Raw genomic sequence first — 288,358 nt, forward strand, 5'->3', positions numbered from 1 at the left:
TGACGGCGCCGCTACCGCTCTCACCAAAAAAATGTACCACGAACCCAGTGGTGGCGGCAACATTAAATATCTGGGGACAATGGAGGCGACAGAGAGGTGTGCTGGGAGCCCTGGTGGGGTCCCCAATCAGGAACAACCATAGGTTTGCCCCAGGGAGGATGGATGGAGGATTCCAGAGCTGGCACCAGTTGGGAATTAGGAGGGTTGGAGATTTATTTATAGACGGGACGTTTGCGAGCTTGGGAGCGTTGGAGGAAAAGTATAAGCTGCCCCGGGGAAACTTTTTTAGGTATATACAGGTGAGGGCGTTCACAAGACAACAGGTGAGGGAATTTCCATTGCTCCCGACACAGGGGATTCAGGATAGAATGCTCTCGGGGGTGTGGGTCGGGGAGGGCAAGGTGTCAGAGATATACCGAGAGATGAGAGAAGAGGGGGAGGAGCTGGTGGGCGAACTAAAAGGAAAGTGGGAAGAAGAGCTCGGGGAGGAGATAGAGGAGGGTATGTGGGCTGATGCCCTAAGCAGGGTAAATTCCTCTTCCTCGTGCGCCAGGCTTAGCCTGATTCAATTTAAGGTGCTACATAGAGCACACATAACGGGAGAAAGGTTGAGCAGGTTCTTCGGAGTGGAGGACAAGTGTGGGAGGTGCGGCGGAAGCCCGGCAAACCACACACATATGTTTTGGTTGTGCCCGGCACTGGAGGGGTATTGGAGGGGAGTGACGGGAGTGATCTCGAAGGTGGTGAAGGTCCGGGTCAAACCAGGCTGGGGGTTAGCTTCATTTGGAGTTGCGGATGAGCCGGGAGTGCAGGAGGCGAAAGAGGCCGATGTCGTGGCCTTTGCGTCCCTAGTAGCCCGGCGTAGGATTTTACTCATGTGGAAGGAAGCGAAGCCCCCCGGACTGGAGGCCTGGATAAACGATATGGCGGGGTTCATAAAACTGGAGCAGATGAAGTTTGCGCTGAGAGGATCGGCTCAAGGGTTCACCAGGCGGTGGCAGCCATTCCTCGACTACCTAGGGGAACGCTGGAGGGAAGACAGATGACCAGCAGCAGCAACCCAGGGGGGAGGCGGCGGGGGGGGGGGGGGGGATTTATTTTATGTTAAATGATTAGTTTACCATGTTGGTTAGTTACTTGTTATTAGACTGTGGTTACTATGTTACATGTACTGTTAAATTTTCTTTTTCTTATGGGAAAAAAATTGTGATCGAAAAATTTTCAATAAAACATATTTTTTTTAAAAACCGTAAACAGTTGGTACAAATGGGTCTATTTCTGGTTGGCAGGGTGTGACAAATGGTGTGTCACAGGGATCAGTACTGGTGACTCAATTTTTTTTCATTTCTATAAACACCTTGGATGAAAGGACTGAAGATGTGGTTGCTAAATTTGCTGATGACACAAAGATAGGTAGGAAAGTAAATTGGGATGAGGACGTGAGGAAGCTACAAAGGTGCGTAGATAGGTTAAGTGAGAAGACGAAAACCTGGCAAATGGAGTATGATGTGCGCAAATTTGAAATTTTCCATTTTGGCAGGAAGAATAAAAAAGCTTATTATCTAAATGGTGAGAGATTGCAGAGCTCTGAGGTGCACAGGGATCTGGGTGTTCCAGTGCATTAAACACAAAAGGCTAGCGTAGAGGTAGCAAGTAATTAGAAAAGCTAATATAATGTTATCATTCATTGTGAGGAGAATTGATTACAAAAGTAGGGAGATTGTGCTTCATTTATACAGGGCATTGGTCAGACCACATTTGGAGATTTGTGTACAGTATAGGTCTCCTTAAATAAGGAAATATGCAAATACGTTTGATGCAGTTAGAATGATAGAATCACTACAATGCAAAAGGAGGCCATTAGGCCCATCGAATCTGCACCGACTCTCTGAAAACCTAACCTAAACCTTTGGACATTAAGGGGCAATTGATCATGGCCAATTCACTGAACCTTCACATCTTTGGACTGTGGGAGGAAACCGGAGCACCCGGAGGAAACCCACGCAGGAAAGTGCAAACTCCTCACAGTCACCCGAGGCCAGAATTGAACCTGGGTCCCTGGAGCCGTTAATCAGCAGTGCTAACCACTGTGCCACCGTGTGCCAGTTCAGAGAAGATTTACGAGACTAGTTCCAGGAATGGGCGGGTTGTTTCAGGAGGAAATGTTAGAGAGGTTTAAGCTGGGTTTGTCCCACTAGTATGTAGAAGAGTAAGGTGACTTGATCTGAAACCTTTAAGATGCTGAGGGGTCTTGACAGAGTGGATGCGGAGAGGATGTTTCCTCTTGTGGGAGAATCTAGAACGAGTGGTCACAGTTCAAAATTAAGGGGTCGCTCATTTGAGACAGAGATGAGGAGAATTTCTTCTCTCTCAGAGGGTCCTGAGTCGCTAGTGAAAGCAGCGTCTTTGAATTTTTTTAAGGCAGAGCTAGGTAGATTCTTGATTGACAAGGGGGTGAAAGGTTATCGTGAGTAGGGCAGGAATGTGGGGTTGAAGTTATTGAATGATCTTATTGAATGATGGAGCAAGGTCGATGGCCCGAGTGGCCTGCACCTGCTCTTAATTCATAGGTTTGTTATACAGCGTGGTGTAATTGGAGGACTGGACTTGTTGCTGTGGCTGAGCTGGAGCTTCAGAGGGCGGTGTAGCTGGAGGACCAGACTTGTTGCTGTGGCTGAGCTGGAGCTGCAGAGGGCGGTGTAGCTGGAGGACCAGACTTGTTGCTGTGGCTGAGCTGGAGCTGCAGAGGGCGGTGTATCCGGAGGACCGGACTTGTTGCTGTGGCTGAGCTGGAGCTGCAGAGGGCGGTGTAATTGGAGGACTGGACTTGTTGCTGTGGCTGAGCTGGAGCTGCAGAGGGCGGTGTAGCTGGAGGACCAGACTTGTTGCTGTGGCTGAGCTGGAGCTGCAGAGGGCGGTGTAACTGGAGGAACAGTTTGTTGCTGTGGCTGAGCTGGAGCTGCAGAGGGCGGTGTATGCGGAGGAACAGTTTGTTGCTGTGGCTGAGCTGGAGCTGCAGAGGGCGGTGTAACTGGAGAAACAGTTTGTTGCTGTGGCTGAGCTGGAGCTGCAGAGGGCGGTGTAGCTGGAGGACCAGACTTGTTGCTGTGGCTGAGCTGGAGCTGCAGAGGGCGGTGTAACTGGAGGAACAGTTTGTTGCTGTGGCTGAGCTGGAGCTGCAGAGGGCGGTGTATGCGGAGGAACAGTTTGTTGCTGTGGCTGAGCTGGAGCTGCAGAGGGCGGTGTAGCTGGAGGACCAGACTTGTTGCTGTGGCTGAGCTGGAGCTGCAGAGGGCGGTGTATCCGGAGGACTGGACTTGCTGCAGTGGCTGAGCTGGAGCTGCAGAGGGCGGTGTATCCGGAGGAGCGGACTTGTTTCTGTGGCTGAGCTGGAGCTGCAGAGGGCGGTGTAACTGGAGGAACAGTTTGTTGCTGTGGCTGAGCTGGAGCTGCAGAGGGCGGTGTAATTGGAGGACCAGACTTGTTGCTGTGGCTGAGCTGGAGCTGCAGAGGGCGGTGTATCCGGAGGACCGGACTTGTTGCTGTGGCTGAGCTGGAGCTGCAGAGGGCGGTGTACCCGGAGGACCGGACTTGCTGCAGTGGCTGAGCTGGAGCTGCAGAGGGCGGTGTAGCTGGAGGACCGGACTTGTTGCTGTGGCTGAGCTGGAGCTGCAGAGGGCGGTGTATCCGGAGGACCGGACTTGTTGCTGTGGCTGAGCTGGAGCTGCAGAGGGCGGTGTAGGTGGAGGACCGGACTTGTTGCTGTGGCTGAGCTGGAGCTGCAGAGGGCGGTGTATCCGGAGGACCGGACTTGTTGCTGTGGCTGAGCTGGAGCTGCAGAGGACGGTGTAGCCGGAGGACCGGACTTGTTGCTGTGGCTGAGCTGGAGCTGCAGAGGGCGGTGTATCCGGAGGACCGGACTTGTTGCTGTGGCTGAGCTGGAGCTGCAGAGGGCGGTGTATCCGGAGGACCGGACTTGTTGCTGTGGCTGAGCTGGAGCTGCAGAGGGCGGTGTAGCCGGAGGACCGGACTTGTTGCTGTGGCTGAGCTGGAGCTGCAGAGGGCGGTGTAGATGGAGGACGGAATTGTTGCTATGGCTGAGCTGGAGCTGCAGAGGGCGGTGTATCCGGAGGAGCGGACTTGTTGCTGTGGCTGAGCTGGAGCTGCAGAGGGCGGTGTATCCAGAGGACCGGACTTGTTGCTGTGGCTGAGCTGGAGCTGCAGAGGGCGGTGTATCCGGAGGACCGGACTTGTTGCTGTGGCTGAGCTGGAGCTGCAGAGGACGGTGTAGGTGGAGGACCGGACTTGTTGCTGTGGCTGAGCTGGAGCTGCAGAGGGCGGTGTAGCTGGAGGACCGGACTTGTTGCTGTGGCTGAGCTGGAGCTGCAGAGCACGGTGTATCCGGAGGACCGGACTTGTTGCTGTGGCTGAGCTGGAGCTGCAGAGGACGGTGTAGGTGGAGGACCGGACTTGTTGCTGTGGCTGAGCTGGAGCTGCAGAGGACGGTGTAACTGGAGGAACAGTTTGTTGCTGTGGCTGAGCTGGAGCTTCAGAGGGCGGTGTAGCTGGAGGACCAGACTTGTTGCTGTGGCTGAGCTGGAGCTGCAGAGGACGGTGTAGGTGGAGGACCGGACTTGTTGCTGTGGCTGAGCTGGAGCTGCAGAGGTCGGTGTAGCTGGAGGACCAGACTTGTTGCTGTGGCTGAGCTGGAGCTGCAGAGGGCGGTGTAACTGGAGGAACAGTTTGTTGCTGTGGCTGAGCTGGAGCTGCAGAGGGCGGTGTATGCGGAGGAACAGTTTGTTGCTGTGGCTGAGCTGGAGCTGCAGAGGGCGGTGTATGCGGAGGAACAGTTTGTTGCTGTGGCTGAGCTGGAGCTGCAGAGGGCGGTGTAGCTGGAGGACCAGACTTGTTGCTGTGGCTGAGCTGGAGCTGCAGAGGGCGGTGTACCCGGAGGACTGGACTTGCTGCAGTGGCTGAGCTGGAGGTGCAGAGGGCGGTGTATCCGGAGGAGCGGACTTGTTTCTGTGGCTGAGCTGGAGCTGCAGAGGGCGGTGTAACTGGAGGAACAGTTTGTTGCTGTGGCTGAGCTGGAGCTGCAGAGGGCGGTGTAATTGGAGGACCAGACTTGTTGCTGTGGCTGAGCTGGAGCTGCAGAGGGCGGTGTATCCAGAGGACCGGACTTGTTGCTGTGGCTGAGCTGGAGCTGCAGAGGGCGGTGTACCCGGAGGACCGGACTTGCTGCAGTGGCTGAGCTGGAGCTGCAGAGGGCGGTGTAGCTGGAGGACCGGACTTGTTGCTGTGGCTGAGCTGGAGCTGCAGAGGGCGGTGTACCCGGAGGACCGGACTTGTTGCTGTGGCTGAGCTGGAGCTGCAGAGGGCGGTGTAGCTGGAGGAGCGGACTTGTTGCTGTGGCTGAGCTGGAGCTGCAGAGGGCGGTGTATCCGGAGGAGCGGACTTGTTGCTGTGGCTGAGCTGGAGCTGCAGAGGGCGGTGTATCCGGAGGACCGGACTTGTTGCTGTGGCTGAGCTGGAGCTGCAGAGGGCGGTGTAACTGGAGGACCGGACTTGTTGCTGTGGCTGAGCTGGAGCTGCAGAGGGCGGTGTAACTGGAGGACCGGACTTGTTGCTGTGGCTGAGCTGGAGCGGGTTGCCTGTCAGTGTGAGGTTGAGGCCGCAGCCGGGTGTTTGGTGGCTGCTGTGGGAGAGCGGCTGATGCCGGAGCCCGATGGGCGGTGGATTAGTAGGGGTGCGGCAGCTGATGATGGTGTTGAGGAAACTGCTCAAGTGCTCGCAACGGGACTATGGCTTCTGCCTGGCCTCGGTGCTTTTGCTGAGTTTGGCTTCGCTCTGCTACCAACTGAACGGCGGCGCCCCGGCCCTGCTCCTGGAGATCCGCAAGTACCTGGGTAGGTACCGAGCCGGCGGATCGGCAGAGACCCGGCTGCACCTGGGTGGGGCCAGTTTATACATTGTAGGGAGGGACAAGGAGGGGGTGAGGGAGGGGCGGGGGGTGAGGGTCGAGCTGCGGGTGAGGGAGGGGTGGCGGGTGAGGGAGGGGCAGGTGGTGAGGGAGGGGCGGCGGGTGAGGGAGGGGCAGGTGGTGAGGGAGGGGCGGGGGGTGAGGGTCGAGCTGCGGGTGAGGGAGGGGTGGCGGGTGAGGGAGGGGCAGGTGGTGAGGGAGGGGCGGCGGGTGAGGGAGGGGCAGGTGGTGAGGGAGGGGCGGCGGGTGAGGGTCGAGCGGCGGGTGAGGGACGGGCAGGTGGTGAGGGAGGGGCGGGGGGTGAGGGACGGGCAGGGGGTGAGGGTCGGGCTGCGGGTGAGGGAGGGGTGGCGGGTGAGGGAGGGGCAGGTGGTGAGGGAGGGGCGGCGGGTGAGGGAGGGGCAGGTGGTGAGGGAGGGGCGGCGGGTGAGGGTCGAGCGGCGGGTGAGGGTCGAGCGGCGGGTGAGGGACGGGCAGGTGGTGAGGGAGGGGCGGGGGGTGAGGGACGGGCAGGGGGTGAGGGTCGGGCTGCGGGTGAGGGAGGGGCAGGGGGTGAGGGAGGGGTGGTGGGTGAGGGTCGAGCTGCGGGTGAGGGTCGAGCTGCGGGTGAGGGTCGAGCTGCGGGTGAGGGTCGAGCTGCGGGTGAGGGTCGAGCTGCGGGTGAGGGTCGGGCATGGGGTGAGGGTCGGGCATGGGGTGAGGGGGGTGGCGGGTGAGGGAGGGGCGGGGGGTGAGGGTGTGGCGGCGGGTGAGGGTCGAGCTGCGGGTGAGGGAGGGGCGGCGGGTGAGGGGGCGGCGGGTGAGGGGGGCGGCGGGTGAGGGTCGAGCTGCGGGTGAGGGACGGGCGGGGGGGTGAGGGAGGAGCGGCAGGTGACGGTCGAGCTGCGGGTGGGGGGGGGCGGGGGGTGAGGGAGGGGCGGGGGGTGAGGGAGGGGCGGGGGGTGAGGGACGGGCGGGAGTGAGGGCGGGGTGGCGGGTGAGGGCGGGGCGGCGGGTGAGGGCGGGGCGGCGGGTGAGGGTCGGCCGGCGGGTGAGGGTCGGCCGGCGGGTGAGGGACGGGCGGCGGGCGAGGGTGAAGGACGGGTGAGGGATGGGCAGCAGGTGAAGATGGGGGTCAGACAGTGGATAAAGGTGTGAGACAAGCAGTGGAGGAGGGTGAGGGATGGGCACTGGGGGGGATGGGCAGCAGGTGAGGGTGAGGGATGCGGTTGTAGGTGAAGGACGGGCAGCGGGTGAGGGACGGGCAGCGTGTGAGGGGTGGGCTGTAGGCGAGGAAGAGGAAGCGTGTGATGGGCGTGAAGCAGGCACATGGAGGCGGACGAGATGGGGAGGGCGAGAGACATGACAACAAGCGGAAGTGGGCGTGGTTGGATGGGCAGGGGCGTAAATGAGCAAGGGATGTCTACAAAATTATGAGAGACATCGACAAAGTGGATAGTCCGAGACTTTGTCTCAAGGTAGAGGGGTCAATTACTGGGGGGCATAGGTTTAAGGGGCGAGGGGCAAGGTTTAGAGGACATGTATGAAGCAAGTTTTTATACACAGAGGGTAGTGGGTGTCTGGAACTCGCTGCCGGAGGAGGTGGTGGAAGCAGGGACGATAGTGACGTTTTAAGGGGCATCTTGACAAATACATGAATAGGATGGTAATAGAGGGATACGGACCCAGGAAGTGGAGAAGATTTTAGTTTAGACGGGCAGCATGGTCGGTTCAGGCTTGGAGGGCCGAATGGCCTGTTCCTGTGCTGTACCTTTCTTTGTTCTTTGACAACCAAGGGAGTGAGCAAGTGGCTCCGCAGGTGTGGCGAGAGTTTAAACGAGAGACAGCTGGAGGGAGAGAGGGGTGGCGCAGGGAGTGGCAAGTGTGTGAATGAGGGGAAGCTGCGGAGACAGGCGAGAGTGTGAGCGAGGAGTAGCTGGAGGGAGGGAACGAGCAAGGGGCAATTGGGGGAATGAGTGTGAGAGCAAGGGCGGAGTAATTCACGAGCAAAGGGGGAAGCCAATGAGCGTGAAAGCTTTTGGTGCGGGAGTAGGCATGTGAGCATATGGCAGCCACTGAGTGCACATGGGACTGATTGCGGTTAGATGTATAGGGGTGTGTGTCAGGGGGTGGTATGTGCAAGACAGTGTGTTTTAAATACTTGAAGTACTTAGTGTGAAGTTCAGCATTTAGGAAATGTCATTGTAGTGTTGCAATCGTGCTTTTCAGCTGTTTGAATAACCAACTATACTTAACTAAAGTTGTGAAAGTGAAGTTTAAATAATTTTACACTGATATTCCTGCTTTGGATGTGACGTGGGGAGCCATCCGTCAGGAGTTGCAGAGCAAGCCAGAGTGAATGTGAAATGGTGGTAATGGAATTGATGAGTAATAGGAGGAGAAATGTCAAAAGTGAAGGTACAGATTAACAATGACTGCATTGGAATCCTTTAGAAACATGAGTGTGCACACATATTTAAGACTGGCAATTTTCACCCCAGGAGACTCCTCACTGATATTTTCCAGGACTGGCTGGATTCTGGTCATTCTCCAGATAATTGTCAAGAAGCAGATGGATGAATTGTCAACATTGATTGTGAGAAGATTGTTGGACATCGTGATAAGGGAATGTTTAAGAGATCTTGTTAAAGTACAAGATTTAATTAGAGACCAAAAAATCCTGGAAATATCCAACACTTCTTATAAAGAGAAAAGAAGAGGTTAATGTTTAGTATCATGAGTATTAAAAAGTATATTTTAAAGTATTTTTAAAAGATTAGAACTAAAATCAAGGGAGCCAAACAAACAAATAATCCAGTCATAACAAGCGAGTTAATGAATTGAATGACCTGCAAAACATTGGAAGAGCAAGGCTGAAATTAAGCCAGGACCAATGTAAAATGAAATGGAGTCAAGTGCTGGGAGAACATAAAATTACCAAAAAAAGGACTGGAAATTATGGTTGCTGAGAACATGCCATCACTGCCGATCATTCAGGCTATAGTGTCTGTGTTGGCTCTCTGAAAGTGGTACTTACTGCATTCTATTCTCTCCTACATTTTCCCCTTTTTATAAATGATTATTAATTCTCTTTACCCCTCTGTTTCTGGTAAAGTACTATGTACTAAAAAAAACCTCTGCAGTAACAAATCCCTTAGCCTCACCCTATGTTCTTTTGATTTTAAAAGAATGCCCACCATTTACAGTCTCATTAACCAGGGAGCTGAATTTGCTTAGTCAAACTTTCAGAACTTGAAATATGTCTGTAAATATCCCTTATCCTTTATTTTAGTGAAGGAAGATCCAAGTTATCCTCTAACACTTCTCATTCCTCCAATCAAAGTGAAAATTGTCTAGCCCCTCTCCATTGATCTGACATCTTTCCTGAAATAAGGTTGGAAATTTAGAGTATCCAATTATTTTTTTCCCAATTCTGGGGCAATTCACCTACCCTGCACATCTTTGGGTTGTGGAGTGAGACCCACGCAGACACGGGAAGAATGTGCAAACTCCGCACGGGCAGTGACCCAGAGCCGGGATCGAACCCAGGTCCTCGGTGCCGTGAGGCAGCAGTGCTAACCACTGCACCATCGTGCTGCCCCTAGACACAGCATTCTAACTGTGGTATAACTAATTATCTGTTTAGGTATAGCGTAACTTCTGCTTTGTACTCTGATTGCTGAAAGCTGAGAACCCATTTTGTTTTAGTTTTAAGTCCTCCAACTTTCAAAGTTTTAAATGCATGAAGTGCATAGTGATGAAGATTGTCAGAGAATACAACAGGATATAGATAGGCTGCAAAATTGGGTAGAGAAATGGCAGATGGAATTTAATCCGGACAAACGCGAGGTGATGCATTTTGGTAGATCCAATTCAGGTGGGAGCCATAAAATAAATGGCAGAACCATCAGGAGCATAAAGACACAAGAAAATCTGGGTGTGCAGGTCCACAGATCCTTAAAAGTGGCAGCAAGGTGGAAATGGTGGTAAAGAAAGCATATGGCATACTTGCCTTCATATGACGGGGTATCGAGTATAAAAGCTTGAAAATCATGTTTCAATTATATAGAACTTTGGTTAGGCCATATTTGGAATACTGTGTCAAATTCTGGTCACCCCCACTACCAGAAGGACGTGGAGGCTTTGGAGAGAGTACAGAAAAGGTTTAACAGAATGTTGCCTGGTATGGAGGGTATTAGCTATGAGGAGAGATTGAATAAACCGGGACTGCTCTCCCTAGAGAGACTGAGGCTGAGGGGCGACCTGATAGAAGTTTATAAAATTATTAGGTGTATAGATAGGGTGAACAGTTGGACGCCTTTTCCCAGGGTTTTACAATTACAATTACAAGAGGGCACAAGTTCAAGGTGAGGGGGGAAAGGTTCAGTGGAAATGTGCGAGGCAAGTTTTTTACACAGACGGTGGTGGTGGCCTGGAATTCACTGCCAAGTGAGGTGGTTGAGGCAGATACGTTAGCGACCTTTAAGACTTTTCTGAATAGGCACATGAACAGACTGGGTATAGAAGGATATAGGAGGGTTGGTCTAGATAGGACATGTGATCGGTGCAGGCTTGGAGGACCGTAGACCCTGTTCCCGTGCTGTATTCTTTGTTCTTTGAAGCCCTAAATTTCTCATCCTGTTTAAGGTTTTTCATTTGGTATAAATTTCCTCTTTATACTTTGCAGAATATATCCACGCACATTTCTCTGCTTACATTTCATCTGATATCTGCTCCATACACTACCCTATAAACCTTCTCCTTATTCGGTTAGTCATCTTCGTAGCTAAACCCTCTGCTCATTTTTGTTTTGTCTCTGACTACTTATGCTTCCTATAAATGTGTCCTACTCATTTGTTATATATTACTTATATATAAAAGTAGATAATATACAGTTTCTATCAATTGCAGTGGGCATATTGCGGCACAGTGGTTAGCACTGCTGCCTCACAGCGCCAGGGACCCGGGTTCGATTCCGGCTTTGGGTGAATCTGTGGAGTTTGCACCTTTTTCACGTGCCTGTGTGAGTTTCCTCCGGGTGCTCTGGTTTCCTCCCCCAGTCCAAAGATGTAAGGCCACATTTGGAGTACTGTGTACAGTTCTGGTCGCCTCATTTTAGGAAGGATGTGGAAGCTCTGGAAAAGGTGCAAAGAAGATTTACCAGGATGTTGCCTGGAATGGAGAGTAGGTCTTACGAGGAAAGGTTGAGGGTGCTAGGCCTTTTCTCATTAGAGCGGAGAAGGATGAGGGGCGACTTGATAGAGGTTTATAAGATGATCAGGGGAATAGATAGAGTAGACAGTCAGAGACTTTTTCCCCAGGTGGAACACACCATTACAAGGGGACATAAATTTAAGGTGAAAGGTGGAAGATATAGGAGGGATATCAGAGGTAGGTTCTTTACCCAGAGAGTAGTGGGGGCATGGAATGCACTGCCTGTGGAAGTAGTTGAGTCGGAAACATTAGGGACCTTCAAGCAGCTGTTGGATAGGTACATGGATTACGGGAAAATGATATAGTGTAGATTTATTTGTTCTTAAGGGCAGCACGGTAGCATTGTGGATAGCACAATTGCTTCACAGATCCATGGTCCCAGGTTCGATTCGAGCTTGGGTCATTGTCTGTGCGGAGTCTGCACGTCCTCCCCGTGTCTGCGTGGGTTTCCTCCGGGTGCTCCGGTTTCCTCCCACAGTCCAAAGATGTGCGGGTTAGGTGAATTGGCCAATGATAAATTGCCCTTAATGTCCAAATTGCCCTTGGTGTTGGGTGGAGGTGTTGAGTTTGGGTAGGGTGCTCTTTCCAAGAGCTGGTGCAGACTCAAAGGGCCGAATGGCCTCCTTCTGCACTGTAAATTCAATGATAATCTATGATTAATCTAGGACAAAGGTTCGGCACAACATCGTGGGCCGAAGGGCCTGTTCTGTGCTGTATTTTCTATGTTCTATGTTCTATGTTAGGTGGGGTTACATGGATGAGGAAGGTCAGTGCAGACTCGATTGGCTGAATGGCCTCCTGCACTGTATGAGTTTGATGGATTAGTGTGTGCATAGCCATCTGTATCTGCAGCTGCCTGAACCACGACCTGAAGTAACCTCCATCCCAACAGACCCTATACCTGACCATAGAGTCTCTTCTGTCCCTATCTTGTTGTTGCTTCACATGGGATACATAGCTCAATACTGAACAGCGACATTTCTGAATCTGAATCTCAACAAGTAAATCCTTCCCCAGGGCAGAGGAACTAAATTAACCCCATTGACAAAAATCAGATGTAGCTCAAGTGGATATTTTCCAGGATTCTTTGGACTAATTTGTTTTCTAATGTCCTGATTCTTTAAAAAAAAAATTTAGAATGCCCAATTATTTTTCTCCAATTAAGGGACAATTTAGCGTGGCCAATCCACCTAACCTGCACATTTTTGGGTTGTGGGGGTGAAACCCACGCAGTCATGGGGAGAATGTGCAAACTCCACACGGACAGTGACCCAGGGCCGGGATTCGAACCCGGGACCTCAGCGCCGCAGTCTCAGTGCTAACCACTGCATCACATGCTGCCCCCTAATGTCCTGTTTCATAGATTAATGCTTTTAAACATATAGAAACTTGACATTATTTTCATTTGTTATTCAATCCCTCAGTAAACAGCTGTTTCCACCTAAATACATGCAGCAATTAAGATACTCTAATCGGCAACTTTGAAATTGGCATTAATGTAATGAGCCAATGGTTAACACTCTTTGGCCATAATATGTGACTGTCTGCTTTAAATGTGGACTTTATAAGTGACGGGGACTTTAGCACAGAGAAGAGAAACAGCCATGCTCCAAACAGTGACATCATTGTTTACATTGTGCCATTCTCCAGTCATAATCACATCTCTGTTTCTGTTCTTCGCCTGGCTTCTAACCAATGCCACCAAATGTCCATTAATACTAACACAGCACAGCTTGTTATATATATAAACCTTTAACATGGGATAAAAAAGTCCCATGGTGCTTTCACAGGAGTGCTATCTCCCAAAATGTTCAAATGATCAAACTAAGCCACTTAACACAGCACCAGGTAGGTAAATATTAAGTTTTAAGGAGCGTCTTTAAGGAGTAGAGAGAATTGAGGAAGGTATTCTACAGCCTAGAACCTTGACAACTGAAGGTATGGCACCAATAGTGAGCAATTACAATTGGATATTAGCGGAACACAGATAAGTCAGGAGGGTTGTTGGGCCAGAGGTGATCGCAGAAATAAAGAAGGACAAGGTCAACTAGGGATTTGAAAACATTGAAATTGTAAGTTTTCTATGTGACATTGAATCAGACATGGTGTGAAAATTCAAATGCACTACATCCCTTGCATTTCCTTCTTATTTCACTGCCTTTTAAAAATAAATTCCAGGAATTTTATGAGACGCAACTTGACTTTGACAAATCAATGCTTACTGTTTTTAATCCTCATGTTTCCAAGGGATTAATTTATCCCAAATTGTGATCGAGAAACTTCCTAATTATCCCAATTGGACTGACTGGCAATTAGTTACTTGGATTATTCCCTTTTCTCCTTTGTTAAAGAAGGGTTTAAATTCTTCATTTTCAAGAACATTTCATAGGTTGCATTTAGAGTCTCTGATACTTTAGTCTGTTATGACATCAGGGCTCCATGCTTTTTGCACTTTCAAGTTCAGATTTTTTTCCCAGTGCTACTTCTTGACATACTCTTCCTTCGTGGGTGTGGGCATCACAGGTAAAGGCAGTATTTATTGCCCATCCCTAATTGTCCTTGCAAAGTGGGTGGTGAGCTTTCTTGAAGTGCTGCAGTCCATCTGGCATATGTATTCCCACAGTGCTGTTGAAGAGGGAGTTCCAGGATTTTGATCTAGTGATACTGAAGGAATTATGATATTGTTCCAAGTTAGGATGGTGTGTGACTTTGGTGCGAACTTGCAGCTAGTGCTGCCCTTGTTTTGCCAGATGGTAATGACTTTGGAAGGAGCATTAATGAGTTTCCATAATGCATCTTGTAGATGGTGCACACTGCTGTCACTGTACATCAGTGGTGGTAGAGGGAGTGAATGCGTAAGTTGGTGGATGGGGTGCTGACCAAGAGAACTCTTTTGTCCTAAATGGTGTTGAACGTCCTTGTTGAAGTTGCACTTATCCAGCCAATTGGAGAGTATTCCATGCTCTTGACTTGTGCCTCAAAGATGGTGGCTGAGATTTGGGGAGACTAGAGGTAAGTTCATTCAGATTTCCCAGCAGATGACCTATCTGACCAGTATTTGTATGGCTGGTCCAGTTCAATTTCTGGTCAATGGAAACCAGTAGGATGTTGATATTGGAGGATTCATTGTTGGTAGTGCCATTGAATATCAAGAGACGATGGTTAGATACTTTCTTGTTAGAGATGATCATTGACTGGCACTTGCGTCTTGCAAAAGTGGCTTGCCACTTATCAGTCCAAGCCCAAAGATTGTCCACCTCATACTACACTCAGACACAGACTGGTTCTGTACCTGAGGAGTTGCGAATTTTAATAAACATTGTGCAGTCATCCACGATTCCCACTATTGATCTTGCAATGGGAAGGCCATTGTGTTGAAACAGCTGATGATGGTTGGTCCTCGGACACGATGCTGAGTATCAGTAGCAGGACAGGTTGAGAAAGCCGTTAACGAAGAATATGGTATCTTGGGCTTTATTAATAGGAACATAAAGTACCAAAGAAAGGAAGTTATGGCGAGCTTATTAAACACAGTTCAACCTCATCTGGAGTATTGTGTCCAGTTTAGGAATGAAGTGAAGGCATTAGCGAGACTGCAGAAAAGATTCATGAGCATGGTTTCAGGGATTAAGAACTTCAGTTACATGGAAAGGTTAGAGGTGCTGGGGTTGTTCACCTTGGAGAAGAGAAGGTTGGGAGGATATTTGATAGAGGTATTCAGAATCATGAGGGGTAGGGCGGTATGGTGGGGCAATGGTTAGCACTGCACCCTCATGGTGCCGAGGACCTGGGTTCGACCCCGGCCCCGGGTCACTGTCTGTGTGGAGTTTGCACATTCTCCCCTTGTCTGCGTGGATCTCACCAGGGTAGGTGGATTGGCCACGCTAAATTGCCCCTTAATTGGAAAAAAAAGAATTGGGTACTCTAAATTTATTTTTGAAAAAGAATCATGAGGGGTCTGGACAGAGTACATGGAGAGAAACCGCTCCCGTTGGTGGAAGGATCAAGAACCAGTGAGCACGGGTTTAAGGTACTTGTCTGGAGAAACAACCGCAACATGAGGAAAGATGTTTGTACACAGCGAGTGGTTCGGATCTGGAATATACTACCTGTCAGTACGGTGGAGGCAGACTCAATTATGACAGTCAAAAGGGAATTGGGTAAGCAACTGAAAAGAAAGTTCACAGGGTCATGTGAAGGGCTTGGGAGTGGCACTATGTGAATTACTCTTGCAGAAAGTCAGCATGGACATGACTGGCAGCCTTCTGTACGATAATCACTCTATGATTCTATCTTCTTTGCGCTATTTACCCCCATCTGTTAGGCCATTCCAAACCAAATCCAGATAAGATAATCATTGAGTACCTGGCAATCTTTCATCAGACTCTTTTCACCACAGAAAAGAATTTGGCAAAGACGTTAATTAATTGTTGTGATTTAAAACATGTTGTATTCGGGGGTGGGGGAAGCTTTTTAAAAAAGGCAGTGAAATAATAGGTGGTTAACAAACTAATGAAAATTGTTTTTTCCAAAGACTGCTGTGAGTCTACAGCACAGAAACAGATCTAATGTTGGAGTTTATGCTCCACACAAGCCTTATCCCATCTTATTTCATCTAATCCTATCAATATACCTCTGTTCCTTTCTAGCTTAGATCCTTGAGCTCGCATTGATGTGGCTACTGCTCGAGGGGCTTGCGTCGATTTGACTAAGCAATCAGGTCAGTGTAGGAAATGCTGTAGGAATGTAGCTGTAGACATTTGGGTCAGTGTGAATTGGGCTTCTGGCTGTACAAATCTGCACTAGATATGAATGAAAAGAGCCCAAAGCCAAGCACATGTGATGCCCGCTACCATTCTTTTCAGGTTTTTGAGCAATTATCATGGGAAATCTCTTGTTACACCTCGCTGCCCTTCATTGCTTTCGAAAAAGGGCGTACCAAAAGTAAATATTTAACAGTCTATATTTATGTTCAACATATCTGATCCTTGCAAGGCAGTAATTTCTATTCCCAGCAGTAACACCAGTGATGTTCTGTGTAGGGCAAGAGGCCTCAAAAAACATGCACTCAACAAAGCAAAAAGCACAGCCATGAAAGTTTGGCAGTGTGTAACCCAGCAAGTTAAATTCAACTATTGAATATTTGACATGCCAGGCTTGTGGGGACTTTCCAAGTAAATATGTTTTTGAACTGGCTTTGAATGGTTGCCAACAGCAGCCGTGAAAACAAGCTTAGTTTCTCCAAGATCAATAAATTAGCTGTGCAGAGGCTGAAGGGCAATTTGCCACGGCATATTCCCTGCACTGTTGTAGTGTTCCTCACAGGGCAGGCTCATGGAGAAGGAGGTAACATATTGGCATGGATAGAGGATTGGCTAACGGAAGCAGAGAAAGAGAGAGAGTAGGGATAAATGGCATTGGGACTGTAATTGGAATGCTGCAAGGATTAGTGCTGGGGCCTCAGTGATTTACAGTCTATATTAATGATTTGAGAGTTTGTGATAATGCTAAACTGGGTGGCAATATGAGCTGTGAGGTGGACGCAAAGATGGACAGTTTAAGTGAGTGGACAACAAGGTGGTAGATAGAGGGAAGTGTGAGGTTATTCATTTAAGAGTAAGAGTATAAACAATATTTTTTTCAAAAGGCCAGAAACTTAACCACACCTGGAACACTGTACAGTTTTGGCCTCCATGTCCAAGGAAGCATATACTTGCATTGGAGGGATTACAAAAAAAGTTCATTAGCTTGGTTAGTGGGGTGAGAGAGTTGTCCTAGATTGAAAGGCTGAGTAAATTGCGCCTACACGCTCTGGAGTTTATAAGAATGAGAAGTGATCCCATTGAAGCATACAAGGTTCTGAAAGGGCTTCACCTTCTCTTGGCTGGGGAATCTAGAACACAGTATTAGGATTGTAAGTTGATATTTTTGGAATAGAAATAAGGAGTGATGCATTCACTCAAAGAGTTGTGAATCTTTGAACTTCTCTTCCTCAGAGGGTTGTGGATGTTGAATATCCATCGTTGAATATGTACAAGGTTGAGATTGATTTTTTATCTCACAGAGAATCAAGGGACATAGGAAGTGTGTGGGAAAGTAGGGTTAAGCAGGAGATCAGCCTTGATTATATTGAACGCCAGACCATGCTCAAGAAATGGCTCCTCATTTTTCTTATGTTATATCATTAAACCACCATTCCCTGCTCCAAAGTGATTCTCTGGACCAAGGTAGCTGCATTCAATTAGCAACTAGTCCACAGCAAGAATGTCTCGATAGAATGCTATTTTGTTTTTCAATTTAGAGTACCCAACTCCTTTTTTTTCAATTAAGGGGCAATTTTAGTGTGGCCAATCCATCCAGCCTGCACATCGTTGGGTTGTGGAGACGAAACCCACGCAAAGACGGGGAGAATGTGCAAACTCCATACGGACAGTGACCCAGAGCCAGGATCGAACCTGGGACCTCGGCGCCATGAGGCAGTAGTGCTTACCACTGCGTCACCGTGCTGCCCCTTATAGAATGCTATTTACGTTCACTCATTTGTTCTCCATGGTTTGGCAACTTCCAAAATCCATGCAATATAAGCTGTATCCCTTCTCTGCACTTCTGCGAAACTTTAAAGATTTGTTAAATAGAATCAAATCACAAACCTAGCCACAGCCATATGGTTCCAGGAACAGACAGGAAAGTCCCCTCAAGCCTGCTCCACCATTCAGTGAGATCATGGCTGATCTGATACCTCAATTCGACTTCCCTACCCCAAACCCATTATCATTCACTCCCTCAGTACCAAAACACCTGTTGAAAATGAAAAAATGAAAATGAAATGAAAATCGCTTATTGTCACGAGTAGGCTTCAATGAAGTTACTGTGAAAAGCCCCTAGTCGCCACATTCCGGCACCTGTTCGGGGAGGCTGGTACGGGAATTGAACCGTGCTGCTGGCCTGCCTTGGTCTGCTTTCAAAGCCAGCAATTTAGCCCAGTGAGCTAAACCAGCCCCTGATCTTGGACTTAAATACAGTCAACACCTGAGTGTCCACAGTAGAGAATGTCAGTGATTCTCAATCTGCAGAGGGAAGACATTTCTCCTGCACTCAGTCCTAAATGGCTGGCTCCTGCCCTGAGCCTAGGACCTTCAGCCAAGAGTAAGTCTCAGCATCTACCTCGTCAACCTTCAAGAGTTTTATATGTTTCAATGAAACTCCCCTCATTCTTTTAAATAGCTGAGAATCATGGCCCATTCTACTCAATCTCTACTTAGGACAACCCTCTCATTCCAGAAATCAGTCTGGTGAAACTTAGTTTCACCTTCTCTAAGGCAAATATAACAACAAATTGCATTCATATAGCATCTCTATCATTGTAAAATGCCCAAAGTGCTGCATAAGAATGTTATCGAACAAAATTCGACATTAATTTTGCCTTTTGAAAATCCAAATATACCACTTACAGAATCATAGAATTTACAGTGCAGAAGGAGGCCATTCGGCCCATCGAGCCTGCACTGGCCCTTAGAAAGAGCACCATGCCTCCACCCTATCCCTGTAACCCAGTAACTCCACCTAACTTTTTTTTGGACACTAAGGGGCAATTTAGCACGGCCAATCCACCTAACCTGCACATCTTTGGACGGTGGGAGAAAACTGGAGCACCTGGAGGTAACCCACACAGACACAGGGAGAATGTGCAAACTCCACCTAGTCACCCAAGGCCGGAATAGCTGAAACATCAACACGATGCTCCTGGTAGTTGATGGTATAATGGTTCAATAAATATAATCAGTGGATTCTACTGGTCTTTCTTATCTACCATGCTAGTTACACCCTCTTTAAAAGCTCTAATAGATTAAACACAATTTGCCTTTCATAAAACTGCTTTATTATGGCTGAATCATGTTATGATTTTCTTTTTTTTAAAAAATATATTTTTATTAAAGTTTTCAAACACAATTTTTTCCCTTACAAATCAAAAAAAAAGGTAACATGATAACTGCAATATAACATTGTTTAACTAACATGGTAAACTAACCAAATAACACAAAATCATACTCCCCCCCCTCTCCCCCTCCAAAAACCCAAACAATTTATCCCCCCTCCCCCTGGGTTGCTGCTGCTGGCCATCTATGTTCCCTCTAACGTTCCGCTAGGTAGTCGAGAAACGGTTGCCACCTTCTGGTGAACCCTTGAGCCGATCCTCTCAGCGCAAACTTCATCTGCTCTAGTTTTATGAACCCCACCATATCGTTTATCCAGGCCTCCAGTCCGGGGGGGTTTCGCTTCCTTCCACATGAGTAAAATCCTACGCCGGGCTACTAGGGACGCAAAGGCCACGACATCGGACTCTTTCGCCTCCTGCACTCCCGGCTCATCCGCTACTCCAAATATAGCTAACCCCCAGCCTGGCTTGACCTGGACCTTCACCACCTTCGAGATCACTCCCGTCACTCCCCTCCAATACCCCTCCAGTGCCGGACACAACCAAAACATATGTGTGTGGTTCGCCGGGCTTCCCCCGCACCTCCCACACTTGTCCTCCACTCCGAAGAACCTGCTCAACCTTGCTCCCGTTATGTGTGCTCTATGCAGCACCTTAAATTGGATCAGGCTAAGTCTGGCACACGAGGAAGAGGAATTTACCCTGCTGAGGGCATCAGCCCACAAACCCTCCTCAATCTCCTCCCCGAGCTCTTCTTCCCATTTTCCCTTCAGTTCGCCCACCAACTCCTCCCCCTCTTCTCTCATCTCCCGGTTTATCTCTGACACTTTGCCTTCCCCGACCCACACCCCCGAAAGCACCCTGTCCTGGATCCCTTGTGTCGGGAGCAGCGGAAATTCCCTCACCAGTTGTTTCGTGAACGCTCTCACCTGCATATATCTAAAGAAATTTCCCCGGGGCAGCTCATACTTTTCCTCAAGCGCTCCCAAGCTCGCAAACGTCCTGTCTATAAATAAATCTCCCACTCTCCTGATTCCTACCCGGTGCCAACTCTGGAATCCTCCGTCCAGCCTCCCTGGGGCAAACCTATGGTTGTTCCTGATCGGGGACCACACCGAGGCTCCCAGCACACCCCTCTGTCGCCTCCATTGCCCCCAGATACTTTTTTTTTTAATAAATATTTTATTGAAAATTTTTGGTCAACCAACACAGTACATTGTGCATCCTTTACACAACATTATAACAATACAGATAACAATGACCTATTTTATATATAAACAAAAAACCAGAAATAAATAAATATTAAATAACAAAAATGAAAACTAGCCCTAATTGGCAACTGCCTTGTCACAGGCTACACCCCCCCCCGCCCACTCCCCCCCATCCCTCCCCCCCCCCCCCCCCCCCCCCCCCAAAATCCTGGGCTGCTGCTGCTGCCTTTTTTCCCCCATCTATCTTTCCGCAAGATATTCGACGAACGGTTGCCACCGCCTGGTGAACCCTTGAGCCGACCCCCTTAGGACGAACTTAATCCGCTCTAGCTTTATGAACCCCGCCATGTCATTTATCCAGGTCTCCACCCCCGGGGGCTTGGCTTCTTTCCACATTAACAATATCCTGCGCCGGGCTACTAGGGACGCAAAGGCCAAAACATCGGCCTCTCTCGCCTCCTGCACTCCCGGCTCTTGTGCAACCCCAAATATAGCCAACCCCCAGCTTGGTTCGACCCGGACTCCTACTACTTTTGAAAGCGCCTTTGTCACCCCCACCCAAAATCCCTGTAGTACCGGGCATGACCAAAACATATGGGTATGATTCGCTGGGCTTCTCGAGCACCTCGCACACCTATCCTCCACCCCAAAAAATTTACTGAGCCGTGTTCCAGTCATATGTGCCCTGTGTAATACCTTAAACTGAATCAAGCTTAGCCTGGCACACGAGGACGACGAGTTTACCCTGCTGAGGGCATCTGCCCACAGCCCCTCCTCAATCTCCTCCCCTAGCTCTTCTTCCCATTTCCCTTTTAGTTCATCCACCATAGTCTCCCCTTCGTCCCTCATTTCCCTATATATATCCGACACCTTACCATCCCCCACCCATTTCTTTGAGATCACTCTGTCCTGCACCTCTTGTGTCGGGAGCTGCGGGAATTCCCTCACCTGTTGCCTCGCAAAAGCCCTCAATTGCATGTACCTGAATGCATTCCCTTGGGGCAACCCATATTTCTCGGTCAGCGCTCCCAGACTTGCGAACTTCCCATCCACAAATAGATCTTTCAGTTGCGTTATTCCTGCTCTTTGCCACATTCCATATCCCCCATCCATTCCCCCCGGGGGAAACCTATGGTTGTTTCTTATCGGGGACCCCCCCAATGCTCCGGTCTTTCCCCTATGTCGTCTCCACTGTCCCCAAATCTTCAGTGTAGCTACCACCACCGGGCTCGTGGTGTAGTTCCTCGGTGAGAACGGCAATGGGGCTGTCACCATAGCCTGCAGGCTAGTCCCCCTACAGGACGCCCTCTCTAATCTCTTCCACGCCGCTCCCTCCTCCTCTCCCATCCACTTACTCACCATTGAAATATTAGCGGCCCAATAGTACTCACTTAGGCTCGGTAGTGCCAGCCCCCCCCTATCCCTACTACGCTGTAAGAATCCCTTCCTCACTCTCGGAGTCTTCCCGGCCCAAACAAAACCCATGATGCTCTTTTCTATCCTTTTAAAAAAAGCCTTCGTGATCACCACCGGGAGGCACTGAAACACAAAGAGGAATCTCGGGAGGACCACCATCTTAACCGCCTGCACCCTCCCTGCCATTGACAGTGCTACCATATCCCATCTCTTGAAATCTTCCTCCATCTGTTCCACCAACCGCGTTAAATTTAGCCTGTGCAATGTGCCCCAATTCTTAGCTATCTGGATCCCCAGGTAACGAAAGTCTCTTGCTACCTTCCTCAACGGTAGGTCCTCTATTTCTCTACTCTGCTCCCCTGGATGCACCACAAACAGCTCACTCTTCCCCATGTTCAATTTATACCCTGAAAAATCCCCAAACTCCCCAAGTATCCGCATTATTTCTGGCATCCCCTCCGCCGGATCCGCCACATATAGTAGCAAATCATCCGCATACAAAGATACCCGGTGTTCTCCTCCCCTAAGTACTCCCCTCCATCTCTTGGAACCCCTCAGCGCTATCGCCAGGGGCTCAATCGCCAGTGCAAACAGTAATGGGGACAGAGGACATCCCTGCCTTGTCCCTCTATGGAGCCGAAAATATGCCGATCCCCGTCCATTCGTGACCACACTCGCCACTGGGGCCCTATACAATAGCTGCACCCATCTAACATACCCCTCTCCAAAACCAAATCTCCTCAACACCTCCCACAAATAATCCCATTCCACTCTATCAAATGCTTTCTCGGCATCCATCGCCACTACTATCTCCGTTTCACCCTCTGGTGGGGCCATCATCATTACCCCTAACAGCCTCCGTATATTCGTGTTCAGCTGTCTCCCCTTCACAAACCCAGTTTGGTCCTCGTGAACCACCCCCGGGACACATTCCTCTATTCTCATTGCCATTACCTTGGCCAGGACCTTGGCATCCACATTTAGGAGGGAAATTGGTCTGTAGGACCCGCATTGTAGCGGGTCCTTTTCCTTCTTTAAGAGAAGCGATATCGTTGCTTCAGACATAGTCGGGGGCAGTTGTCCCCTTTCCTTTGCCTCGTTAAAGGTCCTCGTCAGTACCGGGGTGAGCAAGTCCAAATATTTTCTGTAAAATTCAACTGGGAATCCGTCCGGTCCCGGGGCCTTTCCCGTCTGCATGTTCCTAATTCCTTTCACCACTTCTTCTACCTTGATCTGTGCTCCCAGTCCCACCCTTTCCTGCTCTTTCACCTTGGGAATTTCCAGCCGATCCAAAAAGTCCATCATTCTCTCCCTCCCATCCGGGGGTTGAGCTTCATATAATTTTTTATAAAATGTCTTGAACACTTCATTCACTCTCTCCGCTCCCCGCTCCATCTCTCCTTCCTTGTCCCTCACTCCCCCTATTTCCCTCGCTGCTCCCCTTTTCCTCAATTGGTGTGCCAGCAATCTGCTCGCCTTCTCCCCATATTCATACTGTACACCCTGCGCCTTCCTCCACTGTGCCTCTGCAGTGCCTGTAGTCAGCAAGTCAAATTCCACATGCAGCCTTTGCCTTTCCCTGTACAATCCCTCCTCCGGTGCTTCCGCATATTGTCTGTCCACCCTCAAAAGTTCTTGCAGCAACCGCTCCCGTTCCTTACTCTCCTGCTTCCCTTTATGTGCCCTTATTGATATCAGCTCCCCCCTAACCACCGCCTTCAACGCCTCCCAGACCACTCCCACCTGAACCTCCCCATTGTCATTGAGTTCCAAGTACTTTTCAATACATCCCCTCACCCTTAGGCACACCCCCTCATCCGCCATTAGTCCCATGTCCATTCTCCAGGGTGGGCGCCCTCCTGTTTCCTCCCCTATCTCCAAGTCCACCCAGTGTGGGGCATGATCCGAAATGGCTATAGCCGTATATTCCGTTCCCCTCACCTTCGGGATCAATGCCCTACCCAACACAAAAAAGTCTATGCGCGAATAGACTTTATGGACATAGGAGAAAAACGAGAACTCCTTACTCCTAGGTCTACTGAATCTCCACGGGTCCACACCTCCCATCTGCTCCATAAAATCTTTAAGCACCTTGGCTGCTGCCGGCCTCCTACCAGTCCTGGACTTCGACCTATCCAGCCCTGGTTCCAACACCGTGTTAAAGTCTCCCCCCATTATCAGCTTTCCCGTCTCCAGGTCCGGGATGCGTCCTAGCATTCGCCTCATAAAGTTGGCATCATCCCAGTTCGGGGCATACACGTTTACCAAAACCACCATCTCTCCCTGTAGTTTGCCACTCACCATCACGTATCTGCCCCCGTTATCCGCCACTATAGTCTTTGCCTCGAACATTACCCGCTTCCCCACTAATATAGCCACCCCCCTGTTTTTCGCATCCAGCCCCGAATGGAACACCTGCCCCACCCATCCTTTGCGCAGCCTAACCTGGTCTATCAGTTTCAGGTGCGTTTCCTGTAACATAACCACATCTGCTTTAAGTTTCTTAAGGTGTGCGAGTACTCGTGCCCTCTTTATCGGCCCGTTGAGCCCTCTCACGTTCCACGTGATCAGCCGAGTTGGGGGGCTTCCCACCCCCCCCCCTTGCCGGTTAGCCATCATCTTTTTCCAGCTTCTCACCCAGTTCCCACGCAGCTGTATCTCCCCCAGGCGGTGCCCCCCCGCCCATCCTCTCCCGTACCCACTCCCCCCTTTCCCCAGCAGCAGCAACCCAGTAATTCCCCCCTCCCACCCCCCCCCCCCCCGCTAGACCCCCCGCTAGCGTACTTACTCCCCCCATGTTGCTCCCAGAAGTCAGCAAACTCTGGCTGACCTCGGCTTCCCCCCGTGACCACGGCTCGCACCGTGCGACGCCCCCTCCTTCCTGCTTCTCTATTCCCGCCATAATTATCATAGCGCGGGAACCAAGCCCGCGCTTCTCCCTCGGCCCCGCCTCCCATGGCCAACGCCCCATCTCCTCTCCCTCCCCACCTCCCCCCATCACCACCTGTGGGAGAAAGAAAAGTTACCATACCGCAGGATTAGAACATAAAACCCCTCTTCGCCCCCCACATTCGCCCCACCACTTTGTCCAAACGTTCTTTTTAATAATCCACTCATTCCAGTTTTTCTTCTACAATAAAAGTCCACGCTTCGTCCGCCGTCTCAAAGTAGTGGTGCCTCCCTTGATATGTGACCCACAGTCTTGCCGGTTGCAGCATTCCAAATTTTATCTTCCTTTTATGAAGCACCGCCTTGGCCCGATTAAAGCTCGCCCTCCTTCTCGCCACCTCCGCACTCCAGTCTTGATAAACGCGGATCACCGCGTTCTCCCATTTACTGCACCGAGTTTTCTTCGCCCATCTAAGGACCATTTCTCTATCCTTAAAACGGAGGAATCTCACCACTATGGCTCTGGGAGTTTCTCCTGCTCTCGATCCTCGCACCATAACTCGGTACGCTCCCTCCACCTCCAACGGACCCGTCGGGGCCTCCGCTCCCATTAACGAGTGTAGCATCGTGCTCACGTATGCCCCGACGTCCGCCCCCTCCACACCTTCAGGAAGGCCAAGAATCCTCAGGTTGTTCCTCCTTGCGTTGTTTTCCAGTGCCTCCAACCTCTCCACACATCGTTTCTGATGTGCCTCCTGTATCTCCGTCTTCACCACCAGGCCCTGTATATCGTTCTCATTCTCGGCTGCTTTCGCCTTCACGACCCGAAGCTCCTGCTCCTGGGTCTTTTGTTCCTCCTTTAGCCCTTCGATCGCCTGTAGTATCGGGGCCAACAACTCTTTCTTCATTTCCTTTTTTATCTCCTCCACGCAGCATTTCAAGAACTCTTGTTGTTCAGGGCCCCATATGAAACTGCCACCTTCCGACGCCATCTTGGTTTTTGCTTGCCTTCCTTGCCACTGTTCCAAAGGATCCGCTGCAATCCGGCCACTTTCCTCTCCTTTTTCCATCCGTGTCCAGGGGGAATACCCTTCTGGTTTACCGCACGGTGTTTTTAGCCGTTAAAATTGCCGTTGGGGCTCCTATCAAGAGCCCAAAAGTCCGTTCCACCGGGAGCTGCCGAAACGTGCGACTTAGCTGGTCATCGCCGCACCCGGAAGTCCCCCATTGCCCCCAGATACTTAATGTTACCGCCACCACTGGGTTTGTGGTAAATTTTTTGGGGGAGAGCGGTAGTGGCGCCGTCACCAGCGCTTTTAAACTCGTCCCTTTGCATGACTTCATCTCCAACCTTTTCCACGCCGCTCCCTCTCCCTCTATCATCCATTTACGAATCATCGCCACGTTGGCGGCCCAGTAGTAGTCGCCCAAATTCGGCAACGCCAGTCCCCCTCTGTTTCAGCTACGCTGTAGGAACCCCCTCCTTACCCTCGGGGCCTTCCCTGCCCACACGAAGCTCGTGATGCTCCTATCTATTTTTTTAAAGAAGGCCTTAGTGATCAGTATAGGGAGACATTGGAACACAAATAGGAACCTCGGGAGGACCATCATCTTAATTGCCTGCACTCTGCCCGCCAGTGACAGCGGCTGCATGTCCCACCTTTTGAAATCCTCTTCCATTTGTTCCACCAGCCGTGTCAGATTGAGTCTGTGTAAGGTTCCCCAGCTCCTGGCTATCTGAATCCCTAGGTATCGGAAGTTTCTTTCCACTCTCCTTAGCGGTAGGCCATCTATCCCTCTACTCTGGTCCCCAGGGTGTATCACAAAAAGCTCACTCTTTCCCATGTTCAGCCTATATCCCGAGAAATCTCCAAACTCTCTCAATATCTGCATGACCTCTGTCACCCCCCCCCACTGGGTCCGTCACATACAGCAGTAGGTCATCCGCGTAGAGTGACACTCGGTGTTCCTCTCCCCCCCCTAATCACCCCTCTCCATTTTCTGGAGTCTCTCAGCGCTATGGCCAGTGGTTCAATTGCCAATGCGAACAGTAATGGGGACAACGGGCATCCCTGTCTTGTTCCCCTGTGTAGTCGAAAATACTTCGACCTTTGCCGACCTGTGACCACACTTGCCGTTGGGGCCCCATAGAGGAGTTTAACCCAGCTGACAAACCCGTCCCCGAACCCGAACCTCCTCAGCACCTCCCATAGATACTCCCACTCCACCCTATCAAATGCCTTCTCTGCATCCATTGCCGCCACTATCTCTGCCTCCCCCTCTGCTGGGGGCATCATTATCACCCCTAATAGCCGTCGCACGTTGACATTTAGTTGTCTCCCCTTTACGAACCCTGTCTGGTCTTCGTGCACCACCCCCGGGACACAATCCTCTATCCTCGTTGCCAGCACCTTTGCTAGCAACTTGGCGTCCACATTTAGCAGTGAGATAGGCCTATAGGACCCGCACTGCAGCGGATCCTTATTCCGCTTCAAGATTAGCGATATCGTCGCCTCCGACATTGTCGGGGGTAGGGTCCCCCCTTGTTATGATTTTCTAAGTGCCCTGTTACCACTTTCTTTATGATAGGTTCTATTGCCTCACGGCGCCGAGGTCCCAGGTTCGATCCTGGCTCTGGGTCATTGTCCGTGTGGAGTTTGCACATTCTCCCTGTGTTTGTGTGGGTTTTGCCGCCACAACCCAAAAGATATGCAGGCTAAGTGGATTGGCCACGCTAAATTGCCCCTTAATTGGAAAAAAAAATTTAATTGGGTATTCTCAATTTCTAAAAAAGAAAAAAAAAATGATAGGTTCTAGCATTTTCCCCATTACTGATGGCAAACCAACTCGACAATAATTCCCTGTTTACTTCTTTCTTGAATAGCAGGTTTATGTTTGCTACCTTCTGATCCACGGAACTGATCTGGAAAACAAATGTATGCATTGTCTCTGTAGCTGCCTCCTTTAAAACCCTTGGATGCAGACTATCAGCTCCAGAGGATTTGTCATTTTTTTAGCTCCATAAAACTTTCCGGATTCTTTCTTTACTGATATTAATTGCTTTCAGTTCTTTGCTGTCATTAGGTCCTTGATTTCTCCACTATTTCTGATATTTTTTTCCCACCATTTACTGTGAATATAGTGTCTGAGCATCAAATATGTTTGGTCCAGGAGTAGGTGCAAATCAGTCCAAAGGAGATATAGCGCTATGTAAGATTTTATGTATGAACTTTAATTTGTAGTACATTCTAGGTTCCTATCTTCCTCTTTCTGCCTGACTGATCAGTATGGTGCTACCACAAAATTCAGGCTGACGCGGAGTCAGAGAGGGTTCCCTTTTTTTGGATGAGTTTTGAAACGGAGATCCTGTCTTCTCCCTCGGGTTGTAAAGATCCCATGCCACTATTTTGACGAAGAGTAGAGAAATTCTCCCCTGTGTCTTGGCAATATTTATTCCTCGGTCAACACGCAAAACGAGATCTCATCAGTACTGCAAAGCATTTTGTTGGTCCTTGCTGTGCGAAACAGTGACCGGCACTTCAAAAAATAGTACAGACGTGGCATTAACATCCTTAGAGCTTCACGGGATTATGAAAGGTGCTATATCAATGCAAGTTTCTCTCCCAAAAATCTCTGTGGTTGGCGGGGGGGGGGGTGCTAATTCAAACAATTCATCATGTTGACCCGTGTATCTATTGATACAATTGGAATATTGTCATATAAAAGTCTCAGCCTGCTAATTCCTGTCAACGTGGTGTGGATAGTGCTTCAAAGCTTGGGGATTTTCTGATCCTGAATTATGATTATTGTGTATTTCCCCTCTGTTTCAGATGGAATGTTGTCAGCTCCATTATTGTATCTCTGTTTGTAAAGTGACAAAATGTGGGAGCATACAAGACTGAAATGTAAATTATTACTGCGGTTCAGCATTTGAAACCAAAATAATTAATTCTGGAGTGACTGATTCTCGAATGGTATATATTTACAATAAATTATTTTTCTTTTCAAATGCTGAATCATGTTACACTTCAAAATGCTCGAAGGCGGCGAAGAGAAGCATCAGTTTGAGGATTTGTAAAGTTCCAGAGGGTCTTCTTGAACAAAGTTAATTCCAAGTAAAGGGGGAACTTTACAAATCTTCCAGCTGACGTGATGTTGGGTATAACTCCTATTTAAGTAATGGCAAGTTCATGTCACATTTTATTCCCACTTGCTACTTTCAGCTGTCGTCGGTAAGATTATGAGGATCCAGTTTTCACCAAAAAGACAAAGAAATTTGATCCCCAAAAAACCTATAATAATCCTGAAATGCCATGTAATAGAAAGGAATTTCACATCCATTTGACTTGTATTAATGGTCTGAGGAGAAATCATACAGATTACAAAGGGAGGCTGAAAAAAAGTTATTTGAAATAGAGTTAGGTGTTAGATTGGAAATGTTACGGTACTGGTATTTCTTGGTTATCGGCAGAAACATAGGAACAGGCCATTCAGCTCCTCGAGGTTATTCCTAAGTTCTTATAATTGGTGCTTGATGCTACGGTCACTTTTATTTTACAACAAAATCTCTATTCAGGGTAGCACAGCGGTTAGCACTGATGCTTCACAGCGCCAGGGTCCCAGGTTCGATTCCCGGCTTGGGTCACTGTCTGTGTGGAGTCTGCATGTTCTCCCTGTGCCTGTGTGGGTTTCCTCCGGGTGCTCCGGTTTCCTCCCACTAGTCCTGAAAGACATGCTGTTAGGTAATTTGGACATTCTGAATTCTCCCTCAGTGTACCCCAACAGGTGCCCGAGTGTGGCGACGAGGGATTTTTCACAGTAACTTCATTGCAGCGTTAATGTAAACCTACTTGTGACAATTAAGATTATTATTGTTAGTAGTAGTAGTAAATGTTAACTTATTTTCATAATTCCCACAGCATTGTCACAGTTTTAGTATGTTCATGTTCCAGTCATCATATGAAATAGATTTATTATCATTTTGAATTTTTTTTTTCTCTTTCAGGTAATTCTTCTTTTCTGGATGGGTATCGACATGTACCCACTAAGGTAAATTTGGATTATTGGGAAGGAACATTCTGCTGCTACATATGGGGCAAACAGGAAATCTTCACCCTGAATATCCTATGTGTATTTAAATATGCTTGTCTATCTTGGTTTTTTTTTTATTTAAAAAAATATATATTTTATTGAATTTTTTTTTCCCTGAACAACATTTTTTCCCGCTTACAAAACAAACGAAACGATAACAATAACAAAACAGAAATGTTTAACTTTTTAACAATAATAATAATAATAATAATACACAAGTAACAAAACCTCATTCTCTATTGACCTATATTCAACTAAACCCCCCCCCCTGGGTTGCTGCACCCCTCTCTGTCGCCTCCACTGTCCCCATATATTCAGTGTTGCCGCCACCACCGGGTTCGTGGTGTACTTTTTAGGTGAGAGCGGTAGCGGTGCCGTCACCAGCGCCTCTAGACTCGTCCCTTTACAGGACCTTCTCTCCAGCCTTTTCCACGCCGCTCCCTCACCCTCCATCATCCATCTACGTATCATTGCCACATTGGCGGCTCAATAATAATCTCCCAAGTTTGGTAGTGCCAGTCCTCCTCTGTCCCTACTGCGCTGAAGGAACCCTCTCCTTACTCTCGGAACTTTCCCTGCCCACACAAAGCTCGTAATGCTCCTGTCTATTTTATTAAAAAAGGTCCTGGTGATTAAAATAGGGAGACATTGGAATACAAATAAGAACCTCAGGAGGACCATCATCTTAATTGCTTGCACCCTGCCGCCAGCGATAAAGACTGCATGTCCCACCTCTTAAAGTACCCCTCCATTTGCTCTACCAGCCGTGTCAGATTAAGTCTGTGCAAGGTTCCCCAGCTCCTAGTGATCTGAATCCCCAGGCATCGGAAGTTTCTTTCCACTTTCCTTAGAGGCAAGCCTTCTATCTCTCTACTCTGGTCCCCTGGATGTATCACAAATAATTCACTCTTCCCCATGTTTAACCTATACCCCGAAAATTCCCCGAACCTCCTCAGAATTCGCATAACCTCTATCATCCCCCCTGCTGGGTCCGACACGTATAACAATAGGTCATCCGCGTATAACGAAACTCGGTGTTCTTCTCCCCCTCTAGTCACCCCTCTCCATTTCCTGGAGTCTCTCAACGCCATGGCCAGAGGTTCAATCGCCAATGCAAACAACAATGGAGACAGCGGGCATCCGTCTTGTTCCCCTATATAATCGGAAATACTCCGATCTATGTCGACCTGTAACTACGCTTGCCCCATAAAGTAGCCTAGCCCAGCGAATAAACCCGTTCCCAAACCTCCTTAACACTTCCCATAAATACTCCCACTCCACCCTATCAAATGCCTTCTCTGCGTCCATTGCCGCCACTATCTCTGCCTCCCCCTCCACTGAGGGCATCATTATCACCCCTAATAGTCGTCGCACGTTAACATTCAGTTGTCTCCCTTTTACGAACCCAGTCTGGTCTTCGTGCACCACCCCCGGGACACAGTCCTCTATCCTCGATGCCAGCACCTATGCCAGCAATTTGGCGTCCACGTTCAATAGTGAAATAGGTCTATAGGACCCGCACTGCAACGGATCTTTGACCCTCTTCAAAATTAGCGATATCGTCGCCTCCGACATCGTCGGGGGTAAAGTGCCCCCTTCCCTGGCCTTATTGAACGTCCTCGCCAACAACGGGGCCAACAAGTCCACATATTTTCTGTAGTATTCCACCGGGAACCCGTCCGGCCCCGGGGCCTTCCCTGCTTGCATGCTTCCCAGTCCCTTAATAACCTCATCCACCTCAATTGGTGCCCCCAGGCCTTCCACCTCCTGCTCCTCCACTTTTGGGAACCTCAATTGGTCCAGGAACTGCCGCATCCCCTCCTCTCCCTCTGGGGGCTGAGACCTATACAGTTCCTCATAAAAGGTCTTAAACAGCTCGTTTATCTTTCCTGCCCTTCGCTCAGTGCCTCCCCTTTCATCCCTAATTCCTCCTATCTCCCTCGCTGCTGCCCTCTTTCGCAGTTGGTGCGCCAACAGGCGACTAGCCTTTTCCCCATATTCATACCTCCTCCCCTGTGCCTTCCTCCACAGTACCTCCTCCTTTCTGGTGGTCAGAAGGTCAAACTCGGTCTGGAGTCGTCTCCTCTCCCTGTACCGCTCCTCCTCCGGGGTCTCTGCAAATTCCCTGTCCACCCTTAAAATCTCCCCCAGTAGTCTATCCCTTTCCTTGGCCTCTGTTTTCCTTTTGTAGGCCCCAATAGAAATCAGCTCTCCTCTGACCACCGCTTTTAGTGCTTCCCAGACCACTCCCACAGGGACCTCGCCGTCGTCATTGACCTCCAGGTATCTCTCAATACACCCCCTCACTCTTGCACACACTCCCTCATCCGCCATCAGTCCCACATCTAATCGCCAGAGTGTTCTCTGCTCCCTGTCCTCTCCTACTTCCAGGTCCACCCAATGTGGGGCATGGTCCGAAACCGCTGAGTATTCAGCTTCTTCCACCCTAGAGATCAACGACCTTCCTAAAACAAAAAAATCTATCCGGGAGTACACTTTATGGACATGGGAGAAGAAGGAATACTCCCTAGCCCTGGGTCTAAGAAATCGCCATGGATCCACTCCCCCCATTTGGTCCATAAACCCCTTAAGTACCTTGGCCGCTGCCGGCCTTCTTCCGGTCCTTGAGCTGGATCTATCTAGCCCCGGGTCCAGCACCGTGTTGAAGTCCCCTCCTAAAATCAAATTTCCTGCCTCCAGGTCCGGAATACGCCCCAGCATCCGTCTCATGAACCCCACATCGTCCCAGTTTGGGGCATACACATTAACCAACACGACCTCCATTCCCTCCAGCCTACCACTCACCATTACATATCTACCTCCACTGTCTGCTACGATGTTCTTTGCTTCAAATGCTACCCGTTTCCCCACCAAAATGGCCACCCCTCTGTTCTTTGCGTCCAGTCCTGAGTGGAACACCTGTCCCACCCATCCGTTCCTTAGCCTAACTTGGTCCGCCACCTTTAGGTGCGTCTCTTGGAGCATAACCACGTCTGCCCTTAGTCCTTTCAAATGCGCGAGCGCTCGGGCCCTTTTTATCGGTCCATTCAGGCCTCTCACGTTCCACGTGATCAGCCTCACTGGGGGGCTACCTGCCTCCCTCCCGTGTCGACTAGCCATTACCTTCTCTAGGCCAGTCCCATATCGCGCCTCCGCGCTCCCGCTCGCTCCCCCAGCGTCGCACTTCGCCCCCGACCACCCACTCTTTAGCCATTTCCTTTTGGATTTCCGCAGCAGCAACCCAGTTGTCCCCCCCCCCCCCCCGCCCCGCGCTAGATCCCTATCTAGCTTGATTGCTCCCCCCATATCACTTCCGTAAGTCAGCTGACTTCAACTGACCCCGGCTACTCCTGCTCACTCCTCGGCCCCCCCGGTGTGAGGGAACTCCCATCCGCCTTGCGCCTGTTTTCCCGCCTTATTCTTTCTGGCTAAATTTGCAGATGATACAATGATAGGCAGGAAAGTATGTTGTGAAGAGGACGTGAGGTTGCTGACATATAGATGGATTAAATGAATGGGCAAAAACCTGGCATAGGAATATAATATGGGAAAATGTGAAGTTGTTCACTTTGGCAGGAAGAATAAAAAGCAGAGTATAACTTAAACAGAGAATGGTGCAGAATTCCGAGGTGCAGCGGGATCTAGGTGTTCCAGTGCATGAGTCACAAATGTTGGTATGCAGGTACAGCTCCTGACCTCAGTACAGCCTTGGTTCAAACATGGTCAAATGAGCTGAACTCAAGAGATGAGTTAAGAGTGACTGCCCTTGACATCAAAGCTGTATTTTTCAAGTGTGGCATCCAAAAGCCCTTGCAAAACTGGAGTAAGTGGGAATTAGGGGGAAAACGCTCTCTTTTTTTGGAGTCATAGCACAAAGGAAGATAGTTGTGATTGTTGGAGGTCAGACATCTCAGCTCCAGGACAGGAGTAACTCAGGGTAGTGTCCTAGGCTCAATAGGACCAACCATCTTTGCCTGCTTCAACAATGATCTTCCTTCCATCGTAAACTCAGAAGTAGGGATTTTCGCAGATGATTGTACAATGTTCAGCGCCATTTGTGACTACTGAAGCAATCCATGTCCAAATGCAGCAAGACCTGGACAATATCCAGGCTTGGACTGACAAGTAACGTTTGCAACACACAAGTGCTAGGCAATGACCATTTCCAACAAGAGAGAATCTAACTATCGCCCCATGGCATTATCATTGCTGAATCCCCACTATCAACATCCTGGGGGGCTACCATTGACCAGAAACTGAACTGAACTTGCCATACGAGTGCTGTGGCTACCAGGGCAGGTCAGAGGCTAGGAATCCTGCAGCGGGTAACTTAGTTCCTGACTCTCCAAAGCCTGTTTACAATCTACAAGGCACAAGTCAGGAATATGAGTAGTGTGACACAGTAGCACAGTGGTCAGCACTGCTGCATCACAGCACCAGGGGCCCAGGTTCGATTCCGACTTGGGTGACTGTGTGGAGTTTGCACTTTCTCCCTGTGTCTGTGTGGGTTTCCTCCGGGTGCTCTGGTTTCCTCCCACAGTCCAAAGATTTGCAGGTTAGGTGGATTGGCCATGTTAAGTTGCCCCTTAATGTCTAAATGTTGGTGGGGTTACGGGGATAGGGCAGGGGTGTGGGCCTATGTGGGGGGACTCTTTCGGAGGGTCGGTGCAGACCTGATCAGTCGAGTGGCCTCCTGCACTGTAAGGGTTCTATAATGATTCTGTTCCATGATGATGATGGAATACTCGCCACTTGTCTGGATGATTTAGCTCCAACAACACTGAAGAAGCTTGACACCATTCTGGACAAAGCAGCCCGCTTGATTGGCGCTCCTTCCATAAACATTCACTCCTACCATCAATGCACTGTAACAGCCTTGTGCACCATCTACAAGATGCACTGCAGGAATTCACCAAGGCTCCTTAGACAGCACCTTCAAAATCCATGACCACTGCCATCTAGAAGGGCTAGGGCAGCAGCTACCTGGGAACACCATCACCTGAATTTCCCCTCCAGCCACTCACACCCTGACGTGGAAATCTATCGCTGTTCCTTCTGGAACTCCCTTCCTAACAGCACTGGGGGTGTACCGACACCACATGGGCTGCAGTGGTTCAAGACTTTCCAAAATATCTATTTCCACATGAATATATGTAAATACATTCACTATGCGTTTCACCAACTTCTCAAGGGCAATTAGGAATGGGCAATAAATGCTGGCCTGGGCAATAAATGCTGGCCTGGGCAATAAATGCTGGCCTGGGCAATAAATGCTGGCCTGGGCAATAAATGCTGGCCTAGGCAACGACGCCCACATCCCTTGAATGAATTTAAAAAAGTAATTAAGAAGGCAAATGGAATGCTAGATTTTATTAAGGGAGGAATTACTCATAAAGGTAAGAATGTTATACTTCAGTTATACGGAGTATTGATGTGACCACTTCTCGAATATTGTGTGCAGTTTTGTCTCCTTTTTTAAGGAAGTGTGTTAGCGGCTTACTGGATGGATGCCTGGAATGAGCGGGATTTCTTATGAGGATAGGTTAGACAAACTGGGCTTGTTTCCACTGGAGTTTAGGAGAGTGAGGGTCATTAATACTTTTAAAGCGGGGAGAGATAGATTCCCTTACCTAACAAGAATCTAAGGTTATCGAGGGGGTAGATGGAAATATGGAATTTGAAACACAAAAGATCAGCATTATCTTATTGAATGGTGGAGCAGGCCTGAGGCCTCACTATAATTATTGGGTGATACCATCTGGTGGAGTACCTTGCTATTGACTGACACTGGCATATGCTTTCATTGGCGCTGCTGGTTTGAACTGGGCTATTTGCAAAGATGTCAGATCTATTATTCCCTCACCAACCTGTTGTAAACTACACAAGTGGCTCATTCAGTGGTTATATTTGAGGCTAATGTTTCAGGTCAACCACTTTAGTCAGACCTGTAATGTTTTACTTATCTTTCTCACTCCACAGATGCTACCTGACCTGATGAGTGTTTCCGGCATTTTCTGTATTGTTTTCAGATTTTCAGCATTTGCTGTATTTTGATTTTTATCATAATTGTCGTGTTAACCCTAATATCAGCCTTGTCTCAGTGGTATCTATTGAGTCAGATATCCCATTCCAGATATTTTAGCACATAATCCAGGTAGGTACTGAAGGAGGGCTGTATGACCGGAGGTGCCGTATTTCAGATTTAATTTTAAATCAAAGCCTTGTCTGCCACCTCAGGTGGATACAAAAGATTCCAAGGCACTATTTGAAGAAGCGCCCGGGGAGTTTTTCTGGTGTTATTTACCCCTCGAAGATCACTAGTACAAAAGCAAACACTAAAACAGACCTGGTCCTGCATCTCGTCGCTGTTTGTGATGCTTTGCTGTGTGAAAATTTGTTGATGTATTTCCCTACATTACAATCGTCATTTTACATCAAAAATACTTAATTGGCTGTAAAACACTTTGCAAGTCCTTGGGTTGTGAAAAGGGTGTAAATTCAACTTTTTTTTCTTTAGCTGGCAATGGCACAGTCCAGGATACAAATCGTGAATGTGCCTTCGCCAGCCAGCCAACCCACAAACATTTTTTTAATCTATCGCTCAATGCCTGCTCTGTCAGGCTCTACTTGCTCATCCAGCAGGCATCACAGCTCCAGGCTGTGGCAAAGATAGCAATTGCTAGTTGCGGAGCATCATCCAACTGCCAGGGCAGCAGTAGGCAATTATTCATGAAGGCCTCGCCTTCTCAACCTTGCTCCTCGCCTGAGGTGTGGTGATCCTCAGGTTAAATCACCACCGTTCAGCTCTCCCCCTCAAAGGGGAACACAGCTTATGGTCCTCTGGGACTCTGGTAACTTTACTTACTAGGCGCCAAATAAGTTGCAAATAACATTTCACACAAATAATTGCAAAATATCACTGAAAAATAGGAAATGTGGAACATGACTGTAATTGACTTAGAAAGGGGCACAGCTGGTGTCAATGATTTGTCACTTTTAATCTGTACAAGGTTCAATGAAACAGTTAGAGAAAGGAAGTGGTGAATAGACCGTATGAGAAAGTTAAGATGCAAGTCTGCAGAATTGTGATTGCTTTTACCATGGACAGAGAAGGAGCATGGATAGGAATGTTCTAGCTTAGAAAATACATGCTCTATTTGCCAACCTAAGTGTTGAGGAAACATTCCATGATACCTCTTGTATTCTTCCATCCCATTTTTTGCTAGATTTTTATCCATCTCTCTCTTTCTCTGTTGCTGATACAGTAAGCCACCCCCACCTATAACCATGGGAGTTTTCACTCCCAGCAGAGACAATGCACAGAGAAATCCATGGTCATAGATACATTGGCGACACTACAGGTAGAAAAGGCCATTACACTGGCAAATGGTCTCCGAAGCTTTATATAATATAGATCAACGTGAAAGCATGAGTGCTCTGATAATGGATTTATAGTTTATAAACTACTTCATTCATATTCCTTTTTCCAAAATGTACTCTTTTCACACATCTCAGTGTTCAATACCCTCCTATCTTACCACTCAACCAACTTGTCTGTTTCCTTTTGCATTCATCCTCCCACTTTGTCATGCCGTCTGACTTAGAATGATCAACAAAGGTTGGTCCTCGTATGTTATTAGAAATCACTTCCATTGGGCGGCACGGTGGCACAGTGTTTAGCACTGCTACCTACGGCACTGAGGACATGGATTCGAATTCCGGCCCTGCGTCACTGTCCATGTGGAGTTTACACATTCTTCCCATGTCTGCATGAGTTTCACCCCCACAACCCAAAGATGTATAGATTAGGTGGATTGGCTGCGCTAAATTGCCCCTTAATAGGAAAGAAAATAATTGAGTACTCTAAATTTATTTTTTAAAAAGGAGAAAAAAAAGAAATCACTTCCATAAATGAAAAGCAGACTTCCCAGCGCAGATCCCTGGGACATCAATCACTATCTCTTCCTGTAAATCTGAAACGCACCAATTTATCCCAACTCAGCGGTTTCTATCCATAGCAGTTCTTCAGGCAATGAAATCTGCTTATTGCCAGCCACCAGCCTCCCTTAGCTGATGAGTCAGTACCTCTCAAGTTGAACACCACTTGGAAGGAGCACTGATGGCAAGGACTCCGAATGTAATCTGGATTGGGGACTTCATTGTTCATCACCGGGGTGGTATGGTGGCACCACAATTAACCTAACCGGCTAAGTCCCGAAATACATAGCTGGCAGACTGGGCCTGCGCAGGTGGTAAGAGAATAAGGGAAAACCACATTTGACCTTATCCTTGTCAATCTACCTGTCACAAATGCACCTGCATTATTACCATGGACAGCTATCAAGTATTAAGAGGGACACTGTTGGTAAAGGTCTTTGTCAAGACAAAGTTATGTAACACTACCACTGTTCCAAACGGAATTGATTTAAAACACATCTTACAGCACAAAAATGAGCATCCATGAGATGCTGTGGGTCATCAGCAGTAGCAGAACTGTATTCACTATAAGTGAGAGTGACTGCCCTTGACATCAAAACAACATTTGACCGAGCAAAATTGAAGTCAGTATGGTTTAAGGGAATACGTTTCTCTGGCTGGAAGTCATACCTTGCACAATGGAAGACAGTTGTGATTGCTGGAGGTCAGTCATCTCAGCCTCATGACATTGTTTACATGGGTTCTTCATGACAGTGTCCTAGGCCCAACCATATTCAGCTGCTTCATCAATTACCTTCCCTACATCATAAAGTCAAGAGATTGTGACAGTTGTATGGTGTTCCGTTCCATTTAATTCCTGAGTTAATAAAGCAGACAGTGGCGTGTGCACAAAGCCTAAACAGCATCCAAACTTGAGCAGTTATGTGCCAATGGTGGCATTACAATTGTTGAATCTCCAACCCTCAGCATCCTGAAGATCACCAGTGACCAAAACGTAACAGGACAAGGCAGACAGATGTTATGGCTACAAGAGCAGTCAGGCTGTTTTTTCTGCAACAAGTGACTCTCCTGATTCAAAACCTTTGCAACTCTTACAAGGTATAGGCCAGGACTGTGATGGAATACTCCCCATTTACCTGAGTAGAGCCCCAACAATACTTGAAGCTCAACACCATTCAGGACAAAGCTGCCCACTTAAACATCATCACAGCCATCACCTTAAATATTCAGTCCTTCCACCAACAGCACAACATAAAAATGTAATCAATAGGAACAGTAGACCACAGGGCCCCTCAAGCTTGCTTTGCCATTCAATATGATCATGGTTAATCTTCTGCCCTCTTCCACTTTCCTGCCCGTTCCCTATATCACTTGAATCCCCCGAGACCAAAAACCTGTTTATCTCAATCTTAACTATACTCAACAAGTGAAGACACCTCTCCTCATCTCAGTCCTAAATGATCTCCCCATTATCGTGAAATTGTGCCCCATGTTCTAAATTCATCAGCCAGGGGAAATGGACTCCATGTTTAGCCTGTGATATCCCTTCAGAATCTCCTCTGTTTTAATGAGATTACCTCTTATTTTTCCAAACTCCAGAGAGTATAAACCCAATTTACTCAGCATCTCATCATACTTAAACCTTCTCTTTTTTTTTAATAAATATTTTATTGAAAATTTTTGGTCAACCAACACAGTACATTGTGCATCCCTTACACAATATTATAACAACACAAATAACAATGACCTATTTTATAAACAAAAAATGAATAAATAATTAGTAACAAAAATGAAAACTAACCCTAATTGGCAACTGCCTTATCACAAGTAACACTCTCCAAAAATATAATTTAACAGTCCAATATATAATTATCTGTCGCAACGACCTATACATATTATACAGTATATATTAACAACCCTAAGAGTCCTTCTGGTTCCTCCTTTCCCCCCCCCCCCCCCCCCCCCCCCCGATCCTGGGCTGCTGCTGCTGCCTTCTTTTTTCCATTCCATCTATCTTTCTGCGACGTATTCGACGAATGGTTGCCACCGCCTGGTGAACCCTTGAGCCGACCCCCTTAGAACGAACTTAATCCGCTCTAGCTTTATAAACCCTGCCATGTCATTTATCCAGGTCTCCACCCCCGGGGGCTTGGCTTCTTTCCACATTAACAATATCCTGCGCCGGGCTACTAGGGACGCAAAGGCCAAAACATCGGCCTCTCTCGCCTCCTGCACTCCCGGCTCTTGTGCAACCCCAAATATAGCCAACCCCCAGCTTGGTTCGACCCGGACCCCCACTACTTTTGAAAGCACCTTTGTCACCCCCATCCAAAACCCCTGTAGTGCCGGGCATGACCAAAACATATGGGTATGATTCGCTGGGCTTCTCGAGCACCTTGCACACCTATCCTCCACCCCAAAAAATGTTCTGAGCCGTGCTCCAGTCATATGCGCCCTGTGTAATACCTTAAACTGAATCAGGCTTAGCCTGGCACACGAGGACGACGAGTTTACCCTGCTTAGGGCATCTGCCCACAGCCCCTCCTCGATCTCCTCCCCCAGCTCTTCTTCCCATTTCCCTTTTAGTTCATCTACCATAGTCTCCCCTTCGTCCCTCATTTCCCTATATATATCTGACACCTTACCATCCCCCACCCATGTCTTTGAGATCACTCTGTCCTGCACCTCTTGTGTCGGGAGCTGCGGGAATTCCCTCACCTGTTGCCTCGCAAAAGCCCTCAGTTGCATATACCTGAATGCATTCCCTTGGGGCAACCCATATTTCTCGGTCAGCGCTCCCAGACTCGTGAACTTCCCATCCACAAACAGATCTTTCAGTTGCGTTATTCCTGCTCTTTGCCACATTCCATATCCCCCATCCATTCCCCCCGGGGCAAACCTATGGTTGTTTCTTATCGGGGACCCCCCCCAAGGCTCCAGTCTTTCCCCTATGCCGTCTCCACTGTCCCCAAATCTTCAGTGTAGCCACCACCACCGGGCTTGTGGTGTAGTTCCTCGGTGAGAACGGCAATGGGGCTGTCACCATAGCCTGTAGGCTAGTCCCCCTACAGGACGCCCTCTCTAATCTCTTCCACGCCGCTCCCTCCTCCTCTCCCATCCACTTACTCACCATTGAAATATTAGCGGCCCAATAATACTCACTTAGGCTTGGTAGTGCCAGCCCCCCCCTATCCCTGCTACGCTGTAAGAATCCCTTCCTCACTCTCGGGGTCTTCCCGGCCCACACAAAACCCATGATGCTCTTTTCAATCCTTTTTAAAAAAAGCCTTCGTGATCACCACCGGGAGGCACTGAAACACAAAGAGGAATCTCGGGAGGACCACCATCTTAACCGCCTGCACCCTCCCTGCCAGTGACAGGGATACCATATCCCATCTCTTGAAATCCTCCTCCATTTGTTCCACCAACCGCGTTAAATTTAACCTATGCAATGTGCCCCAATTCTTGGCTATCTGGATCCCCAGGTAACGAAAGTCCCTTGTTACCTTCCTCAACGGTAGGTCCTCTATTTCTCTACTCTGCTCCCCTGGATGCACCACAAACAACTCACTTTTCCCCATGTTCAATTTATACCCTGAAAAATCCCCAAACTCCCCAAGTATCCGCATTATTTCTGGCATCCCCTCCGCCGGGTCTGCCACGTATAGTAACAAATCGTCCACATACAAAGATACCCGGTGTTCTTCTCCTCCTCTAAGTACTCCCCTCCACTTCTAGGAACCCCCTCAACGCTATCGCCAGGGGCTTAATCGCCAGTGCAAACAATAATGGGGACAGAGGGCATCCCTGCCTTGTCCCTCTATGGAGCTGAAAATATGCAGATCCCCGTCCATTCGTGACCACGCTCGCCATCGGGGCCCTATACAACAGCTGCACCCATCTAACATACCCCTCTCCAAAACCAAATCTCCTCAACACCTCCCACAAATAATCCCACTCCACTCTATCAAATGCTTTCTCTGCATCCATCGCCACTACTATCTCCGTTTCCCCCTCTGGTGGGGGCATCATCATTACCCCTAACAGCCTCCGTATATTCGTGTTCAGCTGTCTCCCCTTCACAAACCCAGTTTGGTCCTCGTGGACCACCCCCGGTCACGTTCCTCTATTCTCATTGCCATTACCGTGGCCAGGATCTTGGCATCTACATTTAGGAGGGAAATAGGTCTATAGGACCCGCATTGTAGCGGGTCCTTTTCCTTCTTTAAGAGAAGCGATATCGTTGCTTCAGACATAGTCGGGGGCAGTTGTCCCCTTTCCTTTGCCTCATTAAAGGTCCTCGTCAGTACCGGGGCGAGCAAGTCCATATATTTTCTAAAGAATTCGACTGGGAATCCATCCGGTCCCGGGGCCTTTCCCGCCTGCATGCTCCTAATTCCTTTCACCACTTCTTCTACCTCGATCTGTGCTCCCAGTCCCACCCTTTCCTGCTCTTCCACCTTGGGAAATTCCAGCCGATCCAAGAAGCCCATCATTCTCTCCCTCCCATCCGGGGGTTGAGCTTCATATAATTTTTTATAAAATGTCTTGAACACTCCATTCACTCTCTCCGCTCCCCGCTCCATCTCTCCTTCCTCATCCCTCACTCCCCCTATTTCCCTCGCTGCTCCCCTTTTCCTCAATTGGTGTGCCAGCAACCTGCTCGCCTTCTCCCCATATTCGTACTGTACACCCTGTGCCTTCCTCCATTGTGCCTCTGCAGTGCCCGTAGTCAGCAAGTCAAATTCTACATGTAGCCTTTGCCTTTCCCTGTACAGTCCCTCCTCCGGTGCTTCCGCATATTGTCTGTCCACCCTCAAAAGTTCTTGCAGCAACCGCTCCCGTTCCTTACTCTCCTGCTTCCCTCAATGTGCCCTTATTGATATCAGCTCCCCTCTAACCACTGCCTTCAGCGCCTCCCAGACCACTCCCACCTGGACCTCCCCATTATCATTGAGTTCCAAGTACTTTTCAATGCACCCCCTCACCCTTAGACACACCCCCTCATCTGCCATTAGTCCCATGTCCATTCTCCAGGGTGGGCGCCCTCCTGTTTCCTCCCCTATCTCCAAGTCTACCCAGTGTGGAGCGTGATCCGAAATGGCTATAGCCGTATACTCCGTTCCCCTCACCTTCGGGATCAACGCCCTTCCCAGCACAAAAAAGTCTATTCGCGAGTACACTTTATGGACATAGGAGAAAAACGAGAACTCCTTACTCCTAGGTCTGCTAAATCTCCACGGGTCTACACCTCCCATCTGCTCCATAAAATCTTTAAGAACCTTGGCTGCTGCCGGCCTCCTTCCAGTCCTGGACTTCGACCTATCCAGCCCTGGTTCCAACACCGTATTAAAATCTCCCCCCATTATCAGCTTTCCCATCTCTAGGTCCGGAATGCGTCCTAGCATCCGCCTCATAAAATTGGCATCATCCCAGTTCGGGGCATATACGTTTACCAAAACCACCGTCTCCCCCTGTAGTTTGCCACTCACCATCACGTATCTGCCCCCATTATCCGCCACTATAGTCTTTGACTCGAACATTACCCGCTTCCCCACTAATATAGCCACCCCCCTGTTTTTCGCATCTAGCCCCGAATGGAACACCTGCCCCACCCATCCTTTGCGTAGCCTAACCTGGTCTATCAGTTTCAGGTGCGTTTCCTGTAACATAACCACATCTGCCTTAAGTTTCTTAAGGTGTGCGAGTACCCGTGCCCTCTTTACGGCTCCACGTGATCAGCCGGGTTGGGGGGCTTCCTACCCCCCCCCCCCTTGTCGATTAGCCACCCCCTTTTTCCAGCTCCTCACCCGGTTCCCACGCAGCTGTATCTCCCCCAGGCGGTGCCCCCCCGCCCATCCCCTCCCATATCAGCTCCCCCCTCTCCCCAGCAGCAGCAACCCAGTAATTCCCCCTTCCCACCCCCCCCGGTAGATCCCCCGCTAGCGTAATTACTCCCCCCATGTTGCTCCCAGAAGTCAGCAAACTCTGGCCGACCTCGGCTTCCCCCCGGGACCTCGGCTCGCACTGTGCGTCGCCCCCTCCTTCCTGCTTCTCTATTCCCGCCATGATTATCATAGCGCGGGAACCAAGCCTGCGCTTCTCCCTTGGCCCCGCCCCCAATGGCCAACGCCCCATCTCCTCCACCTCCCCTCCTCCCCCCATCACCACCTGTGGAAGAGAGAAAAGTTACCACATCGCAGGATTAGTACATAAAACACCTCTTTCCCCCCTTTTTAACCCCCCTCTTCGCCCCCCACATTCGCCCCACCACTTTGTTCAAACGTTCTTTTTAATAACCCGCTCATTCCAGTTTTTCTTCCACAATAAAAGTCCACGCTTCATCCGCCGTCTCAAAGTAGTGGTGCCTCCCTTGATATGTGACCCACAGTCTTGCCGGTTGCAGCATTCCAAATTTTATCTTCTTTTTATGAAGCACCGCCTTGGCCCGATTAAAGCTCGCCCTCCTTCTCGCCACCTCCGCACTCCAGTCTTGATAAACGCGGATCACCGCGTTCTCCCATTTACTGCTCCGAGTTTTCTTTGCCCATCTAAGGACCAGTTCTCTATCCTTAAAACGGAGGAATCTCACCACTATGGCTCTGGGAATTTCTCCTGCTCTCGGTCCTCGCGCCATCACTCGGTATGCTCCCTCCACCTCCAACGGACCCGCCGGGGCCTCCGCTCCCATTAACGAGTGCAGCATCGTGCTCACATATGCCCTGACATCCGCTCCCTCCGCACCTTCAGGAAGACCAAGAATCCTCAGGTTGTTCCTCCTTGCGTTGTCCTCCAGTACCTCCAACCTTTCCACACATTGTTTCTGATGTGCCTCATGAGTCTCCGTCTTCACCACCAGGCCCTGTATGTCGTCCTCATTCTCGGCTGCCTTTGCCTTCACGACCCGAAGCTCCCGCTCCTGGGTCTTTTGTTCCTCCTTTAGCCCTTCGATCGCCTGTAGTATCGGGGCCAACAGCTCTTTCTTCATTTCCTTTTTGAGCTCTTCCACACAGCATTTCAAGAACTCTTGTTGTTCAGGGCCGCATGTTAAACTGCCACCTTCCGACACCATCTTGGTTTTTGCTTGCCTTCCTTGCCGCTGTTCTAAAGGATCCACTGCAATCCGGCCACTTTCTCCTCCTTTTTTCATCCGTATCCAGGGGGGATTCCCTTCTGGTTTACCGCACAGTGTTTTTAGCCGTCAAAATTGCCGTTGGGGCTCCTATCAAGAGCCCAAAAGTCCGTTTCACCGGGAGCTGCCGAAACGTGCGACTCAGCTGGTCATCGCCGCACCCGGAAGTCCCCATAGTTAAACCTTCTCATCCCACAAACCAATCTAGTGAACCTTCGCCGTACCCCCAATGCAAGTACATTCTCCCTTAAATTTGGAGACCAAGACTGCACACAGTATCCCAGATGTGGTCTCACCACAGCCCCTTGCGGTTGGAGCAAGACTTCCTTATTCTTATATTCATATCCTCTTGTAGTAAAGACCACTTGTCTTCAAGTGAAGCCAAGCAGCCAGCAGAAGGCAGTAGAGCGGAGCTGCTGATGGGCTGTTGCGGGGAAAATTTGCATACGTCCGGTGCGGTCACTCTAACTTGAAGGTGGTTTGTGGAGGAGCTGTTGTCAAGTGACACTTAAACCCGAAACACTTCTTCAGTGTTTCCCTCCCTACCCCCTCCTCTAACCAAAAAAAAACAACCGCTGTAAAGATAAAGAGGAAGGCTCGAGGGCAGGTAGAAGTAGAAAGAAGTTGAGCCGTGATGTCACAGCCTGCAGGTAAGTGATTGGCTGGTGACTGGTAAGTAGTTTTTCTTTTCTTTTCCCTCAGGTGTTATCGTGCGGGGCGCAGAGGTTGCTGAGTGAGTTCTTGCTGAGAAGGGGAGTGAATAACAGGTACGCTCTTTCTTTCTTTTTCTTTTTTTATCTAGAGGGGATGGCAGGGAAGGTAGTGCAATGTTCCTCCTGCAGAATGTTTGAGGTGAGCGACTCCGTCAGTGTCCCTGCTGATTTCATCTGTGGGAAGTGCACCCATCTCCAGCTCCTCAGAAACCGCATTAGGGAACTGGAACTGGAGCTGGATGAACTTCGGATCATTCGGGAGGTAGAGGTGGTCATAGATAGAAGCTTCAGGGATGTAGTTACTCCGAAGAATAAAGATAGATGGGTGACGGTGAGAGGGGCTGGGAAGAAGCAGTCAGTACAGGGATCCCCTGTGGTCGTTCCCCTTAGTAACAAGTATACCGCTTTGGATACTGTTGGGGGGGGGGACATACCAGGGGTAAGCCATGGGATACAGGTCTCTGGCACAGAGTCTGTCCCTGTTGCTCAGAAGGGCAGGGGGGAGAGGAGCAGAGCATTAGTCATTGGAGACTCCATAGTTAGGGGGATAGATAGGAGATTCTGTGGGAACGAGATAGACTCGCGGTTGGTGTGTTACCTCCAGGTGCCAAGGTGCGTGATGTCTCGGATCGTGCTTTCGGGATGCTTAAGGGGGAGGGGGAGCAGCCCCAAGTCGTGGTCCACATAGGTACCAACGACATAGGTAGGAAAAGGGATAGGGATGTAAGGCAGGAATTCAGGGAGCTAGGGTGGAAACGTAGATCTAGGGCAAACAGAGTTATTATCTCTGGGTTGTTACCCGTGCTACGAGCTAGCGAGACAAGGAATATGGAGAGAGAGGAGTTGAACACGTGGCTACAGGGATGGTGCAGGAGGGAGGGCTTCCGATTTCTGGATAATTGGGGCTGATTCTGGGGTTGGTGGGACCTCTACAAACGGGATGGTCTACACCTGGACCAGAGGGGTACCAATATCCTGGGGGGGGAAATTTGCTAATGCTCTTCGGGAGGGTTTAAACTAGTTGAGCAGGGGCTTGGGAACCTGAATTGTAGCTCCAGTATACAGGAGGTTGAGAGTAGTCAGGTCATGAGTAAGGTTTCAAAGTTGCAGGAGTGTACCGGCAGGCAAGAAGGTGGTTTAAAGTGTGTCTTCTTCAATGCCAGGAGCATCCGGAATAAGGTGGGTGAACTTGCAGCATGGGTTGGTACATGGGACTTCGATGTTGTAGCCATTTTGAAGATATGGATAGAGCAGGGACAGGAATGGTTGTTGCAGGTACCGGGGTTTAGATATTTCAGTAAGCTCAGGGAAGGTGGTAAAAGAGGGGGAGGGGTGGCATTGTTAGCCAAGGACAGTATTACGGTGGCACAAAGGACGTTTGATGAGGACTCGTCTACTGAGGTAGTATGGGCTGAGGTTAAAAACAGGAAAGGAGAGATCACCCTGTTAGGGGTTTTCTATAGGCCTCCGAAAAGTTCCAGAGATGTAGAGGAAAGGATTGCAAAGATGCTTCTGGATAGGAGCGAAAGCAAGAGGGTAGTTGTTATGGGGAACTTTAAACTTTCCAAATATTGACTGGAAACGCTATAGTTCAAGTACTTTAGATGGGTCCGTTTTTGTCCAATGTGTGCAGGAGGGTTTCCTGACACAGTATGTAGATAGGCCAATGAGAGGCGAGGCCATTTTGGATTTGGTCCTGAGTAATGAACCAGGACAGGTGTTAGATTTGGAGGTAGGTGAGCACTTTGGTGATAGTGATCACAGTTCGATTACGTTTACTTTAGTGAGGGCAAGAGTTATATCTGGGGGAAAGGCAATTATGATGCGATGAGGCAAGACGTAGGATGCATCGGATGGAGAGGAAAACTGCAGGGGATGGGCACAATGGAAATGTGGAGCTTGTTCAAGGAACAGCTGCTGCATGTCCTTGATAAGTATGTACCTGTCAGGCAGAGAAGAAGTGGTCGAGCCAGAGAACTGTGTTTACGAAAGCAGTCGAAACACTTGTCAAGAGGAAGAAGGAGGCTTATGTAAAGATGAGACATGAAGGTTCAGTTTGGGTGCTCGAGAGTTACAAGTTAGCTGGGAAGGACCTAATGAGAGAGCTAAGAAGAGCCAGGAGGGGACATGATAAGTCTTTGGCAGGTAGGATCAAGGATAACCCTAAAGCTTTCTATAGATATGTCAGGGATAAAAGAATGACTAGGGTAAGAGTAGGGCCAGTCAAGGACAGTAGCGGGAAGTTGCGCGTGGAGTCCGAGGAGATAGGAGAGGTGCTAAATGAATATTTTTCATCAGTATTCACACAGGAAAAAGATAATATTGTCGAGGAGAATACTGAGATTCAGACTACTAGACTAGAAGGGCTTGAGATTCATAAGGAGGAGTTGTTAGCAATTCTGGAAAGTGTGAAAATAGATAAGTCCCCTGGGCCGGATTGGATTTATCCTAGGATTCTCTGGGAAGCTAGGGAGGAGATTGCTGAGCCTTTGGCTTTGATCTTTAAGTCATCTTTGTCTACAGGAATAGTGCCAGAAGACTGGAGGATAGCAAATGTTGTCCCCTTGTTCAAGAAGGGAACTAGAGACAACCCCGGTAACTATAGATCAGTGAGCCTTACTTCTGTTGTGGGCAAAATCTTGGAAAGGTTTATAAGAGATAGGATGTATAATCATCTGGAAAGGAATAATTTGATTAGAGATAGTCAACACGGTTTTGTGAAGGGTAGGTTGTGCCTCACAAACCTTATTGAGTTCTTTGAGAAGGTGACCAAACAGGTGGATGAGAATAAAGCAGTTGATGTGGTGTATATGGATTTCAGTAAAGCGTTTGATAAGGTTCCCCACGGTAGGCTACTGCAGAAAATACGGAGACATGGGATTCGGGGTGATTTAGCAGTTTGGATCAGAAATTGGCTAGCTGGAAGAAGAGAAAGGGTGGTGGTTCATGGGAAATGTTCAGACTGGAGTCCAGTTACTAGTGGTGTACCACAAGGATCTGTTTTGGGGCCACTGCTGTTTGTAATTTTTATAAATGACCTGGAGGAGGGCGTAGAAGGATGGGTGAGTAAATTTGCAGATGACACTAAAGTCAGTGGAGTTGTGGACAGTGCGGAAGGATGTTACAAGTTACAGAAGGACATAGATAAGCTGCAGCGCTGGGCTGAGAGGTGGCAAATGGAGTTTAATGCAGAAAAGTGTGAGGTGATTCATTTTGGAAGGAATAACAGGAAGGCAGAGTACTAGGCTAATGGTAAGATTCTTGGCAGTGTGGATGAGCAGAGAAATCTCGGTGTCCATGTACATAGATCCCTGAAAATTGCCACCCAGGTTGAGAGGGTTGTTAAGAAGGCGTATGGGGTGTTAGCTTTTATTGGCAAAGGGATTGAGTTTCGGAGCCATGAGGTCATGTTGCAGCTGTACAAAACTCTGGTGTGGCCGCATTTGGAGTATTGCGTGCAATTCTGGTCGCCGCATTATAGGAAGGATGTGGAAGCATTGGAAAGGGTGCAGAGGAGATTTACCAGAATGTTGCCTGGTATGGAGGGAAGATCTTATGAGGAAAGGCTGAGGGACTTGAGGCTGTTTTCGTTAGAGAGAAGAAGGTTAAGAGGTGACTTAATTGAGGCATACAAGATGATCAGAGGATTGGATAGGGTGGATAGTGGGAGCCTTTTTCCTCGGATGGTGATGTCTAGCACGAGGGGACATACCTTTAAATTTAGGGGAGATAGATATAAGACAGATGTCAGAGGTAGGTTCTTTACTCAGAGAGTAGTAAGGGTGTGGAATGCCCTGCCTGAAACAGTAGTGAACTCGCCAACACTAAGGACATTCAAATGGTCATTGGATAGACATATGGACAATAAGGGAATAGTGTAGATGGGCTTCAGAGCGGTTTCACAGGTCGGCGCAACATCGAGGGCCGAAGGGCCTGTACTGCGCTGTAATGTTCTATGCTGCCATTCATGGTTTTTAACTTTATCAAATGCCTTTTGAAAGTCTGTGTCACATCAGCCATATTACTCTCCTCAACCTTGTTACTTCAACAGAAAACCAACTTACTAAGCACAATTTTCCCGTAACAAGGCCCTGGTTTTCCTTAATGAATCTGTATTTGTTCAAATTAATGTTAATTTTGTCCTGAATTTAAAAGCTTTCCCACGACCAAGGTTAAACTGACTGACCTGTAGTTACTGGGTTTTCGTCTCACCCTTTTTGAATAAAGGAGTAACATTTGCAGTTTGCCAGACCTCTAGGAAACCCCTTTTATCTGAGGAGGATTGGAAGATTGTGGCAATTTCCATATTTCCTTCCCTCAGTCCCTGATAACTTATCAGTTTTAATTACATCCAGCCTGTCAGATGTCTCCTCTTCATCACTTATTTTTATCCCATGTCTCAACTACTTTCTCTTTCACAATGACTTTGGCAACAGCGTCTTTTTGGGTAAAAACGAGTACAAAGTACTTATTTATTACATTGTCCATGCCTTCTACCTTCATGTGTAAGTTCTCTTTTTAGTCTCTAATCGGTCCTATTCCTCCTTGTATGATTTATATGCCTATAGACGACTTTCGGATTCCTTTTAATGTTGACTTTAATTTCCTTCTCATGCATTCACTTTTCTTATTTCTTTTTACACTTCCTTCTGGAACCTCTAAATTCAGCCTGGATCTCACTTTGTGTTATGAATCTGACCGTTGTCTTATGCCTACTTTTTCTTTTTTTTTTTTAATTTAGAGTACCCAATTAATTTTTTCTCCAATTAAGGGCCAATTTAGCATGTTCAATCCACCTACCTTGCACATCTTTGGGTTGTGGGGGCGAAACTCACGCAAACATGGGGAGAATGTGCAAACTCTACACGGACACTATGCCTACTTTTTCGATTTTATCTCACCCTCTTTCTTTCATCCAGGGGCCCCCGCCCTCTGAATGTGCCTCGACTGCACCCAAATGATCGCTTATTGTTGAATTATAGATTTCCTGCCGTTCTTTGATTCCAATTTACCTGGACCAGATCTATTCTGATCAATGCTCCCTAAAGGTTTTCTAACTGACATGCGCGTGTCCTACCTCATTCCCCAGAACCAGATCCAATAATGTCTCCTTTCTGATTGTACTGGCAATATTGTGATGTTGAAAATTCTCCTGAACATGTTTTGAAAACTCTTTCCTCCTCTCTGTCCCAGACTGTATTAGGATAAGTAAAGACCCACATTATGGCTGAAATTTCATAGTCCCCCACCAGCGGCGGGTTTCCTGCAACGGAGACAGCTGGCTGCTAACAGGATCTTCCAGTCCCGCTGAAATCTATGGTGTTTTGCAAAGCTTTCCCATCCTGCTGTTGGGGAACCCACAGAGAGCCTGAAAAATCCCGCTGGTGGGACAGGCAAGAAAATTCTGTCCTGTGACTTAGTACTTTGTTTTAACACTCTGTAATTTCCTCCAAATGTGTTCCTCTGTTGCATTCCTGTTATCATAGAATAAAATTTACAGTGCAGAAGGAGGCCATTTGGTCCATCGAGTCTGCACCAGCCCTTGGAAAGAGCACCCTATCTATCCCACACCTCCATCCTATCCCCATAACCCCACCTACCCTTTTTTGGACACTTAAAAAAAATTTTTTTTAGAGTACCCGATTAATTTTTTCCAATTCAGGGGCAAGCGTGTTCAATCCACCTACCTTGCACATCTTTGGGTTGTGGGGGCGAAACCCACACAAACACAGGGAGAATGTGCAAACTCCACACGGACAGTGACTCAGAGCCGGGATCGAACCTGGGACCTCAGCGCCGCGAGACTGCAGTGCTACCACTGCGCCACCATGCTGCCTTCTTTTTTTGGACACTTGAGGGCAATTTAGCATAGCCAATCCACCTAACCTGCACATTTTTGGACTGTGGAAGGAAACCGGAGCACCCGGAGGAAACCCACGCAGACACTAGGAGAATGTGCAGACTCTGCACGGACAGTGACCCAAGCCGGGAGTTGAACCTGGGACCCTGGAGCTGTGAAGCAACTGTGTTAATCACTTCGTTACCGTGCTGCTCCGTGTTAGATGGAGGTCTATGGAATAAAGCTGGTATTGTAGGGAGCCTGTATTGTTTCTTCGTTCTAACCAAGTAGAATTTTCCCTTGACTCCTCGAGAAAATCCTCTCTCTCTCCTAGGCACTTTAACAATGTCCTTAATCAATACTGCCACCTCTCTTCCTTTCCTTCCTACACTGTCATTGCTAAACACTTTGTATCCAGAAATATTTAATACCCAGTCCTGCCCTTTTTTGAGCCAGTTCTCCTTTATCGCCATACATTCAAGCTCCCATATGGGTATTTGTGCCTGCAGCTCACCAACCTTTTTTACCACATTCACATTCATGCACTGAAAACTTACCTTCAAATTTATTGCATTTTATTACACAACCTCACTTTATCTATCTCTCCCAATTCTTTGTACATCTTGTTTTTCCATTTTAATGTTACCTCCTGGATCTCATTCCCTGCCAAGTTAGTATAAACTCTCTCCAATAGCACCAGCAAACCACCCCACAAGCACATTGCTGCAAGCTATGTCCAGGTGCAATCCCTCTGGCCTGTACAAGAACTCCCCAGGGTGTGTCCCAACATCCTAGGAGTCTAAAGCCCTCCCTTCAGGCCCATTATCCAACACCTATTTATCTGTCGTATCCCCCTATTTATGTGTAGTTACTAGCGGGTGCCACCAGAAGATCTAATTTTAATGACGTGTTGGCAAGGACACTGAGAAGGACTCCTCAGATCTTCTTTGAATAGTGCTATGAATCTTCCACGTCCACCGAAGGGAGTAGATGAGTGCCTTCATTTAAGTATTCAAATGAAAGGTGGCACTTCTGATAGTCCAGCATTACCTCAGTACTGCACTCATTTGGCCTCCCTATAGGCTATAGAAATTGGGAATATTTATCCTGTAAGAAAGATTCATGGGAGACTTTAGTGAAGTCTTCCAAGTTTTTAAAACAAATGTGTATGGAACAGACTGGCCATGGTTGCAAATTCAAGAAGGGGATGTGTAAATATTTGACAGAGAAAGAAAATGAGCTCAGAAGATAGAGCAGTGTGGAATGCTTTATACTTCTGGATCAGCCTGAGGGACTACAATGGTGTTTTCTCTACTGTACACTCTGGAATTCCTGAGGAAAATTTATGTAAAAAGATGAAAACACGACTGATTTAAGCTGAGGGGCAAAAGCTAAATGTGTCAAAGAGAAAGGCTAGAGGACAGCATCTCAAAATGAATAAAACAGCAAAGTTAGAAAAAAAGATCAATTAAATAGAGAAGGGCAAATGATTTATGTTAACTCCCTGTCGGCATTTTCTCCAGATGTAAATGGTTTACTTTTTCTGTAAAAGCATGTTTGCTGCTGCTTCCTTGTGCACTGTCAGAGGTTGATGAAAATTATGCCTTTATGACACACTCAGGATATTTTTTTATTACCGCAGTAAACAAGGAATTCAGTTTCAGGGCAAAAGCAGCAGTAAGTTCTTACAAGTGGCCAACAAGAAAAATCGCAGTCTTGTTCCTTTCAGCCTCAGGTGAGTTGGAGACTGCGATAAATGGCTGTGTCGATAAATTCTGCCTTGTGACCTCAGTAAATCTGTTGCCTTTTCAGCAGACACCGTGTTAGATTTTTTTTAAAATTAGCATAGTTGAAACTTTCTGTTTGTCTGCTGGTTCTCAACTCAAATAAAGACGTCCATTTAGCCCCTGCCATGAATGCAGCACAGTCGTTCTGGAAACAGCAGGTATGCAAACTCCAGCCATAGATCAGAACAGAGACGCAGTGTTTGGTAAGCAGACTGGTTTGACATACACATTAGTTAGTTATGGAACTGTGGCTCACTGTGTCTACATCAAATATTCAAGCCACAAAAGTGACACAGTAATCTTCTGTGGTATTAATAGTATTGGTTTTTAGGAATCAGCTCACTGTATGTTGCTTGTATAAGCTTCAAACATTTTGTCTGACTCCTGAAACACTCGTCAGCATATTGTGGGGAGGGGGGTTCTGGTGCTGTGGAAATTACATTTCTCAACCTAAGGGGGAAGAGAACTCTTGAGAAACAGTTTCTCCAGTGCATGTTTATTCCTCCTTTTCGGAATTGGATCCAACTGTGTTCATTGACCTGCAATGAATCCAAGCTGTGAAAGTACTGTGGGGAGAGGGCGTGTCTATGAGCGATTGGCAAAAGGCGAACACTACAAATACAATCTTGTACCTGATGTTCAGGAGGATCCACCTAATGGCGATCAGGAATGGTAATCTGACTAATTTTGTTTTCCCCTAGTTCAGAGGTATTAGTATCACTTGTATTCCACCTCTTTCCCTCCACCCCCGCCTTTAAAAAAAAAAAAATTATGCAACCTGTGCACCATCTTAAACTGTATCAGGCTCATCCTTGCACAAGAGGAGGCCCTATTTATCCTACGCAGTGCCTCACTCTATACTCCCCAATTGATCTTCCCTCCCAACTCCACTTCCCATTTCTCCTTGATCTTCACCACCCGCTCGCCTCCCTGCTCCCCCAGCCACGTGTATATATCCCAAATTCTTCCCTCCCTTCCACATCCGGAAGCAGCAGTCGCTCCAGCAAGGTGTATCTCCACCCCTCCTGCGGGAAACACATTATAGCTATGTTTACCAAGGCAGACTAACTCGGCGTAGACTGAAGATCTAATTTGTTACCTTCTGGTCATCAGGGATCTTATAAAAACTCTTTATTAATTGATGTCACGGTTTCTCGGGTCTAAACTCAGCAGTTTTGCTTTTTAACTCACCATAAACTAGTCCTCTATATTTCTCAACCTGCATCATGTTATTTTGATTCTCTCCTTTGATCCAGCTATAGTACTAAATTGAGGACCGCCTGACTAATTTAAAATAAAACTCTTGAGTCTAGTGCAAATTGCAAATGGTGGAAATTTGAAACTGTAACTAGCTCCCTTTCGTTCTGTTTGCAAACTAGAGTGAGCAGAGTGATGAGGAAAACATGGAAGATCAGAACAAAAATTGAACTCCTTTTGTGAGGGCCACGAAGAATCCAGCACGAGTTTCAAGGATACAAAGAAATAATGTTTATTTACAATAACATATTATATATATATATATATATATATATATATATACACACAACAGTAGCAACCTCGCTTGCTGCTTACTCCTTCCTGCTGGTTCCAAACTGGCCAGCTTTATTTATACAGGGAGTCTGCTAATGATTTCTCCGCCCCCCCCCTCATTGGGGAAGCTCATACTCCCACAGGATTGTGGGATTGTCATTAGTCCCCAGCCAATGGTAAGCAGGCAGGTTATAACATCCCTCCCCCCCCCCCCCCCCCCCAAAGTCCAAGGAATCTACCGAAGACCCTGGCGAAGGAGGGCGTCGGATTTGTTTTACCGCAGGCCGGACACCATTTGCACAAGGCGCTGTAATGAGACGGAGACCGGCGCTTCCGTGATGAACGGCGTAATGGTTGTACATCCACGGCCCGTGGGCCCGAGGATTCCCCTCTGATGCGTCCTGTGTCTCCATCTCGGAGTCAGAGTCTGCTGCCTCTGTCATCTCGGCGCCTCTATCTCCACACGGTTCTGTAACGACCTGCGCAGGCTTTGAGTGAGGCACCAGAGGAAGATTGTGAGGACTACTTTCCATTGTCTCTGGTCTCTGCGGCTGTAGAAATGAGCTCCGGGGGCGGGGAATTTTTGGAAGGGATAGTCCTCTGGACCGAACGTGGTCTACATGTTTGCGCTGGAGACGGCCCTGGGCTTGCACCTGGTAGGATATAGGGACCGTTTGGCGAAAGATTACGCCAGGGACTCACTGGGCACCACCATCAAAATTGCGAACGAACACTGGGTCACCGGGTGCAAACTGCCGAATCGGCCGATGGCGAGAAAATCCCTGTCCCTGCCGTTCTTGTGTGCGGCGTACTTTTGCGCCATTGTCCGGGGAAACCATACTAAGGCGGGTGCGAAGTCTCCGGCCCATTGGGAGTTCTGCGGGAGCTACCCCAGTCACCACATGGGGCTGGTCCTATACGAAAAAAAGTGAGCCAGTCTCGTGTCCATTGACCCGGAAGACTGCTTTGGGCCTCGTTTGAATGTCTGCACTGCGCGCTCCGCCAACCCATTTGAAGCCGGGTGGTAAGGGGCAGTGCGGATATGGCGTATGCCATTCATCTTCATGAACCTCGCAAACACCTCACTGGTGAATGGAGTGCCGTTATCCGTGACCAGCACCTCGGGGTGGCCATATGTACTAAAAGACAAACACATCTTCTCAATTGTTGCGCAAGAAGTTGTGCCTAGCATCTTATGCACCTCGATGACATTTAGACTGGGCGTCGATTAATAAAAGGAACATGGATCCTTGAAAAGGGCCGGCGAAATCCGCATGCAAGCGCGCCCTGGGCCGCCCTGGCCATTCTCAGTGATGTAGGGGCGCGGCCGGCGGAAGCTTCTGATGCTCCTGACAAATGGAGCAGTTTTGGGCCACCTTCTCAATGTCGGCGTCGAGGCCTGGCCACCAGACATAACTCCGGGCCAACATATTCATTTTGGTCACACCTGGATGCCCATTGTGCTTAGTATCAGCTCCTGTCCTTTTTCCGGGACATTCACACGCGTCCCCCACAAGAGGATGCCGTCTTCCACGCTGAATTCTGACAGCTTGGAGGAAAATGCCCGCAACTCACCTGGGAGTTGTCTATGCTGCCCACCATACAGGACTATGTGTCGAACCTTTGACAGGACTGGCTCCGTCTGGGTCCATTCACGGATCTGTGATGCCATGACAGGCAAGGTGTCCATAAAATTTAGGGTTGCAACCACCTCACCGGTCGTGGGGGTCGACATGGGGCCGGTCGATAAAGGCAATCGGCTCAGTGTGTTGCCATTCGCTATCTGGGTTCCTGGTTTGTGCTCCAGAGAATACTCGTACGCAGCGAGCAACAAAGCCCAGCGCTGGATCCGTGCGGAAGCAATGGGCGGTATTGGCTTATCCTCTCTGAAAAGTCCCAGCAGAGGCTTATGATGAGTCAAGATAGTGAAGTGGCGGCCATACACGTACTGGTGGAAACGTTTCACCGCAAAGACCACTGCCAGGCCCTCCTCGATCTGCGTGTACTTTTTTTCCGCTGCGGGAAGCGAAATGTGCGGGAGGCGAAAGCTATCGGACGCTCGGCCCCATTCTCCATCTTGTGGGACAGGACGACCCCAATACCATACGGGGATGCATCACATGTGACGAGCAAAGGCTTTCCAGGATCATAGTGGGTTAGTAACCCAGACGACGACAATTGTTGTTTTACCCAACGGAAAGCGGTTTCTTGCGGCTGACCCCAAACCCAGGTGTGATTTTTCTTTAGCAGAAGATGCCAGCGTAGTTGCCAGATTGGGGAGGAACTTCGTGTAATAGTTTACGAGGCCGAGAAAAGAACGAAGATGCGAAGTGTCAGTCGGGGCAGGGGCCTGTTGAATCGCGCGCACCTTCTCTGCGACGGGGTGCAAACCTTCTTGGTCCACCTGATAACCCAGGTAGACTACTTCTTTCGCCTGAAAGACGCACTTTGTGCGACGTAAACGGACTCCAGCCTCCGAAAAGCGTCTAAGGACAGCCTCCAGATTTTCCAAATGTTCCTGCTCCGATGTCCCTGTGATCAAAACGTCATCTAAGTAGACAGCAACACGCGGTAAACCTCTCAAAATGCCCTCCATAACGCGTTGAAAAATAGCGCAGGCAGAGGATACTCCAATGGGCAAACGTGTATATTCATACAAGTCCCGGTGTGTATTAATCGTTACATATGGTCGGGAGGCAGGGTCCAGCTCCAACTGTAGGTAGGCGTGACTCATATCTAATTTTGTGAATCAACCTGCAAGCTTTGCGGAGAGATCCTCTATGCGAGGCATTGGATATCGGTCGAGTCGGGAAGCCGTATTCACTGTAAGTTTATAGTCGCCGCACAAGCAAACTGTGGCATCTGGCTTCATTACAGGTACAATTGGTGCTGCCCAGTCAGCGAAACGGACGGGCCTGATAATACCCAAAGTTTCCAAACGAGTGAGCTCCCCTTCTAACTTCTCAAGCAAGGCGTAAGGCACTGGGCGCGCCCGGAAATAGCTCGGCGTGGCTCCTGGTTCAACTTGGATACGGGCGACGGACCCTTTTATTTTCCCCAAACCGGGCTGGAATACAACTGGGTATCGTCCTCGCACTCAGTCAACCCTCCAGAAACTGTTTGGAGGATGTGCTGCCACTGCAAGCGCAAATGGCGCAACCAGTCCCGACCCAACAGGCTGGACCCATGGCCGCGCACCACGATAAGTTGGCAACGCCCCTCTTGGCGTCCATGAACAACAGGGGTCATCGTAGTTCCTGCAATGTCCAATGGTTCCCCCGTATATGTGGCCAACCTGGCCTGTGTGTCGGTTAATGTAACGGTCTGTATACCCTGCTTGATGTGGTCGAATGTCCTCTGGGTGATCACGGAGACCGCTGCGCCAGTGTCCAACTCCATCTCAAGCGGGTAACCATTGACCCATACTGTCACCTTAATGGGGGCCACATGGGGAGCTGCCACACAATGCAGCTGCAGGCAGTCGTCCTCCGTCTCCACGTCCTCAGGAGTAGTCACCGCAGGTTCATCCATATGGAAGGTACGGCCCCTGGGCTGGTCCCAGTTTCGGTCGGAACGACGGCGCCTCTGGCGCCCCCAGGACCGGCATCCGCGACGGGGTCGGCACCTACAAGTCTGACACGGATATGGCTCCTCATCCATTGGTTCTGGAGAAGGCTCCCTTCGGGGTGGAATGTCCGACGGCCACTGGCGTCGATCCGGACGTCGCCTCGCCCAAGGTACCACAGGAGTGCGGGGGGACGTTTTTGGATGGAAGGGGTTGCGCCCCAAGGTATGCACTTCCATTCCCTGTAGCTCCTGCACTCCTCGTTCTGCGCTCTCGGGACAATACTATTTGAATGGCCTATTGAAAAGTCAATGTTGGCTCAGCTAACAACTTTCTCTGGGTGGCCGCATTGTTAATACCGCAAACCAAACGGTCGCGTAACCTTTCTGACAAGGTCTCACCATAGTCACAGTACTCCGCAATCCTGCGTAGCCTGGATAGAAAGTCGGCAAGGGATTCTCCTGGGGTCCTCTCAACGGTATTAAACCTGTAACGTTCGACTATTGTGGACGGGGTTGGGTTAAAATGCTGCCCCACCAAATTCACAAGATCATCAAACTTTTTGGTGTCTGTCGCAGCTGGGTACGTAAGGCTCCTAATCACCCCAAATGTATGTGGGCCGCAGGCGGTGAGCAATATGACCACCTGGCGCTCGTTTTCGGTGATATTGTTTGCCCGGAAATAGTAACGCATCCGTTGTTCATACTGGTTCCAGCTTTCCAGCACAGCATCAAATGTCCTTACAGAGGCATGGTGTAATAGAAAACAACTTCCAACCTGTATCCAACAAAAATCCAGTGAGGTGGCTTCAGCAGTGTAGACAGCAATTCACATTAACCCTCATCGCCAGTTTTGTGAGGGCCACGAAGAATCCAGCACGAGTTTCAAGGATACAAAGAAATAACATTTATTTACAATAACATATATATATACACACAACAGCAGCAACCTCGCTTGCTGCTTACTCCTTCCTGCTGGTTCCAAACTGGCCAGCTTTATTTATACAGGGAGTCTGCTAATGATTTCTCCGCCCCCCTCATTGGGGGAGCTCATGCTCCCACAGGAATGTGAGATTGTCATTAGTCCCCAGCCAATGGTAAGCAGGCAGGTTATAACAACTCCGGAATTTGGGAGTGCATGGTTTTGAAATTAAGTGTCAGATGTGAATTTAGTTCAAATAATATGAAGTAAATTGTACTCTGAAGTCAACAAAGAACAAAGAACAAAGAAATGTACAGCACAGGAACAGGCCCTTCGGCCCTCCAAGCCCGCGCCGACCATACTGCCCGACTAAACTACAATCTTCTACACTTCCTGGGTCCGTATCCTTCTATTCCCATCCTATTCATATATTTGTCAAGATGCCCCTTAAATGTCCCTATCGTCCCTGCTTCCACTACCTCCTCCGGTAGCGAGTTCCAGGCACCCACTACCCTCTGCGTAAAAAACTTGCCTCGTACATCTACTCTAAACCTTGCCCCTCTCACCTTAAACCTATGCCCCCTAGTAATTGACCCCTCTACCCTGGGGAAAAGCCTCTGACTATCCACTCTGTCTATGCCCCTCATAATTTTGTATACCTCTATCAGGTCGCCCCTCAACCTCCTTCGTTCCAGAGAGAACAAACCGAGTTTATTCAATCGCTCCTCATAGCTTATGCCCTCCATACAAGGCAACATTCTGGTAAATCTCTTCTGCACCCTCTCTAAAGCCTCCACATCCTTCTGGTAGTGTGGCGACCAGAATTGAACACTATACTCCAAGTGTGGCCTAACTAAGGTTCTATACAGCTGCAACATGACTTGCCAATTCTTATACTCAATGCCCCGGCCAATGAAGGCAAGCATGCCGTATGCCTTCTTGACTACCTTCTCCACCTGTGTTGCCCCTTTCAATGACCTGTGGACCTGTACTCCTAGATCTCTTTGACTTTCAATACTCTTGAGGGTTCTACCATTCACTGTATATTCCCTACCTGCATTAGCCCTTCCAAAATGCATTACCTCACATTTGTCCGGATTAAACTCCATCTGCCATCTCTCCGCCCAAGTCTCCAGACAATCTAAATCCTGCTGTATCCTCAGACAGTCCTCATCGCTATCCGCAATTCCACCAACCTTTGTGTCGTCTGCAAACTTACTACTCAGACCAGTTACATTTTCCTCCAAATCATTTATATATACTACAAAGAGCAAAGGTCCCAGCACTGATCCCTGTGGAACACCACTGGTCACAGCCCTCCAATTAGAAAAGCATCCCTCCATTGCTACCCTCTGCCTTCTATGGCCTAGCCAGTTCTGTATCCACCTTGCCAGTTCACCCCTGATCCCGTGTGACATCACCTTTTGTACTAGTCTACCATGAGGGACCTTGTCAAAGGCCTTACTGAAGTCCATATAGACAACATCTACTGCCCTACCTGCATCAATCATCTTAGTGACCTCCTCGAAAAACTCTTATCAAGTTAGTGAGACACGACCTCCCCTTCACAAAACCGTGCTGCCTCTCACTAATACGTCCATTTGCTTCCAAATGGGAGTAGATCCTGTCTCGAAGAATTCTCTCCAGTAATTTCCCTACCACTGAAGTAAGGCTCACCGGCCTGTAGTTCCCGGGATTATCCTTGCTACCCTTCTTAAACAGAGGAACAACATTGGCTATTCTCCAGTCCTCCGGGACATCCCCTGAAGACAGCGAGGATCCAAAGATGTCTGTCAAGTCTGTTTATTGTATCTAAAGTAATTCTCAAGGTGACTGGGATTTCAAATCAGCTCCGTCTGATTCTGGAGAACTATGTGCCTTCCATGCAAGAAGACACTACTAGAATGTTTTTAATTCGCTCATGGCATGTGGCAACCCAAAATGTATTGCCCATCCCTAATTGCCCTGAAAATGTGGCGATTAGCCCCCTTTCTGAACTGTCCTTGCTGTACGTAACCCCAAAATACTGTTGTATCTAGTGGTTTCATGCAGCTGAGTGACTTGCTAGGCCATTTCAGAGGACATTCAGTGATGTAGTTGACTCTTGACGTGCAGTGTATAATCTAGACTGGTAACGACTGGGCTAATTGAGTGATATGTTTGGTCAAGTAGCTGGCTGATAATAAATATGAAGACTGATCAAGAGATAAAAGAGTGCGGGCAGCACCGTGGCGCAGTGGTTAGCATTGCTGCCTCACAGCGCCGAGGTCCCAGGTTCGATCCCGGCTCTGGGACACTGGCCGTGTTGAGTTTGCACATTCTCCCCGTGTTTGCATGGGTTTCGCCCCCACAACCCAAAGATCTGCAGGATAGGTGGATTTTCCACGCTAAATTGCCTCTTAATTGGAAAAAAATAATTGAGTATTCTACATTTTATTTTAAAGAAAAAAAAGAGATAAGAGAGTGAACACAAAATTATTTCTCTCATATTGACATAACTGAGATGTCTCAACAGCAGCTGTTTAACATGCTGTGCTTTTCCATTCTGAACAGGTTCCACCGTTCCCCAGCCAGCTGGTTTACAACAGAGTCGGGAAATGTGGAAGCCGGACCGTGGTGCAGTTATTGAGAGTCTTAACGGAGAAAAACCATTTCAACCTCATAAATTCAGACATTCACAACAAAACCAGGCTAAATAGAATTGAACAGGTCAGCATCTCTTTTGAAATATACATTGCCAATAACGTAGAATCTTGATACCCAAAATCATTTCAGTACACAGCTCTGCAAGCTTATAGTGGCTGTGAGTGACAAGGTGACGAGAACTGCATATACTGCTCTAGTTCGATTCTGGCCAGCAACATTTCCATCCTTCTGTTGGCCTTTGCTTTTTTTCTCACTGCAGTTAATCATGGGGCTAATTTCATTATTTTATCCACTATAATTGCTCAATTTCTTATCTAATTGGCAAATGCATATGCAGTATATTGTTCTGTTTGAAAAATATACTCCCTCCTTGAACATAAAATCATATAGAAGCATTTCTACTGACCTGCATCAGTCATCAATTGCTCATGATGTTGGGTCTGCTATTTTTTTAGTTCGTTCACAGCTTTGCTGGCTAGGCCAGAATGTATTGCCCATCCCTAATTGCCCTTGAGAATGTGATGAGCACACTTCTTGAACCATTGCTGTCCCTGTGGTGTAGGTCCACCCACAGTGCTGTTAAGGAAGGGAATTCTGGGATTTTGACCCAGAGACCGAGACAGTGAAAAAACAGTGAGATATTTCCAAATCAGCATAGTGTGAGGCTTGCAGGTGGCGATGTTCCCATGCATCTGCTGCCCTTGTCCTTGTAGCTGATAAAGGTCGCAGGTTTGGAAGGTGCTGTCAAAGGAACCTTGGTGAGTTGCTGTAAAGCATCTGGTAGATGGTACACACTGCTGCAACTCTGTATTGGTAGAGGAGGGAATGAATGTTGAAGTTGGTGGATGGGGTGCCAATTGAACAGGTAGCTTGTCCAGAATGAACTTTACGAGTGTTATTGGAGCTGCACTCAGGCAAAAGGCAAGTATTCCATCATACCCCTGACTTGTGCCTTGTAGATGGTGGTGAGTTGGAGGTGAGTTGTTCTCTGCAGAATTCCTAGCATCTGCTTCTCCACCCACCCACTACCTTCCCTTTATCCTCACTGTCTACCTTCTGACTCTTTACCCTTTCTACCCCCACCCCCTTACAGGATCATGTGCCGTGACCCATGCATCCAGAGAGATTGGGTTACAAAATGGCAAGCATCTAGATTTTATGATTTGATGTGCAACAAGGGTTAAACCTGTTCTCATCTGTGATCTATTGACGGCAGCACGGTGGCGCAGTGGTCGCACTGCTGCCTATGGTGCTGAGGTCCCAGGTTCGATCCCGGCTCTGGGTCACTGTCTGTGTGGAGTTTGCACATTCTCCCCGTGTTTGCGTGGGTTTCGCCCCCACAACCTCGGGTTGGTGGATCGGCCAGACTAAATTGCCCCTTAATTGAAAAGTGAATTGGGTACTCTAAATTTCCTTAAAATAAATCTGAGATCTCTTGTCTAATAAACAACAAGTGACTATCCCTGAGGGAAGAGGGGTCCTTTTTGTGGTCATCCTGGCTTTGTAGTACCAACCCTCCATTGTCAGGTTAAATAAGCTGATCCCTGAGCTGGACAGGTCCACGATAGTCCTGGGCACTCACCCAAGCTTGGTCAGCCTGTCATCACCTAAACAGGAAGCTGCTATGGGATTTTTTATAGAATCCCTACAATGCAGAAGGAGGTCATTCAGCCCATCGAGTCTGCATCTCCTCTGAAAGAGCACCCTACCCAGGCCCACACCCTTGCCCTATCCCCATAACTCCACCTAACCTTTGTACACTAAGGGACAATTTAACATGGCCAATCTGTCTAACTTGCACATCTTTGGACTAAGGGAGGAACGGTTAACCGGAGCACCTGGAGGAAACCCTTGCAGACAAGGGGAGAAGGTGCAAACTTTGCACAGACAGTGAGCCAAGATGAGAATTGAACCCAGGTCCCTGGCACTGTGAGGCAGTGGTGCTAACCACAGTGCTGCTCACTTCTGATAGAAGCCATTGCCATCCTTGTGTAGAGCTGTGATTGCACAAACAGTGCGAAAATGCCAGGAGCTAAATAATGTCTGATTTCAAAACTCATGACTTTTCTGTCTTTCCCATTTTTACAGGTGGAATTAATGAACAATATCAGCCTTGGAGATCAACCTTACTTGTATACACGGCATGTCCATTTCCTCAATTTTACAAGGTAATAATTGCTGTTTATTTCTGTGTTTGCACAATTATGAAATGTGAAATCTTCTGTTAATGTGGTAATGATCTTTTGTGAAACAAATACCACAAGTGGTAACAGTTAATCTTCTGCACATTACCTTGACTCATCGGTAACTCTCTTCCCTCAGAAGCTCATGAGTTCAAGCCAATAATTGAGCACATCATATAGGGATGTTTGTAAATAATAATAATCTTTATTAGTGTCACAAATAGCTTACGTTAGCATTGAAATGAAGTTACTGTGAAAATACCCTAGCCGCCACACTATGGTGCCTGTATGGGTGCAATGAGGGAGAATTCAGAATGTCCAATTCACCTAACACGCACGTCTTTTGGAACTTGTGGGAGGAAACAAGAGCACCTGGAGGAAACCCACGCAGACACTGAGAGAATGTGCAGACTCAACATGACAGTGACCCAAGCCGGGAATTGAACCCTGGACCCTGGCGCTGTGAAACACTGTGCTACCGTGTTGGTAGCATAGATACATAGAATGCATCTATGCTATTCACCTCACACCACATCAAGTGGCCCAGACCTCTCATGATTTTGAATATCTCTGTCAAATCTCCTCTCAATCGTTCTTTTCCAAGTAGAACAATTCTAACTTATACTCTATTATGGCCCCTAGCTTAGCATTCCCCAAAATGTTGAAATATTTTTCCCATTTACCTTATCAAACCCTTCCTTAAATTTAAATACCAGTTTTAGGTCACTCTTTCAGACCTCAAAAGAGCCCCAACTTGTTCTACCTTTCCTGATGGGTATAACCTTTCTACTCTTGTGTTATTATCCTTTATAAGTCTTGACTCTATAACCTTTTTAGAATATGAAGACCAGAACTGTGCACAATATTAAATAGTGAATACGAATCAACCTCCCTTGGCATTGTACATGGGACATCAAGAACAAGTCTAGTGTTTAAGCAGGTTATAAAGCATTAGAAAAGCTGGACCTTAACTGGGCAAGCATGTTCAGGCTAGCAAGGAGGAGAAAGGAGAGAGGAGGGGAACGTTTCAGACTAGCCTAGGAATGGAGAGATTAATTTTAGAAAGCGAAAAAGAAGATAATAGGACAGGAGCAGAGGGAGCAACAGGAACCAATGAATGAGTATGTGATGGTAGATCAGAGCCCACTTCTTCACAGATGGCAGGGAAGGAAAGGGTAGATAGAGTCAGAAGGTAGATAGTGAGGGTAAAGGGAAATAGATCAGGCGGGGAGTGAGTAGAGGAGTAATGGTGAAGAATTAAATGTCAGCCAAAACTGATCCACATATAACTCTTATCTTCGGTGACAGCAAGCAGCAGAATTGTGCCATGGGTCCAATTCCATCTCTGTGATGGAAGAGGAAGAACAAATAACATTTGGCTTCTGCTGGGTCAGGATTGGGGCTGACATAAAGTAATTTTTCAGCCTTGCGGTTGGGGGAGGTGCTTTACCTTTGAATGAAAGGTTGGATGAGGTGTGAGTTGTTTCTCAGCATGTAGGGAGCGGGAATTTGGTTCTGATTGAATAGGATGAGTTATTGATCATTGTGGGCAGGAATTACACAAGATGTCCCAACACAGAAACTGCCATTCAATCCAAAAAGTCTATCATTGGTGTTGATGCTCCATATGCATCGTCTCCTACCTGGCTTCATCTCACCCTGTAAAGTTAACCTAATCGAAAAGATATAGGAGCAAAATTGGGCCATTCGGCCTATCGAGACTGCTCCGCCAGTCGATCATGGCTGATATGTTACTCATCTCCATTCTCCTGACTTCTCCCCATAACCACTGATATCCTTATTAATCAAGAACATCAGATTAGTGTTTAAGGTGCTGCTACCTACAGGCCAAGAGCTGGAAGGTGAAATTAGACAGAATAGTTATTTCTTAGAATATTAGTATTGGAGCAGAAGTAGGCAATTTAGCCGCTCGAGCCTGTTCAGTACGATTATGGCTGATATCATCATGGCCTCAACTCCAGCATACTGCCCGTTTTCCGTACCCTACAACCCATTACTAATTAACAATCTGCCGAAATGCTCATTAAATTTACTCACTGTCCCAACATCCACCGCACTCTAGGGTAGCGAATTTCACATTCACAACCCTTTGGGAGAAGTGGCTTTGCCTCATCTCTGTTTTAAATTTGCTACCCCTTATCCTGAGACGATGACCTCTTTTCCAGAATGTAAAGTGCAGGCCTGGCAGTGAAGGGCGGGAAAGCAGGGACTGGAAGGAGAGCAGCCGCCAGGCACGTGCACATTTGTTTGTGTATTTCATAGCATTTACAGTGCAGAAGGAGGCCATTTGGCCCATCGAGTCTGCACCAGCCCTTAGAAAGAGCACCCCACTCAAGAACACACCTCCTCCACCCCATCCCCTTAACCCAGTAACCCCAATTAATCTTTTTGGACAATAAGGGCAATTTAGCATAGCCAATCTACCTAACCTGCACATCTTTGGACTGTGGGAGGAAACCGGAGCTCCCGGAGGAAACCCCACACACTGTGGGGGGGGGGGGGGAGAGAGAGAGAATGTGCAGACTCCACACAGACAATGACCCAAGCCGGGAATCGAACCTGGGACCCTGGAGCTGTGAAGCAACTGTGCTAACCGCTATGCTACTGTGCTACCCATCAGGGATTCTTTTCCATGAGCAGCATTTATGTGGTCATGCATCAGTGGTAATCCTTTACTTTTGCAAACATCACTGAATCTGTAATATTAATGATGATACTGACTTCCGGTTGCGGCGACGACCAGCTAAGCTACACGTTTCGGCACCTCCCATTTCAACGGACTTTTGGGCTCTTATCGGGAGCCCCAACGGAATTTTTTTTGCGGCCAAACCCAGTGTGAGGTGACAAAGGAAGGAGTCCCCCCGGGTGTGGATGGAAAGGAGCGACAGTAGTGGCCAGATTGTGGAGGATCCTCTGGAGCAGCGGCAGAGAAGAGAAGGGAGAAGCAAGATGGCGGCCGAGGGAGCCCAGATGGTATGGGGCCCGGAACAGCAGGAGTTCCTCCGACGATGTGTGGAGGAGCTCAAGAAAGAGGTGCTGGCGCCGATGTTCCTGGCAATCGAGGGACTAAAGGAAACACAAAAGGTCCAGGCGATGGAGCTCTGTGGAGTGAAGGCAAAGGCAGCCGAGAACGAAGACGAGATACAGGGCCTGGTGGTAAAAACGGAGACGCACGAGGCACTACACAAGAGGTGCATAGAAAGGCTGGAAGCCCTGGAGAACAGCTCGAGGAGGAAGAACCTATGGATTTTAGGTCTCCCCGAAGGAATAGAGGGAGCTGATGCTGGGGCGTATGTGAGTACGATGCTCCATACTCTAATGGGAGCTGAGGCCCCAACGGGCCCCCTGGAAGTGGAGGGAGCGTACTGGGTCCCCGTGAGAAGACCAAAGGCAGGGGAAACACCAAGAGCAATAGTGGTGAAGTTCCATCGCTACAGGGACAGGGAGATGGTCCTGAGCTGGGCTAAGAAGACACGGAGTAGCAAGTGGGAGAAGGCGGTGATACGCGTGTATCAAGACTGGAGTGCGTAGGTGGCGAGAAGGAGGGCGAGTTTCAACTGGGCCAAGGCGGTGCTCCATAGGAAGAAAGTCAAATTTGGGATGCTGCAGCCGGCGAGATTGTGTGTCACACATCAGGGCAACCACCACTACTTCGAGACGGTGGAGGAGGCATGGACATTTATTCAGGAAGAGAAATTGGACTAGACTTGAGAAATTGCCCGGAGAGGGGTAGCGAAGCGAGGTGGTGGCACAGAAATGTAAAGTGGGGCGAGGGGAGGGCTAATGTATAATAATGTTGGACGGGGAATTTTTCTCCCCCCGATGTGGGGGACATGAAGAAATGTGGGCGCCGGTGGAAAAGGGGACAGGGAAGGGGAATGAGGGAACTGCGCCATTAGGGGCGGGGCCGAGAGGAAGGCGCGGGTATTTTCCCGCGCTATGGAAATTATGGCGGGAAAAAGGGCGCAGGAAGGAAGGGAGCCTCACGCAGGGAGGTCAAAGGATGAACGGGGGAAGCCGAGGTCAGCCAGAGTTAGCAATATGGGGGGAGTAATCAAGCTAGAGGGGGATCTGGGGGGTGGGAGGGAGGGGGGGGATTAACTGGGTTGCTGCTGCTGAGAGTAAGGGGGAGCTGATACAAGACGAGGTGGTTGGGACGGGAGGGCGCTGTCTGGGGGACAGGCGGGTGCGTGAGACCTGGGTGAGGGGATGGTTTAAAAAAGGGGATGGCTAGTCGACGAGGGTGGGGGGGTAAATGGCCCCCCAACCCGGCTGATCACGTGGAATGTGCGAGGTTTAAATGGGCCGATTAAGAGGGCAAGGGTGTTTGCGCACTTAAAGAGACTGAAGGCGGACGTAGTTATGCTCCAGGAGACGCACCTGAAGTTGGCGGATCAGGTTAGACTAAGGAAAGGATGGGTGGGACAGGTATTCCACTCCGGGTTCGACACGAAAAACAGAGGGGTGGCAATACTGGTGGGGAAACGTGTATCGTTCGAGACTAAGACCATAGTGGTGGATAGTGGGGGCAGGTATGTGATGGTGAGTGGCAGATTGCAGGGTGAGGCGGTTGTGCTGGTGAACGTATAGGCCCCGAACTGGGATGACGCGGGATTCATGAAGCAAATGCTGGGACGTATCCCGGACCTGGAGGTGGGAAACTTGTTAATGGGTGGGGACTTTAACACAGTGCTTGACCCAGGGTTGGACCGGTCCAGATCCAGGACCGGGAGAAGGCCGGCAGCAGCCAAGGTGCTTAGGGGGTTCATGGAGCAAATGGGGGGAGTAGATCCGTGGAGATTCGCCAGACCGATGGGTAAAGAGTTTTCCTTTTTCTCCCACGTCCACAAGGTATATTCCCGGATAGACTTTTTTGTTTTGGGAAAGGCACTGATCCCGAAAGTGGCAGGAACGGAGTACTCGGCCATAGCCGTTTCAGATCACGCCCCGCATTGGGTGGAGCTGGAACTAGGAGAGGAAAGGGACCAGCGCCCACTCTGTCGATTAGACATGGGACTACTGGCGGACGAGGGGGTATGCGGAAGGGTGAGGGGATGTATCGAAAGACACCTGGAGGTCAATGACGATGGGGAGGTCCAGGTGGGAGTAGTATGGGAAGCGCTGAAGGCGGTGGTTAAAGGAGAGCTGATTTCCATCAGAGCCCACAAGGGGAAACAAGAGGATAAAGAAAGAGAGAGATTAGTAGGGGAAATTTTGAGGGTGGATAGGAAGTATGCGGAGGCCCCGGACGAAGGGCTATACAGGGAAAGACGAAGATTACAGACGGAGTTTGACCTGCTGACCACGGGAAAGGCAGAGACACAGTGGAGGAATACAGGGAAAGACGAAGATTACAGACGGAGTTTGACCTGCTGACCACGGGAAAGGCAGAGACACAGTGGAGGAAGGCACAGGGGATACAATATGAATATGGGGAAAAGGCAAGCCGGCTGCTGGCCCAACAACTTCGGAAGAGGGGGGCGGCGAGAGAGATTGGAGAAGTTGGGGACGAAACGGGAAAGATGGAGCAGAGAGCAGGGAAAGTGAACGAGGTGTTCAAAACATTCTATGAGAGGCTGTACAAGTCCCAACCCCCGGAGGGGAAAGAGGGAATGAGACACTTTTTGGACCAGCTAGAGTTCCCGAGGGTGGAGGGGCAGGAGGTGGCAGGTCTGGGGGCGCAGATTGAGGTGGATGAGGTGATCAAAGGAATTGGGAGCATGCAAGCAGGGAAGGCCCCGGGACCAGATGGGTTCCCGGTGGAATTTTATAGGAAATATATGGACCTGTTGGCCCCGCTTTTGGCGAGAACCTTTAATGAGGCTAAGGAAAGGGGGACATTACCCCCGACAATGTCGGAGGCGACGATATCGCTAATCCTGAAACGAGACAAAGACCTACTGCAGTGCCGGTCATACAGGCCCATCTTCCTCCTAAACGTAGACGCCAAACTGCTGGCCAAAGTGATGGCGACAAGGATAGAGGATTGTGTCCCAGGGGTGGTACATGACGACCAGACAGGGTTTGTTAAGGGGAGACAACTGAATGCCAATGTACGAAGGTTGCTGGGGGGTGATGATGATGCCCCCACCGGAGGGGGAGGCAGAGATAGTGGTGGCGATAGATGCAGAGAAGGCATTCGATAGGGTGGAGTGGGACTATTTGTGGGAGGTGCTGAAGAGATTTGGGTTCGGGGAGGGGTTCATCAGATGGGTTAGACTCTTGTACGCGGCCCCGGTGGCAAGCGTCGTTACAAACAGGCAAAGATCGGGATACGTTCGATTACATAGGGGTACAAGACAAGGGTGCCCCCTGTCCCCGTTACTGTTCGCGTTGGCAATTGAACCATTGGCCATAGCGCTGAGGGACTCTAAGAAGTGGAGGGGGGTGCTTAGAGGGGGAGAGGAACATCGAGTGTCACTATATGCAGACGATTTGCTGCTATATGTGGTGGACCCGGTAGAGGGGATGCCAGAGGTAATGCAGGTACTCGGGAAGTTTGGAGAGTTCTCGGGATACAAATTAAACATGGGAAAGAGCGAACTTTTTGTGATGCACCCCGGGGAACAGGGCAGGGGGATAGATGCTCTGCCGCTGAGGAGAGTAGCAAGGAATTTTCGATACCTGGGGATTCAGGTGGCCAGGAACTGGGGAACCCTACATAAACTTAACCTGACGCGATTGGTAGAGCAGACGGTGGAGGATTTTAAGAGGTGGGATATGGTGCCCCTGTCATTGGCGGGCAGAGTACAGGCAGTTAAAATGGTGGTCCTCCCGAGGTTTCTTTTCGTGTTTCAGTGCCTCCCCATCCTGATTACAAAGGCCTTCTTCAAAAAAATAGACAGGAGCATTATGTGCTTTGTGTGGGCGGGAAAGACCCCGAGGGTAAAGAGGGGGTTCCTGCAGCGCAGTAGGGACAGAGGGGGATTGGCACTGCCGAGTCTGAGTGACTACTATTGGGCCGCCAATGTGTCGATGGTCTGTAAGTGGATGAGGGAAGAAGAAGGTGCGGCGTGGAAAAGGTTGGAGATGGCGTCCTGTAAGGGAACGAGCCTAAAAGCGCTGGCGACGGCACCACTACCGTTCTCCCCGAAAAGGTACACCACAAACCCAGTGGTGGTGGCGACCTTGAAGATCTGGGGGCAGTGGAGACGACATAGGGGAGTGACGAGTGCCTCGGTGTGGTCCCCGATAAGGAATAACCACAGGTTCGTCCCGGGGAGGATAGATGGGGGATTTCAATGTTGGCAGCGAGCAGGAATTAGGAAGCTGAAGGACCTGTTTGTGGACGGGACGTTTGCGAGTTTGGGAGCATTGGAAGAAAAATATAAGTTGCCACCAGGGAATGCTTTCCGGTACATGCAAGTGAGGGCATTTACGAGGCAACAGGTGAGGGAATTTCCGCGGCGCCCGACGCAAGGGGTCCAGGATAGAGTGATTTCGGGGGCATGGGTTGGAGAAGGTAAAGTGTCCGAAATATACAGGGAGATGAGAGACGAGGGGGAGGCGATGGTAGAGGAGCTGAAGGGAAAATGGGAAGAGGAGCTGGGGGAAGAGATTGAGGAGGGGCTGTGGGCAGATGCCCTAAGTAGGGTAAATTCCTCGTCCTCATGTGCCAGGCTTAGTCTGATTCAATTTAAGGTTCTACACAGAGCGCATATGACGGGAGCAGGACTGAGCAGGTTTTTTGGGGTGGAGGACAGGTGTGGGAGGTGCTCGGCGAACCACACTCGTATGTTCTGGTCGTGTCCGGCACTGCATGAGTTCTGGGAGGGTGTGGCAAGAGTGATCTCAAAGGTGGTGGGGGTCCGGGTCAAACCAAGCTGGGGGTTGGCTATATTTGGGGTTGCAGAAGAGCCGGGAGTGCAGGAGGCGAAAGAGGCCGACGTCTTGGCCTTTGCGTCCCTAGTAGCCCGGCGAAGGATTCTACTTATGTGGAAAGAAGCGAAGCCCCCGGGCGTGGAGGCCTGGATAAACAACATGGCAGGGTTCATAAGACTGGAACGAATAAAATATGCATTTCGAGGATCGGCTCAGGGGTTCACCAGGCGGTGGCAACCGTTCCTTGACTATCTCGCGGAACGATAATGGAAAAACAGGAAAGACAGCAGCAGCAACCCAGGGGGGAGAGGGGAGGGGGGGCGGGGGGAGGATTATTCCGTGTTCTTGCTTTTTCTTAGTTAGTTGTTGATATTTGCTTTTTGTTTATTTCTTTTTTCCATCTGTTGTTAGTTTAATATATTATTTAAATAACGTTTAATGTATATTCCTTTATTAAGTTGTAAAAACGGAAAATATTTGTTTGAAAAACTTCAATAAAATATATTTTTAAAAAAATTAATGATGATACTGAAGAAAATTTAAGTCCTGTCTTGGCGATGATAAGTCAATCCGGAAAACACATTTCAGAAACCTGGGTTTGCCTAATTTTAGAAGTTCACCTCCAGAGAGCCGAGAGACAATTTGAATGTGCCAGAGGTTCAGTGAGCTAAGCGGGACCAAGACTTTCTTCGACACAGATAAAATCTCTGCACTTTGTTCTTTCTAAAGCTTCTGGGGGAGTAAGTTTAAAAGTGAGAGGCACCTTCACCTCCTGCTGTCCGTGTTTCATAAAAACAATTTGTTTTCTCTGATTTTGGACACATCCTTACAGAAGTTGAAATCACTGCTTTATAATTCTCAGAGGTGAACATTGACTGTATTAACTCAAATGAGAAGCTTCCATTGTCTTGTGCTACCTTGGGGTGGGGAAATGGTGAATATGCGGCTGAACCCAGCTGCTGCTCCTCATTAGTTTCAGGTTAACCTGCTCTGTGCAATTCCAACATGTGCTTGCATTTCTGATTTGCATTTTGTTTTTCATCCTGAGAGTTTTGCAATGGGCTTTTTTTCCCAAAAAGGATCACAACAAAGAATGGAAATATTTATTTCTGGGAGTTTGGTTTGAAGTAGGAGAAAGGCTGGGAAGGGAGTGTAGATCCTCCTTGGAGATCCTGTTAAGCTGAGAAAACTCCAACTGGTAAATGACCAGGTCCCGTTTGCAAAAGGCCATCATGGGGCTGAGCAACGGTCATTAGACCAGCATACTTGGGAAGTGAGAATAACCGAGCCAGACTAAGACAAAGGTTGAAGTTTCTTTGACGGTGGAGAACCAGAATAGTTAGTTATTTTACATTTTTTCTTCAGCGTTACACGCAGATCTTTTGGCAGCACCAAGGCAAGTGATGTCAGTCAGCACAAGAAAACAAAATAGTTTTCTTTCCCTCCCTTGCCTGGGGCAAGAAAACTTTAGCGTTGCAAATACTGCCTTGCCTCAGGATAGACTCGGGAAGCAAACGTGGCATGGGTCCCGAAGGTCGGCCAATTGGCAAAAGTGGGTCCCGGGAAAAAAGTTTGAAAACACTGATCTAGAGAACCTCCTCTGAACTGCCTCTAATGCCACTACATCTTTCCTCAAATACGGGGACTAAACTCTGCACAATACTCCAGGTGTGGTCTCACCAAAGCCTTGTATTTTTGCAACAACACTTCCTTACCTTTATACTCTATTCCTTTAGCTATCAATGCCAACATTCCATTTGCTTTCTTTATTACCTGCTGTACATGTATGCTAGTTTTCTGTGACTGATGCACAAGGACACCCAGATCCTCCTTCACCGAAGCACCCTGAAGTCTCTCCACATTTAGATAATAAATTGCATTTCCATTTTCCTGACCAGAATGGATGACCTCCCACTTATCCAGTTAAACTCCATCTGCCACATTTTGGCCCACTCACCTAATCTATCTATATCCATTTGTACAGTTCTTATTTCCTCATTGCAATTTATTGCACCTATTTTAGTGTGATCTGCAAATCTGGCTATAGAACCTTCTATCCATATATCCAAGTCATTAATATAGATTGTAAATAGTTGGGGCCCAAGGACCGAACCCTGTGGCACCCCACTAGTTACATCTTGCCATCCAGAAAAATACCCATTTATCCTGACTCTCTGTCTTCTGTCCGTCAGCCAGTCTTTTATCCAAGCTAATAAATTACCCCTAACCCCTTGTGATCTAACCTTATGTATTAACCTTCTGTGCGGCACCTTATCAAATGCCTTCCGGCATTTCATTCTCCCCTTAAATCTGTGCTAGTCACCTTAACTACTTATATCAATGAATTTAACTTTCTCACTACTCTGACCCCATGATTAACTTCCATATTGTTCACCCTAATGGAGAGCATCCTCCTTCTCTTCAAATAGTGCCATGGGGTTTTTACATTTGCCTGAGAGGACAGATTTGGTTTTGACATCTCACTCCAAAGTCAGCACTTCTGAAAATGTGACATCCATCAGTACTGCACGAGCACAGTCGGCTTGGATTAAGCACTCAAACATCTGGGGTTGAGCTTGAATCCATCACTCTCTAATCTACCGAGCCAAAGAGAACATATTAAGAAGTCAACAAATCTTAGAAAACCTTATTTTTCAATATTGACACTTGCATTGAATTTGTCCAACATTCGATGGAGGTTAATTAAGACCGGTGCCAAACTATTGAAGGACTCTCAGTTTCAAAAATCTACATAATGTTTGAGCCCTGAATAAATCCCTCCTAAATAATTGTGACTTTCAAAAAACATAGCTTTGAATATTCAAAGAACAAAGAACAGGAGAGCACAGGATCAGGCCCTTTGACCCTCCACCTGCACCGATCATGAAGCCTGGCTAAACTAAAACTGCGCACTTCTGGGATGCGTATCCCTCCATTCCCACCCAATTCATATATTCGTCTAAGATGCCTCTTAAACATCGCTATTGTACCTGCTTCCACCACCTCCTCCGGCAGCGAGTTCCAGCCACTCACCACCCTGGTGTAAAAAAACTTGCATCGCACATCTCCTCTAAACTTTCTCCCTCGCACCTTAAACCTATGGCCCCTAATAACTGACTTTTCCACCCTGGGAAAAAACTTCTGGCTATCCACTCTGTCCATGCCACTCGCAATTTTGTAAACTTCTATCAGGTCTCACCTCGACCTCCGTCGTTCCAGTGAAAACAGTCCGGGTTTATCCAATCTCTCCTCATAGCTAAAAGCCTCCAGACCAGGCAACATCCTGGTAAACCTCTACTGTATCCTCTCAAAAGCCACCACATCCTTCTGATAGTGTGGTGACCAGAATTGTACACAGTATTCATTGTGGCTTCACTAAGGTTCTGTACAGCTGCAGCATGACTTGCCAATTTTTATATTCAATGCCCCGACCGATGAGGGCAAGCACGCCGTATGCCTTCTTGACTACCTTATCTACCTGCATTGCCACTTTCAGTGATTTGTGGACCTGTAAGCCCAGATCCCTGCCTTCCCACCTGTATTACACCTTCCAAAATGCATTACTTCACACTTGTCTGGATTAAACTTCATCTTCCATTTCTCTTCCCAAATCTCCAACCGATCCTGCTATATCCTCTGACAATCCTCATCACTATCCACAACTCCTTTGTGTCGTCCGCAAACTTACTAATCAGACCAATTACATTTTCCTCCAAATCATTTATATATACTACACAGCAACGGTCCGAGCGTAAATCCCTGCGGAACACCAATAGTCACAGACCTCCATTCAGTAAAGCACCCTTCCACTGCTAACCTCTGTCTTCTATGACCGAACTAGTTCTGTTCTATCTTGCCAGCTCACCTCTGATTCCGTGTGACTTCACCTTTTGTACCAGTCTGCTGTGAGAGACCTTGTCAAAGGGTTTACTGAAGTCCATGTCGACAACATCCACTGCCCTACCTTCATCAATTATCTTCGTCACTTCCTCAAAAAACTCAAATCAAATTAGTGAGACACGACCTCCCCTTCACACAACCATGCTGCTAATACGTTCATTTGTTTCCAAATGGGAGTAAATCCTATCCCAAAGAATCCTCTCCAATAATTTCCCTAGCACTGACATAAGGCTCCCCGGCCTATAATTTCTTGGATTATCCTGGCTATCCTTCATAAATAAAGGAACAACATTAGCTATTCTCCAATCCTCTGGGGCTCGACCTGTAACCAATGAAGATACAAAGATTCCTGTCAAGGCCCCAGCAATTTCCTTCCTTGCTTACCTCAGTATTCTGGGGTAGATCCCATCAGGCCCTTTGGACTTATCGCCCTTAATATTTTTCAAGATGCCCAACACTTCCTTTTTGATATTAATATGACCAGACTATCTTCACACCATTCCCTAGACTCTTTGGTGAATACTTATGGAAAGTATTCATTTAGTATATCACCTATTTCCTCTGACTCCACACATAGATTCCCTCCTCTGTCCTTGAGTGGGCCAATCCCTTCCCTGGCTGCCCTCTTGCTCTTTTTATACGTATAAAAAGCCTTCGGATTCTCTTTAATCCTGTTTGCCAGTGACGTTTCATGACCCCATTTAGTCCTTCTGACTACTTGCTTAAGTTCCTTCCTATCTTCTTTATGTTCCTCAAAGGCGTTGTTTGTTCCCAGTCTTCTAACAGTTCCGGATGCTTCCTTTTCCTTTTTGACTAGACTCACAATATCCCTCTTTATCCAAGGTTCCCAAAACGTGTCTTACTTATCCTTCATCCTCACAGGAACATGCCGGTCCTGAATTCCTATCAACTGACATTTGAAAGACTCCCACATGTCAGGTGTTGATTTACCCTCAAACATCCGCCCCCAATCTAGATTCTTCAGTTCCTGCCTAATATTGTTATAATTAGCCTTCTTCCAATTTAGCACCAACACCGGAGGACTACATTTATCCTTATCCACAAGTACCTTAAAACTTACTGAATTATGGTAACTGTTCCCAAAAAGCTCCCCTACTGAAACTTCAACGACCTGGCTGGGCTCATTCCCCAATACCAGGTTCAGTATGGCCCCTTCCCTAGTTGGACTACTTACATATTGTTTCAAGAAGCCCTCATGGATGCGCCTTACAAATTCTGCCCCATCCAAGACCCTAGTACTAAGTGAGTCCCATTCGACATAGGGGAAGTTGAAGTCGCCCACCACACCAACCCTGTTGCTTTTACTCCTTTCCAAAATCTGCCAACATATTTGTTCCTCTATCTCCCGCTGGCTGTTGGGAGGCCTGTAGTAAACCCCCAACATTGTGACTGCACCCTTCCTGTTCCTTTTTTTTTAAAAAGTGTTTTTTATTGAGTTATCAGTATACAAAACAAATATAAATATAAACAAACAGTAGGAGTTAAACAGGAAAATATATAAGTAAACCTAAAACTATTTATACCAAGATCTATTTTGTCCATTTACATAAATACATTGCAGTTTTCCCTTCCTTTTCTTTTATTCCTTCCTTGCAGTGTTTGGCGTGGTAATTGTGGTCCCCTGCGTTACGTTCCCCGTCGGTTTTCCCTTTGTTTTTCTTCCTTTTGGTTCAGGTTGTTTTTGCCCCTGCCCCCTCTCCTCCCTTGTGGCTCCTGGATTGGCTGAGTTCCTTATCACGTTCCCTCCCCCTTCCTTACTGTGTTGCGGCTACCCTTTCCTGATCTTTGGGTTCCTAGTTGTTGGTTACAAACAGGTCTTGGAACAACCCTGTGAATGGCTCCCACGTTTTGTGGAAGCCTTCTTTCAACCCTCGGATGGCGAATTAAATTTTCTCCATTTGGAGAAATTTCGAAATGTCGGACAGCCAGTCTACAGCTTTGGATGGTGTTGCTGACCGCCAGCTGAGCAGGATTCTCAGGTGGGTCATTAGGGAGGCAAGGGTGTCAGCCCTCCTCCCCATGACGAGATTTGGCTGTTGTGATACCCCAAAGACTGCCACTCTCGGGCATGGCTCCCCCCTCATCGCCACCACTTTGGACATTGCCTCAAAGAAGGCTGTCCAGCACCCAGCAAGTCTGGGGAAAGACCAGAACATGTGGGTGTGGCTGGCCAGACCTCCTTGACACTATTCACACCTGTCCTCCACCTCCGGGAAGAACCTGCTCATTTGGGTTCTGGTTAAGTGGGCTCTATGTACCACTTTTAGCTGCATTAGGTTAAGCCTTGCGTGGAGGTGGAGTTGACCCTGTGCAGTGCTTCGCTCCAGAGTCCCCTATTTCGAACCCCAAGTCTTCCTCCCACTTCTCCCTTGTCTTGTCCAGTTGGGTGTTGGCTCCCCTTAGCAGTCGTCCGTACATGTCGCCACAGTTCCCTTTTCCTAAGATGTCCGTGTCCAGCAGGTCCTCTAAAAGTGACTGTCATGATGGGTGCTCATGGAGGTACGTCCTTGTTTCTTTTTGCCGGACGTTTTTGAGTTGTAGGTACCCAAGTTCGTTGCCTCCCCCCCCCCCCCCCCCCCCGTCAGCTGGAATCTTTCTGTCAGCTCTTCGAGCGTTGTTAACCTGTTGTTGGTGTATAAGTCCCTAACTGTCAGCGCCCCCCCATCCTGTCTCCATCTTTTGAAGGAGGCGTCGGTGGTCACCGGCATGAACCTGTGGTTGTTGCAGATGGGGGCTTTATCGGACATCTCGGTTAGCCCGAAATGCTGCCGCAGTTGGTTCCACGACTGGAGTGTTGATACCACCTCTGGGCTTGTTGAATATTTATTAAGTGGGGATGGGAGTGCTACTGTGGCTAGGGCCCGGAGGGAGGTCCCTCTGCGGAAGCCCTCCTCCATGAACACCCACTCAGCTTCTGGCTCCTTTATCCACCCCTTTTCTCTCTCCATGGTCGCTGCCCAGTGGTAATATTGCAGGTTTGTGAGGGCTAGGTCACCCATGGATCTCGTTCTCTGCAGTAATCTTTTTGGAATCATAATCAGTTTATCCAGTGAGTTGAAAAAGGCCTTGGGGATATAATCGGGATGAATCTAAACAGGAAGAGGAACCTGGGCAGTACGTTCATTTTGATCATCTGCACCCTCCCCACCAGGGAGAGTGAGTGTGTTCCATCTCTGCAGGTCCTTTTTTACTTCCTCCGTCAAGCTGGTCAGCTTCCACTTGTGGGGCCCTGTCCAGTCATGAGTGATTTGGATCCCCAGATCGAATAATTTGTGCTGGGCCTGTTTAAACGGCAGCTCCTCCAACTCTTCCTCTCCCCCTTGTGGGTTCACCGGGAAGATCTCGTTTTTGCTCAAGTTAAGTTTGTAGCCCGAGGAGGCTCCAGACTCTTTCAGGAGCGCCATGATCCCTTCGCGGGTCTAAGATGTAGAGGAGCAGGTCATCTGCACAGAGCGGGACTCTGTGCTCTCTGCCTCTTCTCCTGATCCCTTTCCAATGCTTTGCCTCCCGGAGCGCGATCGCAAGTGGCTTGATCGCTAGGGCGAACAGTAGCGGGGATAACGGGCAGCCCTGCCTTGTGCCCCTATGCAACTGCAAGTACTTCGAGCTGGTGGTGTTTGTCCGTTTAGTAGCAAGATGGTCTGTGGGAACCGCATTCTGTTGGGTCTTTGTCATTTTTATGTATCAGCGAGATTGAGGCTTGTGCTAGCGTGGGCAGCAATGTTCCCCTCGCCAGCATGAACACCTGTGAACACCTCCCGGGAAACCGTCTGGTACGGGTGCCTTCCCTGCCTACATGGAGCTAATACTCTCCATGACCTCTCCCAGTTCTAGCAGTGCTTTCAGGCCCCGCTTCCTGTCTTCCTCCACAACTGGCATGTCCAGTCCATCAAGGAACTGCTTCATCCCCGAGTCCCTGCTGGGGGCTCTGGGGTCTGCAGCCCCTGAGAAGGTCTTGTTGACCTTGTCCGGTGCCTTTACTAATTTACCCCTGCTGTCCCTGATCTGTGCTATTTCCTTCTTGGCTGCCTTCTTCCTCAGCTGGTGAGCCAGCAGGTGGCTAGCCTTATCTCCATGTTCGTACAGGGTCCCCCGTGCCTGGCTGAGTTGCTGCACAGCTTTCCTTGTGCAGAGCAGATCAATGTCCATCTGTAGCTTTTTCCTCTCCGCCAGGAGCTCTACGGTCAGGGCCTCGGAGTATCGTCGGTCTACCTTCAGTATGGAGTCAACTAGCTGTTGCCGAGCCACCCTCGTTTCCCTGTCCCTTCGTGCTTTAAAAGCGATAATTTCTCCCCTCAAAACATTCTTCAGTCCCTCCCAGAACGTGGAGGATGAGACCTCCCCGTTTTGGTTGTTAGTAATATACTCGTTCTTGGCCTGTGATATTTTCTCGCAAAAAGCCTTGTCGGCCAGGATGGCCGTGTCCAACCTCCATGGGATGCATTGGGTACGGCCTGTCTCCAACCTCACATCCATATAATGTGGACTGTGGTCGGAGATTACAATCGCGGAGTATTCCGCCCTTACCAGCCCAGGAAGCACCGATTTTCTCACTACAAAGCAGTCGATCCTTGAATAGACGTTATGTATTTCGGAGAAGAAGGAGAACTCCTCCCCTGGGTGAGTGAACCGTCATGGGTCCACCGCCCCCATCTGCTCCAAAAATAGGCTGAGTTCTTTTGCCATGTTAGAGGTCTTTCCCATTTTGGGATACGACCTGTCAATTTGTGGGCCCTGTACACAGTTAAAGTCTCCCCCCATGATCAGTGGGTGCATATCTGTGTCAGGGATTTCCACCGTGGTCTTCTTTATAAACTCCGTGTCACCCAGCTGGGAGCGTACACGTTAACGAGGACTACCAATGCCCTGTCTAGGGCAATGCTGACCATGACGTACCATCCGCCTGAGCCGTAACCGTCTTTGTCGCCGTGAACCTCGTCCTCTTATTTAGCAAAATGGCTACCCTCCTGTAGCAGGAATGGTATGTCTGTCCCACCAGCCCTTCCTTACCCGCAGTCGGTACTGCTCTCTCAGGTATGCCTCTTGGAGGAAGACTATGTCAGCTCTCATGTTTCTTAGGTGGTTGTAGACTCTGGATCTTTTCACTGAGCCATTAAGTCCCGTAACATTCCAGATGACTGATGTGTTTTTTTTTGTCCCTCCGCTCCTGTGGGATCACCCATACTTACCTGGTGGACACATCCCTGCACTCCAGGGTTTCCCTTTGTTTGAAAGCATGGCCGCGGTCACTGATCTCCCCATGAGGTTGGGCCCCTGCGCTTCGGGGTTTCCCTTTGTCCAGGGGGCATCCAACATGGCCGCCAACTGTGCGTTCACCATGTGGATGAGCCCCTGCATTCCGGGGTTTCCCTTTGTCCAGTGGGTGCTTGCAGTGCCATTTTGTTCCGAGTCGCCACGTGTGGCCTGTTGTAGCCAGTCTAATGCCCTCCATCTTTCTCCACTTATCTTTCCCCCCCCCGTCTTTTCCCCACCCCATCTTTTCTTCCACCATCTTTTCTTCCCCCCATCTTTCCCCGTCTTTTCTTCCCCCTCGTCTTTCCCCCCTCGTCTTTTCCCCCCTCGTCTTTTCCCCCCTCGTCTCTTCCCCCCCTCGTCTTTTCCCCCCTCGTCTTTTCCCCCCCTCGTCTTTTCCCCCCCTCGTCTTTACCCCCCCTCGTCTTTACCCCCCTCGTCTTTACCCCCCTCGTCTTTACCCCCCTCGTCTTTACCCCCTCGTCTTTTCCCCCCCTCGTCTTTTCCCCCCCTCGTCTTTTCCCCCCCTCGTCTTTTCCCCCCCTCGTCTTTTCCCCCCCTCGTCTTTTCCCCCCCTCGTCTTTCCCCCCTCTTCTTTCCCCCTCGTCTTTCCCCCCCTCGTCTTTCCCCCCTCGTCTTTCCCCCCTCGTCTTTCCCCCTCGTCTTTCCCCCCTCGTCTTTCCCCCCTCTCCTTTTCCCCCTCTCCTTTTCCCCCTCGCCTTTTCCCTCCTCGCCTTTTCCCCCCTCGCCTTTTCCCCCCTCGCCTTTTCCCCCCTCGTCTTTCCCCCCTCGTCTTTCCCCCCTCGTCTTCCCCCCCTCGTCTTTCCCCCCTCGTCGTCTTTCCCCCCTCGTCGTCTTTCCCCCCTCGTCGTCTTTCCCCCCTCGTCGTCTTTCCCCCCCTCGTCGTCTTCTCCCCCCCGTCGTCTTCTCCCCCCCCCCCCCCGTCTTCACCCCCCCATCTTCTCCCCCCCCACCCGTCTTCTCCCACCCGCCTTCTCCCCCCCCCCGTCTTCTCTACCCCCGTCTTTTTCGCGCCCCCCCCCGTCTTCTTCGCTCCCCCTGTCTTCTTCGCTCCCCACGTCTTCTTCGCTCCCCTCCGTCTCCTTCGCTCCCCCCCTTCTTCTTCGCTCCCGTGTCTTCTTCGCTACCCCCGTCTTCTTCGCTCCCCCCCGTCGGCTTCGCTCGCCTTCTCGCCCCCCACGACTTCCCTCCCCGTCTTCCCTTCCCCTGTCTTATCTCTCCCCATCCCCCCATCTTCTCTCCCCCCCTTCTACCCCTCGTCTTCTTTGCCCCCGTCTTCTTCCCCCTCCCCGTCTTCTCTCCCCTGTCTTCTTCCCCCCTCCCCCGTCTTCTCTCCCCCCATCTTCTCTCCCCCCCCCCGTCTTCTCTCTCCCACCATTTTTTCTCCCCCTGCCTTCTCTCCCCCGTCTTCTCTCCCCCCATCTTCTCTCCCCCCGTCTTCTCTCCCCCTGTCTTCTCTCCCCCTGTCTTCTCTCCCCCTGTCTTCTCTCCCCCTGTCTTCTCTCCCCCTGTCTTCTCTCCCCCTGTCTTCTCTCCCCCCCCCCCGTCTTCTCTCCCCCCGTCTTCCCTCCCCTGTCTTCCCTCCCCCGCCTTCCCTCCCACCGTCTTCCCTCCCCCATCTTCCCTACCCATCTTCCCTCCCCCCCGTCTTTCCTCCCCCCGTCTTTCCTCCCCCCGTCTTTCCTCCCCCCGTCTTTCCTCCCCCCGTCTTTCCTCCCCCCCGTCTTTCCTCCCCCCGTCTTCCCTCCCCCCGTCTTCCCTCCCCGTCTTCCCTCCCCCGTCTTCCCTCCCCCGTCTTCCCTCCCCGTCTTCCCTCCCCCCGTCTTCCCTCCCCCCGTCTTCCCTCTCCCCGTCTTCCCTCCCCATCTTCTCTCCCCCCCTTCTACCCCTCGTCTTCTTTGCCCCCCGTCTTCTTCCCCCCTTCCCGTCTTCTCTCCCCTGTCTTCTTCCCCCCTCCCCCGTCTTCTCTCCCCCCCCGTCTTCTCTCCCCCCCCGTCTTCTCTCTCCCCCCGTCTTCTCTCTCCCACCATTTTCTCTCCCCCTGCCTTCTCTCCCCCGTCTTCTCTCCCCCCGTCTTCTCTCCCCCCGTCTTCTCTCCCCCCGTCTTCTCTCCCCCCGTCTTCTCTCCCCCCGTCTTCTCTCCCCCCGTCTTCTCTCCCCCCGTCTTCTCTCCCCGTCTTCTCTCCCCCGTCTTCTCTCCCCCGTCTTCTCTCCCCCGTCTTCTCTCCCCCGTCTTCTCTCCCCCGTCTTCTCTCCCCCCGTCTTCTCTCCCCCCGTCTTCTCTCCCCCCCGTCTTCTCTCCCCCCCGTCTTCCCTCCCCCGTCTTCCCTCCCCCCCCCCCCGTCCTCTCTTCCGCCGTCTTCTCTCCCCCCGTCTTCTCTCCCCCGTCTTCCCTCCCCGTCTTCTCTCTCCCTGCCATCTTCGCACCCCCGTCGTCTTTGCTCCCCCGTCGTCTTCGCTCCCCCGTCGTCTTCGCTCCCCCGTCGTCTTCGCTCCCCCGTCGTCTTCGCTCCCCCGTCGTCTTCGCTCCCCCGTCGTCTTCGCCCCGTCGTCGTCTTCGCTCCCCCGTCGTCTTCGCTCCCCCGTCGTCTTCGCTCCCCCCGTCGTCTTCGCTCCCCCGTCGTCTTCGCTCCCCCGTCGTCTTCGCTCCCCCGTCGTCTTCGCTCCCCCGTCGTCTTCGCTCCCCCGTCGTCTTCGCTCCCCCGTCTTCTTCGCTCCCCCCGTCTTCTTCGCTTCCCCCGTCTTCTTCGCTCCCCCCGTCTTCTTCGCTCCCCCGTATTCTTCGCTCCCCCCCGTATTCTTCGCTCCCCCCGTATTCTTCGCTCCCCCCGTCTTCTTCGCTCCCCCCGTCTTCTTCGCTCCCCCCGTCTTCTTCGCTCCCCCGTCTTCTTCGCTCCCCCGTCTTCTTCGCTCCCCCCGTATTCTTCGCTCCCCCATCTTCTTCCGCCCCCCCATCCCGTAGCTAAACACCCCAGCCTTCTTTACTCCCCCCCCCCCGTCTTCTTTGTTCCCCTCCACGCCCTCTTTGCTTCCCCCCCCCATCTTCTTCGCTCCCACCCGTCTTCTTTCCCCCCCCCCATCCCGTAGCTAAACACCCCCCACCACTTGCCCCTGTTTCTTCCCCCAATTACCCCCCCCCACCCCCACCCCTGCAGGCGCCTTCCACCTTGCTCGGGACGCACTGTGGCCTCTTTCTTCCTCATGAATCCCGCTGCTAGCTACCTCACTAGTATGGTCGTTCCCCTCCCGGGAGTTGTAGCACAACCTCCCGTTGCCCGATATCTGGGCTCCACCTTATCCTGTGCTTAACTGTACATAGATCATCCCTCCCTCTCTTCCTGTTCTCGTCTCCAAAACGAGGCAGTGTTCTCCCCCGTAAAGTGGTCTCTGTGGCAATGGCCTACTGTTGGCAGTACAGACTGTAAAAGGGAAAGACCTTTTTTTGTTAAAATGTTGCGTTATAAGAGTCTCATTCTGCAGGCTCTTCATCGCTGCACCTGCTGCCACTTCTCCAGGTCACTCTCGGCGACAAACGTGTCAGCGTCCGCAGGGACCATGAAAAAGCGCTCCCTTCCTTGATATGTGACCCAGAGCTTGGCTGGGTGCAGCATTCCGAATCTCACCCATGTCTGTACAGCGCGTCTTTCGCTTTGCTGAATTCGGCTTGCCGCTTGGCTTGGTCAGCCCCAATGTCCTGACAGATCCAGAACTTGTGACCTTCCCAGCTGCAGTTTTTGGACTGCGTGGCCCAGCGTAGGATTCTCTCCCGGTCCTGGTACCGGTGCATTTTACTGGCTGTTCCCCGGTTTTGGGCATTAGGGAGTACAGTAGAGGACTGAGCACACATACTTGCGGGGCCCCGGTGTTGAGGACTATTGTGGAAGAGGTGTTGTTTCCGGTTCTATAGTTTGCAGTCTGTTGGTGAGGAAGTCAAGGATCCAGCTGCACAGGGACGGGTCAAGTCCGAGGTTGCAGAGTTTGGTTATTAGTCTTGTTGGGATAATGGTATTGAAGGCGGAGGTGTAGTCTATGAACAGCAGTCTGACGTAGGTATCCTTGTTGTCGAGATGTTCAAGAGTTGATTGTAGGGCCAGAGAGATAGTATCTGCTGTGGATCGGTTGTCGCGGTAGACAAACTGCAATGGATAGGGATCATCTGGGAGGCTGGCGTTGATCCGTCTCCTGACTAGCCGCTCGAAGCATTTCATGATAACAGACGTCAGGGCCACCGGTCGGTAATTGTTGAGGCACGCTACCTTGTTCTTCTTTGATACTGGTATTATGGTGGTCTTCTTGAAGCAGGTAGGGACCTCGGAGCGGAGAAATGAGGTGTTGAAGATATCTGCGAATACACTCGCCAGCTGGTCAGCGCAGGCTCTGAGTGCTCGCCCAGGGACTCCGTCGGGGCCCGTCGCTTTCCGCGGGTTTACTTTCAAGAAGGCAGCTCTTACCTCCGAGGCTGCAATAGTGGGTAGGGATGTGTCTGAGGCTGTTGGGGCAGTTGGCACTGATGTATTGGCTGACTGTTCAAAGCGGGCATAGAACTTGTTTAGTTTATCGGGGAGGGATGCTCCAGCCCCAGAGATTCCGCCTGGCCCTGCTTTGTAGCCTGTGATCTCATGTAAGCCCTGCCATAGACGTCTTGGTTTGTGTCGTTGGCCTGGGACTCTAGTTTGATCCGGTATTGTCTTTTGCCGTCCCCGATAGCTTTCCGTACGTCGTACATGGATTCCTTATATAGGTCAGGGTCGTCAGAATTGGAAGCCTCCGTCCATGACTTTAGCAGGGAGTGGACCTTTTGGTTGAGCCAGTTGTTGTGCGATTTCTCAGCACATCCTCATCACTGGAACCCCATCCTATTCGTGAGCTCTACCCATATTGCCTCGCTCCATGAGCTCTCCGAGGTGTCCTCCCGCAGTCCAGTTGTGATATTCTTCTTAACCAGTAATGCAACTCCTCCGTCCCTTTTACATCCCCCTCTATCCCACCTGAAGCATCTGTATCCTGGTATGTTTAGCTGCCAATCCTGTCCTTCCCTCAACGAAGTCTCTGTAATAGCAAAAACATCATGGTTCCAAGTACTAATCCAAGTTCATCTGCCTCACCTGTTATACTTCTTGCATTGGAACAAATACACTTCAGACCTAGAGTCTTGGTGTTTCAGCAACATCTTCCTGCCTGCTCTTCCTCTCAGTCTTACTGGCCTTATTCACTAGTTCCTCCTTAGTTATTATTTCACCTACTGACCTACTTCTCGCACGCCCCCCCCTCCCAACACACACTAGTTTAAACCCTGTTTGAGTGACGCTAGCAAACCCTGCGGACAGAATATTTAGTGTAGAACAGATATTTATCATCACTTGGTGCTTAAGTAGTATCTTTTTGTGGTTTTAAATATGTGTCTCAAAAGGTTATGCAATTTTATGAGCAACAATAACTTTGAAGCAATCCTCCCATTTGCTGTTTTGTTGAAACTGTGGCACATCATAAATAACCTTCAAAAAAATTAAGATAATTGGCAAAAGTTGTTACTGTATGCAGACTAGACCCCAATTTATATTGGGGAACTGGATGAGATCCCAACAATTTTTCAAATTGTAAACTGTGAGGAAAGGATATTTCGCTCCATGAGTGATGCCACTGACACCTAGGGATCTTTTATGTTAAAACAAATGTTATTATTAACACAGAATTAATCCCATTAACATCCATGGAAAAAAAACTGCTTTTCAATTAACATTTAAGCAGTTCTTACAAAAAAAAAGGTCTTTGAGCTTTCCCACTTACTTCTAAAAGTTCAATTAAGCAAAACGAATACACACAGGTCAAATGTCACTTATTGATACAGTTAATACTCAGTGGCTTACAGATTGATTCACAAAGTCCTTGGGAGAGAAGCTTTCAGAAGTCAATCTGAGAAACGCTACACTTTTCCTCAGAATACAGACCAGAACTCCAAAAATGAAACTAAAAACAACAGACACAAGGCGGGGCTGAAAATGAAACTAAAAACCGATGCAGCCCTGCCCGCGAGTGACATCACATCCTGCTAGATGTTAACCCCTTAATCACAGCTTTAGCGGACTTTTAATGTGGAAACCTTAATCCAAGTTATTTTAATAATATTACTGCAGCAGATTCAAAATACAATGTATATATAAATTTCCTACATTAATCCCAAAGTTGATGGGAGATGAAATTTTTTTTGTATACAGCAAGTTATGATTTGGAACATGCTGCCCTATACAGGATGGTCAAAACAAGAATCAATCGTAAATGTTAAAAGCGAATTGGACAGATAATTGGAAATGGACAATTACAGGGCTTTGGAGGGAGCACTTTCAAAGAACCCATATAGGTACAATTGACTGAATGTTGCCCTTTTGTAGTATTTGATTCAAAAAGTCAGAACATCTGCACCCTATCTTGATGTTTGGTTGGACGGGCTGTTGTGCTGTGCAGATGTGTGTACAGAGTGTGCTGTGGGATAGCACTGTATATTCAAACATCCCTAGGTTTGAGATGTACATGAAGGAAAATAAATTTTGAGCTTGATTTAAGTGACCATAGCCTTTACTGATAAGATAGTCAGCATTCCTGTTCATTAAGATCATCTACCCAACTTGGTAGTTTATGAACTGACATGGAGAGATTTGATAGAAAGCACAGCTACAGGGTCACAGTTGTGTGGAGGGAGAAGTGGTGGCTTCTTCAAATGGTCTTCAGTGCAACAGTATAAATAAGCTTTATACATGGTTCGATAGTACACAAGCGGGTGGGGTGGGGGGTGGTATAGTGGGTAGTGTCACTGGACTAGTAAACCAGAGAGCAAGGCTAATGCTCTGGGGACATGGGTTCAAATCCCGCTATTGTGGCTGGTGGAAAAATCCAATTCTGGAATTGAAAGCTAGCATCATTATAGTAAGCACGAAACTATCTTTGACTATTGTAAGAACCTATCTGGTTTGCTAATGTCCAGAAGGAACTCTGCTGGCCTTACCTGGTGACTGCAGACCCACAGCAATGTGGTTAACTGAACTGCCCTCTGAAATGGCTTAGCAAGCTACTCGGTTCAAGGGCAGTCAGCAATGGCAGCAAATGCTGGCCTTGGCAGCAATGCCCACGTCCCATAAAAGGATAAATTAATAAATTGGAGAGGGTGAAATTCGTCTTGAGAGGGTCGGTACAAGGGTTCTTTAGGCGGTGGCAACCGTTCTTAGACTTTCTGGCAGAACGATAGACATTGGTCAATGGCAGCAGCAGCTCAGGGGGTGGGGGTGGGGGGGGGGGGGGGGGGTTTACTTTATTTTTGTTTATGTTATTTACACTGGAGGGTCTGAGGGGGTGTATACACCTGTTGTCTTAAGTCGCGGTGTTAATGTTAATTTATTATTTAGGTACGGGGGGGGAGGGGTTTGGGGGGTTGCTTTTTTAGATTGTGTTTTGTACTTAACCCTGTTGGGTTCTTTTTTCTTTCTCATTTTGTTATTGATATTTTATGAAAACCTTTAATAAAAATTATTTCTTTAAAAAAAAAAAAAGGATAAATTAAAACATATTTCTGTAATTGAGCATTTAGTCTGTAGTTTTACAGACATTTGAGAATGATGCCATAAGGCATTGTATGTTTTATGTTGGTGTCTGATAGGCGATGGTTAATTATTTCTTGGCTTAGGTTTGGATTGCAGCAGCCTGTTTACATCAATATAATCAGGGATCCGATTAACCGATTTGTTTCAAACTACTTCTTCCGACGTTTTGGGGATTGGCGGTCTGAACAGAATCATCAAATCCGGACACCAGGGATGAAAGATGAGGAACGCTACCTGGTAAGTTTGTACCTTTGTAAATAATAAAGTCACAGGATTTATTTTCCTTCAATTCAAGTGCCGACAACTGCATTATTTTGTATTTATGTTTCATGGGATGTGCCATTGCTGGCTAGGCCAGAATTTATAGCCCATCCCAAAGTGTCATTGAGAAGTGGATGGTGAGCCGCCTTCTTGAAGCCATACTGTTCCTGTTGTGTAGATACACTTACAAGTGTGGTAGGGTGTTCCAGCGTTTTGACCCAGCAACACTGAAAGAGTGGTGATATAGTTCCAAGTCAGTGTGGCTTGAAAGAAAACTTGCAGGTTGTGGTATTAGCAAACCTTTGCTATGTCCTTCTAAGTAGTAGCGGTCACAGATTATGAAGCTGCTGTCAAAGGATGCTGCACAGTGCATCTTGTATATGATACACATTGCTGCTACTGTTCTTTGCTGGTGGAGCGAGTGAACGTTTAAGGTGGTGAAACGGGTGTGCCAATCAAGTGGGTTGCCTTATTTTGGATGTTGTCGAGCTTCTTGAGTTTATTTTTTGGACTTGCACTCACCCAAGCAAGTGGAGAGCATCCCATCACACTCCTGACTTGTACCTTGTTGATGGTGGGGTCAGGAGGTGAGTTACTTGCCACAGAATTCCCACCCTCTGCCTTGCTCAACAGTCACGGTATTTTGACTTTATACTTGACTAAAGTTGGGAAAGTGAAGTTTAAATAATTTTACACTGATATTCCTGCTTTGGATGTGACGTGGGGAACCATCCGTCAGGAGTTGCAGAGCAAGCCAGAGTGAATGTGAAACTGTGGTAATGGAATTGTTGAGTAATAGGAGGAGAAATGTCGAAAGTGAAGGTACAGATTAACAATGACTGCATTGGAATCCTTTAGAAACATGAGTGTGCACACATATTTAAGACTGGCAATTTTCACCCCAGGAGACTCCTCACTGATATTTTCCAGGACTGGCTGGATTCTGGTCATTCTCCAGATAATTGCCAAGTAGCAGATGGATGAATTGTAAACATTGATTGTGAGAAGACTGTTGGACATCGTGATAAGGGAATGTTTAAGAGATCTTGTTAAAGTACAAGATTTAATTAGAGACCAAAAAATCCTGGAAATATCCAACACTTATAAAGAGAAAAGAAGAGGTTAATGTTTAGTATCATGAGTATTAAAAAGTAGGTATTTTTAAAAGATTAGAACTAAAATCAGGGGAGCCAAACAAACAAATAATCCAGTCATAACAAACGAGTTAATGAATTGAATGACCTGCAAAACATTGGAAGAGCAAGGCTGAAATTAAGCCAGGACCAATGTAAAATGAAATGGAGTCAAGTGCTGGGAGAACATGAAATTACCAAAAAAAGGACTGGAAATTATGGTTGCTGAGAACATGCCATCACTGCCGATCATTCAGGCTATAGTGTCTGTGTTGGCTCTCTGAAAGTGGTACTTACTGCATTCTATTCTCTCCTACATTTTCCCCTTTTTATAAATGATTATTAATTCTCTTTACCCCTCTGTTTCTGGTAAATTTCTATGTACTAAAAAACAGCTTCTGCAGTAACAAAAATATCAGCCTCACCCTTTGGTCTTTTGATTTTAAAAGAATGCCCACCATTTACAGTCTCATTAACCAGGGAGCTGAATTTGCTTAGTCAAACTTTCAGAACTTAAAATATGTCTATAAATATCCCTTATCCTTTATTTTAATGAAGGGCGATCCAAGTTCTCCTCTAACACTTCTCATTCCTTCAATAATAGTGAAAATTGTCTAGTCCCTCTCCATTGAGCTAACATCTTTCCTGAAGTAAGGTTGGAAAAGTAGTCACAGCATTCCAACTGTGGTATAACCAATTATCTGTTTAGGTTTAGCATAACTCCTGTTTTATACTCTGATTTGTGAAAGCTGAGAACCTATTTTGTTTTAATGTACGTCCTCGTGCAGTAAGTCCTCACTTAAAGTTATATTCCTGAAAAATCATGTCTTTAAGTGAAACATCAGTTCCCATAGGAATCAATGTTAAAACTGTAGTTAGATTCTGTAGGGCCTACCTTATCAGGAAACAACAAATATTAAAAGATTATGCCCTCTGAGTTGCAATATTTTACATTGCTAAATTTCTTTATTGGTAAATGAAATAACTATAATAATTTTAAAGTTATTTTGTTTTAAAGAAAGATGTAACTTTCTATTTGCAGTACTTCCTGCTCGCCACTGGGTTCTGCTTCCCAAGCCTCCCATTCCCTGATCCTCCTTGTCTCTGCAGATACTCTTTTTCTTCACCACCCCACCCCCCCAACCCTCGAACGTGTGGTCTCACCCCATGACCCTCCAACTTGTGGCTTCACCCCATCCCCGATCCTCCAAGTTATGGCCTCACCCCCTCCCTACTCCGAGTTGTGGACACATCCCCTCCCTACCCCTCCGAGTTGTGGACACATCCCCTCCCTACCCCTCCGACTATCAATGGGGTCTTCAGGGACTTCTACGATGAACTGTACCGGCCTGAGCCCCCACTGGAGGAGGGAGAGATGGGTCGCTTCCTGGACCGGCTGAGGTTTCTGAGGGTGGAGATGGGGCAGGTGGCGGGGTTGGGGGCCCCGGTTGGGTTGGAGGAGTTGGTCAAAGGGATAGGGAACATGCAGGTGGGGAAGGCACCGGGGCCGGATGGGTTCCCGGTTGAATTTTACAAAAAGTATTCGGACCTGCTGGGCCCGCTGTTGGTAAGGACCTTCAACGAGGCAAGGGAAGGGGTGGCTCTGCCCCCGACGATGTTTGAGTGCTGATTTCCCTGATCCTGAAGCGGGACAAGGATCCCCTACAGTGTGGGTCATATAGGCCGATCTCACTCTTTAATATAGATGCAAAGTTGCTGGCAAAGATTTTGGCCATGAGGAGGACTGTGTGCCGCAGGTCATACACGAGGATCAGACGTGGTTCGTGAAAGGGAGGCAGTTGAATACTAATGTACGGAGGCTCTTGAATGTTATAATGATGCCGGCGATGGAAGGGGAGGCGGAGATAGTGGCGGCGATGGATGCGGAGAAGGCCTTTGATAGGGTGAAATGGGGGTACCTGTGGGAGGTGTTGAAAAGGTTCGGGTTTGGGGAGGGGTTCGTCAGGTGGTTGAGGCTGCTATATGAGGCTCCGGTGGCGAGTGTGGCCACGAACAGAAGGAGGTCAGAGTATTTCCGGCTACACCGGGGGGTGAGGCAGGGGTGTCCCCTGTCCCCCCTGCTCTTTGCATGGCGATTGAACCTCTGGCCATGGCGTTGAGGGAGTCGGGGAACTGGAGGGGGCTGGTGCGGGGTGGGGAGGAGCATCGGGTGTCGCTCTATGCGGATGATTTGCTGCTATATGTGGCGGACCCGGTGGGGGGAATGCCAGAGGTGATGAGGATCCTAGGGAGTTTGGAGATTTCTCCGGGTACAAGCTTGATATGGGGAAGAGCGAGTTGTTCGTAGTGCACCCAGGGGACCAGGAGAGGGAGATTGGTGAGCTCCCGCTAAAAAGGGCAGAGAGGAGTTTCAGGTACTTGGGGGTCCAGATGGCTAGGAGCTGGGGGGCCCTACATAAGCTTAACTTCACGAGGCTGGTGGAGCAGATGGAGGAGGAGTTTAAGAGGTGGGACGTGCTGCCACTCTCCCTGGTGGGTAGGGTGCAGTCAGTTAAAATGACGGTGCTCCCGAGGTTTTTTGATCCTGTTCCAATGCCTCCCCATCCTGATCCCTAGGTCCTTCTTCAGGAAGGTTAACAGGAGCGTTATGGGGTTTGTGTGGGCGCAGAAGACCCTGAGGGTGAGAAGGGTGTTCCTGGAGCGGTGCAAGGATGGGGGTGTTGGCGCTGCCTAACCTCTGTGGGTATTATTGGGCCGCCAACGTGGCGATGGTGCGTAAGTGGGTGATGGAGGGGGAGGGGGTGGCATGGAAGAAGCTGCAGATGGCGTCCTATGTGGGCACGGGCCTGGAGGTGCTGGGGGCGCGCTGCTGCCGCTTCCTCCAACGAGGTATACCACGAGCCCGGTGGTGGCGGCTACCCTCAAACTTTGGGGGCAATGGAGACGTCACAGGGGGGAGATGGGGGCCTCGGTGTGGTCCCCGATTCGGGGGAACCACCGGTTTGTCCCGGGGAGGATGGACGGAGGGTTTCTGAGCTGGCACAGGGCAGGTATTAGAAGGATGGGGGACCTGTTTGTGGACGGGAAGTTCGCAAGCCTGGGCGAGCTGGAGGAGAAGTTCGGGCTCCCCCCCAGGGAACACCTTCAGATATATGCAGGTAAGGGCGTTTGTTCGGCGGCAGGTGGAGTTCCCACTGTTGCCGCCACGAGGGGTCCAGGACAGGGTGCTGTCGGGGGTGTGGGTTGGAGAGGGGAGGATCTCGGCAACGTATCAGGTGATGCAGGAGGAGGAGCTAAAGGGTAAGTGGGAGGAGTTGGGTGAGGAGATTGACGAGGGCATGTGGGCGGATGCCCTGGGGAGGGTGAACTCTTCCTACTCTTGCGCGAGGGTCAGCCTCATACAATTTAAGGTGCTGCATAAGGCTCACATGACCGGGGCAAGGATAAGCCAGTTCTTTGGGTGCGAGGACAGGTGTGTTAGGTGCTCAGGGAGCCCAGCAAACCACACCCACATGTTCTGGGCGTGCCCAGCGCTGGAGGACTTTTGGAAGTGTGTGTTGAGGACGGTGTCGAGGGTGGTAGGTTCCAGGGTCAAGCTGGGCTGGGGGCTCACAATATTTGGGGTGGCAGAGGAGCCGGGAGTGCAGGAGGCGAAAGAGGCCGGTATTCTGGCCTTTTCGTCCCTGGTAGCCCGGCGAAGGATTCTTCTTCAGTGGAAGGATGCGAGGCCCCCAAGCATGGAATCCTGGATCAATGATATGGCGGGGTTTATTAAATTGGAGAGGGTGAAATTTGCATTAAGGGGATCGGTGCAAGGATTTTTCAGGCGGTGGCAACCGTTCCTAGACTCCCTGGCAGAACGTTAGAATATGGTCAGTAGCAGCAGCAACCCGGGGGGGGGGGGGGGGGGGTTCGTTTTTCTGGAGGGGGAGTGTATATTTGCCTTTGTGTTGATGAAGGCTGTTATTTTATTAGTTATGTATAATGGGGGGGGGGGGGGGGGGGTTGTTTTCTTTCTGTATTTTGTTGTTGATATTTTGTGAAAATTTGAATAAAAATAAAATAAACATCCCCGGGTTAATAACCTGTATCAATGTCTGGTCTGGAAGACCGTCCCACAATTCATTACATCCCGTACATAAACACCTCATCACATTTTTACAGCCACTGGCTCTCCGTCCGGGTTCCTTCTGGTTTGATGGTCGCCAGTAACGGGATGTCATCTTAGTGAGTGGTGATAGGCCGAGTCTATCGGCATCATCCGAGCCATAGTCATCTTACAACACGTATTAAGGCATCCAATGATTATACAATATACAATTATAATAACAAGTATTATCAATCCATGCATCAGGTAAAACCCCATGACCGAGCTCTGAGAGCTGACTCTGTGCTGAATCCTGCTGTAGGGTTTATATCCCCCTTCTAGTTGTACTGACTAGCAGCTATCCCCGATCCTTGTCATGTGTGTGTACGTGTCATGATTTGTAAACTGTGCACGGAAATCAATTGTAAATTCATCCATCCCGCAGACCAGTGTCGATAGATCTTTGTATTGTTCTTTCCTCAAGTCCAATCACCGTGAACCATAGCTGTCGCTACTCAGGAAGGTAACGAAGTAGCTATATCCGTGTGTTTCACTACCTCCAAGGCACCTGATTACCTTGGGGTAGCAGCACCATAGAAGCTTCCTCATGTCCCTTAGAAACAGCACACAACTCAGTCCATCAGCGACCAAAAAGGTTTTTTTATCCCTCACTGGTATTTTTTTTAAGGAAGTGCTTTCTGTTTCTCACTGGAATGGTAAATTATGACATCATGTACTAAACACTGATTATCTCGCTTTTGAATTGCAGAAGCTTCAATCAATCCTGTTTCTATTCCTGACTTCCTCACACTAACGTCTAACATTGTACTGAACCATGTAGTCTGCCAGCCCTGGCTTACATGAGACAATACTCAGTTTTCTTCAAATCCCTTTTATCCGTTATCATTTTCCTTACAGCATGGAGTGTATACTTGCCATTATTTGTTTGTTGTTTTACTTTGCAATAACACCACTTACACATTTAATACAGTCAACTTTCGGGGTTAAAACCCAATTGAATCCATACATAACAGTCCCTAACGACTTACAGGACATTTTGTCCGTAATAACTATTACACTCTCCAATGCCATATTGTTTGCTGCATTGGTCACAAATTTCCTGCCGTGGCATCAAGCTGCCAAAATTCCTAAACTATTGTCATTTAAAATGCAGGGGTTCCTCAATAGTTGCTGCCGTCTGCCGAGACCCTGAATAACTCCACCGCGTAGTACATACCCCGTGGAGACCACAGATCATCCATCAGCTAATGTCCAGTTAGAGATGTCTGACCTGAGGTTTCACTATTCAGGAATAATTTGATATTTTGATTTGTTTCTAACCCGTAAGGTTTATCTTCCGAGCTCTGTTATTTAATCCCCTCAAATATGTAGCCAATTGTCTCATTAGGTTTCCCGCCCATGCTGTCTAAAACATTCTCTGGAGTGTAGTTCTTGTTCTTCGTCTGTGTTATTTTTGCTTCATCTGAAAACCAAATAAACAGGTCAAAGGCAGAGAGGGCTCTATTTCTTAACTTGTATCTTTCTATTCTTGTTTGGATGTTCCAGAAGTGCCCTCTCCAGGACTTCCGGATTTCCTTTGCCACCATTCCCCCCTTTTTTTTCTGATCATTGACGTACATCATACGATTAAGGCCTGTTAGGCCGCCTCCTCCTATCGTTGCACCCCTGAGTGAGACTTGAAGAATCTCAAACTCCTCCTCTTTTGCTCTCTCAGTGATCCAAGCGGGTCAAAACTTTCCCTGATACATGTCGGATAGTGCTACTGCATTTACTTTAATTTCTTTAATTTTGATTACGACCGGATTTTTATGAAAGTAATTTCCAACCATGACATTTTCACTTTATCATCTGTCCTATCGATGCTGCTAACAGGTTTCAATTCCTTGGCATCCCGCTCCACTGATTACATAATACTAGTAAGTGCAGTTATCCCCTGCCACTCACAACCAAACATTCCTTTTTCCTTGTCCGAGCGGTTTGGGGATATGATCTATCCTGTGGCACGGCATCATTGCAGTGATACAGTCTCTAAACACTGTTAGGCTGATTTTACGTCCCCGGGCCATCCCAACACCTTTTAAACTACGTACTCCCTCACTAATTGGTACCACAAGTTTGTCACTTCTCCACAATCCTGCACATCCTTCCCCAATCACTTCGTCGTCAGCTTGGTTTTCTCTGCAGTAATTACAATTTATCATTATCACACCATCCCATGGTCAAAAGCTATCATGTGGTCACAAATTTCGATCATCAGTGTTGCCTGATGTTTCACAAAACAATCATGACAACTGAATTCCCCAAATTTCCCTGGGAGCCGAAGCATTTCCCCATTTCTGTTCTAAATGCAATATCAACTCACCTGAATGCTATATCTGCCATTCTCCTAGGTTTCATATGATTACTCCCTGTCCAAACTACTGGGCTACAGAACGTGCCGCATCCTTGACACGATGTTTCATTACGTTCACAATGAATCATTTAAAACTGAGGTTTTATCTATCATCCCATATTCTCAATTCCTTACTGATTATGTTTCTTCGTTTGCTGCCGATAGGTTGCCTATGGATTATAATAATCCCTGTTATTATTTAATTGGGTCGGATGTTTTAGTTCTGATACAGTTCCTTTGCTCCAGATGCCACTGATTCTCTAATTCAACTTCCCCCGTGCTGCTATCAGCTTTGATTAAAAAGTACAAATTACTTTTGCTGCTCCAAGGAAAAAGAGGGCCGGCATACTCTAGTGACCATTCTTCCATCGGTGTCTCAGTTTTCTATGCTACTCCCTGTTTCTCCACCATTTTCTTTCCTGATTTTTTTTTTAATGGATGCCCACCTGGCTTGTTCCTCGTCCTCCTTAACTTTACTACCATCCGTATATACCACCCAAGCATTTACCAACTCTGTTCTGCTAACTGATTTATCAAGTTTCTGTCCCTTTTTAATGTTATGAATAAACATTAAGGCAGGGTTTAAAAGAATAGTTTCCCATCGAGCTGTATTCGCACCTTGCTGGCACCCCTGTCTCTTGGTCAACTCTGTCAATTCTAAAAATCCAGTTGTGACATAAATTTCCTTCCCGGCTGATAATTTTCAATCTCTGCTATCCTTTTTGTTTTGGCTGCCAGACATTTCGAGATGTCCAAAATCTTTTGTTCAGTCCTTGACCAATTTCCTGTCAATGTTTGATAGGTGTCTGAGTACTGTGATTAACAAGCACCATACCATATCCATTTGCGTACAGATCAATTTAATGCTCAAATCGTCCTCTTCATGTCTCTCCTCTAATGGCCCGGATGTTGCTGCAGCTGTTTTTAACTGGTCCAAACTCCTCTTCGGCAGGAGCTAGGGAATGTGGATTGGGAGCAGCTTTTTAAGGGTAAATCCACATTTGAAATGTGGGAGTCTTTTAAGGATAGGTTGATTAGAGTGCAGGACAGATTGAACTAAAAGGGAAATGGGAAGAAGAGCGGGGGGAGGAGATCGAGGAAGGGCTGTGGGCAGATGCCCTAAGCAGGGTAAACTCGTCGTCCTCGTGTGCCAGGCTAAGCCTGATTCAGTTTAAGGTATTACACAGGGCGCATATGACTGGAGCACGGCTCAGTAAATTTTTTGGGGTGGAGGATAGGTGTGCGAGGTGCTCGAGAAGCCCAGCGAATCATACCCATATGTTTTGGTCATGCCCGGCACTACAGGGGTTTTGGATGGGGATGACAAAGGTGCTTTCAAAAGTAGTGGGGGTCCGGGTCGAACCAAGCTGGGGGTTGGCTATATTTGGGGTTGCACAAGAGCCGGGAGTGCAGGAGGCGAGAGAGGCCGATGTTTTGGCCTTTGCGTCCCTAGTGGCCCGGCGCAGGATATTGTTAATGTGGAAAGAAGCCAAGCCCCCGGGGGTGGAGACCTGGATAAATGACATGGCAGGGTTTATAAAGCTAGAGCGGATTAAGTTCGTTCTAAGGGGGTCGGCTCAAGGGGGGGGGGGGGAAGGAGGGAGGGGGAGAGAGGGGGAGGGAGGGGAGGGGGAGGGGGGGGGAGGGGAGGGGGGAGGGGAGGAGAGTAGGGGGGGTGGGGAGGAGGGGGTGGGGGGGGGGAGGGGGTGGGGAGGGGGGGGGAGGAACCAGAAGGACTCTCAGGGTTGTTAATATATACTGTATAATATGTATAGGTCGTTGCGACAGATAATTATATATTGGACTGTTAAATTATATTTTTGGAGAGTGTTACTTGTGATAAGGCAGTTGCCAATTAGGGTTAGTTTTCATTTTTGTTATTTATTATTTATTCATTTTTTGTTTATAAAATAGGTCATTGTTATTTGTGTTGTTATAATATTGTGTAAAAGATGCACAAAAGATGCACAATGTACTGTGTTGGTTGACCAAAAATTTTCAATAAAATATTTATAAAAAAAAAAGAGTGCAGGACAGACATGTCCCTGTGAAAATCAGGGATAGAAATGGCAAGATTAGGGAAGCATGGATGACGGGTGGAATTGTGAGACTAGCTAAGATGAAAAAGGAAGCATACATAAGATCGAGGCGACTTAAAACTGATGAAGCTTTGGAGCAATATCGGGAAAGTAGGACAAATCTCAAGAGATATGGACAGGGTGGATAGCAAGCTTTTTTTCAAGAGTGGGGGTGTCAATTACAAGCGGTCACGATTTCAAGGTGAGGTGGGAAAGTTTAAGGGAGATGTGCGTGGAAAGTTTTTACGCCGAGGGTGGTGGGTGCCTGGAACGCTTTGCCAGCGGAGGTGGTAGAGGCGGGCACGATAGCATCATTTAAGATGCATCTAGACAGATTTATGAACAGCGGGCAACAGAGGGAAGTAGATCCTTGGAAAATAGGCGACAGGTTTAGATAAAGGATCTGGATCTGCGCAGGCTGGGAGTGCCGAAGGGCCTGTTCCTGTGCTGTAATTTTCTTTGTTCTTTGTTCTTCACTGGTCCACCTAAAATCCCCTTTCAAAGTTTCATAAATGGGTCTAGCATAAAGACTAAAGTCTTCCACTACTGGTCTCAAACTCCCCAAAATTCCCATGATTTGCTAACCCCCGTTTCATGAAACGGGCGCTGCGATTCTCGCAGCTTTCTCTCTCATCCCAACACTGGCTTCCCCACCTGCTAATGACACTGAATACCCTAGATAGTCGACTTCGCTCCTGCCAATCTGGCATTTCTTTAACCCTATCTTAAATCTTGCTTCATTAAGTGTTTTAATAATTTTGGTCACTCTTTCAACATGTGTCCCCCTGATCATCATCTCCAATTAACATATCATCAATATATACTAAAGCCAAATCATCTTTAATCAGCTCCCTTGCTAGTGCCTGAACGTGGTTCGGGGAATTAACATATCCTTGTGGCAATTTACAGAATACGTAATGTTTAGTGCCAAAGTTAAATGCTGTTTTTTCCCTGCTGTCTGTGTCTAACGGAACACTCCCGAATCCGTTGGCTAAATCTATACCAGTTAAATAAGTTTTGCCTGCCACCTTCTCCAATGTAGTTTGTGGATTTATTAAATACCGTTTATCCTTCTCTTTTTTTTCTTTTTGTGACCTTATTTAACGCTTTGTAATTCGTTACCATTCTAAATGTACCAGCAGGCTTGCTAACTACCTGAAATGGGCTATTCGTCGATGCATATGTGACTTCTTGAATGATTCCATGCTGTTCTAACTCTTTGATCATTATCTCCAGCTCGCATTTGGCATCTCGGGTCAAGGGATATTTCTTTTAAGGCCTGTATCGGTCTCCCTGGATTGTGTGCTGGAATTGTGCGCTGATTAACCCTGTATCATTCTTTCTATTGCTAGGTTTGCTTTCCTTAACGTTATCAATTGGTTGTAATATCTTAATTTTTTATTTCTGCATCTATTTTTAGTAATCTTTTCCTGCCATCAGATTCTCATTTCCTGATACTTCAAGTAATACTCCTAATCTAAGCTCCGGTCCCATATCTTTATTCCCTAAAGCTCCGTCTGTAATGTAGTTAACATTCTAAACTTCATTTCTTCTGCTAGTGACTTTCTTTCAACTCAGTGGGCACTAAGACCCAGTGGAGCTGTGCCATATCACTTCCACCGACTACCTCCTAATACTGGTCTCATTGGTCCCCGAGTTTCTAGCCCCTTACTGCCACAATGCCCCTCTTACGGTTTGGGGTTTGGGCATCTCTAAAATGGCCTTCTTCCTTTCCACTGGGATCTTGCTTTCCCCCTGTGTAACCTTAAAATAAAGTTTAAAATTCATTATCTTTTCTATATGAAAAATCCCCGAATCTTAAATTTGTTGTGTAGTGAGTTTATAGAGAAAATACTGAAATCTGTACAAATTTTGGAGCACAGAACAAATTTTTAAATGTAGGTACAGCATGGCTGCCTCTAAAAAGGAGCCCATGCACCCTGCCCACACCGAATGCCTGGTCTTCACATTTCAATTTTAAATTCCTTTGTTCTCTTCCCCCTTTTGTTTTAAACAACCAAGACTATGCTGAGTTCAACTAATCATTTACAAATCCCAATTTATACATTTTGATTTAGCTTTTTGTTTACTTCCTGAGAATTGTGTTCTAAATAACTTCCACAATGTTAATCATTATTACTGATTTTCTAAAGAACTTTCAAATACTTACCCCATTTTAAATCTCACTTTAACTGCCATGTATACCCCTAATTGATGTGCAACTTCGTTTTGCAAAACACAACATTTTAAAAACTAGGAATACCAGAGGAAGTTCACAAATTCTTATTAAACACACTCATTCATCCACCGAGATCTCCACTCAAACAAAAGGAATTCGAAGCATCATACTTTCATTCATCTCAACCAACCGGACAATAAAACTTTGAATTTGCACGTTTTTTTCCCTTCTTCAAAACTGTAAAGTAAATTTAAACAATCCTGAAGCCTCCTCTTTTCCGATATGGTTCTGAATTTTCCAAATCTCTGGTTCCCCTCGTGGCCATTCATCTCCCAACTTTCCCCACTCATAAGACATCTCCCAAAAACAAAATCTATCTTAGCCAATTGTAATTGTACGGAATTGAATTGTCTCCAAAACATTCCATCAGCGGTCTTAACAGAATTGTCTCTGACATTCCCTCAACCCGTTAAAGAACTTAACCAAATTAAAGTGTTATTTAATATAACCAATTTTTAATTTTCAACCCACAAGCAACTGAATTACCAGGCAATATTACCTCAGTTACCAACTGAATTATTACCCCGTATTCCCGCAGTCACATTTTAACCCTCAGCCTATATCAACTGAAATTAAGTTTTCTAATCCGCCAGACTGACCTTTGATTTCGTCGAACGATCTTACCCGACCATAGGCGAGTGACCAAACCCACTTTAGACCATGAGGCAGGGGAAAACCGACGTGGTCCTTTATAATCTACTCACACCGTGGGCCCATTTCCCCTCTCTCCGTCCAAGACTGGTTTAATTCTGATTTCGCGGATAGTCGGGAATTTGTCTGAGAAATCCCACCACTGGCCACCAAATGATGAAATTGAGTTATTTCTGTCCAGTCTGGTCTCAATCAAAAGGCTGAGTTCAGATTTGTAGATATTGTTTAATTTTATTTTAAATAGCTTGCAAGCCAGACTCACTCTGTTAACCCAGGACCAACCCTGTTCCTGAGATCCCCAGAGGAAGTGAGTGAAAACAAAGCACATAACATCTTATACACATGAACATAGAATCAAGTTTCACACACGACCAAATAAGGTAACGGTGACAAATACAAGATTCTTATAGGCCCTTTTCCCACATTCCTTGATCTGGCCATTACACATTCCTCGCCTTGGGCCTCTTTCTCCCAGCATCCTTTGCAGTATCCTTTGTGCAAAGAACTGGTCCTAATAGCTACCCATCCCCCTCTCGCCATGCTTTGTCCAATCTCTTTGTTCACTCCCTGCAACCTGAATTAATGTCCATAATGCACTATGCTAACTGGTCATCCCAGTCTAATGCTCTTTTCTTTAGTTCAATTCCTCACTGTAGTCAATAAATAGGAGTCTGATGTAGGAGTCTTTGATGTTGAGTTAGTCCAAGGATGAGAGTAGGGCCAGGGAGTTCGCATCTGCTGTGGACCGGTTATGGCGGTATGCGAATTGTAGTGGTTCTAGGAATTCTGGGAGTATGGAGATGATGTGCCTCATTACCAACCTCTCGAAGCACTTCATAATGATCGATGTCAAAGCCACAGGACGATAGTCGTTGAGGTACATTTCACAACTTTGGGATATCCTAAAATGCTTCAAAGGTAACAAAGTGCTTTATTAAGTGCAGTGACTGTTGTAATGGAGGAAATAAGGCAGCCAATCTCGGACAAGATGACTTCGCAAGGAACAATTTTATAATCATAGAAGCATAGAAAATAGGAGCAGGAGTAGGTCATTTGGCCCTATGAGCTTGCTCTGCCATTCAATATGAACATGGCTGATCCTCCATCTAAACGCCATACTCCCGAACTTTCCCCATACCCTTTGATGCCTTTAGTGAATAAATCTATTTCCTTCTTAAATATATTCAGTGTCTTGGCCTGTACTGCCTTCTGTGGTAGAGAATTCCACAGGTTCACCACCCTGTGAAGAAATGTCTCCCCTTCGCAGCCTCATGGCCCACCTCATATCCTGAGACCATGTACCCTTTTTCTCGACTCTCTTGTCAGGGGGAACATGACCTCTGCATGCAGTCTGTCCAGCCCTGTGAGAATTTTATACATTTCCATTAGATCCCCTCTCATTCTTCGAAGCTCCAATTAATTCAGGCCAAGTTGACCCAATCTCTCCTCAAACAACAATTGTTCATCCCAGGAATCAGTCTGGTGAATCTTCACTGCACTCCCTCTATGGCAAGTATATCTGTTCTTGGGTAAGGAGACCAAAACTGCACATAATACTCCAGGTGTGGTCTCACCAAGGCCCTGTACAGCTTGCAGTCAAGATACTGCTGCTCCTGTACTCAAATTCTCTTGCAATGGCCAACCTACCATTTGCCTTCCTAACTGCTTTCTATATCTGCATGCTTGCTTTCAATGACAACTGTATTTGGACACTCAGGTCCTTTTGTACATCAACATTTCCCAATCTATTATCATTTAAATAATACTCTGCCATTCTGTTTCTCCATCCAAAGCGGATAACTTCACATTTATAGACATTATACTGCTTGGGTCTTTTTCAAAGTGATTTAGACAAGTTGAATGAGTGGGCAAACTTGTCTAAATCACTTTGAAAAAAAACCATTTTCTGCCTGTTAACTGATACTCAATCCATGGCAATATATTATCCCCAATTGCATGCACTTTAATTTTGTACACTGATGTCTTATGTGAGACTTCCATCAAAAGCATTAGAACATAGAACGATACAGCGCAGTACAGGCCCTTCGGCCCACGATGTTGCACCGAAACAAAAGCCATCTAACCTACACTATGCCATTATCATCCATATGGTTATCCAATAAACTTTTAAATGCCCTCAATGTTGGCGAGTTCACTACTGTAGCAGGTAGGGCATTCCACGGCCTCACTACTCTTTGCGTAAAGAACCTACCTCTGACCTCTGTCCTATATCTATTACCCCTCAGTTTAAAGCTATGTCCCCTCGTGCCAGCCATTTCCATCCGCGGGAGAAGGCTCTCACTGTCCACCCTATCTAACCCCCTGATCATTTTGTATGCCTCTATTAAGTCTCCTCTTAACCTTCTTCTCTCCAACGAAAACAACCTCAAGTCCATCAGCCTTTCCTCATAAGATTTTCCCTCCATACCAGGCAACATCCTGGTAAATCTCCTCTGCACCCGCTCCAAAGCCTCCACGTCCTTCCTATAATGCGGTGACCAGAACTGTACGCAATACTCCAAATGCGGCCGTACCAGAGTTCTGTACAGCTGCAACATGACCTCCTGACTCCGGAACTCAATCCCTCTACCAATAAAGGCCAACACTCCATAGGCCTTCTTCACAACCCTATCAACCTGGGTGGCAACTTTCAGGGATCTATGTACATGGACACCTAGATCCCTCTGCTCATCCACACTTCCAAGAACTTTACCATTAGCCAAATATTCCGCATTCCTGTTATTCCTTCCAAAGTGAATCACCTCACACTTCTCTACATTAAACTCCATTTGCCACCTCTCAGCCCAGCTCTGCAGCTTATCTATATCCCTCTGTAACCTGCTACATCCTTCCACACTATCGACAACTCCACCGACTTTAGTATCGTCTGCAAATTTACTCACCCACCCTTCTGCGCCTTCCTCTAGGTCATTGATAAAAATGACAAACAGCAACGGCCCCAGAACAGATCCTTGTGGTACTCCACTTGTAACTGAACTCCATTCTGAACATTTCCCATCAACCACCACCCTCTGTACTTCTTTCAGCTAGCCAATTTCTGATCCACATCTCTAAATCACCCTCAATCCCCAGCCTCCGTATTTTCTGCAATAGCCTACCGTGGGGAACCTTATCAAACGCTTTGCTGAAATCCATATACACCACATCAACTGCTCTACCCTCGTCTACCTGTTCAGTCACCTTCTCAAAGAACTCGATAATGTTTGTGAGGCATGACCTACCCTTCACAAAGCCATGCTGACTATCCCTGATCATATTATTCCTATCTAGATGATTATAAATCTTGTCTCTTATAATCCCCTCCAAGACTTTACCCACTACAGACGTGAGGCTCACCGGTCTATAGTTGCCGGGGTTGTCTCTGCTCCCCTTTTTGAACAAAGGGACCACCTTTGCTATCCTCCAGTCCTCTGGCACTATTCCTGTAGCCAATGATGACATAAAAATCAAAGCCAAAGGTCCAGCAATCTCTTCCCTGGCCTCCCAGAGAATCCTAGGATAAATCCCATCAGGACCCGGGGACTTATCTATTTTCAGCCTGTCCAGAATTGCCAACACCTCTTCCCTATGTACCTCAATGCCATCTATTCTATTAGCCTGGGTCTCAGCATTCTCCTCCACAACATTATCTTTTTCCTGAGTGAATACTGACAAAAAATATTCATTTAGTATCTCGCCTATCTCTTCAGACTCCACACACAATTTCCCATCCCTGTCCTTGACTGGTCCTACTCTTTCCCTAGTCATTCGCTTATTCCTGACATACCTATAGAAAGCTTTTGGGTTTTCCTTGATCCTACCTGCCAAATACTTCTCATGTCCCCTCCTTGCTCGTCTTAGCTCTCTCTTTAGATCCTTCCTCGCTACCTTGTAACTATCCATCGCCCCAACTGAAACTTCACACCTCATCTTCACATAGGCCTCCTTCTTCCTCTTAACAAGAGATTCCACTTCTTTGGTAAACCACGGTTCCCTCGCTCGACGCCTTCCTCCCTGCCTGACCGGTACATACTTATCAAGAACACGCAGTAGCTGATCCTTGAACAAGCTCCACTTATCCAGTGTGCCCAACACTTGCAGCCTACTTCTCCACCTTATCCCCCCCCCAAGTCACGTCTAATGGCATCATAATTGCCCATCCCCCAGCTATAACTCTTGCCCTGCGGTGTATACTTATCCCTTTCCATCATTAACGTAAACGTCACCGAATTGTGGTCACTGTCCCCAAAGTGCTCTCCTACCTCCAAATCCAACACCTGGCCTGGTTCATTACCCAAAACCAAATCCAACGTGGCCTCGCCTCTTGTTGGCCTGTCAACATATTGTGTCAGGAAACCCTCCTGCACACACTGTACAAAAAACGACCCATCTAATGTACTCGAACTATATCTTTTCCAGTCAATATTTGGAAAGTTAAAGTCTCCCATAATAACTACCCTGTTACTCTCGCTCTTATCCAGGATCATCCTCGCCATCCTTTCCTCTACATCCCTAGAACTATTTGGAGGCCTATAGAAGACTCCCAACAGTGTGACCTCTCCTTTCATGTTTCTAACCTCAGCCCATACTACCTCGGAAGATGAGTCCCCATCTAGCATCCTCTCCGCCACCGTAATACTGCTCTTGACTAGCAGCGCCACACCTCCCCCTCTTTTGCCTCCTTCTCTGAGCTTACTAAAACACCTAAACCCCGGAACCTGCAACATCCATTCCTGTCCCTGCTCTATCCATGTCTCCGAAATGGCCACAACATCGAAGTCCCAGGTACCAACCCATGCTGCCAGTTCCCCTACCTTATTTTGTATACTCCTGGCATTGAAGTAGACACACTTCAAACCACCTACCTGAACACTGGCCCCCTCCTGCGACGTCAAATCTGTGCTCCTGACCTCTATACTCTCATTCTCCCTTACCCTAAAACTACAATCCAGGTTCCCATGCCCCTGCTGCATTAGTTTAAACCCCCCCAAAGAGCACTAACAAATCTCCCCCCCAGGATATTTGTGCCCCTCAGGTTCAGATGTAGACCATCCTGTCTGTAGAGGTCCCACCTTCCCCAGAAAGAGCCCCAGTTATCCAGAAATCTGAATCCCTCCCGCCTGCACCATCCCTGTAGCCACGTGTTTAATTGCTCTCTCTCCCTATTCCTCATCTCACTATCACGTGGCACGGGCAACAACCCAGAGATAACAACTCTGCTTGTTCTAGTTCTGAGCTTCCATCCTAGCTCCCTGAAAGCCTGCCTGACATCCTTGTCCCCTTTCCTACCTATGTCATTAGTGCCAATGTGGACCACGACTTGGGGCTGCTCCCCCTCCCCCTAAGGACCCGGAAAGCACGATCCGAGACATCACGTACCCTTGCACCTGGGAGGCAACATACCAAACGTGAGTCTCTCACGCTCCCACAAAATCTCCTATCTATGCCCCTGACTATCGAGTCCCCAATTACTAATGCTCTGCTCCTCTCCCCCCTTCCCTTCTGAGCAACAGGGACAGACTCCGTGCCAGAGGCCCGTACCCCATGGCTTACCCCTGGTAAGTCCCCCCCCCCCCCCCCCCCCGCACAAGTATCCAAAGCGGTATACTTGTTTCTCAGGGGAACGACCGCAGGGGATCCCTGCACTGACTGCTTCTTCCCAGTCCCTCTTATAGTTACCCATCTATCTCCAATCTTTGGTGTAACTAATTCCCTGAAGCTGCTATCTATGACCCCCTCTGCCTCCCGAATGATCCGAAGTTCTTCCAACTCCAGCTCCAGTTCCCTAACTCGGTCTTGGAGGAGCTGGAGATGGCAGCACTTCCTGCAGGAAAAATCAGCAGGGACACTAACGGCATCCCTCACCTCAAACATCCTGCAGGAGGAACATTGCACTCCCTTCCCTGCCATCCCTCTAACTTTCTACCAAGATCTGGCTAACAACTAAATTAATTTTTTTTATAAAATAATAAAATATGGTACTTACCTCACACCAATGGGTTTTATTATTAGGTTAGAGGGGGAGGGCGGGTGGGAGACACTACACGTGTAGTGTCTCGGGTTTCCTCTCCACCAGAATTTATTGGTGAGGGTCTTCCCAGAAGTCCGCGGGTCAAACTTCCTGTTCCCGCCTTAAACACAATTTTTTTTTAAAAAACAGCAAAGAGGGACCGAAAACGGGACCAGGTAAGTGTTTACCGCTGAAATTGACTAGCCTGCTCCTGTGAAGGTCTCCCAGAAATCACTAACGCACCGCTCCCGCTGAAATCGACTGGCCTGCTCCTGCAAAGACAAGTGTTTTTAAAGAAGAGACTTACCTCCCAGAAATCACTTGCGCACTGCTCCCGCTGAAATTGACTAGCCTGCTCCGCTCCCGCTGAAATCGACTGGCCTGCTCCTGCAAAGATAAGTGTTTTTAAAGGAGAGACTTACCTCCCAGAAATCACTTGTGCACTGCTCCCGCTGAAATTGACTAGCCTGCTCCGCTCCCGCTGAAATCGACTGGCCTGCTCCTGCAAAGACAAGTGTTTTTAAAGGAGAGACTTACCTCCCGGAAATCACTTGTGCACTGCTCCCGCTGAAATTGACTAGCCTGCTCCGCTCCCGCTGAAATCGACTGGCCTGCTCCTGCAAAGACAAGTGTTTTTAAAGGAGAGACTTACCTCCCAGAAATCTCTTGCGCACTGCTCCCGCTGAAATTGACTAGCCTGCTCTGCTCCCGCTGAAATCGACCGATCATTCTTAAAATGATCACCAGATAATCTATTTTAGTAAAGCGTCTTAAGGAATAAACATTGGCCAGGATACCAGGATGAGATATTTTATAAACCACCTAAGGACAGAGTTCCCTGCTCTTGGTGATATAGCCTGCGGTCACTGTGCATTTCCGGAAACTAATTTTGACAGCCTCCCTGGATCGGAGAGCTAATTCCTTGAATTGTCTCTTCTAACTAAGTTAGCCTTTTTCTTTTGCCTTTCTCAGGAAATTACATGACTGCTGGCAGTGGTGGAGCATTGAGGGAGCCCCGTTTCCTAGTTGCAACATGACTGTGAATGGGATATCCTCAATGGACCAGCAGGTCTTTCTCTGTTTGTCCTTTTCATTAATTTTCTTTCCTTATCGTTAGTTAATGCGATCTTGAAAGTTTCAATTATTAATCATTTCCACATTTGGGGATCCTAACGCTGCCATAAATATACGTTAGTCATTAATAAATCCAATTACACCTTCAGGAGAAAGTTATTTCCTAAAAGAATGATGAGAATTATTACGATCCTGGACCAGACCCCAACAGTTGCTAGGATACCGGACAGAAACCCCAATATTTTATTTCATTTGTAAGACTGTGAAGATAGGAGACCTCGCTCCAGGAGTGACTTCATGCACAAATAGGGATTTGGTATATTGAAACAAACTTTATTACTAACACAGTATTACTAACTTTAACATCGTAAAGACAAATAGCTTTCAATTACCAGTTAAACAGTGCTTAATAACACCAGGAAACAATCATAACTGCTATGTTTATCTCCACTCAAAAAAATAAAATTCAGGTCACAATCCACTTTTAGATACACTTCATAGACTCAGAAATACTTGTGTAAAGTGGTGCCTCAGATAAACCACTTTGAGAAAGAGAGATCCTTCAGGGGCTGGTTTACCACAATCGCTGGCTTTGAAAGCAGACCAAGGCAGGCCAGCAGCACGGTTCAATTCCCGTACCAGCCTTCCTGAACAGGCACCGGAATGTGGCGACTAGGGGCTTTTCACAGTAACTTCATTTGAAGCCTACTTGTGACAATAAGCAATTTTCATTTCATTCATTTCATTTCAAACTAGCTGCAGATTCACGCCAGAGTCAAACTACTGGTTAATCTGCAAGCCTTTCCAGAAACTGCTGTTCTATTCTGTTCACAGGCAGATCTTTGACTCAAAGTCTCGAGATCGGCTGCCTCTGGTCTGTCCCCAGTCAAATCTCTAACTGAACTGTTTGAAAGTAACTGCTAGTCTGTTCACAGACAGATCTCTAACCTCACTGTGTTGAGAGCTGCTGCTTGTCTGGTCACATCCCAATCTAAAACTTTAGTCTCTGGCTCCTCCTATTAACTACATCATCTTACGAAGCTGAACACAATGTCTAATTATCTACACCCCAGGCAACCCTTTCAATGTAAACAAAAGTCCATGAACCCAAACTTTTATGACACTTTAATTGAACCTTTGTCTCCAAAAGATCTACTGCCTGTCGAACCAGGCTTTAAAAGAAATGACTGCAGCAGTCACACACTAACCCACACTTTTAACCTTACTGCACCAAATTCATATAACACAATATATCTGAAATTCCTACATTCATCACAGAATATAGAATTTATGACTGCTGCATGTTGTTGGTTTTAAGTATATTTTGAGGAGAAGCTAGGTACATACATGAGGAAGAAGGCAGCAGAATGATATGTTGATTGGTTTTGATGAAGTAATGTGGGAAGAGGCTTATGTGGAACATGCAAATCAGCAAAGATTGTGCCTGTGTTGTAAAATGCTGTTAAACACTTGTGTAAAGTAATTCCACCAGAATCATTCTCCTCTATTTGGAAAATGTTACTTCAAATGAAGCTTGCTTTAATTTCATATTGGATTTCAATTCAACACAATCATTGCATTTTGCAGCATAACAAGAAACCATTCATCTCACCATGACTGGGCATTCCTCCACTTCTCCTTTAAAAGCTATGAAGGATTCTGTTTCCAACACTATTTCTGGTCAAGTGTTACTTGGACAATCTTTTCCCCCTTCTTTTGATTACCTTAAATGTATTCCCTATATTAATGACTGGCCAATCAGTGGAAATAATTTCGTCTATTTCTTTGTCGATATCCCTTATAATTAAGAACTCTTTTATCAGATCTTCTGTTAACCATCCTTTTAATGAAATGAGCCCTACCAAGGGACATAATCTCCGGATAAGGAGTAGGCCACTTAAGACTGAGATGAGGAGCAATTTCTTTACTCCGAGGGTGATGAATTTTTGGATTTCTCTCCCCTAGTTGGCTGTGGGAGCTCAATCATTGAGCATGTTCAAAACAGAAACCGGTAGATTTCTGGAGACTCATGACATCTAGGGATATGGAGATAGCACAGGAAAGTGTTGATGTCGATGATCAGCCATGATCTAATTGAATGGCAGAGCAGTCTCAACAGACTGAATAGCCTACTCCTGTCCTATGTTCCCAGTTTTCTAGTTTCTCCTTATACTGTGACTGAAGTATCTCATTTGTGGTTTTGTTTTATGATACATTCATGGGATGTAAGTGTTACTGGCAATATCAGGATTTATTGCCCATCTCTTAATTCTCTTTGTGAATCGCAGCCTTTGAACTGCTTATGTTCATGTACTATAAGTATTTACTGCTGTTTGGGACTGAGATTGATGTCATATATGTTGAGTGGACTGCCGAGGCAAGGCATAAGATCTGCTTTAGTTGTATCTGCTATTTAATGTATAATTTATAATTGAGTGCATATTTCCTGTTAATTCATATTTAATATGTGTTGATTCTGAGTTTTAGCATTCAGATGGTTACCTAAATTGTTTGCTTTGTTTGACTCTTGTATAGTAAAAATCCTTTTGTGTTAAACTGTGGAGTCTTGTAGCTTCACTCTTTGAGTAAACAGCTGGGATATCCGATTGTTTTTTTTTTTAGTAACTGGTCTCAACCAACATGCGCCTTCGAGATGGTGAGCATGCTTTGGTGTTTGGGGGCAAAAGGTGTATGAGTGCCCAGGGAAGGGCGAGAAGTGGCATGAGAAAGAGAGAGCAATTGGAGCAGGAAAGTTTTTGTGGTGCGACACAGGTGAAGATGGCGGAGGGCAAGGGGGCAACGCTGCCACCCAGTGGCCGACAGAGTAGCTGGTGGAGTTTTTAAATGGCAAATTTCAGTAGCAAAGGAAAGAGGCCTTGCAGGATTTGGCCAAGGTGGTGGAGCCGCTTAGGGCGGCGATGGGGCGGGTGGAGTAGAGAAAGGAGGCTGAGGGTCTGCTGATCCAGAAGGTGGAGGAATCGGTGGTGGAACACGAGGATCGGCTGACCTCGCTGGAGGCGGAGATGTGGATGGTGTTGAGCAGCCAGAAGAGGCTGAGGGAGAAGCTGGAGGACCTCAAGGACCGCTCCAGGAGGCAGAATCTGAGGATTGTTGGGATGCCTGAAGGCATCGAAGGTGTGGAAGCTGCCAAGTTTATGGTGAGTATGTTGGAGAAACTGATAGAGGAGACAGCCTTTGACCGGTCCCTCGAGGTGGATCGGGCGCACAGGGCGCCAAGGAAGAGGCCGCAGGTGGGGGAACCGCCGAGGGTGATGGCAATGAGGCTGCACCGGTTCCTGGATAAAGAAAAGATCCTGAGGGTACCTGAAAATGCACCTGGGAGGAGTGTAGCTACGGATTTACCAGGACCTGGATGTGGAGCTGGCTAAGCGGAGGGCTGGGTACAACCAGATAAAGGCAGCCCTCTTCAAGAAGTGGGTGAAGTTTGGGATGTTGTACCCTGCCCGCCTCTGGGTGATGCATCAAAAACAGGAATTTTATTTTGACTCACTGGAGGAGGCGATGGACTTTACGATAGACCACGGACTGGGAGGGGTGTGAGAACATTGAACTTTGGAGAGGAGTTTTGGTTAAAGGTGGGGCTTATTGGGTGGGTAAATTGGGGTAGATTTTGACGGGGGAGCGGTGATGGTGAGTGTACCTTTTGATTCTCTTTGTTGGTGGTTGGGGGGGGGGGGGCGTGTACTGGAAGGGTGAGGCAAAGTCAGAGGCCTTGTGTGGGGCCACCATGCAAACTGGGTGGACTAGCTAACATGATTGAAGTGGGGGGTTGCCAGGAGGAAGGCGTGTGGTGGGGGTGGGGGGGGGGGGGGGGGGGTGATTGGGTTGGGGGAGGGGTGATTGGGTTGGTTGTGTAGGGGGGGTGAGGGAGAGGCGGGAAGGTTGCTTATATCGGTGTGGTTGGTGTGGCGCAGTTGGGAAGGGAGAGATGGCGGCGGTCATCTGAGGGCGGCCTGGAGGGGCACGTGACGCGAGCTGGGTGCTGGCTTAAAAAAGGATATGCCTGATCGGCAGGGAAGGGGTGTGGGGAGCCTCCCCCGTCCAAGCTGGTCATCTGGAACTTGTGAGAGTCGGATGGGGCAGTTAAACGGCCGCGTGTTTTCGTGCATTTGAAGAGCCTGAAGGCGGACATGTGGTCTAGCAGGAGACGCACCTGAAGTTGGAGGATCAGACGTGGATGAGGAAGGATTGGAGGTGGGGGAGGGTGTGGGTGAACTCATGGGGGTTTGAGAGACCGAGGGTGAAGGAATCCTCGTAAATTTTCCATGTGCAGCGGGTGTATTCCCAGATAAACCTTTTTGTTATTGACAGGGCGCTGCTGACGGGTGTGGCCGAATCAGAGCACTCGGCAATTGTGGTTTCCGACCACGCGCCGCACTGGATGGATTTGCAGGGGAATGCCCAATGGCCGCAGTGGAGGTTGGGCTTCTGGCGGGTGGGTGAGGGCTGCCATTCGGGGATATGTGGAGTTGAATGATACATGGGAAATCACAGCTGCCACACTGTGGGAGGCACTTAAGGCGGTAGTTAAGGGGGAATTTATTTTGATCCGGGTGCATAGGGAGAGTGCGGAGCATGAGGAGAGGGCGAGGCTGGTAGAGGAGATTCTGAGGGTAGATCAGAGGTACTCGGTGGTGTTGTTAAAGGAGAGGCAGAGGATCCAGATGGAGTTTGGGTTAGTGTCCAAGGGAAAGGCTGTGGGGCAGTTGCGGAGGGCCAGAGGGACAGTGTATGAGTACAGGGAAAAGATTAACAGGATGCTGAAGAAGCAGGCAGCGGCGAGGGAGATTGCTAGGGTGAGGGACGAGAGGGGTAAGGTGGTGACAGACCCAGAGAGGGTGAATGGGGCATTTGAAGTCTTCTATAGGAGGCTGACCAAGTCGGAGCCCTCAGCCAGGGAGGAGGTAATGCAGCGGTTCCTGGATGGATTGGAGTTCCCTAAGGAGGAGAGGGTGCAGCGGCTGGGGCCAGATTGGGTTGAGAGAGGTGATGGACCGTATGGGTGCGATGCAGACATCGGAGGGCCCTGGGCCGGATGGGTTCCCAGTAGAGTTTTATAAGAAGTTTGTTGCAGAGCTGGGTCCGTTGTTGGTGAGGATGTACAATGATACGAGGGATAGGGGGGAGCTCACCCCCACATTGTCGCAGGAATCCATCTCCTTAATCTTAAAGAAAGATAAGGACCTGGAGCAGTGTGGGTTGTACCACCCGATATAACTGCTGAATTTTGATGCAAAGTTGTTGGCGAAACTGTTAGCATCGCAAATTGAGTACTGTGTGCAAGGGGTAGTAGCAGAGGACCAGACAGGATTTGTGAAGGGAAGACAGTTGTCGGCGAATGTGCGCAGGCTACTTAATGTAATGATGATGCCCTCGGAGGGTCAGGAGGTAGAATTAGTGGTGGCAATGGGCGCAGAGAAGGTCTTTGATGGGGTGGAGTGGGTGAATTTGTTGGAAGTGCTGTGGCGGTTCGGGTTTGGGCAGAGGTTTGTGAATTGGGTTGGCTGTTGTACAGGGCGCCTATGGCGAGTGTTCGGACAAACCGGATGAGTTTGGGGTACTTTGGGTGGCATTGTCGGACGAGACAGTGGTGCCCGCATTCCCCGCTGCTTTTTGCCTTGGCGATAGAGGCGTTGGCAATGACACTTGGGGCGTCGAGGGATTGGAAAGGAATTGAGCGGGGAGGGGGTTGCCGTGCATAGAGCTTCGCTATCTGCGGACTGTTTGTTATTATATATCTCAGATCGAGTGGGCAGCATTGGAGGGATTGTTGAGATATTGAGGGAATTTTGCTGGTTTTCGGGGTACAAATTTAACATGGGGAAGAGTGAGGTGTTCCCCATCAATGCTAGAGGGCAGGAGAGGAGGTTAGGGGAGTTGCCATTCAGGGTGGTGGGGAAGGGATTTTGGGTATCTAGGAATCCAGTTGGCGCGGAGCTGGGCACAGCTACACAAATTGAATTTGGCACGATTGGTCGAGGGAATGAAGGCGGATTTTAAGAGGTGGGGTGTGTTGCCGCTTTCACTGGCTGGGCGCGTGCCGAAAATGAAAATGACGGTGTTGACTCAGTTCTTGTTTGTGTTCCAGAACCTCCCTATCTTCGTTCCCAAGTCCTTTTTCAGCAAGGTTAACAGGATTATTTTGGAATTTGTGTGCGTGGGGAAGACCCCATGGGTGAGGCGGATGTTCCTGGAGAGAGGGCGGGTGTGGGGAGCTGGCATTGCCAAATTTGATCAATTATTATTGGTCGGCAAACATTGCAATGGTGAGGAAATGGGCGGTGGAGGAGAGATTGGTTTTGGCGGATGGAGGCAGTGTCGTGTAGGGGGATGAGTTTGAGGGCTCTGTTGTTGGCATCTCTTCCGTTCTCACCAGTCAGGTACTCGAGCTCAGTGGTGGTTTTGGTGTTACAGGTGTGGAACCAGTGCAGGCAACATTTTGGGCTGGAGGGCATGTCGTTGTGGACGCCGATATGCGACAACCATATGTTTGTGCCGGTGGGGCTGGATGAGAGGTTCGGGGTGGCGGCAGGTGGGGATTTAGGGACTTTAGGGACTTGTTTATAGGGGGTAAGTTTTTGGAGCTGAAGGAGTTGGAGGAAATGTACGAGTTGCCCAAGGGGAAGGGCTTTAGGTACCTGTAGGTGAGAGATTTTGTGAGGAGAGAGGTGCTGTCCTTCCAGGGGTTGCTGCCTCCAGTGTTGCAGGACAAGTTGTTGTCGGAGGATGATATAGAGGAGGATGTCGGATATTTACAAGGAATTGATGGAGAAGGACGGCACTGTGGTTCAGGAGATTAAGCGCAAATGCGAGGAGGAGCTGGGAGGGGAGGTACGTGCAGGGATATGGGTAGAGGCCTTGTGGAGGATGAACGCGTCTTTATTGTGTATGAGGTTGAGCCTCATCCAGTTTAAGGTGATGCATAGGGCCCACATGACAGTGGTGAGAATGAGCAGGTTCTTTGCGGGAGTGGAAAGCAGATGTGTGCGTGGGGTGGTGGGGGGCACAAATATTGGCCACATGTTTTGAGCTTGTCCAAAACTTTATTAATAATCCTTAATGTCACAAGTCGGCTTACTTTAACACTGCAATGAAGTTACTGTGGAAATCCCTTAGTTGCCACATTCCGGCGCCTGTTCAGATACACAGAGGGAGAATTCAGAATGTCCAAATTACCTAATAGTACGTCTTTCAGGACTGTGGGAGGAAACCGGAGCACCCGGAGGAAACCCACACAGACACAGGGAGAACGTGCACACTCCATACAGACAGTGACCCAAGCCCGGAATCGAACCTGGGACCCTGGAGCTGTGAGGCAACAGTGCTACCCACTGTGCTAACTGAGGGGGTTCTGGCAGGGGTTCTCGGATGTTATACCCGAGAGTCTGTGTGTGGGGGTGGCCCCGAGTCCGGAGGTGTCGTGCTTCAGTGTGTTGGAAGACCCGGGAGTCCAGATGTTTTGGCCTTTGCCTCCTTGACAGCCCGCAGATGGATTTTGTTGCGCTGCTGGGACTGAGAGCGGCCGAAGGCGGGTGAGTGACCTGGTAGAATTCCTGAGGCTGGAGAAGGTCAAGTTCGCTTTGCGGGTGTCAGTAGAGAGGTTCACTCGGAGGTGGCAACCATTAATTGGTTTCTTCAAGATGGAGTGAAGGGTCAACGGTGGGAGGTGGGGTGCTGGGGAGGAGGGGGGTGAGAATAAGGGGGTTAAAATTGGGAAGGCGGGATGTGGTGGGGTTTGGTATCGGGTGGGTTGGAGATTTGGCTGTTTGTTTTGGTTGATGTTTAGGTTAATGTTTTGGTCTTCTGATATTTTTGTGTATATATGTAAAAAGCCTTGAATAAAAATATTGTTTTAAAAAAAGGTTCTGAAGCTGGCACACATACCTTCTAGCTTTGAACAACAAAGCTTTTACATTTCCTTTCCTGATCTCATCCTCAGCTGTTTTCCACAAACCTCAAAATCTAAACTCTATCCTGTAAACTAACTTTCTGAGCTTCTTTGTTCATATTAATTTGTTACCAATCAGTTATTTTCAGTACTGTTCATTATGGTTATCCAGTCCTAATGTCTAATGATCTTTACAGACTACTTAATTCATACTAAGGAACATGCTGATTAGCTTTGCATTCCAACAAGCATACTGATTTAACAAAGCTTCAAAGTACGGTTGTTTGTTTTCTTTAACTCCCTTTAATAGCAGTGGGCCTCACAGCCAAACATTCCATGGCCTGGAGAATCTTGTCTTCCCTTACATGCGAAAAGGAAGCTTGCAGAATTTAGCAGTCATTTTACTTTGAAAATTCTATCGACCTTGCAAAGTATACTAGTAATACTAGCAAATGTATTCTTTACGGGCTTCAGCTGGAGCATTGCGTGCAGCTTTGGGCAACCTACTTTAGGACGGTCTCAAGGCCTTGATGAGTGTACAAAGGAGATTTGTTGGAAGGTCTTCAGTTAAGCGGAGAGACTGGGGAAGCTGGGATTTTTCTTCATGCATAGAAGGTTAAGTAAAGATTTGAGTTGGTCAAAATCAGGAATAATTTTGGTAGGGTAATTAAGGAGAAACTGTAACTGGTGGCAGATGGGTCAGTAACTACAAGACATAGATTCAAATTGATTGGCAAATCAACGAGAGGTAACATAAGGGGACCGTTTTATGAAACCCATTGAATTGTTATGTTATAGAATGCACTGCCTGCTGAATTTGATAGTAACACTCAAGAAATTGGATAAATATTAGAAAAGAAGAAAAATACAAGGCTATGGTAAAAGAGCAAGAGCATGGGATTAATTGGATCTCTACCAAGAGAAAGCGCAGACATGATGGGCTGAAAGTCCTACTCCTGTGTTGTATTATTCTATGATTCTGTCTTCCTTTATCTAAATCTTTTTCCTTGTTCTGCAGGACATAAATGATTGCATTTTAGAAAATTACGCAGAATGCAACAACCCTAGGGTGTTCTACATTATTCCATATTTTTGTGGGCAACATCCCAAATGCAGGTGAGATTAATTCAGCTTTATTTTTCATTTTCTATATTACACACCTTTTGAACAAACAAGCTTGAATCTATTGAGAAAGTGCCTTCAGAATGGATCTGTGAACTTAAGACAATGCATCTTGGGTAAAGCCTGAACTTGGATAAGGAATTGGCTGGAACTAATGAAGCAATTAGCATATTCGGTCAGTCAGTTTAGGCTGGAACGATACACTTGAGAGATCGTGCTGGGGAGATGTACTTAGTGGAGTGTTGCAAGGATAGGTTCTGGTATAAAATGTCACTGAAATATATAGAGGATAGTCAAAAGGGCTAATGGCTGTCAGCACGATGGTGCAGTGCACTGCTGCTTCACTGCGCCAAGGACCCGCGTTCGATTCCAGACCCGGGTCACTTTCGTGTGGAGTTTGCACATTCTCCCTGTGTCTGCGTGGGTCTCACTCCCAAAAAGATGTGTAGGGTAGGTGGATTGGCCATACTAAATTGCCCCTAATTGGAAAAAAATAATTGGGTACTCTAAATTTTTTTTTTTTAAAGGCTAATGGAATGCTGGACTAGAATACAAGAGGATATGAGTTGTGTTACAGCTAAACAAAGCTATAGTTAGACCACAACTGGTATAATGTGATCAGTTCTAGATATTGCACAGTAGGAATGATGTATTTGTCTTCACGGGAGTGCAGTATAGATTAGTTAAATTCAAATTCATACCTGGACTTCCAAGCATTCCATGACAAACAAGGGTTGAATTCTCTGGAATTAAAAAAAATTAAAGGAGATATGATTAAAGTTAACAAGGTATTAAGGGAAACAGAGAGGGTTGATGGAGATAAACTATTTCAACTGGTTGGGAAGTCTAGGATGAGGGGGCCTTTCAAGAGTGAAGTTAGGAAATTTGGAACACATTTTCTCCAAGGGCAATTGATGTTCGATCAATTGTTCATTTTAAATCTGATATTGACAAATCATTGACCAAAGGTGCTAAAGGATATGGAGCAAAAGATGGTATGTGGTGTCATGTCACAGATCTGCCATGATCTCATTCAATACTGGAATAGGCTGGAGGGGTTGAAAGGCCTACTCTTGTTCCTATGTTCCCAGAGTCTGCATTCTCTGAGGCATTACAGGAAGACTGAGACAAGTGAGCTGTCAGATAAAATTCAATGCAGATAAGTTTTAAGGAATATTCAAAACAAAAATGGGAGAATGCTGTCATGTTAGCTGGAGGAGAGGGTGGGAAACTTGTGAGACTGATCATAGAATCAATACTCACCACGTTAAGTCATTATCGAGAAGAAATCAACAAAGCAAATAGAATGATGGGTAATTCTGCCAGTACAGTAGAGTACAAGTCTATGGCCACCATGCTGAAGTTGGTGTATCACTCTGGTCAGACAATGCCATGAATACTGTGTTCACTCCTCGTCACAGACTCAAGAAGAATATCCAAGCTCTGCTGGGGTGCTGATCAGTTATGTCGGAGGGCTGAGTTATGGGGGAAAGGTTCATAGAGAGCTGATTCTCTGGTCTTGAAAGGAAGTGAATCAAAGTGGAATAGTAAACATTACTCCTGATCTTAATTTGACGTTAGACCAAGGCAAGAGGATGTTGCTATAAACCTGGTAAAATCAAGTCCAGGACTGATACGAAGAAGCAGCTCACCACACAATGATCAATACCAAGAATGGGTTCTAGGGATGGGAGAGGAAGCAAAACCTGTATCATTCAAGAGGCAGGTGTATGCTGTTCTGGGAGGTGAGGAAACTTTAGATGACAGTAGAAGGTCGACTACTATTGGCAGAATGTTCTCCATCATCTGGACTGATCTTGTGATCTAAAACTTCTGTAGTAGAAAATGTCAACCTATGGATCCCATAGAAATCTTGAGGAAAAATTTCTATCTGCAAGAATATTTTCATGATGGGGAACATTGGAATGTACAGCCTGCCTGGTCTTCATTTTCTTATCTATTGAATTATAAATATTTATCATTTCATGACCAATGTTCTGTGGGTTAATTACAATTAATTTACATTCAAATTGAGTAACTCAATAGTAATCAGCACTTACACTGTTTGCAATGTTACTATTTGTGCCTTGATTCAATGTTCTCAATTTTAAAGGGATCCAGGAGAGTGGGCTCTGCAGAAAGCCAAGGAGAACCTGAATGAGAATTACCTGCTTGTGGGAATTCTAGAAGAGTTGGAAGATGTATTACTTTTACTGGAGCGACTTTTACCACATTATTTCAAAGATGCTAGTGCTGTGTATCATAGTGCAGGTAATGTTTTCCACTGTTTCTATTTGATTAGACTGTTGGAGAATTACAATAGCATTCCTGCACAAATGTTTGGTTAAAAATTGTAACTAGTGCAATTGTTTCATTTCTATAAATACCACATGCTGCAAGTGCAGCAAACTGGCATTTTACCTGAGTTTCACTTATAATCTGCCTTAATCCGTCGGATCGTTCACCTATCTCTCTAATCTGCCTTAATAGGATCTTAATAATAATTAGTGTCACAAGTAGGCTTACATTAACACTGCTGTGAAGTTACTGTGAAAAATTCCCTAGTTGCCACATTCCGGCGCCTGTTCCGAGTACACTGAGGGAGAATTCATAATGTCCAATTCACCGAACAGCACGTCTTTCGGGACTTTTGGAAGGAAACCGGAGCACCTGGAGGAAACGCATGCAGACACGGGGAGAACATGCAGAGTCCGCACAGACAGTGACCTTTCACCTTTCTCTCAAAGTTAGGAACAAATTGTAGGTTTGTTTATTGAGATTGCTCTTGGGAAGAAAGTATGTCAAATGCTTAACATGTTTAAAAGTGAGGGTATTTGAGATGAGTGGTTTTCAACAGTGAAATGGTGGGATAACGTAAATCCATTGACATGAAGATACATATGTGCAGTTTTGGTCTCCTTATTTACAGAAGACTGCACATGTATTGCAGGCAGTTTACTAGATTAATACCTGGAATGAGCAGGTTGTCTTATGAAGATAGGTTGGACAGAATGAGCTTGTTTCCACTGGAGTTTATAAGAATGAGGGGTGTCTTAATTGAAGTATATAAGATCCTGAACAATCTCGGCAAGGGGGATATGGAAAGGATAGTTCCTCTTGTGGGTGAGTCCAGAACCAGGGGGCACTGTTTTAAAATTAGGTGTCTGTCTTATAGAACCTCAGATAATGAAGCAGTCCATGTCCAAATGCAGCAAGACCTGGACAATACCCTGGCTTGGGCTGCCAAGTGCCAAGTTACATGTCTGCCACACAAGTACCAGGCAATGATCATCTCCTAGAAGAGAGGATCTAACCATCGCCCCTTGACATTCAATGGTATTCCCATCGCTCAATCCCCCCCCAATCCCCGCCCGCCCCCTCGGTGTCCCGACCCCTGTCACCTGTTCCTCCTGCCAGAGCCACCGTTTAATGGCACTGTCCTCACCGGGCGCGGCCCTGGATCTACCCGCCGGTGGGGGTGGGGTGCCCTGTGAGGGGTCCGGCATCCATCCAACCGGTGAGAGGCCCGCGCTGAGACAGCGACCGGGGTGGGTGCCCATCAGCATGGCCACTGTAATGGCGTCTGCGGCGTTGGCACTGCCCTGTCGTGGCAGGTGGTTTCCGGCCGCCGCGACTGTATCTCCCGCCCCCCGCTGCAGCCACGGCCGTGTCTGTTTCGCCAGCCCGAGGTCCCACTACGCCGCCGCTACCTCCTCTGGATGCCTTGTCAGCCAGCTGTGGTTAGCACCATGGCATCGGGACATCGGCCCATCCGGGGCGCAGCATCATTGAGGGCCCGGAGAATTGCTTGTTGGGCCAACTCCCGCGATTCTCCGGGCCGTGCGGTGCCCGCTGCGATTTTTGGGGGTGCGGAGATTCAGAAACCGGCGTTGGAGCAGCATTGCGGGCCGTTTCGATGTAAACGTCTATTCTGCGGCCAACGTGGCCTCGGAGAATCTCGCCCAAGGAAATAGCTGAAAGATTGCTAGTTTAGAGGATCAACGAATTAGGACTAGACAGAATGGGTGCATATCAAAACAGTGGAAAAAGTGCGGCAGTGGTTTCCTGGGATATTATCAGATTTTCTAAAAATTACTTTATCGGAGCTACAAAGCCAGAGCTCAGAGTGTGGACAGGGGCAAACCCCTATTCCAGCTCCCTCTCTGCTCCAAAAACCAATTCAAATTTAATTGAATTCATGGTCCCCACAAGAGAGACACACCAGATCCAGGCACCACACCCGACTCCATGCCCAACCCCACACTCATTCTAGCCAAAAAGCCAAGAAGCAATTGAATATTATCAGATATGAGAGAAGTCGTCTGTAAACAGCTTTGAAATGAGTCATTCAGCCCATCAATTTTATGCTGGTGCTTTTGCCACAAAACAACCTAGATTTAATTGCAGTCGTCTTCCTCTCCATACCGCATTAATCTACCAAGTCGAATTCCATTCGTCTGCTCACTCCCCATAATCCGCTAATATTCTGAACACTCTTAATTCCACACTTTTTCTCCCAACCCATATCCTTCAATATTTTCAGCTAGTTTTGTTCCATTCTGCTCAAAATTGTGAAGGTTTCTGATCAGATAAATGGGGGAAAAACAATTTCCACGTGTCGGTGAATTGGTAACTCAAGGCCATAAATATACGATTATCAAATTAACAAAGGGGAAAGTTAGGAAGATATTTCCTTGCATAGAGGGTTTTTAGGACATAGAAACAGTGATGAGAAAGAATCCATAAAAACTTTTAAAAAGGAAAATATTTGAAAATGAAAATAACATAAAAGGAAAGGGAGATGGGCTCAATGGATTAGCTGTTTTTGGGACCTATTTACAGACATGGCATGCGCAGTTATGAACAGATTTCAGAAGATACTGGCTGCAGGGTGGGGGGGTAAAATTGACTCCGATCTGTTAACTGAGCTGTAATTGTAGTATAAGGTTCTGGCACATATAGGGCACAAGTGAGCTCTTCTGACGAAAAGTGATATGGACTTGAAACATTAAAAAAAACATTTTATTAAGGCATTTATGATTTTATAATAATAAAAAATACAAATACAAATGTACACAAAGTTCAGTGCGTAACACATCTCTCTATCTCCCATTGTCCCCGCCTGCTCAAAACACAAAATAAGATAATTTCCCCCTACCCTCTTATTGAATCTACTGACAGTTTAGCTTTCCCCGAAAAAGTCGATAAACGGCTGCCACCTCCGGACGAACCCTAAAGTTGACCCTCTCAGGACGAACTTAATTTTCTCAAGTCTGAGAAACCCAGCCATGTCACTAACCCAAACCCCTGATTTTGGGGGCTTCGAGTCCCTCCACGCTAATAAGATCCATCTCCGGGCTACCAAGGAGGCAAAGGCCAAAATGTCAGCCTCTCTCGTCCCCCGGACTCCTGGATCTTCCGACACTCCGAAAATCGCCACCTCTGGACTCGGCGCCACCCTAGTTTTTAGTACCGTGGACATGACATCAGCAAATCCCTGCCAATATCTCCTAAGCTTCGGGCATGCCCAAAACATATGGACATGGTTTGCTGGCCCTCCCGCACACCTCACACGCTTGTCCTCTATCCCAAAAAACGTATCCGGGCCACTGTCATGTGTGCCCAGAGAACCACCTTGAATTGTATCAGGCTGAGCCTGGCACATGGTGAGGACGTGTTGACTCTGCTCAGAGCATCCTCCCACAGCACCTCCCCTCCCAGCTCATCTTCCCATTTACGCTTTAGCTCACCTATCTGAGTTTCCTCCCACTCCATGAGTTCTTTATAGATATCCGAAACCTTCCCTTCCCCCACCCACATTTTAGAAATAACCTTGCCCTGTATCCCCTGTGGCGGTAGAAGCGGAAAGGTCGCAACCTGCCTTCGTACAAAATCCCTTATCTGCAGATATCGAAACCCATTCCCTCCCGGCAATTCAAACTCCTCCTCCAAATCCTCTAAACATGGAAAGCTCCCATCAATAAATAAATCCCGCAGCCTCTCAATGCCTGCTCTCGGCCACCCCCGAAACCCCCCATCTAGCCTCCTCGGGACAAACCGGTGATTACCACAAATTGAAGCCCACACCGACGCTCCCTCCACTCCCATATGCTTCTGCCACTGCCCCCAGACTCTCAGGGCCGCCACTACCACAGGGCTTGTGGAGTACCGGGCCGGCGAGAACGGCAGAGGAGCTGTTACCAATGCCCCCAAACTCGTGCCCTTACATGATGCCGCCTCTACTTGCCCCCGACCCCCCCCCCCCCATAGCCTCCAGCTCGTGTCCCAAGCCGCCTCAGGCCCACCCTCGGGCGTTCACCCCCCCTCGACCTCCAGTTTGTTTGCCAACACCAGTCCCTCCCCTGTCAGCAGAACAATTTCCCCTCTCCCACCCCCCAACTAACTAAACAACAATCCCAACCCCCCCCCCCCCCCCCCATTTCAAACTAGTCATCTGCTCGCCCCCCACTGCACTTCGATGAGCTGGCCCGCCCAGCTAGCGTGGTAGCCCCCGCCCATGGCGCCAAGCATCCTACCCCCAATTGTTCTCCCTGCCCCTCTGCTCGAACATACATATGCAAAACATCACAATCTCCAACAAACACAAAGAAGAAAAAGAAAATACCACCCACCATGCCCCCATAAGAACAAAGTAACCCACGCACAAAATTGAGCAACTGACCAAAAAATTTGATACAAAACACGACATACAAAGCTCAAAAAGAAAATAAATTTAGCAGCACAGGCACAGAATTACTCGCCCCCCCCAAGTTCAATGTCCTCAATCACCTGCCAGTCTCCTGTCCTTGACAAAGTTCATCGCCTCATCCGGTGATCCAAAATAATGTTCTTGGCCCTCGTAAGTGACCCACAAACGAGCTTGGTACAACATGCCGAACTTCACCCCCTTCCTGAAGAGGGACGATTTAACCTTGTTAAAGCTCGCTCTTTTGACCAGTTCCGCACCCAAGTCCTGGTAAATGCACAGCTCATTGTCTTCCCATTTGCAGCTCCTCCCCTGCCTGGCCCACCTCAAGATCTGTTCCTTATCCAAGAACCGGTGCATTCGCACCATCATCGCCCTCGGCGGCTCATTCACCTGCGGCTTCCTCGCAAGCGCTCTATGAGCCCTGTCCACTTCCAGGGGTCGGGCAAACACACCTTCACCAAGCAGCTTCTCAAACATATGCACCACGTATGCCCCTGCATCCGATCCCTCGATGCCCTCCGGTAGGCCAACGATCCTCAAATTCTGTTCTCCAAATCCTCCACCTTCTCCTGCAGCCTTTTCTGATGGTCCCTCATCAGATCCATTGCCATCGCGGTTAGCTGGTCCTCGTGCTCAGCCACCTTCTCTTCCACCTTCAGGATCGGCAGTCCCTGGGCTTCCAACCTTTGCTCCACCCGATCAATCCCCATCTTAATCGGGTCCAGGTACTCCTGTCTTTGCTTGGCGAAACTCTCCTGGAGGAATTTCACCAGCTGCTCCGTTGACCACTGGGCTGGCAGTCCAGGCTCCCAAACCTCCGCCATGTTTTCCTGTGCCGCTGACTCCAGTCCCTTGTTTGCCCAACAATCACGTAAGGTCCACGACTCCATAAACTGGTGGGATATTCCTCTTCTCTGCCTCACCAGTCTCCAATTTTACCGGTCAAATCCCCCATAAATCGGGGGGGAAAGGTCCCAACAGACCACCACGAGCAGGAGCTACCAAATAAGCGACCTCTCACTTCATGGCCGCCACCGTAAGTCATGGACTTGAAATGTTAACTCTGTTTCTCTCTCCACAGATGCAGCCAGGCTTAAGTTTTTGCAGCATTTTCTGTTTTTATTTTATATTAGTAACTTCATTTGAAGCCTACTTGTGACAATAAGCGATTTCCAATTTCAATTCAATGTGGGACTGATTACAGTCCTGCCCACACAGTGATATAAGAGGACCAGTTGAGTGTTGGACACAGCCTTGTGTACCAGTAAACATGGAGGCCGTCCCCTTTACTGTATATGTATAAATAATTCTGAGAGTCAAAGAAATATGGAGTCTGGGCTCGATCTGAAAAGTTTATAAATCACTAATTGACTACCTCAGGAGATCACAACTTTTTAAACCCAGCTAAAGGCAAGCAACAAATTTCTGACTTTAAACATCAATACTGAACAAGAGAACTCTGCAGGCAGCCATTCCAGGCATCCATCATTAAAAACATTTTCAAGCTGAGCATGGTCGCTCCTGTAGCGGATTCTGCCAAAATGGACAAGTGCGGGAAATCCCTTTGCCTCCAAGTCAATGGTGACACCATCGTGAAATTCAGAAAGCTGCAGCAACAAGTCCACAGCCGGCACCATAACGTGTGACTCAAATGAATGAAAAGAAAGTTTAAAAACTGAAGGCCAGCGCTTAAAAATCACCTTCTGGTATATGTTCTTTAATTTAAAAATGCACGAGATGGGCAGGGCTTCTTGTTTTAAAGGTTTCTTGCCAAGAGAATATGTTTAATTAAACGGTCCCATTAGCGCAACAGGAGTCCGCCGAAATCCGATCAGTGTGGGAAGAACAACAGAAGAAAAATAATGGTTACTGAAGAGTCATCTTGGAAGGAAAAAAATGATGGTACTCGCTTGTTATGAAAAAACAGGCATTGATCGTATATAATAATAATCTTTTATTGTCACAAGTATGAAGTTACTGTGAAAAGCCCCTAGTTGCCACATTCCGGTGCCTGTTCAGGAAGCTGGTACGGGAATTAAACCCGCGCTGCTGGCCTTGTTCTGCATCACAAACCAGCTGTATATTAAAACTACCAAACCAACTTGGGCTAAAGTAAGGGCCAAACAAGACCCCAAATTTGGGCGTCTTGGAGAAGAGAATTTTTAGGTTGCAGGAGTACATCAGGTCTAAGAAAGTCAGAAAAAGTCAGGTTAATAGCTTTTGGAACTGGCTTGGTGAACGTGAGGAAGAAGTGAACCTAATGCAAGGCATTGATGAATCTTCAAGCAGCTTTGATGAAATATTGAAAGCCTTTGATAAATATTTTAATCTTCAAGCTGTGGAGTGCACGGAGTTTAAAACGAGGGATTATAAAGCGATGAAAGAAAAAAAAAGACATCCGAGCAAACCGCACCAGGCACCAGAGAGGCAAATAACTTTCCATAAGTTTCAAAAATATATATTTGGGAAGCCTGACATATTACCCAAACTGTAACAGTAGGTGGCAGCACAGAGCAAGCAACTGACTGAATGAAAGAAATCAATTTGATGAAGCCCAAAATACACACATCCTGCAAAAGGAAAATTAAATAAGGTTGGAAAATATTTGCATCAAAGCTGAATTGGAAGATTTGAAACACAAAATTCAAGCTGAGTATATACCTTTGAAAATGCATGATAAACTGAAGTCTTCACTGAACCAAACTGCTCAAGATCTGAACAAATAAATTGCTGAGGCATCACAAAGGTAACTGCAGGAAATAACAACTCTGAACTCTATTAGAAAATCAAAGCGAGTGTTGGGAAAACTCAATCAGAAATTACAGCCAGGTACAGCAGGCAGAAAATGCTTTAAAATGTTGTGACCTGGAAAGAATCTTTGAGGAACCAGTACAAGCCCCTGGGAAATGTGAGTTTAAAAGTTGAATATTACTCCTGAAAACACTGTGTTGGAGTCATCAGTAGTAACAAAGCAATGCACTGAAGCACAGAGTGAGAAAGCAAGGTCTGAACAGGAAAATAAACCATTGAAAGAACATCTGACTATCCTTCAAGATCAAATTCAAAAACGGTGCATGATCTTTCAACAGAATGAAGAAATAAAAACTGCCTTGAACAGCAGAATGCAGGGATACAGAATAAAATCAATGAGACTCTGTTAATAAAACTCAAGACGAAGTAATTGCACTTAACAGTAAAAAGGAAAACCTACTAAAGGACCTTCATACACTACAGGATCCTTCAGATCAAAGTTTGTTCTTCTGGAAAATTACAAATTGAAGTAAAATGAATTTAATGTCACTCTGAAGGAACTGATGAAGATTCTAGCAGAAAAGACTCTGGAATGTTCTATATTCCAGAAGGAAGCCAAGAGATGCAAGAAAGAGATGTCAGCTAAAGAAAATGATTGAACATTTGGAAGAAAACTTGGGAAAACATTGTTTCCAAAGAGCTATATTAAGAGATGAAAATTAAGAATTTAGAATGGCAAGAGTAAGTAGAACGTCCCACACGAAAGTGTGAAGAGTTGCAGGAGTGCAATTACAGAATGTGAGCTTGAAGGAAAGCATAGAGGAATAATGCTCTGCAAAAAAATCCTGATCAGTGTAAAGAACCAACTTTCGCGTGTGACAGATGAGTTTGTAAAGGAAAAAACAGAACTGATAGGCTAGAATGTCACTTACAGAAGGAGGACTTGAAATGCTTAAATGATGATCATTCAACAAAGAAAAACCTTTACTTAAAACTTGGTGAAGTTCAAGCATCAAAAGTTTAGAATAAGCAGCATTTAAAATGCCTGGAACAGGAGGAAGAATTACTGACGCATCAGAACAGTTGCTTGAAAGCAGAACTAAAAACCAGAACTGATGAATTTCTTGAATTTCCACCCTCGTTGCTCAATAAGGTTGTAACAGAAGCCATGTTCAAATAAATGCATCTTCTTTTATATTCTGTGTGTTTGATATGAATAATTACAAATTAGCAGGGCTGTAAAAATCTGTTACTGTATCTATATCATTTTACTAGCCTTACATATAATATCCACTTTCTTTAGGTGAGTCATATCCCAGGTGGAGGGGTTCCTGTTCACAAATTATCTCCTGGAGTTATAGAGGTCTACAGCACAGAAAAGGTGCTTCGGTCTATCGTGTCTGTGCCAGTCAAAAAAAAACACCTAACTATTCTAATCCCATTTTGCAGGCCCATAGCCTTGTATGCCTTGGCATCACGTGCACATCTAAATATTTCTTCAATGTTATGAGGGTCTCTGCCTCCACCACCCTTTCAGGCAGTGAGTTCCACACTCCCACCACCCTCCGGGTGAAAAGGTTTTTTCTTCTGGAAAACCTCCTGCCCTTATCTTAAATCTATGCCCCCTGGTCTTTGATCCTTCCACCAAGGGGAAATGTTTCTTCCTGTACACTCTATCTATGCCCCTGATAATTTAATACATCTCAATCATGTTTCCCCCTCAGTCTCCTCTGCCCGAAGGAAAACAATCCCAGTCTATCCAATCTCTCTTCATGACTAAGACTCTCCAGCCCAGGTAACATGCTGGTAAATCTCCTCTGCACCCTTTCCAGTGCTATCACATCCCTTCTATAATTGGATTCCAGAACTGCACACAATACTCCCAGCATTGTATACAGTTCCAGCATAACTCCCTGCTCTTAAACTCTATGCCTCGGCTAATAAAGGCATGTATACCATAAGCCTTCTTGATGACTTTACCCACCTGCCCTGCACCTTTAAGGGACTGGTGTACATGCACATCAAGGTCCCTCTGACCCTCGGTGCTTCCCGGGGTCCCGCCAATCATCATGTATTCCCCTGCCTTGTTTGTCCTGCTCAAGTGCATCACCTCACACTTATCCAGTTTAAATTACATTTGCCGCTGATCAGCCCATCTGACCAACCTGCCTATATCCTCCTGTAATCTAAGACTATCCTCCTCACTATTTATTACCCCACCATATCTTGTATCATCTGTGAACTTACTGATCAACCCTCCTACATTCAAGTCTAAATCACTTATATAAACCACAAACAGCAAGGTCACCAACACTGATCCCTGTGGGACCCCACTGGATACAGGTTTACAATCGGGAAAACACTCCTCGTCCAGGCTGCCTGTTGCCAATCAGCCAATTCTGGATCCAATTTGCCAAATGTCCTTGGATCCCATGGGTTCATATCTTCGCTAACAGTCACCCATGTGGGACTTTATCAAAAGCCTTGCTGAAGTCCCAGTAGATTACGTCAAATGCATTGCACTTATCTACACACCTGGTCACCTCTTCGAAAAACTCAACCAAGTTGGTCAGACATGAAACCGTGCTGACTGTTCTTGATTAATCCCTGCCTCTCCAAATGCAGATTAATTCTGTCTCTCAGACTTGTTTCCAGTAGTTTCCCCACCAATGAGAATAGACTGACGGACCTGTAGTTTCCTGGTTTATCCCTTCCTCCCTTCTTGGAATAATGGTACCACATTGGCTGTCCTTCGGCACCTCTCTAGTGGCCAGAGAGGAATTGAAAATTAATGTATTTTAGCTCATTTGAAACTGTTCTTGTGCCATTGCAAATGCCCATGTATAAAACTTACAGTATAGACACCAGTTTGGGTTTGGAAGTATCAAGTCGTTTGTGTCTGTGCCCGAGGAGAAAATGAGCTAAACGCTCTGTTGAAGAGTGCAAGCTAATTATTATCTTGTGCTACTACTTACCTGTTATTTTAATAACTCGCTTTTGTAGTTTATAGTGAATGCCACATAGAATGTTTCATTTTCCATCTTTTGAAATCCGAGACAACATGAGTGCTTGTGACATGTGCCATGAATTTTAAAACAGTGAGTTTCTGTTTGAGCCTTCAGGAAAACTGCAATACCAGATATTGTATGTATAAATTTGCAGTGCTCTTCTCCGAAGCAAAGGCTTACTAACAGGAGTTAAGTTTTACACCGAGAATAAGAGAAATATGTGCCAAAAATCTGAGACTTATTAGGAAGGGTTCACAGAAGAGTGACTAGACCTCTGGGAACTATGTTATGAAGAAACTCTTCTGTGTTGGAAAAAAACATTGTGGAACATGATACAGGTAAAGATAAGATTCAACCAAACTCACTGTTTAATTTGGATGCCGGAGCCGTGGCTAAAGAACATGAGTCCAGAATTCACATTCCTCAAACAAGGTTTAAAGGCTAGAAAACCCACTTCGCTCACAGGATAGTGGAACAGACATTTGATAGAACCTACCTGGATATGGAATCAGCTGGAGCTTTAACAGGAATTCAATTCATGTCAGTAAACTTATTCTGGCTTGTAATTTAAAGGGAAATCTTTCAGTGGCACAGGATCAGAGACTGGGAGACTAGAAAATCTGCCTTGGTGTCAGTCAGTTGGTACCACTTCCGCCTCTGAGTCAGAAGGTTGAGAGCTTCAGTATCACTCCCGATACTTGAGCTGACAGTCTAATGAGGTTCTGAGAGTGCTGCACTGACAGTCTTATGGATGAGACATTAAACTGAGACCCTGGGCGGATTCTCTGCACCGAAATGGCGATCGGCGTGGGGGCAGAGAATGGTCGTTAACTCCACAATCCGGCGTGACCCCGCTCCCGTCACGCGCAGGCGGTCTACGCGGGTCGGGTGCCATTGACAGAGGCCCCCGCAGCGATTCTCCGACGTAAATTGGCCGAGTTCCCGAAAGCGTGGGTCTCTCATGGTCCGACCCGTCGGGACCTCGGTGTGGAGGCTGTGGACTTGCTCCACGGACGCCCTGGTGGGGGGCAGGGGGATCCTTAACCGGGGGGGGGGCCTCACAGGCGGCCAGGCTATCGATCGGGGGCCAACGATCCGCGGGCGCTCGTGATCTTGGGGGAGGAGGGCCTATCTTTTTGGTAACGGTCCATGGTGTGGGTCCGCCATGTCACACAGGGCGGCTGACGCAGGCCGCCGCCGTGCGCATGCGTGGACCCCCGACCGGAAGTTCAGGGCCCCGTATCGGCAGCCGGAGGTGCGAGGACTACTCTGGGACCCTGCTAGCCCTCTGCAGGTAGGAGAATCGCTCTGGACTTTCTTCAGAAAAGGCCAGAGTGATTCGACGCTGGAGTGGGGACATAGCCCCATTATTGGAGAATCCCGCCCCCTGACTATTCTCTGAGGTGGATGTAAAACATTTTCTGTGACACTATTTTGAAGAAGAGCAGGGAGTTATCTGTGGTGTCCTGGCCAATTTACCCCTCAATCAATTAGACTAAAACAAACCATCTGGTAATTATTACATTGCTGTTTGTGGGAGCTTGCTGTGTAGGTAAATTAGATCCTATGTTTCCTATATTACAACAGTGCCTACACTTCAGAGTACTTCATCGACTATAAAGCATTTTAGGGTCACCCTGAGGTCATGAAAGGTGCAAGTAAGACGGGACGTTTGCAAGTCTGGGAGCGCTAGAAGAAAAATATAAGTTGTCCCCGGGGAACGCCTTCCGGTATATGCAAGTGAGGGCATTTGCGAGGCAACAGGTGAGGGAATTTCCGCAGCTCCCGACGCAGGGGATCCAAGATAGAGTGATTTCGGGGGCATGGGTTGGAGAGGGCAAAGTGTCCAAAATATACCGGGAGATGAGGGACGAGGGGGAGGCGATGATAGAGGAGCTGAAGGGAAAATGGGAAGAAGAGCTGGGGAAGAGATTGAGGAGGGGCTATGGGCGGACGCCCTAAGTAGGGTAAATTCCTCGTCCTCGTGTGCCAGGTCCTTTTAAGGTCCTACATAGAGCACATATGACGGGAGCGAGGCTGATCAGATTTTTTGGGGTGGAGGACAGGTGTGGGAGGTGCTCGGGAAGCTCGGCGAACCACACACACATGTTCTGGTCGTGTCCGGCACTGCATGAGTTCTGGGGGGGGCGTGGCAAGGGTAATCTCAAAGGTGGTGAAGGTCCGGGTCAAGCCAGGCTGGGGGTTAGCTATATTTGGGGTTGCAGAAGAGCCGGGAGTGCAGGAGGCGAAAGAGGCCGATATTTTGGCCTTTGCGTCCCTAGTAGCCCGGCGTAGGATTCTACTCATGTGGAAGGAAGCGAAACCCCCAGTCGTGGAGGCCTGGGTAAACGACATGGCAGGGTTCATAAGATTGGAACGAATAAAATTTGCGTTGAGAGGATCGGCTCAGGGGTTCTCCAGGCGGTGGCAACCGTTCCTTGACTATCTCGCGGAACGATAAGGAAAAGATAGAAATGACAGCAGCAGCAACGCGGGGGGGGGGGGGGGGAGCACTATTCTGTGTTTTTGCTATTTGTTTTTCTTTTTAGTCTTTGTTGTTGTTAGTTCACTATATTATTTAAATAATGTTATTTACCAGTTAATGTATAATCCCTTGTTGAGTTGTAAAAACGGAAACATTTTTGTTTGAAAAATTTTAATAAAATATATTTTTTTTTAAAAAGAAAGGTGCAAGTTAAATGCAAGTTGTTATTTCTGTAGATTCAGATAGCCGGAACCGTCTCACATTAAAGTTGAGCATAATTTCTCAGTAGGCCTTTTAACCAGAGTACAACACTCTAGCCAACTTCATATAAATATTGTAATGAATGTAAACAAACCTAGCTTAATTTTTGTTCATATACTATAGGATTGGAGGAGTGCTGCTTTTGCCTAGCCGTAGCGAGACCAACTGAAGCTCTGTAATCAATGAAGCCTTTAAAGTATCCAAAACCAAATCAAGTTTAGAACTGGCTGCTTCTATCAATTCTCATAACTTTAATAATATAATTTTTATCTTTTGTAGAGATTTTTATTTCTTGCTTCTCTTATTCTGTGAGAGGCAGGAACTTCAGAGTCTTCGGGGTGTGTGCCGCTCTCAACCAGTACCCAGCACTGGCGACTGCTGGGAGTGACGACAAACTTGAAATGCAGTCCAGACCATGGCATTGATAAGCAAGGGACTGCACAGGGGAACAGCATTAGGTAGAAATATGGTCATTAACAGAGATTCCGTAGTTAGGAGGTTAGACAGGGGACTTCCGGTGGCGGCATGTAGGAGGAGGTCGCACATTGGATGGCACCTGCTCGAGACTTGATTTTTTAGAATTTAATGCCCGGTCCCAGGGGCAATTTCTGGTGAAATAAGTGCAGGAAGTATAGCCATCTAAGATGGCCACCTGCAAAGGACCATGGGAATTATGGCCAACCCAGGACTCAGACAGATACAGAGCCCATGTGTATTTGAAACACAGGTAACTGGACCTGATCGAAACCCCTGCTCGTTTGCATTTTAATGGCCCATTTTCCCAGGACAATAGAACTCCAATCAAGCAACCGGTAGAGCCACAGACTGATCGGCGCCACTCCCTTTACTCAGAAAGCCCAACTGCCAAGGTTAATGACCGCTAAGAACCCGCCCAGCTACCAAGGCACCCACCCTTTATTGGCCGAAATTGAAGACCGTGATCAGAGCCCTGTCGAACTATTGGGTCCAAGGTTAAGGACCGCTCCAAAGAGCGCGAAATCCCAGAGGGATAAAAGAGGACACAGCCATGTGTTCTGTCTCTTTTGGATCCGGCCTGTACCAACCAACTGTAGCAGGAACAGCCAGCCAAGTTCAAGACCAACGATCGCTACCTGACGGATGAGCCCAGCAGAGACAGAGCCAGTATCTTCGAACCAGCATGGTGAAATCCAGATAAAGGTTGTATCCATTTGCACAGTGCTGGTCGCCCTGAAGTTAAGTATAGGTTATTGTAGCTGATATGTGTAGTTTAACTCGTAGTAGATATTGTGTTTGCATGTCGAGGTAACTCTTGTGTATGTAAATAAACCATCTTTTGAACTAACTAACTGGTTATGTGGTCATTTGATCGATATAAGGGAAGGCTTGTGGTTCACCAACATTATCATTAATATCAGCAACAGTATTGGCGACGCTGTTGGGATCAAAACGAGCAACAGAAGACATAACGAAGAAAGATGTCCAAAACCCAAAAGAGGTTTGAGGAAGGAGATGATGGCAATATTGAAGATGCTGGTGAAGGAGGTGATTGCCCCGGTGAAGGCAGTAGTGTCGAGAGCATCAGCTAAATTGCGAGAGCAGGGCGAGATACTGAAGGGAGTGGAAGAGGCCTTGTCGCAACACAGTGATTAACTCACCTCAATGGGTGAGGAGCTGCAGAGGGTGATGGAGCCCAACAATGGTCTGCGAGCCAAGTGGAGGACCTGGAAAACAGATCAAGGTGGCAACATCTGAGGATCGTGGGCCTGCCCGAAGGGGTGGAGGGTCCGAGGCCGACAGAGTATTTTGCCAAGATGTTGGTGGAGCTGTTGGGGGAGGGGGAAGACCCTTCTCGGTACGAACTGGATCGGGTTCATAGGGCGTGGAGACCAAAACCAAAGGCGAATGAGCCGCCAAGGGCAGTGATTATTCGTTTCCATAGGTACCGCGTGAAGGAGAAGGTCCTGCATTGGGCAAAGCAGAAGCGGGAGGTGCAGTGGGCTGGAACTGGTATACGTATATACCAGGACTTTTCTGTGGAGGAGGCGGGCGGCCTTCGGCCGCGTGAAGACGGCACTGTATAACAGCAGGGTTCGGTTCGGCGTAGTGTACCCAGCTAAGTTGAAGGTGACCTACAACTCCAAAGACTTTTATTTTGAGACGATAGAAGAAGAAGGACTGGGACAGAAGTGAGAAATGGGACTGAGGATTGGTCTTGGGACTGAGGGTAGGGGAGTGGAGGAGTTTATATAGCTCTATTTTTCACTGCATGTTGTTATGTGTGCTAAATGAGTTGACGTTGCCTATTTGGACAAGGTAGGATTTTATTTTGCAATGATAGTTCTTCGGGGTTTGTGTGTTTACACTGGGGTTGTGTGTTGAAGAGGATGTCTTTGTTTTCCTGGGACCGGGCAGGGAGGAAGGGATTGGAGGGGAGTGAGGCCTGGGCAGGGGCCTCCACACTGGCTAGCTCAAGCTGGCTGGTGAATGGGAGTGTGGTGGGGGGAGGGGCTGTGGTCATCCGAGCCTGGTAGAACAGGTTTCAATGGGCCTAGGAGGTGTGAAAAGTTGGGGGAGGGGGACCGATACTGGGTGAGGTGTTTTTGAGAGGAAGTGGATGGAAGGATTCTGGGGCGGGGGGGGGGGGGGGGGCGGGGGGGGTTCGATGGTAACAATGGACGGGGCGGGCCTGGAGTTATGAGGTGATGGATAGGAGGGGAGGGGGGAGTGAGAGACCCCCGGTTAGGATAGTTACGTGGATTATGAGGGGTTTGTTGGGTGGTTTTCCAGGGTCATCTTGGGGCTAATGCTCATGAACTTGGAACCAGGGCCCCTACAAGCCTTTTTCGGGGGTCAGACCGACGGGCAGGTGCGGGGGCAGATGTTAGCTTTCGCCTCGCTGATTGCCCGGAGGCAGGTCCTGTTGGGTGGAATTCAGCCTCTCCATCCTGTGACACGGCTTGGTGGGGGGGGACCTACTTGAATTTCTTTGAACCACAGGAAGGTGAAGTTTCAGCTGAAGGGGATGAAGGAAGGGTTTCACAATTATGGGGGCTGTTTATTATGCACTTCCGAGAATTGTTTGCCGTTGAACATTAGGGAGGGGGGAAGGGGGAGTTGGCGGTATTGTTGTTTTTGGTTACACTGTTTACGGATTGTTAATTTGTGGGGGTTTTGTAACCTGGAATTTAGGGGTGGATGTTTTGGTCCATATATTGAGTGAGGGGTGGTTTATGTGTGGGGGATTGTTACTGTATTTTTTTTGTTTTTTTTACTTGTTTATTGATGAAAATTAGGAGAATAAAAAGATTTTTTAAAAAAGGTTAGACGAGCATTTCTGTAACCACCATCATGAGCCCCACCTGGTGTTTTGCCTCTCTGGTGCCAAGGTAAAGGGTTTCATGGCCAGGGTGCAGAATATTCTACAGAGAGACCCAGATATGGTGGGATATATCGGTACCAACAGCATCCAAAAGGCAAATATTGAGATTCTATGATCAGACCTCCAATTATGGCTGGTTTAGCTCAGTGGGCTAGGCAGCTGGTTTGTGATGCAGAACAAGGCCAGCAGCGCAGGTTCAATTCCCGTACCAGCTTACCTGAACAGGCGCCGGAATGTGGCAACTAGGGGCTTTTCACAGTAACTTCATACTTGTGATAATAAAAGGTTATTATTAAGTGTTAGGAAGGAGTAGGACCTCAAAGGGAGCAATGCACTAGCGTGAGTATCAGTAGGATAATAGGGAGGGCATGTCCCGAATCATGGTGCAGGAGAGAGAGCTTCCAATTCTTGGAGCATTGGGACCACTTTTGGGGCATTGGGCACCTATTTAAAAAAAAAAAAAGGACAAATTGCACCTCAACAGGACTGGGACCAATGTCCTTGCGGGCTGTTAATTAGTGTGATTGGGGAGGATTTAGTCTAAAGTGTAGGGTGTTGGACACCTAGATATAAAAGGAGCAAAGGGTGCTTAAATTGAGTATGTTGGATAATAGTAGAAAAGGAAAAGAAAAAAAAATTGTAGAACCCTCAAGAGTATTGACAGTCAGAGAGATCTAGGTGTACAGGTCCACAGGTCACTGAAAGGGGCAACACAGGTGGAGAAAGGTAGTCAAGAAGGCATACGGCATGCTTGCCTTCATTGGCCAGGGCATTGAGTATAAGAATTGGCAAGTCATGTTGCAGCTGTACAGGACCTTAGTTAGGCCACACTTGGAGTATAGTGTTCAATTCTGGTCACCATACTACCAGAAGGATGTGGAGTCTTTAGAGAGGGTGCAGAAGAGATTTACCAGGATGTTGCCTGGTATGGAGGGCATTGGCTAAGAGGAGCGGTTGAATAAACTCGGTTTGTTCTCACTGAAAAAAAGGAGGTTGAGGGGCGACCTGATAGAGGTCTACAAAATTATGAGGGGCATAGACAGAGTGGATAGTCAGAGGCTTTTCCCCAGGGTAGAGGGGTCAATTACTAGGCGGCATAGGTTTAAGGTGCACGGGGCAAGGTTTAGAGGAGATGTATGAGGCAAGTTTTTTTTACACAGAGGGTAGTGGGTGCCTGGAACTCACTGCCGGAGGAGGTGGTGGAAGCAGGAATGATAGTGACGTTTAAGGGGCGTCTTGACAAATACATGAATAGGATGGGAATAGAGGGATACAGACCCAGGAAGTGTAGAAGATTTTCGTTTAGACGGGAAGCATGGTCGGCGCAGGCTTGGAGGGCCGAGGGGTCTGTTCCTGTGCTGTTCTTTGTTCTTTGAAGCAGTGACATATTAGATCGGGGCAGACTAAGAACAATAACATGGTATTCAAATACAGCTTTAGAATGCATGTATGTGAATGCACACAATGTGGTGAATGAGGTTGGTGAGCTACAAGCACTGAGCCTTGTGGGGAATATGATGTGGTAACTATCGAAACATGGCTTAAAATGGTGAGGACCGAGCACTTAATATTCACAGATACAAAGTGTCCAGAAAAGATAAAGAGGGAAGGAAGGGAGGTGGGTAGCAGTACTGAGTAGGAATGACGTAATGTTGGAAAGAGAAGATGTCATTGAGGGGCACTAGCACAGAATCCATTTGGGTAGAGTGGACAAGCAAAAAGGATATGATTGTGCTACTAGGGGTATTCTATAGACTTCCAAATTGTGAGAGCGAGACTAGCAAATCTACAGGGAAATCACAGAAATGCATAAGAACTGTAGAATGGAGGACTTGAATGAGATAACGTTAGAGTAAAGTATAGGGAGCAGAGGAATTTCTGAAACCTGTTCAAGAGAAGGAAAGAAACATTGCTGGATCAGGTGTTGGGGAATGAGATGGGCCAAGTGTCTGTGGGGAAGCACTTGGGTAAGAGTGATTATCGTATCGGACGGTTTAGATTAGGAATGAAGTCGTGCCAGGAACAAAGAATTTCTAAATCGGAAGAGGGCTAACTTATCTGGAACAAGACAAGATCGTGCCAGGGTAAAATGGAAGCAAAAACTGAAAGGAGAAACAGTGACAGAACCCATGGGTGATCTTTAAGGAGGAAATGTTTCAAGGACAGGCTAGGTACATTCCAACAATGGCAGGGAAGCAAAACCCAGAGCTCCTTGGACGGTGTAGGAGATAGAGAATACAAAAAATGGGTGTTCGATGCATGTCAGGTGAATTCTCCATGTAAGAACTAGGACAAATATGTAGTCAGTTGAGAGGGGAAGTGAAGAGGAAAATAAGACTGGCAAAGAGGGAAAATGAGAATAAAGGGACACTTGAAATAAAAGGGAAACCAAATATCTTATACCAGCTTGTAAATAGTAAGAGGGTAGTATGAGGCGGCTAGGGCCTATTAGGGACAGAAATATTGTTAGGAACACAAAGGTAGTTTTAAGGGATTTATATTTATTGGTAAACTTTAAGTGGGTTTAATTTAATGTTTCTGTGCCTGGAAGAGTAAAACCTATAGCTAGATTCATGTTGGACAAATGTGTTTGCACGTGTTGGGGTTTGTTCAATTCAAACTGTGCTTCTATGGTGCTTAAAGAGGGTTGTGACATGAAAATTAAATAAGCTAAGCAGCAGTATGTGACCATTGCTTAGCAACTGTGGGCCCTCTTTAGGTAGAAAGGCTTTTTGAATTTAGTTTTAACTGAATACGTTGGCAGTGAGAGATAAGACACCAGGGAGTAAACATCTGTCAACTCTGACAGGAAAATTCAGGCTGGACAAGGAACAGGAGGGCACAAAGAGACAGACTTCCCTAAGAACCAGATAAAGTCCAGGGAATTGGGACAGAAAGAATGTCTCAGAAAGATGGAACTTGGAGAACAGAGATTCAGAAGTTGAACAAAGTATTGTTCTGGGGAATTCAAGGGAAAAGCACAAAGTCTTCTGAGTTAAAGAGAGAACTGCAGTAACCAGATTTAAAGTGGACAAGAAGATTTCAGAGGTAAATCAAAAGTTTGGTGCCATCTTAACCGAGTCTTAACAGAAAGTTAACGCAATTATGAACAATTGGTACAACAGTGAAGACAAAGCATTCCTGAAGGAGGAGTTGTAAAACTGGATGCCGGATTCCTTGCTAAAAGTGGAGCGGAAGCTTTGTTTGAAAGCATAGTTTGAAAAACCTGGGCTGGACTTTTGCAATACAAACAACTGTGAAAGCACTGTTTAAAAGAAAATTTTAAAGTGTGTCTTTTTGAAAGTGGAATTTGAACTCACTCGTGTGGAAGCCACAGTTCATCGAGACAAGATGGCACATGGTATAATAATCAGCTGGTGGGATTTTGAGGAGAAATCCACAGATATTCACGTTACCGAGACCATTGTAGTTTAAGATATACTTTATAATCCACGTTAACATTGAAATTTGTGTATATTTGTGAAGCTATGGGGGAGTAAATGAATATTTTATCAAAATCTAACTTATAATGTTTACATTTCTTTTCTTGTTAAAATTATCTGCAGTCCTGTAACTCTGTCCTCCATGTTTTCCAAAAAAAGGTAACGGTTACAGTATTTTGAACCAGGGTTCAATTCTGAGATATTCCCATCCAGTTATAACATCAACTGGGATTGTAACAATATAAATATGCTTAGTACAGGGAAAGTCTTGAATATTTAATGAGCACTTTGTGTTGGTGTTCACTGAGGAAGGGAATGCTGACAAAATGCTTAGAGTGGTCCAGGTGGCTTGTATTACAGGTTGCTTTAGAAAATGAGGATAGAGATAGCAGAATTGCGTGCCATAATTTTCTAGTCTTCCCTAGATATGGGAGAAGTGTCAGAGGATTGGAAAGTGGCAAATGTAGTATCCCTATTCAAGAAAGAATGCAAGAACGTTACTAGTTCATAAAGGCCAGTTGGTTTAACATCAACGGTGGGTAAAGTTTTAAAAACAATAATAAAGGGAGGAATTAAAGGGGCCCTGAAAAAATTTGGGTTCATTAAGGAGAGAGAGCGCAGACTTGTGAAAGGCAGAGTGCGCTGAACTAATCCAATTGATTTTTTTGATGAAAAGGTAACAGAAGATTGATAAGAGGAATGTAGTGCATGTTGACTGTATGGATTAGTATAAAGCTTTTGAAAAAGAACCACAAAGGCTGGTTAACAAAATTGAGGCTCGCAGATCAGAGGCGGGTTAGTGTCCGCTTGAATAAAAAAAATAGACTTAAAGACGGATTACAGCAAGTCGTGGTAAGTATTTGATTTTCAGACTAGAGGATGATAGGCAGTGATGTTACCCAAGGGTCAGTGCTAGAGCCACAATGATTTGGATATTAGAACACAGAGTAAAGGTTCAAAATTTGCCCTTGATTCCAGATATGAAGGTATGGCAAATAGTGAGAATGATACTAATTGACCGCGCAGGGCATGGATAGGCTAACGTAAAGGGCAGACAAATGGCAGATGGAATTTAATACGGACAAGTGTGAGGTGGCGCTTTTTGGCAGCAGGGATATGGCGAAACAATATAGACTTAAGAGTTCCAGAGAGTTTGCAGGAACAAATGACCTGGGAATTTGTGTGCACAAATCCTTGAAAGTGGCAGCACATATGAGAGAGCAGTTACAAAGCATGTGGGATTGTGGACTTCATAAATAGAGGTCTTGAGTACAAAGGTAGAGACGTTATGTTGAAACTTTATGAAGCTCTGTTTAGGGCATAATTAAAAGTATTGCCTACAGTTCTAGCTACCAGTAAAGGTGTGAAGGTCCTTGAGAGGATGCAGAGGAGATATATCAGATTGGTTCCAGGGATGAGAAATTTTAGCCACAAGATTAGGTTGGAGAACCTGGGGGTGTTTCCCTTAGAGCAGAGGAGGTAAAAGGGAGATTTGATATAGGTGTACAAGATTATGAAGGGTTTAGATAAGACAAACAAAGAAAAGTTGTTCCCATTAGCTTATGGTACAAGGACTAAAGGATACAGATTTAAGGCAAGAGATACAGGGCAGATGTGAGGAGGATTTTGTTTTACTCATTGAGTAATAATGAACTGGAACTTATCAATTATGAGGGTGATAGAAACAGACAATTAGGGCAGCAGGGTGGCGCAGTGGTTAGCATTGGTGCCTCACGGCACCGAGCTCCCAGGTTTGATCCTGGCTCTGGGTCACTATCCGTGTGGAGTTTGCACATTCTCCCCGTGTTTGGGTTTCATCCCCACAACCTAAAGATGTGCAGGGTAGGTGGATTGGCCACGCTAAACTGCCCCTTAATTGGAAAAAGTGAATTGGGTACTCTAAAAAAAATTTTTTTAAGAAAGAAACAGAGGCAATCAATGATTTCAAAAGAAATTGGATGGGCACCTGAGGGAAATAACTTGCGGGGTTACAGGAGGGAAATGAAACTGACAGGATTGCTGTACAGAGAGCCAGTGTGGACTCGGGCCATATGGTTGTCTCATTTGCTGTAATAATTCTATGACTCTAATGTTTTTTGTCACTTTAACAAGGTTATCATAGCTGACTGCCCAGGTGTGTCCTATACACAAGAAACAGGACAAATCCAACCCAGCCAAATACCGCCCTATCAGTCTACTCTCCATTATCAGCAAAGTGATGGAAGGATCATGGATCAAAAATCTACCTCACCAGACCAATTTGGACTCATGCATATGAACCAAACCTGACGCAGAATTGGGCATTCTGGTGAAGTAAATGCTTTAGTACAGAGTACAGAAGGTCTAAGTAGGAAGTCAGGATTAATTTTTATACTCATTTCATGACCTTACTGTTGAAGTAAATTTGAGGGTGGCACAATGGTTAGCACTGCTGCCTCACAGTGCCAGGGACTCGGGTTCGATTCCGACCTCGGATGACTATTTGGGTGGAGTTTGCAGGTTTGCTTCGTGCATCCCTCCCACAGTCCAAAGATGTGCAGTTTAGGTGGATTGATCACACTAAATTGCCCCTTAATGTCCAAAGGTTAGGTGGGGTAAAGGGAATGGGACAGAGGTTTGTGTTTAGGTAGGATACTATTTCAGAGGGTTTGTGTAGACTCAAGGACTGAATGGCCCCCTGCACTGAAGAGATTCTATGACTTAATGAAGTGTATTGATGTATCCCAGCTTTGAAATATTAAAAGCATTCAACAAATATTTGAACCTTCAAACTGTGGGGTACACTGCTTAAAGAGAGGGATAGAAAACTCCTGACAAAGCTACGAAAGAGAAAAAGACAATTCTGAAGCAAATGGCACCAGAGAGCATTCCAGAAGTCTTGAAAATAAATCTGTTTGAAAATCCCAAAGTAATACCTGAGCTGCAAAGCAGGTGGCAGTACTGAGCCACTGATGACAACAAAAGTATGTGTTCCAAACTGCAGATGGATAAAAGACAAAAGCAAGATTAGAAAATGTAGATTTGGAGCTGAAGAACATGGAACAATAAGGAAAAACGCCAGATACCCCAAGATTCCTGAGAACCATTGAATCGCTGAGAAATGAAATGGTTGAAATGGAAATCAAGAACCTAGACTGTGAAGTTCTCACAAAGGAGTGCAAAGAGTCTCAAACAATTGGCAGAAGTGCAATTACAAAATGTGTGCTTGAATTATGCTCTGCTAAGAAAAAACTGATCAGTGTAGAGAGGAACTATGATAAGGAAAACGAGAACTGATAGAAACAGTGGGATGTTGCTCCCAGGAATAAAACACTTGAAACAGACTGAAAACACCGAAATGATAACCTTGTAGAAACAAGATGTGGGGTTGGTAGAAGTAATGAAAGTATGTTGAGTAAACACAAAGGCTTTATAAATATGTTGAGTAATGACTGGGAGTGGGGTGGGGAGGAGATGCAGTATAAGGATCTAACATAGAAAAGATTAACATGGGACTGGGTACAGTGCCATCTACAGTGTGATGTAAAGGAACTCGAGTCTAGAGTGCAGTCTTGTACTAGACAGAAATGTGTGTAGTGGCAGGCAGGGAGACAGTTCATAGCTTAGACCTTATATTGGAGATATGTATGCAGTTACCAGTCATTAATAAACAGAACCTTATCATGAATGCTACCACACTGCACACAACATCTTCCACAGCCAGTCATTTGCCTTGCTTGTGGTCTCCAAGGACTCGAGGACTTAACTGTCAGTCATAGTAATCTCTGACCACTCCCTGCCACAATTCCTTGCCCCTCGCCAATCGGTTCTGAAAGAAACCATCCTAACCCCACTCACAAACTCGCTCTCTAACTTTGTCTGCAGGGGCCTTCCATTCAACACGACACCTTTGATGCCTGAAAACACCTAGATCGTCCTTAGCTCTGCCTTTGTTTTCCACAAATTGTTAATTGTCTCCAATCCCTGTCATCCCCAACCCACCCCTCCCAACCATGTACAACCTCCAGACACAGCATTTCTCCTGCATAACTAGCAAGGTCATCAATCATTGCATTTTGAATTGCCGAAAAGTTGCAACACAGACTGAGGTCATTTGGCCCGTGATGTCAGTGCTAGTTGAGGAGCACCCAGCCTGAACCCACCTTCCTGCACCATGTCCGCACCCCTGCAGGACACAGCTCTCATTTTACATTTTATTTGTACTTCAATATTTTAATAGCTATTCAGCCCAATTGACCCATGGTGTTTATGCTCTATAGGAGTACCCTCCTTCATTTAACCAAAACAGCATAACCTCCTATTCCTTTCTCCCTCATGTTTTATCAAGCTTTTTCTCAAACACATCTATGCCAATTGCCTCAGCTGCTACTTATTGTTTTGACACCATTTCTAGAATCTGAATATGCTCCAGTATACAAATGGATCACTCAGCCTGTCAAATCAGTGCCAGTTGTTGCCTTCATGAGCCACCTAGTCTAATGCCACTCTCCGGGCACTCCTCCAAATAGACCTCCAAGTGCTTTTTAAATGTAGTCGAGTGTTGCCTCTACCCACCCTTTCAGGCAGAGAGTTCCAAGTCCCTACCACCCCCTGGATGATAAATGGTTTCCACATCTACCTTCTGATCCTTCCTCCAAATAGTTTCATCCTGTGTCTTCGGTTTTTCACTCTCCTGCTGTAATATGGATCGATTTGGTCTATTTTACACTCGTGATGAGATTTAGCCAAGGTATAGTGAGGAAGTTGGATTTTAAAAAATTGATTCTTAGGGACTGCATTTATTGATGCAACTGAGTGGCTTGCTAGGTCATTTCAGAGCACAGTTAAGAGTCAACTACATTGATGTGGGACTGGTGTCACATATAGGTCAGACCTGGTAACAATGGCCAGTATGTTCCCTATTAAGACATTAGTGAAACAATTGAGTTTTTACAACAATCATCCAGCTTCTTGTTCATTTTTACTGATGACAGCATTTGTTTCCAGAAAACTGAAGTCAAATTCTCAAACTGCTTTGGTGGACTTTCAACTTTTGTTCTTTATATTAGCAATCTAATATAGCTACTTCAGTACCGTAGATATGCTGTAGATTATTATAAGAATTTGTTTGACATGCTCCCAGCGTATTTTAATATTAGAACCTTTCCAAACGTTCGTGTAGATCAAATGATCGCATAACCCAAGTTCTTTCTATCTGTTTTTTGTAACTTGTGAATTGACAGCTACCCAACAGGGTTTTAATAGAAAGATCACTGTTTTAATTTACATTTTATTTGCACTTCGATATTTTACTTAAACTGGCATTCCTTTAAACGTCAAAGAATTAACAATGTAGAAAACAACAGTGACATGTTTAATGTACAACACCTATAAAAGGCTATTCAACCCAATCGACCCATGGTGTTTATGCTCTACATGAGTCTCGGAGATTTACAGTACAGAAAGAGGCTCTTGAACCCATCATGTCCGTGTTGGCCATCAAGCACCTATCTATTCTAATCCCATCTTCCAGCACTTGGTCCGCAGCCTTGCATGCTGTGGCATTTCAAGTGCTCATCTAGGTGCTTCTTAAATGTTGTGAGGGTTCCCACCTCGTCCACCCTTTCAGGCAACGAGTTCCAGATTCCCAACACCCTCTGGGTGAAAAAGTATTTCCTTAAATCCCCTCTAAATCTCCAAATCTCCTGCCCCTTATTTTAAATCTATGTCCCCTGGTTATTGACCCCTCTGCTAAGGGATAAGATTCTCCCTATTTACCCCATCTATATCACTCATAATTTTGAACACCTCGATGAGGTCCCCCCCTCAGCCTTCTCTGCTCTACGGAAAACAATCCCACCCTCGCTTCATAGCTGAAAAGCTCCAGCCCAGGCAACATCCTGGTGAATCTTGTCTGCACCCTCTCCAGTGCAATCACATCCTTCCTATATTGTGGAACCAGAACTGCACATAACATTCCAGCTGTGGCCTAACCAGCATTTTATACAACTCCATCATAGCTTCCCTGCTCTTATATTCTATGCCTCGGATAATAAAGGCAAATATCACATATGCCTTCTTAACCACCTTATCTATCTGTCCTGCTGCCTTCAGGGATCTTTGGACAACCACCCCAAGGTTCCACTGGTGCTCTGTACTTCCTAGCATCTTACCGTTCATTGCAAATTCCCTTGTCTTGTTAGTCCTCCCAAAATGCATCACCTCACACTTTTTTCAGGGTTAAATTCCATTTGTCACTGTTCTGTCCATCTGATCTATATCATCCTCCTCACCATTTGCCACACCACCAATTTTCATGCCATTTGTGAACTTACTGATCACACTTCCCCATTATCGCATCTAGATCATTAATGTACACTACCAACAGCAAGGAACGCAGCACCACACACAGGTTGCCACTTTTGTCCTTAATGGGCCCTACTCTTTCCCTGGTTACGCTTTTGCCCTAAATATACTTTTAAAGTTTCTTGAGATTTTCCTTTATTATGCCTGTCAGTGTTTTTTCATGCCCCCCCCCCCCGCCCCCCCCGATACCCTAATTTATTTTTTCAGTACTCCCTGCACTTTTTATACTCTAGGACGTCCACTGTTTTGGGACCCCTGAGTTTGCCATAAGCCTCCCTTTTTTTCCTTATCCAACCTGACAGTAACACTCCCAGGATGCCCAGGAGGCACCAGCAGTGCCAGGGTACCACCCTGCCCAAAGGCATGCAATGCAGTTGGAGGCTTCTGACCCCCTTGCAGACCCCAATGAGTGTCATTCCATCTGGTCCCCATTTGTGGGTACCAGGGCTGAACAGCGCTCGCCCAAGGTCTCCAAGACCAAGGGGATGAATCCCAAAGCCTCCGGTACCTCGGGAATCTGCACATTAGAGTAAGGTTTACTGCCTCGCTTTAATATGCAGATTTGCCAAAACGTGATCCCACCACAACGGGTTGAATTTACATTGCAACGTCTCGCAGGATCGTGTTGGATCCTGCAAGGCATTGCAAGCCAGGTAGATCGCTGCTTCGGGGTCTCCCGACTCTTATCAGCCACGCTGCACCGCGATGAACTGCTTTTCCGGCGCAGCGTGGCCATTGGATCGCACCCCTTATTTCCAGTCCATCTTTGTCCTTTTCCATAACTACCGTAAATCTTACCAAGTCATGGTCACTGTCACCAAAATGCTCTCCCACTGACACCTCTACCAGCTGTCCAGCTTCATTCCCGAAAATTAGGTAAAGTAACTTTCAATGTAGGACTTTCAATGTGCTGTCTCAAAAAGCGCTGCTGGAAATATTTTCAGAATTCCACCCCTTCTGGGCACTTTCACACTTTACCTAGCCCAGTTAATACTGGGGAAATTGAAATCTACTATTATTACTCTATTGTTTTTACACATCTCTGAGATTTGTCTATATATCTGCTCTTCCATCTTTCCATGACTATTTGGGGTCTATAGTAGACTCCCAGCAAGTGATTTAGTCATAGTCATAGAACATACAGTGCAGAAGGAGGTCATTCGGCCCATTGAGTCTGCACCGACCCACTTAAACCCTCACTTCCATTCTATCCCCGTAACCCAATTCCCCCTCCTCACCTTTTTGGTCACTAAGGGCAATTTATCATGGCCAATCCACCTAACCTGCACGTCTTTGGACTGTGGGAGGAAACCGGAGCGCCCGGAGGAAACTCATGCAGACACGGGGAGAACTTGCAGACTCCGCACAGACAATGACCCAGCAGGGAATCGAACCTGGGACCCTGGCGCTGTGAAGCCACAGTGCTATCCACTTGTGCTACCGTGCTGCCCACTAATTACCCATTGGATTTCTCCCAATTTGTTTTTACGTTCTACCCATATGGCCTCAATTGAAGACCCTTTTAAGATATTTCCCTCATTACTGCAGTAATTGACTCCTTGATCAAAATTGCGATACCGCCTCTTTTAACCCCCACTTCCCTACTTGAACACTCTATAACCTGGAATATTGAGCTGTCAATCCTGCCCCTCCCAAAACCATGTCTCCTTCCACCCCTCCTTCAATTAACCGAAACAGTATGATCTCCTATTCCTTTCTCCCTTGTGTTTTCTAGAGTGTTCTCTAAATGCATCTATGCCAATTGCCTCAACTTCTACTTATTGTCTTGATGACATGCTAGAATTTCAAGAAACAGAGGTTGCGCCAGTATACAAATGGACAATTCGGTCCAACAGTTCTGCACCAGTTGTTGCCTCCTTGAACCATCTAGTCTAATCCTACTGTCCTTACACACCAATGCCTGCCAACCCGGCCCATAACCTTCAAAGTTCCTCTTTTCCGAGGATTTTATTGGAATTTATGTATTCTGCTTCAATAGCAGTTTGTGGCAAAGAATTCTACATTCTAACCAGCCCTTTAATTCTTTTTCATATTTCCGGTTTACCAAGGCACAAAGGGAAACCTCTGAGCAGTGGAGGCGATGCAGAGAAGGGCCACGAGGCTGATCCCTGGTGTCAGAGGACTGAGTTGTAAGGAAAAGTTAGAAAAACTTGGACCCTTCAGTTTTTGAAAGTAGGTGAATGAGAGGACACATTATTGAAGTATAGGAGGCACTAGGTCGAGTAGAAATAGTTTGCCCTGAGCATTCTTCCATCACGGATGGAGGGTAAAAAGACAAGCTGACACGCGGACTGATGTCAAGAACTACTTCACATATACAGTGATTAATACTTGAAATATTAAATAAATTTGATAAAATATTAAAACATGCTGCTGTGCAGAGAGACCTGGGTGTGCTAGTGCATGAGTCGCAGAAAGTTGGTTTTCAGGTGCAACAGGTGATTAAGAAGGCAAATGGAATTTTGTCCTTCATTGCTAGAGGGATGGAGTTTAAGACTAGGGAGGTCATGCTGCAATTGTATAAGGTGTTAGTGAGGCCACACCTGGAGTATTGTGTTCAGTTTTGGTCTCCTTACTTGAGAAAGGACGTACTGGCACTGGAGGGAGTGCAGAGGAGATTAAATAGGTTAATCCCAGAGCTGAAGGGGTTGGATTACGAGGAGAGGTTGAGTAGACTGGGACTGTACTCGTTGGAATTTAGAAGGATGAGGGGGGATCTTATAGAAACATATAAGATTATGAAGGGAATAGATAGGATAGATGCGGGCAGGTTGTTTCCACTGGCGGGTGAAAGCAGAACTAGGGGGCATAGCCTCAAAATAAGGGGAAGTAGATTTAGGACTGAGTTTAGGAGGATCTTCTTCACCCAAATGGTTGTGAATCTATGGAATTCCTTGCCCAGTGAAGCAGTAGAGGCTCCTTCGTTAAATGTTTTTAAGATAAAGATAGATAGTTTTTTGAAGAATAAAGGGATTAAGGGTTATGGTGTTCGGGCCGGAAAGTGGAGCTGAGTCCACAAAAGATCAGCCATGATCTCATTGAATGGTGGAGCAGGCTCGAGGGGCCAGATGGCCTACTCCTGCTCCTAGTTCTTATGTTCTTTTGTAAATGGTCTCTGGAGGTTGAAGTATCAATCAAAGCTCAGGAACCAATTGGGCTCGATTTACGTGCTAATACAGGAGGGACTGTAGACCCTTCAGGGAAGATGAGGTAGATTGACCAAGTGGCCTTTCACATCTGTATTAACCTTAATGAACACAAAGAACTAGCCGTAATATTTCCTTTCCCATCCGCAGGACATCTCAACGTCTGATAGCCATTGAGTTGCTTTTTACAAAAGAAAATGCTGTGATGTCCTTATATGGGAAACATGGCAATCTATAAGATGTAAATGATGAGTTAATCAGTTTGGTGGTCTTGGTTGAGGGATGAGGATCGGCCAAAACCCTGCTCTGTAAATAGTGTTAAAGGCATTTCCAACAATGCAATATTCCCTCAGTATTGCATTGAAATGTCAGCCCAGATTAAGACCTGAACCGTGGCTTGAACCCACAACCTTCTAACTCAAAGGCAAGAGTGCTACGAATTGTAGTAGGGTTGGTCTTCATTTAATATACATAACATAATCATTATTGTCACAAGTAGGCTTACATTAACACTGCAATGAAGTTACTGTGAAAAGCCCCTAGTTGCTACATTCCAGCGCCTGTTCGGGTACACAGGGAGAATTCAGAATGTCCAAATTACGTAACAGCAATTCTTTCGGGACTTGTGGGAGGAAACTGGAGCACCCGGAGGAAACTCACGCAGACACAGGGAGAACGTGCAGACTCCGCACAGACAGTGACCCAAGCCGGGAATCGAACCTGGGACCCTGGCACTGTGAAGCAACAGTGCTAACCACTGTGCTACCGTGCCGCCCATAGTGGGAGCTTCAAAACACTATCTCACACAATAAGATCAATGTGTCGTCTTCTGTGTCCCAAGATAGTTGGCTCGCGAGCAATCCAGTCTCTCCTTTTGTGCATCTGTTACATGTGTAATCTTAAAAATTCCAAATTATAATAGAGCAACTGCATGGAAAAAGGACTTCACAGAACAGTTAAATTGAGGAATGAGCCTAAAGTTTGCTGTCAGTGTAGTAATATTCCAGTGCTAGTTTTGGCCAGCGGTTTTGAGGTAGCCAAAGTCTGCATGGTTCCCAGTCACTGAAATTGTTGTGATCCATGCAATTCCACACACCTCATTCTTATGTCAAATTCTTCCATGACCTTGCCCCTCCCTATCTTTCTAACTTCCACCAGTTGTACATGTCGGAGGAAGTCTGCATTCATCCAGTTTTGTCATCTTCTGCACCCCTGATTTTCATCACCCAATCATTGGCAGCCGACCCTACATTCTGGAAGTCCCTCTCTTAATCTCTCAGCTGCTTTCCTTCAAAATGCTCCTTAAAGTATACTATTTGATCAAGCTTTTTCTTACCTTTTGCGCACGCTGTCAACTTTATTTGATTACCCTCCTGCAAAGCACTATGGCATGTTACTATGTCAAATGTGCTCCATAAATGTAACATTTCGTAACAATCCTTATTAAAACTTCTTAAAAACATTATTGATCTGCTCCGGGGCCAGCACTAACTTCCCAATCTTGTCCCGAACCGGAATTATCTCCCTCTTTGAGCGTGTCACCTCCCAGAAACTCTCCCATCATTTCTGAAAATCTCCGTTTTGTATCTCTTTAGTCAAGATTCTATTCCCCAGGGAACGAAAGGGCCCAAACCAAAGAATTATCCTTTTCTTTCTGCAGTTTTTAACGTTGTCTACAATACCATCTGTAATAACTTCTGTTTCTGCCCCCACACCATTACATCGAGTCTCTTTTCTTTTTTTAAATAAATTTAGTGTACCCAATTCATTTTTTTCCAATTAAGGGGCAATTTAGCGTGTTCAATCCTCCTGCTCTGCACATCTTTGGGTTGTGGGGGTGAAACCCACGCAAACACGGGGAGATTGTGCAAACTCCACACGGACAGTGACCCAGAGCCGGGATCGAACCTGGGATCTCGGCACCGTGAGGCAACAGGGCTAACCCACTGCGCCACCGTGCTGCCCCTTGCCTCGAGTCTCTGCAAAAAAAAAAATTTAATTCATTCATTGAATGTGGGTGTCACTGGCAAGGTATTTATTGCCCATTCCTAATTTGCCATGATAAGGTGCTGCTAAATCATCAGTGAAAACTATTGCATTGTGGTGAAGGTACTTATACAGTTCAGTTGGATAGGGAGGTCCAGGATTTTGACCCAGTGACCTTAAGGGAAGAGTGATATATTTCTATGTCAGTTGTGTGGCTTGAAATGGTGTTCCCTTGCACCTACTACTCTTCTTTCAAGTTGGGACAGGATGCAAATTTGGGAACTGCTGTCAAAGAAACCTTAATGAGTGGCAGTGATGGAGGGAGTGAAAGTTTGAGATGGTAAATGGGGTGCTGTTCAGCAGAATGATTTGTCCTGAATGGTGTTAAGCCTCTTGAGTGTTGACCATAAGACATAGGAGCAGAATTAGGCCACTCGGCCCATCGAGTCTGCTCCGCCATTCAATCATGGCTGATATTTTCTCGTCCCCATTCTCCTGCCTTCTCCCCATAACTCCTGATCCCCTTATTAATCAAGAATCTATCCAGCTCTGTCTTAAAGACACTCAGTGATTTGGCCTCCACAGCCTTCTGCGGTTGAAGAAGCACTCATCAAGAAAAATGGAGGGTATTGCATCTCACTCCAAACCTGTGCCTTGTATGTGGTGGAAGGGCTTTGAAGAATCAGGAAGTACCACTGTTGCAGACTACCCAGCCTCTGACCTATATGCACACTGGACAAGCTAATCCATTTAAGTTTCTGGTCAGTTGTAACCGCCAAGATATTGATGGTGGAGTATTAAATAATGGTAATGCCATGGGATTGAGTAAACTCTCTTGTTGGAGATGGTCATTGCTTAGCACTTCATGCAAATGTTAGTTGTCACTTAGCAGCCCAGATTTGGATGTTGCCCAGGTCTTATTGCATGGACCGGTTCATTATCTGAGGAATTGCAAATGGAACTGAACACACTGCAATCGTCAGGAAATATATCTACTACTGACCTTTTGATGGAAGGGGAGTCATCGATAGAACAGTTGAAAATGGTTGGTTTTAGGACAGTGCTCAAGGAACCCCTGTAGCAAAGTCCTAGAACTGAGATAATTAGCCCCCAACAACCACAACCATCTTCCTTTATACTAGGTATGACTCCTGCTATTGGAGAGTTTTCCCCCTGTATCCCATTGACTTCAATTTTACTAGGTCTCCATGGTGCCAAACTCATTCAAATGCTGCCTTGATGTCAGGGGCAGTCACTCACATCTGACCTCTGGAATTCAACTCTTTCACCATGTTTGGATCAAGGCTGTAAGAAATTTTCAAGCCGGAACCCAACTAAGAATTGGTGAGTGAGTGCCCCTTGATAGCATTATCGATGACCCCTTCCGTCACTTCGCTGCTGATTGAGAGTAACTGCTGAGGCAGTATTTGGGCAGATTTGATTTACCTTCTTTTTCTTGACAGTACATACCTGAGCAATTTTCCACTTTGCAGGTGACGCCACTGGTTATAACTACTGGAGCAGGTTAGCTAAAGAATCGGTTAGATTTCAGTTCATCACTATAACTGGAATGTTGTCTGAGCTCATAGTCTTTTCTGTATTTAATGCACTCAGCTGTTTCTAGATATCAAATCAAGTGAATTTACTTGGCTGATGACTGTTATCTGCAATGATGGGGACCGAGGAAGAGGCTAAATTGGGTCATCAACTTGGCACTTCTGTCTGATGTTTGTTGTAAATGCTTTTGCCTTGTTTTTTGCATTTGCGTGCAGGATTCTGCCATCATTGAGAATGGGGATGTTTTTGGAGCATTCTCCTTTTAGTTGTTTGATTGATCACCCCATCACAGGAGGGCAGCTTTGATCTGATCCCTTGGCTGTGGGATGGCGTACTTCTCTATGTTGCATGCTGCTTCCACTATTTAACATTAATGTTGTAGATTCACCAGGTTGGATTTCATTTTCAGGTATGCCAGTTGCTGCTCCTAGCTTGTTCTACACTTCGCATTAAACCATGGTTGCTCACTTGGTTTGATGATAATGGAAGAGTGAGGGATATGCAGGACTATGAAGTTAGATCTGAGCTGCTAAATCTATTCTGAATCTGGCCATTTAATGCGGTGGTAGTCCCGCACAACACAATGAAGGATGTCCTCAGTGCGAAGATCAGACTTTGTTTCCATAAGGACTGCAGTCAAATCTACCAATACTGTCATGGATAGATGCATCTGATACAAGTAGATTGATGAGGATGAGTTGAGTTTTTTTCCCTTGTGGTTCTCTCACCATTTGTCAAGCATCCTTCAGGACTTGGCCAGCTAGATCAATAGTGGTGTTACTTAGACACTCTTGGTGATGGCTATTGAAGTCATCCACTCAGAGTATATTCTGTGCCCTTGCTGCCCTCAGTGCTTGTTCTGCGGTCAGTGGTAACCAGCAGCAGATTTCCTTGCTCATGTTATCCCTGATGCCATGATACGTCATGGGGTCTGGAGTCAATATTGAAAATTCTCAGGCGACTTGCTCTTTACTGTTTAGTGCTGTGCCATCACCTCTCGTGGATTTGTCCTGTCTTTGGGCAGGATGTATCCAGATATGGTAATGCAGGAGTTTGCGATGTTGACTGAAAGGTATTGATTCGTTGAGTATGACTGTCAGGCTGTTGCTTGGCTAGTCTGTAGATAACTCTCTGGACAACTTTAAAGGATTAACCAGGCTGAATGTACCTTTGTTATGTTCAAATCTGATGCCAAAGTAGATGCCAAGGGGTCCATCTGATTTTATTCGTAGTGTTATTATTTGTCAGTGATTTGAAACATAATATGCTAGTCCATTTCAGAGGGTAGTTAAAAGTCAACCACATTGCTGTAGGTCTGCAGTCATACTTAAGCCAGGTCTGCAGATTCCCTTCCCTCAAGGGAATTAGTGAACCAGTTGCGTTTTTCCAACAATCCGATAGTTTCATAGTCACCATTACTGATGCTAACTTTCTTTTCAGATTTATTTAATTAACTGAATGCAAATTTACAACTACCATGATAGGATCCTGGATTATTAGCTCACATTTTGTGGTCCAGTAACTTAACCACTGTCTATTCTGGGAACCCCTCATCTTCATTTTGTCCCATGGTGGAGAATCCACAGACATGCAGGTAGCTTTCATGTGTATAATGGCAGTACCCCTATTCCTTTACTATCTCACTTCAGCCTCTTTCCATTGCCTCTGTGCTGTCAGGCTGCTTATTTCAAAATCCACCACCTTTCATCCCACCATTGGCAACCATGTCTTCAGCCATCTACTCTGGAATTCTCTCCCTAAACCACAACCTTTTTACACGTCAGCTCCCTGCTCCACACTGCCTAGGATCCTGCTCCCAGGACCCAGCGCAAACTCCCCATTGGCCGGGGTTCATGCCCTTCCGTGCAATTGGCTCCGAGCCGGTCGCTTAGGCCATGGAACCCACCCCCTTAAAGGGGCCACGCTACCACAACACCTCTCTTGTAATGTACATTTTTGCTCTGTCTCTGCTATATTCCTCATCCGTTCTGCCACTCTCCATCTTTCCTATCACTGGTACTATCATTCCATTTTCCTTCTGCTGCCGCACTCCTACCTATCTGTCATTGCTCTATTCTCCCTTATTCCTTTACCTTATTGTATCTTGGTGTATGTTTTGTAGTGTTGTTTATTATGTGTTAGCTGATTGTCTTACCATAGAGTATGCAAATGCAACTATGTAAGACTTCCAAAGTTGTTCTGAAATCTATTTTGGTTAAATTTTTTAAAAATAGAATTGGAAAATCTGAGTCCAATTCAATTGGCAACGTTTGTTGATTAGAGGATTCTTTTACAAAACTTAATTGCAGCATTTTAGCTAGGAGCATTAGTAAATATTTTTGAATAAATAGTTTGTTGTAATAACTCTCATACTTGTGACATATTTAAGATTTGATTTCTCAGAACAGCTGACAATACTTTACTTCCTTTGCAGAGTATAGGAAACTTGGAAATGGGACAATCACTGTAAAGAAACAAGTACCCTCCCCGGAAGCACTGAAGGTGCTGTATCAACGAATGCGATCCGAATACAACTTTTATAACTATGTCAAGGATCAATTCCATTTATTGAAACGGAAGTTTGGCTTGAAGACTGGAGGCAGCACTCCAAATAAAAAGTATGAGATTTCATCTCAGGTGGAAATTGCCGGGCCTAGCCATGAAGATGATGACGACACATGGTTGAAAGATATTTATCGATGATAACAGTGAGCCACTTTTTGGGGGCTTCTATGTGTCCTGTACATTGGACATTTCACAAGGAACTGCAATTTGGTCAGGAGATACTGCAGTGGTGGTCTGTTCTGGAGATTAGATTAACATGTTCACAATTGCAGTCAGTCTTTGCCAGGCAGATGTTTGTAACTTACACTTTTCATGCTATTGCATGATTTTATTTTTTTTTATTTCTGATGTTTCTTTACCAATTGCTGTACCAGCAGGTGAGACACTTTCAATTACTATATCCGCATATTAAAATATATATTGAATGATTTATTTAGTTACTTGTTTAAAAAAATGTAAAGAAGATAACACACTATATCTGAGGACGGTACTAATCCAGTTAGACAGTAGCTCATTTTCCTAAACTGCTGCACCTTCAGATGGAAGACACCATCAAAGGAAATACAATTGAACGGGGGCATTTAAGGAAGTGGATTTTGTAGTCTTTGCAGCACTGTACTCACATTTGTGATTTGTCAGAAAATAAATAATTTGAAAGCATTATAACAGCTGTCAGACCAGACAAAATCCAAGACTGTTTGTTAGTTACATTACCCTTTTTTTCTCTGGCTTTTGTCTATTGACAAATCTAGGCCCGATTGGATATAATTTCATAGAATCACATAACACCTAGACGACATGGGCTGCAGCGGTTCAAGAAACCAGTTCCCCATCACTTTCTCTGGAGCAATTAACCATGGGCATTAAATAATAACCTTGTTAGAACCTCAATTAGGCCACACTTGGAGTATATTGTTCAATTCTGGTCGCCACACTACCAGAGGGATGTGGAGGCTTTAGAAAGGCTGCAGAAGAGATTTACCAGGATGTTGCCTGGTATGGAGGGCATTAGCTATGAGGAGAGGTTGAATAAACTTGGTTTGTTCTCACTGGAACGAAGGAGGTTGAGTGGGGAACCTGATAAAGGTCTACAAAATTATGAGGGGCATAGACAGAGTGGATAGTCAGAAACTTTTTCCCAGGGTAGAGGGGTCAATTACTAGGGGACATAGGTTTAAGATGCGAGGGGCAAGGGTTAGAGGAGATGTACAAGTAAAAAACTTATCTCGTTTTTACGAGGATAGTGGGTGCCTGGAACTCGCTGCTGGAGGAGGTGGTGGAAGCAGGGACGATAGTGACGTTTAAGGGGCATCTTGACAAATACATGAATAGGCTGGGAATAGAGGGATACGGATCTCGGAAGTGTAGAAGATTTTAGTTTAGACAGGCAGCATGGTCGGTGCAGGCTTGGAGGGCTGATGGGCCTGTTCCTGTGCTGTACTTTTCTTTGTTATTTGTTAGCAACACACAGGCCCAGGAATGGATAATTAAAATATATACAGCATAGAAACAGACCATTCAGTCCAGCATGCCCATCTCTTTAATTTATTCTCCAGTCAAACGTCCCCCATCCTTGCTCATCTAACTCTGACCAGCTTATCTCCCAGAAGCTTTTTTTTTAGCTTCCCCTTAAATGCATCTATAGTATTTGTCTCAATGACTCCCTATCTTTCACATTCTCATCACTTTCCTTGGAAAGAGGTTTCTTCTGAATTTCCAATTAAATTTCTTGGCTTATATGGATGGGCTCTGATTTTATTCTTCCCTACAAGTGGAAACACTCTATCTGCTTCTACTCTATCAAAACCTCTACCTTACCTTTGGGAGGAGGGAGCACCGGACCTGCGAGGAACACGTACTGCGGAGCATATAAAGACAGTCCGACGCTCAGGGCCTGCACGTACCTTCGGCAGGAGGGAGCACCGGACCTGCGAGGGACAGGTTGTACTGCGGAGAATATAAAGACCGTCCAAAGCTCAGTGCCTGCACTTACCTTCGGCAGGGGGGAGCACAGAGACTGCCTTCGCGAGGCTCAGGAGGTGTTCAAACAGAGCTCTGGGATTCAAGAAAAAAAAATTAACAGTGACATCACAGGAAAGCGGTAAGCTGATTGGTGAGTAATTGATATTAGGGACTGTGTATAAATAGCTGTAACTGAAAGAACTGAAAAAGTTAACAGTTGGGGAGCCAAGCTTGAAGAATAAAGTGAGTCATTTATAGTAGAAATCAAATGCTTGGAAATATATAGTTAACTAACTTAATTTAATTTAGTAAGTATTTATTTTAAAATTAATTTATTAATTAGTTCTCGGAATGGCAGCGTGAGGGCTAAGATGCTTCACTTGTGAGATGTGGGAGGTCCGTGAAGCTTCCAGCTTTCCGGAAGACTACATCTGCAGGATGTGCACCCAATTGCAGCTCCTCACAGACCACATGGATCGGTTGGAGCAGCAGTTGAATGCACTTAGGAGCATGCAGGTGGCAGAAAGCGTCATAGATGGGTATTTTAGAGATGTGGTTACACCCAAGGTGCAGAAAGATAGCTGGGTGACCAAAGGAAGGGGCAGGCAGTCAGTGCAGGAATCCCCTGTGACTGTCCCCCTCTCTAACAAGAATACTGTTGGGGGGGGGGGGGGGGGTTGGCCTATCAGGGGGAAACAGCAGCAGCCAGAGCAGTGGCAACACGGCTGGCTCTGTTAAGCAGGGAGGGACAAATCGCAGAGGAGTAATAGTTATAGGGGACTCTATAGTCAGGGACACAGATAGGCACTTCTGTAGACATGAAGGATACTGCAGGATGGTATGTTGCCTCCCTGGTGCCAGGGTCCAGGATGTGTCTGAACAGGCAGCGGGCATTCTGAAGGGGGAGGGTGCACATACAGAGGTCGTGGTACATATTGGTACCAATGACATAGGAGGAAGAGTGATGAAGTTCTGCAGCAGGAATTCAGGGAGTTAGGTAGAAAGTTAAAAACAGGAGCTCTAGGGTTGTAATCTCGCAATTACTCCCTGTGCCATATGCCAGTGAGGCTAAAAATAGGAAGATAGTTCAGCTAAACATATGGCTAAACAGCTGGTGTAGGTGGGAGGGTTTCAGATATCTGGACCATTGGGGTCTCTTTATGGGTAGATGAGACGGCTTGCATCTAAACAGGAGGGGCATAAATATCCTGGCCGTGAGGTTTTCTAGTGTCACACGGGAGGGATTAAACTAGTGCGGCAGGGGGATGGGAACTGGAGCAATAGGTCAGAAGGTGAAATAACAGGGGGAACTAGAGAACCGCGCCAGTGAGACTCAGAAGAAGAGCAGGCAGGGAGATGTTGCTGAACACAGCAGGACTGGTGGTCTGAACTGCATTTGTTTCAATGCAAGTATAATAGGTGATGCAGATAAACTTAAGAGCTTGGATTGGTACTTGGAACTATGGTGTTGTTGCCATCACAGAGACTTGGTTGAGGGGGGAACAGGATTGGCAGCTAAAAGTTCCAGGATTTAGATGTTTCAGGTGGGATAGAGGGGGATGTAAAAAGGGTGGGGGGAGCTCCACTACAGGTTAAGGAGACTATTACAGCTGTACTGTGGGAGGACACCTCAGAGGGCTCATACAAGGAGGCAATATGGGTAGAGCTCAGGAATAGGAAGGGTGCAGTCACAATGTTGGGGGGTTTACTGCAGGCCTCCCAACAACCAGCGAAAGATGAGGAGCAGTATGTAGACAGATTTTGGAAAGGTGTAAAAGTAACAGGGTTGTTGTGGTGGGTGATTTCAACTTCCCCTACATTGACTGGAACTCACTTAGTGCTGGGGGCTTGGATGTGGCAGTGTTTGTAAGGAGCATCCAGGAGGGCTTCTTGAAACAATATGTAAATAGTCCAACTAGGGAAGGGGCCGTACTGGACCTGGTATTGGGGAATGAGTGCGGCCAGGTGATCGAAGTTTCGGTAGAAGAGCATTCCAGGAACAGTGACCATAATTTAGTAAGTTTTACGGTACTGTTGGATAAAGGTAAGAGTAGTCCTCGGATAAAGCTAAGAGTAGTCCTTCCCTTGGGGGAAGGCTAATGAAGAATCTAGATTGAGGGCGGATGTTTGAGGGTAAATCAGCAACTGGCATGTGGTTGTCTTTCAAACGTCAGTTGATAGGAATTCAGGTCAGGCATGTTCCTGTGAGGAAGAAGAATAAGTATGGCAAGTTTCGGGAACCTTGGATAACAAGGGATATTGTGAGCCTAGTCAAAAAGAAAAAGGAAGCATTTGTAAGGGCTAGAAGGCTGGGAACAGACAAAGCCCATGAGGAATATAAGGGAAGTAGGAAGGAACTTAAAGAAGGAGTCAGGAGGGCTAAAAGGGGTCACAAAATTTCATTGGCAAACAGGATTAAGGAAAATCCCAAGACTTTTTATACGTATATAAAGAGCAAGAGGGTAGTCAGGGAAAGGGTTGGACTACTCAAGGCCAGGGAAGGGAATCAAGGCGTGGAACCAAAGGAAATGGACGAGGTACTAAATGTGTACTTTGCATCAGTATTTGCCAAAGAGAAGGACTTGGTGGATGAGGAGTGTGGGGAAGGGTGTGTAGATAGCTGTGTCACATTGAGGTGTTGGGTGTCTTGAAAAACATTAAGATAGATAGGTCCCCAGGGCCTGATGGGATCTACCCCAGAATACTGAGGGAGGCAAGGGAGGAAATTGCTGGGGCCTTGACAGAAATCTTTGTATCCTCACTGGCTACAGGTGAGGTCCCAGTGGATTGGAGAATAGCTAACGTTGCTCCATTGTTTAAGAAGGGTAGCAAGGATAATCCAGGAAATTATAGGCCGTTGAGCCTTACATCAGTGGCAGGAAAATTATCGGAGAGGATTCTTCGAGACACGATTTACTCCCATTTGGAGGCAAGTGGACGTGTTAGTGAGAGGCAGCATGGTTTTGTGAAGAGGAGGTCCTTTCTCACTAACTTGATTGAGTTTTTCGAGGAAGTGACAAAGATGATTGATGTAGGTAGGGCAGTGGACTTGGACTTAATTAAGGCCTTTGACAAGGTCCCTCATGGCAGACTGGTACAGAAGGTAAAGTCACATGGGATCAGATGTTAGCTGACAAGATTGCTACAGAACTGGCTTGGTCATAGAAAGCTGTTTGTAGTATATATAAATGTTTTAGAGAAGAATGTAACTGGTCTGATTAGTAAGTTTGCAGACGACACAAAGGTTGGTGGATTGCGTTAGCGAGGAGGACAGTGAGAAGGTTCAGCAGAATATAGATTGGTTAAAGACTTTGGTCGAGAGATGGCAGATGGAGATTAATCTGGAAAAATGTGAGGTAATGCATTTTGGAAGGAATACAAGTTGGAAATATAAAGTAAATGGCAGAATCCTTAAGAGAATTGACAGGCAGAGGGATCTGGGTGTACAGATCCATAGGTCATTGAAAGTGGCAACGCAGGTGGAAAAGGTAGTCAAGAAGGCATACGACATGGCTGCCTTCATCGGACGTGGCACTGAAGATAAAAATGGGCAAGTCATGCTGCAGCTGTATAGAACCATAGGCCACACTTGGAATATAGTGTTCAATTCTGGTCACCACACTACCAGAAGGATGTGGAGGCTTTGGAGGGGGTACAGAAGAGGTTTACCAGGATGTTGCCTGTTATGAAGGGCATTATTTCTGAGAAGATAAAAGCAAATTACTGTGGATGCTGGAATCTGAAACAAAAGAAAAAATACTCTAAAATCTCAGCAGGTCTGACAGCATCTGTAGGGAGAGAAAAGAACTAACGTTTCGAGTCCGATGACTCTTTGTCAAAGCTAACAGACAGAGAAAGTGGGAAATATTTATACTGTGGAGTGAGAATGAAAGATGAGTCATAGCCACAGAAACCCAGGGAAACCGGGTGCTAATGGCCACAGAAGCCACGGGGAAAGAGTGCTAATGGCAGTCCCCAGAGAGAACAAAAGATGTGAAAAGCCAAACAGCAGAGAAACTAACATCAGTGGGGGGAGGGGAAGGGGGAGGAAAGAGGAGAAAGGGAAGGAAAGGTGGATAAGATGGTGGGGGGGGGGGGTTAAATATATATTAAGAAAGACAAGAAAGAAAGAAATGATAAAAGACAGTTAAAATGAAATGGGTTGAAAACAAATGGGTCGAGGTGGGGTAGAGATAATCATCTGAAGTTGTTGAATTCGATGTTGAGACCGGAAGGCTGTAGCGTGCCTAACCGGAAGATGAGATGTTGTTCCTCCAGTTTGCGTTGAGCTTCACTGGAACATTGCAGCAGGCCAAGGACAGACATGTGGGAATGGGAGCAGGGTCTTTTGTTAAAATGGCAAGCAACGGGAAGGTCAGGGTCCTGAATGCGCACAGACCGAAGATGCTCAGCAAAGCAATCACCCAGTCTGCGTTTGGTCTCTCCGACATAGAAGAGACCACATTGGGAGCAGCGAATGCAATAGACCAAATTGGAAGAGATGCAAGTGAAACGCTGCTTAACCTGGAATGAGTGTTTTGGGCCTGGGATGTTAAGCATGAAAGTGGTAACGGGGCAGGTGTTACACCTTCTGCGATTGCATAGGAAGGTGCCATGGGTGATGGGAGATGTACTAGGTATGGTGGAAGAGTGGACGAGATTATCTCGGAGGAATGGTCTCTGCGGAATGCTGACAGAAGGAGTAAAGGGAAGATGTGTTTGGTGGTGGCATCATGCTGGAGTTGGCGAAAATGGCGATGGATTATGCTTTACATACCGGCTGGTGGGATGAAATGTGAGAACGAGGGGGACTCTATCCTTGTTCTGACACGGAGGGGAGGGGGCGAGGGTAGTGGCACGGGAGATGGACCGCACACTGTTGAGGGCCCTGTCAACAACTGTAAGTGGGAAATCACGGTTGAGGAAGAATGAGAAGAGGTTGGATAAACTCGGTTTGTTTTCACTGGATTGACGGAGGTTGAGATGCGACCTAATCGAAGTCTACAACATTATGAGCGGCATGGACAAAGTGGATAGTCAGAAGCTTTTTCCCCCAAGGCCGAAGAGTCAATTACTAGGGTACATATGTTTAAAGTGTGAGGAGCAGACTTCCGGTGGTGGCTATGAAGGAGTAAGTCGCACATTTGGTGGCTCCCGCTCTGGTCGAACTTTTGGACCTTTTCCCCCGATTTTTTTTAACAGAATTGAATTGTAGAACAGACGTCAGTGGCAATTCCCTACTGAATTCCCACTTCGGTGCATGGAGAAAAGGACTAGAAGTGTTCGTAAAGGCAGAAATAAGAAGATAGAGAAGGCTTGGGCTGTAGTTGCAACAGGGGACAGAATGGCGGAGGGGCGAACCTCTGGCTTGTCGACCCAGCAGTTTATGGAGCAGCTGATGCAAGTCATCCAGGAGGGCTTTGCTACGCAGAAACGGGACTGCGTGGACCCGATAAAAGCGTTGATTGAGCGGTTGGAGCTAAGGTTGAACGCCCAGGATCGGGCGATCCAGAAGGTGGAGAAGGCGCTGGCTGAGCAGGAGGAGCATCAGACCGCGATGGAGCTGGAGGTGAGGATGCTGAGGGACCAGCAAAGGAAGCTTCTGGAGAAGGTGGTGGACCTAGAGAATAGGTCCCGCCGACAGAACCTAAGAATTGTCGGACTCCCGGAGGGGTCCGAAGGAACGGACGCTGGGGCATACGTCGCAGGCATGTTTGAGAAGCTGCTGGGGGATGGAGCACTCTCCCGGCCCTTGGAGGTGGATAGGCCTCCAGAGCACCTGCGAAGAAGCCGCGAATGGGAGACCCCCCCCCCCCCCCCCCCCCCCCCCCGAGGGCTATGGTGGTGAGATTCCACAGGTTCTCGGATAAGGAGCGTATTCTGCAGTGGGTTTACGGAGCTGATGGGGGGGGGGGGGGGGGGGGGGGGGGGGGGGGGGTTGGATCCATGGAGGTTTGGGCAGTCGAGGGCGAAGGAGTTCTCCTTCTGTACTCCCGGATTGATTTCTTTATTTTGAGCAGGGTCTTTCTGGCTGGGGTAGTGGACACGGTGTACTCGGCGATCACAATCTCAGACCATGCACCGCACTGGGTTGACCTGCAGGTTAGTAAAGACAGTAATCAGCACCCACACTGGAGGTTAGATGTGGGGCTTTTGGCGGATGAAGGGGTGTGCGAGCGGCTGAGGAAATGCATTCAGCACTACCTGCAGGTCAATGACACGGGGGAAACTTCGGCAGTGGTGGTTTGGGAAGCACTAAAGGCGGTGGTAAGGGGGGAGCTGATCGCGATCTGGGCCCAGAGGGAGAAGGTTGACAGGACAGAGACGGACAGACTGGTAAAGGAGTTACTACAGATTGATAGGAGGTATGCGGAGACCCCAAAGGCAGGGCTTTTAAGGGAACGGCGGAGGTTACTGGCGGAGTTTAGCTTGCTGACCACAGGGAGGAAGGTGGAGCAGCTGAGAAAGGCAAGGGGGGCGATTTATGAACATGGGGAGAAGGCCAGTAGAATGCTTGCACAGCAGCTTAGGAAGAGGGAGGCAACTAGGGAGATAGGGAAAGTAAAGGACGGTGAGGGGAACCTGGTTGGTGATTCGGTAGGGGTGAATAAGGCGTTTAGAGATTTTTACAGCAGGCTGTACAGGTCGGAATCCCCTACGTGGCTGGAGGGGCTGAATTTCTCAACGGTGGACGGAGAGCGGGTAGAAGGGCTGGGGGCCCCAATTGGGTTAGAAGAGATAGTGGGGGGCTTGAAGGCCATGCAGGCGGGTAAGGCCTCTGGTCGGGATGGGTATCCAGTGGAGTTCTATAAAAAGTTCTCGGGGATACTGGGGCCAGTGTTGTTGAGGATGTTCAATGAGGCAAGGGAAAGAGGGGTGTTGCCTCCGACGATGTCACAGGCAATGATTTTGTTGATTCTTAAGCGGGACAAGAACCCGGAGCTGTGGGTCCTACAGGCCTATCTCCCTGCTGAATGTGGATGCCAAGTTACTGGCCAAAATCTGGATTTTGGCAGGGCTTTATTGACTGGGTCAGGTTACTGTATCAGGCTCCTGTGGCAAGTGTGCGGACGAACAAAACATCTTCGGACTATTTTAGACTGCACCGGGGGACGAGACAGGGATGCCCCCTCTCCTCACTGTTGTTTGCGTTGGCTATAGAGCCGTTGGCAATCGCTCGGAGAGTTTCAAGGGGCTGGAGGGGACTGGTCCGGGGGGGTGGGGGAGCACAGGGTTTCGCTCTATGCGGATGATCTGCTTCTGTACTTTTCGGACCCAGTAGAGGGGATGGAGGAAATCATGAAGATTTGGGGGGAATTCGGCCGGTTTTCGGGGTATAAGCTAAACATGGATAAGAGTGAGATGTTTGTGGTTCAGGCAAGGGGACAGGAGGGGCGACTGTGGGAGCTGCCGTTTCGGTCAGTAGGAGGTAGTTTTAGGTACCTGGCCATCCAAGTGGCGCGGGAATGGGACCAGCTGCATAAACTGAATCTGGCCCGACTAGTGGACCAAATGAAGGACGATATCCGGAGATGGGACGCGCTCCCATTGTCGCTGGCCGGGAGGGTGAAAATGACGGTCCTCCCGAGGTTCCTATTTGTATTTCAATGTCTCCCCATTTTTATTCCGCAGTCCTTTTTTAAGCGGGTGAATAGGGTGATCACGGGCTTCGTCTGGGCGGGCAAGACCCCGCGGGTAAGGAAGGTAATGCTCGAGCGGAGCTGGGGAGAGGCGGGCTGGTGCTGCCAAATTTTAGCAATTATTACTGGGCGGCTAACATAGCCATGATCAGGAAGTAGGTGGTGGGGATGGGGTCGGCGTGGGTGCGTATGTTGGCAGCTTCTTGTAAGGGCATCAGTCTGGGGGCGTTAGTAACTGCGCCTCTGCTGTTCCCGCCGGCGTGGCACTCCACCAGCCCCGTGGTGGTGGCCGCCCTGAGAGTTTGGGGCCAGTGGAGGTGGCATGTGGGAGCATCTGTCTGGGCCCCAATTTGGGATAACCACCGGTTTGCCCCGGGGAGTATGGATGGGGGTTTCCGGGCATGGTGGAGAGTGGGAATTGAGAGGATGGGGGATGTGTTCATGGAGGGGAGCTTTCCGAGTACGAGGGCGCTGGAGGAAAAGTTTGGGCTGGCGAGGGGAAACAAATTCAGATACTTGCAGGTGCGGGACTTCCTTTGTAAACAGGTTGCAACCTTCCCGCTCCTACCGCTGAGGGGGATTCAGGACAGGGTAATTTCCAGAGGGTGGGTAGGGGAGGGGAACGTCTCGGACATATATAAGGAGCTTATGGGGTCGGAGGAGATGCAGACCGAGGAGCTGAAGCATAAGTGGGAGGAGGAGCTGGGAGGTGAGATAGAGGGTGGTCTATGGGCAGACACGTTGAGTAGAGTCAACACGTCTGCAACATGTGCCAGGCTCAGCCTGATACAATTTAAGTTTGTGCATTGGGCTCACATGTCAGTGGCCCGGTTGAGCAGATTCTTTGGGGTGGAGGACAGGTGCACAAAATGTGCGGGAGGACCAGCGAACAATGTCCACGTGTTTTGGACATGTCCAAAACTTTGGAGATTTTGACAGGGGTTTGCGGACGTCAGGTCCAATGTTTTAAAAACAAGGGTGGCGCTGGGTCCAGAGGTGGCGATTTTCGGGGTGTCGGAAGATCCGGGAATCCAGGAGGAGAAAGAGGCGCAGATGTTTTGGCCTTTGCTTCCCTGGTAGCCCGGAGACGGATACTAGTGGCTTGGAGGGACCCGGAGACCTGGCTATCGGACATGGCTAGCTTTCTCTGTATGGAGAAGTTCACCTTGAGAGGTTCACTGTTAGGGTTCGCCCGGAGGTGGCAACTGTTCGTCGACTTCCTTGCAGAAAATTAATCGTCAGCAGACGTGGGGGGGGGGGGGGGGGAGTAGTTTAGGTTAGAGTAGGGGGTCAATAAGGGTGGGACCTGTACGAAAGGTAAACGGTTTTTGCACTATGTTTATGGTTTCATGTATCTTGTCTATTTTGTTGTTGTTTCTATACCCAAAATGCCTCAATAAAATGTTTATTTTTCTTAAAGTGCGAGGAGCAAAGTTTAGAGTAGATGTGCGAGGCAAGTTTTTTTACACAGAGGATAATGGGTGCCTGGAACTTGCTGCCACAGGAGTTGATGGAAGCAGGTACGTCAGTGACCTTCAAAGGGCGTCTTGACAAATACATGAATAGAATGGGAATACAGGGATACGGGCCCTGGAAGTGTAAAAGGTTTTAGGTTAGACCGGCAGCATGGTCGGCACAGGCTTGAAGGGCCTGTTCCTCTGCTGTATTTTATTTCGTTCTTAAAACCTTTCATAATTTTAAAGATCTCTTTTAGGTCAACTCTCAGCATTCAATTTTCAAAAGAGACCCAGGCCATTCATTCTTTCCTGATAAGTATAACCTTGCATTTCTGATATCACCTTTGTGAATCCTTTTGCAACCTCTTCAATATCTCATTTTATAATAAGGCAGGTCTAAGTGTAGTCTGACCAATGTGCGATACAAGTTTAGCATTGAATGCATGCACATAATATCAATGTACGTGTCATTAAAGCATTGTCAGGGCATGTGCAGCACACAATTGAAACAGAGTAAAGCTCCCTCTAAAGTCTCCCACTGTAATTCCCAGAGCTGGTCTGCTACTAGTTAGTTCACTTTAATTTCTGCCTCAACATGTGCTTTAGCCCAGACCTCGTAACAATGCTCCTCTCGGAACGAGCGATCACAATATGGTGGAATTTAAAATACAGACGGAGGATGAGAAGGTAAAATCAAACACTAGTGTTTTGTGCTTAAACAAAGGAAATTACAATGGGATGAGAGAAGAACAAGCTAAGGTAGACTGGGAGCAAAGACTTTATGGTGAAACAGTTGAGGAACAGTGGAGAACCTTCCAAGCGATTTTTCACAGTGCTCAGCAAAGGTTTATACCAACAAAAAGGATGGTAGAAAGAGGGAAAATCGACCATGGATATCTAAGGAAATAAGGGAGAGTATCAAATTGAAGGAAAAAGCATACAAAGTAGCAAAGATTAGTGGGAGACTAGAGGACTGGGAAATCTTTAGGGGCAACAGAAAGCTACTAAGAAAGCTATAAAGAAGAGTAAGATAGATTATGAGAGTAAACTTGCTCAGAATATAAAAACAGATAGTAAAAGTTTCTACAAATATATAAAACAAAAAAGAGTGTAAAATATTGGTCCTTTGAGGATGAGAAGGGAAATTTAATAATGGGAGATGAGGAAATGGCTGAGGAACTGAACAGGTTTTTTGGGTTGGTCTTCACAGTGGAAGACACAAATAACATGCCAGTGACTGAAGGAAATGAGGCTATGACAGGTGAGTACCTTGAGAGGATTGTTATCACCAAGGAGGTAGTGATGGGCAAGCTAATGGGGCTAAAGGTAGACAAGTCTCCTAGCCCTGATGGGATGCATCCCAGAGTGCTAAAAGAGATGGCTAGGGAAATTGCAAATGCACTAGTGATAATTTACCAAAATTCACTAGACTCTGGGGTGGTCCCGGCGGATTGGAAATTAGCAAACGTGACACCACTATTTAAAAAAGGAGGTAGGCAGAAAGCGGGTAATTATAGCTTAACTTCGGTAGTAGGGAAGATGCTGGAATCTATCATCAAGGAAGAAATAGCGAGGCATCTGGATGGAAATTGTCCCATTGGGCAGACGCAGCATGGGTTCATAAAGGGCAGGTCGTGCCTAACTAATTTAGTGGAATTTCTTGAGGACATTACCAGTGCGGTAGATAACAGGGAGCCAATGGATGTGGTATATCTGGATTTCCAGAAAGCCTTTGACAAGGTGCCACACAAAAGGTTGCTGCATAAGATAAAGATGCATGGCATTAAGGGGAAAGTAGTAGCATGGATAGAGGATTGGTTAATTAATAGAAAGCAAAGAGTGGGGATTAATGGGTGTTTCTCTGGTTGGCAATCAGTAGCTAGTGGTGTCCCTCATGGGTCAGTGTTGGGCCCACAATTGTTCAGAATTTACATAGATGATTTGGAGTTGGGGACCAAGTGCAATATGTCAAAGTTTGCTGACGACACTAAGATAAGTGGTAAAGCAAAAAGTGCAGAGGATACTGGAAGTCTGCAGAGGGATTTGGATAGGCTAAGTGAATGGGCTAGGGTCTGGCAGATGGAATACAATGTTGACAAATGTGAGGTTATCCATTTTGGTAGGAATAACAGCAAAAGGGATTATTATTTAAATGATAAAATATTAAAACATTCTGCTGTGCAGAGACCTGGATGTGCTAGTGCATGAGTCGCAAAAAGTTGGTTTACAGGTGCAACAAGTGATTAAGAAGGCAAATGGAATTTTGTCCTTCATTGCTAGAGGGATGGAGTTTAAGACTAGGGAGGTTATGCTGCAATTGTATAAGGTGTTAGTGAGGCCACACCTGGAGTATTGTGTTCAGTTTTGGTCTCCTTACTTGAGAAAGGACGTACTGGCACTGGAGGGTGTGCAGAGGAGATTCACTAGGTTAATCCCAGAGCTGAAGGGGTTGGATTACGAGGAGAGGTTGAGTAGACTGGGATTGTACTCGTTGGAATTTAGAAGGATGAGGGGGGATCTTATAGAAACATATAAGATTATGAAGGGAATAGACAGGATAGATGCGGGCAGGTTGTTTCCACTGGTGGGTGAAAGCAGAACTAGGGGGCATAGCCTCAAAATAAGGGTAAGTAGATTTCGGACTGAGTTTAGGAGGAACTTCTTCACCCAAAGGGTTGTGAATCTATGGAATTCCTTGCCCAGTGAAGCAGTAGAGGCTCCTTCATTAAATGTTTTTAAGATAAAGATCGATAGTTTTTTGAAGAATAAAGGGATTAAGGGTTATGGTGTTCGGGCCGGAAAGTGGAGTTGAGTCCACAAAAGATCACCCATGATCTCATTGAATAGTGGAGCAGGCTCGAGGGGCCAGATGGCCTACTCCTGCTTTTCTAGTTCTTATGTTCTTATGTTACAGCAATATGACAACTTTCTATTTCCTAATCACCCATTCTAGTTAGTTCACTTTACTCCGCCTCAACATGTGCTTTAGCCCAGACCTCGTAACAATGCTGCCGTTACATCAATATGACAACTTTCTATTTCCTAACCACCCATTCTGTAGTTGCTTCAACATAATGAACAATTGAAGTATGACTAGAGGGCAGTTTTATATTATAGTCCCATATACACTGCGATGGAGGCACCTAGCAGACACAGACTTTAATTTCATCACTGTCACTGGATTTAAACCCAGATGAGATAAAATGCATAGTGAAATCCTCAATCCCAATTTCTTCATTTTATCACAGTTAAGGCATCAGGTCCAACTGGAAAATGAGATGCTATTCTTGTATAATTTTGTATCAGAAATTATTCACAGCTCTTCTATAAATGGCTCATGTAGCAGCTCTCCAGTTGTTTCTTTCTGTTATCCCATAGAGACTACAATCTGCTCCGTGACATGGAAACTCAGCTTTCCAACACTTGTTTTATTTTAAATGTATTTTATTACAAACATGTATCAAAACAGGTTACAGCAAAAAAACACCCTGGGAAACATACTTCCCAACAATCAACTATACAGTTTGTACAACTTTTTCACCTCCCCGCCCACCTCAAACACGGTCACAAACATCCACCACCTTTTCGCAAACTCTCCTGCTGAGCCCCTTAACTCATTCTTTATCTTCTCCAACCACAGGAAGTCATACAGGTCACCCAACCAAGCCGCTACCCTCGGTGGCGATGCCGACCGCCACTCCAGTACAATTCGCCGCCAGGCAATCAGAGAGGCAAAGGCTACGACATCAGCCTTCCACCTCTCCATGAGCTCCGGCTGTTCTGAAACCCCAAATATCACCACCAAAGGGCCGAGGTCTACCTCCTCCCCCACTATCCTGGCTAAGACCGCGAACACTCGCACCCAAAGCTCTCTAATTTTTCACAACCCCAGAACATGTGCGCATGATTCGCTGGCCCCCGCCCACACCTCTCACTCATCTGCTACCCACTGAAAGAACCCACTCATTCTTGCCTGAGTCATATGCACCCTGTGCATCACCTTAAACTGTAACAGCCTCACCCTTGCGCAAGAAGAGGTCCCGTTTACCCTTCGCAGTGCCTCACTCCATACTCCACAATTGATCTCCCCTCCCAACTCCCCTTGATCTTCACCACCCGCTCACCTCCGTACTCCCCCAGCCACTTGTATATATCCCCAATTCTTCCCTTCCCTTCCACATCTGGAAGCAGCAGTCGCCCCTGCAGGGTGTATTCCGGGAACCTAGGGAACCCCTTCCAGACCATTTGCGCAAAGTCCCGAATCTGCAGATACCTGAACTCACTCCCTCTCAGCAGCTCTACCCTCTCTCTTCGCTTTTCCAAATTGGCGAACCCTTCCTCCAAATACAGATTCTTCACCTTGACCAGCCCCACTTCCCTCCACCTCCTGTATACACTATCCATCCCCCCCCCCCCCGCTCAAACCCATGATTCTCACACAGTGCCGTTCTCACCGACATCCCCTCCACCCTAAATTGACTCCTCAACTGATTCCATATCTTCATCATGGATTGCACCACCGGGCTCCCTGAATACCTACTCGGAGCCATTGGCAAAACTGCCATCACCATAGCCCTCAAACTGGACCCCCTGCAAGATTCCTCCTCCACTCTAACCCATTCTACCCCTTCTCCTTCCCACCATCGCTGAACCTTTTCCACATTCGCTGCTCAGCAATAATGAAGCAGGTTCGGCTGCGCCAACCCCCCCTGTTGCCTCTGCCTCTATAGCAGGGTCCTCCCAACCCTCGGCATCCTCCCCGCCCATACAAAGTCCGAAATAATCATTTCCAATTTCCGAAAAAAGGCCTTTGGTATAAATATCGGGAGAGCCTGAAAAATAATCAAGAACCTCGGCAGAATATTAATTTTCACCACTTGGACCCTCCCCGCCAACATTAAGTGCAGTGTATCCCAGCTCTTAAGATCCTCCCTGGCTTCCTCCACTGGCTTCGTTAAGTTCCACTTATGGAGCCCCGTCCATTCCCTCGCTACCTGAATCCCCAAATACCTGAACCTATCCCTCACCACCTGAAATGGCATCCCCCCCTAACTTAGCCCGCTGTCCCAGCTCATTCACCGGGAAAACCTCGCTTTTCCCTACATTCGGTTTATACCCGAGAACCCTCTAAACCTCCCCAAGAGGCCCATGACCCTTCCCATACTCTTCAGCGGATCGGAAACATACAGCAAAAGGTCATAGAGCGACACTCGATCCTCCCTCTGTCTCCTCATAATCCCCTGCTACTCTGACGACCCTCTAAAAGCCATCACTAATGGCTTTGGCCCGCGCAAACAGCAGTGGTGACAGCGGGCACCCCTGCCTCGTACCGCTGTGTAAGTCAAAGCTTTGTGAGCTCATATCATTCGTCCTCACACTCGCCTTTGGTGCCACAAATAGCAACTGCACCTATGCTACAAATCCCAGGAAAACTCAAACTTTTCCCGAACCTCGAACAAGGACTGCCACTCCACCTGATCAAATGCCTTCTCCGTGTCCATGGACACCACCACCTCCAGTATCAGAGCTCCTGACGGATTCAAAGCTACATTCAACAACCTTCTTATATTTCTCACGAGCCTGCCTTCCACGAAGCCTGTTTCATCTTCTGCAACCACCTCGGGACACAGTCCTCCATACTCCTCGCCAACAACTTAACCAATGCTTTCACATCCATGTTCAACAGTGATATGGCCTATACGACCCACATTCCAGCGGGTCCTTCCTCTTTTCGTGATTAGCGCAATTACTGTCTGCGTCATCGGCTCCAACAGCTCCCTCATCTCCAGCGCTTCATTAAACCCCTCCAGCAGATGTGGTGTCGGGTCCATCACAATCTCCTTATAAAATTCCGCCGGGTACCCACCCGGCCCTAGGGCCTTCCCCAACTTCATACCCCTGATACTATCAAGCACATCCCTCAGCCTCAGGGGATTCTCCAATGCCTGCCTCTTTGCTTCCTCCACCTGGGGAAACTCCAGCTCGTCCATAAACCGCCCCATGTCCCCCTCCTATCTCCCCTCCGTTTGCGCCTCGTACAGTCCCATGTAATACTCACTGATTGCCTCATTATCTTCCCCGGCTCCGACACCACATCACCAGCCCCAGTCCGTATCTTCAATATTTCCCTGGACGTGGGCTGCCTCCCCAGTTGGTGCGCCAACATGCGGCTCGCTATGCTTCTCCCCATACTCATATTGCACCTCACTTGCCCCATGTAATTGCCTACTGCCCTCTCCATTATCAGCCTGTCAAATTGCCCTGGCAACTTTTTCCTCCTCCTCCGTAGTGGGCAGCCTTTTATATTCCCTGTCCACCTCCGCTATCTTGCTCACTAGGCAGTCATATTCCTCTCTCCCTATTCGCGTGAGCCTTAAACAGAATAATTTCCCCACAGACCACTGCCTTCAGCACCTCCCACAAAATGGCCATCGACACCTCCCCATTCTGATTCAACTCCACATACCCCTTAATCGCCGTCCGCACCTTATCACAAAACCTCCATCCACCAACAACCCCGAATAAAACCTCCACCCTGGCCTCTGCTCCCGTCCCGATCTAAACCAAATCTCCAGCCAGTGGGGCGCCTGGTCTGAAATAACTATACCCGCGTACTCTGCCCCCTCCACCTCAACCAAAATCTCCCGACTTCTCCCGACTCACCACAAAATAATCAATCCTCGAATACACCTTATAGGTGTGCGAAAAGAAGGAATGCTCCCTTCCCCTGGGTTCTGAAAGCACCATGGATCCACCATACCCATCCTCTCCATATACCCACCCGCCTCCCTTGCCATTCGTACCCTACCCATTGACCTAGGGCTCGATCTATCCACCCTCGGCTCTAGGACACAATTAAAATCTCCTCCCATGATCGATTGATGCGTGGCCAAATCCGGGATCGCTGCCAGCAACCTCCTCATAAACCCCACATCATCCCAATTTGGGGCATACACATTTGCCAACACCACCGCGGTCCCTTCCAATACCCCACTCACAATCACATATCTCCTACACGGATCCCTCACCTCCTTCGCACTCACAAATCCCATTTTGTTGTTCATTAAAATTGCCACTCCCTCGATTTTGAATCAAACCCCGAGTATGAAACATGCCCGACCCACCCCTTAACCTAACTGGTCCTTCACACGGAGGTGCGCCTCCTGCAGAAAGACCACGCCAGCTTTCAAGCTCCTGAGGTGCACGAACACCCGCAATCTTTTAGCCAGTCCGTTCAGTCCCCGGACATTCCATATTACCAGCCTCACTGGAGGCTTGCGCCTCTAATCCCATCTACCGTCTGTCATCCTCCCCACTTAACTCCAGTCCGTTTAATGCCACCCTGTACCTAGCCCATTCCAGGTGGCCCCCTTCTCTGCCCAACAATGACATCTCTCACCCCCTGCCACGTCGCAAGAACCTTGCCCCTCCCCTTCTCTCCTCTTCTCCCATTAAACTGGAGGGGGGATGGGAACAGTCCAAACAGTCCCATTAAACTGGAGGGGGGATGGGAACATGCATCCCCACATAAACTCTTCACCCATACCACCCCTTACAATCCCAACAGCAAACCCAAAAAATGACCTCCTCCCAACCGGAGGGGATGAAAATCCCCCAATCAAATGTGTTCCCAACCATTACAAAGTGCCAGCACCCTAGTTTCCAAGCATTGTGCCCTCAGTTCTCCCCAGTTTATGCTCCTTAATGAAGTCCTCAGCCGCTTCTGGGGCCTCGAAGTAATAATCTCAGACTTCAAACATCACCCATAATTTCGCTGGATAGAGCACCCCAAACCTGATCTGCTGTCGGTACAACACCACCTTGGCCTTGTTGAACCCTGCCTGCAATTTTACCAACTCTGTTCCAATGTCCTGATATATTCGGACCTTGTTCCCTTCCCATTCGCAGGTACGCTTCTCCCTAGCGCAACACAAAATCATCTCTTTCTCCACACGTTTGTGGAGTCTCACGATCACTGCCCACAGTGGCTCCCTAGCTCTCAGCTTCTGCCTCGAGGACCTGCGCGCTTGGTCCACTTCAGGGGCCTTATCTAGCACCCCTTCCGCCACCAGCCCGGCCAGCAACTTCGAGACATACTTCATGACGCTCACACGTTCCACTCCTTCAGGCAGGCCCACTGTTCGCAGGTTCTGCCTTTTCAAGGTATTCTCCTGCTCCTCCACCTTTGGCCTCAACGTTTTGCAGCGGTCTCCTAAGAGCCCCACCTCCGCCTCCAGTGCCACCATACGATCGCTGTGGTCCGAGTTCACTCCTTCGATCCTTGAATGTGTGACCTCTGCACCTCCAAACACCTTTCCACCCGTTCCATTGATCTCTTTTGGAATGCCACAGCTCCTTCGATGGCCTTCAAGTGATCTTCCCGCATTTCCTTTCTCTGCTGCCGGAATTCCTCCTTAATAAAAGCCATCGACTGCTCCATCTGGGGCTTTCCACCTTGCACCAGCCCTTTCCTCTCCTTCATCATTACACCGGCTGCTGCGCCACAGGTTTCCTCCAACTCTTTGGCCAGGTCTCTCACCGTCTTCTGCCGGGTTTGATAACCAGCGGACGTGCCACTTCTGGGGGAAACTACTCCTCCTCCCTGTGGTGGTATGTATTAGGGGTAATGTGGTACCTGTGAAGCCGAGAGGCTATTGGCTAACATGTCCCGGGTCCTGGTTGGATCTGCCGACGTCTGGCTCCGCCCTGAAGGCGGAGTATAAGAGCCCGAGCTTCTCCCCGCAGCCTCATTCTGTTGCTGAGCTGCTGGGGACAAGTCTCGCTTAATAAAGCCTAGATCGACTTCATCGCTTCTCGTCTTGCGTAAGTCATTGTGCGCTACAATTTATTAAGCGAGCTTAAAAGACTATGGAGCTCTGGATCGCCCCGGAATGCCTGCGGATCAGCCCCCACGCAGCGATCTTGGCAGCCGTATTCAAACACTGGTAAGCATGCTTTGAAGGCTACCTCCGAACGGCCCCCGGCCGGATCACGGAAGAGCAGAAAATGCAGGTCCTGCATTCGAGGGTAAGCCCGGAGATTTACTCGCTTATAGAAGACGCAGAGGATTTCCCGACGGCGCTCGCATTGCTGAAGGGCATCTACATTCGGCCCGTAAACCAGGTCTACACACGCCACCAACTCGCGACGAGACGGCAAATTCCCGGAGAATCGCTCGAGGAATTCTACGGTGCGCTAATTTTGGGACGAGGCTGCAACTGCCCGCCGGTGAACGCGATCGAACACACGGACCTGCTAATTTGTGATGCATTCGTGGCAGGTATGAACTCTCCCCAAATCCGTCAGAGATTTTTAGAAAGAGAGTCGCTAGGACTCTCAGAGGCATGGACCCTTGCAGCCTCCCTTGATGTGGCCTCCCAAAACGGCCCCGACCGCGCGGCAGCCCCTTGGGCTCCGTGGACCCCCGTCGCGACCAACTCCCCGGCCCCTCTTTCCCCCCCCCCCCCCCCGGGCAAGCTTGCGCGGTTAAAGCGCCAGACAATCCCGGGGGGGCCCGCTGCTATTTTTGCGGACAAATGAAACACCCCCGGCAGCGCTGCCCGGCCCGCGCAGCTACTTGTAAAAGCTGCGGCAAAAAGGGCCATTTCGCGGCAGTGTGCCGGTCCCGGGGGGTCGCCGCAATCCCCGGAGAAGATCGAGGACAACAGATCCCGAACACTCCCCAACCCCCCCAGCGCCCCATGTGCGACCCATGACCCTCATTTTGGGTCCCGGGCACCACGAGGGGAGGATGGGCGCCGCCATCTTGTGATCCCCCAGCCACATGCGATTCATGGGGGCGGCCATTTTGTCCACCCCCGACCACGTGCGACCCATGGGGGCGGCAATTTTGTCCACCCCCGGCCGCGTGCGATTCATGGACGCCACCATCTTCTGCTCAGTAAGGGCATAGCCTCGAGCAGGACGACCAGCTACAACCCCCGGGGGAACGGGCGAGTAGAGAGGGAGGACGGCACGGTCTGGAAGACCGTCCTACTGGCCCTACGGTCCAGGGATCTCCCAGTTTCCCGGTGGCAGGAGGTCCTCCCAGACGCTCTCCACTCCATCCGGTCGCTGCTGTGTACCACCACTAACCAAGCGCCTCATGAGCGCCTCCTTGTCTTCCCCAGGAAGTCCTCCTCCGGAACGTCGCTGCCGACCTGGCTGGCGGCCCCAGGACCCATCTTGCTCCAGAAACATGTGCGGGCGCACAAATCGGACCCGTTGGTCGAGAGGGTTCACCTCCTCCACACGAACCCGCAGCACGCCTACGTGGAGTACCCCGACGGCCGACAGGACACGGTCTCCCTGCGGGACCTGGCGCCCGCCGGCAACACACGCTCACCCCCGATACCGATCACCCCCTCCCTGCACCGGCGCACCCCGCGACCGCCCCCTTCCAGGGGGGATCGGTCCTCCTCCCGTGCCCGCCCAGGAGTAAAACGGGAACAAACAGCGAAACGCTCCCGGAGACCACAATGCCCGAGCAAGCACCTGCACCACCACCGGGGTTGAGGCGATCGACGAGAAAGACCAGACCGCCCGCTCGACTCGTGGAATCCGCATGACACCAAGAAAAGCAAGAATGTTGTTGTAACAAAATTTATTTTGCTCGTATTGTTAATAGTTCTCACAAACTTGTACATAGCCCAGTATAGGGCTAAAGCTGTATTAACACCGTCCGAAATTTGTTCCAGGGCCAGCCTTGTAAACCCTTACCACCATGCGAACCACCACCCTGCCGGGTTTTTTTTAACAAGGGGTGAATGTGGTGGTATGTATTAGGGGTAATGTGGTACCTGTGAAGCCGAGAGGCTATTGGCTGACAGGTCATGGGTCCTGGTTGGATCTGCCGACTTCTGGCTCCGCCCTGAAGGCGGAGTATAAGAGCCCGAGCTTCTCCCCGCAGCCTTATTCTGTTGCTGAGCTGCTGGGGACAAGTCTCGCTTAATAAAGCCTAGATCGACTTCATCGCTTCTCGTCTCACGTAAGTCATTGTGCGCTACACTCCCTTCAACTACCCTTCTTCATCGAAATTCCACCCAACGTTGGGGAAAAAAAGAGCTCTTTCCTATACCTTTGAGCAGGAGTTGCCCTGTGTGCGACCACTCAAACCATGGCCACCACCAGAAGTCACACTTTTGAACACTTCAGTTGTGCTATTTCAGTGGCCTGTTGGGGATGCTTTTTGTCTGCTTAGAGTGCCTTGGTATTCACTGCTTGAACTTCACCTGCTTTGATTCCTCAGCTATTCTAACTCCTTCTTCAAAGTCTCAAAGCCATGGAATATCACATCTCTCTGAGACTTTCATTTTTCCTTTAACCTGTGTACTTTGAAAATGAAAATTTTCATATAATGCCATAGTATCACATAATCGCTATTTTTGATTTATCTACTCTTAATCTTTTTAATTTTGGACCTGTGGTCCTTGACCCACCCTGGTTTCTCTTTTCAAAACTGAGAAAGTATTTTTTAGCTCTTGATTTGTAATAAGACCTGGCGCCATATTTTACATTGAATGTATAATTCTCTGTCAGCAGGAGCAAGCCTTTGATTTTCTAACTTATGGGATCAATGCCACCAGTCTGGAATGTGCAAGCAAGGGCTGGGAATTCTGGCAGAAATCACCAGAAAGCTGGCTATAGCATATTTATTCATGTGTGCTCTGCACGAAGGATAGTCCTTGGATCATTGGCTGTTGATGCTTCACCCTGCGCTGCTTTTTTCCCCATTGGTTGTTTACTGTTGTCTTCCACTTTCAGAGGCAGAGTAAGGGGGCAGCTTCCAAGTCTATTTATGCCAGAACAGGAGTCAAACCTGTGTTGGTGTTATTTGGAACCACATGTTAGCCGTCTAACTGAGCTATCCGGCCCCCCAATTTTATGGTATATACAAGACAGCAAATTATCATGTTTCTAAGTGAAAGCTAGAGATACCATGTTGGCACAAAAACAAGCTCAAATTAATAATATGGTTTGGTTTTTAAAAAATAAATGTAGAGTACCCAATTCCCTTTTTTCCAATTAAAGGGCAATTTAGCGTGTCCAATTCACCTTTTTGGATTGTGGGGGTGAGACCCACGCAGACAAGGGGAGAATGTGCAAACTCCACCAATTCGATGGTTAGCAGTTTCAAATTCCTAGGGGTGCACATCTCCAAAAATCTGTCCTGGTCCACCCAAGTCGACGCTACCACCAAGAAAGCACAACAGCGTCTATACTTCCTCAGGAAACTAAGGAAATTTGGCATGTCCACATTAACCCTTACCAACTTTTACAGATGCACCATAGAAAGCATCCTATCGGGCTGCATCACAGCCCGGTATGGCAACTGCTTGGCCCAGGACCGCAAGTAACTTCAGAGAGTCGTGAACACCGCCCAGTCCATCACACGAACCTGCCTCCCATCCATTGACTCCATCTACACCTCCCGCTGCCTGGGGAAAGCGGGCAGCATAATCAAAGACCCCTCCCACCCGACTTACTCACTCTTCCAACTTCTTCCATCGGGCAGGAGATACACAAGTCTGAGAACGCGCACGAACTGACTCAAAAACAGCTTCTTCCCCGCTGTTACCAGACTTCTAAACGACCCTCTTATGGACTGACCTCATTAACACTACACCCCTGTATGCTTCATCCGATGCCACTTCTTATGTAGTTACATTGTGTACCTTGTGATGCCATATTATGTATTTTCTTTTATTCCCTTTTTTTCCCATGTACTTAATGATCTGTTGAGCTGCTCGCAGAAAAATACTTTTCACTGTACCTCGGTACACGTGATAATAAACAAATCCAATCCAGTCCACACAGACGGTGACTCGGGGCTGGGATCGAACCCCGATCCTCGGCAGCAGTGCTAACCACTGCTCCACCATGCCACCCTGATATAGTTTTGTTTCTAAATCCTTTCCGCATACAACAATAGTTCAAGGTTAAAATGAAAGTTGAAAAAGGCTTACACTGAGATCACCAATCACCAATGCTGGACTGCCTACAGCTGTTATTATGTAGTCAGTTTTGTCAGCAAATCAGCATACCAATAACAGAGCTGTGCCATGTGCTGCTAAGAGATGTGGAGCCTGCCTGCAGCACAGAGATGGCAGTGCTGTTGTTCGTCAAGGTCATCAGCACATCATTTTTTCCAGAAAAGCAGGGAGATTGGCTATTCTATCAACCAATGTCTGAAGCAGGTGACTCATGCATCGGGACTGCATTATGTAGGCAGTGAGACTCCTGGATTGCCACATCTTCAGGAAATGTCTCCTGAGTCAGAATTGTTTAGCTGGAGTGTGAGTTAGAGGTGCTTGAACACATTAGGGAGCGGAAAGAATTTCTGGAATTATTTTTTCCATAGTTCAGTCACACCTCAGAGGAATGTGTGACTCTCAGTTAACAGATAGAGGGGGACCAAAGAGAAATAGAGGAGGTCAAAGAGGTAATTTTAAGAAGTGTCTTAAAGGAGGAGATTGAGGTAGAAAGGCAGAGAGGTATAGGGAGGGAATTCTGGAGCTTAGAGCCAGGCAATTGAAGGCACAGCCACTGATGGTGGGGCAATTAATATTGCGATGCTCCAGAATTCAGATATCTCAAATGGTTGTGAGGTTGGAGGAGATTACAGAGCTTGGGAGGGGCGAGGCCATGGAGGGATTTGAAAACAAGGATGAGAAGTTCAAGGACTTTGGAGGGAAAGATAATTTGGAGATGGGTCAGTAATTTGCATGGATAGAGGATTTCTTTGCGTTAATGGAGAACTTGGAAAGAGGAGGAACATTCAGCTGTCCACGTTGGGACCAAAGACATGGAAAGAAAAGAGTAAAGATCCTACGAAGAGAATATCTGATATTGTGAATTGAATTTAAAAAGTACTATCCGAGCAATGTGATAATTGTCATAAGGATAGATGGATCAGGAATGTGACTGCATGGTTGGATGACTTGTGGGAAAGAAGGATTCCATTTCATGAGACACTGGCCATCACTACCGGACAAGATGGAACCGTAACTCTGGTATGGGCTCCACATGAACCAGAATGTGACCAGTTTCCTAGCGGTAAGGATAAATGGAACTGTAGCTAAGAGCTTAAATTAATAAAATGGGGGTGGGAAGCATTGAATGAAGTGTAGACAAAAGCGGAGACTGCCAAGAACACCTGGATAACAGCCAAATGTCTAAAGCTGGTAGAAGAGCACGGATGAGCAAAGCCAATGGACCACCAAGGAGTGGATGACAAAAATCTCTTCATGAAAATGGTTGCAGAGCAGCCAAAATAACCTGGCTTAATTAAAAGGCACACAAACAGCTGAAGGTTGTAAAGGGCAGTCCAAATAAATATACACGGTTGTACAGCACAGTCAAAGAAACGTCGTGTAAAATATGGCATTGGTGTGAAAGGGGCAGACAAGAATATGATCTTTGTGGCTGATCAGCTAAAAGGGTCGCAGCAATACTGCGCCCAGCTCTATCGAACAGATCCAAATGCAGCAAGTACACAGCCTGTAACCTGAGGAGATGGAACCAGAATGGCTGATTGGTGAAGTTGAACATAGAATTAAGAGGCTGGAGAAGGGCAAAATGATAGGCCTGGATGCCAGGCCTTCTGAAGCTCTGAAGGGTGGAGGAGTGACAGCAATCAAAGCTATCAATAAATCATTGACCTGATATGGAGAAGTGAAATTTGGCCAGACGATTGGCTAGCTTTAGAGCTGGTGATGTTGTCAAAAGTTCATAACAAATGAGATTTCTCAAAGCAGAAAACTGCCTGATAGAAGCCATGCCTCAAAAGTGTCCCTGAAGATTATCAGACAAAGGCTCTCAAACTTCATCACATCATAAATAGGCAAGAACTAGTTTGGTTTCACCACAGGCAAAAGGACATCAGATGCCATTCAAATTGGGGGTACTCTTTGTAGACTATGAAAGGTTTTATGAAAAGTTAACTACACAAAGATCTTTGATTCGGTCAACCATACCGAGCAATATAAAACCCAGAGTAAGTTTGGAGTACCACATCATTTAATCTGGCTCATTCAGAGACTTTATAACAGGTAACAAGACAGAGCCATTCAGTTTTGGCAAAGAAGAATGTTTGTTGTCACCATTAATTTTCAATGCTATAGCAGAAAAGGTCTGATTTCATTAACACTACACCCTGTATGCTTCATCCGATGCCAGTGCTTATGTAGTTACATTGTCTATGTTGTGTTGCCCTATTATGTATTTTCTTTTATTCCCTTTTCTTCTCATGTACTTAATGATCTGTTGAGCTGCTCGCAGAAAAATACTTTTCACTGTACCTCGGTACACGTGACAATAAACAAATCCAATCCAATCCATAAGAGAAGTCAGCTCTGATCTCTTAGAACATCTTAAGGCCAGAGGTCACAACATCTGGAACATCAATGCTGAATGCACTACCCTAATTATAGAATTTATAGTGCAGAAGGAATCCATTCGGCCCATCGAGTTCTGCACCAGCCCTTGGAAAGAGCACCCCACTGAAGCCCACGCCTCCACCCTATCCACGTAACTCAGTAACCCACTTAACCTTTTTGGACACTAATGGGTGAAGGCAAGCAAGAACTAACCATGGTAGCTAATGAGCTGAGAAAGTAAAGTCTGAAGTTTGGGTTGAGCATCAACAACAAGACATATATTATGATAATTCATGGTGAGAGTAGTGTGACGACCTAGTCTGCAACCATTGCAAACATTGATCATTTCAATTTCCCGGATCAAAAGTGACCACAAGTTAGGGTAACAGCACTGAAATCAAGACCAAGGTTACCAATTGCTCCCTTTGCAACTCATCAGCTGGATGAAGTATGGAGGACATCCAACATTGTCCTGCAAGTGAAAATGCATTCCACTGGACTTCCGGGTGCGGCGATGACCAGCTGAGTCGCACGTTTCGGCAGCTCCCGGTGAAACGGACTTTTGGGCTCTTGATAGGAGCCCCAACGGCAATTTTGACGGCTAAAAACACTGTGCGGTAAACCAGAAGGGAATCCCCCCTGGATACGGATGAAAAAAGGAGGAGAAAGTGGCCGGATTGCAGTGGATCCTTTAGAACAGCGGCAAGGAAGGCAAGCAAAAACCAAGATGGCGTCGGAAGGTGGCAGTTTAACATGGGGCCCTGAACAACAAGAGTTCTTGAAATGCTGTGTGGAAGAGCTCAAAAAGGAAATGAAGAAAGAGCTGTTGGCCCCGATACTACAGGCGATCGAAGGGCTAAAGGAGGAACAAAAGACCCAGGAGCGGGAGCTTCGGGTCGTGAAGGCAAAGGCAGCTGAGAATGAGGACGACATACAGGGCCTGGTGGTGAAGACGGAGACGCATGAGGCACATCAGAAACGATGTGTGGAAAGGTTGGAGGCACTGGAGAACAACGCAAGGAGGAACAACCTGAGGATTCTTGGTCTTCCTGAAGGTGCGGAGGGAGCGGACGTCGGGGCATATGTGAGCACGATGCTGCACTCGTTAATGGGAGCGGAGGCCCCGGCGGGTCCGTTGGAGGTGAAGGGAGCATACCGAGTGATGGCGCGAGGACCGAGAGCAGGAGAAATTCCCAGAGCCATAGAGATTCCTCCGTTTTAAGGATAGGGAAATGGTCCTTAGATGGGCAAAGAAAACTCAGAGCAGTAAATGGGAGAACGCGGTGATCCGCGTTTATCAAGACTGGAGTGCGGAGGTGGCGAGAAGGAGGGCGAGCTTTAATCGGGCCAAGGCGGTGCTTCATAAAAAGAAGATAAAATTTGGAATGCTGCAACCGGCAAGACTGTGGGTCACATATTGAGGGAGGCACCACTACTTTGAGACGGCGGATGAAGCGTGGACTTTTATTGTGGAAGAAAAACTGGAATGAGCGGGTTATTAAAAAGAACGTTTGAACAAAGTGGTGGGGCGAATGTGGGGGACGAAGAGGGGGGTTAAAAAGGGGGGAAAGAGGAGTTTTATGTACTAATCCTGTGATGTGGTAACTTTTCTCTCTTCCACAGGTGGTGATGGGGGGAGGAGGGGAGGTGGAGGAGATGGGGCGTTGGCAATTGGGGGCGGGGCCAAGGGAGAAGCGCAGGCTTGGTTCCCGCGCTATGATAATCATGGCGGGAACAGAGAAACAGGAAGGAGGGGGCGTCGCACGGTGCGAGCCGAGGTCACGGGGGGAAGCCGAGGTCGGCCAGAGTTTGCTTACTTCTGGGAGCAACATGGGGGAGTAATTACGCTAGCGGGGGATCGAGCGGGGGGGGGTGGGAGGGGGGAATTACTGGGTTGCTGCTGCTGGGGAGAGGGGGGAGCTGGTATGGGAGGGGATGGGCGGGGGGGCACCGCCTGGGGGAGATACAGCTGCGTGGGAACCGGGTGAGGAGCTGGAAAAAGGGGATGGCTAATCGACAAGGGGGGGGGTTAGGAAGCCCCCCAACCCGGCTGATCACGTGGAACGTGAGAGGGCTGAACAGGCCGATAAAGAGGGCACGGGTACTCGCACACCTTAAGAAACTTAAGGCAGATGTGGTTATGTTACAGGAAACGCACCTGAAACTGATAGACCAGGTTAGGCTACACAAAGGATGGGTGGGGCAGGTGTTCCATTCGGGGCTAGATGCGAAAAACAGGGGGGTGGCTATATTAGTGGGGAAGCGGGTAATGTTCGAGGCAAAGACTATAGTGGCGGATAACGGGGGCAGATACGTGATGGTGAGTGACAAACTACAGGGGGAGACGGTGGTTTTGGTAAACGTATATGCCCCGAACTGGGATGATGCCAATTTTATGAGGCGGATGCTAGGACGCATTCCGGACCTAGAGATGGGAAAGCTGATAATGGGGGGAGATTTTAATACGGTGTTGGAACCAGGGCTGGATAGGTCGAAGTCCAGGACTGGAAGGAGGCCGGCAGCAGCCAAGGTACTTAAAGATTTTATGGAGCAGATGGGAGGTGCAGACCCTTGGAGATTTAGCAGACCTAGGAGTAAGGAGTTCTCGTTTTTCTCCTATGTCCATAAAGTCTACTCGTGACTTTTTTGTGCTGGGAAGGGCGTTGATCCCGAAGGTGAGGGGAACGGAGTATACGGCTATAGCCATTTCGGATCACGCTCCACACTGGGTAGACTTGGAGATAGGGGAGGATACAGGAGGGCGCCCACCCTGGAGAATGGACATGGGACTAATGGCAGATGAGGGGGGGTGTCTAAGGGTGAGGGGGTGCATTGAAAAGTACTTGGAACTCAATGATAATGGGGAGGTCCAGGTGGGAGTGGTCTGGGAGGCGTTGAAGGCAGTGGTTAGAGGGGAGCTGATATCAATAAGGGCACATAAAGGGAAGCAGGAGAGTAAGGAACGGGAGCGGTTGCTGCAAGAACTTTTGAGGGTGGACAGACAATATGCGGAAGCACCGGAGGAGGGACTGTACAGGGAAAGGCAAAGGCTACATGTAGAATTTGACTTGCTGACTACGGGCACTGCAGAGGCACAATGGAGGAAGGCACAGGGTGTACAGTACGAATATGGGGAGAAGGCGAGCAGGTTGCTGGCACACCAATTGAGGAAAAGGGGAGCAGCGAGGGAAATAGGGGGAGTGAGGGATGAGGAAGGAGAGATGGAGCAGGGAGCGGAGAGAGTGAATGGAGTGTTCAAGACATTTTATAAAAAATTACAAAGAACAAAGAAATGTACAGCACAGGAACAGGCCCTTCGGCCCTCCAAGCCCCTGCCGACCATACTGCCCGACTAAACTACAATCTTCTACACTTCCTGGGTCCGTATCCTTCTATTCCCATCCTATTCATATATTTGTCAAGATGCCCCTTAAATGTCCCTATCGTCCCTGCTTCCACTACCTCCTCCGGTAGCGAGTTCCAGGTACCCACTACCCTCTGCGTAAAAAACTTGCCTCGTACATCTACTCTAAACCTTGCCCCTCTCACCTTAAACCTATGCCCCCTAGTAATTGACCCCTCTACCCTGGGGAAAAGCCTCTGACTATCCACTCTGTCTATGCCCCTCATAATTTTGTATACCTCTATCAGGTCGCCCCTCAACCTCCTTCGTTCCAGTGAGAACAAACCGAGTTTATTCAATCGCTCCTCATAGCTTATGCCCTCCATACCAGGCAACATTCTGGTAAATCTCTTCTGCACCCTCTCTAAAGCCTCCACATCCTTCTGGTAGTGTGGCGACCAGAATTGAACTCCAAGTGTGGCCTAACTAAGGTTCTATACAGCTGCAACATGACTTGCCAATTCTTATACTCAATGCCCCGGCCAATGAAGGCAAGCATGCCGTATGCCTTCTTGACTACCTTCTCCACTTGTGTTGCCCCTTTCAGTGACCTGTGGACCTGTACTCCTAGATCTCTTTGACTTTCAATACTCTTGAGGGTTCTACCATTCACTGTATATTCCCTACCTGCATTAGACCTTCCAAAATGCATTACCTCACATTTGTCCAGATTAAACTCCATCTGCCATCTCTCCGCCCAAGTCTCCAGACAATCTAAATCCTGCTGTATCCTCAGACAGTCCTCATCGCTATCCGCAATTCCACCAACCTTTGTGTCGTCTGCAAACTTACTAATCAGACCAGTTACATTTTCCTCCAAATCATTTATATATACTACAAAGAGCAAAGGTCCCAGCACTGATCCCTGTGGAACACCACTGGTCACAGCCCTCCAATTAGAAAAGCATCCTTCCATTGCTACTCTCTGCCTTCTGTGACCTAGCCAGTTCTGTATCCATCTTGCCAGCTCACCCCTGATCCCGTGTGACTTCACCTTTTGTACTAGTCTACCATGAGGGACCTTGTCAAAGGCCTTACTGAAGTCCATATAGACAACATCTACTGCCCTACCTGCATCAATCATCTTAGTGACCTCCTCGAAAAACTCTATCAAGTTAGTGAGACACGACCTCCCCTTCACAAAACCGTGCTGCCTCTCACTAATACGTCCATTTGCTTCCAAATGGGAGTAGATCCTGTCTCTAAGAATTCTCTCCAGTAATTTCCCTACCACTGAAGTAAGGCTCACCGGCCTGTAGTTCCCGGGATTATCCTTGCTACCCTTCTTAAACAGAGGAACAACATTGGCTATTCTCCAGTCCTCCGGGACATCCCCTGAAGACAGCGAGGATCCAAAGATTTCTGTCAAGGCCTCAGCAATTTCCTCTCCAGCCTCCTTCAGTATTCTGGGGTAGATCCCATCAGGCCCTGGGGACTTATCTACCTTAATATTTTTTAAGACACCCAACACCTCGTCTTTTTGGATCACAATGTGACCCAGGCTATCTACACCCCCTTCTCCAGACTGAACATCTACCAATTCCTTCTCTTTGGTGAATACTGATGCAAAGTATTCATTTAGTACATCGCCCATTTCCTCTGGCTCCACACATAGATTCCCTTGCCTATCCTTCAGTGGGCCAACCCTTTCCCTGGCTATCCTCTTGCTTTTTATGTACGTGTAAAAAGCCTTGGGATTTTCCTTAACCCTATTTGCTAATGACTTTTCGTGACCCCTTCTAGCCCTCCTGACTCCTTGCTTAAGTTCCTTCCTACTTTCCTTATATGCCACACAGGCTTTGTCTGTTCCCAGCCTTTTAGCCCTGACAAATGCCTCCTTTTTCTTTTTGACGAGGCCTACAATATCACTCGTCATCCAAGGTTCCCGAAAATTGCCGTATTTATCTTTCTTCCTCACAGGAACATGCCGGTCCTGTATTCCTTTCAACTGACACTTGAAAGCCTCCCACATGTCAGATGTTGATTTGCCCTCAAACATCCGCCCCCAATCTATGTTCTTCAGTTCCTGCCTAATATTGTTATAATTAGCCTTCCCCCAATTTAGCACATTCATCCTCGGACCACTCTTATCCTTGTCCACCAGTACTTTAAAACTTACTGAATTGTGGTCACTGTTACCGAAATGCTCCCCTACTGAAACATCTACCACCTGGCCAGGCTCATTCCCCAATACCAGGTCCAGTACCGCCCCTTCCCTAGTTGGACTGTTTACATATTGTTTTAAGAAGCCCTCCTGGATGCTCCTTACAAACTCCGCCCCGTCTAAGCCCCTGGCACTAAGTGAGTCCCAGTCAATATTGGGGAAGTTGAAGCTCATGAAGCTTATATGAAGCTCAACCCCCGGATGGGAGGGAGAGAATGATGGGCTTCTTGGATCGGCTCGAATTTCCCAAGGTGGAAGAGCAGGAAAGGGTGGGACTGGGAGCACAGATCGAGGTAGAAGAAGTGGTGAAAGGAATTAGGAGCATGCAGGCGGGAAAGGCCCCGGGACCGGATGGATTCCCAGTCGAATTCTATAGAAAATATGTGGACTTGCTTGCCCCGGTATTGACGAGGACCTTTAATGAGGCAAAGGAAAGGGGACAACTGCCCCCGACTATGTCTGAAGCAACGATATCGCTTCTCTTAAAGAAGGAAAAGGACCCGCTACAATGCGGGTCCTATAGACCTATTTCCCTCCTAAATGTAGATGCCAAGATCCTGGTCAAGGTAATGGCAATGAGAATAGAGGAATGTGTCCCGGGGGTGGTCCACGAGGACCAAACTGGGTTTCTGAAGGGGAGACAGCTGAACACGAATATACGGAGGCTGTTAGGGGTAATGATGATGGCCCCACCAGAAGGGGAAACGGAGATAGTAGTGGCGATGGATGCCGAGAAAGCATTTGATAGAGTGGAGTGGGATTATTTGTGGGAGGTGTTGAGGAGATTTAGTTTTGGAGAGGGGTATGTTAGATGGGTGCAGCTGTTGTATAGGGCCCTGATGGCGAGCGTGGTCACGAATGGACGGGGATCTGCATATTTTCGGCTCCATAGAGGGACAAGGCAGGGATGCCCTCTGTCCCCATTATTGTTTGCACTGGCGATTGAGCCCCTGGCGATCGCGTTGACGGGTTCCAAGAAGTGGAGGGGAGTACTTAGAGGAGGAGAAGAACACCGGGTATGCGGACGATTTGCTACTATACGTGGCAGACCCGGCGGAGGGGATGCCAGAAATAATGCGGATACTTGGGGAGTTTGGGGATTTTTCAGGGTATAAATTGAACATGGGGAAAAGTGAGTTGTTTGTGGTGCATCCAGGGGAGCAGAGTAGAGAAATAGAGGACCTACCGTTGAGGAAGGTAACAAGGGACTTTCGTTACCTGGGGATCCAGATAGCCAAGAATTGGGGCACATTGCATCGGTTAAATTTAACGCGGTTGGTGGAACAAATGGAGGAGGATTTCAAGAGATGGGATATGGTATCCCTGTCACTGGCAGGGAGGGTGCAGGCGGTTAAGATGGTGGTCCTCCCGAGATTCCTCTTTGTGTTTCAGTGCCTCCCGGTGGTGATCACGAAGGCTTTTTTTAAAAGGATTGAAAAGAGCATCATGGGTTTTGTGTGGGCCGGGAAGACCCCGAGAGTGAGGAAGGGATTCTTACAGCGTAGCAGGGATAGGGGGGGGCTGGCACTACCGAGCCTAAGTGAGTATTATTGGGCCGCTAATATTTCAATGGTGAGTAAGTGGATGGGAGAGGAGGAGGGAGCGGCGTGGAAGAGATTAGAGAGGGCGTCCTGTAGGGGGACTAGCCTACAGGCTATGGTGACAGCCCCATTGCCGTTCTCACCGAGGAACTACACCACAAGCCCGGTGGTGGTGGCTACACTGAAGATTTGGGGACAGTGGAGACAGCATAGGGGAAAGACTGGAGCCTTGGGGGGGGGTCCCGATAAACAACCATAGGTTTGCCCCGGGGGGAATGGATGGGGGATATGGAATGTGGCAAAGAGCAGGAATAACGCAACTGAAAGATCTGTTTGTGGATGGGAAGTTCGCGAGTCTGGGAGCGCTGACCGAGAAATATGGGTTGCCCCAAGGGAATGCATTCAGGTATATGCAACTGAGGGCTTTTGCGAGGCAACAGGTGAGGGAATTCCCGCAGCTCCCGACACAAGAGGTGCAGGACAGAGTGATCTCAAAGACATGGGTGGGGGATGGTAAGGTGTCAGATATATATTGGGAAATGAGGGACGAAGGGGAGACTATGGTAGATGAACTAAAAGGGAAATGGGAAGAAGAGCTGGGGGAGGAGATCGAGGAGGGGCTGTGGGCAGATGCCCTAAGCAGGGTAAACTCGTCGTCCTCGTGTGCCAGGCTAAGCCTGATTCAGTTTAAGGTATTACACAGGGCGCATATGACTGGAGCACGGCTCAGTAAATTTTTGGGGGTGGAGAATAGGTGTGCGAGGTGCTCGAGAAGCCCAGCGAATCATACCCATATGTTTTGGTCATGCCCGGCACTACAGGGGTTTTGGATGGGGGTGACAAAGGTGCTTTCAAAAGTAGTGGGGGTCCGGGTCGAACCAAGCTGGGGGTTGGCTATATTTGGGGTTGCACAAGAGCCGGGAGTGCAGGAGGCGAGAGAGGCCGATGTTTTGGCCTTTGCGTCCCTAGTAGCCCGGCGCAGGATGTTGCTAATGTGGAAAGAAGCCAAGCCCCCGGGGTGGAGACCTGGATAAATGACATGGCAGGGTTTATAAAGCTAGAGCGGATTAAGTTCGTTCTAAGGGGGTCGGCTCAAGGGTTCACCAGGCGGTGGCAACCGTTCGTCGAATACCTCGCAGAAAGATAGATGGAATGGAAAAAAGAAGGCAGCAGCAGCAGCCCAGGATCGGGGGGGGGGGGGAGGAGGAACCAGAAGGACTCTCAGGATTGTTAATATATACTGTATAATATGTATAGGTCGTTGCTACAGATAATTATATATTGGACTGTTAAATTATATTTTTGGAGAGTGTTACTTGTGATAAGGCAGTTGCCAATTAGGGTTAGTTTTCATTTTTGTTATTTATTATTTATTCATTTTTTGTTTTTTTTGTTTATAAAATAGGTCATTGTTATTTGTGTTGTTATAATATTGTGTAAAGGATGCACAATGTACTGTGTTGGTTGACCAAAAATTTTCAATAAAATATTTATAATAAAAATAAAAAATAAAATAAAATTTTTTTAAAAAATGCATTCCACTGTATGTTTTTTAACATTTAGAGTACACAATTCTTTTTTCCCCCCAATTAATGGGCAATTTAGTGTGGCCAATTCACCTGCCCTGCACACCTTTTCGGGTTTTGGGGGTGAGACCCACGCAGACACTGGGAGAATGTGCAAACTCCACACAGAGTGATCCAGGGCCGGGTCCAAACCCAGGTCCTCGCCGCTGTGAGGCAGCAGTGCTAACCACTGCACCATCGTGCTGCCTCCGCATTGCGCTGTATGGGTGCAAGAGCTGGACCCTCGGTAAGGTTGGTGAGAAGATTACAGCTTCTGAAATGTGGTTCTGGTGAAAGGTCATCAGAATAAGCTGGACAGAGTGAAGAACCAATGAATATTGGAATATTTTGAGCAGTTTTGGGTCCGGTATCGAAGGAAGGATGTGTTGGCCTTGGAGAGGGTCCATAGAAGATTTACAAGAATAATCCCCGGAATTAAGCACATGTCATATGAGGAGTGGTTGACGACTCTGGGTCTGTACTCTATGGAGTTTAGAAGGATGAGGGGGGATCTTATTGAAACTTACAGAATACTGAGAGGCCTAGATGGATGGACAGCACGGCAGCACAGTGGTTAGCACTGTTGCTTCACAGCGCCAGGGTCCCGGGTTCAATTCCCGCTTGGATCACGGTCTGTGCAGAGTCTGCACGTTCTCCCTATGTCTACGTGGGTTTCCTCCGGGGTGCTCCGGTTTCCTCCCACAAGTCCCGAAAGACGTGCTTGTTCGGTGAATTGAACACTCTGAATTCTCCCTCTGTGTACCCGAACAAGGCGCCGGAGTGTGGCGACTAGGGGCTTTTCACGGTAACTTCATTGCAGTGTTAGTGTAAGCCTACTTGTGACCATGATAAAGACCATAAGACATAGGAGCGGAAGTAAGGCCATTCGGCCCATCGAGTCCACTCCACCATTCAATCATGGCTGATTTCAACTCCATTTACCCGCTCTCTCTCTATAGCCCTTAATTCCTCGAGAAATCAAGAATTTATCAACTTCTGTCTTAAAGACACTCAACGTCCCGGCCTCCACCGCCCTCTGTGGCAATGAATTCCACATACCCACCACTCTCTGGCTGAAGAAATTTCTCCTCATCTCTGTTCTAAAGTGACTCCCTTTTATTCTAAGGCTGTGCCCCCGGGTCCTAGTCTCCCCTGCTAATGGAAACAACTTCCCTACAGCCACCCTATCTAAGCCATTCATTATCTTGTAAGTTTCTATTAGATCTCCCCTCAACCTCCTAAACTCCAATGAATATAATCCCAGGATCCTCAGACGTTCATCGTATGTTAGGCCTACCATTCCTGTGATCATCCGTGTGGATCTCCGCTGGACCCGCTCCAGTGCCAGTATGTCCTTCCTGAGGTGTGGGGCCCAAAATTGCTCACAGTATTCTAAATGGGGCCTAACTAATGCTTTATAAAGCTTCAGAAGTACATCCCTGCTTTTATATTCCAAGCCTCTTGAGATGAATGACAACATTGCATTTGCTTTCTTAATTACGGACTCAACCTGCAAGTTTACCTTTAGAGAATCCTGGACTAGGACTCCCAAGTCCCTTTGCACTTCAGCATTATGAATTTTGTCACCGTTTAGAAAATAGTCCATGCCTCTATTCTTTTTTCCAAAGTGCAAGACCTCGCACTTGCCCACGTTGAATTTCATCAGCCATTTCTTGGACCACTCTCCTAAACTGTCTAAATCTTTCTGCAGCCTCCCCACCTCCTCCATACTACCTGCCCCTCCACCTATCGTTGTATCATCGGCAAACTTAGCCAGAATGCCCTCAGTCCCGTCATCTAGATCGTTAATATATAAAGAGAACAGCTGTGGCCCCAACACTGAACCCTGCGGGACACCACTCGTCACCGGTTGCCATTCCGAAAAAGAACCTTTTATCCCAACTCTCTGCCTTCTGCCTGACAGCCAGTCGTCAATCCATGTTAGTACCTTACCTCGAATACCATGGGCCCTTATTTTACTCCGCAGTCTCCCGTGAGGCACCTTATCAAAGGCCTTTTGGAAGTCAAGATAGATAACATCCATTGGCTCTCCTTGGTCTAACCTATTTGTTATCTCTTCAAAGAACTCTAACAGGTTTGTCAGGCAAGACCTCCCCTTACTAAATCCATGCTGACTTGTCCTAATCCGACCCTGCACTTCCAAGAATTTAGAAATCTCATCCTCAACAATAGATTCTAGAATCTTGCCAACAACCGATGTTAGGCTAATTGGCCTATAATTTTCCATCTTTTTCCTTGTTCCCTTCTTGAACAGGGGGGTTACAACAGCGATTTTCCAATCCTCTGGTACTTTCCCTGACTCCAGTGACTTTTGAAACATCATCATCAACGCCTCCACTATTTCTTCAGCTATCTCCTTTAGAACTCTAGGATGTAGCCCATCTGGGGCCGGAGATTTATCAATTTTTAGACCTCTTAGTTTCTCTAGCACTTTCTCCTTTGTGATGGCTACCATATTCAACTCTGTCCCCTGACTCTCCGGAATTGTTGGGATATTACTCATGTCTTCTACTGTGAAGACTGAGGCAAAGTACTTATTCAGTTCCTCGGCTATTTCCTTGTCTCCCATCACAAAATTACCAGCGTCATTTTGGAGCGGCCCAATGTCAACCTTTGCCTCCCGTTTGTTTTTAATGTATTTAAAGAAACTTTTACTATCATTCCTAATGTTACTGGCAAGCCTACCTTCAAATTTGATCCTCTCTTTCCTTATCTCTCTCTTTGTTATCCTCTGTTTGTTTTTGTAGCCTTCCCAATCTTCTGACTTCCCACTACTCTTTGCCACATTATAGGCTTTCTCTTTTGCTTTGATGCATTCCCTAACTTCCTTTGTCAGCCATGGCTGCCTAATCCCCCCTCTGATAACCTTTCTTTTCTTTGGGATGAACCTCTGTACTGTGTCCTCAATTACTCCCAGAAACTCCTGCCATTGCTGTTCTACTGTCTTTCCCACTAGGCTCTGCTCCCAGTCGATTTTCGTCAGTTCCTCCCTCATGCCCCTGTAGTTACCTTTATTTAACTGTAACACCTTTACATCTGATTCTACCTTCTTTCTTTCAAATTGGAGATTGAATTCGACCATATTATGATCACTGCCTCCTAAGTGCTCCCTTACTTTAAGATCTTTAATCAAGTCTGGCTCATTACATAACACTAAGTCCAGAATGGCCTGTCCCCTCGTGGGCTCCATCACAAGCTGTTCCAAAAAGCCCTCCTGTAAACATTCAATAAATTCCCTTTCCTTGGGTCCACTGGCAGTATTATTTACCCAGTCCACCTGCATATTAAAGTCCCCCATGATCACTGTGACCTTGCCTTTCTGACATGCACTTTCTATTTCGTGGTGCATCTTATGCCCCTGGTCCTGACCACTGTTAGGAGGCCTGTACATAACTCCCATTATGGTTTTTTTGCCTTTGTGGTTCCTCAACTCTACCCACACAGACTCCACATCATCCGACCCCATGTCGTTTAGTGCTATTGATTTAATTTCATTCCTAATTAACAAGGCAACCCCGCCCCCTCTGCCCACCTCTCTGTCTTTTCGATAGGTTGTGAATCCCTGGATGTTTAAATGCCAGTCCTGAACCCCCTGCAACCATGTCTCTGTGATGCCTACCACATCATACCTGCCAGTCACAATCTGGGCCACAAGCTCATCTACCTTGTTCCGTACACTGCGCACATTTAAATATAGCACCTTTAATTCTCTATTGACTGTCCCTTTTTGTTTTCTTAGTGTGGTGGACCTTGGTTTACTGAGCCTTTCCATACACTGTGTCATATTTTGTGGGATGGGGACTATTGTAACCTCTCCTGAGTTCTGTCTTTTCGTGCTTTTTTGTATTCCTAAGCAGCTACGCTTCCCACTGATTACTTCACCTCTTGGTTCCGACTTTCCCTTCCCCCCAATCTTTAGTTTAAAGTCCTATTGACCACCCTATTTACTCTTTTCGCCAGAACACTGGTCCCAGCTTGGTTCAGGTGGAGACCATCCCAACGGTATAGGTCCCCTATATAGTATAAATAATAAAGATTATTTAAAACAATTATTATAGAGTGGATGTGGAGAGGATGTTTCCACTGGTAGGAGAAACTGGGACCCAAGTACACAATCTCAGATTGAAGGGCTGATCCTTTAAAACTGAGATGAGGAGGAATTTCTTCAGCCAGAGTGTGGTGAATCTGTGGAACTCTTTGCCGCGGAAGGCTGTGGAAGCCAAGTCACTGAGTGTATTTGAGACAGAGATAGAATGTCTCTTGATTAATAAGGGGATCAGGGGTTATGGGGAGAAGGCAGGAGAATGGGCATGAGAAACATATCAGCCATGATTGAATGGCGGAGCCGACTTGATGTGCCGAGTGGCTTAATTCTGCTCCTCTATCTTATGGTCTTAATATGTCTGCAGGAAAATCTGTGCCCCAGTATCTCATGGGCTTTTAGCTTAAGTGAAGAAGCAGAACTAGTGAAATCCAACCACTGGAAAAGATGGGGTGAGAGTCTGGTGTTACTAGAAAGTGAAACATCAAGAAAGAACAAGCTAGGTGAGAGAAGGACTGCATGGATGGACAACATCACAAACTGGATAGAAGGTAGATTGACAGCAGGATGCAAAATTGCAGTGAACAGAGAGCTATGCCTAAGGTCCCTCATGGACTATGGCTAACTATGGATGATGGGGATCTAGTGAAACTAGCATAAGCCTAAAGATAAAAGAAATAGCAGCTGAGAGTAATGACCAGGCCAAAGTAATGAATAACAGCGTTATGGAGCTGATACAATTAAAATACATAAATATTACAGTGAATCGAACGATTAATAAAAACATGAACTTCCTCAAGAAAACAATCCTGATCCCCACCAACATTGTAAACTACTTACCATCTCCAACCTCCCTTTTCTTTTTTTCCATAGATTTAAAGTACCAAAGTCATTTTTTTTTTCCAATTAAGGGGCAATTTAGCCTGGCCAATCCATCTACCCTGCACATCTTTGGGTTGTGGGGGTGAGACCCACGTATACTCGGGGAGAATGTGCAAACTCCGCACAGACAGGGGCCAGGACTGAACCTGGCTCTTCAGCGCCGTAAGGCAGCAGTGCTAGCCACCGTGCCACCCTCCAACCTCCCTTTTCTCTCAAGTCCTCAAATGTGTTGTTACCTCTCAAATCTAGTTCCCATCTTTCCCATGTTTGGAACCCTGGAATCAAGTTTCCACCCCTCCCCAGCATTGTAACAGCTATTATCAAAGTCACAAATCCTATGTGACTGACAAAAGTAAACTTTCCCTTCTCGGCCTGTCTGCAGCTTTCACACAGCTGGCCACACTATCCTCCTCCATTGTTGGCCAGCTGGATGGAATCGCTTGCACCTGGCTCCATTCTTACCTATTTAGTAGGAACCAGTGTAAAACTTGCAGTGCCTTCTCTTTCTGCTCCTGTGCTGCTACCTCTGGTGTCCCCCAAGGATCTATCCTTGGCCCTGTCCTATTTCTCATCTACATGCTCTCCTTGGTGACATCATCTAATGTCACACGTAAATATATGACAGCCAGCTCTACCTGGCTGACACAGAAATTTCCTCCAATTGAATATTGAGAAGACTGAAGCCGTTGTTTTCAATCCAACACCATTCCCAAGCTATTGAGTCCATCACTCTCCCTGGCAAAGGTCTGAGATTAAGCCAGTCCATTTACAACCTTGATATCACATTTCACCCTGAGATCAGCTTCCAATTTCATATTTGCACCATCACTCCCAATTTCCATCTCCGTAACATCATTCAGCTTCACCTCAGCCTCTGCTACAGACAACTTAAACCATGCCATCTTTATCTCTAGACTTGACTATTGTATGTTGGCTTTGACTGGCTAAGGAATGTTGCAGAGACAAAGATATGTCTGAACAATAACAGGTTTATTGTAAGAACATAAATATTTACAGATGCACAAGACTAGGGCCTAAATATTCTGGCGCCTCCCCCCACGGGAATCATCACGGGTGGAACAGATAATTTGACAGACCAGTGAAAGATCCGTTGACCTTGGATGGGAATTTCCAGTCCTGGATGGGCGGGACCAGAGAATTCCGTCCTAGGTGCTACTCAATCTGAGCCCTGAACATTCCAAATGAGACTCTTGGTCATGTGACTCTCTTACATCATCATGTGGGCAGTACTATTTCTCCAGTCCCACACATTAACTCTTTCAGCCCAAATCACCCGAATACTATATTGGCTCTTCCATTGCACTCCTGGCTTTTCTCCCACATTCTACTCTGTAAACCTGAGATCACCCAAACCTCTGTTGCCCATGTCTTGACTTGCACCAAGTCCCATTCACCTATCATCCAGTGTTTGCTGATCTGCATTAGCTCCCCATCAAGCAATGTCTTGATTTTAAAATTCACATCCTTTTCAAATCCCTCCATGGCTTTGCCCATGCTTATCTCTGTAATCTCTTCCAGTCCCACAACCCTTCAAGATATCTGAGCTCCTCTAGTTCTGGTATCTTAAGAATCTTTGAGTTTAATTGCTCCATCATTGGTAGCCATGTCTTCTTTGCTTTGGCCCTAAAATTTGGATTACTCTCCCAACACATCTCTACCTCACTTTCCTCCAATAAGACGCTGCTTGAAATCTATCTTTGACCATATGACGTTTTGGTCATTTGATCTAATATCTCCTTATATGACTTTGTTTCATCTTTTACTTCATTATGCTCCTGTGAAGTGACTATGTATGTTTTATTATTTTGAAACTCTATGTAAATGTATGTTGTTGTTTTCAGAAGGGTGTACCAAGCTTCTGCCATCCTTTGCATGCAGAAGTGTTTCCTAACTTCTGTCCTGAAAGATCTGGTTCAAATTTTTAGACTGTAGTCCCAAGATCTAGACTTCTGAACCAGTGGAAATAATTAATCTTTATCTGCCATACAAGTTCCCCCCCGATATCGTGAAAAAACTATTAAATAATAATAATAACAATCATCGCTTATTGTCACAAGTAGGATTCAATGAAGTTACTGTGAAAAGCCCCTAGTCGCCGCCTGTTCGGGAAGGCTGGTACGGGAATTGAACCCGCGCTGCTGGCATTGTTCTGTATTACAAGCCAACTATTTAGCCCACTGTGCTAAACCAGCCCCTATAGATTACCTCAACTTTAAACATTTCAGGGAATACAGTCCTTGGAATCCTTGAATTTGAACAAACAGGGTTGTTCACAATTTACATAAGTGATTTGGACTTGGAAATTGGAAGTACAATTTCAAAATTTGTGTATAATACAAAATTCATTTTAGTTAACACAGAAGAATACTATGCTAAAGCACAAGACAACACTAACAAACTTACAGATAGCATGTAATTGAGAAATATTTCCAATTTGTTCGACCACAACACAGTTCTGGTCTCCTTTTTCTAAAAAGGATGTAGAGGCACTGGAGACGGTGCCAGAAAGATTTACAAGGCTAGTACTGGAACTGAGAAGTTATACTTATAAGGAAAGGCTGACGAGGCTAGGGCTGTTTTCTCTTGAAACGAAAAAGCTGAGCAGTGACCTGATAATTCAAAATAATGAAAATGTTTAATAGGATAGTTGTGGAGATGTATCCACCAAACACAGGGCCATAAATACATAAAAGCCACCAATAAATCAAACGGGGAACTCAGAAGAAACTTCTTTACTGAGCGGTACGAATATGGAACTTACTACTCGCATGCAGCAGTTGAGGCAAATTGCACAGATGCATTTAAGAGAAAGCTAAATCGGTATTTGAGGTAGAAAGTAGTATAAGGATATGCTGATATTATGAGGTGAAGAAGGGTGCAGGAGACTCATGGAGCATAAACACTGGAACAGAGCTGTAGGGCAGAATGGCCTGTCCCTGGGCTGTTTTTCCAATATTTTCATCCTCCCAGGAATCATTATCAGCATCACACGGCTATCAAACTTCACCATACTATTATGTATCCTAAAGTTATCGGCTCATTACTTTTCACAGCTACATAGACAACAAGGGTTCAGCTTGCTGTTATTCTACCACTACCACCATTTGTTCACTCTTCATCTGTGCATCACTGTGTCTCAACCTGTGCCAATCTATACAGTGACTAACCCAGTGTCCACGTAATCTTTTTTTTAAATGTATTTTATTCCAAACGTATTCAAAAGTACAAGAACATAAATAAGTCAAAAAAACATTCTCCACAGCTCACAGATCAGTTTGTGCAAGTCCACCCCCCCCCCCCCCCCCCCCCGTCCACACACACACCCCCACCCCCCCCCGCACCTCCCTTACGATGAACAATTCCTCAAACGTGACCATGAACAGTCCCCAATGTGTCTCAAAGCCTTCCGCCATGGCCCTCAGGCTGGACCACCTACAGGACTCTTCTGTCATCCTACCCCATTTTAATCCCTCTCCGTCCCACCACCGCCTCACCTCCACATTCGCCCCACAATAGTAGTGCAACAGATTTGATAGCCAATCCCCCTTTCTGCCTCTGACTCTGTAGCAGAGCCCTCTTCACCCTCTGTACTATCCCGCCCATGTAAACTCCAAAATCACCTCATCCAGTTTCTGGAAAAAGGCCTTCGGAATAAAGATCGAGAGAGACTGGAATAACTGGAACCTTGGCAGAACATTCATTTTTACCACCTGGACCGTCCCCACCAATGACAGGTGTAACGTATCCCATTTCCTAAAGTCCTCCCTAACCTCCTCCACCAACTTTGTTAGGTTCCATTTGTGCATCGTCCTCCACTCCCCCGTCACCTGAACCCCCAAACCTGTCCCTGGCTATCCTAAATGGCAACATCCCAAGATTGGCTCCCCAATCCGTCACATTCACCAGAAACACCTCATTCTTTCTGACATTCAGCTTCTCACCCAAGAAGGTCCCAACCTCTCTCGTATGTCCATAATTCTCCCCATACCCCCCAGTGGGTCCGAAACGAACAGTAGCAGGTACTGCGCACAGCGACACCCGGTGTTCCCTACTACACCAAGGGCTCTATCGCCAGCGCAAACAGCAGCAGCGACAACAGACACCCCTGCCTCGTCCCCTGTGCCATCCAAAGCTTTGTGAACTCATCTTGTTTGTCTGTACATTCGCCACCAGACGTACAACAGACACTAACCTTCCCAAAATCTCAAACAGGTACCGCCACTTCACCTGGTCGAAAACCATCTCCACGTCCATTGAGACCATTACCTCCGGTACCCATCCCTTGGCCTGGGTCGTGATCACGTTTAATAACCGCCTAATGTTGTTGGAAAGCTGCCTGCTCTTTATGAAACCCGTTTGGTCCTCAGCGACCAGCCCTGGAACGCATCCTTCCATCCTCCCCGCCACTAACTTAGCCAACACTTTCACATCCGTGTTAAACAGTGATATGGGTCCGTATGGCCCACACTCCAACGGGTCCTTCCCCTTCTTCGGGATTAATGTGATCAACGCCTGGGTCAATGTTTCTGGTAGCTCCCCCTTCTCCAGCGCCTCGCTAAACATCCCCAGTAAATGTGGTGCCAACTCCATCGCAAACTCCTTATATAACTTCGCCGGGAAACCGTTCAGCTCCAGGGTCTTCCCTGACTTCATCCCTTTTATGCTATCCACCACCTCTCCTAGCCCTAGCGGCTTCTCCAGCGCCTGCCTATTCTCCTCATCCAGCCTTGGGAATTCCAGCTCATCCAAAAACCGCATCATATCCCCTTCCTCACCACCTGATTGGACACATATAACTTCTCATAGTACTGTCTGAACGCCTCATTAATCTTATGCGGCTCCAACACTACCTCCCCCTTCCCTGTCCATACCCTCAGAATTTCCCTGGACGCGGCCTGCATCCGTAGCTGATGGGCTAGCATACGGCTTGCCTGCTCTCCATGTTCATACTGCACCTCCCTCGCCCTCTGTAGCTGCCCCACTGCCTTCCCCATCGTCAACCTAGCGAACTGCCCCCGTAACCTCTTTCTCTCCACCAATCCCTCCTTAGTGGGGGCACTCGAATATTTCCTGTCTACCTCAACTATCCAGCCCAACAACCATCCATGTCCTCCTATCTCTGTGCACTTTGAACGAGTTAACCTCCACCCGAACAGTCGGCTTCAACGAATCTCAAAATGTGCCCACCGATACCTCCTCATTCTGATTCAACTCCACATAGTCTCTGATCACCGACCTCACCTTCTCACAGAAAGCCCTGGATCTAACGTCCATCCCGGCCTCTGCTCCTGCCTAGAACTAAGGTTGACCTCCAGCCAGTGCGGCGCATGGTCTGAGATCATGAAGACCACATACTTCGCCCCCACCATCCCCATCAACACTGCTCAACTCACTACGAAAAAGTCAATACTGGAGTATACCTTGTACATGTGTGAGAAGAAGGAGTGCTCCCTATCCCCCGGGTTCCTAACCCTCCACGAATCCACCATTCCCATCCTTTCCATAAACCCTCCCAGCTCCTTCGCCATCCTCAACCTTCCCATTGGCGTAGGGCTTGAGCTACCCACACTCGGTTCCAGCACGCAATTAAAATCATACCGCATAATAAACTGATGCGTGTCCAGGTCCGGAATCGTTTCCAGCAACCTCTTCACAAACCCCACATCATCCCAATTTGGGGCATAAACGTTCACTAGCACCACTGGCTTCCACTCCAACACCCCGCTCACTATCATGTACCTCCCACCCAGGTCCCGCACTTCCTTGGCACCTACAAAACTGTCCTTTTGCTCAGCAGGATGGCCACCCCCCGCGACTTTGAATCAAACCGAGTGTGAAATATCTGACCCACCCATCCCTTTCTCAGCCAAACCTGATCCTTCACCGGGAGGTGCGTCCCCTGCAGAAAGACGACCCCCGCCTTCAAGTGCGCAAAGGCCCGGGTCCTCTTCACTGTCCCGTTCAGTCCCCGTACATTCCATGTTACAAACCTTACCAGAGGTTTACGCCTCCACTCCCCTCTACTGTCTGCCATTCTCCCTTTCTAATTCTACCTCCTAAACCAGGCCCAAGCAAGATGGCCCCCTTCTCCACCCATGACCCTGCTCCAACGCTGCCACGTCGCATCCCCTCTACCCCCACTCCTCCACGACCCCCACTTGGCCATCCCCCGCAGCCACCTCCCCACCTCACTTCCAATCACCAGCATTACCTGGCAGCTGCTGCCCGAATCTACCCCTCCCCCACTTTTCCCTCCTTGATCTGTCCAAATTTATCCTGTGGACCCCACCCTCCCCCACACAAACAAAGACAGATCCAAAACGACGACCGGGGGGGGGGGGGGGGGGGGGGGGGGTGCAGGAGTTGTCCCATTACTGTCTTGTTGCCCCTTAGCAAACAATGATAAAATCACCCCACCTGAGAAAAAGCCCCCACCCTCCAGCCCCCACAATTCCCACATCTTCCGATCTCCTGTTGTTCCAGTTCCTCTGTCTCCCATCAACATTCAGTTCTCCCCAGTTGAAGTCATTGGCTTCCTCTGGGGTCCAGAATAGTACTCCAGGCCTTCAAAAGTCATCCATAGTTTCTCCGTGTACAGTACCCTAAACCGGATCTGCCTTCGGTATAGAACCACTTTGGCCTTGTTGAACCTGGTATGCCTTTTCGGCAGCTCTGCTCCAATGTCCTGATAGATTCTGACCCTGTTCTCCTTCCATTTGCAGTTCCGCTTCTCACTGACCCACCGCAGGATCCTCTCCTTCTCCACAAACTTATGGAGCCTCACGATCATCGCCTGTGGCGGCTTCCCCGCTCTCGGCTTCTGCCTTGGGGACCACTGCATCCTATCCACCTACAGGGCCTTATCCAGCAGCCCCTCCGCCACCAGCCCCACCAGCATCTTTGAGACGTATCTCGTGGCACCTGTGCCTTCCACACCCTCAGGCAAGCCAAAGATACACAGGTTCTGCTTTCTGGATCTATTCTGCTCCTCTACCTTTGTCCTTAGTGACTTGCAAAGGTCGCCAGGAGCCCCACCTCCGCCTCCAACACCACCACCCGATCACTGTGATCGCACATCACCTTCTCCATCTCCCGGATCTGTGGCCCCTGTGCCTCCAGACACTTCTCCACTCTCTCCATCAATCCTTTCAGGGGAGCTACCGCTCCCTTGGTGGTCTTCGACCGATCTTCCTGCATCTCCTTTCACTGCTGGCGGAACTCCTCACTAATAAACACCATCAGCTGCTCCATCTGGAGTTTTCCAACTTGTGATAACAATTCCCCCTCCGCCATCTTCCCAATTGTTGCTGTGCCACAGTCTCCTCCAGTTCCGTGGCTAGGTCTTTAACCTTCTGCCGGGTCTGATAACCAGCAGACATGCCACTCCCGGGGGAACGTCTTCTCCACAGCTTCAGCTACACTTTCCTGTCAAAATTCCCCCGCTTTCAGGTAAAAAGATCTCAAACCAACGCTTTCGAGCCGGAGCTGCCCTGTGTGCGACCACTCACTCCATGGCCGCCACTGTAAGTCCATGCCCTCCTCATCTATACAGTGACTCACATAGTGTCCTCCTATAGGTGCCAAACCCAAGTCCTAATCTGTACAGTGACTAACACAGTGTCCTCCTAATCTATACACTGTGACTGAGTGTCGTCCTCCTAATCTATTCAATGGCTCATCCAGTGTCCTTCTATAGTGACTAACATGGAGTCCTAATCTATACAGTGACTAACACTGTCCATCTACACATTGATTAACCTAGCGTCCTTCTATACAGTGACTATCCCAGTGCCCTCCTAATCTATACAGTGACTAACCCAAAGTCCTCCTAATCTATACAGTGACTAACCCAGTGTCCTATACTGTGACTAAGCCAATGTCCTAATCTGTACAGTAACTGACCCAGTGTCCTCCTACACAGTGACTAACCCAGTGGCCTCCTATACTGTGACTAAGCCAGTGTCCTCCTAATTTATACAGTGACTAACGCAGTGTCCTAATCTGTACAGTTCCTCACCCAGTGTCCGCCTAATCTATACAATAACTAGTCCAGTGTTCTTCTAATCTATGCAGTCACTAACTCAGTATCCTCCTACAGTGACTAACCCAGTGTCCTGCTCATCTATACGGTGTGACTGAGTGTCCTCCTAATCTATACAGTGACTCACCCAGTGTCCTCCTAATCTATACAGTGATGAACCCAGTGTCCTATACAGTGACTCACCATGTCTTCCTAGCCTATACAGTGACTCACCCAGTGTCCTAATCTATACAGTGATGAACCCAGTGTCCTATACAGTGACTCACCGTGTCCTCGTAGCCTGTAGAGTGACTCACCGAGTGTCCTCCTAATCTATAGTGACTAACCCAGTATCCTCCTGTACAGTGACTAACCCAGTAGCCCCCTATACAGTGACTAACCCAGTATCCTTCTATACAGTGACTAACTCAGTATCCTCCTATACAGTGACTAACCCAGTAGCCCTCTATACAGTGACTAACCCAGTAGCCCTCTGTACAGTGACTAACCCAGTAGCCCTCTATACAGTGACTAACCCAGTATCCTCCTATACAGTGACTAACCCAGTAGCCCTCTGTACAGTGACTAACCCAGTAGCCCTCTATACAGTGACTAACCCAGTATCCTCCTTTACAGTGACTAACCCAGTATCCTCCTATACAGTGACTAACCCAATGGCCTCCTACACAGTGACTAACCCAGTGGCCTCCTACACAGTGACACAGCCAGTGTCCTCCTAATCTATACAGCGACTAACCCACTGCCCTAACCTTTAAAGTGACTAACTCAGTGCCCTCCTAATTTATACAGTGACCAGCCCAGTGTCCTAATCTGTACAGTCCCTCACCCAGTGTCCCCCTAATCTATACAATTACTAACCCAGTGTTCTCCTAATCTGTATAGTCCCTCACCCAGTGTCATCCTAATCTATACAGTGACTAATCAACTATCCGCTAAACCTATACAGTGACTAACTCAGTGACTCCCTAAATTATATAGTGAGTAACCCTGCCCCCTAATCTGTACAGTGATGAACCTAGTGTCCCCCTAATCTATAGCGCAAGCCCTGTGTCCTCGTATACAGTGACTAATCAAGTGTCTTCCTATACAGTGACTAATCAAGTGTCTTCCTCTACTGTTTGGCCTTTCACATCTTTTGTTCTCTCTGGGGACTGCTGTGATAGTCAGTATTAGAGGTATTACGGTACTCTGTAATGCCGAAAGACCATTGGTGTGGAAGGTACTCTGTTCTCATTGGTTAAGCCTGTCTGCTGGCTCCGCCCAGCAAGGCGGGGTATAAGAGCCCATGTCACCCCAGCAGCTACCTTCTGTACCTGCGCTGCCGGGGGAAACATCTAGTGTAATAAAGCCTTCAATTGTCTCCGATCTCGCTTCAGGAGTTTTTGATCGAGCATCAATTTATTACACTAGATTTTTTTTAATGGGAGCTCCGAATCAAGCCGGAGTGTCTGCAACTCAGCCCCCACGCGGCAAACTCAGCGGCAACCTTCAAGCACTGGCTGGCATGGTTCAACGGATATCTCGGGATGGCCAAAAACACACCCACGGAAGACCAGAAACTATAAATTCTGCACTCGAGGGTGAGCCCAGAGGTCTACACCCTCATCGAGGATGCGGAAGACTTCGAGGCCGCAATGGATCTGCTGAAAGGACATTATATTCGCCCTGTAAACCAGGTCTACGCCCGACATCTACTAGCGACGAGGCGCCAAATCCCCGGAGAATCGCTGGAGGAATTCTACCGTGCGCTCCTGGTGTTGGGGAGAAACTGCAGCTGCCCGCAAGTTTCGGCAAGTGACCACACAGAACTTTTGATCCGGGACGCTTTTGTTGCAGGTATGCTGTCCTCCCAAATCCGCCAGCGATTGCTGGAAAAAGAGACACTAAGCCTCAAGGCGGCACGGGCCCTTGCCAGCTCCCTGGATGTGGCCTCCCGAAACACCCGCGCTTATGTCCCCGACCGCGCGGCAGCGCCCTGGGCAGCGTGGAACCCCCCCGCGGCCGACCCCGATGCATCTCCCATCCCCCACAAGCTTGTGCTGCGAGACGGCCTGGCAACCCCGGGGGTCCCGCTGCTATTTTTGCGGGTAAGCCAAGCACCCCCGGCAGCGCTGTCCGGCCCGCTCATCCTTCTGCAAAGGATGCGGCAAAAAGGGCCACTTCGTGGCGGTATGCCAGGCCCGGGCAGTCGCTGCGGTCCCAGGAGTCAAATACGGACCACCACCACAACCCACTCCACGGGCCCCGTGTGGCCAGCGGGCGCCGCCATCTTCCTCCTCCAGGGCCACGTGCAGCCTCCGTGCGCCGCCATCTTGTCTCTCAGACACCACATCCAATGCATGGCCGCCGCCATCTTGTACACCGCCAGCCATGTGCGACCAGTGGGCGCCGCCATCTTGGCTGGGCTCTCAGGACCCCTTCCAGGTCGAGAGCGATGCGTCCGACGTAGCTCTGGCGGCCACCTTCAACCAAGCGGGCAGATCCGTGGCCTTCTTCTCATGCACCCTCCACGTGTCAGAAATCCGGCATTCCTCAGTTCAAAAGGAGACCCAGGCCATAGCAGAAGCTGTGCAGCATTGGATGCATTACCTGGCCGGCAGGAGATTCGCTCTCCTCACTGACAAGCGGTTGGTTGCTTTCATGTTCGATAATGCACAGCGGGGCAAGATAAAGAACGATAAGATCTTACAGTGGAGGATCGAAACTCTCCACCTACAACTATGTGATCTTGTATCGTCCCGGGAAGCTAAACGAGCCTCCTGATGTCCTATCCCGTGGCACATGTGCCAACGCATAGGTGGACCGCCTCCGAGCCCTCCACGAGACCTCTGCCACCCGGGGGTCACTCGATTCTTCCATTTCATCAAGACCCGCAACCTGCCCTACTCCATCGAGGAGGTCAGGACAGCCACCAGGAACTGCCAAATCTGCGTGGAGTGCAAGCCGCACTTTTACAGGCCAGAGAAAGCGCACCTGATAAAGGCTTCCCGTCCATTTGAACGCCTCAGTATAGACTTCAAAGGCCCCCTCCCCTCCACCGACCGCAACACGTACTTCCTGAATGTAATTGACGAGTATTCCCGGTTCCCATTCGCCATCCCCTGCCCTGACATGACCGCAGCCACCATCATAAAAGCCCTCCACAGTATCTTTACGCTGTTCGGTTTCTCCGCCTACATACACAGTGATAGGGGGTCCTCCTTTATGAGCGACGAACTGCGTAAATTCCTGCTCAGCAAGGGCATTGCCTGGAGCAGGATGACCAGTTACAACCCCCGGGGAAACGGACAGGTAGAGAAGGAGAACGGAACGGTCTGGAAGACCGTCCTTCTGGCCCTACGGTCCAGGAATCTCCCAGTCTCCCGCTGGCAGGAGGTCCTCCCGGATGCCTTCCACTCCATCCGGTCACTGCTGTGTACCACGACCAACCAAACACCTTACGAACGTCTCCTTGTCTTCCCGAGGAAGTCCTCCTCTGGGACCTCGCTTCCAACCTGGCTGGCAGCTCCTGGACCCATCCTGCTCCGCAAACACGTGCGGGGGCACAAATCGGACCCATTGGTCGAGAGAGTCCATCTCCTCCACACTAACCCTCAGTACGCCTATTACCCCGACGGCCGACAGGATACGGTCTCCCTACCGGACCTGGTGCCCGCTGGATCCACACACACCCCCGCCACCAGTCCCACCCTACCTCCTACCGGAGCACCCCACATCCGCCCCCTTCCCAGGTGGATCGGTTCTCCCACCGGTCGCGTTGAGGGGTGATGAAGCAGCTGCCGAAGAAGCCAAAGCCTCACTCCCGGAGCCACAGACGCCCCAGCCGCCGCCTGCATCACCACCAAAGCTACGACGATCGCAGCAGACGACCAGGGCCCACGATCGACTAATTGCATCATTCTGAAATGTTAATAAATTTTGTAAATAGTTACGATGTATCGAGGCGAAACACTGTACGGAGGTATACCAGGTACCTTCATAACCTTAACTTCTACCACTCTGTAATGCGAGGCCACCACCCCTGCCAGAGCCACCACCCCCGCCGGACTTTGTTTTAACAGGGGGTGAATGTGGTAGTCAGTATTAGAGGTATTACGGTACTCTGTAATGCCAGAAGACTATTGGTGTTGAAGGTACTGTGTTCTCATTGGTTAAGCCTGTCTGCTGGCTCCGCCCAGCAAGGCGGGGTATAAGAGCCCGTGTCGCTGCCTTCTGTACCTGCGCTGCTGGGGGAAACATCTAGTGTAATAAAGCCTTCAATTGTCTCCAATCTCGCTTCTGGAGTTATTGATCGAGCATCAACTGCCATTAGCACTCTTTCCCCTTGGTTTCTGTGGCCATTAGCACCCGGTTTCCCTGAGTTTCTGTGGCTATGACTCATCGTTCATTCTCACTTCACAGTATAAATATTTCCCACTTTCTCTGTCTATTAGCTTTGACAAAGAGTCATCAGACTCGAAACGTTCGCTCTTTTCTCTCCCTACAGATGCTGCCAGAACTGCTGAGATTTACCACCATTTTCTCTTCCCGTCCTCACATGCTGCACCATGATTCGCTCAATCCCCTCCTCACATGCTGCACCATGATTCGCCCAATCCCCTCCTCACATGCTGCACCATGATTCGCCCAATCCCCTCCTCACATGCTGCACCATGATTCGCCCAATCCCCTCCTCACATGCTGCACCATGATTCGCCCAATCCCCTCCTCACATGCTGCACCATGATTCGCCCAATCCCCTCCTCACATGCTGCACCACAATCTGCCCAATCCCCTCCTCACATGCTGCACCATGATTCGCCCAATCCCCTCCTCACATGCTGCACCATGATTCGCTCAATCCCCTCCTCACATGCTGCACCATGATTCAGCCAATCCCCTCCTCACATGCTGCACCATGATTCGCCCAATCCCCTCCTCACATGCTGCACCATGATTCAGCCAATCCTCTCCTCACATGCTGCACCATGATTCAGCCAATCCCCTCCTCACATGCTGCACCATGATTCGCCCAATCCCCTCCTCACATGCTGCACCATGATTCGCCCAATCCCCTCCTCACATGCTGCACCAAGATTCAGCCAATCCCCTCCTCACATGCTGCACCACAATCTGCCCAATCCCCTCCTCACATGCTGCACCATGATTCGCTCAATCCCCTCCTCACATGCTGCACCATGATTCAGCCAATCCCCTCCTCACATGCTGCACCATGATTCGCCCAATCCCCTCCTCACATGCTGCACCATGATTCAGCCAATCCCCTCCTCACATGCTGCACCATGATTCAGCTAATCCCCTCCTCACATGCTGCACCATGATCTGCCCAATCCCCTCCTCACATGCTGCACCATGATTCGCCCAATCCCCTCCTCACATGCTGCACCATGATTCGCCCAATCCCCTCCTCACATGCTGCACCATGATTCAGCCAATCCCCTCCTCACATGCTGCACCATGATTCGCCCAATCCCCTCCTCACATGCTGCACCATGATCTGCCCAATCCCCTCCTCACATGCTGCACCATGATTCAGCCAATCCCCTCCTCACATGCTGCACCATGATTCGCCCAATCCCCTCCTCACATGCTGCACCATGATTCGCCCAATCCCCTCCTCACATGCTGCATCATGATTCAGCCAATCCCCTCCTCACATGCGGCACCATGATTCGCCCAATCCCCTCCTCACATGCTGCACCATGATCTGCCCAATCCCCTCCTCACATGCTGCACCATGATTCAGCCAATCCCCTCCTCACATGCTGCACCATGATTCGCCCAATCCCCTCCTCACATGCTGCACCATGATTCGCCCAATCCCCTCCTCACATGCTGCACCATGATTCGCTCAATCCCCTCCTCACATGCTGCACCATGATTCGCCCAATCATCTCCTCACATGCTGCACTATGATTCAGCCAATCCTCTCCTCACATGCTGCACCATGATTCAGCCAATCCCCTCCTCACATGCTGCACCATGATTCGCCCAATCCCCTCCTCACATGCTGCACCATGATTCGCCCAATCCCCTCCTCACATGCTGCACCAAGATTCAGCCAATCCCCTCCTCACATGCTGCACCACAATCTGCCCAATCCCCTCCTCACATGCTGCACCATGATTCGCTCAATCCCCTCCTCACATGCTGCACCATGATTCAGCCAATCCCCTCCTCACATGCTGCACCATGATTCGCCCAATCCCCTCCTCACATGCTGCACCATGATTCAGCCAATCCCCTCCTCACATGCTGCACCATGATCTGCCCAATCCCCTCCTCACATGCTGCACCATGATTCGCCCAATCCCCTCCTCACATGCTGCACCATGATTCGCCCAATCCCCTCCTCACATGCTGCACCATGATTCAGCCAATCCCCTCCTCACATGCTGCACCATGATTCGCCCAATCCCCTCCTCACATGCTGCACCATGATCTGCCCAATCCCCTCCTCACATGCTGCACCATGATTCAGCCAATCCCCTCCTCACATGCTGCACCATGATTCGCCCAATCCCCTCCTCACATGCTGCACCATGATTCGCCCAATCCCCTCCTCACATGCTGCACCATGATTCAGCCAATCCCCTCCTCACATGCTGCACCATGATTCAGCCAATCCCCACCACACATGCTGCACCATGATTCAGCCAATCCCCTCCACACATGCTGCACCATGATCTGCCCAATCCCCTCCTCACATGCTGCACCATGATCTGCCCAATCCCCTCCTCACATGCTGCACCATGATTCGCCCAATCCTCTCCTCACATGCTGCACCATGATTCAGCCAATCTGCTCCTCACACGCTGCACCATGATCAGCCCAAACCCCTCCTCACATGCTGCACCATGATTCGCCCAATCCCCTCCTCACATGCTGCACCATGATTCGCTCAATCCCCTCCTCACATGCTGCGCCATGAGTCGCCCAATCCCCTCCTCACATGCTGCACCATGATTCAGCCAATCCCCTCCTCACATGCTGCACCATGATCTGCCCAATCCCCTCCTCACATGCTGCACCATGATTCAGCCAATCCCCTCCTCACATGCTGCACCATGATTCAGCCAATCCCCTCCTCACATGCTGCACCATGATTCAGCCAATCCCCTCCTCACATGCTGCACCATGATTCGCTCAATCCCCTCCTCACATGCTGCACCATGATTCGCTCAATCCCCTCCTCACATGCTGCACCATGATTCAGCCAATCCCCTCCTCACATGCTGCACCATGATTCAGCCAATCCGCTCCTCACATGCTGCACCATGATCTGCCCAATCCGCTCCTCACATGCTGCACCATGATTCGCTCAATCCCCTCCTCACATGCTGCACCATGAATCGCCCAATCCCCTCCTCACATGCTGCACCATGATTCAGCCAATCCTCTCCTCACATGCTGCACCATGATTCGCTCAATCCCCTCCTCACATGCTGCACCATGATTCGCCCAATCCCCTCCTCACATGCTGCACCATGATTCGCCCAATCCCCTCCTCACATGCTGCACCATGATTCGCTCAATCCCCTCCTCACATGCTGCACAGATTCAGCCAATCCCCTCCTCACATGCTGCACCATGATTCAGCCAATCCCCTCCTCACATGTTGCATCATGATACGCCCAATCCCCTCCTCACATGCTGCACCATGATTCAGCCAATCCCCTCCTCACATGCTGCACCATGATTCAGCCAATCCCCTCCTCACATGCTGCACCATGATTCGCCCAATCCCCTCCTCACATGCTGCACCATGATTCGCCCAATCCCCTCCTCACATGCTGCACCATGATCTGCACAATCCCCTCCTCACATGCTGCACCATGATTCAGCCAATCCCCTCCTCACATGCTGCACCATGATCTGCCCAATCCCCTCCTCACATGCTGCACCATGATCTGCCCAATCCCCTCCTCACATGCTGCACCATGATTCAGCCAATCCCCTCCTCACATGCTGCACCATGATTCAGCCAATCCCCTCCTCACATGCTGCACCATGATTCGCCCAATCCCCTCCTCACATGCTGCACCATGATTCGGCCAATCCCCTCCTCACATGCTGCACCATGATTCACCCACTCCCCTCCTCACATGCTGCACCATGATTCGCTCAATCCCCTCCTCACATGCTGCACCATGATTCAGCCAATCCCCTCCTCACATGCTGCACCATGATTCAGCCAATCCCCTCCTCACATGCTGCACCATGATTCGCCCAATCCCCTCCTCACATGCTGCACCATGATTCGCCCAATCCCCTCCTCACATGCTGCACCATGATTCGCCCAATCCCCTCCTCACATGCTGCACCATGATTCAGCCAATCCCCTCCACAAATGCTGCACCATGATTCGCTCAATCCCCTCCTCACATGCTGCACCATGATTCGCCCAATCCCCTCCTCACATGCTGCACCATGATTCAGCCAATCCCCTCCTCACATGCTGCACCATGATTCAGCCAATCCCCTCCTCACATGCTGCACCATGATTCGCCCAATCCCCTCCTCACATGCTGCACCATGATTCGCCCAATCCCCTCCTCACATGCTGCACCATGATTCAGCCAATCCCCTCCTCACATGCTGCACCATGATTCAGCAAATCCCCTCCTCACATGCTGCACCATGATTCGCCCAATCCCCTCCTCACATGCTGCACCATGATCTGCCTGATCCCCTCCTCACATGCTGCACCATGATTCGCCCAATCCCCTCCTCACATGCTGCACCATGATTCGCCCAATCCCCTCCTCACATGCTGCACCATGATTCGCCCAATCCCCTCCTCACATGCTGCACCATGATTCGCCCAATCTCCTCCTCACATGCTGCACCATGATTCAGCCAATCCCCTCCTCACATGCTGCACCATGATTCAGCCAATCCCCTCCTCACATGCTGCACCATGATTCAGCCAATCCCCTCCTCACATGCTGCACCATGATTCGCCCAATCCGCTCCTCACATGCTGCACCATGATTCGCCCAATCCCCTCCTCACATGCTGCACCATGATTCAGCCAATCCCCACCACACATGCTGCACCATGATTCGCCCAATCCCCTCCTCACATGCTGCACCATGATTCGCCCAATCCCCTCCTCACACGCTGCACCATGATCTGCCCAATCCCCTCCTCACATGCTGCACCATGATTCGCCCAATCCCCTCCTCACATGCTGCACCATGATTCGCCCAATCCCCTCCTCACATGCTGCACCATGATTCGGCCAATCCCCTCCTCACATGCTGCACCATGATTCGCCCACTCCCCTCCTCACATGCTGCACCATGATTCGCTCAATCCCCTCCTCACATGCTGCACCATGATTCAGCCAATCCCCTCCTCACATGCTGCACCATGATTCAGCCAATCCCCTCCTCACATGCTGCACCATGAGTCGCCCAATCCCCTCCTCACATGCTGCACCATGATTCGCCCAATCCCCTCCTCACATGCTGCACCATGATTCGCCCAATCCCCTCCTCACATGCTGCACCATGATTCAGCCAATCCCCTCCACAAATGCTGCACCATGATTCGCTCAATCCCCTCCTCACATGCTGCACCATGATTCGCCCAATCCCCTCCTCACATGCTGCACCATGATTCAGCCAATCCCCTCCTCACATGCTGCACCATGATTCAGCCAATCCCCTCCTCACATGCTGCACCATGATTCGCCCAATCCCCTCCTCACATGCTGCACCATGATTCGCCCAATCCCCTCCTCACATGCTGCACCATGATTCAGCCAATCCCCTCCTCACATGCTGCACCATGATTCAGCAAATCCCCTCCTCACATGCTGCACCATGATTCGCCCAATCCCCTCCTCACATGCTGCACCATGATCTGCCTAATCCCCTCCTCACATGCTGCACCATGATTCGCCCAATCCCCTCCTCACATGCTGCACCATGATTCGCCCAATCCCCTCCTCACATGCTGCACCATGATTCGCCCAATCCCCTCCTCACATGCTGCACCATGATTCGCCCAATCTCCTCCTCACATGCTGCACCATGATTCAGCCAATCCCCTCCTCACATGCTGCACCATGATTCAGCCAATCCCCTCCTCACATGCTGCACCATGATTCAGCCAATCCCCTCCTCACATGCTGCACCATGATTCGCCCAATCCGCTCCTCACATGCTGCACCATGATTCGCCCAATCCCCTCCTCACATGCTGCACCATGATTCAGCCAATCCCCACCACACATGCTGCACCATGATTCGCCCAATCCCCTCCTCACATGCTGCACCATGATTCGCCCAATCCCCTCCTCACACGCTGCACCATGATCTGCCCAATCCCCTCCTCACATGCTGCACCATGATTCGCCCAATCCCCTCCTCACATGCTGCACCATGATTCAGCCAATCTGCTCCTCACACGCTGCACCATGATCTGCCCAATCCTCTCCTCACATGCTGCACCATGATTCGCTCAATCCCCTCCTCACATGCTGCACCATGATTCAGCCAATCCGCTCCTCACATGCTGCACCATGATCTGCCCAATCCCTTTCTCACATGCCGCACCATGATTCGCCCAATCCCCTTCTCACATGCTGCACCATGATTCGCTCAATCCCCTCCTCACATGCTGCACCATGATTCAGCCAATCCGCTCCTCACATGCTGCACCATGATCAGCCCAATCCTCTCCTCACATGCTGCACCATGATTCGCCCAATCCCCTCCTCACATGCTGCACCATGATTCGCTCAATCCCCTCCTCACATGCTGCACCATGATTCGCTCAATCCCCTCCTCACATGCTGCACCATGATTCGCCCAATCCCCTCCTCACATGCTGCACCATGATTCACCCAATCCCCTACTCACATGCTGCACCATGATTCAGCCAATCCCCTCCTCACATGCTGCACCATGATTCGCCCAATCCCCTCCTCACATGCTGCACCATGATTCAGCCAATCCCCTCCTCACATGCTGCACCATGATTCGCCCAATCCCCACCTCACATGCTGCACCATGATTCACCCAATCCCCACCTCACATGCTGCACCATGATTCGCCCAATCCCCTCCTCACATGCTGCACCATGATTCAGCCAATCCCCTCCTCACATGCTGCACCATGATTCGCTCAATCCCCTCTTCGCATGCTGCACCATGATCTTCCCAATCCCCTCCTCACATGCTGCACCATGATTCGCTCAATCCCCTCCTCACATGCTGCACCATGATTCGCCCAGTCCCCTCCTCACATGCTGCACCATGATCTGCCCAATCCCCTCCTCACATGCTGCACCATGATTCGCCCAATCCCCTCCTCACATGCTGCACCATGATTCAGCCAATCCCCTCCTCACATGCTGCACCATGATTCGCCCAATCCTCTCCTCACATGCTGCACCATGATTCGCCCAATCCCCTCCTCACATGCTGCACCATGATTCAGCCAATCCCCTCCTCACATGCTGCACCATGATTCAGCCAATCCCCTCCTCACATGCTGCACCATGATTCAGCCAATCCCCTCCTCACATGCTGCACCATGATTCGCTCAATCCCCTCCTCACATGCTGCACCATGATTCGCTCAATCCCCTCCTCACATGCTGCACCATGATTCAGCCAATCCCCTCCTCACATGCTGCACCATGATTCAGCCAATCCGCTCCTCACATGCTGCACCATGATCTGCCCAATCCGCTCCTCACATGCTGCACCATGATTCGCTCAATCCCCTCCTCACATGCTGCACCATGAATCGCCCAATCCCCTCCTCACATGCTGCACCATGATTCAGCCAATCCTCTCCTCACATGCTGCACCATGATTCGCTCAATCCCCTCCTCACATGCTGCACCATGATTCGCCCAATCCCCTCCTCACATGCTGCACCATGATTCGCTCAATCCCCTCCTCACATGCTGCACAGATTCAGCCAATCCCCTCCTCACATGCTGCACCATGATTCGCCCAATCCCCTCCTCACATGCTGCACCATGATTCAGCCAATCCCATCCTCACATGCTGCATCATGATACGCCCAATCCCCTCCTCACATGCTGCACCATGATTCAGCCAATCCCCTCCTCACATGCTGCACCATGATTCAGCCAATCCCCTCCTCACATGCTGCACCATGATTCGCCCAATCCCCTCCTCACATGCTGCACCATGATTCGCCCAATCCCTTCCTCACATGCTGCACCATGATTCAGCCAATCCCGTCCTCACATGCTGCACCATGATTCAGCCAATCCCCTCCTCACATGCTGCACCATGATTCAGCCAATCCCCTCCTCACATGCTGCACCATGATTCAGCCAATCCCCTCCTCACATGCTGCACCATGATTCACCCAATCCCCTCCTCACATGCTGCAGCATGATCTGCCTAATCCCCTCCTCACATGCTGCACCATGATTCGCCCAATCCCCTCCTCACATGCTGCACCATGATTCGCCCAATCCCCTCCTCACATGCTGCACCATGATTCGCCCAATCCCCTCCTCACATGCTGCACCATGATTCAGCCAATCCCCTCCTCACATGCTGCACCATGATTCGCCCAATCCCCTCCTCAAATGCTGCACCATGATTCGCCCAATCCCCTCCTCACATGCTGCACCATGATTCGCCCAATCCCTTCCTCACATGCTGCACCATGATTCAGCCAATCCCGTCCCCACATGCTGCACCATGATTCGCCCAATCCCCTCCTCACATGCTGCACCATGATTCGCCCAATCCCCTCCTCACATGCTGCACCATGATTCGCCCAATCCCCTCCTCACATGCTGCACCATGATTCAGCCAATCCCCTCCTCACATGTTGCACCATGATTCGCCCAATCCCCTCCTCACATGCTGCACCATGATTCGCTCAATTCCCTCCTCACATGCTGCACCATGATTCAGCCAATCCCCTCCTCACATGCCGCACCATGATCTGCCCAATCCCCTCCTCACATGCTGCACCATGATTCAGCCAATCCCCTCCTCACATGCTGCACCATGATCTGCCCAATCCCCTCCTCACATGCTGCACCATGATTCAGCCAATCCCCTCCTCACATGCTGCACCATGATTCGCTCAATCCCCTCCTCACATGCTGCACCATGATTCGCTCAATCCCCTCCTCACATGCTGCACCATGATTCAGCCAATCCCCTCCTCACATGCTGCACCATGATCTGCCCAATCCCCTCCTCACATGCTGCACCATGATTCGCCCAATCCCCTCCTCACATGCTGCACCATGATTCGCTCAATCCCCTCCTCACATGCTGCACCATGATTCGCCCAATCCCCTCCTCACATGCTGCACCATGATTCAGCCAATCCCCTCCTCACATGCTGCACCATGATTCGCCCAATCCCCTCCTCACATGCTGCACCATGATTTGCCCAATCCCCTCCTCACATGCTGCACCATGATTCGCCCAATCCCCTCCTCACATGCTGCACCATGATTCGCCCAATCCCCTCCTCACATGCTGCACCATGATTCAGCCAATCCCCTCCTCACATGCTGCACCATGATCTGCCAAATCCCCTCCTCACATGCTGCACCATGATTCAGCCAATCTCCTCCTCACATGCTGCACCATGATTCGCCCAATCCCCTCCTCACATGCTGCACCATGATTCGCCCAATCCCCTCCTCACATGCTGCACCATGATCTGCCCAATCCCCTCCTCACATGCTGCACCATGATCTGCCCAATCCCCTCCTCACATGCTGCACCATGATCTGCCCAATCCCCTCCTCACATGCTGCACCATGATTCGCCCAATCCCCTCCTCACATGCTGCACCATGATCTGCCCAATCCCCTCCTCACATGCTGCACCATGATTCAGCCAATCCCCTCCTCACATGCTGCACCATGATTCAGCCAATCCCCTCCTCACATGCTGCACCATGATTCAGCCAATCCCCTCCTCACATGCTGCACCATGATTCAGCCAATCCCCTCCTCACATGCTGCACCATGATCTGCCCAATCCCCTCCTCACATGCTGCACCATGATTCAGCCAATCCCCTCCTCACATGCTATACCATGATTCAGCCAATCCCCTCCTCACATGCTGCACCACGATTCGCCCAATCCCCTCCTCACATGCTGCACCATGATTCAGCCAATCCCCTCCTCACATGCTGTACCATGATTCAGCCAATCCCCTCCTCACATGCTGCACCATGATTCAGCCAATCCCCTCCTCACATGCTGCACCATGATTCAGCCAATCCCCTCCTCACATGCTGTACCATGATTCAGCCAATCCCCTCCTCACATGCTGCACCATGATTCAGCAAATTCCCTCCTCACATGCTGCACCATGATTCGCCCAATCCCCTCCTCACATGCTGCACCATGATCTGCCTAATCCCCTCCTCACATGCTGCACCATGATTCGCCCAATCCCCTCCTCACATGCTGCACCATGATTCGCCCAATCCCCTCCTCACATGCTGCACCATGATTCGCCCAATCCCCTCCTCACATGCTGCACCATGATTCGCCCAATCCCCTCCTCACATGCTGCACCATGATTCGCCCAATCTCCTCCTCACATGCTGCACCATGATTCAGCCAATCCCCTCCTCACATGCTGCACCATGATTCAGCCAATCCCCTCCTCACATGCTGCACCATGATTCAGCCAATCCCCTCCTCACATGCTGCACCATGATTCGCCCAATCCGCTCCTCACATGCTGCACCATGATTCGCCCAATCCCCTCCTCACATGCTGCACCATGATTCAGCCAATCCCCTCCACACATGCTGCACCATGATTCGCCCAATCCCCTCCTCACATGCTGCACCATGATTCGCCCAATCCCCTCCTCACACGCTGCACCATGATCTGCCCAATCCCATCCTCACATGCTGCACCATGATTCGCCCAATCCCCTCCTCACATGCTGCACCATGATTCAGCCAATCTGCTCCTCACACGCTGCACCATGATCTGCCCAATCCTCTCCTCACATGCTGCACCATGATTCGCTCAATCCCCTCCTCACATGCTGCACCATGATTCAGCCAATCCGCTCCTCACATGCTGCACCATGATCTGCCCAATCCCTTCCTCACATGCCGCACCATGATTCGCCCAATCCCCTTCTCACATGCTGCACCATGATTCGCTCAATCCCCTCCTCACATGCTGCACCATGATTCAGCCAATCCGCTCCTCACATGCTGCACCATGATCTGCCCAATCCTCTCCTCACATGCTGCACCATGATTCGCCCAATCCCCTCCTCACATGCTGCACCATGATTCGCTCAATCCCCTCCTCACATGCTGCACCATGATTCGCCCAATCCCCTCCTCACATGCTGCACCATGATTCGCCCAATCCCCTACTCACATGCTGCACCATGATTCAGCCAATCCCCTCCTCACATGCTGCACCATGATTCGCCCAATCCCCACCTCACATGCTGCACCATGATTCACCCAATCCCCACCTCACATGCTGCACCATGATTCGCCCAATCCCCTCCTCACATGCTGCACCATGATCTGCCCAATCCCCTCCTCACATGCTGCACCATGATTCAGCCAATCCCCTCCTCACATGCTGCACCATGATTCGCTCAATCCCCTCTTCGCATGCTGCACCATGATCTTCCCAATCCCCTCCTCACATGCTGCACCATGATTCGCTCAATCCCCTCCTCACATGCTGCACCATGATTCGCCCAATCCCCTCCTCACATGCTGCACCATGATTCAGCCAATCCCCTCCTCACATGCTGCACCATGATTCGCCCAATCCCCTCCTCACATGCTGCACCATGATTTGCCCAATCCCCTCCTCACATGCTGCACCATGATTCGCCCAATCCCCTCCTCACATGCTGCACCATGATTCGCCCAATCCCCTCCTCACATGCTGCACCATGATTCAGCCAATCCCCTCCTCACATGCTGCACCATGATCTGCCAAATCCCCTCCTCACATGCTGCACCATGATTCAGCCAATCTCCTCCTCACATGCTGCACCATGATTCGCCCAATCCCCTCCTCACATGCTGCACCATGATTCGCCCAATCCCCTCCTCACATGCTGCACCATGATCTGCCCAATCCCCTCCTCACATGCTGCACCATGATCTGCCCAATCCCCTCCTCACATGCTGCACCATGATCTGCCCAATCCCCTCCTCACATGCTGCACCATGATTCGCCCAATCCCCTCCTCACATGCTGCACCATGATCTGCCCAATCCCCTCCTCACATGCTGCACCATGATTCAGCCAATCCCCTCCTCACATGCTGCACCATGATTCAGCCAATCCCCTCCTCACATGCTGCACCATGATTCAGCCAATCCCCTCCTCACATGCTGCACCATGATTCAGCCAATCCCCTCCTCACATGCTGCACCATGATCTGCCCAATCCCCTCCTCACATGCTGCACCATGATTCAGCCAATCCCCTCCTCACATGCTATACCATGATTCAGCCAATCCCCTCCTCACATGCTGCACCACGATTCGCCCAATCCCCTCCTCACATGCTGCACCATGATTCAGCCAATCCCCTCCTCACATGCTGTACCATGATTCAGCCAATCCCCTCCTCACATGCTGCACCATGATTCAGCCAATCCCCTCCTCACATGCTGCACCATGATTCAGCCAATCCCCTCCTCACATGCTGTACCATGATTCAGCCAATCCCCTCCTCACATGCTGCACCATGATTCAGCAAATTCCCTCCTCACATGCTGCACCATGATTCGCCCAATCCCCTCCTCACATGCTGCACCATGATCTGCCTAATCCCCTCCTCACATGCTGCACCATGATTCGCCCAATCCCCTCCTCACATGCTGCACCATGATTCGCCCAATCCCCTCCTCACATGCTGCACCATGATTCGCCCAATCCCCTCCTCACATGCTGCACCATGATTCGCCCAATCCCCTCCTCACATGCTGCACCATGATTCGCCCAATCTCCTCCTCACATGCTGCACCATGATTCAGCCAATCCCCTCCTCACATGCTGCACCATGATTCAGCCAATCCCCTCCTCACATGCTGCACCATGATTCAGCCAATCCCCTCCTCACATGCTGCACCATGATTCGCCCAATCCGCTCCTCACATGCTGCACCATGATTCGCCCAATCCCCTCCTCACATGCTGCACCATGATTCAGCCAATCCCCTCCACACATGCTGCACCATGATTCGCCCAATCCCCTCCTCACATGCTGCACCATGATTCGCCCAATCCCCTCCTCACACGCTGCACCATGATCTGCCCAATCCCATCCTCACATGCTGCACCATGATTCGCCCAATCCCCTCCTCACATGCTGCACCATGATTCAGCCAATCTGCTCCTCACACGCTGCACCATGATCTGCCCAATCCTCTCCTCACATGCTGCACCATGATTCGCTCAATCCCCTCCTCACATGCTGCACCATGATTCAGCCAATCCGCTCCTCACATGCTGCACCATGATCTGCCCAATCCCTTCCTCACATGCCGCACCATGATTCGCCCAATCCCCTTCTCACATGCTGCACCATGATTCGCTCAATCCCCTCCTCACATGCTGCACCATGATTCAGCCAATCCGCTCCTCACATGCTGCACCATGATCTGCCCAATCCTCTCCTCACATGCTGCACCATGATTCGCCCAATCCCCTCCTCACATGCTGCACCATGATTCGCTCAATCCCCTCCTCACATGCTGCACCATGATTCGCCCAATCCCCTCCTCACATGCTGCACCATGATTCGCCCAATCCCCTACTCACATGCTGCACCATGATTCAGCCAATCCCCTCCTCACATGCTGCACCATGATTCGCCCAATCCCCACCTCACATGCTGCACCATGATTCACCCAATCCCCACCTCACATGCTGCACCATGATTCGCCCAATCCCCTCCTCACATGCTGCACCATGATCTGCCCAATCCCCTCCTCACATGCTGCACCATGATTCAGCCAATCCCCTCCTCACATGCTGCACCATGATTCGCTCAATCCCCTCTTCGCATGCTGCACCATGATCTTCCCAATCCCCTCCTCACATGCTGCACCATGATTCGCTCAATCCCCTCCTCACATGCTGCACCATGATTCGCCCAGTCCCCTCCTCACATGCTGCACCATGATCTGCCCAATCCCCTCCTCACATGCTGCACCATGATTCGCCCAATCCCCTCCTCACATGCTGCACCATGATTCAGCCAATCCCCTCCTCACATGCTGCACCATGATTCGCCCAATCCCCTCCTCACATGCTGCACCATGATTCGCCCAATCCCCTCCTCACATGCTGCACCATGATTCAGCCAATCCCCTCCTCACATGCTGCACCATGATTCAGCCAATCCCATCCTCACATGCTGCACCATGATTCAGCCAATCCCCTCCTCACATGCTGCACCATGATTCGCTCAATCCCCTCCTCACATGCTGCACCATGATTCGCCCAATCCCCTCCTCACATGCTGCACCATGATTCAGCCAATCCCCTCCTCACATGCTGCACCATGATTCAGCCAATCCGCTCCTCACATGCTGCACCATGATCTGCCCAATCCCCTCCTCACATGCTGCACCATGATTCGCTCAATCCCCTCCTCACATGCTGCACCATGAATCGCCCAATCCCCTCCTCACATGCTGCACCATGATTCAGCCAATCCTCTCCTCACATGCTGCACCATGATTCGCTCAATCCCCTCCTCACATGCTGCACCATGATTCGCCCAATCCCCTCCTCACATGCTGCACCATGATTCGCCCAATCCCCACCTCACATGCTGCACCATGATTCACCCAATCCCCACCTCACATGCTGCACCATGATTCGCCCAATCCCCTCCTCACATGCTGCACCATGATCTGCCCAATCCCCTCCTCACATGCTGCACCATGATTCAGCCAATCCCCTCCTCACATGCTGCACCATGATTCGCTCAATCCCCTCTTCGCATGCTGCACCATGATCTTCCCAATCCCCTCCTCACATGCTGCACCATGATTCGCTCAATCCCCTCCTCACATGCTGCACCATGATTCGCCCAGTCCCCTCCTCACATGCTGCACCATGATCTGCCCAATCCCCTCCTCACATGCTGCACCATGATTCGCCCAATCCCCTCCTCACATGCTGCACCATGATTCAGCCAATCCCCTCCTCACATGCTGCACCATGATTCGCCCAATCCCCTCCTCACATGCTGCACCATGATTCGCCCAATCCCCTCCTCACATGCTGCACCATGATTCAGCCAATCCCCTCCTCACATGCTGCACCATGATTCAGCCAATCCCCTCCTCACATGCTGCACCATGATTCAGCCAATCCCCTCCTCACATGCTGCACCATGATTCGCTCAATCCCCTCCTCACATGCTGCACCATGATTCGCCCAATCCCCTCCTCACATGCTGCACCATGATTCAGCCAATCCCCTCCTCACATGCTGCACCATGATTCAGCCAATCCGCTCCTCACATGCTGCACCATGATCTGCCCAATCCCCTCCTCACATGCTGCACCATGATTCGCTCAATCCCCTCCTCACATGCTGCACCATGAATCGCCCAATCCCCTCCTCACATGCTGCACCATGATTCAGCCAATCCTCTCCTCACATGCTGCACCATGATTCGCTCAATCCCCTCCTCACATGCTGCACCATGATTCGCCCAATCCCCTCCTCACATGCTGCACCATGATTCGCCCAATCCCCTCCTCACATGCTGCACCATGATTCGCTCAATCCCCTCCTCACATGCTGCACAGATTCAGCCAATCCCCTCCTCACATGCTGCACCATGATTCGCCCAATCCCCTCCTCACATGCTGCACCATGATTCAGCCAATCCCCTCCTCACATGCTGCATCATGATACGCCCAATCCCCTCCTCACATGCTGCACCATGATTCAGCCAATCCCCTCCTCACATGCTGCACCATGATTCAGCCAATCCCCTCCTCACATGCTGCACCATGATTCGCCCAATCCCCTCCTCACATGCTGCACCATGATTCGCCCAATCCCTTCCTCACATGCTGCACCATGATTCAGCCAATCCCGTCCTCACATGCTGCACCATGATTCAGCCAATCCCCTCCTCACATGCTGCACCATGATTCAGCCAATCCCCTCCTCACATGCTGCACCATGATTCAGCCAATCCCCTCCTCACATGCTGCACCATGATTCAGCCAATCCCCTCCTCACATGCTGCACCATGATTCACCCAATCCCCTCCTCACATGCTGCACCATGATCCGCCTAATCCCCTCCTCACATGCTGCACCATGATTCGCCCAATCCCCTCCTCACATGCTGCACCATGATTCGCCCAATCCCCTCCTCACATGCTGCACCATGATTCGCCCAATCCCCTCCTCACATGCTGCACCATGATTCAGCCAATCCCCTCCTCACATGCTGCACCATGATTCGCCCAATCCCCTCCTCAAATGCTGCACCATGATTCGCCCAATCCCCTCCTCACATGCTGCACCATGATTCGCCCAATCCCTTCCTCACATGCTGCACCATGATTCAGCCAATCCCGTCCTCACATGCTGCACCATGATTCGCCCAATCCCCTCCTCACATGCTGCACCATGATTCGCCCAATCCCCTCCTCACATGCTGCACCATGATTCGCCCAATCCCCTCCTCACATGCTGCACCATGATTCAGCCAATCCCCTCCTCACATGCTGCACCATGATTCGCCCAATCCCCTCCTCACATGCTGCACCATGATTCGCCCAATCCCCTCCTCACATGCTGCACCATGATTCGCCCAATCCCTTCCTCACATGCTGCACCATGATTCGCCCAATCACCTCCTCACATGCTGCACCATGATTCAGCCAATCCCCTCCTCACATGCTGCACCATGATTCAGCCAATCCCCTCCTCACATGCTGCACCATGATTCAGCCAATCCCCTCCTCACATGCTGCACCATGATTCAGCCAATCCCCTCCTCACATGCTGCACCATGATTCAGCCAATCCCCTCCTCACATGCTGCACCATGATTCGCCCAATCCCCTCCTCACATGCTGCACCATGATCTGCCTAATTCCCTCCTCACATGCTGCACCATGATTCGCCCAATCCCCTCCTCACATGCTGCACCATGATTCGCCCAATCCCCTCCTCACATGCTGCACCATGATTCGCCCAATCCCCTCCTCACATGCTGCACCATGATTCGCCCAATCCCCTCCTCACATGCTGCACCATGATTCGCCCAATCCCCTCCTCACATGCTGCACCATGATTCGCCCAATCTCCTCCTCACATGCTGCACCATGATTCAGCCAATCCCCTCCTCACATGCTGCCCAATGATTCAGCCAATCCCTTCCTCACATGCTGCACCATGATTCAGCCAATCCCCTCCTCACATGCTGCACCATGATTCGCCCAATCCGCTCCTCACATGCTGCACCATGATTCGCCCAATCCCCTCCTCACATGCTGCACCATGATTCAGCCAATCCCCTCCTCACATGCTGCACCATGATTCAGCCAATCCCCTCCACACATGCTGCACCATGATTCGCTCAATCCCCTCCTCACATGCTGCACCATGATTCGACCAATCCCCTCCTCACATGCTGCACCATGATTCGCCCAATCCCCTCCTCACATGCTGCACCATGATTCGCCCAATCCCCTCCTCACATGCTGCACCATGATTCGCCCAATCCCCTCCTCACACGCTGCACCATGATCTGCCCAATCCCCTCCTCACATGCTGCACCATGATTCGCCCAATCCCCTCCTCACATGCTGCACCATGATTCAGCCAATCCGCTCCTCACACGCTGCACCATGATCTGCCCAATCCTCTCCTCACATGCTGCACCATGATTCGCTCAATCCCCTCCTCACATGCTGCACCATGATTCAGCCAATCCGCTCCTCACATGCTGCACCATGATCTGCCCAATCCCCTCCTCACATGCTGCACCATGATTCGCTCAATCCCCTCCTCACATGCTGCACCATGATTCAGCCAATCCGCTCCTCACATGCTGCACCATGATCTGCCCAATCCTCTCCTCACATGCTGCACCATGATTCGCTCAATCCCCTCCTCACATGCTGCACCATGATCCGCTCAATCCCCTCCTCACATGCTGCACTATGATTCGCTCAATCCCCTCCTCACATGCTGCACCATGATTCGCCCAATCCCCTCCTCACATGCTGCACCATGATTCGCCCAATCCCCTACTCACATGCTGCACCATGATTCAGCCAATCCCCTCCTCACATGCTGCACCATGATTCGCCCAATCCCCTCCTCACATGCTGCACCATGATTCACCCAATCCCCACCTCACATGCTGCACGATGATTCAGCCAATCCCCTCCACACATGCTGCACCATGATTCGCCCAATCCCCTCCACACATGCTGCACCATGATTCGCCCAATACCCTCCTCACATGCTGCACCATGATCTGTCCAATCCCCTCCTCACATGCTGCACCATGATTCAGCCAATCCCCTCCTCACATGCTGCACCATGATTCGCTCAATCCCCTCTTCGCATGCTGCACCATGATCTGCCCAATCCCCTCCTCACATGCTGCACCATGATTTGTCCAATCCCCTCCTCGCATGCTGCACCATGATTCGCTCAATCCCCTCCTCACATGCTGCACCATGATTCGCCCAATCCCCTCCTCACATGCTGCACCATGATCTGCCCAATCCCCTCCTCGCATGCTGCACCATGATTCGCCCAATCCCCTCCTCACATGCTGCACCATGATCTGCCCAATCCCCTCCTCACATGCTGCACCATGATTCGCCCAATCCGCTCCTCACATGCTGCACCATGATTCGCCCAATCCCCTCCTCACATGCTGCACCATGATCTGCCCAATCCCCTCCTCACATGCTGCACCATGATTCGCCCAATCCCCTCCTCACATGCTGCACCATGATTCGCCCAATCCCCTCCTCACATGCTGCACCATGATTCAGCCAATCCCCTCCTCACATGCTGCACCATGATTCGCTCAATCCCCTCCTCACATGCTGCACCATGATTCGCTCAATCCCCTCCTCACATGCTGCACAGATTCAGCCCATCCCCTCCTCACATGCTGCACCATGACTCGCCCAATCCCCTCCTCACATGCTGCACCATGATTCAGCCAATCCCCTCCTCACATGCTGCATCATGATTCGCCCAATCCCCTCCTCACATGCTGCACCATGATTCAGCCAATCCCCTCCTCACATGCTGCACCATGATTCGCTCAATCCCCTCCTCACATGCTGCACCATGATTCGCCCAATCCCCTCCTCACATGCTGCACCATGATTCAGCCAATCACCTCCTCACATGCTGCACCATGATTCGCCCAATCCCCTCCTCACATGCTGCACCATGATTCGCTCAATCCCCTCCTCACATGCTGCACCATGATTCGCCCAATCCCCTTCTCACATGCTGCACCATGATTCGCTCAATCCCCTCCTCACATGCTGCACAGATTCAACCAATCCCCTCCTCACATGCTGCACCATGATTCGCCCAATCCCCTCCTCACATGCTGCACCATGATTCAGCCAATCCCCTCTTCACATGCTGCATCATGATTCGCCCAATCCCCTCCTCACATGCTGCACCATGATTCAGCCAATCCCCTCCTCACATGGTGCACCATGATTCGCCCAATCCCTTCCTCACATGCTGCACCATGATTCAGCCAATCCCGTCCTCACATGCTGCACCATGATTCAGCCAATCCCCTCCTCACATGCTGCACCATGATTCAGCCAATCCCCTCCTCACATGCTGCACCATGATTCAGCCAATCCCCTCCTCACATGCTGCACCATGATTCAGCCAATCCCCTCCTCACATGCTGCACCATGATTCAGCCAATCCCCTCCTCACATGCTGCACCATGATTCGCCCAATCCCCTCCTCACATGCTGCACCATGATTCGCCCAATCCCCTCCTCACATGCTGCACCATGATCTGCCCAATCCCCTCCTCACATGCTGCACCATGATCTGCCCAATCCCCTCCTCACATGCTGCACCATGATTCGCTCAATCCCCTCCTCACATGCTGCACCATGATTCGCCCAATCCCCTCCTCACATGCTGCACCATGATTCGCCCAATCCCCTCCTCACAAGCTGCACCATGTTTCAGCCAATCCCCTCCTCACATGCTGCACCATGATTCAGCCAATCCTCTCCTCACATGCTGCACCATGATCTGCCCAATCCCATCCTCACATGCTGCACCATGATCTGCCCAGTCCCCTCCTCACGTGCTGCACCATGATCTGCCCAATCCCCTCCTCACATGCTGCACCATGATTCAGCCAATCCCCTCCTCACATGCTGCACCATGATTCGCCCAATCCCCTCCTCACATGCTGCACCATGATTCGCCCAATCCCCTCCTCACATGCTGCACCATGATTCGCCCAATCCCCTCCTCACATGCTGCACCATGATTTGCCCAATCCCCTCCTCACATGCTGCGCCATGATTCGCCCAATTCCCACCTCACATGCTGCACCATGATTCACCCAATCCCCACCTCACATGCTGCACCATGATTCAGCCAATCCCCTCCACACATGCTGCACCATGATTCGCCCAATCCCCTCCACACATGCTGCACCATGATCTGCCCAATCCCCTCCTCACATGCTGCACCATGATTCGCCCAATCCCCTCCTCACATGCTGCACCATGATTCGCCCAATCCCCTCCTCACATGCTGCACCATGATCTGCCCAATCCCCTCCTCACATGCTGCACCATGATTCAGCCAATCCCCTCCTCACATGCTGCACCATGATTCGCTCAATCCCCTCTTCGCATGCTGCACCATGATCTGCCCAATCCCCTCCTCACATGCTGCACCATGATTTGTCCAATCCCCTCCTCACATGCTGCACCATGATTCGCTCAATCCCCTCCTCACATGCTGCACCATGATTCGCCCAATCCCCTCCTCACATGCTGCACCATGATCTGCCCAATCCCCTCCTCACATGCTGCACCATGATTCAGCCAATCCCCTCCTCGCATGCTGCACCATGATTCGCCCAATCCCCTCCTCATATGCTGCACCATGATCTGCCCAATCCCCTCCTCACATGCTGCACCATGATTCGCCCAATCCCCTCCTCACATGCTGCACCATGATTCAGCCAATCCCCTCCTCACATGCTGCACCATGATTCGCACAATCCCCTCCTCACATGCTGCAGCATGATTCGCCCAATCCCCTCCTCACATGCTGCACCATGATTCAGCCAATCCCCTCCTCACATGCTGCACCATGATTCAGCCAATCCCCTCCTCACATGCTGCACCATGATTCGCCCAATCCCCTCCTCACATGCTGCACCATGATTCGCCCAATCCCCTCCTCACATGCTGCACCATCATTCGCTCAATCCCCTCCTCACATGCTGCACCATGATTCAGCCAATCCCCTCCTCACATGCTGCACCATGATTCAGCCAATCCCCTCCTCACATGCTGCACCATGATTCAGCCAATCCCCTACTCACATGCTGCACCATGATCTGCCCAATCCCCTCCTCACATGCTGCACCATGATTCAGCCAATCCCCTCCTCACATGCTGCACCATGATTCGCCCAATCCCCTCCTCACATGCTGCATCATGATTCGCCCAATCCCCTCCTCACATGCTGCACCATGATCTGCCCAATCCCCTCCTCACATGTTGCACCATGATTCAGCCAATCCCCTCCTCACATGCTGCACCATGATTCAGCCAATCCCCTCCTCACATGCTGCACCATGATTCGCCCAATCCCCTCCTCACTTGCTGCACCATGATCTGCCCAATCCCCTCCTCACATGCTGCACCATGATCTGCCCAATCCCCTCCTCACATGCTGCACCATGATTCACCCAATCCCCTCCTCACATGCTGCACCATGATCTGCCCAATCCTCTCCTCACATGCTGCACCATGATTCAGCCAATCCCCTCCTCACATGCTGCACCATGATTCAGCCAATCCCCTCCTCACATGCTGCACCATAATTCAGCCAATCCCCTCCTCACATGCTGCACCATGATTCGCCCAATCCCCTCCTCACATGCTGCACCATGATTCGCCCAATCCCCTCCTCACATGCTGCACCATGATTCGCCCAATCCCCTCCTCACATGCTGCACCATGATTCGCCCAATCCCCTCCTCACATGCTGCACCATGATCTGCCCAATCCTCTCCTCACATGCTGCACCATGATTCAGCCAATCCCCTCCTCACATGCTGCACCATGATTCGCCCAATCCCCTCCTCACATGCTGCACCATGATTCGCCCAATCCCCTCCTCACATGCTGCACCATGCTTCACCCAATCCCCTCCTCACATGCTGCACCATGATCTGTCCAATCCCCTCCTCACATGCTGCACCATGATTCAGCCAATCCCCTCCTCACATGCTGCACCATGATTCGCCCAATCCCCTCCTCACATGCTGCACCATGATCTGCCCAATTCCCCCCTCACATGCTGCAGCATGATTCAGCCAATCCCCTCCTCACATGCTGCACCATGATTCAGCCAATCCCCTCCTCACATGCCGCACCATGATTCGCCCATTCCCCTCCTCACATGCTGCACCATGATTCGCCCAATCCCCTCCTCACATGCTGCACCATGATTCAGCCAATCCCATCCTCACATGCTGCACCATGATTCAGCCAATCCCCTCCTCACATGCTGCACCATGATTCGCCCAATCCCCTCCTCACATGCTGCACCATGATTCGCCCAATCCCCTCCTCGCATGCAGCACCATGATTCGCCCAATCCCCTCCTCGCATGCTGCACGATGATTCGCCCAATCCCCTCCTCACATGCTGCACCATGATTCAGCCAATCCCCTCCTCACATGCTGCACCATGATTCGCCCAATCCCCTCCTCACATGCTGCACCATGATTCGCCCAATCCCCTCCTCGCATGCTGCACCATGATTCGCCCAATCCCCTCCTCACATGCTGCACCATGATTCAGCCAATCCCCTCCTCACATGCTGCACCATGATTCACCCAATCCCCTCCTCACATGCTGCACCATGATTCAGCCAATCCCCTCCTCACATGCTGCACCATGATTCGCCCAATCCCCTCCTCACATGCTGCACCATGATTCAGCCAATCCCCTCCTCGCATGCTGCACCATGATTCGCCCAATCCCCTCCTCACGTGCTGCACCATGATTCAGCCAATCCCCTCCTCACATGCTGCACCATGATTCGCCCAATCCCCTCCTCACATGCTGCACCATGATTCAGCCAATCCCCTCCTCACATGCTGCACCATGATTCGCCCAATCCCCTCCTCACATGCTGCACCATGATTCAGCCAATCCCCTCCTCACATGCTGCACCATGATTCGCCCAATCCCCTCCTCACATGCTGCACCATGATTCAGCCAATCCCCTCCTCACATGCTGCACCATGATTCGCCCAATCCCCTCCTCACATGCTGCACCATGATTCGCCCAATCCCCTCCTCACATGCTGCACCATGATCTGCCCAATCTCCTCCTCACATGCTGCACCATGATTCAGCCAATCCCCTCCTCACATGCTGCACCATGATTCGCCCAATCCCCTCACATGCTGCACCATGATTCAGCCAATTGCCTCCTCACATGCTGCACCATGATTCACCCAATCCCCTCCTCACATGCTGCACCATGATTCAGCCAATCCCCTCCTCACATGCTGCACCATGATTCGCCCAATCCCCTCCTCACATGCTGCACCATGATTCAGCCAATCCCCTCCTCACATGCTGCACCATGATTCGCCCAATCCCCTCCTCACATGCTGCACCATGATCTGCCCAATCCTCTCCTCACATGCTGCACCATGATTCAGCCAATCCCCTCCTCACATGCTGCACCATGATTCGCCCAATCCCCTCCTCACATGCTGCACCATGATTCGCCCAATCCCCTCCTCACATGCTGCACCATGATTCACCCAATCCCCTCCTCACATGCTGCACCATGATCTGTCCAATCCCCTCCTCACATGCTGCACCATGATTCAGCCAATCCCCTCCTCACATGCTGCACCATGATTCGCCCAATCCCCTCCTCACATGCTGCACCATGATCTGCCCAATCCCCCCCTCACATGCTGCAGCATGATTCAGCCAATCCCCTCCTCACATGCTGCACCATGATTCAGCCAATCCCCTCCTCACATGCCGCACCATGATTCGCCCAATCCCCTCCTCACATGCTGCACCATGATTCGCCCAATCCCCTCCTCACATGCTGCACCATGATTCAGCCAATCCCATCCTCACATGCTGCACCATGATTCAGCCAATCCCCTCCTCACATGCTGCACCATGATTCGCCCAATCCCCTCCTCACATGCTGCACCATGATTCGCCCAATCCCCTCCTCGCATGCAGCACCATGATTCGCCCAATCCCCTCCTCGCATGCTGCACCATGATTCGCCCAATCCCCTCCTCACATGCTGCACCATGATTCAGCCAATCCCCTCCTCACATGCTGCACCATGATTCGCCCAATCCCCTCCTCACATGCTGCACCATGATTCGCCCAATCCCCTCCTCGCATGCTGCACCATGATTCGCCCAATCCCCTCCTCACATGCTGCACCATGATTCAGCCAATCCCCTCCTCACATGCTGCACAATGATTCAGCCAATCCCCTCCTCACATGCTGCACCATGATTCAGCCAATCCCCTCCTCACATGCTGCACCATGATTCGCCCAATCCCCTCCTCACATGCTGCACCATGATTCAGCCAATCCCCTCCTCGCATGCTGCACCATGATTCGCCCAATCCCCTCCTCACGTGCTGCACCATGATTCAGCCAATCCCCTCCTCACATGCTGCACCATGATTCGCCCAATCCCCTCCTCACATGCTGCACCATGATTCAGCCAATCCCCTCCTCACATGCTGCACCATGATTCGCCCAATCCCCTCCTCACATGCTGCACCATGATTCAGCCAATCCCCTCCTCACATGCTGCACCATGATTCGCCCAATCCCCTCCTCACATGCTGCACCATGATTCAGCCAATCCCCTCCTCACATGCTGCACCATGATTCGCCCAATCCCCTCCTCACATGCTGCACCATGATTCGCCCAATCCCCTCCTCACATGCTGCACCATGATTCAGCCAATCTGCTCCTCACACGCTGCACCATGATCTGCCCAATCCTCTCCTCACATGCTGCACCATGATTCGCTCAATCCCCTCCTCACATGCTGCACCATGATTCAGCCAATCCGCTCCTCACATGCTGCACCATGATCTGCCCAATCCCTTCCTCACATGCCGCACCATGATTCGCCCAATCCCCTTCTCACATGCTGCACCATGATTCGCTCAATCCCCTCCTCACATGCTGCACCATGATTCAGCCAATCCGCTCCTCACATGCTGCACCATGATCAGCCCAATCCTCTCCTCACATGCTGCACCATGATTCGCCCAATCCCCTCCTCACATGCTGCACCATGATTCGCTCAATCCCCTCCTCACATGCTGCACCATGATTCGCTCAATCCCCTCCTCACATGCTGCACCATGATTCGCCCAATCCCCTCCTCACATGCTGCACCATGATTCACCCAATCCCCTACTCACATGCTGCACCATGATTCAGCCAATCCCCTCCTCACATGCTGCACCATGATTCGCCCAATCCCCTCCTCACATGCTGCACCATGATTCAGCCAATCCCCTCCTCACATGCTGCACCATGATTCGCCCAATCCCCACCTCACATGCTGCACCATGATTCACCCAATCCCCACCTCACATGCTGCACCATGATTCGCCCAATCCCCTCCTCACATGCTGCACCATGATTCAGCCAATCCCCTCCTCACATGCTGCACCATGATTCGCTCAATCCCCTCTTCGCATGCTGCACCATGATCTTCCCAATCCCCTCCTCACATGCTGCACCATGATTCGCTCAATCCCCTCCTCACATGCTGCACCATGATTCGCCCAGTCCCCTCCTCACATGCTGCACCATGATCTGCCCAATCCCCTCCTCACATGCTGCACCATGATTCGCCCAATCCCCTCCTCACATGCTGCACCATGATTCAGCCAATCCCCTCCTCACATGCTGCACCATGATTCGCCCAATCCTCTCCTCACATGCTGCACCATGATTCGCCCAATCCCCTCCTCACATGCTGCACCATGATTCAGCCAATCCCCTCCTCACATGCTGCACCATGATTCAGCCAATCCCCTCCTCACATGCTGCACCATGATTCAGCCAATCCCCTCCTCACATGCTGCACCATGATTCGCTCAATCCCCTCCTCACATGCTGCACCATGATTCGCTCAATCCCCTCCTCACATGCTGCACCATGATTCAGCCAATCCCCTCCTCACATGCTGCACCATGATTCAGCCAATCCGCTCCTCACATGCTGCACCATGATCTGCCCAATCCGCTCCTCACATGCTGCACCATGATTCGCTCAATCCCCTCCTCACATGCTGCACCATGAATCGCCCAATCCCCTCCTCACATGCTGCACCATGATTCAGCCAATCCTCTCCTCACATGCTGCACCATGATTCGCTCAATCCCCTCCTCACATGCTGCACCATGATTCGCCCAATCCCCTCCTCACATGCTGCACCATGATTCGCTCAATCCCCTCCTCACATGCTGCACAGATTCAGCCAATCCCCTCCTCACATGCTGCACCATGATTCGCCCAATCCCCTCCTCACATGCTGCACCATGATTCAGCCAATCCCCTCCTCACATGCTGCATCATGATACGCCCAATCCCCTCCTCACATGCTGCACCATGATTCAGCCAATCCCCTCCTCACATGCTGCACCATGATTCAGCCAATCCCCTCCTCACATGCTGCACCATGATTCGCCCAATCCCCTCCTCACATGCTGCACCATGATTCGCCCAATCCCTTCCTCACATGCTGCACCATGATTCGCCCAATCCCGTCCTCACATGCTGCACCATGATTCAGCCAATCCCCTCCTCACATGCTGCACCATGATTCAGCCAATCCCCTCCTCACATGCTGCACCATGATTCAGCCAATCCCCTCCTCACATGCTGCACCATGATTCACCCAATCCCCTCCTCACATGCTGCAGCATGATCTGCCTAATCCCCTCCTCACATGCTGCACCATGATTCGCCCAATCCCCTCCTCACATGCTGCACCATGATTCGCCCAATCCCCTCCTCACATGCTGCACCATGATTCGCCCAATCCCCTCCTCACATGCTGCACCATGATTCAGCCAATCCCCTCCTCACATGCTGCACCATGATTCGCCCAATCCCCTCCTCAAATGCTGCACCATGATTCGCCCAATCCCCTCCTCACATGCTGCACCATGATTCGCCCAATCCCTTCCTCACATGCTGCACCATGATTCAGCCAATCCCGTCCCCACATGCTGCACCATGATTCGCCCAATCCCCTCCTCACATGCTGCACCATGATTCGCCCAATCCCCTCCTCACATGCTGCACCATGATTCGCCCAATCCCCTCCTCACATGCTGCACCATGATTCAGCCAATCCCCTCCTCACATGTTGCACCATGATTCGCCCAATCCCCTCCTCACATGCTGCACCATGATTCGCTCAATTCCCTCCTCACATGCTGCACCATGATTCAGCCAATCCCCTCCTCACATGCTGCACCATGATCTGCCCAATCCCCTCCTCACATGCCGCACCATGATCTGCCCAATCCCCTCCTCACATGCTGCACCATGATTCAGCCAATCCCCTCCTCACATGCTGCACCATGATCTGCCCAATCCCCTCCTCACATGCTGCACCATGATTCAGCCAATCCCCTCCTCACATGCTGCACCATGATTCAGCCAATCCCCTCCTCACATGCTGCACCATGATCTGCCCAATCCCCTCCTCACATGCTGCACCATGATTCAGCCAATCCCCTCCTCACATGCTATACCATGATTCAGCCAATCCCCTCCTCACATGCTGCACCATGATTCGCCCAATCCCCTCCTCACATGCTGCACCATGATTCAGCCAATCCCCTCCTCACATGCTGTACCATGATTCAGCCAATCCCCTCCTCACATGCTGCACCATGATTCAGCCAATCCCCTCCTCACATGCTGCACCATGATTCAGCCAATCCCCTCCTCACATGCTGTACCATGATTCAGCCAATCCCCTCCTCACATGCTGCACCATGATTCAGCAAATTCCCTCCTCACATGCTGCACCATGATTCGCCCAATCCCCTCCTCACATGCTGCACCATGATCTGCCTAATCCCCTCCTCACATGCTGCACCATGATTCGCCCAATCCCCTCCTCACATGCTGCACCATGATTCGCCCAATCCCCTCCTCACATGCTGCACCATGATTCGCCCAATCCCCTCCTCACATGCTGCACCATGATTCGCCCAATCCCCTCCTCACATGCTGCACCATGATTCGCCCAATCTCCTCCTCACATGCTGCACCATGATTCAGCCAATCCCCTCCTCACATGCTGCACCATGATTCAGCCAATCCCCTCCTCACATGCTGCACCATGATTCAGCCAATCCCCTCCTCACATGCTGCACCATGATTCGCCCAATCCGCTCCTCACATGCTGCACCATGATTCGCCCAATCCCCTCCTCACATGCTGCACCATGATTCAGCCAATCCCCTCCACACATGCTGCACCATGATTCGCCCAATCCCCTCCTCACATGCTGCACCATGATTCGCCCAATCCCCTCCTCACACGCTGCACCATGATCTGCCCAATCCCCTCCTCACATGCTGCACCATGATTCGCCCAATCCCCTCCTCACATGCTGCACCATGATTCAGCCAATCTGCTCCTCACACGCTGCACCATGATCTGCCCAATCCTCTCCTCACATGCTGCACCATGATTCGCTCAATCCCCTCCTCACATGCTGCACCATGATTCAGCCAATCCGCTCCTCACATGCTGCACCATGATCTGCCCAATCCCTTCCTCACATGCCGCACCATGATTCGCCCAATCCCCTTCTCACATGCTGCACCATGATTCGCTCAATCCCCTCCTCACATGCTGCACCATGATTCAGCCAATCCGCTCCTCACATGCTGCACCATGATCTGCCCAATCCTCTCCTCACATGCTGCACCATGATTCGCCCAATCCCCTCCTCACATGCTGCACCATGATTCGCTCAATCCCCTCCTCACATGCTGCACCATGATTCGCCCAATCCCCTCCTCACATGCTGCACCATGATTCGCCCAATCCCCTACTCACATGCTGCACCATGATTCAGCCAATCCCCTCCTCACATGCTGCACCATGATTCGCCCAATCCCCACCTCACATGCTGCACCATGATTCACCCAATCCCCACCTCACATGCTGCACCATGATTCGCCCAATCCCCTCCTCACATGCTGCACCATGATCTGCCCAATCCCCTCCTCACATGCTGCACCATGATTCAGCCAATCCCCTCCTCACATGCTGCACCATGATTCGCTCAATCCCCTCTTCGCATGCTGCACCATGATCTTCCCAATCCCCTCCTCACATGCTGCACCATGATTCGCTCAATCCCCTCCTCACATGCTGCACCATGATTCGCCCAGTCCCCTCCTCACATGCTGCACCATGATCTGCCCAATCCCCTCCTCACATGCTGCACCATGATTCGCCCAATCCCCTCCTCACATGCTGCACCATGATTCAGCCAATCCCCTCCTCACATGCTGCACCATGATTCGCCCAATCCCCTCCTCACATGCTGCACCATGATTCGCCCAATCCCCTCCTCACATGCTGCACCATGATTCAGCCAATCCCCTCCTCACATGCTGCACCATGATTCAGCCAATCCCATCCTCACATGCTGCACCATGATTCAGCCAATCCCCTCCTCACATGCTGCACCATGATTCGCTCAATCCCCTCCTCACATGCTGCACCATGATTCGCCCAATCCCCTCCTCACATGCTGCACCATGATTCAGCCAATCCCCTCCTCACATGCTGCACCATGATTCAGCCAATCCGCTCCTCACATGCTGCACCATGATCTGCCCAATCCCCTCCTCACATGCTGCACCATGATTCGCTCAATCCCCTCCTCACATGCTGCACCATGAATCGCCCAATCCCCTCCTCACATGCTGCACCATGATTCAGCCAATCCTCTCCTCACATGCTGCACCATGATTCGCTCAATCCCCTCCTCACATGCTGCACCATGATTCGCCCAATCCCCTCCTCACATGCTGCACCATGATTCGCCCAATCCCCACCTCACATGCTGCACCATGATTCACCCAATCCCCACCTCACATGCTGCACCATGATTCGCCCAATCCCCTCCTCACATGCTGCACCATGATCTGCCCAATCCCCTCCTCACATGCTGCACCATGATTCAGCCAATCCCCTCCTCACATGCTGCACCATGATTCGCTCAATCCCCTCTTCGCATGCTGCACCATGATCTTCCCAATCCCCTCCTCACATGCTGCACCATGATTCGCTCAATCCCCTCCTCACATGCTGCACCATGATTCGCCCAGTCCCCTCCTCACATGCTGCACCATGATCTGCCCAATCCCCTCCTCACATGCTGCACCATGATTCGCCCAATCCCCTCCTCACATGCTGCACCATGATTCAGCCAATCCCCTCCTCACATGCTGCACCATGATTCGCCCAATCCCCTCCTCACATGCTGCACCATGATTCGCCCAATCCCCTCCTCACATGCTGCACCATGATTCAGCCAATCCCCTCCTCACATGCTGCACCATGATTCAGCCAATCCCCTCCTCACATGCTGCACCATGATTCAGCCAATCCCCTCCTCACATGCTGCACCATGATTCGCTCAATCCCCTCCTCACATGCTGCACCATGATTCGCCCAATCCCCTCCTCACATGCTGCACCATGATTCAGCCAATCCCCTCCTCACATGCTGCACCATGATTCAGCCAATCCGCTCCTCACATGCTGCACCATGATCTGCCCAATCCCCTCCTCACATGCTGCACCATGATTCGCTCAATCCCCTCCTCACATGCTGCACCATGAATCGCCCAATCCCCTCCTCACATGCTGCACCATGATTCAGCCAATCCTCTCCTCACATGCTGCACCATGATTCGCTCAATCCCCTCCTCACATGCTGCACCATGATTCGCCCAATCCCCTCCTCACATGCTGCACCATGATTCGCCCAATCCCCTCCTCACATGCTGCACCATGATTCGCTCAATCCCCTCCTCACATGCTGCACAGATTCAGCCAATCCCCTCCTCACATGCTGCACCATGATTCGCCCAATCCCCTCCTCACATGCTGCACCATGATTCAGCCAATCCCCTCCTCACATGCTGCATCATGATACGCCCAATCCCCTCCTCACATGCTGCACCATGATTCAGCCAATCCCCTCCTCACATGCTGCACCATGATTCAGCCAATCCCCTCCTCACATGCTGCACCATGATTCGCCCAATCCCCTCCTCACATGCTGCACCATGATTCGCCCAATCCCTTCCTCACATGCTGCACCATGATTCAGCCAATCCCGTCCTCACATGCTGCACCATGATTCAGCCAATCCCCTCCTCACATGCTGCACCATGATTCAGCCAATCCCCTCCTCACATGCTGCACCATGATTCAGCCAATCCCCTCCTCACATGCTGCACCATGATTCAGCCAATCCCCTCCTCACATGCTGCACCATGATTCACCCAATCCCCTCCTCACATGCTGCACCATGATCTGCCTAATCCCCTCCTCATATGCTGCACCATGATTCGCCCAATCCCCTCCTCACATGCTGCACCATGATTCGCCCAATCCCCACCTCACATGCTGCACCATGATTCACCCAATCCCCACCTCACATGCTGCACCATGATTCGCCCAATCCCCTCCTCACATGCTGCACCATGATCTGCCCAATCCCCTCCTCACATGCTGCACCATGATTCAGCCAATCCCCTCCTCACATGCTGCACCATGATTCGCTCAATCCCCTCTTCGCATGCTGCACCATGATCTTCCCAATCCCCTCCTCACATGCTGCACCATGATTCGCTCAATCCCCTCCTCACATGCTGCACCATGATTCGCCCAGTCCCCTCCTCACATGCTGCACCATGATCTGCCCAATCCCCTCCTCACATGCTGCACCATGATTCGCCCAATCCCCTCCTCACATGCTGCACCATGATTCAGCCAATCCCCTCCTCACATGCTGCACCATGATTCAGCCAATCCCCTCCTCACATGCTGCACCATGATTCGCCCAATCCCTTCCTCACATGCTGCACCATGATTCGCCCAATCACCTCCTCACATGCTGCACCATGATTCAGCCAATCCCCTCCTCACATGCTGCACCATGATTCAGCCAATCCCCTCCTCACATGCTGCACCATGATTCAGCCAATCCCCTCCTCACATGCTGCACCATGATTCAGCCAATCCCCTCCTCACATGCTGCACCATGATTCAGCCAATCCCCTCCTCACATGCTGCACCATGATTCGCCCAATCCCCTCCTCACATGCTGCACCATGATCTGCCTAATTCCCTCCTCACATGCTGCACCATGATTCGCCCAATCCCCTCCTCACATGCTGCACCATGATTCGCCCAATCCCCTCCTCACATGCTGCACCATGATTCGCCCAATCCCCTCCTCACATGCTGCACCATGATTCGCCCAATCCCCTCCTCACATGCTGCACCATGATTCGCCCAATCTCCTCCTCACATGCTGCACCATGATTCAGCCAATCCCCTCCTCACATGCTGCCCAATGATTCAGCCAATCCCTTCCTCACATGCTGCACCATGATTCAGCCAATCCCCTCCTCACATGCTGCACCATGATTCGCCCAATCCGCTCCTCACATGCTGCACCATGATTCGCCCAATCCCCTCCTCACATGCTGCACCATGATTCAGCCAATCCCCTCCTCACATGCTGCACCATGATTCAGCCAATCCCCTCCACACATGCTGCACCATGATTCGCTCAATCCCCTCCTCACATGCTGCACCATGATTCGACCAATCCCCTCCTCACATGCTGCACCATGATTCGCCCAATCCCCTCCTCACATGCTGCACCATGATTCGCCCAATCCCCTCCTCACATGCTGCACCATGATTCGCCCAATCCCCTCCTCACACGCTGCACCATGATCTGCCCAATCCCCTCCTCACATGCTGCACCATGATTCGCCCAATCCCCTCCTCACATGCTGCACCATGATTCAGCCAATCCGCTCCTCACACGCTGCACCATGATCTGCCCAATCCTCTCCTCACATGCTGCACCATGATTCGCTCAATCCCCTCCTCACATGCTGCACCATGATTCAGCCAATCCGCTCCTCACATGCTGCACCATGATCTGCCCAATCCCCTCCTCACATGCTGCACCATGATTCGCTCAATCCCCTCCTCACATGCTGCACCATGATTCAGCCAATCCGCTCCTCACATGCTGCACCATGATCTGCCCAATCCTCTCCTCACATGCTGCACCATGATTCGCTCAATCCCCTCCTCACATGCTGCACCATGATCCGCTCAATCCCCTCCTCACATGCTGCACTATGATTCGCTCAATCCCCTCCTCACATGCTGCACCATGATTCGCCCAATCCCCTCCTCACATGCTGCACCATGATTCGCCCAATCCCCTACTCACATGCTGCACCATGATTCAGCCAATCCCCTCCTCACATGCTGCACCATGATTCGCCCAATCCCCTCCTCACATGCTGCACCATGATTCACCCAATCCCCACCTCACATGCTGCACGATGATTCAGCCAATCCCCTCCACACATGCTGCACCATGATTCGCCCAATCCCCTCCACACATGCTGCACCATGATTCGCCCAATACCCTCCTCACATGCTGCACCATGATCTGTCCAATCCCCTCCTCACATGCTGCACCATGATTCAGCCAATCCCCTCCTCACATGCTGCACCATGATTCGCTCAATCCCCTCTTCGCATGCTGCACCATGATCTGCCCAATCCCCTCCTCACATGCTGCACCATGATTTGTCCAATCCCCTCCTCGCATGCTGCACCATGATTCGCTCAATCCCCTCCTCACATGCTGCACCATGATTCGCCCAATCCCCTCCTCACATGCTGCACCATGATCTGCCCAATCCCCTCCTCGCATGCTGCACCATGATTCGCCCAATCCCCTCCTCACATGCTGCACCATGATCTGCCCAATCCCCTCCTCGCATGCTGCACCATGATTCGCCCAATCCCCTCCTCACATGCTGCACCATGATCTGCCCAATCCCCTCCTCACATGCTGCACCATGATTCGCCCAATCCGCTCCTCACATGCTGCACCATGATTCGCCCAATCCCCTCCTCACATGCTGCACCATGATCTGCCCAATCCCCTCCTCACATGCTGCACCATGATTCGCCCAATCCCCTCCTCACATGCTGCACCATGATTCGCCCAATCCCCTCCTCACATGCTGCACCATGATTCAGCCAATCCCCTCCTCACATGCTGCACCATGATTCAGCCAATCCCCTCCTCACATGCTGCACCATGATTCAGCCAATCCCCTCCTCACATGCTGCACCATGATTCGCTCAATCCCCTCCTCACATGCTGCACCATGATTCGCCCAATCCCCTCCTCACATGCTGCACCATGATCTGCCCAATCCCCTCCTCACATGCTGCACCATGATTCGCCCAATCCCCTCCTCACATGCTGCACCATGATTCGCCCAATCCCCTCCTCACATGCTGCACCATGATTCGCTCAATCCCCTCCTCACATGCTGCACCATGATTCAGCCAATCCCCTCCTCACATGCTGCACCATGATTCAGCCAATCCCCTCCTCACATGCTGCACCATGATCTGCCCAAACCCCTCCTCACATGCTGCACCATGATTCAGCCAATCCCCTCCTCACATGCTGCACCATGATTCGCCCAATCCCCTCCTCACATGCTGCACCATGATTCGCCCAATCCCCTCCTCACATGCTGCACCATGATCTGCCCAATCCCCTCCTCACATGCTGCACCATGATCTGCCCAATCCCCTCCTCACATGCTGCACGATGATTCAGCCAATCCCCTCCTCACATGCTGCACCATGATTCAGCCAATCCCCTCCTCACATGCTGCACCATGATTCGCCCAATCCCCTCCTCACATGCTGCACCATGATTCGCTCAATCCCCTCCTCACATGCTGCACCATGATTCGCTCAATCCCCTCCTCACATGCTGCACAGATTCAGCCCATCCCCTCCTCACATGCTGCACCATGACTCGCCCAATCCCCTCCTCACATGCTGCACCATGATTCAGCCAATCCCCTCCTCACATGCTGCATCATGATTCGCCCAATCCCCTCCTCACATGCTGCACCATGATTCAGCCAATCCCCTCCTCACATGCTGCACCATGATTCGCTCAATCCCCTCCTCACATGCTGCACCATGATTCGCCCAATCCCCTCCTCACATGCTGCACCATGATTCAGCCAATCACCTCCTCACATGCTGCACCATGATTCGCCCAATCCCCTCCTCACATGCTGCACCATGATTCGCTCAATCCCCTCCTCACATGCTGCACCATGATTCGCCCAATCCCCTTCTCACATGCTGCACCATGATTCGCTCAATCCCCTCCTCACATGCTGCACAGATTCAACCAATCCCCTCCTCACATGCTGCACCATGATTCGCCCAATCCCCTCCTCACATGCTGCACCATGATTCAGCCAATCCCCTCTTCACATGCTGCATCATGATTCGCCCAATCCCCTCCTCACATGCTGCACCATGATTCAGCCAATCCCCTCCTCACATGCTGCACCATGATTCAGCCAATCCCCTCCTCACATGGTGCACCATGATTCGCCCAATCCCTTCCTCACATGCTGCACCATGATTCAGCCAATCCCGTCCTCACATGCTGCACCATGATTCAGCCAATCCCCTCCTCACATGCTGCACCATGATTCAGCCAATCCCCTCCTCACATGCTGCACCATGATTCAGCCAATCCCCTCCTCACATGCTGCACCATGATTCAGCCAATCCCCTCCTCACATGCTGCACCATGATTCAGCCAATCCCCTCCTCACATGCTGCACCATGATTCGCCCAATCCCCTCCTCACATGCTGCACCATGATTCGCCCAATCCCCTCCTCACATGCTGCACCATGATCTGCCCAATCCCCTCCTCACATGCTGCACCATGATCTGCCCAATCCCCTCCTCACATGCTGCACCATGATTCGCTCAATCCCCTCCTCACATGCTGCACCATGATTCGCCCAATCCCCTCCTCACATGCTGCACCATGATTCGCCCAATCCCCTCCTCACAAGCTGCACCATGTTTCAGCCAATCCCCTCCTCACATGCTGCACCATGATTCAGCCAATCCTCTCCTCACATGCTGCACCATGATCTGCCCAATCCCATCCTCACATGCTGCACCATGATCTGCCCAGTCCCCTCCTCACGTGCTGCACCATGATCTGCCCAATCCCCTCCTCACATGCTGCACCATGATTCAGCCAATCCCCTCCTCACATGCTGCACCATGATTCGCCCAATCCCCTCCTCACATGCTGCACCATGATTCGCCCAATCCCCTCCTCACATGCTGCACCATGATTCGCCCAATCCCCTCCTCACATGCTGCACCATGATTTGCCCAATCCCCTCCTCACATGCTGCACCATGATTCAGCCAATCCCCTCCTCACATGCTGCGCCATGATTCGCCCAATTCCCACCTCACATGCTGCACCATGATTCACCCAATCCCCACCTCACATGCTGCACCATGATTCAGCCAATCCCCTCCACACATGCTGCACCATGATTCGCCCAATCCCCTCCACACATGCTGCACCATGATCTGCCCAATCCCCTCCTCACATGCTGCACCATGATTCGCCCAATCCCCTCCTCACATGCTGCACCATGATTCGCCCAATCCCCTCCTCACATGCTGCACCATGATCTGCCCAATCCCCTCCTCACATGCTGCACCATGATTCAGCCAATCCCCTCCTCACATGCTGCACCATGATTCGCTCAATCCCCTCTTCGCATGCTGCACCATGATCTGCCCAATCCCCTCCTCACATGCTGCACCATGATTTGTCCAATCCCCTCCTCACATGCTGCACCATGATTCGCTCAATCCCCTCCTCACATGCTGCACCATGATTCGCCCAATCCCCTCCTCACATGCTGCACCATGATCTGCCCAATCCCCTCCTCACATGCTGCACCATGATTCAGCCAATCCCCTCCTCGCATGCTGCACCATGATTCGCCCAATCCCCTCCTCATATGCTGCACCATGATCTGCCCAATCCCCTCCTCACATGCTGCACCATGATTCGCCCAATCCCCTCCTCACATGCTGCACCATGATTCAGCCAATCCCCTCCTCACATGCTGCACCATGATTCGCACAATCCCCTCCTCACATGCTGCAGCATGATTCGCCCAATCCCCTCCTCACATGCTGCACCATGATTCAGCCAATCCCCTCCTCACATGCTGCACCATGATTCAGCCAATCCCCTCCTCACATGCTGCACCATGATTCGCCCAATCCCCTCCTCACATGCTGCACCATGATTCGCCCAATCCCCTCCTCACATGCTGCACCATCATTCGCTCAATCCCCTCCTCACATGCTGCACCATGATTCAGCCAATCCCCTCCTCACATGCTGCACCATGATTCAGCCAATCCCCTCCTCACATGCTGCACCATGATTCAGCCAATCCCCTACTCACATGCTGCACCATGATCTGCCCAATCCCCTCCTCACATGCTGCACCATGATTCAGCCAATCCCCTCCTCACATGCTGCACCATGATTCGCCCAATCCCCTCCTCACATGCTGCATCATGATTCGCCCAATCCCCTCCTCACATGCTGCACCATGATCTGCCCAATCCCCTCCTCACATGTTGCACCATGATTCAGCCAATCCCCTCCTCACATGCTGCACCATGATTCAGCCAATCCCCTCCTCACATGCTGCACCATGATTCGCCCAATCCCCTCCTCACTTGCTGCACCATGATCTGCCCAATCCCCTCCTCACATGCTGCACCATGATCTGCCCAATCCCCTCCTCACATGCTGCACCATGATTCACCCAATCCCCTCCTCACATGCTGCACCATGATCTGCCCAATCCTCTCCTCACATGCTGCACCATGATTCAGCCAATCCCCTCCTCACATGCTGCACCATGATTCAGCCAATCCCCTCCTCACATGCTGCACCATAATTCAGCCAATCCCCTCCTCACATGCTGCACCATGATTCGCCCAATCCCCTCCTCACATGCTGCACCATGATTCGCCCAATCCCCTCCTCACATGCTGCACCATGATTCGCCCAATCCCCTCCTCACATGCTGCACCATGATTCGCCCAATCCCCTCCTCACATGCTGCACCATGATCTGCCCAATCCTCTCCTCACATGCTGCACCATGATTCAGCCAATCCCCTCCTCACATGCTGCACCATGATTCGCCCAATCCCCTCCTCACATGCTGCACCATGATTCGCCCAATCCCCTCCTCACATGCTGCACCATGCTTCACCCAATCCCCTCCTCACATGCTGCACCATGATCTGTCCAATCCCCTCCTCACATGCTGCACCATGATTCAGCCAATCCCCTCCTCACATGCTGCACCATGATTCGCCCAATCCCCTCCTCACATGCTGCACCATGATCTGCCCAATTCCCCCCTCACATGCTGCAGCATGATTCAGCCAATCCCCTCCTCACATGCTGCACCATGATTCAGCCAATCCCCTCCTCACATGCCGCACCATGATTCGCCCATTCCCCTCCTCACATGCTGCACCATGATTCGCCCAATCCCCTCCTCACATGCTGCACCATGATTCAGCCAATCCCATCCTCACATGCTGCACCATGATTCAGCCAATCCCCTCCTCACATGCTGCACCATGATTCGCCCAATCCCCTCCTCACATGCTGCACCATGATTCGCCCAATCCCCTCCTCGCATGCAGCACCATGATTCGCCCAATCCCCTCCTCGCATGCTGCACGATGATTCGCCCAATCCCCTCCTCACATGCTGCACCATGATTCAGCCAATCCCCTCCTCACATGCTGCACCATGATTCGCCCAATCCCCTCCTCACATGCTGCACCATGATTCGCCCAATCCCCTCCTCGCATGCTGCACCATGATTCGCCCAATCCCCTCCTCACATGCTGCACCATGATTCAGCCAATCCCCTCCTCACATGCTGCACCATGATTCACCCAATCCCCTCCTCACATGCTGCACCATGATTCAGCCAATCCCCTCCTCACATGCTGCACCATGATTCGCCCAATCCCCTCCTCACATGCTGCACCATGATTCAGCCAATCCCCTCCTCGCATGCTGCACCATGATTCGCCCAATCCCCTCCTCACGTGCTGCACCATGATTCAGCCAATCCCCTCCTCACATGCTGCACCATGATTCGCCCAATCCCCTCCTCACATGCTGCACCATGATTCAGCCAATCCCCTCCTCACATGCTGCACCATGATTCGCCCAATCCCCTCCTCACATGCTGCACCATGATTCAGCCAATCCCCTCCTCACATGCTGCACCATGATTCGCCCAATCCCCTCCTCACATGCTGCACCATGATTCAGCCAATCCCCTCCTCACATGCTGCACCATGATTCGCCCAATCCCCTCCTCACATGCTGCACCATGATTCGCCCAATCCCCTCCTCACATGCTGCACCATGATCTGCCCAATCTCCTCCTCACATGCTGCACCATGATTCAGCCAATCCCCTCCTCACATGCTGCACCATGATTCGCCCAATCCCCTCACATGCTGCACCATGATTCAGCCAATTGCCTCCTCACATGCTGCACCATGATTCACCCAATCCCCTCCTCACATGCTGCACCATGATTCAGCCAATCCCCTCCTCACATGCTGCACCATGATTCGCCCAATCCCCTCCTCACATGCTGCACCATGATTCAGCCAATCCCCTCCTCACATGCTGCACCATGATTCGCCCAATCCCCTCCTCACATGCTGCACCATGATCTGCCCAATCCTCTCCTCACATGCTGCACCATGATTCAGCCAATCCCCTCCTCACATGCTGCACCATGATTCGCCCAATCCCCTCCTCACATGCTGCACCATGATTCGCCCAATCCCCTCCTCACATGCTGCACCATGATTCACCCAATCCCCTCCTCACATGCTGCACCATGATCTGTCCAATCCCCTCCTCACATGCTGCACCATGATTCAGCCAATCCCCTCCTCACATGCTGCACCATGATTCGCCCAATCCCCTCCTCACATGCTGCACCATGATCTGCCCAATCCCCCCCTCACATGCTGCAGCATGATTCAGCCAATCCCCTCCTCACATGCTGCACCATGATTCAGCCAATCCCCTCCTCACATGCCGCACCATGATTCGCCCAATCCCCTCCTCACATGCTGCACCATGATTCGCCCAATCCCCTCCTCACATGCTGCACCATGATTCAGCCAATCCCATCCTCACATGCTGCACCATGATTCAGCCAATCCCCTCCTCACATGCTGCACCATGATTCGCCCAATCCCCTCCTCACATGCTGCACCATGATTCGCCCAATCCCCTCCTCGCATGCAGCACCATGATTCGCCCAATCCCCTCCTCGCATGCTGCACCATGATTCGCCCAATCCCCTCCTCACATGCTGCACCATGATTCAGCCAATCCCCTCCTCACATGCTGCACCATGATTCGCCCAATCCCCTCCTCACATGCTGCACCATGATTCGCCCAATCCCCTCCTCGCATGCTGCACCATGATTCGCCCAATCCCCTCCTCACATGCTGCACCATGATTCAGCCAATCCCCTCCTCACATGCTGCACAATGATTCAGCCAATCCCCTCCTCACATGCTGCACCATGATTCAGCCAATCCCCTCCTCACATGCTGCACCATGATTCGCCCAATCCCCTCCTCACATGCTGCACCATGATTCAGCCAATCCCCTCCTCGCATGCTGCACCATGATTCGCCCAATCCCCTCCTCACGTGCTGCACCATGATTCAGCCAATCCCCTCCTCACATGCTGCACCATGATTCGCCCAATCCCCTCCTCACATGCTGCACCATGATTCAGCCAATCCCCTCCTCACATGCTGCACCATGATTCGCCCAATCCCCTCCTCACATGCTGCACCATGATTCAGCCAATCCCCTCCTCACATGCTGCACCATGATTCGCCCAATCCCCTCCTCACATGCTGCACCATGATTCAGCCAATCCCCTCCTCACATGCTGCACCATGATTCGCCCAATCCCCTCCTCACATGCTGCACCATGATTCGCCCAATCCCCTCCTCACATGCTGCACCATGATCTGCCCAATCTCCTCCTCACATGCTGCACCATGATTCAGCCAATCCCCTCCTCACATGCTGCACCATGATTCAGCCAATCCCATCCTCACATGCTGCACCATGATTCGCCCAATCCCCTCACATGCTGCACCATGATTCAGCCAATCCCCTCCTCACATGCTGCACCATGATTCGCCCAATCCCCTCCTCACATGCTGCACCATGATTCAGCCAATCCCCTCCTCACATGCTGCACCATGATCTGCCCAATCCCCTCCTCACATGCTGCACCATGATTCAGCCAATCCCCTCCTCACATGCTGCACCATGATTCAGCCAATCCCCTCCTCACATGCTGCACCATGATTCGCCCAATCCCCTCCTCACATGCTGCACCATGATTCGCCCAATCCCCTCCTCACATGCTGCACCATGATTCGCCCAATCCCCTCCTCACATGCTGCACCATGATTCAGCCAATCCCCTCCTCACATGCTGCACCATGATTCAGCCAATCCCCTCCTCACATGCTGCACCATGATTCGCCCAATCCCCTCCTCACATGCTGCACCATGATTCGCCCAATCCCCTCCTCACATGCTGCACCATGATTCGCCCAATCCCCTCCTCACATGCTGCACCATGATTCAGCCAATCCCCTCCTCACATGCTGCACCATGATTCGCCCAATCCCCTCCTCACATGCTGCACCATGATTCAGCCAATCCCCTCCTCACATGCTGCACCATGATCTGCCCAATCTCCTCACATGCTGCACCATGATTCGCCCAATCCCCTCCTCACATGCTGCACCATGATTCAGCCAATCCCCTCCTCACATGCTGCACCATGATTCGCTCAATCCCCTCCTCACATGCTGCACCATGATTCAGCCAATCCTCTCCTCACATGCTGCACCATGATTCGCCCAATCCCCTCCTCACATGCTGCACCATGATTCAGCCAGTCCCCTCCTCACATGCTGCAGCATGATCTGCCCAATCCGCTCCTCACATGCTGCACCATGATCTGCCCAATGCCCTCCTCACATGCTGCACCATGATCTGCCCAATCCCCTCCTCACATGCTGCAGCATGATTCGCCCAATCCCCTCCTCACATGCTGCACCATGATTCGCCCAATCCCCTCCTCACATGCTGCACCATGATTCAGCCAATCCCCTCCTCACATGCTGCACCATGATTCAGCCAATCCCCTCCTCACATGCTGCACGATGATTCAGCCAATCCCCTCCTCACATGCTGCACCATGATCGGCCCAATCCCCTCCTCACATGCTGCACCATGATTCGCTCAATCCCCTCCTCACATGCTGCACCATGATTCAGCCAATCCTCTCCTCACATGCTGCACCATGATTCGCCCAATCCCCTCCTCACATGCTGCACCATGATTCGCCCAATCCCCTCCTCACATGCTGCACCATGATTCGCCCAATCCCCTCCTCACATGCTGCACCATGATTCGCTCAATCCCCTCCTCACATGCTGCACCATGATTCAGCCAATCCTCTCCTCACATGCTGCACCATTATTCGCCCAATCCCCTCCTCACATGCTGCACCATGATTCAGCCAATCCCCTCCTAACATGCTGCACCATGATTCGCCCAATCCCCTCCTCACATGCTGCACCATGATTCAGCCAATCCCCTCCTCACATGCTGCACCATGATTCGCCCAATCCCCTCCTCACATGCTGCACCATGATTCGCTCAATCCCCTCCTCACATGCTGCACCATGATTCAGCCAATCCCCTCCTCACATGCTGCACCATGATTCGCCCAATCCCCTCCTCACATGCTGCACCATGATTCAGCCAATCCCCTCCTCACATGCTGCACCATGATTCACCCAATCCCCTCCTCACATGCTGCACCATGATCTGCCCAATCCCCTCCTCACATGCTGCACCATGATTCGCCCAATCCCCTCCTCACATGCTGCACCATGATTCGCCCAATCCCCTCCTCACATGCTGCACCATGATCTGCCCAATCCCCTCCTCACATGCTGCACCATGATTCGCCCAATCCCCTCCTCACATGCTGCACCATGATTCGCCCAATGCCCTCCTCACATGCTGCACCATGATTCAGCCAATCCCCTCCTCACATGCTGCACCATGATTCAGCCAATCCCCTCCTCACATGCTGCACCATGATTCGCCCAATCCCCTCCTCACATGCTGCACCATGATTCGCCCAATCCCCTCCTCACATGCTGCACCATGATTCGCCCAATCCCCTCCTCACATGCTGCACCATGATTCAGCCAATCCCATCCTCACATGCTGCACCATGATTCAGCCAATCCCCTCCTCACATGCTGCACCATGATTCGCCCAATCCCCTCCTCACATGCTGCACCATGATTCGCCCAATCCCCTCCTCGCATGCAGCACCATGATTCGCCCAATCCCCTCCTCGCATGCTGCACGATGATTCGCCCAATCCCCTCCTCACATGCTGCACCATGATTCAGCCAATCCCCTCCTCACATGCTGCACCATGATTCGCCCAATCCCCTCCTCACATGCTGCACCATGATTCGCCCAATCCCCTCCTCGCATGCTGCACCATGATTCGCCCAATCCCCTCCTCACATGCTGCACCATGATTCAGCCAATCCCCTCCTCACATGCTGCACCATGATTCAGCCAATCCCCTCCTCACATGCTGCACCATGATTCAGCCAATCCCCTCCTCACATGCTGCACCATGATTCGCCCAATCCCCTCCTCACATGCTGCACCATGATTCAGCCAATCCCCTCCTCGCATGCTGCACCATGATTCGCCCAATCCCCTCCTCACGTGCTGCACCATGATTCAGCCAATCCCCTCCTCACATGCTGCACCATGATTCTCCCAATCCCCTCCTCACATGCTGCACCATGATTCGCTCAATCCCCTCCTCACATGCTGCACCATGATTCGCCCAATCCCCTCCTCACATGCTGCAGCATGATTCGCTCAATCCCCTCCTCACATGCTGCACCATGATCTGCCCAATCTCCTCCTCACATGCTGCACCATGATTCAGCCAATCCCCTCCTCACATGCTGCACCATGATTCAGCCAATCCCCTCCTCACATGCTGCACCATGATTCGCCCAATCCCCTCACATGCTGCACCATGATTCAGCCAATTCCCTCCTCACATGCTGCACCATGATTCACCCAATCCCCTCCTCACATGCTGCACCATGATTCAGCCAATCCCCTCCTCACATGCTGCACCATGATTCGCCCAATCCCCTCCTCACATGCTGCACCATGATTCAGCCAATCCCCTCCTCACATGCTGCACCATGATTCGCCCAATCCCCTCCTCACATGCTGCACCATGATCTGCCCAATCCTCTCCTCACATGCTGCACCATGATTCAGCCAATCCCCTCCTCACATGCTGCACCATGATTCGCCCAATCCCCTCCTCACATGCTGCACCATGATTCGCCCAATCCCCTCCTCACATGCTGCACCATGATTCACCCAATCCCCTCCTCACATGCTGCACCATGATCTGTCCAATCCCCTCCTCACATGCTGCACCATGATTCAGCCAATCCCCTCCTCACATGCTGCACCATGATTCGCCCAATCCCCTCCTCACATGCTGCACCATGATCTGCCCAATCCCCCCCTCACATGCTGCAGCATGATTCAGCCAATCCCCTCCTCACATGCTGCACCATGATTCAGCCAATCCCCTCCTCACATGCCGCACCATGATTCGCCCAATCCCCTCCTCACATGCTGCACCATGATTCGCCCAATCCCCTCCTCACATGCTGCACCATGATTCAGCCAATCCCATCCTCACATGCTGCACCATGATTCAGCCAATCCCCTCCTCACATGCTGCACCATGATTCGCCCAATCCCCTCCTCACATGCTGCACCATGATTCGCCCAATCCCCTCCTCACATGCTGCACCATGATTCAGCCAATCCCCTCCTCACATGCTGCACCATGATTCGCCCAATCCCCTCCTCACATGCTGCACCATGATTCGCCCAATCCCCTCCTCGCATGCTGCACCATGATTCGCCCAATCCCCTCCTCACATGCTGCACCATGATTCAGCCAATCCCCTCCTCACATGCTGCACAATGATTCAGCCAATCCCCTCCTCACATGCTGCACCATGATTCAGCCAATCCCCTCCTCACATGCTGCACCATGATTCGCCCAATCCCCTCCTCACATGCTGCACCATGATTCAGCCAATCCCCTCCTCGCATGCTGCACCATGATTCGCCCAATCCCCTCCTCACGTGCTGCACCATGATTCAGCCAATCCCCTCCTCACATGCTGCACCATGATTCGCCCAATCCCCTCCTCACATGCTGCACCATGATTCAGCCAATCCCCTCCTCACATGCTGCACCATGATTCGCCCAATCCCCTCCTCACATGCTGCACCATGATTCAGCCAATCCCCTCCTCACATGCTGCACCATGATTCGCCCAATCCCCTCCTCACATGCTGCACCATGATTCAGCCAATCCCCTCCTCACATGCTGCACCATGATTCGCCCAATCCCCTCCTCACATGCTGCACCATGATTCGCCCAATCCCCTCCTCACATGCTGCACCATGATCTGCCCAATCTCCTCCTCACATGCTGCACCATGATTCAGCCAATCCCCTCCTCACATGCTGCACCATGATTCAGCCAATCCCCTCCTCACATGCTGCACCATGATTCGCCCAATCCCCTCACATGCTGCACCATGATTCAGCCAATCCCCTCCTCACATGCTGCACCATGATTCGCCCAATCCCCTCCTCACATGCTGCACCATGATTCAGCCAATCCCCTCCTCACATGCTGCACCATGATCTGCCCAATCCCCTCCTCACATGCTGCACCATGATTCAGCCAATCCCCTCCTCACATGCTGCACCATGATTCAGCCAATCCCCTCCTCACATGCTGCACCATGATTCGCCCAATCCCCTCCTCACATGCTGCACCATGATTCGCCCAATCCCCTCCTCACATGCTGCACCATGATTCGCCCAATCCCCTCCTCACATGCTGCACCATGATTCAGCCAATCCCCTCCTCACATGCTGCACCATGATTCAGCCAATCCCCTCCTCACATGCTGCACCATGATTCGCCCAATCCCCTCCTCACATGCTGCACCATGATTCGCCCAATCCCCTCCTCACATGCTGCACCATGATTCAGCCAATCCCCTCCTCGCATGCTGCACCATGATTCGCCCAATCCCCTCCTCGCATGCTGCACCATGATTCAGCCAATCCCCTCCTCACTTGCTGCACCATGATTCGCCCAATCCCCTCCTCACATGCTGCACCATGATTCAGCCAATCCCCTCCTCACATGCTGCACCATGATTCGCCCAATCCCCTCCTCACATGCTGCACCATGATTCGCCCAATCCCCTCCTCACATGCTGCACCATGATTCAGCCAATCCCCTCCTCACATGCTGCACCATGATTCGCCCAATCCCCTCCTCACATGCTGCACCATGATTCAGCCAATCCCCTCCTCACATGCTGCACCATGATCTGCCCAATCTCCTCACATGCTGCACCATGATTCGCCCAATCCCCTCCTCACATGCTGCACCATGATTCAGCCAATCCCCTCCTCACATGCTGCACCATGATTCGCTCAATCCCCTCCTCACATGCTGCACCATGATTCAGCCAATCCTCTCCTCACATGCTGCACCATGATTCGCCCAATCCCCTCCTCACATGCTGCACCATGATTCAGCCAATCCCCTCCTCACATGCTGCACCATGATCTGCCCAATCCGCTCCTCACATGCTGCACCATGATCTGCCCAATGCCCTCCTCACATGCTGCACCATGATCTGCCCAATCCCCTCCTCACATGCTGCACCATGATTCGCCCAATCCCCTCCTCACATGCTGCACTAAGATTCGCCCAATTCCCTCCTCACATGCTGCACCATGATTCGCCCAATCCCCTCCTCACATGCTGCACCATGATCTGCCCAATCCCCTCCTCACATGCTGCACCATGATTCAGCCAGTCCCCTCCTCACATGCTGCAGCATGATTCGCCCAAAGCCTCCTCACATGCTGCACCATGATTCGCCCAATCCCCTCCTCACATGCTGCACCATGATTCAGCCAATCCCCTCCTCACATGCTGCACCATGATTCAGCCAATCCCCTCCTCACATGCTGCACGATGATTCAGCCAATCCCCTCCTCACATGCTGCACCATGATCTGCCCAATCCCCTCCTCACATGCTGCACCCTGATTCGCTCAATCCCCTCCTCACATGCTGCACCATGATTCAGCCAATCCTCTCCTCACATGCTGCACCATGATTCGCCCAATCCCCTCCTCACATGCTGCACCATGATTCGCCCAATCCCCTCCTCACATGCTGCACCATGATTCGCCCAATCCCCTCCTCACATGCTGCACCATGATTCGCTCAATCCCCTCCTCACATGCTGCACCATGATTCAGCCAATCCTCTCCTCACATGCTGCACCATTATTCGCCCAATCCCCTCCTCACATGCTGCACCATGATTCAGCCAATCCCCTCCTAACATGCTGCACCATGATTCGCCCAATCCCCTCCTCACATGCTGCACCATGATTCAGCCAATCCCCTCCTCACATGCTGCACCATGATTCGCCCAATCCCCTCCTCACATGCTGCACCATGATTCGCTCAATCCCCTCCTCACATGCTGCACCATGATTCAGCCAATCCCCTCCTCACATGCTGCACCATGATTCGCCCAATCCCCTCCTCACATGCTGCACCATGATTCAGCCAATCCCCTCCTCACATGCTGCACCATGATTCACCCAATCCCCTCCTCACATGCTGCACCATGATCTGCCCAATCCCCTCCTCACATGCTGCACCATGATTCGCCCAATCCCCTCCTCACATGCTGCACCATGATTCGCCCAATCCCCTCCTCACATGCTGCACCATGATCTGCCCAATCCCCTCCTCACATGCTGCACCATGATTCGCCCAATCCCCTCCTCACATGCTGCACCATGATTCGCCCAATGCCCTCCTCACATGCTGCACCATGATTCAGCCAATCCCCTCCTCACATGCTGCACCATGATTCAGCCAATCCCCTCCTCACATGCTGCACCATGATTCAGCCAATCCCCTCCTCACATGCTCCACCATGATTCAGCCAATCCCCTCCTCACATGCTGCACCATGATTCAGCCAATCCCCTCCTCACATGCTGCACCATGATTCGCCCAATCCCCTCCTCACATGCTGCACCATGATTCAGTCAATCCCCTCCTCACATGCTGCACCATGATCTGCCCAATCCCCTCCTCACATGCTGCACCATGATTCAGCCAATCCCCTCCTCACATGCTGCACCTTGATTCGCCCAATCCCCTCCTCACATGCTGCACCATGATTCGCCCAATCCCCTCCTCACATGCTGCACCATGATCTGCCCAATCCACTCCTCACATGCTGCACCATGATTCGCCCAATCCCCTCCTCACATGCTGCACCATGATTCAGCCAATCCCCTCCTCACATGCTGCACCATGATTCGCTCAATCCCCTCCTCACATGCTGCACCATGATTCGCCCAATCCCCGCCTCACATGCTGCACCATGATTCGTCCAATCCCCTCCTCACATGCTGCACCATGATTCAGCCAATCCCCTCCTCACATGCTGCACCATGATCTGCCCAATCCCCTCCTCATATGCTGCACCATGATTCAGCCAATCCCCTCCTCACATGCTGCACCATGATTCGCCCAATCCCCTCCTCACATGCTGCACCATGTTTCAGCCAATCCCCTCCTCATATGCTGCACCATGATCTGCCCAATCCCCTCCTCACATGCTGCACATGATTCAGCCAATCCCCTCCTCACATGCTGCACCATGATCTGCCCAATCCCCTCCTCACATGCTGCACCATGATTCAGCCAATCCCCTCCTCACATGCTGCACCATGATTCGCCCAATCCCCTCCTCACATGCTGCACCATGATTCGCCCAATCCCCTCCTCACATGCTGCACCATGATTCAGCCAATCCCCTCCTCACATGCTGCACCATGATCTGCCCAATCCCCTCCTCACATGCTGCACCATGATTCAGCCAATCCCCTCCTCACATGCTGCACCATGATTCGCTCAATCCTCTCCTCACATGCTGCACCATGATTCAGCCAATCCCCTCCTCACATGCTGCACCATGATCTGCCCAATCCCCTCCTCACATGCTGCACCATGATTCGCTCAATCCCCTCCTCACATGCTGCACCATGATTCGCTCAATCCCCTCCTCGCATGCTGCACCATGATCTGCCCAATCCCCTCCTCACATGCTGCACTATGATTCGCTCAATCTCCTCCTCGCATGGTGCACCATGATTCGCTCAATCCCCTCCTCACATGCTGCACCATGATTCGCCCAATCCCCTCCTCACATGCTGCACCATGATTCGCCCAATGCCCTCCTCACATGCTGCACCATGATTCGCTCAATCCCCTCCTCACATGCTGCACCATGATTCGCCCAATCCCCTCCTCACATGCTGCACCATGATTCGCTCAATCCCCTCCTCACATGCTGCACCATGATTCGCCCAATCCCCTCCTCACATGCTGCACCATGATTCGCCCAATCCCCTCCTCACATGCTGCACCATGATTCGCCCAATCCCCTCCTCACATGCTGCACCATGATTCGCTCAATCCCCTCCTCACATGCTGCACCATGATTCGCCCAATCCCCTCCTCACATGCTGCAGCATGATTCGCTCAATCCCCTCCTCACATGCTGCACCATGATTCAGCCAATCCCCTCCTCACATGCTGCACCATGATTCAGCCAATCCCCTCCTCACATGCTGCACCATGATTCGCCCAATCCCCTCCTCACATGCTGCACCATGATTCAGCCAATCCCCTCCTCACATGCTGCACCATGATCTGCCCAATCCCCTCCTCACATGCTGCACCATGATTCAGCCAATCCCCTCCTCACATGCTGCACCATGATTCGCCCAATCCCCTCCTCACATGCTGCACCATGATTCGCCCAATCCCCTCCTCACATGCTGCACCATGATTCAGCCAATCCCCTCCTCATATGCTGCACCATGATCTGCCCAATCCCCTCCTCATATGCTGCACCATGATCTGCCCAATCCCCTCCACACATGCTGCACCATGATTCAGCCAATCCCCTCCTCACATGCTGCACCATGATCTGCCCAATCCCCTCCTCACATGCTGCACCTTGATTCGCCCAATCCCCTCCTCACATGCTGCACCATGATCTGCCCAATCCCCATCTCACATGCTGCACCATGATCTGCCCAATCCCCTCCTCACATGCTGCACCATGATTCAGCCAATCCCCTCCTCACATGCTGCACCATGATTCGCCCAATCCCCTCCTCACATGCTGCACCATGATTCGCCCAATCCCCTCCTCACATGCTGCACCATGATTCAGCCAATCCCCTCCTCACATGCTGCACCATGATCTGCCCAATCCCCTCCTCACATGCTGCACCATGATTCAGCCAATCCCCTCCTCACATGCTGCACCATGATTCAGCCAATCCCCTCCTCACATGCTGCACCATGATTCGCTCAATCCCCTCCTCACATGCTGCACCATGATTCGCTCAATCCCCTCCTCACATGCTGCACCATGATTCGCCCAATCCCCTCCTCACATGCTGCACCATGATTCAGCCAATCCCCTCCTCACATGCTGCAGCATGATTCAGCCAAACCCCTCCTCACATGCTGCACCATGATCTGCCCACTCCCCTCCTCACATGCTGCACCATGATCTGCCCAATCCCCTCCTCACATGCTGCACCATGATTCGCTCAATCCCCTCCTCACATGCTGCACCATGATTCGCTCAATCCCCTCCTCGCATGCTGCACCATGATCTGCCCAATCCCCTCCTCACATGCTGCACTATGATTCGCTCAATCCCCTCCTCGCATGCTGCACCATGATTCGCTCAATCCCCTCCTCACATGCTGCACCATGATTCGCCCAATCCCCTCCTCACATGCTGCACCATGATTCGCCCAATCCCCTCCTCACATGCTGCACCATGATTCGCTCAATCCCCTCCTCACATGCTGCACCATGATTCGCCCAATCCCCTCCTCACATGCTGCACCATGATTCGCTCAATCCCCTCCTCACATGCTGCACCATGATTCGCCCAATCCCCTCCTCACATGCTGCACCATGATTCGCCCAATCCCCTCCTCACATGCTGCACCATGATCTGCCCAATCCCCTCCTCACATGCTGCAACATGATTCGCCCAACCCCCTCCTCACATGCTGCACCATGATTCGCCCAATCCCCTCCTCACATGCTGCACCATGATTCGCCCAATCCCCTCCTCACATGCTGCACCATGATCTGCCCAATCCCCTCCTCACATGCTGCACCATGATTCGCCCAATCCCCTCCTCACATGCTGCACCATGATTCAGCCAATCCCCTCCTCACATGCTGCACCATGATTCAGCCAATCCCCTCCTCACATGCTGCAGCATGATCTGCCCAATCCCCTCCTCACATGCTGCACCATGATTCAGCCAATCCCCTCCTCACATGCTGCAGCATGATCTGCCCAATCCCCTCCTCACATGCTGCACCATGATTCGCTCAATCCCCTCCTCACATGCTGCACCATGATTCGCCCAATCCCCTCCTCACATGCTGCACCATGTTTCAGCCAATCCCCTCCTCACATGCTGCACCATGATTCGCCCAATCCCCTCCTCACATGCTGCACCATGATTCAGCCAATCCCCTCCTCACATGCTGCACCATGATCTGCCCAATCCCCTCCTCACATGCTGCACCATGATTCGCCCAATCCCCTCCTCACATGCTGCACCATGATTGAGCCAATCCCCTCCTCACATGCTGCACCATGATTCAGCCAATCCCCTCCTCACATGCTGCACCATGATTCGCCCAATCCCCTCCTCACATGCTGCACCATGATCTGCCCAATCCCCTCCTCACATGCTGCACCATGATCTGCCCAATCCCCTCCTCACATGCTGCACCATGATTCAGCCAATCCCCTCCTCACATGCTGCACCATGATTCGCTCAATCCCCTCCTCACATGCTGCACCATGATTCGCCCAATCCCCTCCTCACATGCTGCACCATGATTCGCCCAATCCCCTCCTCACATGCTGCACCATGATTCAGCCAATCCCCTCCTCACATGCTGCACCATGATTCGCCCAATCCCCTCCTCACATGCTGCACCATGATTCAGCCAATCCCCTCCTCACATGCTGCACCATGATTCAGCCAATCCCCTCCTCACATGCTGCACCATGATTCGCCCAATCCCCTCCTCACATGCTGCACCATGATCTGCCCAATCCCCTCCTCACATGCTGCACCATGATTCGCTCAATCCCCTCCTCACATGCTGCACCATGATTCAGCCAATCCCCTCCTCACATGCTGCACCATGATTCGCTCAATCCCCTTCTCACATGCTGCACCATGATTCAGCCAATCCCCTCCTCACATGCTGCACCATGATTCGCCCAATCCCCTCCTCACATGCTGCACCATGATCTGCCCAATCCCCTCCTCACATGCTGCAGCATGATTCAGCCAATCCTCTCCTCACATGCTGCACCATGATTCAGCCAATCCCCTCCTCACATGCTGCACCATGATTCAGCCAATCCCCTCCTCACATGCTGCACCATGATTCGCCCAATCCCCTCCTCACATGCTGCACCATGATCTGCCCAATCCCCTCCTCACATGCTGTAGCATGATTCGCTCAATCCCCTCCTCACATGCTGCACCATGATTCGCCCAATCCCCTCCTCACATGCTGCACCATGATTCAGCCAATTCCCTCCTCACATGCTGCACCATGATTCAGCCAATCCCCTCCTCACATGCTTCACCATGAATCGCCCAATCTCCTCCTCACATGCTGCACCATGATTCAGCCAATCCCCTCCTCACATGCTGCACCATGATTCAGCCAATCCCCTCCTCACATGCTGCACCATGATTCAGCCAATCCCCTCCTCACATGCTGCACCATGATTCGCCCAATCCCCTCCTCACATGCTGCACCATGATCTGCCCAATCCCCTCCTCACATGCTGCACCATGATTCAGCCAATCCCCTCCTCACATGCTGCACCATGATTCGCCCAATCCCCTCCTCACATGCTGCACCTTGATTCGCCCAATCCCCTCCTCACATGCTGCACCATGATTCGCCCAATCCCCTCCTCACATGCTGCACCATGATTCAGCCAATCCCTTCCTCACATGCTGCACCATGATTCGCCCAATCCCCTCCTCACATGCTGCACCATGATCTGCCCAATCCCCTCCTCACATGCTGCACCATGATCTGCCCAATCCCCTCCTCACATGCTGCACCATGATTCAGCCAATCCCCTCCTCACATGCTGCACCATGATTCGCTCAATCCCCTCCTCACATGCTGCACCATGATTCGCCCAATCCCCTCCTCACATGCTGCACCATGATTCGCCCAATCCCCTCCTCACATGCTGCACCATGATTCAGCCAATCCCCTCCTCACATGCTGCACCATGATTCGCCCAATCCCATCCTCACATGCTGCACCATGATTCAGCCAATCCCCTCCTCACATGCTGCACCATGATTCAGCCAATCCCCTCCTCACATGCTGCACCATGATTCGCCCAATCCCCTCCTCACATGCTGCACCATGATCTGCCCAATCCCCTCCTCACATGCTGCACCATGATTCGCTCAATCCCCTCCTCACATGCTGCACCATGATTCAGCCAATCCCCTCCTCACATGCTGCACCATGATTCGCTCAATCCCCTCCTCACATGCTGCACCATGATTCAGCCAATCCCCTCCTCACATGCTGCACCATGATTCGCCCAATCCCCTCCTCACATGCTGCACCATGATCTGCCCAATCCCCTCCTCACATGCTGCACCATGATTCAGCCAATCCTCTCCTCACATGCTGCACCATGATTCAGCCAATCCCCTCCTCACATGCTGCACCATGATTCAGCCAATCCCCTCCTCACATGCTGCACCATGATTCGCCCAATCCCCTCCTCACATGCTGCACCATGATCTGCCCAATCCCCTCCTCACATGCTGTAGCATGATTCGCTCAATCCCCTCCTCACATGCTGCACCATGATTCGCCCAATCCCCTCCTCACATGCTGCACCATGATTCAGCCAATTCCCTCCTCACATGCTGCACCATGATTCAGCCAATCCCCTCCTCACATGCTTCACCATGATTCGCCCAATCTCCTCCTCACATGCTGCACCATGATTCAGCCAATCCCCTCCTCACATGCTGCACCATGATTCAGCCAATCCCCTCCTCACATGCTGCACCATGATTCAGCCAATCCCCTCCTCACATGCTGCACCATGATTCGCCCAATCCCCTCCTCACATGCTGCACCATGATCTGCCCAATCCCCTCCTCACATGCTGCACCATGATTCAGCCAATCCCCTCCTCACATGCTGCACCATGATTCGCCCAATCCCCTCCTCACATGCTGCACCATGATTCGCCCAATCCCCTCCTCACATGCTGCACCATGATCTGCCCAATCCCCTCCTCACATGCTGCACCATGATCTGCCCAATCCCCTCCTCACATGCTGCACCATGATCTGCCCAATCCCCTCCTCACATGCTGCACCATGATTCGCTCAATCCCCTCCTCACATGCTGCACCATAATCCGCCCAATCCCCTCCTCACATGCTGCACCATGATTCAGCCAATCCTCTCCTCACATGCTGCACCATGATCTGCCCAATCCCCTCCTCACATGCTGCACCATGATCTGCCCAATCCCCTCCTCACATGCTGCACCATGATCTGCCCAATCCCCTCCTCACATGCTGCACCATGATTCGCTCAATCCCCTCCTCACATGCTGCACCATAATCCGCCCAATCCCCTCCTCACATGCTGCACCATGATTCAGCCAATCCTCTCCTCACATGCTGCACCATGATTCAGCCAATCCCCTCCTCACATGCTGCACCATGATTCAGCCAATCCCCTCCTCACATGCTGCACCATGATTCGCTCAATCCCCTCCTCACATGCTGCACCATGATCTGCCCAATCCCCTCCTCACATGCTGTAGCATGATTCGCTCAATCCCCTCCTCACATGCTGCACCATGATTCGCCCAATCCCCTCCTCACATGCTGCACCATGATTCAGCCAATTCCCTCCTCACATGCTGCACCATGATTCAGCCAATCCCCTCCTCACATGCTTCACCATGATTCGCCCAATCTCCTCCTCACATGCTGCACCATGATTCAGCCAATCCCCTCCTCACATGCTGCACCATGATTCAGCCAATCCCCTCCTCACATGCTGCACCATGATTCAGCCAATCCCCTCCTGACATGCTGCACCATGATTCGCCCAATCCCCTCCTCACATGCTGCACCATGATCTGCCCAATCCCCTCCTCACATGCTGCACCATGATTCAGCCAATCCCCTCCTCACATGCTGCACCATGATTCGCCCAATCCCCTCCTCACATGCTGCACCATGATTCGCCCAATCCCCTCCTCACATGCTGCACCATGATCTGCCCAATCCCCTCCTCACATGCTGCACCATGATCTGCCCAATCCCCTCCTCACATGCTGCACCATGATCTGCCCAATCCCCTCCTCACATGCTGCACCATGATTCGCTCAATCCCCTCCTCACATGCTGCACCATAATCCGCCCAATCCCCTCCTCGCATGCTGCACCATGATTCGCTCAATCCCCTCCTCGCATGCTGCACCATGATTCGCTCAATCACCTCCTCACATGCTGTACCATGATTGGCCAGTTCCCTCCTGACATGCTGCACCATGATTCGCTCAATCCCCTCCTCACATGCTGCACTATGATTCGCCCAGAATCCTCCTCACCTGTGCACTGCGAGTCACCTTGAAGCTCACTAAACACACTCTCTATTTTGTTATGTGGCTGTGCTGGTGTTTGCAGATGTTGATGTGAGATAGAGGCTGTATTGAAGTGCAGCATTGTTCTAGGTCACTCGCTGCTCTTTTAGGCCTGCAGTCACACGAACAAAATATTGGCTCCAGACACTCTTTCAAACAGAGCTTTCATTGTAAGATACTGTGTGTGACGTCTCTGTTGTGAAGCCTGGGACTGAGTGAAAAAAGGGTCAAGTGCAAGGGATCAAAGAACCAGGCTAAATATAAAAAGTACAGAGGACAAATGAAAAAGGAAATAAGAGGGACAATGAAACAGTCGGGGAATTGATTAGCAGCTACTATAAAGGGGAATTTAAAGCTCGGCATTTTGACAATGAAACGGTTATCAGAGAAGCAGTGGGCCAATTCGATCAAAGTGAAGATCTATTGGTAGAGACAGAAACCATAGCTGAGGGATGAAATGGATACTTTGCATCGGTGATTACCGGGACTTTCAGAAACAATAATCTGGGAGAAAATGAATGGCCACTTGGACCAGCATGGACTAATAACCAGAATCCAGCACAGATTTGCTAAGGGCTAATCATGTTCAACTAACTGGATTGAGTTTTTTGATGAGGTAACAGAGAAGATAGGTGGAGACTGTGTAGTTGGTGCTTTGCTTCTGGACTTTCGAAAGGTAATACAAATTGCAATAACTGTTCTAAAAAATGCATATGGGATCCTTGACTTTACTAATAGTGGGGAATAGCACAAAAAACAAGTAGGTTATGCTAACCTGTATAAATCACTGTATAGGCCTCATTTGGAGAGTTCTGCTCAATTTTGGCTACCAAATTAGGAAGAATGTCAACGCCTTGAAGAAGATGCAGTAGTGAAAGTTATCAGGGATGAGAGTCTACAGTTATATGGAATGACGACAGAAGCTGGTCTTGTCTTGATAGGGGTGTTCAAAATTATGAATTGTTTTGTTAAGTGTAGCAGAAGCTATTTCCAGTTGTAGAATAACCAGAGGTCACAGATTTAAGCTGATTGGCAAAGGTCCAGAGGTAACATGAGGAAAGTTGTTTTTTTTTACACAGTGAATTGCTATGTTCTGGAATGCACGGCTTGAAGGAAAGGTGAAAGCAATTTCAAGAGTAAAGAAGATTAGATAAGTGCTTAAAGAGAAAAATTTACAGGGCCACAGAGAAAAACCAGGTGAGTGGGATTAAATGAACAGCTCTATGAAAGAGCTAGCACAGGCACCCTGGACTGAATGGCCTTCTATGATGAATCCTTATTTCTGGCTGGTCTGAGATCCTAAAAACCACTACTTTTGGCATGGCTCCACCTTCACCCCCACAACCTTGGACGTTGCCTTATGGAAGATCGTCCAGAACTTGGCAAGTATTGGGCAGGCCCAAAACATGTGGGTGTGGTTGGCCGGGCCTCCCTGGCACCATTCACATTTTTCCTCTACTTCCGGGAAGAACCTGTTCATTTGGGTTCTGGCCAGGCAATGATAAATGGGTGCAGGTTCAATTGCATGTGCACTCTGTGCACCACCTTTAGTTGCATTAGGCTTCGCCTTGCGAATGTGGATGTGGGGTTTGCCCTGTTCAGTGCTTCAATCCAGAGACCCCACCGTATTTCTTTTTTTTAAATATAAATTTAGAATAACCAATTCATTTTTTCCAATTAAGGGGCAATTTAGCATGGCCAATCCACCTAGCCTGCACATCTTTGGGTTGTGGGGGCGAAACCCACACAAGCATGGGGAGAATGTGCAAACTCCACATGGACAGTGGCCCAGAGCCAAGATCGAACCTGGGACCTCGGCGCCGTGAGGCAACAGGGCCACCGTGCTGCCCTACCCACCGTATTTCTATACCTAGTTCTTCATTCCATTTTTCCCTTGTCTCGTCCAGCAGGGAGTGTGCCTCCTCCAATAGTCACCCATACAGGTCTCCACAGTTCCCCCTCCCTAAGTCACCCACGTCCAACAGCTCCTCAACCAGTAAGTATCCCAGCACCTGTGGTATGTCGTCATTTCCCTACGAAGGAAGTTTTTATCTGTATGTGTCGTAGTTTGTTTCCTTTGGGCAGTTGAAACCTCTCCGTCAGTTCTTCTACCGTCGCTAGTCTATTGTCCATGTAAAAGTCACTAACTGTCTACGTCCCCCCATCCCGTCTCCACCTTTTAAAGGTGGCATCCATTGTGGCTGGTGTGAACCTGTGGTTGTTGCAAATGGTGGCCATGGTGGACATTTTGGTCAGGCCAAAGTGTTACCTTAGTTGGTTCCATGACCGGAGCGTAGCTACCACCACTGGGCTTTTCGAGCGTTTGGCTGCCGGGCTGGGAGTGCTGTCGTGACTCGGTCTCGGAGGGACGTCCCTATGCAGGAACTCTTCTCCATCCTCGCCCATTCTGTTTCTGGCTCCTTCACCCATCCCATCACTCTTTACCCATTACTGTAGCCGCCCAGTGATAGATCTGTATGTTTGGGAGGGCCAGGACTCCCATGTTTCTTTTCCTTTGTTGGATCTTTTTGAAGATCCTTGGATTCTCCCCCCCCACCCACACGCATACATCAGCGCCATGATCAGTTTGTCTACCATGTTGAAAAAGGCCTTGGGGTGTAGATCGATATGGATCTGAACTGGAAGAGGAACGTGGGCAGAATGTTCATCTTGATCGTCTGCACTCTCCCCACCATGGAGAGTGGGGGTGTAGACCACCTCTACATGTCCTTTTTTAAAAAAAAAATTTAAAGAACCCAGTTTAGTGTGGCAGGCCATCTACGTTGCACATCTTTGGGTTGTGGGGGTGAAACGCAGACACGGGAGAATGTGCAAATTCCACACGGACAATGACCTGGGGCTGAGATCGAACCAAAGTCCTCTGTGCCGTGAGGCAGCAGTGCTAAACCACTGTGCCACCATGCTGCCCTTGCAGGTCCCTTTTTACTTCCCCCACCTGACTTGTCAGGTTTCATTTGTGGATCCATGTCTAGACATGAGGAATTTGGATCCCCAGGTAGCGGATTTTGTTTTGGGCTTGTTTGAATGGTAGTCCCTCCAGCTCTGCATCTCTCACTTGGGGGTTCACCGGGAAAATTTCACTCTTGCTAAGGTTGAGTTCGTAGCCCAAGAAGGCTGTAAACTCTTTCAGGAGCTTCATGATCCCTTCCATGCTGGCTTGGGGTCTGAGATGTAGAAGATCAGGTCATCCTCATAGAATGGGACGCTATGCTCTCTGTCCCCCCTCTGGATCCCCCTCCAGCTTTTCGCCGACCTGAGGGTGATCGCTAGTGGCTCAATTGCCAGAGTGAGCAGAAGCGGGGACAGCGTGCATCCCTGCCTTGTGCAGCTGGAAGTATTCAGAGTTGGTGGAGACGTGCCATGCACCCCCCCCCCCCCCCCCCCCCCCCCACTTGTACCTCCTGACGCTAGTTTTTCCACTGGTGTATTGGCTCCCTCCTGGGGTAGGATTTCGCCTCTACTTCGCCCGCTACCTATCTTCTCCCTCTTACTCCTCACCCTCTCTTGCGCTGTGCTGCCCTCGCCTCCACCTTGCTGTGTTTTAGCTCTCACATTCAGGTTGTGATGGTACAGGGTATCCGCCTTATCGTTGACTCTGCTACTGTCTGCTACATGTTCTTGGACGAATTCGTCCGCGATCGCGGGGACAGTTAAGTAGTGTTCCCTGCCCTGAAAGGTGACCCATAGTTTGGCTGGACATAGTATCCCGAACTTCACCCCGCTTTTCTACAGGGCAGCCTTTTCTCCCCAATGTCCTGGCATATTCTGATCGGGTGTCTTTCCCAGTTGCAGGACTTTGTCTGTCTGGTCCAACACAGGATTCTTTCCTGGTCTTGGTATTATAGCCCACGGCTGCCCCCCAGACCTGTGGACTCTCTCTATCTCTGGTGGCTTGGAGAAGCTGTCTCTCCCCACCAGATTTCCCAGCATCTGGGCCACAAAGTCTGTGGATTCCCTGCCCTCGGTTCCCTCTGGCAGGCCCATTATACACATATTTTGGCGCCGCAACCGATTCTCCTGGTCTTCAATTTTCCCTGTTAGGTTTCCCTGTGTCGCCACCAACTCCGCTACCTCCGATTCCAGAGTGACAATCTGGTCGCTCTGGTCCATTGAGGCCTTCTCCAACTCCCTAATGGTGTTCCCTTGGGCCTCCGCCTTGTGCAGGGCTGCCTGCATGGTGACCAATGCTTCTACCACCGCCACCTTGACCATAACCTTTGTGTCAGCCTTGATGGTCGCGATGGCCTCTTTGAGCTCTTTTTTTTCCTTGGCGAGCAGCTCCATGCACCGCCTGATGGTCCCTCTCTGTCGGGTGTATCTGTGGTCACGTCGCCTCGTTGGTCCGCCATCTCCTCCGCTCATTTCTCCAGGTTTTGGCCACTTTTTGTCTCTATTCGGTTCCTGGTGCTGCTGCTGTTTGGCATCTCTCATTCCATTTTGTTTGAAGAGGATGAGGGGGTGTTTTTTTCCTGATTTTGGCGGGCTATTCTTGATTAAAGGAGCCTAAATTCTAATTCTCAGGAGGAGAGCTACCTTTCGTGCGTCCGTTCAGAATATCCCCGTCACTGGAAGTCTTCACCTCCCTGCACTTATGCGATAGTAATCAAAAGTTGCCCAATGAGTCTTCAATCCCTGTACCTTAACCCCATATCCAAAGACCATCAGGTAATTCTCTGTCCTCCACCTCTGAAAATACTTTTGTTACAATCCCATTTGATATTATAAGTGGACGGGAAGATCCAAGAATGGAAGTCTGGTTCAAAAGTAACTTTTACTTAAGGGCAGCACGGTGGTGCAGTGGTTAGCACTGCTGCCTCATGGCCCCAAGGAACTGGGTTCAATCCCGGCTCTGGGTCACTGTCCGCGTGGTGTTTGCACATTCTCCCCGTGTCTGCGTGGATCTCACCCCCACAACCCAAAAAGATGTGCAGGGTAGGTGGATTAGCCATGCTAAATTGCCCCTAATTGGAAAAAATAGAATTGGGTCCTCTAAATTTTTTTTTAAAGAAACCTTTACTATTTTTATCAAACATGGAGGAACAGAGTCACAGGACCGCTAATTAGTTTTAACAATAAAAAAAACATTTATTAAACATGAAAAAAATTGGGGTATGATATAAATACTCCTATTTACTCCCCCCTCAGTTTAACAATTACACACCGATTTTAAGATTAACATGGATTTCAGAGTACATCTTAAACTACAATGGTCACACTGAACACCCAAAATCCCTTTTAAGCACACAAGATGACTGTGGTAAGACTCACCCCTCTCTAAACCCAAGTGAATGTCTGTGGATTTCGCCTCAAAATCCCCTGTGGCAATATGACCACAAAAAGGTAGTTGAAACTCATTGTGAAAGTTAATCTCTAATATATAAAAATAATGAAGTTTAAAATACAGTATGGGCTCAAAACCTAAAGCAGCTAGTAACGCATCAAAATAACAGTAACAGTGGGTATGGAGGGTTATGGGCCAAATGCGTGCAATTAGGACTAGCGTAGTGGTAAAAACTGGGCGACATGGACAAGTTGGGCCAAGAGGCCTGTTTTCATGCAGTAAACCTCTATGAGAACAGGATTAGAACTAACGACGGTTAAATACAAATTTTCACAACAACTAATTCCATCTCAGCACTTACTGATGACATCATAAATGGATTTAAATAAGATGCATAATCATAACACTATTATAACTTTTCTTCTCCCCCCCCCCCACTTAAACTTTAATCCCCCATACAGAAATATTTTTTTAAAATAAATTTAGAGTACCCAATTCATTTTTTCCAATTAAGGGGCAATTTAGCGTGGCCAATCCACCTACCCTGCACATCTTTGGGTTGTGGGGGCAAACACGGGGAGAATGTGCAAACTCCTCACAGACAGTGACGCAGAATCGAACCTGGGTCCTCGGCGCGTGAGACAGCCGTGCTAACCACTGCGCCGCCGTGTTGTCTTATAAAGACAGAAAAACAATTAAACTAATGCCTTAATTACACGTCAGTCTTCAGGAGCTTTGCCACTACGCTGTGATCTGCGCAGCAACACGAGTTACTCCGTCAACTCTTCCTCCACTTTGCCTTTCATGGTGCAGGGCACTGTTGGCGGTTTGAAACAATTAAGAGTAGCCTGAGGATCGATGAACAATTTAACTGTGGTGCCCTGCAATGTACCCACTTCATCTTTGAAAAGCTCAGGATATTTCTGAATGACATCCTCTGTCACTTTTGTGTGCTTGATCTCACCCCAGATCAACTGAGTTTTTCTGAGCCAGTCGAGCCCTAGTACACTAGACTCATGGAATCCCTACAGTACAGAAGGAGGCCATTCAGCCCAGCAAGTCTGCACAACCCTCCAAAGGAGCACCCCTCCCCCCCCCCCCTCCCCCATACCCCCTCAGTCCCTGTAACCACACCTGAACCTTTTTGGGACTTTAAGGGGCAATTTAGCATAGCCAATCCACTTAACCTGCGCATCTTTGGATTGTGGAAGGAAACCGGAGGACCCTGAGGAATCACACGCAGGCACGGGGCGAAAGTGCTAATGACGAATGTGATATAAAATAGTTACTTTAGAGATATTAGTTAATGTAATGTAGAAATAAGCCACTTTGATTCTGGCAAGTAGAGACAAAGGATTTTAGACCGCATGGAAAAAGCAGGAAGAGGTGTGTCTATGAGAGTCATGCTGAATTGATAGGGGCCGGAGAAAGGGATTGGAAGTGAGCCAATCAGAATAGATCAAACAGGTCAGGAGGGACATAGGATGACCTATGGGCGTCGAGTATGTGAAACTTGATGCCATTTGAATGTATCAGTACGGAGCTCTTTGTCTGGGACACGCCACTTAGTCCCGGAGCTGCAGAGAGCAACATGTTATCTGTATCACTGTGGACTAGGTTTAGCTTGCAAGCTGAATAAAATAACTAATGTTATACCTGCAAATCCATCTCGACTTTTATTGAGGCCAGACTGACGGGTAAAGAAATTTGGGATTCAACACTAACTCCACACAGACACAATCCAAGTTGGAATTAAATAGAATTGGATCTAAGGGCAATGAAATACGAATATACACAGGTACCAACAACTAATTACGTCACAGCACATACCGATGACATCAGCAATGGATTGAAATAAGAAGATGCAGAATTCTAACACTCATGACATTTCCCCCCAGATGAGCCACCTTGTCTCACTGGACTCCAGCTTCCACATAAGGGATTTCAGGTTCCGCTTTCAAAAGTCACACTTTTAAATCTTTTAAATTATATTTTCTCTCCACTGCTTCCATCAAGTTTTCGCTTTCAGGTTTTACACCCTTCTCTTCAGGTTTCCTTTGTCTTAAAAGCTTTTATGCAAACTACAAGGTCCAGCCGCCGACTTTCACAATTATTTCAACTCATGTTCCACAGGCTGTAGTAAAATCTCACAAACCTGAAAGTCATCTTGGATATCTTACTGGCATTTCAGCCTCCTTCTCAGGTTGTTTTTGTACCTTTACTTCTGACTTCTTGCAAAGCTCCCGAAGGCTGATGTGTAATTAAGGCATTGGTTTAATTGTATTAGTTTAATTTTAAAAGTTTCTATGAGATCCCCTCTCACTCTTCTAAACCCCTGTGAATATAATCCTTATCGACTTAGTTTCTCCTCACAGGACAGTCCCACCATCCCAGGAATCAGCCTGGTAAACCTTCTCTGCACTGCTTTCATAGCAAGAACATCCTTCCCCCGATAAGGACACCAAAACTGCACACAGTAGCCTCACCAATGCCCTATAAAATTGAAGTGAAACGTCTCTATTCCTAAACTCAAATCCTCTCAATATAAAGGCCAACGTATCATTTGTCTTCTTTGCTGCTTGCTGTACCTGCACACTTACTTTCAGCGACTGCTGCACGAGGACATCAAGGTCTTGCTGAGTTTCCACCTTTCTCAATTTGCACCCATTCAAATAATAATCTGCCCCACTATTTTAGCTCCCGAAGTGGATAACCTCACATTTATCCACATTATACTGCATCTACCATGCATGTGTCCACTCACACAGCCTGTCAAATCCTGCTGAAGCATCTCTGCATCCTACTCACAGCTCATCCTCCCAACCAACTTTGTATCATCTGCAAATTTGGCGATAATCGGTAGAATTCTCCATTCCTGAGACAAAGTGTGACACCGGCGCAGGATTCATGGACTTCCATGACAGCAAAACAGCACCTGGACCAATTCAGCGACTGTTGAGGGGCTAGCATGGCACCACATGGTGTGGGATTCGCTGGTTTTGTCATTGACACTCAGGAGCCTGACAAGCTGCAGCCGCATACACACTGCACTCCGCACATACACCATCCCAGCCAACAAGATGGCAGCAAGACGTGCAGCGCCAAGATTCCCAGATACTGAGCTTGAAACCCTCCTGGACACGGTGGAGAAGAGGCAGGCCATCCTGTACCCTGGTCTGGGAAGGAGGCAGCCAGCCATTGCCGTGTCTGAGCACAGGTGGCCGAGGCGGTCAGCATCACCAGCAACACCATCCAAACTGGCCTGTAATGCAGGAAGAAACTGCACAACCTCCACAGGTCCACCAAGGTGAGTAGGCAGCACTGTGCCCCTAGCACTAACCCTCGTCCCACACACCTGTAACCCTCCAACACCCCGCCACCCAGAGGGTGTCCGAACCCCCACTCTGCACCACATGACGGCACCCATACCGGCCGACATGGCCGGGTGCCCTGGCCACTGAGGCCACCAGCTACCCACCTCCTAAGCTACATGCGTCGGACTGTCTTAACACTGCCGTTTTCTGTTGCCCCCCCCCCCCTCCCCCCCCCAACACCAGGAGAAGGCCGCTCATAACCGCCGGGAATGGGGGAAAACTGGAGAGGGACCTTCACCTTGGCTGAGCAGAGGGTCCTGGATGTGGTCGGCGGCCCAGAGCAAAGGGAGGTCGCCAGGATGGAGGTCAGCAGCGAAGTGAGACCCCGCCTAGTTGCGGTTCCCCATGACATGTCTGTCAACCCACCCCCACACCACCCTTACACCACCCTCATCCTTACATAAGAACTAGGAGCAGGGTTAGGCTACCTGGCCCCTCGAGTCTGCTCCTCCATTCAATAAGATCATGGCTGATCTTTTTGTGGACTCAGCTCCACTTACCCGCCCGCTCACCATAACCCTTAATGTTCATAAATTTATCTATCTTTGCCTTAAAAACATTAAACGAGGTAGTCTCAACTGCTTCACTGGGCAGGGAATTCCACAGATTTATAACCCTTTGGGTGAAGAAGTTCCTTCTCAACTCAGTCCTAAATCTGTTCCCCCTTATTTTGAGGCTCTGCCCTCTAGTTCTAGTTTCACCCGCCAGTGGAAACAACCTCCCTGCTTCTATCTTATCTATTCACATCATAATTTTATGTTTCTATAAGATCCCCCCTTATTCTTCTAAATTCCAATGAGTATTCCATCCCCACCCCCAGACAACCCTCACCCCCACTCCACCATCACGCCCACCACCACCACTCTCTTCTCCTCTTCTCTCGCTCTCTCTCTCCCCCCCCCCCCCCCCCCAGCCTGCAGTCTAATCATGCATCTTGTCTTGTGTCTTGTCCTGCTGGTGATGAAGTGGGTCCATCTGGTGTCTCCCAGCCAGCGCCACAGCCTATTGATATGGCTTTTCTTGTTGCAAAGCTGAGAGAGATGTGCCCACTCTAGCTTTCTAAACTAACTAGCATAAATGTGAGAGCTGCTTTCTCTCTCACTACCTATCTCTAAATGCCCACTAATTTAGCTAAAACTAAAACTTAAAAGCTTCTCTGCCTTACAAGGGTCCAATTGCTAAGCAACACCTACATGCTTATGCCTTTTATTTATTCTTCATGGGGCGGCACGTTGGTGCAATGGTTAGCATTGCTGCCTACGGTGCTGCGGACCCGGGTTTGATCCCGGCTCTGGGTCACTCTGTATGGAGATTGCACATTTTCCCCCTGTCTGCATGGGTTTCACCCCCACAACTAAAAAATGTGCAGGTCAGGTGGATTGGCCATGCCAAATTGCCCCTTAATTGGAAAAAAATAATTGGGAACTGTAAAAATGTTTTTAAAATTATTCTTCATGCTGCAGCCCTCTCTAAACACAATAGAAACACAGGGGGATTGGAACTTAACCAACCCCCAAACATACAAACACCTTTGTCCAGCATGAATCTAACCATAAGTTTTACCATTCTAGGCACAGAAACGTTAAATTAAACACACTTAAAATGATACCTTATTTATAATGTCTACCAGTACAAATATAAATCCCATAAAACTTAAATAATCTTTATTAGTGTCACAAGTAGGCTTACATTGCAATGAAGTTACTGTGAAAATCCCCTAGTCGCCACATTACGGCGCCTGTTCGGGTACACAGAGGGAGAATTCAGAATGTCCAATTCATCTAACAAGCACATCTTTCGGGACTTGTAGGAGGAAACCGGAGCACCCGAATGAAACCCATGCAGACACGGTGAGAACGTGCAGACTCCGCACAGACAATGACCCAAGCCGGGAATCGAACCCGGGTCCCAGACGCTGTGAAGCAACAGTACCCACTGTGCTACCACAAATTTGGATTACCCAAATTATATTGCATCAACTGGTACAAATTATGTTGCTATTTATATTCCACTGCCACCCTCTTATTAGGATTAGTATAATCTCCTGAGTCAATTAACATCTTCTTGCTGGCCAAGCAGGATGTCAGATAATGATATTGTGAATTATAATTTCTTCATTAGCAGGACAGTATGATTAGCAGCTTTTTTAATATTAAACAATAGGGTATTGAGGTAGTTATTATTAAGTGACGCAATTATCTGAGGTGACAAAGGCAGTCTCGAGGTATCTTTATATCTCAGCAATAGCTGGACTCTACTCATTACAAGTTTTTAAAAAATGTATTTATTAAAGTTTTTTAACACAATTTTTCACCCTTACAAACAATAAACCCCCCCCCATAACAAAATAGAAATAAATCGCACATAGCAAGATATATACATGGTAAAACGATATGTTACATAGCTTTGTACACTGACTCTCTCCCGTACGTGCCAGTTTCCCAAATCTTTCATGTGTCCTACTCATTACAAGTTGATATTCTTTCGATGTAATGCCTCCAGCTGACATAGATGGTACGATTCTCCGGCCTTGTTGCGCTCTCACTCGAAAGAAACGAGGCTGTTGAATAGGGGGAGAGGCCGAATATGAGAACCGTGCGCGCCAGGCGCCAAACAGTTTGTGGTGTAACCGGCCCGCTCTCATAGGCGAAATCATGATCTTGCCGTTGCGTGGCGAAAAAGCAATTATCACCACTTAAGCCCTATTTCCATACAATTAAAAAAAAAAAATTTAGAGTACCCAATTGTTTTTTCCACTTAAGGGGCAATTTAGCGTGGCCAATCCACCTACCCTGCACATCTTTGGGTTGTGGGGGTGAAACCCACATAGACACGGGAAGAATGTGCAGACTCCACACGGCCAGCGACCCGGAGCCGGGATCGAACCCGGGTCCTCGGAGCTGTGAGACAGCAGTGCTAACCACTGTGTCATCATGCCGCCCGCATATTTCCATACAATTAACGGGAGCCACCCCTCACCAAAGGCCTCCCATGATTCATCGCCCTCCCCAGCAAGTGGTCACGCTGGTGGCGATTAATACTCCTTTTTTAAAATGTGAACCTGGCAGAAGGGCTACTGTGGGGAACTGAGAAGGGGAGTAGCCATCTTTGCTCACAGGCAAAGAGCCCGGGGGCGCTGGGCTTTCTACCCCAGTGCTGGCGGGGATGGGGAACCCTCTGCTGGGCGGGGGGGGGGCGGCTGGCTGGGTGTGGAGAACCCTCCGCAGGGATGGGCCTTCATGGGGGGGAGAGAGAAAGAGACAGAGACAGGTGGGAATGTGGAATCGTGATTACAATCAGATTAGCCATGATCTTATTCAATGTCAGAACAGGCTCAAGGGGCTGAATGGCCTACTCCTGCTCCTAATTCGTATGTTTGTGCGTTTCTCCATTCAGTTAGATCATGGTGTACAATCAAAATCTTGGGCACACACATCTTAAAAGTCAAATCACCAATGAAACAGAGTTGCATGATGCATGGCCACTCACTGGCACACAAATGGGCTGCACATTGATCACTATATGGGGTCCTTCAATGGGCAACTCAAGACATACAGTTCTACCCGCATACCAAGAAGGCACATAATCCAAGAGAATGACTGCCTTGAAGGTCACCTTGGACATCGCTGCACATAACAAGTACCCAGTGAATCAGATTAGGTCAATCATAGGCTTTCAGTTAAAAATGAAAAATGAAATGAATGAAAATCGCTTATTGTCACAAGTAGACTTCAAATGAAGTTACTGTGAAAAGCCCCAAGTCGCCACATTCCGACGCCTGTTCGGGGAGGCTGTTACGGGAACTGAACCCGCGCTGCTGGCCTTGTTCTGCTTTACAAGCCAGCTGTTTAGCCCACTAGTTTGGAACTAGTTTCAGTCACCTCCTCTGACTTCATAGATCCATAGGTTAGTATTGCACAGAAGGAGGCAATCAAATTAGACCCACTCCTTCGCTCTTTCTCCATATCCATTTATATTGCCTCAGGTCCTTTGCCAATCACCGTAAATCTGTGCCAATGGAAACAACCTGTCTTCATTTACTCTAAACCTGTCATGATTTTAAACACCTCTTTCAAACAGAATGACAGAATCTTTTCAGTGCAGAATGAGGCCATTCGGCCCATTGTGTCTGCACTGGTTCGCTGAAAGAGCATTCTACCAAGTCCCACTCCCCTGCCTTATCCCCGTAACCTTGCACATTCTTTCTTTTCAGATTACAATCCAATTCATTTTTTAGTACCTTGATCGACCCTGCCTCTATCACCCTCTCAGGAAGTTCGTTCCAGACTCCAACCATCCTCTGGGAGAAATTTCTTCTTCTCACATCACTTATACTCCCTTTGACCAATTATTTTAAATCTGAGCCCTCCAGTTCTTGATGCTCTTTTGACTGCGATAGTTTCTCACTCTTTAGTCTGATCATACCCCTAAGAATCTCTGGAGGCGATTTAACTAAATGGGAACAAAGTCCCATAGCAGAGCATTTAGCCATGTGTTTTCTTGCGCTCACAGCGCCGAGAAACACAAGGCTATAAAACACAACTCATGTTTGACAACGGGCCTCAACGGGAAATGCGTGGCCGAGGCCACACATAGCCCCGTTTTGTACATTGAGGAGCTCCGCTCACCAGAACTCCTAACTGTAGTGAGAGATCGGACGTCATTTTTAAATGGGGTCCCGATCTCCGAGGCTCCGAAGTGACCCCCGACCTCCCATCAAGCCATAACACACTGTGGGAGTGGGAGGTTCCCCACCCCCCCCCCCCCGTGGGAGTGGGAGTGGGAGGTCGTCCCCCCCCCCCCCGTGGGAGTGGGAGGTCCCCCCCACCCCACCCCCACCCCACCCCACCCCCACCCCACCCCAACATCCACGGAGGGCACTCTCGGCCCGATCGCACCCACGCAAAAGATGACAGCTAGGCACCATGGCAGAGCCACTCTGGCACTGCCCCTGGCAGGATACCACCCTGCCCAAAGGGTACGTACCTGGTAGCCTCCGATCTCCGTTTGTGGAGGTTAGTACCGAACGGCACTTGCCTAAGGTCTCCGAGGCGAAGGAAATTGACCCACACCTCGGGTAACTCATGAATCTGCACATTAAAATGAGACTAACTGTCTCTCTTTAATATACAGTTTTGCTAAAAAGTGATCCTGCCCAAAATGGGCGGGATTCACATCGCAACGTCTCGCAAGATTGTGTTAGATCTTGCGAGGCGTTGAGAGCTGTGTAGATCCCGGGAGCAAGGTCTCCCCACTCTTATTTGCCACGCTGCACCGCGGCCTTTCGGGCATAGTGTGGCCGTCCGATTGCGCCCTCTATCTTGGTCTTCTCTGCTTGAAAGAGAAAAACTTCAGCTTCTCCACTCTATTCGCATAACTTCAATATCTCAGCCTCAGAACCATTCCCTTCTGTAAATCTCTTCTATCGGCTAGCAACATAGGAACAGGAGTGGGCCATTCAGCCCATCGAGCATGCTACAACATTCAATACAATCATGGCTGATTGGATACTTCAATGCTTTTTACACCCACTATTCCCATAACCCTTGCCGTTATTGTTAATCAGAAATCTATCAATCTCTGTTTTAAACATACTCAATGACTGAGTTTCCACAGCCCTCTGGGGTAGAGAATTCCAAAGATTCACCGCCCTCTGTGTAAAGAAACTTTTCCTCATCTCTGTTCTCAGTGGCATCCCCCTTATTTTGAAATTGTGGCCCCTGGTTCTAGATTCCCCAACCAAGGGAAACATCTTACCTGTATCTGCCTTGTCTATTTTGTAGGTTTCAATGAGATCGCCCCTCATTCTTTGAAACTCTAGAGAATACAGGTCCAGTTTGCACAATCTCTCTTCATAAGACAATCCCACCATCCGCAGAACAAGTCTGGTGAACCTTCATTGCACTCCCTCTTATGGCAATAATATCCTTTCTGAGGTAAGGGAACCAAAACTGCACACAGTACTCCAGATGTAGTCCAAATGAGTTTCTATAGATTTGAAGCAAGACCTCACAGCTCCTTTACTCAAATCCTTTTGCGATTATGGTTAACATTCCATTAGCCTTCCTAATAGCTTGCTGCACCTGCATTCTAGCCTTCAGTGATTTATGGACATAGACACGCAGGTCTACCAAAATGGATTACCTCCCGTAGTCGCTTTGCATCTTCCTCACAACTCACTTCCAACCTAGCTTTGTATTATCCGCAAACTTGGAAATATTACATTTGATCCCCCACATCCAAGTCATTGATGTATATTGTGAACAGGTGGGTCCCAAGTACTGTTCCTTGCGCTACCCCACTAACTACAGTCTATCAATGTGAGAATGACCCGTTTATTCCTACTGTCTGTTTTCTGCCTGTTAGCCAATCCTCAATCCATGACAGTATGTTGCCTCCTACCCCATGCGCTTTTATTTTGCTAATTAACCTCCTGTGAAGGACTTTATCAAAAGCCTTCTGAAAGTCCTTGCGCGGGATTCTCCCCTTCTCGGAGGGGCGGGGGTGTCCCAGCGGGACGGAGTGGCGTGAACCACTCCGGTGTCGGGCTGCCCCAAAGGTGCGTAATCCTCCGCACCTTCAGGGGCTAGGCCCGCCCCGGAGTAGTTTGCTCCACGCGGGCCGTGGGAAAGGGGCTTGGCGCCACGCCAACCAGCGCCGAAGGGCCTCCGCCGGCCAGCGGAGTTGGCGCATGCGTGGGAGCGGCAGCGCGGGAGCAGCAGCGCGTACTGGTGTCATCCCTGCGCATGCGCAGAGGGCTTTGTATCCTCACCGGGAATGGCAGACCGGTACAGCCTCCGGTGTGGAAGGAGAGAGTGCCCCCACGGCACAGGCCCGCCCACGGATCGGTGGGCCCCGATCGCGGGCCAGGTCACCGTTGGGGCACCTCCCGGGGCCAGATCACCCCGCGCCCCCCCCAAGAACCCTGGAGCCCGCCTGCGCCGCCAGGTCCCGTCGGTAAAGGACTTACTCCAATTTACGCCGGCGGGACTGGCAAAAGACGGGCGGGACTTTGGCCCATCGTGGATTCTGGCAGCCCCCGCACCCATTGAGTTGCGCCGGACCCCGCCATTCTCCGAGGCGGGCGGCGCGACTCACGCCGCGCCGATTTTTGGAGGCCGGAGAATTAGGAGGACGGCGGGGGCAGGATTCACGCCAACCCCCCCCCCCGATTCTTCGACCCGGCGGGGGGTCGGAGAATCCCGCCCCATATATACTTCGCCCATCACCTCTCCTTTATCAATTTTGTGAGTAACAACGGGAGGCGGTAAAATAGTGATATTGTCACTGGATGAGTAAAGCAGAGACCCAGAGAAGTGCTCTCGGGACCCGTGGGACCCAGGTTCAAATCCTGCCACTGCAGATGGTGAAATTTGTATTCAATAAAAATTCTGGAAGTAAAAGTCTAATGATGACCACAAAACCATTGTCGGTTGTCTTAGAAACCCATCTGGTTCACTAATGTCCTTTAGGGAAGGAAATCTGCCATCCTAACCCGTCCTGGCCTCCATGTGACTCCAGAGCCACAGCAACGTGGTTGACTCTTAACTGCCTGTTCAAGGGGCAATTAGGGATGGGCAATAAATGCTGGCCCAAAGAATGGAACAGAAACTTGAAGCCCAGAGTGCGTCGCTGCAGAAAATGGAGGAGTCGACCATGAAGACCGGCTGGCCTCATTAGAACCGGAACATACCTTGGTGGCTGACAGCCATAAGAAGCTGCATGACAAGGTGAACGAACTGGAAAAGCATGAGCGATGCCAAAACCTTTGCATAGTGGGGTTGACGGAGGGGATCACAGGCCATGGAATACGCTGCACGGATGTTGACGAAGTTGAAGAGGGAGAGAGCCTTTGATTGTCCCCTCGAGGTCGACCGAGCGTATAGAGCACTGAGAAGGAAGCTGAAGGCAGACGAGTAGTGGAAGGCGATGGTGGTGTGTCTGCACCGATTCCTGGAAGGAGAAAATTTTGAGATGGACCAGACAGACGAAGAAGAGTACATGGGAGGGGTGCGTGATCGAGTCTACCCAGATTGGGGCTCGGAGCTGGCTAAGCGTCAGACCGGATTCAATAGGGTCAAGGCGATGCTACATAAGGAAGGCGTGAAATTCAGGGTACTTTATCCAGCTCATCTTGTGTGTCATGTTCCGGAATCAGGAGCATTATTGGACATTCCAGAAGAAATGAGCAAGATTTTACATGACCAAGGGATCGGGTGTTTGTAAATATGTTGGACTGGGTTTAAATTCTGTTGCTGATAGTTTGGCTGTTGTTCATTCGTGTTTCTCTTTTTCCCATTCTCTAATATTCTCCTCCCAGTTTTCTTTTTAATGTTGGGAATTGTTTGTTCTGGGTTTGGGGAGATGTGGAGGGTGGGACAGTCGGGTGCAGGAGCTTGTCATGATATTCAGATAAACATATCATGGTGCAAACACAAATGCACACTGATGGACAGATCAACGGACCAATCAACATACACACAACATCACAGCCAATCTCCAGTGAGAGCACACGCACTCAAACGGGGAACACCACAGTTCCCGCTCATTCCAGCAGGATACAGCTCAGGGCACAGAGCTCACAGCGTGCCACTCAGACATACACCATGTGCTGAGTGCCTCTCTAAGATAGTGTTAGGGCTGGGTACACAGGTTAACGGGTAAAGTACGAACCACAGTCATAAGTTTACAGATGTTGTTATCAAGAGTAATAAAACAGAGTTGTACCATCTACAACTGTGTTGGTTCGTTTGTATAGCGGAACACCCAACACGATATACTACCAGGATTGGAACCCAGCAACTGTGAGACCTACCTGCACATATTCAGGGATCCGCCATCCTGCGCCATGGACACCATCAGCCTGCCGCAGCCGCTCCAAATCGCTGGAAACCTCAGCGTCAACTGGAAGCTGTTTAAACAGCGCTTCCAGTTCTTCCTAGAAGCCACAGAAAGGGAGAATGCATCAGATACCAGGAACATCGCCCTCCTCCTCGCCACAGCAGGGCAACACGCCATCCACATCTACAACTCCCTGGTGTTCGCGGAAGGTGAGGACAAGACGAAGTACAAGACGGTCCTTCTAAAACTTGAGAGCTTCGAGAGGTTCCTCTTCCAGCAGCGCCTGCAGGGTAAGGATAAGCCTTTTCAATCTTTCCTGACACACATCCGTATCCTCGCGCAGTCCTGCGGCTATGAGGCCACCTCCGATTCCATGATTTGGGACCAGATAGTTTTTGGGGTCACCTCGGGCACCCTACGCCAGCAGCTCCTCAAAATGAAGAGCCTCACCCTGGCCACCGCCATCGAAGCCTGCGTCCTCCATGAAAACGCGACCAGCCGGTACTCCCAATTCCAGGCGGCCGAAATGGCATGGCAGGGGTCCTACGAGGCCGAGCGGGTCCAGTCGATCGAGTTCCTCCCGGCCCGTGGCCCAGACGAGGGCGGCCATTTCACGCACTTTCCGCGGCCTCCCGCGCGTGTACGCGCCAAAAGCGACGTCGATGCAGAGGGACGTGACGCGCAGGCGCGCTCTACGCAGGACCGAACTGCGCATGCGCGGTGGCGCAACGAACTCCATGACATCACGACGTGCGGCAACTGTGGATCCGCACACTTAAAGCGGCAATGTCCAGCAAAGAATCAACAATGCCTCCGCTGTGGCAAGATGGGCCACTACGCTGCCTGCTGTCGAGCAGCTCAACCTGCCAACGCTCCCCAATTCCACCAGCCTCGCAGGGACGTGCAGGCCATTCAGCCTCCATACATCGAGTCATACCCGTTTTTCAAAAAAACACATGCAAACAGGTATAATAATATAGTCCATTTTTTTTCTTCTTCCTCCAACTGGAATCCTTCTCGATTGACAGTCTCTTTGGACAAGAAGGTCTCTGCACGATCCATCCATTTCTCTACGCCTCGGCATTTTTCTTTAAAGTCAGATACTTTAGTTCAATCTGATCACAGAGTCCCTTGTAATTCTCCAACACATGAGCATTGGTTATCACAGCTTTCAGGCAGTCAAATGCATGTTGAAAGTCTGCTGTCCAATGAAATTTTCGATGTTTCTTCAGTAAGTCTATCAGTGGAACAACCACGCTACAAATATTTTTCACAAATGTTCGATCAAATCATGCCAAGAAATCGCATTATTTCCCTTTGTCTCGAGGGTATCGAAAACTCCTCAAGGAAAGTAACTTGGGCTTTTCCAAATTCACTTTAGGCTAGGTTTACCACCAAACCCGCCTCCTGAAGTCGATCGAATAACTCCATCAGATGTTTGAAATGTTCTTTCCATGTCTGGCTGAAATTTACCAGATTGTGGATGCATACTGCACAATTGGGTAATCCTGAAAGAACTTTGTCAGTTAACTGTTGACATGCGGCTGGGGCGTTTTTCATGCCAAATGGCATAACTTTGAATTGGTATATACCATCTGGAGTCACAAAAGCTGAAATCTCCTTCGCCCTTTCGGATAAAAGTACCTGTCAGTAACCTTTAAGTAAATCCAGTTTGGAAATAAAAGCTGATTGTCCCACTTTCTCAATACAATCCTCCAAACATGGGATAGGATAAAAGTCCGTTCTTGTAACTGCAGAAACCTTTCTATAGACCACACATAACCGTTGGGTACCGTCTGGTTTACATAAGAACTAGGAGCAGGAGTAGGCCATCTGGCCCCTCGAGCCTGCTCCACCATTCAATGAGATCATGGCTGATCTTTTGTGGACTCAGCTCCACTTTCCGGCCCGAATACCATAACCCTTAATCCCTTTATTCTTCAAAAAACTATCTATCTTTAACTTAAAAACATTGAATGAAGGAGCCTCTACTGCTTCACTGGGCAAGGAATTCCATAGATTCACAACCCTTTGGGTGAAGAAGTTCCTCCTAAACTCAGTCCTAAATCTACTTCCCCTTATTTTGAGGCAATGCCCCCTAGTTCTGCTTTCACCCGCCAGTGGAAACAACCTGCCCGCATCTATCCTATCTATTCCCTTCATAATCTTATATGTTTCTATAAGATCCCCCCTCATCCTTCTAAATTCCAAAGAGTACAGTCCCAGTCTACTCAACCTCTCCTCGTAATCCAACCCCTTCAGCTCTGGGATTAACCTAGTGAATCTCCTCTGCACACCCTCCAGTGCCAGTACGTCCTTTCTCAAGTAAGGAGACCAAAACTGAACACAATACTCCAGGTGTGGCCTCACTAACACCTTATACAATTGCAGCAGAACATCCCTAGTCTTAAACTCCATCCCTCTAGCAATGAAGGACAAAATTCCATTTGCCTTCTTAATCACCTGTTGCACCTGAAAACCAACTTTCTGCGACTCATGCACTAGCACACCCAGGTCTCTCTGCACAGCAGAATGTTTTAATATTTTATCATTTAAATAATAATCCCTTTTGCTGTTATTCCTACCAAAATGGATAACCTCACATTTGTCAACATTGTATTCCATCTGGCAGACCCTAGCCCATTCACTTAGCCTATCCAAATCCCTCTGCAGACTTCCAGTATCCTCTGCACTTTTTGCTTTACCACTTATCTTAGTGTCATCTGCAAACTTGGACACATTGCCCTTGGTCCCCAACTCCAAATCATCTATGTAAATTGTGAACAGTTGTGGGCCCAACACTGATCCCTGAGGGACACCACTAGCTACCGATTGCCAACCAGAGAAACACCCATTAATCCCCACTCTTTGCTTTCTATTAATTAACCAATCCTCTATCCATGCTACTACTTTCCCCTTAATGCCATGCATCTTTATCTTATGCAACAACCTTTTGTGTGGCACCTTGTCAAAGGCTTTCTGGAAATCCAGATATACCACATCCATTGGCTCCCCGTTATCTACCGCACTGTTAATGTCCTCAAAAAATTCCACTAGTTAGGCACGACCTGCCCTTTATGAACCCATGCTGCGTCTGTCCAATGGGACAATTTCCATCCAGATGCCTCGCTATTTCTTCCTTGATGATAGATTCCAGCATCTTCCCTACTACCAAAGTTAAGCTCACTGGCCTATAATTACCCGCTTTCTGCCTACCTCCGTTTTTAAACAGTGGTGTCACGTTTGCTAATTTCCAATCCGCCGGGACCACCCCAGAGTCTAGTGAATTTTGGTAAATTATCACTAGTGCATTTGCAATTTCCCTAGCCATCTCTTTTAGCACTCTGGGATGCATTCCATCAGGGCCAGGAGACTTGTCTACCTTTAGCCCCATTAGCTTGCCCATCACTACCTCCTTGGTGATATCAATCCTCTCAAGGTCCTCACCTGTCATAGCCTCATTTCCATCAGTCACTGGCATGTTATTTGTGTCTTCCACTGTGAAGACCGACCCAAAAAACCTGTTCAGTTCCTCAGCCATTTCCTCATCTCCCATTATTAAATCTCCCTTCTCATCCTCTAAAGGACCAATATTTACCTGAGCCACTCTTTTTTGTTTTATGTATTTGTAGAAACTTTTACTATCTGTTTTTATATTCTGAGCAAGTTTACTCTCATAATCTATCTTACTCTTCTTTATAGCTTTTTTAGTAGCTTTCTGTTGCCCCCTAAAGATTTCCCAGTCCTCTAGTCTCCCACTGATCTTTGCTACTTTGTATGTTTTTTCCTTCAATTTGATACTCTCCCTTATTTCCTTAGATATCCACGGTCGATTTTCCCTCTTTTTACCGTCCTTCCTTATTGTTGGTATAAACCTTTGCTGGGCACTGTGAAAAATCACTTGGAAGGTTCTCCACTGTTCCTCAACTGTTTCACCATAAAGTCTTTGCTCCCAGTCTACCTTAGCTAGTTCTTCTCTCATCCCATTGTAATCTCCTTTGTTTAAGCACAAAACACTAGTGCTTGATTTTACCTTCTCACCCTCCATCTGTATTTTAAATTCCACCATATTGTGATCGCTCCTTCCGAGAGGATCCCTAACTATGAGATCCTGAATCAATCCTGTCTCATTACACAGGACCAGATCTAGGACCGCTTGTTCCCTCGTAGGTTCCATTACATACTGTTCGAGGAAACTATCGCGGATACATTCTATAAACTCCTCCTCAAGGCTGCCTTGACCGACCTGGTTAAACCAATCAACATGTAGATTAAAATCCCCCATGATAACTGCTGTACCATTTCTACATGCATCTGTTATTTCTTTGTTTATTGCCTGCCCCACCATAATGTTACTATTTGGTGGCCTGTAGATTACTCCTATCAGTGACTTTTTCGCCTTACTATTCCTGATTTCCACCCAAATGGATTCAACCTTATCCTCCATAGCACCGATGTCATCACTTACTGTTGCCCGGATGTCATCCTTAAATAACAGAGCTACACCACCTCCCTTACCATCCACTCTGTCCTTCCGAAAAGTTTGATACCCTCGGATATTTAACTCCCAGTCGTGACCATCCTTTAACCATGTTTCAGTAATGGCCACTAAATCATAGTCATTCACGATGATTTGCGCCATCAACTCATTTACCTTATTCCAAATACTACGAGCATTCAGGTAAAGTACACTTATGTTGGCTTTTTTACCTCTGTTCCTAATCTTAACACCTCGATCAATAACCTCTCCTAAGTTATATTTCTTCTTAACCTTTCTCCTAATTTTCCTTGTCGTCGAACCCATATCTTCCTGTAACAACCTGCCGCGTCGCTTACCATTAATGTTTTCACTTCCCGTTTTATTTCTTTTAGTATTCCTGGTCCTATTCACTGAGCTCCCCTCAGTCACAGTACCTTGTACTGTCGCCCTTTTTGATTTTTGACTATGGCTTCTCTGCCTTACACTTTCCCCCTTACTGCCTTTTATTTCTGTCCCTGTTTTACTACCTTCCAACTTCCTGCATCGGTTCCCATCCCCCTGCCACATTAGTTTAAACTCTCCCCAACAGCCCTAGCAAACACCCCCCCTAGGACATCGGTTCCAGTCCTGCCCAGGTGCAGACCGTCTGGTTTGTACTGGTCCCACCTCCCCCAGAAACGGTTCCAATGTCCCAGGAATTTGAATCCCTCCCTCTTGCACCATCTCTCGAGCCACGTATTCATCCTCTCTATCCTGACATTCCTACTCTAACTAGCTCGTGGCACTGGTAGCAATCCTGAGATTACTACCTTTGAGGTCCTACTTTTTAGTTTAACTCCTAGCTCCCTAAATTCAGCTTGTAGGACCTCATCCCGTTTTTTACCTATATCGTTGGTGCCTATGTGCACCACGACAGCTAGCTGTTCACCCTCCCCCCCCAGAATGTCCTGCAGCCGCTCCGAGACATCCTTGACCCTTGCACCAGGGAGGCAACATACCATCCTGGAGTCTCGATTGCGTCCGCAGAACCGCCTGTCTATTCCCCTCACAATTGAGTCCCCTATCACTATAGCCCTACCATTCTTCTTCCTGCCCAGCTGTGCAGCAGAGCCAGCCACGGTGCCATGAACCTGGCTGCTGCTGCCTTCCCCTGGTGAGCCATCTCCCTCAACAGTATCCAAAGCAGTATATCTGTTTTGCAGGGAGATGACCGCAGAGGACACCTGCACTGCCTTCCTACTCTTGCTCTGTCTTTTGGTCACCCATTTACTATCTCCCTCAGTACCTTTCACCTGCGGTGTGACCAACTCGCTAAACGTGCTATCCACGGCGTCCTCAGCATCGCGGATGAACAAAGAACAAAGAGATGTACAGCACAGGAACAGGCCCTTCGGCCCTCCAAGCCCGTGCCGACCATGCTGCCCGACTAAACTACAATCTTCTACACTTCCTGGGTCCGTATCCCTCTATTCCCATCCTATTCATGTATTTGTCAAGATGCCCCTTAAATGTCACTATCGTCCCTGCTTCCACCATCTCCTCCGGTAGCGAGTTCCAGGCACCCACTACCCTCTGCGTAAAATACTTGCCTCGTACATCTACTCTAAACCTTGCCCCTCTCACCTTAAACCTATGCCCCCTAGTAATTGACCCCTCTACCCTGGGGAAAAGCCTCTGACTATCCACTCTGTCTATGCCCCTCATAATTTTGTATACCTCTATCAGGTCTCCCCTCAACCTCCTTCGTTCCAGTGAGAACAAACCGAGTTTATTCAACCGCTCCTCATAGCTAATGCCCTCCATACCAGGCAACATTCTGGTAAATCTCTTCTGCACCCTCTCTAAAGCCTCCACATCCTTCTGGTAGTGTGGCGACCAGAATTGAACACTATACTCCAAGTGTGGCCTAACTAAGGTTCTATACAGCTGCAACATGACTTGCCAATTCTTATACTCAATGCCCCGGCCAATGAAGGCAAGCATGCCGTATGCCTTCTTGACTACCTTCTCCACCTGTGTTGCCCCTTTCAGTGACCTGTGGACCTGTACTCCTAGATCTCTTTGACTTTCAATACTCTTGAGGGTTCTACCATTCACCGTATATTCCCTACCTGCATTAGACCTTCCAAAATGCATTACCTCACATTTGTCCGGATTAAACTCCATCTGCCATCTCTCCGCCCAAGTCTCCAAACAATCTAAATCCTGCTGTATCCTCCGACAGTCCTCATCGCTATCCGCAATTCCACCAACCTTTGTGTCGTCTGCAAACTTACTAATCAGACCAGCTACATTTTCCTCCAAATCATTTATATATACTACAAAGAGCAAAGGCCCCAGCACTGATCCCTGTGGAACACCACTGGTCACAGCCCTCCAATTAGAAAAGCATCCTTCCATTG

General features: G+C 49.2%; 1 protein-coding gene across 4 annotated transcripts; it reads left to right on the forward strand.

Moving 5' to 3' along the window:
- The first annotated feature begins 5,393 nt into the window (after positions 1-5,393).
- usta (uronyl 2-sulfotransferase a) lies at positions 5,394-155,604 on the forward strand. Of its 4 annotated transcripts, none has more exons than XM_072504842.1 (8): positions 5,394-5,906; positions 29,631-29,674; positions 61,695-61,850; positions 63,876-63,955; positions 88,683-88,836; positions 117,434-117,531; positions 119,651-119,808; positions 128,301-128,626. In XM_072504842.1, the coding sequence occupies exons 1-8, from the start codon at positions 5,726-5,728 to the stop codon at positions 128,609-128,611; spliced, it is 1,182 nt and encodes a 393-aa protein (XP_072360943.1). In that variant the 5' UTR covers positions 5,394-5,725; the 3' UTR covers positions 128,612-128,626. The 4 variants fall into 4 exon arrangements, with proteins under 4 accessions (XP_072360943.1, XP_072360960.1, XP_072360965.1 ...); XM_072504859.1 differs by lacking the exon at positions 128,301-128,626 and adding an exon at positions 120,171-123,956 and having other exon boundaries at positions 5,586-5,906; XM_072504864.1 differs by lacking the exon at positions 128,301-128,626 and adding an exon at positions 125,328-128,194 and having other exon boundaries at positions 5,591-5,906.
- Positions 155,605-288,358: the final 132,754 nt, after the last annotated feature.

The sequence above is a fragment of the Scyliorhinus torazame genome, chromosome 1 (genome assembly GCF_047496885.1).
Source record: "Scyliorhinus torazame isolate Kashiwa2021f chromosome 1, sScyTor2.1, whole genome shotgun sequence".
In the NCBI taxonomy this organism is placed as follows: domain Eukaryota; kingdom Metazoa; phylum Chordata; class Chondrichthyes; order Carcharhiniformes; family Scyliorhinidae; genus Scyliorhinus; species Scyliorhinus torazame.

Excerpts from the sequence above, each read along its gene's own strand:
- usta (XM_072504842.1), top strand. The coding sequence starts at position 5,726 with ATGGGCGGTGGATTAGTAGGGGTGCGGCAGCTGATGATGGTGTTGAGG. Across the intron at positions 61,851-63,875 it reads GGCTAAATAGAATTGAACAG|GTGGAATTAATGAACAATAT; the intron begins GTCAGCATCTCT and ends CCATTTTTACAG. Across the intron at positions 63,956-88,682 it reads CATTTCCTCAATTTTACAAG|GTTTGGATTGCAGCAGCCTG; the intron begins GTAATAATTGCT and ends TTCTTGGCTTAG.